This window comes from Aulonocara sp. 'chitande type north' Nkhata Bay, linkage group LG11 (genome assembly GCF_057382095.1).
Source record: "Aulonocara sp. 'chitande type north' Nkhata Bay isolate Kocher_YH1m ecotype deep benthic linkage group LG11, A_spYH_male_GT1.1, whole genome shotgun sequence".
Taxonomy (NCBI): domain Eukaryota; kingdom Metazoa; phylum Chordata; class Actinopteri; order Cichliformes; family Cichlidae; genus Aulonocara; species Aulonocara sp. 'chitande type north' Nkhata Bay.
This window is the reverse complement of record NC_141354.1, coordinates 36037153-36245302: the sequence shown is the minus strand read 5'-3', so window position 1 is coordinate 36245302 and position 208150 is coordinate 36037153. Positions and strand designations below refer to the sequence as shown.

Here is a 208150-nt window from a genome sequence, read left to right as displayed (position 1 = left end):
AAAATCCTGAGTTTCACAAACCTGTATGCTGGGTTTTTGCTTCCAAGAAGCCTTTAAATTCGTGGAACCGGTATCCCAAACTAAAACCAGAGTCCTGGATTGTATTTCATGTCTCACAAGTATGTGAAAACAGCTCCACTCCCACACAACCCCAGTGCAGCCCTGTGCTGTTTTTTTTTTATCTAAAAGGCTGTTTAAGAAACCTCCCTTCCCAGCTGCAGGGGACAGAGCTGTCTTCACAGTTTTCGGGTCACGAGGTTTCTGCTTCTCGCCTATTTGACTTATCACTCTAGTGATCTGGTGAAAACAAAAGGTGACATAGGGTCACAGGGGACTGATAAGAAGAAAGAGGTCAACATCGTTGAGAGTTTCTTTTTATTGTTCAATGCATGGCCACACACATATACTGGTTTTCTTTTGCACAGTGCAAGATGGGACAGTCACTATGGAAATGGTGATGTAGATGGGGTACATTTTAGGAGTTTACAGGGGTCCCACCTTCCTCAGGGAAAAGCCAGCTAGCTCCTCTTTTCTTAGCCTCCACAACGACTAGCTACAACATGAGGCCAATCGGCTTCTAGCTACCCTCCTCACACTAACGTTACACCTCGATAAATAGATTCTAGGCTCCTTTTAATTTTCAGAACTGAAGGTTTGTTTACTTGATCCACGCACGACAGCAACCCCTTTCTTTTCCCTTAAACATTCTTGCATATATCATTCAGATTTAGCTTAGAAAAAGCAAAATAAACAACATCATTTGGGTACAAAAATAAAATCCAAATTAAAACCTTTAACAGGGCAACGCCTGTCATGTGTTTTTTTTTCCTTTTCTCATAATGAGATAGCACAATACATAAGTCACTGGTCACAAAAGTACACTGCAAATAAAGAAAAACAAAACCCCAAAAAAAAGCCACATAGGAAAGAAACCGCTCGCAGAGAAGTCTTCCTCAACCCTTCCTAGAGGCTGACGAGCTACGAGATGAGGGCTGGAAGCCTCGAGCGTCAGGTGAACAGAGCACGTTTTCTCTGTCTCGAAGCTGTCGTCATACAGCCTTGACTTTACAAAAAACACAGCCCCACCAGACTCGCACATTCTTGACCCTGCTTCTCAAATACAGACTGAAGGGAAAGGGGAAAAAGGGAACGGAAATCCAAACCACTGCTCTAAATATCTATATGGATTCAGCTTGAATGTGTTTGTGTGCTCGCCGTTTCTCTCAACACGTATGTACTCGTTTGCTAACATATACAGTGTATTCCTGGTTAGGGAGTGAACCAGGGGCACTTAAAATTGTGTAGCGTCATCCCGCCATTTCCTCACCCCGACCACTAGGGGTCACTCTTTATGTTTAGGATTAGGAGTGGGAGATCTGCTGTTTCTTATAGCGTCGTTTCGCCCGCCTTTCTCTTTTTTTAGTTACTTTAAAAAAAATTTTTTTTAACTCCACTATTCACTTTTCCAACCCTCTAAGCTTTTTAACTCCTCGATCCAGCTTTCTTTTGAGTTGTTTTTTTGCCTTTGGAGACGCAGATACACACAGAGCAAAAGAGTGGGAGAAAGAGAGAGGGAGCAAGTGTTGTGATCGATCAGCTGTTCGCAGCGCCGACAGCTGCTCCCCTTTTGACCTCTCAGCCAATCTCCTTCCACTGACGGTAGAACTCCACGATGTTCTTCAGCTCCATGCCTGCTGAGCCAGCCGCCTGGATCGCCGCCTGGTGGAGACAAACGAGGCACAAAGATAAAAACAAAGTATTTTTCAAATTTGTACATTTTTAAGCTCAGTAGGCAGAACTTGTCCACAGTCTGCAAGCGGTGACAAAACTTGTCACCTTCTCAGACCAAAAATAAACTTCACCCACAGACCCAGTGAGTTAAACACACTCTTGCAAGACAGAGTTTTTCCCCTAAATGTTTGCTTCAAATATGCTGAACCCTTCACTTCTCATTTTAGTATTGCCCAGACTGAGGTAACATCCTATGGGCTTCCTGGATGCAGACTTTTTAATGCATTTCTTTACGTTATCATTTTTTTATGTTCTTTTTCTATTTTTTGTTCAGCTTTTGGTTTTCCTTTGTTTCCTGCACCACCTCTGCTCCATCTGTTAGCAGTGGTAGATGAGGTGAATGTGGGATGGTGGCTTTGAAGTCAAACTTTCCAGACATTTGTAGCAAATGCAACTATAGTATAAATCTTAGGTGACTTCCTTCTCGAATTACCGCATTCACAAGACTTTCAGAAAACTTGACCTCTGACTTGAGGTTGAGTTCACTGAGATTCAAATACATCCGAGATCTTTAGCAGATACACCTTTGGTATCAATTTGAAGCTCCTATGTCATTCTCGAGTTAACGCAATCACAAATGCCGCGTGCCTGCCCACAGAGGTGACGACAATAGCCTTTTATGGCTGAGCGGTAAAAATTACAACCAAGTCAGACTCCTTTGAAGCAGAAATATTTGAAAATTAGGAGTGACTCAAGATTTTTGCACAGTGCTGTACCTTGGAAAATACTGATCCGTGTTTAACAGTGATGAACACGAAGCAGTGAAGACGGCACTGAAGCCAAAAGAGCAGAAACTAAAGGTGGGAAAGCTCCTGAGTGCTCGTGTCTGTGAGATAAAACATACAGCGAGTTACTGACCTTCATCGCTGCTGACCGAGAGCAAAGCTCCTCTACTTCATGGCCTGTAAGAATGGTCACCATACCGGCTGTATCTTCATCTCCGTTGCTCTGGGAGACTGTTAGCTGACGGCAACTATCCACCATCTTGTACAGATGCCTAGAAACAAGAAAACTGGGTCAGTCAAGCTGGAAGTCATATTCACAGGAACAAATAAGGCGTCAGCAGAAGGGAAGTAGAGCTTACCAGGCTTCGATGTCCTGCCGCTTCAGCTTATCTCTCTCAAAACTTCGACCCGACTCCTTCTGGCAGCGGATGTATCTACAGAGGAAGAAAGAAATACGATTTAAAGAGAGTTTTTATTGAGAAATGTTTCATCTCACAACTTAACCCACCTGTTGCCTTTACGAAATTCAGACTCCAGGAAGCGGATTCCATCCCTCGCACCAGCATTTTCCTTCTTTAACCTGTCAAGTCCATCAATCACTAAAAGAAAAGGGGAGTCCAGATTAAACACCTGGGCAAACAGCAACTCCAGCGCTCAGAAGGTCTGGAGCTTGATTCTGACTCGTACGCTTTGAGCAGACGGTTCAAGCGCCTCAAAAATAACAAGACAGGTGACCCAGGTGATTGATATATGCATTTTTTTTTCTTTTTTTCTTCTTTTTCTGCTCATTCTGTTGGTTTTTGCCCTTCTCCCCCGTCCCTCTTCTCAGCTGTTTCTCTTTCCCTCTTTCTTTCTCCCCTTCTTTCCCCCAGTCAAGTCTGTCCCATATTCAGTAAGTGAAAATAAAATAAACAATAAAAGGTGAATCAAATGGACCATTACGGCAAGGCTGGGATGGTCAATTTGGTAAAGTAAATCCGTTGGGCATCTTTCTTTGCCTTTAGACAACAATTCTGATGGCAAAAGAGCCAAACGGGACAGGCAAAAAAAACAAAAAACAAACAAACAAGACAAACCAGCAAATACTGATTTTAGAAGTTGTTTGAAATCTTAAATTGATTTTCACGGTGACTGATAATAGATTTATCAGTTTGTTTCAGCACCACTCATTCCTTTCACAATCTGTGTTACGTTACATGTTACAGCCTGGCTCTAAATTTATGTATTTATCACCTCAAAATTCTACATACAACATCCCATAATGACAAAGTGAAAAAGGTTTGCTTCATGTTGTTGCACACAGTGGCCTTTCTGTACAAAGTCTGTATGGGGAAATAAAAACTCGCCTCCATCTGTGACAAACTCGCCCACAAAAGGGGAAAAAAAGCAACAAGACTGTGTTGAAAATATGTTTAACCTCACTTAGTAAAGAAAGAAAAAAGAAAGAAGAAGAAAGAAAGAAGTGAGGCTTCATTTCCTAAAACTTAAATACATGTTTGCTTATAGAAAAACATGAACACACATCGACTTCTAAGTAAGGTAACACAGACTCTTCGTCTTCACCAACATGTGGATCAGTCGTGTTTATGAGCACAGTCACTATCACAGGCCCGTTTCTGAGCCACGAAAAATCCTCCTCTTAACTTTTGGACTTGATTAACTTTATTAATAACCAATTTAAACTTGCATGTTTGTGCCAATCAGGATTTTCTGCAGGTGTCACCAATATATAGTTTTAAATATGTATTTTCTGCCTAAAAATATTACATTAATACCAAAATATAAAAAGGGATCAGTTCTTTCCCAGCCGTATGCAGGAATAATTTCCAATAATAACAATAAGAATAACTGAAATGAAAACAATCTAAAGCCATAAGAGAAACAGAAAATGGACGACTAGACTATTTTTAGTTAATTAGTTTTTGTTAAAATCTACGTTTGCCTGTTATCACATTTGAGATACTGACAAAGTCTGGGAAATTAACACTCAAAATACCTACAGCAGGTGAGGGAAAATATTTAAGACTTTGTTTATCGGTACAGAAAAAAAGGTTTCAACTCTTTCCCCCGTAAACACGACATCTGACAACCTTTTTGCTTTGGAAGCCTGAAAACTGGCAGAAACTGTTCAGTTCAGAAAAGAGAAACTAGGATTACCCCTACGAGGGATCTGAGAAGGAAAGCGTTAAGACAACCTGGTATTTTTCCTGCATAATCTTGGCCTCGGGTCCAATTCTAGCGGTGAGTAACATTGTGCGAATTTATGGAGAGGCTTTTAAGACTTATTTTTTTATAAAGGGTTAGGTTCAGACTGATATTTTGCTCTGTCATCCTATAAAGCACAATCACTGAACAAGAGAAAGATCCCTGTAAATCCATTAATCCCCACCACCTATGTGGGGAAATGGTACAAACAGCGGCTGTGTACCGCTGTTCCAGACAAAAGATGCCACAGTGCACTGACCTGTTCGTGGGATGATGATGATAAAGCAACCGCTACCAGCCAGCTGCCGGATGAGGTTCAGATGCTGGCACAGAGCAGCTGTGTCTGGCACCAGGTAGGGAGACATGGATGACTGGGCTTTAGGCTGCTGAAGGCTGCCCTCTAGCTGTGACACCTCCAACTGCAAGGAGAGGACAGAAGAAAGGAACCCAACTCGTTATGATCTCTAATTAAATTAAGAAGCGTGTAGATTTTATTTTAACATGTATTGTAGTCAGTGATGGATGCTTGTAGTCTAATAAACAATGTCACTCCTTGCAAACTTTCTCTTCTCAAGATTTCTCCAATAAATTTTATGAACATTTTGTCACAGCTGATAAAAGATAATTACATTCTGATGACACTGGTGCACATGGCATTCGATATACTACATAATGTATTTACTATTGCTGCATGTCTCCCCCCGCCCCCTGTTGGTTACCTGTATATCACTAAGCTCTGTGGTCTGGCCTTACAAACTGGAAGCTACCAAACGTGAGCAGGAGGTTGTCTCTCATGGTCTCTCCTGCCTTCAGTTTGTTTTTGTATGATTTAGAGTCATTTCTGATGGACTCAGTGGTCATATTTTCACAACTTTATTTCTATTAGATTTAGATCTAATGTTTGTTTACGCCAGAGACAGGAAATCTGCAGCGGAGTGGTCGGAGTTGCTTCCTTTCTTCTTGTTAACTTTGGCCGGCCAATCAGGCTCATGTTTTATGTTAATGGTGGATTATTGTTAATTACAGCTGTTTTTTTCTTGGTTATCAACACTCTGGTTGATTATGTTGACCCTCTTTTGCAGTAAACCTTTCAGAACACTTTGTGTGTTTTTTTCATCACTAAAGAGGGAGGCTGTTCTCATATCCAGCACTTCTTAGAGACGCACACATTCTCTTTGAGCAGGTCCTATGATGCATAAGCAGCAGCAATACTCTCACTTGCAGACAGTTGTTTTTTAACCTAAAATCAAAACTTATTGATTAAACCAATCATTAACCAATTAGTAAACATCACCATTTCATGATTTGTTAATTGTAAAGAAACTATAATTAACTATATTTATAATACCATAATTAGTCATCAATTTACCGTGTATTAGGGATTGTTATAAAGCGATAACAACACAAAGAGTCAGGGGACAGTAACTAAAATAAAAACCTGTAGTCGAAGCTGGGCCATGTCCCTCATTAATCGATTACGACGAGCCTCCTCTTCAGCCTGGACAAACAAAAACAAACAAACAAAGAAAACGGGGTCAATATGTAAAAAAAAAAAACAAAAACAAAAAACATGTTGGGTTCCAGGTCATTATATATTTATTTTATAGGTCATAATAGAAAAACACGTACACAACACCACAGGTTTTTTAAAATTTTAAACTGTGTAATGACTAAAATGTCAATCACCATGCGAAACTGGGCCTTGGCCTGCTGCACCAGATTATCCTGTTTGGACTGACTAACGCTGGTGAAGATGCCCGCCTCTGGGTTAAAGTGCAGCACGTTGCCTTGGAGACTTGTCAGGAAGTGGCCGAAGCTGCGAATACAACACACTCGTACCACACACTGAAAGAAACACAAAGACAAAAAAAACAAAACAAAACTTTAATGACGCAAAGATTTAGAACTGAGGTTATCTGATTACACATTTAGACTCCACAGGAGTTTTACTCAAATATTTCCATCTCATTAAATAACTTATTTTGGTTCATCACACACACACACACACACACACACACACACACACACACACACACACACACGTCCTCGATTCAAATCAACAGTCCAAAGTCTGGAAGTATTTAGGTCAGTATTACATGACACTATTTTCCTGTTAATCAACTATTAAGTAATGCTTTCAGCTCTAATTTCAATTACTGAGCTAATTTCATTAAATGTGTAAATCTTCTAAAATTAAACTCTTATTGCATTTTAAGTGATTAATAAAACCGAATCATGTTTTTGTCTGTATTTATTGTTTTTGTTTGTCTACATTTATTTTTGCAATCTTTGTACACTGTACAATGACCATCCCCGCTGAATCTTTGTCTGTGATCTATGATGCATGGCTGCTCCCCTTGGTGGCGTAGTACATTGATCATGTTGATCATGATAACAGCAGGATGACATAACAACAAGCAAATAATCTGTGCTGCAACACCTCAAACTAGAATTTCTTCTTTGTTTTCTTAAATCCATTTCATATGTTGTTTTTTTCCTACAACATGTGTGGGTATTGTGTTGATTTTATGTTGTGCTCTCATTGGCTGGTTTGACAGACACAGGTCAAGGGAGCAGTTACATTGTCAGATGGTAATTCTGGATTCCTCATATTGTCTGAATTTTGTCCCTTTACAACATTTTGAACTTCTCTTTGTAGGACTGTTGTTTGGAGTCACGGCCAAAGATATCAACACCATTCTTTCACATGTGCCATCTTTTTCCCACAATAACCAAAATTTCAGTGTTTACCCAGCTCAAGACAATAAATCAGAGACAGACAATTTCCTTTTGTGCCTTCCAGTGTTTTAGCCTGCACTTAATATGATGTGCATGTATGAGTCTGAGTGCCTGTACCTCTTGTAGGGGACTGAGGGAGGGGTTGCGCCGGGAAAAGTCAAGGCGGCGGTGGGCTACACCAAGAGCAGGCAGGTGTCGCAGAGCCAGATCCTCAGGCAGCAGCAGACTCTGGACCAAATCCGGTCGCTCACACTCATTTAACAACTCTGTCACTTCAGCGTTCAGACTGAGCTCTGCAGCAAGAACACACAAATACAAATTAGTACCGTAAATGTAGACTCAGAGCACACTCACCAGAGTGTTAAAGTCACACAGGGAGATAACTATTCAGTGCGAGAGCTGAGCGTTACACAGTATTGTCAGTAAAGTGAGTGTACAGTACAGGGATGAGATCAGAGCTCAGATGTAAGCACAACAAGAAAAATCACCTAATTGCATTGAAAATAATGTGTTGTTTTAATAACATGTTTCACCGTGGTGACACCCTCACAACACACCATTTGTTTTACTGCTTTACATCTCCTGAGCAACCAAGTGTTATTTGGTTTGTGTTTCCAAGAAATAATAATAATAAAGTTCAGCTTGAGAAAAAGTCATTTAAGAGATAATTAGGCTAAGAATAAAGAAATGCTCTTGAATGAGGCTCAGAGTGAATAGTAATATCTATAAGATCTAGATTTTAATCTTTAAGGACACAGGAGGAAAAAAATGCCAGAACCTGACTGCCGTTGAGACAAGCAGAAATCTCTGTGCAGTGCAGTAACTCACCAGCCTCGAGCAGCTTGCTGCCATCTGGTAGCAGGTTCAGCAGCACAGACAGTCGGTTCCACAGGCTTTGGGAACTCTGCAGAGAACACAGATGATCAGTTTGTGAAATACAATCCTGAAAAGCCAGCATTTCGTAAACAAAGCAGGAAAAATCTGTCACCTCACCTGCGCACACATGAGGATAATATCGGTATTTGTCCGTAGCCAGTCAAGAAACACCTTAACAACCTGGATTAACCCCTGATTGGTCATAATCTCCAGTTTCTCTAAGAGGGTTTTTTCACTATGTACTGACTCAGTGCTGTGTTGACTTCCTTCCGAATCAGAGTCCAAGTCTGGTGAATTAGGAAAAATGAGCCAAAAGACAAGCTTGATTAGAACACTGTGAACCCTCTGTGATCAGATGACTGAGCATCATAAAGGGAACACTGATTTTATGTTTTATATAAAACTAATGTTAAACATTACCATTTTCACTGGTTCCATTGGCAGTACCAGGGTTCATTTCACAGGGGGAATCTCCAGGAGGAGGAGGAGGAGGAGGAGGAGTCTCTTGGGAGGGGGGAGCTGAGCTGTCAGTAGGGGTTGGAATACTCGGGGAAGACGAAGCATGAGGCCTTAAAAGCATGTTACTGAATGTTGGCGCCAGGCGAAAGCATCTCTTAGCCTGGAAGAGCTGAGAAGACATGGCCTGCAGGTTACTGCTAATGCTGGAGTCACTGGACATGAGAGGCCCATTGGTGGTCGGAGGGGTGTCGGTGGTATCCCTCTCTCCTGCGTCTTCCTTTGGTTGGTCCTCATCTTCATCATCCTGGTGCTCCCGGGCGTGACCCTCTGAGTTTTCCGTGTCCTCTATGTCTTCTAGGTCTGAGCGAGACTCTTGACTGTTCATGTCTGAATCAGTTTCTACATCAAATGCTGTTCCTCCTTCCTCCTCCTCCTCAGAGCCGCTTCCCCAGCTGCCCTCCTCGCCCAAGGCATCTCTCTTGGGCTCCTTCTTCACAGATGACGAGTTGACTGGCGTTCCTGTTGTGGTCCCACCTGTTGAATCAGCACGGACCCCTCTTTCTTCATCGTCATCTTCTTCTTCTTCACTCTCGAAGCCTTCGCTCAAGTCACTTTCATCCTCTCCGTGACCGTCTTTGCGAGCACAGCGGCGACGGCGGAGTCGAGAAAGGCGGCTGTACTTCTTCTTCTGCCTCTGCTTCTCTTCGTTCATCTTGCGTTGTTCTTCTATGGTGCTGTGCTTGTTGGCTGCAACCCTTTCAGAGCCATCTTCATCCTTATCCTCCTCATCCTCTTGCTCCAGGGAACCATTTTGCAAAGGCCTTTCACCAGAGGGATCTGTCGGTGCAGCTGTCAGATCCTTCATGTCCAGATCGTCTAGATAGAGATAAAAACTGCATCTTAATTTCATTCAAGTTCTTTGAGGATGTTTCTCTGGAAAAAAAGAATTACTTTCAACTATATATTTCACTAAACAGTATGTTCAGTATCATTTTGAAACTTCTCCATCTGCCTTTTATGGCTGAGGGGTGTAAGGGTTTACCATTATAAATAAAAACTAAGACAATGTCTTAGGCATTAGGGCAGGATATCTGTTAGCACCTTCTTTATTTATAGCGTGTGATTAAAATAAGATGCAAAGACACGACTTCCTTCCTTTTCTTGGAGTTCTGTTATGTGCATAGTGTCAGTAGTTTTCATCACTTTATAACTGTTTGTTTCTGTCCTACTTTGTGCTGACATATACTGTGTCTGTTAACATGGGCAAATTCTCCATAATGCTGTCCTTATTTAGGTTTTTTAGTTTAGACTCTCAACATTAAAAAGGCTGAATAGTGCCAATGAGCTCCATTAAAGTTATACCCAACATTCATTGTTGGAACGGGGTGTGCGCACAAGCAACAAGGAGAGTACAAGGATGCAAACCCTGGTATGGTTTTAAAGAGTCAGGTTAAGTAACACATCATCATCATCATATATCGACACAGTCTCCAATGCATCTTAAAAAGTCCACATACTCATATAGCCAACAGTTCTTGATACTGTGCTGGTTTATGATGGTTTTTATATATAAGAAATAGCTTGCAGGTGCATTTTTATGCCTTTTTCCCAACATACAGGAAAAGAATACATTTCTCTTTCACCTGCAGCGTCAGTCTGAAGTGGAGGCACCTGACTCTCTGCTTCTTCCAGTTCAGCCTGAAGCCGGATGTTGACGTGGTTTACAAGGTGGGAGAAGAGGGCCAGAGTGAATGCTATGGATGCACTGTACTGCTTTGAACCTAAGGACAAAATACACAGAAACACTTAAATAAACACAAGAAAGATTTACTTCTATACCTCTAAAGTTCCAAGTAATTCAGTGCTTTAATAACTAAAACAAATTGAAAATGGTCTGTTTTGACAACAAAGGCTCAGGGTCGAAATTTCATTTTGGGAGCGAACACATCACACGTGCTCTGATTCATAGAGGACGTACTGAAAACTTTTTGTTCACTTGTGGTGACGTAATGAAAAATGAATGAACAAATGAATTCCTTAGAACAGCTTAAATTACACAACCACCTACCTCCTCTCTTAAGGCTGTGCACTACCATCAGACATGTGACCACCATTTTGAAGATTAGGTTGTCAGGCAGCACAGGATAGGAGCTGTCACTGTGCTGCTGCTGCTCCTCCTCTTCCTCGCTAGGGGTGTGGTGAGCACCGCCATGTGTTGGCGGTGGCAGGTAGAACATCACCAAGTTGAAGTCTTCCAGCACCGACTGGCAGAGTGAAGTCAGCTCCGTTTCCATCAGGCTACATAAACCACACAAAATAAAGACTTACTGTAGAAACACGGTAAATGCACTTCAACAATTTAAAACTTCCAAGGATAACATTGATGGTATGTGAAAATATAGTTGTGGACACTGGTTGTACTTTGTGTACATACATTTGCAATCAAAAGTAGCTTTTATGCAAATATACAGTCTCTAAGAAAACAAACACCTCAAGAAGAAGATTTTATTACAGTAATATAATATTCATAGTTCCACTCTGGGTGTAACAGCCTATAGTTGCTCAAAACATATCAACAGATTACAGCATGAAATGGAAAACACACTTATATTTGACATTTAAATGATCTGTGCCACACTTTTGTTGACCATTTCCAAGAACAGTTGGGTGGCACATCACTATGAACTATGGGGTGGTTGCCTCCTTTCCTTTCATATTGGATGGTTCAGAGCATGCTCTGCTATAAAAGGCTGAAGCTCCTTTTCTTAGCACTTAGAAAATCTGAACAGCTCTGATTACGACCACTACACAGATACTTCCAGGTCATTTCAGTAAATTCCTTCCTAAGCAAAACTATCTGACCACTCATAGTGGAACAACAACAAGTGACAAGAACTCAAACTTTTAAAAGGTGATTTTTAAAATAGTTTGTTTGCGTTTTGTTTGACCAGTCTTAAACATGCCACTTAATTACCTAAATTTACTAGAAATAAAAGCAAATTTAAAATCTTTTTTTCCTTTATTTTAATTTTAGACCTGGCCCAGACAGACCCTGCAGTAATCCTACAACTACATTTTACTCTTAGCCTGGAATCCAACAGATCTGTTTTCAAACTTTAGAATGTTAAATATTTAACTTGACTACCACGTCAGAGGGAAGACGCTATAAACAGATTTGTTAAATATTTACTACATATGAATGTAAAAAGCCTTTATCTGGCATAAACTGAAAGATAAACTAGTTAAGCATTAAAATACACAAAACCAAATGATTTATTTCCACTGTGGACTTTGATTCTAAAACAGTGTGGGTGCAGAGTCACAACACAAACACAAACCTGTTCTTGGGCTGTAGCAGGCTCTGCAGATACATGAAGCTCACCAGGAGCCGCTTAATGTCTTTCGACCTGCAAAAAAGGCCACAGCAAAAATGATCAACTACAGAGTATTAAACACAATAAAAGATCCATTTACTACTTCTATGTTTTGATAAAGAAAAATAAAATGAAATAAAAGCATTTTAAAATGAAAACATCAGTGGTTTTAGAAACATCTGACCTATGACCTCAGCAAAAACAGGAACATGGAAGAGAACATACATACTTTGTTTAATTTTAAATATGGTCATATTGTTTATTTTGTAAAATGTTCATATTGTCTATTCTTATTTAATTCACTTAATGTACAGAATTCTCCTGCTTGCTGCTTACATGCTACTACTGCACATTCACCTAATGTATATAATATATAATATTCTTCTCTCCCCCTTTTGCACAAGTCGAGGAGCGTGTCAGGTTACATTTCACTGCGTGTTATACTTGTATAACTGTGCATGTGACGAATAAAGAATCTTGAATACAAACTTCCAGCAATGTCATTAACAACACCTGTTCACAATATATTCAGCTCCACGCTTTTTAGATTTTGACTCTTACGTGAAAACACAGAGGGATTTAATATAGTACAAGCTGCTTACTGGTCATTTATGTACATGGAATAAGAACAACATTGTTCTCTGTCCAGGTGGGAAAACAATCTTAATCTTGTTTCCCCTCTTACTACCCCCCACCTACTCATTTTAAAACATTGTTCATTTTGTCTATATTTGTCTTTTATTCCAACTGATGCCTGTTACTTTTGTTTCTTCAACAATCTAATTTACCCAGTGGAATCATCAATCATTTAATATCATCTGGAGGGAGATGCTGCTTTATTTCACCAGTGGTTAGAGCGCATACGTGATTGAGACAGAGTGCACATAAGCTGTTAATTAAGTGAAGCCCCAGTAGTCAACTGGGACTGGATTTAAATTACTCTGATGTAAGCAGACTGAAGTCAACATGTTTTACTATAGATACATTGTAAGCAAGCCAGTGAAGGCCATTAATAACACAAACACACACACACACACACACACACACACACACAGAAAGAGGAAAAATTCCAACCAAGAAAAGTAAATTTACCAAAATTGACAAATTCCAGAGGGAAAATGTTTAGTACTACCACAGTAATAACACACTTCATAGACCACAATGACCCTTAAATAGTGTGTAAAACACTGCATGAAGTGTGACTGACTAGCTTTGTTGTAACCCAGCTTTAAAAGGTAGCCCGTGAATGTGCATCACCTTTGTCGAGAGGGAGACAACTTCTTCATTTCCTGTTTCTTTACTTGATGATACATCTTGGCAGCTTTGTCAAACAGGCGCTTCAGGTTGCCGTAGGCGCCCTCAAAGGGGGCATCTGATTGAATGCTGAGCACAGATTACATCTGTTAAGACTTACAACTATACGAGAGAAGTTAAAAACACTGCAAACGTATATAAACATGGCTCACCAGCGTAGGTAGTAGTAAGTTGCTTCAACATTGTAGAACTTGCTCCCTGCCAGTGTGCCCAGTTGGTTAAAAGGCATTCCTGTTGGCAGATAACCAACACAAACCAAGTCAGCATTTATTTTTGAGTTAGTACCCAGAAAACCATGGGGTAATGCTACATTTGTTAAAAAAAGAAATTGTAAGTTTCTCAAATAATATTGTAATATAACCCAAAAAATCATTTGAAAAGAACAAGCGTATGTAGGTTTTTATGAAATATCCCAATATCTTTCAACCCTATAAAGTATGAATACAGCTGCATTTAATGTGAACAATGTCTATATAGAGAGGTGGTGGGAGGACATGTTCATAGCAAGTAAGTGATATTTACAGATGTCTTATTGTTTGTCAACTACAAGAAACAACAATTAACAGTTGTTCTCACAAGTATACTGACCACAAATCTTATTTTCCTGAATGAACTTAATGGTTCTTTTTGTATTAGTAGTATCAGTAAGTTTATAATTGTTGTTGTTGTTGTGTACATAAAGAATCCAGTTAAATCAGTTTATCTACAGGCCTTTAAACAAACAAAAACAAAGCAGGAAAATGTTCAGCCGATGCACAATGCTAAGCTTCCCATTTTAACTAAAAAGGTGTTTATGCGCTCCATTTTGACAATAAACACACAAAAGTGTATTGACCTTCTGCGAAAGCGAGTAAGCACATTTCACAATTCTATACTTACAATATAAAAAAGAAAAACAAACAACCAAACCAAAACAACAACAACACTAAACTGGATTTAACATCTGTGTTGTTCTGGCAAGAAAAATAAAACTTTTAAATCACCCCACGTCCCTTCCATGCTGTGTAAGACCACGGGTATGGCAATACAGTACTGTTTGAAAAAACAAACAAACCAAACCCTACATTCTCATCACTCACCTACGTGTGGCATAACTGACAATGCCTGATGGTAAAACCTCTCCGCCAGCTGCTCAGCCTCCACTCCTGCAAGCTCGTTTTGGTAGCGCGCTGAGGAGAAAATGATTTTAAACATCACAGTTAAAGTAAGAAAAAAAAATGCAAATCTATATGATTACAGCATTGTGGCTGAAAAGGTGAAGACTGAAATTGATTATTTCAGAAATGTGCACAAACACAAAGACCTGGAATGGCTTCAGACAAACATGAGAAAAAAAACAAACAAAAACAGCTACAAAGTGAAACATCCTTCATTTTAATGCTACAGCATTCTCACAGTCTTACAAGGATGCTGGACTATCATAAACCAAACAGCTTGAAAACAGTGCCTCTAATAGAATCATGGATCACTGGTCATCCAGTATGAATTTCTTAATTTACAATTTTTACAGGTTTTAGTCCAATATATTTAATGTGCTTTAAAGTTAATCAGTAATTTTGAAGGGAAATAGGTCATATGTTCTCACTGCAGGAGTCAAAGGTTAAGTGGTGCAGACATTTTTGACCCATACCTGTGGTTCACATAAGTCTAAGCCAAGCAAACAGCCTTCAGCCAGCTATACTATATAACCGAGTCAAATTTTCCCACGCTGAATGACACTTGTTCTGTCTCACACCTCTGCAAGCCCGACAGATAGTTGAATTAATTACATATTCTATTATCTTATTATTACCTAGATCTCCAAGGTAGACCAGACAGCGATGACAGGCCATCTGTGCCCACTCCATCTCCTTGGGGGTGGCTGACACTGGTTTCTTTCGCCCTGTTGGGAACAATTACACAACACTTTTTTTTTTTTTAATCCATCCAATCCTTTTATCCAAAATGACTTTGACTTATGTAACAACACAGCAAGCTTAAATTCCAACACAGCAACAGGGTAGCACAGAGTCCAAATAAAAGAGCCGGGACCAGATACTCTTGAAGCATCTCTAACGTTAACATTCAAAACTAGTTTTGTTTAAGTTGGATAAGAAGAGGTGATTTACTCGGTAGCCAGGGGCTGGGTTGTGGCATCTTTGCAGTGTTTTTTCACAAAAATAAGAAATATCTTAGAGTCAAAAACAAGTACTTTTACAGAACAGACTATAAACCATCACCTTGCAGGAACATAAAACCTCTCTGGCTGTATTTCCCTGACAACAGGACTGTACAATTACAGTAACAAAAACCCCCAAAAACCTATATTAATGATTATCCATAATCATGAATATTTAATGTGATTAGTCTTTACGATTTCTGTCTTGGGCTTTTTAGTCTTCGTTTTTGACAGTAGAGTAGTCAGGAGTCCTTACCTTCACTACTGATTATTTGTTCAGTGAGTCTAAACTGCATTTAAATATCAGTAGCAAATGAGGTCAGAGTTTCTAGTTTCTAGTACAGGTAATGTATTACATAGATTAACTATCAATAAAGTTTCAACTATCTTCATCAAGTTTCAAGTTTTTCCACAAGGACACCAGCTATACTGTCTACAGCAGACATTTACACTTTAAAAGAAGTGTTGTTGTTACAAATAACTCAGTTTTATTCAAGGGTGGTTTAAGGATCCTGAAACAGAAAGACAATTCATTTTATTTTTATGCCTTCATCTGAGAGTGTGAGAATGTGCTGGCTCATCTAACCTATCAGTGGATCTGTCACGTGGGTCCAGTCAATGCAATCCTGCAGCTCCAGCTGGTAATGTGACTGGATGTAGAGCAGCAGGTGTTGGTAGAAACCCACGCCGGCTATCAGGTGAGTTCTGTAGGCACACTCCAGAGCACTGCGACTGTGGATGTGCTGCAGTGAAAGAAAACCCAAATCAAAAGAGAAGTGAGGACTTTAGAGAAAGGAACAGTACACCAATGAGGGTGATCTGCATCAAAATAACAGGCAACTTAAAAAAGAAAATATAACTAATGTAAAATAGACAAGATTACAACTGGCAACTGTGTCGTGTTGTTATAAAGTTGAGTTTCGAGAAGATTTTAAATGTATAAAATAAATGTTTTATAATCCAACGATGCTCATATTAAACCAGCGTTAACCTGCAATAAAGGGTACGCAGGTTTAAAAGCTGAAATTGGCTGTGAACATGACACCAAGATTTCATCACCACAAACTAATTCAAGTATTGACACTATAAATATAGCATTTATTTCGTGTAGTCACCATGTCTGCAGTTTTATAGTGCTATGACAATGAACCAAAACAATAAAGTTGCAGACTGGACTGCTGAAAATGAATGCTTATTGTGAAATTATTATTCTCCTAAACGCTTTTGTGGTCACTGGCATGAATATAAAATAAATTGGAGAGTTCACCTTTTAAGTAAAAGCTGGATTAGCCAGGTAGCAACAGAAAACAAATGCGGTCAGTTTAATATATGCAGCAAGGCCATTTTTCCACAGCTGCAGGGACATTTACCTTCTTGTTGGTCTTGATAACCTGAATGACTTCATAGTAAACCTTTCTCCACAGCAGCTCCTCGGCCTTGCGGCCATAGTCCACTGGATGCAGAAACATCAGTTTCACACAAAGTTCCCTCAGCCTGAAAACAGAAAAAAAGATGCACATGTGCAATGAGAAGACAGCTGGGTTAAAGGACCAATTATTTAAGTGTTTTCACACAAGTTCTGGACCACTGTTGGGTGCATCAGGTTCAGACACTGGTCAGAGTAGTACTTCCGTACATTTAATCCACAGTAAGTGAGACTATTGTAAATGTGATCTCCTGAGGTGAGAGTGCAGCCTCAGTGGAGCATGCAGAAGGCAGGAAAGCTGCTCACTAGCTGTGAATTTGCCAGATTACTACCTGCTCTAGTCACAAAAAAACAAACAAAAAAAAACTGGACACTATGCCAAAAGTTGTAATAAAAAGCTGACAGATTATTGACCGTTTCAACTGTCACATTTGAAATCTCACATCCATCTGTGTTGGGTAGCACCTAGACAACTGCACGTGTGAAAACGGCTTTAATTTCACATGAAGTGTAGGGCCCATCAAGGACAGAAATGACTGCATATTGACAACCTTGTCGTGCAGCAGCTTAATAACATTGAGCTGCTTTCATTTTTGAGCATATTTAGACTTTTCTTGACAGATGAGTGCAAACAGTAGGCAGGAAAGTAGGAAGAGAGTGAGGGAGAATGAATTGCAACAACTGGTCAGACCAAACTCAAACCCAAGCCCCTGCAGTAATGACTTAATTGCATTAAGCAAGTACTTAATGCAACTTTATAAATTTGAGATCCCCACAAGCAAGAAAATCTGCTGCTTGTCTAAAACATGTTTTTTCTTGATGACAATGAAATTTTACATACATCCAGCTGCCAGCCAGATAAAATGCATTTAAATAAAACCAACCTTTGTGAAATTTATTTGTGGAAACTGTTTTAGAATGGGATTAAATCAACCTCAATGTTGCATCTGCATGGTCATTAAGGAGGCTGTAGCTTGTAATTCTGTTACTCTAATAAGTGTTTCTATTATTTCATGCACCACATGTAATAAGAGGAAGCTGAATAACAGAAACATGTGTATAATGAAGTACAGTTGGACAGCTGAACATAACATCTGTGACCTCAGCATTCCTATTGGACTGCATATTTCGGTTTTATCCCAAAGTCAGAAACAAGCCTTGAGGTTTCTGACTGGTTGGAGGCCCATTGTATTAACACGACAGTACGTGTCCTACAGGGAAAAAACACAAACAAAATATCAGAAGTGACTTGTGTGACTCATTGGGTCTGATTCAGAAGTTGTTCACAAGAATTTTGTGAAATCTCAGATCTTGTGTGCGGCAAATGACACAATTATGTTAATACTTTAGGCAAGTACATGCTGCATTTCTCTCATTTTATAAAGATGTTTATCAGTGCTTGGTTTTTCATACACTTTAACATCAGAAAAGAACATCAACATGAGCTAATGCTACCAATGACAAATTGCTGGACAGAAAGTCTCATGAATAAATTACTTGTGAATTTAGGTTCTTAAATATGAACATGTTCTGATTTATGTTGTCTTCTTTGACAGTAAACTGAAAGCAATGTTTGGGTTAAGGTCAGACAAAGAATAACACTGGAAGATGTTACCTGCCACGTTAGAAACTTGTACTGAAAAAAAAAGAAGTCATTTTATCCTTTCTAATCATTTTCTGAAACTAATTGACGCAGCAGTGTTTGTTTGTTCTTTAAGTATAAACAAACTGCTTAGTATAGCAGTACAAATGTCCATCTATACCTTAAAAGTACAGCATTGTTCGGTACCAGTCACATTCTTCCATATTTTGATTCTCGTGTCTTCAAGAGTAGGTATGAAATTCGAGAACCATTCCCAGTAGTTTAATTCCTTGGAATCGTTAATCTCATTGCCTATCAATCAGCTGATTTCAGGAACTGTGGCGCAGCCTGCAGTGTGGATATGGACCTTACCTTTAATATTATTGCACAAAGGACGAGAGTGCAACAGTAAAGTGCAAACTGCATGCACAACATTTGATATGACCAAAATCTCATATCCCGATATAAGACATCTATCGTTCCGATAACGATATAAATCACAAAAATTTAACATTTTCTGTAAATTCTGTGAATCTCGGGCAGCTCGACTTGCGTGAAGTGTTTCCAATTTTTAGACATAAGTTGTAACAGCCGCCGTTTTCTTTGTGAGTATTTATTACACAGTGTGCTGCGGCAAAAAGCCTGTTCTATCGTTTGAGTCTAAGGTTTATTTTTTAGCACCTGACGGCTCTTTTTTGCTTCTCATCTGTAAATACTCTGCATACTCTTTCACGTGATTCTGTTTATTTTGAAAAGTCTCAACAAGATCTTGAGCTTTATTGTGAAAGGTTTATGTGGAAAATAAACAAGTGGACACACGATGGTTTTACCGTCGTTGTTGCTAATGACAACGCATAAAAACAGACGCTTGTCTGTCAGTCGTGTGGTTATATAAGAGAAAGAGAACTTTAAGAAATTAATATAGCCACTACAGTGACCATCAAAACGATGAAAAATATTGCCGTAAACTGTTTATTTTGCGACACCGTGAAACAAACGATAGACGTTTTTATGTCGTCATCCGATATATATCGTTATATCGCACAGCCCAAAGCCAGACCCTGAACTTCAACAGGTAACAAACCAATAAGATGTCATGATGCAGACTCCGTCCCTATCGGTTTATGTTTCTAAAATAGAATCACTGTGGCAATAACTCTGAAGTCTCTTAATGTCAGCTTTGTGTTCTTACCTAAATACTAAGAGGAAAAAATCATAAATGTGTCCTCATTAGGACAGGGGTTTTTGTTTGTGTTTGGGACTGTGGTCTAAGGTTTACATTGTTAAACAGTAACTATTAGGCAATGGGTTTCAGGTCATTTTACCGAAAAACATGAAAGTAATGTAATGAGTAGTATGCATCATTACTGTTAAGAAAATGTTCTGTAACATGTGGAATACATCACTTTTTTGGAGTAACAACCCTGATACTGATCACAACAAAGAGGGGGGATACCTCCAACAAGCACAAACATTTGACCCACAGCATGCAATTAATTTGCAGAATGTGCTGTCTTTGATATGCTGCTTAGAAAAGCTGGTTACTTCCAAAGTGGAGCCAATGAGAATCGACAAGAGAACTGGTAAGGAATCGAACTGATAAGTGATATTGATAATGAAATTGGAATTGCAAATCAATTCCCATCCCTATTCAAGAGTAGCTTTGCATGATTAACAGTACACTTGTTAACTGGGCTTTGGTGAAGTCCCTCATTTCATTCACTGTTTGAAACCAGCAGTTTTTGCCCCTCTCCTTTTAAAGCCTGTGTCGCAACAGAAGGTTTAAACATGGAACAGGTACCAAATTTGACAGATAGCAAAAGCAGAATGAATAAAATTCCACTTGAATCAATTATTAAAATAGCGCCTGGTTGATTTTATAGTCCAACTAATTTACTGGTTTGTTTACTGGCTTCACTGGTAGTCCTCTAGGCCTGTCTAGTTATAGCTTGACAAAACTCCCAGAGCAATCAGAGCAGGATGAGATAACATTTCCCTTATCTTGCTGACTGTTTAGACACCCATCATTATTCCGCCTCCTCAGATAACTTTCCAACTTCCTCTTATTGGTTTTGAGCTTTCTGCCCACAACATCCAGTATACAAATAACAACCATAGTCCTGCTCAAGCTGCATGACCAGTGAGGCTTGCTTTTCATCTTTGTCTGGACAAGGAAAAAAAACAAAAATCAAACTAAACTAAAAAAAAACAACAACTCCAGCTTAGACTTTGAGATAAAGCCACAATCAGTGTTTGCAGATGGTCATGCTGGAAATATTAGAAAATAAACATCTGAACTAAATTTAGAAACTAGGAAATGTATGCTCACTGAGATGCTGCATTTACCGCATGTCAGGCATGACAGAGCCTCAATACACACCTGACAGCTAGCAAGACTGGTCAGGACTGAGACTGCATGCAGGCAGTGAGGTTTAAGTCAAATTACAGCCGCCTTCACACAAGCTCCCGAGACACTCGTACTTACTTGTTGCGAAGGCTGATGTTCTCCGGCTTGAAGACTTCTCTGTAGGACGATTTGCTGCCGATGATGACATCTAGCTTGTGCACAGTCTCCACCACAGCCCTGTCGGCATGTTAGGCAACACATAGCATCAGCACGATGACAATGCTGTTAGCCAAATTGCCACAAAATAAGCGTCAGGTGGAAACAGAACAAACGTCGGAATAAACATTGCAAGCAGTCGGGTTAACAGCCCGAGACCTTTCTGTTTCACTTCTCTGTAACAAAGACACGGATGACAAATGCTACCGTGCTCATTAGCCAAGACAAGTTGAAGAGAATGAAGCGCTTCCCATCAAATTTAGCTGATGCTACAAAGAAAAGGTATACGGGAGTGCTGGTTTACTCACTGTGGTGATAAGTTAGAGGATAGCTGGGCTTTCTCTAGTAGTAGCAAGTACTGTCTGACTATTGCTAAGCTAGCCAGCTCAATTAACATTCAATTAGCACCTCGGTTAGCTTTGGCAAAAACGGCCTCGTCAAGGTACCTGTAGAGTCGCTTGATGAGAAGGACTTTGGCCTCTGGCTCACTGTCCTGTCCGGGTCCGCTCATATTAGCGCTTAGCCAGATGTTTGATCACACGCTCCAGCGTTCAACTCCTGTTTCCTTCACCCGTTCCGACGCACGGCTGTCACGACTCCGCGGACTTCTTCCCCGGCAGCGACAACTAGCCAGCTAGTGCTAGCTATAAAGGCAGCGTTAGCGTCCCTCCTCTTCCCTCCGAGTCTCTTTCGTTTCTTTTGTCCTTTGGCAAAACCCCCTCTACCCATCCGTTCTGAAAACCGGGTAGAAGGGGGTGCCCAGTAATTTACGCTGTTCCTGGTCAGCTAAAACGCTCCGGTATGCCGCTTGTGTCGTTCCCCATTCCAGCCATTGCTACGAAGGCAGCCATTATTCCTATCAGGCATTGACCGCCTGAATACCGCGAGAGCACGCAACATACTCACGAGATTACGGAAAAGAGTTGCCAGATAGTCTACAAACCCTCCCTTTAAGAAAATCAGGAGTTCCAAAAGAAAGAAAGAAAAACATATTATGCAGTTTAGGAATAAGATGCATTTACACTTCAAACAAACACTGTACAGCCAGAAAACACTGAAGATAACATCTGATTGATTCATCTGATTCATACTATTGGAGCCACGTTCCTACTACCCTCTGTAAGGGATTTCCGATTGTTTTTGTAAACTGAAGAATACCTTTTATTTTTTTTACATATAAATTGTGTAATACAGAACAGAGTCAGACACTTCACGTCCATACACGTGAGAAGTCAGAAAAAAAATTAATTATAAAAACATATAAAAAAAAGAAGCTCAAGTTTTTTTGTTTGTGTAGCCACCTGTGAGGATGTTTCCTGGTAATACACAGATAACTTTGGCACATCTAAATTTAATATATATATTTTTTCATTCACTTGTAGAGTTTAATTTCAACAAGGGCACACAGGGTATCCAGGGTATCCAGTCCCTAAATATTTTTATATTTAGGGACTGGATACTAAAGTATAGTCTGTCTAAAGTACAAAAATGTATTAATTCGTTTTTCTGCTCTGAAAAAAACAAAACCCCTTTTGAGTCTTTATATTGATTATTAACATTGAGTCTCAATTGCCCAGCATTGCATTAACGTTTTCAACCAAATGACTTCAAACTTTTTTCAAATATTTCTGAAAGACCAAATACAGTAACACACTCTCAGTGGTTTACTAGCAACAAATAGATATACATACCTTCAGTCTTGTGTCACAGCTGCTTATCCAAATTTCATCCCAATGATGCTCTGCTGCACTGAGATCTGGTGACTCGACGCCATCTGAGTACCGCGTTTTTCGATCTTCTGTTGTCTAATTTTGATGAGTCTGTGCAAAACGTAGCCTCAGTTCCCTGTTCTTAGCTGCCGCATGTAGTCCATCTGCTTCAAGGTTGGATGCGTTTTGCTTTCAGAGATGCTCTTCTGCATAGCTTGTTTGTAACTAGTGGTTATTTGAGTTACTGTTACCTTCTTATCAGCTGTAAGCCCTGAAAATGGCCATGCTGGAAAATCCCAGTACATCAACAATGTCTGAAATACTCACACCAGCCCATCTGACATCAAGAACCATGCCACGTTCAGTCCTCTTGAACTTGTTCAAACTTGACAGGCTGTCTTGACCATGTCTGCATGTCTAAATGATTTGAGTTGCTGCTGATGTGAAAGGCTGATTAGATATTTGGGTTACTGTGATGGGCAGTGAAACAGACGTACCTAATAAAGTGGTTGCTGAATGTATAGCGTGACTTCACTGGACTAAACAGTAATTGGTCCTATGTTCTCAGACTGTATTTTTTTCTGATGCTTTTCTTCATTTCATCAGTTTTGTAAAAAAAAACAAAAAAAACCCCACACACTTTACATTTCATTTTTGTTTCTGAAACGTTTTAATTCATTCATTAGAGCTGAAGTGATTGGCTGATTATTCGTGTTCTGACAAATGTGAAAATGTTTTTGATTGTTGGAGTGTATTTTGCACAGGTGAGTCCGTGTTATGAAAAATGCCCTAACTGTTCTGAGTGGTGGGAAAGACCTTTCTGCTGTGAGAATTGTGCCAAATCGATTGAATAAAAACTGTAACATGTAATCACTAAAATACAAAAATCATCTGAAACCACAACACAGACTACACACACAGTTTTTATGAATACGCTCAGAAGTGTGTGGTCATAGGACAATGTGATCTATCTTCCACTCTGATTATTATAGGACAGTTTAAAAAATGAAATGCCTTTAGGCAATTTAGGAATTACGTCGCTGCATGGGTTACAGGATTACAGGTCATGTTATATATATATATATATATATATATATATATATATATATGCAAAACCTCATGTTTGTTTTTGTCCCATATTGGCACTAATACCTACAATATTTACATACAATTTATGTTTTGATCCTTACACCATGTTGATCAAAAATGCTGCTTAAAAACTGGGTTTATTAATAGACTAGAATGCACCTCTGTTCTTGTAATTTCAGGTAGATGCCACTAGAGGACTATAAAGCTCATGGATTATTGTACACATCTATAAAACATTTCCATAATTTTAAGTTTTTATGTATCTGCCTACTGTGGAAATGTGACAGAGAGCCAACTGTCTCTCAAAAACACAGATTTTGAACAGTTATTGCAAGCACATGGGTTTTTTTGTTTGTTTTTTTAATTTCTCAGTGTCGCCTGCAGAATAATTACAAGAGTAGTAATTACAGGTAAGTTGGGGTGGAATTCTCCGCTCTGTTTGTTCAGTTTACACATCATGAACCCTCTGCTTAAGTGCTTTTTCTTCCTTTCTGTCCAAAGTCACAAGTTGCAAACCCCTGAAGGAACTGCAGGCAATTAAGTGTAGGAGGATGAAGATAATTACAAGCTTACTAAATTCAGTCGAATCCCCAGATCCCAAATCTTACCTGCCCTCCTCACTCTGAGTACCGTGTCTGAGGAGCGTGTGAGGGCATGATCTGCTCCACCACAAGTGAAGACTCACAATCCTTAAACGATGATTAAATCACCCACACATGTGTGAACACTATGATGCAACCAAATTCTTCCTGTGAACTGATCACCAACTTCCTTTGTTTTACATGTACACTGAACACACCCTTCTATCTTTAATGTACAGTATTTTTACAAGAGGTTGTCAAGTATAATGTTTTTGTTTTTTTAATTAAATAAATGAGAGTAAATGTGTGACTTCTCTCTTTTACAAACTACATTCATTCAGAAGTTTTTATGTGGAATTAATTAATTATTGACATAGGCTGTGGGAAACTGCTACTATATGTTAATAATATTAATAATATGTTGGCTGTCGAATATTACAAGCTGTGTATGATCAAACATTGTTGGTGGTGGTGTAAGTGGGACTGACTCGAGATTTATTGCTAGATCGTATATAAACGATAGGTTGATGCTCAGCAGTGAATTTTGAAGGTAAGCCCTTTGTCAGTCATACACTAGTTAAAAGACACTATTACATATTTCCTCTTGAATTAAACCATAATTTATAAAATGACACAGCGTTAAATTGGCCTTGAGACTAGCATACCAGACCATAAAGTCATCAGGAAAGTGTCTGCAGACATCATAAATCAAAAGCGAAGGGTCATTTTCTACTACAGTCATACAACAAGACTTTTTGCAACCATGAGAACTGCCCCTACTGACCATTAAAAAAAGGAGATTTAAGCATAGACTGTATTTAAAGTCCAGTTCAGTTGCTTAAATTAGCAGATGTGAGGTCTAGGAGCTAAAGCTGCATGTACCAGCACATCAGTTAATCAAATAACTACAAGCTTTATCAGTATCCTGAATTTTTTTTTACTCACATTACAACTTTTTGCATTGGCCTGACTATAAAGCTCAAGAGGTACCACTTAGGTTTAATGCAATTTTTATAGTATGGCTCAAAAACGTACATTTGTGCATGGTAACTCACTGTATACCTAATACTATCTGGCTCCAGTGTGTCTGAGTCATCAGAGTAACAAAAAGGCCCAAAAACTCTTGTTCATGTGCATTTGAAAAAAAAAAAAAAGAGGAATAAGGTTGATTAAACTTTGGATATGCAAATAAAGAAAAAAGTTTTCTACTTTCTACATTCTCTGAAATCATCCAGAGTTGGTCCAGAAAGGTAGAACACACATTTCCACACAAAGTTAAGAATTTAATTATTTGTTTATTTATTAATTTATTTACGTATTTCTATCTCCAGAATCACCCACCCGAAAAATATAAATTCCGGTGTATTCCAAAAAAAAAAAGAGAAAGGAAAAAAGGAACAATGGCATCTTCATCAACTGGATCAAAGGAATTAATCAACAAAATCAAAGAGGCAATAATTATTATCATTATTACAATAATAATTCAATGATCAGAATATCCACATTCATAACAAATCCATATACAACTGCAATACACTCTTCAACACCACTCTTCCATTAATATACAGAAAATCCCCAAATGTCTGTCCTGTCATAACAACAATAGAGGAGCTTTCAGGGAGGGTGGGGGCTATGGCTTGTCAAAGGGTAATGGAGATGAGCGATCAGCGGAGGTAACGGATCTAAGGTTAGTAAGAGTATAAGGGGGAGGAGGCACACTTATTTAGTAAGGACCTATACAAAAACGAGCAATGGTGAGTAATGACAGTAGACTTTCATGGAAGGGTTTGCCAGTCTAGCCGCACAAAAAGGTTAGACGGTTCCATGAGAAGCAGAATTTGGGGAACAAAATTTCAAGAAATATATAAGGGTTGTCTGAATAAATATATAGCTCTGAATGACAACCGCTGCAAACATATAAGTGAACGCCAGATACGCAAGAACTCAAAAGAGGTTGAGAATTTTTAAATAATAATAATAATAATGGATACTTTATTGATCCCCATGGGGAAATTACTTGTTTTTCTCTGCATTTGACCCATTCACTCAGTGAAGCAGTGGGCAGCCCACTAAGCAGGCGCCCGGGGAGCAGTGTGTAGGGACGGTACCTTGCTCAGGGGTACCTCAGGGTAGCCGTTAAGTGGATTCGAACCGCCGACCTTCCGATCATGGGGCGACCACTTTACCTACTGAGCTATCCCTGCCCCCTAAAGAAATGCAAATGGAGGTTTCTGGGGGGCAAAAAAGGTCTAAGTCTATATATGTACAAACATTGCTTGGTCACCCAAATCTACTTAGAAAAGCTTTTTTAGTTGGTCAGAAAATGAGTGCAAGCTTAATATTACGTGAGTTACTTCTTGTATGAGAGCTTCAAGAATGCAGCTAGAAGTGACAGACCTTGCTGATATTCTAAGTCTGCACAGAAAGTGCCTCTGATAGCTGTCAGTACATGTAAAAACCTTTCCATGCCTCAATATTGGTAACTTGAGAAGACCTATTCATAGAAAGAGAGAGAAACATTAGAGGAAAAAATAGCTGTACACTCTGCATATACAAACAAACTGTATATACACATAGACATACCATATATACACATGTATCCAGTATATACACAAAGATTGAGCCAGTACACACACTTATATACAAACACATTCACTCGTTTCAGCAGGACCTCTAACATGTCTCTCTCTCGTTTCAGTCAAAAGTGGAAATGGCAGGGATTTCAACTCAGATTGGTGTCAGTGGAGTCCATCCATAGAAAGAAAACGGGGAGTTTTACAGCAATTTGACTGCAGAAATGTGGCCACACTGAAACCAAGAGTTCATCCTCTGCTTGGTTAAAACTCTACAGACAGGTAGTCGAAGTGGAGTACAAAACGATAGCTGTAAGAATGTCCTTATCCAATCAATTTCACATCGTCCGTATATGGAGAGCTCCATGGCGACATCTGTCCACTTTATTTCGCTTTTGAACAATAATAACCAAGAGCAAGGAGGGATCAGGTGTCAGCAACGTGCAAACTGTCGTAAGGGGAGTAGGTGAAACACGAGTTCATCCCTTTCGCTGCAGTCTTTTGGGGCAACTCTTCTTTCCAAAAGATTGTCTCAGTAAGAAACTCGGTTCATATAAAATGGGTTATTTATGAACTTCCATTAGATAGAGGCATCTATCTATATCAAGAAATAAATATCTCCTCCGGAAGATTTTAAACGAAGAGTTTTTCTTTAATTGTAAGAATAAGCAGTTTCATCATAGAAATATAAATAATAACATTCTGTCCGGCTTTTCAAAGTCTTCACTGAAGCAAGAGTATTGTTTAGAAGCGGTTTTACGTTATGAATTAGGCTGTGCATATTTAGGTTCCTTTAAAATCAAACGCTGAACGAGATTCAAACGGAAGAGCTAAAAACTACGAGGAGAGAAAAAGATCAAGTGTGTCTAGAACGAAGTAAGACTGAAGTGGTTAAATGATGCTTTTTAAAATCCTAGATGCATAAAGAGTGAATAGATGAAGAGGAATCAAGGGGTAATTTGAAAAGACTACAAGAGAGATAGATAGAGAGAGAGAGGCAAATAAATGCTATGAAAGCAAATCAGCTTGGACTGAAAATTTTAAGAGAAGTCAAGCACCTTTGAAATACATCTTACCCACCCCTCTCTCTCACTTTGAGCATCGCGCCTTCCTTGGCTTTTGTGTTCCTCCGTTCTGCTGATTGATCAGACTGCATAGCTGTTCTTTGCATGCTCGGCAGGCTGACAACAACAATATCTGTCCAGCCTACCTTTTGTTTGTAAGTCAAATGTAGATCCAACCATGAGGCATCAAACATATTAAAAAAAATCCTGTTATCAAATCAGAGAGAGAGGGCCCAGTAAAGTGAAAACAAAAAAGCCAAAAAAACCCAGCATTTCCTTACATGGTCCGCTGGGGCTCTGCACCATCCTTTGAGCAAAGAGAATGGGACCAGTGCCCCAAGTTCTCCCTTTGTCAGCCAATCGCGTCACGAGAGAGGGCTCTGGACATTTGGCCATGCCACCCTGCAGACTGCCGATGGTGCATCAGCCAATTAGGTTCCACATTGTCCTCGATGAAGCTTTGAGAGTGGCTGGGGGAGAAAAAAGGGAGACAGAGAGAGAGAAGAAACGGGGGAGGGTGCTTGATCAGGTGCTATTAAAGCATAGCTATTGACCGAGTATCTGCATGGTGGCAGTCTTTCCAAAGCTGGACTCGTCTCTTTTTATTTTCTATAGTTTTTGTGTTCAGCTCTGAGGCAACTGCTTGTTTACCTGAGTCACTGAGGTATTTTCACAGCAATGTTAATTTCTCAATCACGGATCATATCACGTCTCAGAAAAGACACTGATGTTCATAACCTAGCCCGCTTTGAATCCAACATTCACCACACAAGTAAATTCACAAGAAAGAAGTAGCCCTAAATAGACAATCTTTCCCTGCATAAGACTGCTAGCATTATAAACATTTGGTGGTTCAACATTCACTATCATTAGAAGTCTAATCTAAGCTTAACCACTGCAGGCCATTTTGACCTTTGACACGGCAAAAACAAAAATGTTGTGGTCTGTCTAAAGTGAAAAATGGCTGATGTGAAACACTTCTTGAACTTTAAAACAAGCCAAGTTGTTGCAGAGCGACACCGGTGTGTGAGGCTACAAAGACAAAAACAAATTCACATCGAGACAAACCTTACAGCAGACAGTTCATAGACAAAATGAAGGAATATGGATACATGTTGCAAACATTTCAAAGATGTGTTTTCAGCATTGGACACATGAGAAATCAAATCATGAGTTCATTTGCAAAGTACATCAAACAATTGTCTAAATTTTTTATTTTATTTTTTGCTTTGTTTTCAACAACAGGTCTCTTTTCATTTAAAAAAAGAAACCTCAAGTTAAGCAAACTACACACAGTAATATATAAGATAATATAATATATAATAATTTGTAGAATCAGGGATATAATTTATTTTATTGTGTTACGCAAGGCTTTATAAGGTGCATTTGGTTGATGACTAGCTAGTCTACTGGCCAAAGGATACTCAATGCATCTATCCCAGGCACTTAACGGCAGGCTTAGCAAACCTAGAAATGGTCTTTTCACAGATATTTGTAAGGAAACAAAATCCTCTTTGTGTTTGGCAAATTTGAAAGTAAAAATGGGGTAAAATGTAGTGTATGCTCAAACCAACTACAAACCTGTTTTTACTATTTATTTGTTTTGGTGAAAATTGCAAGATAAATTATTAAAGGCTGTGTCTGAAATAAGCAAAATAATCATCTTCTAGAAAAACACAAAGAATCAACATAATTTAAGTGAAAGAAAAACAAACAAACACTGAATACACTTCATTCATCCCTGTCTTTCAAAGTATTAAAATTACTAGTGCTAGTTGTAAACTACAGATAGCCTTTGGAGGCAAAAGTGCAATAGTTGATCCATCAATTCTGAGCCTGGGAGCTGCTTTTATTAAATGTGATTAAAATCAGAGATTGGAGGAGTGCAAAAAAACCCAAAAACAGATATGGAAACCCCAACACCCCCGTTTAAGCATAACACAACATGATGCACAAAGAACAAAGACGGACGCACACGGAACATATTGGGAGGGGGAAAAAAAGTCCTGTCAAAGACAAACTGCAGAAGAGAGAGAGAGAAAAGACAGTGAGTGAACCATGAAAGAGGCAGTGCTATGGCAGACACAGACAGCTGACTTGGAAAATGGCACCATTTGTTTCTGTTTAGCACCAGTTTATCACAAATCGGTTCTGAGATTGAGAAGAGAAAAACTGCACGAGCTCAGTCCAAAAACAAGACGTCCCTTAGATTGAAAAGAAGAAAGAAGTTCCCAGAAATGTCTCTCATCACTCAAACCGCTATGATGCTTGATCTTGTGTCTTTGAATCTCTGTTTTCGGCCCATATATTGTTTCCCTTACTTGCAAAGCCAACTTGATCGCCGTCTGTTAACTGTATTGTAAAACCCTGTTGGAAAAACACTCAAAGGCACTATGAAAGCCAGACCACACTGCCACATTCCTACTAAAACAAACTGTAGCCTGGCGTGTTCAGGATATATTAATGCATCTACATCCATGGGAGTCAAGGGTTACTGTAAGCTAGCTTCTAGCTTCTAGCACTTCTTTGCTAATGGCTACTATGAAGTCTTTGGGGTGCAAGACATTCTATAGTTCTTGATCCTTACATGTTTGTTTCTAGTGGAATCAAAGACAGGCGATGAGTGCACGGAGCACATATTCACATATCTTGGTATGCATGTTAATGCTTTGTTTGACAGATTCAAAGTACGTAAGGTATCATTGTCTTGTCCTGCAAGACTGATACTATCTGAAGCTCCATGTGAGCATCAAGAGAACAAATGTCCATTGAAGAGCCCTTTATGTTGTGTGTTAATGTGTTAAGCACTGTACAGTAGCTGTATGATTACTACTCGTCTCCTGCTCGCTTTTCTTCTCTCTCTTGCCTGGGCAATAAGAACATAAAAGGTGATTTCTTTTCAAAGAACTGTCTTGCTAAATGGGGAAAGGGCAGGGGTGGTGTTTTCCTTTGGGTCATCTCTCTCTGATTTGGCTCAGTGCTGTGTTTGACCTACTCCCCCTTCTTCTGCTATGCCTGTAGTTGCTGCTGCTGTAGTTCCAGTTGTCTGTGAGGTTGTCATTGGGGAAGATGTTTGGCTGCCACGGAGCTCTCCATTCTGACTAGGATGTTGATGAGGAGCGGGTAGAGAGGGAGGATCTATGGTTTGAGGGAGGACTCCATTGTGGGGCGAGCTGACAGAGGAAATGCCCGAGGAAGAGACTCTGAGGCCTTGATCGTTGGTTACTGCTCCACCTCCTCCACCTCCCCCTCCACCTTCAGTTTTCACACCGGGGTCTGCAGAACCCAGGGAGGAAAGCTGGTCCTCCTAGCGAGATAGAGAGAGAAGGGAGGGGAAAGAGGAGTGGGAGCAGGGAGAAATGGTCGTAGGAGAGAGGCCATTCAATGAAAGATGGGAGGGATGTGAGGAGTTGCAATAGGAGATGTCCAATCAAGGCAGACATGTAAAGGGAAAAAATACACGTTGAAGAGGTGTGAAAGTGTGGGAGAAAGGAATAGCAGTGAGATAAGGATGGAAAGAGGATAAAAGAGAAAAATCACCAGAGAAGGACATGATTTGAAGGGAAAAACATCAACAGCGAAAAACAGAAATAACCAGATGGAATGGATACATGTAAAGGCAATGGTCAAAGCAAAGCGAAGGTGCATTTGGAAAATAACAGACGCGTGACAAGGGATTGGAAGAACCACACATAAAGAAGGAGAGACACAGAGAGAGGAGAGAAAGAGCCCAATGAGTTACGAGGTTGATGCGTGACGCACACCAATAGAAATGGTAGCACAAGAAAAGGGACACAGGTAAAGAGGAGATGAAGGGGAATTAAAAATCTTGAGGTCAAAGGATCCTGATCCTCTTGGCATGAGTAGGTGTTTGTCAGGTGTCAGGCAAAGTCAAGAAGTCAAGTGAGTCATCTTCTGACAGTGAGTACAAATAATGCTCAATAACCACTAATTTTCAAAGTAAAAGCGCGTGCTTGAGCAGCTGAAAATATTTTAAATTACAGACTGAAAAAGAGCGCTAGTCTTATGGCTTGAAAGTAAGCTTAACAGCACTCGCTGTAGCATAACATGTTATGCAAAACATGCAAAACTGTCAAGACACATAGAGGTCAGCAGCAACTTTAAAAAGCAAGTCTTAAAGAGTCTGACATGAAATCCAAACCTCTGTCAAATTCACCAACCAAAACATCCAACCCAAAGCCACTGATCACCGCAGCGGGATGTTCCTCCTGGGTTGGAGCTTTTGATTAGACATTCAAACAAAGTTTGGTTTTACTTTTGTTTTTTACTTACATTAGAGTGAAATAACAGCAATGCAATACTAGAGTTTTATTAGTTTATATCAAGGTCTGTTTGCAAGCCTGCACTTCCAGTCTTGTTCACTGATGTCTAAGAGCAGTGGGAAGAGAAAACAATTGGGTTATTATGCCAATAGACAACTATGATGACTCTATTCATACTGCTGCTCAATGTAACAATGCACGACTTCAAGATGATTTGAATACAGAAGCATTTTGAAAGCTGGAATTCACAGTTTTAACATCAGACCTGGGTAGAAACCTCTTGAAATAATTGCACTCGATTTATGGTGCCTGACACATTTGCTGTGTGGTGTCTAGACATAATTACAAAGATTCAGTGACAGTGTAGGACGAGTGCAGCAAGCATCTAAAAGAGCTCGAAGATCTGTGCAGTAATTTAACTTTATATCAAACAGGAAAATGTTCACATATTATACATGTGACAGTAAAAACCACTTTAATGCTCACACACAAGAAGTATGAAACACTGTAATGTGAATGGGATGAAGTGCTGTAGAGGGGAAGACAGGAAGGAGGAGAGATAGTTTGGTCTGCATCCAGTAGAGAAAATGAATCAAAAGCATCAAAAGCAAATAATCTTCGCTTAAACTGTGTCTGATGGGTGTGTCCGCTGTGAGGTGTCTCCATTTCAGTTAAAAAGAGTAAAAAGAAGAAATAATAATTAAAAAAAAATTACCCCAGAATTAGATGTGAATTGGCGGGCCTTTTCTCTTCTCAATCAGAACCAAAATGAATGCAAACACTTTCAGTTGCTAACTGGTGCTATGAACAGCTAAAATCTACTATGGTTACAGACAGTTACAGGATGCCAGTAACATGACTCCACTATAGCACTTGTTTTATTAGTCTCCAACACAACCAACAGTGTTGTTTAATATCCATGTGTAGTCCAGTACACATGCCTATTAAACTGGGAAATCAGGCAGCTGAACAAAGACATGGCAAAATGTTTACTGACATCCTTTTTAACTTACCAAACTTGCTTCACTTTGTGGGCTGTAGTGTTTGATTACGTGGTGCATTCAATTACAGCTTGGTGTGACTGTGTGTTTTTGTATGCTAATGAAAATTGCAGTATTGGAGACAGAAACACAAAACACTTAGTGGAAATGTTAAGTGTACTGTAAATGATGCAGAAAATAAATTATCACACACACACACACACACACAAATTCTTACCCATCTCCTCCAATCTCCAATCACTCCAATTTGGAACGTGAATGTCTACAACAAACTGTGAAATCTTTCTCACCTTCACATTTCAGACTAAATACCTGCTGTACGTGCTGGTTTTATCACTCTATATATGGGTAAAAAAAACGTAAAAAGAGGGCTGCAAGTCTTGAAAAGCCTAGCTTGATGGGTATTGAGCTTCTGCTTTGATAGAAAGTACAAAAAGAAAACAGCAAAAAGCAAGAACACGGTATGCATGTCGCACATAAAAAGACGCACAATAACAGCTGACCTACGCCACCATTCGGACAAACAATACGCCCAGGTGCCAAACACATACAGAAACACATACATATCAGGAAAAACACGGATTCACTGAAAGACACAGAACACAACACAAAACATGTGCACAATAATCAGTGTTCTTCAGGGAAGGACTGGGTCAGATACGGAGATTTCACATAAATCATGTCGTTTGTCATAGGGCGTGGCAGGAGGGATGGAAATCTGAATGGAAAATGTGAATTTAAAGTGGTGCTAAAATATGGCACGTTTGAAGAAAAAAAAGGCAATAAAAGAGAATAACACTAATATTTCATTTACTTTCAGACTGATTTATAAGCAAGAATGGTAAAGCCTTGAGAAGCCGTGTTTTCAGTCTGCTTTTGTAAGCTGAAAACAGTTGCAAATATTCAGTTTCTTGCTCACAAATCTAAAGTCTGGAATTATTGCAGCTACTTCTACAATTTCTTTGCATTCAAACTTGTTTTAAAGATACTTTTAGATATCTGTTAGTCAACTTCTATTGACTAAAAACATCATCAAAAGAACGTTAAGAAGATATGAAACGTATGCTGTTTGTAAGTAGCTGATAATTATGGAAATACTTCCTTAAAACTGACTTTAGTTTAATTAAAGCCAAAGAAAAATTACCGTTATATGTAATGAGAAGTGGAATTTTGCAAATGCCAACATATTAAAAGCAGCAGAGAGTAAAAATCAATGATTTCCATTGATTGCTGAATTTCTCTGCATTTCAGCAGCTGATTCAATGCAAAGTAGAGAGTTCTCCGTATATGACTTGAAATTAATTTGTGCATAATAATGTTGGCATGTCTGTGGTTTGCTGGTTGTGACTGAATCTTATGTGTGAACAAGCGATGACATTTTCATCTGCAGAGAGCAACAACAGTCACACACAGAGAATTTGAAATGATATTAAAAAAGCTACGGCAGTATTTCTTTAGATTTTTGTCAGGGGATGTCGAATGCTTATTTGTCAACATAAAGAGAAAAAGCAGTCTCAGTTCTGTCTCATCTAATTCAAGTAAACATCCAGGAGGTCTATCACAGAATATTTCCAAGTTAGCAGTGGATAAAAGGAGACACGTTAGTGTGTTGGAAGGGTGACAATAAAAAGCACAGCGGGTTACCTCCTCATTCAGCCTGACAAAACAAAGAAAATGTCATTTTTATGTGTGTGTGTTGTGGATGAGAAGCTCACTTCACACAGTGCCAATCATGGCGCTGTGTAAAAATGACACATTTTGTCATCTGTCAGAGTAAAGAGAATTTAAAGCTGCAGCTGTGCATGTAAAAACACATACAAATAAAATACATCTTTCAGCATAAATCGGCAGCAGGACAGGTTTGCCTTCAGGGCTCCCTGCCAGAAAGCCTTCTGACAGAAATATTTCCTTTCTTTTATGTTATTCTCAGCTTGCAGGTTGGTTAGGTTTGAGCAGCAAAACTAGTTGGTGAGGTTGATTTACATTCTATTCCAAGGCAAGATTATGGCTTGGATTAAAATGTAAACCATGTCTCAGAAGAAAGTTCTAAAAGTAATGAAATGAAAGCAATGAAAACATCCTGTTCTGCTAGCTTTTGGATGTCTGCCTTTGTTTGCTAACTAATGAAATGTTAGCAGTGTTGTAGCTAATAAATAGACCTTTACAATTCTACTATAGGTGCCTCAAGTGTAAGTAAAGTTGTTAATAGCAGGAAATGCAGCAAAATAAAGTAGTTTTTCATGAAAAAAGCTAATGAAGGAATATAGTGAGCACAGGTTTCTCATTAGAAAACATTGTGAAAACCTGCTTCTCAAATCATATAAGGATAAAATGCTAACAACGTGTGATGGTATGGTAAAAAATCTTTTTTAAACTGCAGTACCTTGCTGTCAGTTGTTCTAGCTGGTCACTGCAACAAAAATCCCCCACAGCATTTTCACATAGTTTCACAGGAATGAGTTATAGTTAGAATTTCTGCATTTCTTTGTTCTCATTCGACTGTGCCTCTGTTTATGTATTCTTGATATTAATATTGCTACAAAAGGCTTGAACCACCCCTCGTTAGTGGAAAAGTATCAGTCATGGACTGGCCTCCCCAGAGACTGAACCTCAAAATTATTGAAGCAGTTTGGGGTCATCTTAACAGAGAACAGAAGAAAAGGCAGCCAACATCCAAAGAAGGCCTTTGAATGTCCTTCAAGAAGCTTGCAGAACTATTCCTGCAGACTGCTTAAAGAAATGACAACAACATTACCTCAAAGCTGTGCTAGAGCTTTAGGCTGTGCTAAAAAATAAAGGTGGTCATTTTGACTCTGAAGCTTTTTAGAATTGCACAGTTATTTCTGCCTTACTTATTGAATTTCCATGTATCTTTGCATGTATCAATACATCACTGCATGTGTGGGTCCTTTATCCTGTCACACACTGCATCCTTTTCCTATTTTCATAACAAAATTTAAAGAAATGCAAGGTGGCTCACGACTTTTACCCTGTACCATAAATATATAAGTAAATACCCCTGAAGCCTTTATTTGCCCCAAAGAAAACATTTGCTAACAAATGCCTATACCGCTGTGATTACATATACTTACAAAAATCACAAAAGCAGTATAAATATGTTGATATTATCTTGCACAACAAAATGTGAGTATTAAAAACTTTAATTTTTGCTGTTTTTTTCAGTTGGCCTAAAAACCCCAGCCTTTATCCCTGCAGCAGAGAACGTGAGGCTGCAGACTTCACATTGTCACTGGAGATTTCATAAGCATGTGTTATCCTTTAGGTTAAAGTATTAATCATATAAGACCATCACTTAATGAAATTTTTCTTATATTGGTAGGTGGACGCAGTGCAGCCTTGCAAAAAGAGCCAATCGGATGTACAAATTGGAGCAGTAGCCAATTCAAAATGAATAGTTATTAAATTTATGAATACAATTTCATGTTCAAAGTGAATCCTGGACTCGTTTTAAAATCAAATTGATTTTCTGTTTCACCAACAGTAATTTGAAGCTTTTGAACAGAGACAATAAAATCTAAGCTTTTAGCTGGAACTGGTTTTCTGCCAAAAAACATTTTGGGTGTTTTAATTAAATTTTGAAAACCTGCTGAATAGAGTCATGATCATTCCCGACTTTAAGGGCTTCAGCTGTGTGTTACTGCTTAGAACATCACCTTCAAGTGTAACTGGACTAAGACGTTAAGTTAGCTGAACATAAGCGAGCCACTCTGCCTGATGACTGGAACAGCTAATTCACACAGTGGTGGTCGTGAAAGCCCTCAGTTTGTCTTATCAATAAAAGATATCCTTTTGTTTTTTTAAAGCATGCCCTCTGCTCAGGATGGTGTGTTCCTATCAATTTTTTATTGAGCCACATTTAAAATTCTGCCTCTCTAGGACATATTATCATGGGGCATAATGTTCACAGGTCAGCCTGGTACTGTGTGCAGTTACTGATATTGCAGTACATGATTTATGGGCAGGAGAGTGCAGATAAGATTTAGATGAACACGACTAACTGCTGAGTTGTTTTGCTCACTTTTAAAAATTTGACATTATTTTGTTGTCACCCTAACACACAGGTGTGCCCCTACGAAACATCAGTCATCTCTGTCCAGACATTCTGTGACAGCCCTCCTTTTTATGAGAAGATAAATGGGAGAGCAAAGTGGGCCTGTCAGTGTGTGGGCCTGCAGTGAGTTCACAGGATGCTGTATAAGGACAGGGACGCACATAGAGAACAGTAGAAGTGGAAAAGAGGCAGCAGTTATGGATGGAGAGTGAGAGTTTGCCGGCTTGTTTATTACCTGGATACTCGGGGTGGGACAGGCGCAAGACGGGGCTGCACTAGGATGGACTGACGCCTCCCCTAAGAGAAATCACCGTATCTCATCAACATAGGAGGAGAGGAGAGGAAACGAGAGGAGAGGAGATGAGAGGAAAAAGGAAAGCAGAGGAGGACTAAAAGCAGGAGGCAGGAAGAGAAAACTGATTGCGAAAATAAATAAAATGAGGGACGACTTGTGCGCAAGTGGGGAGGGTCCAGAAGGACGGTGAGGGTAGAGGAAATCAACAGCCACCCAAACAATACATACAAGGTGCACAACACAACATGAACAGAGAACAAGAACATAAATATACATATAAAATGCTTCCTAAGGCATATTTACATATATAATGGCAACCAGAGACACACAGCAGTGTCAGACACGCAACAGCCTGAAAGCATTAGAGCAGCATGCCATGCAGTGTATCATTAACAGAAATCATGCTTGTAGGATAAGAAAGAAAAAGGCGTTAAATCGTGCTCCGCAAACGCCATCTGCATCTGAAAGCAGCCGAATGTTTCATGTTTCCTGGTTCAGAAAGGTAAGAAGACAGCATAAAGAACATGCTTATATCAAACATGCAGTTATCAATGTTATGAAATATATATACACACTTTGAAAACCCAGAAAGAACCAGTTACATCAACACCATATGCAAAAAAACACAGAAACAACCAAGAATATACTTTTTTAAACAAATTTACTCTAACACACACACACACACCTCGCTGAAACTCAAAGTTGCAAGAAATGAGCACAGGGAAAGGAAATAAATCTTAAATGAAGGAGACACTGATGTGATTAATGTAACTACAACCTCAGGAAGTATTTTTCTCTTTGAATGCTGATAACTGATCAAAAGAAAGGTTTAGAAAAACCTGAAAAATCTACAAATGATCAGTCCAACACTGTCAAAGACAAACTGTGAATGTTTCAAGTTACAAGACAATGTTATTACCTCTGTAAATTAAGGTAATAACCTTAATGGGTGTGGCTTTTCCAGGTGGAGTTACAGGTGGAATACTTTCAGGTTCTAAAAATGTGTTTTCCCTTCACATGTGTTGCAGTGTTTTAGTTCCCTGTTTGCTGTTCCCTAACTGCTTTACTTTACCTTACAACTGAATCGTCTTCTCTTTATTGTATCAGGGCAGCTCTGTGTCCCAATGCATGTTTATGGAGGAGATTTACCCACAAATAAAAACATTATAACTGACTCAATGTTCAATTTCATTATGAATTAATTTGATTTTTGTTAAAACTGACAAAAGAGTTGTGAGCTTCCTAGCAGTAACCACTGCACAGGCGCAAAAAAGGACCTAAAATTTAAAGTCACCGTTTACATTAGGCAAAAAAAAAAAGCATTTAAAATGTGTGTTAAGTGTAAGATTAAAAAAAGAGAGAGAGAGGAATCTCTCGATTGTTTAAATCAAATCTTCTTGGAGTGTTTTTTTTCCTTTTCTTTTTGTAGGCATTAGGACACTCTTGTGGAAAGGATTATGGCATTCTGCACCTGTGATATTATGTGAGGTCTAATTAAGTGTGGAGTGTTGTTTTGGAAGATGGTAGCAGTGGCCTGAGGAAACAACAGCACCATGGCTCATCCCCCTTCTCACTCCCTATTAATTTACTCTCCCACCCCACACTCTCAGCTGCTGCGTGTGCGCCACACATTAAAAGTGAAAGTTATCACACTGGACTGAACTGTCTGCTCATCTTAAATGCTGAGGTGACAAGCACGAGTGCCTAAAGCTGAAATAGAAAACTAAATACTAACTTCTGACAAAACAGCCCAACAAAATGCTCACTCACAGTAATGGCTGTTTTAGCTTCGAGCGGTGCACATTAAAGGAACATTGCAGCATTATCTTCCTTGTCACATCACATTTTCCCAGGTTTCAGCCATGTACAGCACATTAACAGAAACTGGGGGATTATCATCTTTGAAATTACAAAGGTACAATAGAAACCTGGATATTACATAATTTATCAGATTAAACTTTCCTCATCTTTCATTTACATAACACACGCTAACACGGTGAAGAAAGAAATCATCACCCCAGCCTAGCTTTATTATTATAATCATCACTGATATGCTGACATTAGCTTGTAGCTGAAAACATTAATGCTGTCCGAATGGTTTAACTTTACAGATACACTAAATTGACAAAATTACTGGGTCAGCTATATCTACAGGAGTTGCTTGGACGTAAAAACTCATCTCATGAAGCTCCTGGCTCACATTTTTCATGCTGATGTTAATGTCAGAGAAGGTCTGGAGCTCTGCAGTTAGTGCAGGCAACTTTTACACACTGTGGACCTCAGCACTTGTCAATCCCACTCTGTAACTTTACACCGATACTTTTTACCTGAGTTGCTGTTGTTCCTAAACACTTCAGCTTTGTAATAATACCACTTACAGTTGATTTTGGAATATTTAGAAGGGAAGAAAATTTATGAACTGACGCTCAGACTCAGTGAGCTCTTTAGAACGACCCATTGTTTTACAAGTATTTTCAAAGGCACACTGCATTTGATTTTATACACCCATTAAAATGCGACTGTAAACGCCTGAATTTAAAGATTAAAAGGCCTGACCCAATATTTTTGTCAGTGCACCATGGTGAGAGTCATTATCCACAAATACATCATTTTTGGAACAGTGGAGAGCCTTGCCGTAGTGTCTGGCCTTCTAAAATTACTCCAAGAGTGTGATGACTCATTCAGGAGGACCCAGAACAACATGTGAAGAACTGCAGGCCTCACTTGCCTCAGTTGAGGCAATGATTCAACAATAAGCAAGAAACTGGACAAAAATGGGAGAATTCCAAGGAAAAAACCACTGCTGACCAAAAAGAAGACTTTTGGGGAAATATTCTGTAGACTGACGAGACAAAGGTTTAATGTTTTGGAAGTTGTGACTCGCATTGGTAAGTTCAGGCCCTGAAACTCAAACACACTTGGGTTATGCAACAGGAAAATTATCCCAAAAGGTTTGGAGTTTGCCTAGTCAAAGTCAGAACTTAAATCAGATTAAGATACTTTGTTATGTCCGTGCACAGTCCATTCATGCTGGACACCCCCCATTGTGGCTCAATTAAAACAATTCTGCAAAGAACAGTGGACCAAACTTCCTCCAAGTGATGTGAAAGACTCATTGTCAGTTATCACATTGGAGTTCTTGCTGCCAAGGATGGGACAACAAGTTATTAGGTTTAGACTCAGCCACCACCTCTGCTCTCACTGTCACTCAGCACCAGCTCTCAGCCCATAGGTGTACACCTAGGTGTACACGTACACCCTGTGTACACCTATGACTGTACACCAAACCGACCCAACCAATGTCATTGTCAAGTATGCTGATGACGCTGTGGTTGGGCTCATCTCTGATGCAGATGAGACAGCGTACAGGGCAGAGTTAGAGAACTTGAAGCTGAATGTCCTTAAAACCAAAGGACTCATAATGGACAGGAGGCACAGACAGGTCCACTCGCCCCTGATTATAAATGGAGAACAGCTGGAATTATTCTCCTGGGCGCCCACATCTCTGCTGATCTCACCTGGACCCTCTCCTCCTGCCTGGGTGTTTGGTATACAGGGGCCATGACTGAGAACAGGCAGGCTGTGCAGAGGGTTATTAACACCGCTCCCCCAAAAATCATTGGCTGCCCTCTACTACCCCTGGAGGCCATCGCCAGATCCTCCTGCCTCAGGTAAACCAGGGCCATCACAGGACTCCTTGCACCCCACCCACCACCTGTTTGACCTGCTGTTCCCTGGTCAGTACCACACGTCCAGACCACGAAACAGCCTCTTCCCCTGTCAACAAACACTATCCCCCCCACACCCCACGGTGAGCCATGGTCTGAGTAACCCCCATCACTCAGGCCACTCACATATGTACTTATACTCAGACCAAGTCCTCTGCACTACTTCCAAGCACTTTGTATATATTCCTGTAGTTTGGAAAGATTTCACCTGTTTGTTATTTATTCTGGTTGTCTTACTATTTATATATTATTCCTGCACAGTTGCCATGGAGCAGCCATAATTCCGTTGTACAATGACAATAAAGGGCTATTCTATTCTATTGCATTCTAATATATGATTCTCTGAAATATGTAAGTGTGACAAAAAAAAAGAAATTAAGAAGGGCATAGATACTTTTTTGCAGCGCTGTAAATGTTTAAATATAAGGATAAATTAGAATTTTTAAATTTGAATGAGCTGAATACATGAATACGTTTGCATATTTTTTCTTTCTTTCCTTTTTTTTCTCTTTTGCAGCTTGATTGTAATTCTGTAGTTGTAAGAAAACTTTTCTTGTGATTACAGAAATATAATTTGGTACTTTTAGCAAAATACATCTTTTCTGCTGACAGAGACCATGACTTATCATGATTCATTGTGCTCCTAAAAGTCCTGGGTTTTTCTTTCTTTGTTTTCCTTCTTAATATTTTAAAAAATCTGCAGTAAATCAAATTCTAAATAGTGTTATCCATCTGGCACCAAATTTGGTTTATATGAAACATAACTTCTCCAACACCAGTCCAAACTCACAGGTTTATAAATCCATATAGACATTGAAATACTGTGCTGTATACAGTACATTCTCAGAACATATAACGGTCACATCAGCTGTAATCATCACCACCAGAGTGACACTCGGAGCGTCTGTCAGCTCTTCTCTTTTGGCATATTATTAATTTATTATTATTTTCAACTCTCTGCACCTCGAAAGGTCAACTAGAAACCTACAATGAGGCATTTTTAAAAAATAATTTTTCATGCAGTTAAATGAGTGACAATTCAAAAGTATGACCTAATGAATGAAGGAACATGTCAAGTTGGGTTACTGATTGAAAGGAAATTACTTGGAAATTGGCAAGTAAAGAGTTATTCCTTCATTCAATGATCAGAATAGAATTTAATGCATTTAAATTTATATGTACAGCACCTGAAATTGTAATGCCTTATATAGTTCTTATCATGTTGGATTAGCAACAAAACTCTTGTGTTAAATTACTAAAATTTGAGAATTCATGAAATTTTCTACCTCACAATCCTCCAATTATTTTTAATATATTCTCGTGTATTTCATGTCTTTTTGGAAACTAATAAATTATGTTTTTTTTTTATTTTGACAATTTCAGTGCTCCACAAATGAGTATGCTGCAAATGGGACACAACATTCGCAATTCTTCATATTTTTCATGGTATAATTTCCAGGTTACGTGAGTCACACCAGAGTTCATGGGTGAAGCCACGGCTACGTTAGACATAGTAACACAGAAACCATACAAATCAGTGTCAGACGTGACAATGACTGCTACAGCAGCTGAAGCCAGAACTTTGAGATTTTTATCTGTGAAATTTGCTTTATAAATACATTTTACTTACTTACCTACTACAATGAAAAAATATCTTTACTTTTTCACACTCCATTACATTTAACATATAAAGTATTTTGCATGGTAACAAAACAACTTTTAAATTTCCTGGGCCCTTTATGGGGCTGAATTAGCCTACTTGGTCTCAAATCTCATCTAATTTAATCCCTCTCTGTGAAAGAACTGCCGCTAACTGAATGAATATGATTGTTTACACCTAATATTGCATTTTATTTTTATTGCACTATAGAGGCTGCTGAGAAACATTTCATTTGAGCCTGTGTACTTCTGTAAATAGCATCCGAAATGACAAGAAACACTCTTGAATCTTGAATCTTGCAAAGTAAATAAGTGTAAAAGGTAAGTTCTACGCATGTACCATGTCATACAACTTCATATAAGGTATTAATATATATTACTCAGCTACATTTAATTGATAAATTTACTATAGAATCTAATTTATAAGAGAGATAAGTTGACAAATTATGATGTAATCTCCTTGAGGTGATTACATTGATCCCTGAGGCAAATTTACAAGCTATACAGCAATATATTTACATTTAATTAAATCAGCAAAACTTGTACAGGTCACAGCATTAAAGATAACAACACAGCAAAGATCATGTTCCAATAATATTTCTACATTTGAGTTATATATATATCAACTCATATGACTCATGCTTGAAGGTGGGCTTGCTCAATTTGACAGGATGGCAGGATAAGGAAAGGGGGTGGGTTTGGGGCATGAAATGAGAAGCACTGAGGAAGTAGAGCTCCCGAAGACACAGCACCACCATCACGCAGCGTACAATACAGTAAGACGTGAGCTTCAGCTGTTCAGTAATCTGTGCGAAAGGGAGCCACCAGGAGTTTTAACCCCAACATGCTCGGCAGAAAGGTTTCACAGAAGCAACTACAAAACTGGCAACATCACCACAAACCCAGATACGTTCACAAACCCAGCTAGAGTCAGACATCTTGATAGCTTGAGCTTAAGAATACAAACAACAGCATTCTTTCATCTTTCATCTTCAAAGCCCCCGCGTATGTTGGCAGACGAATGGCAGTCAAACCCAAACAGGACAGGTCAGGGACAGGGCAAGGCAGAGGCAGATCAGAGGGACCACATACACACAGCAAACGAAATCATATCAATAACAGGGGGGGGGGGAAGAGAGGTAGGATGGAGAAAGAAGATAGCACGGGCCACCGTACGAACTCGACGACAGAAGAAGCAATCTCACAGACCTGATCAGCGAAAATCCTGGTTTTTGGCTCAAGGATGGCTCCTCCTCTTATCTCATCCTCCACAGCCATGAGTCTTGGAAGCAGAGAAAGAGAGAGGGGGAGAGAGAAAGTAGGGAAGGGGGGGTGACAGAAGGAGAGGGAGTATTATGAATTCAAAATGATACTTAACAAGATGTTGAGCAGATGCATCTCCAACATCTGGCTCAACGACATCACAGTGATACGATGCTGATCTCCTGTATCTCAAATCTAAATCTCAAATACTGATAGGAAGCACAATCTTTTGAGCCACTGAGCAGCAGGAACGTAAGCCGTGCTTTATGAGGCACTGCCAATTTTCACTGGTGGAGCCTTGTTTTGTCCCCATGGGATTTATCAAAGTATTTGTTCCCAATTTAAGGTGTTTTCAAAGCGCAATTACAGCCAACAGTGGAAAATTACACCCGGTTATGTGACGTGAATGTTCAGTAACTGATCCCCATCATCCCCAGGGAATTTCCCATCTTGCGTAACATGGACTGACCAAGGCACGGGCAGAAAAATCCTTTGACTAATCATTTCAAAGAAGATACGAGCGAGAGTCCGGCTGCAGTTTTCATGAGCCAGCAAACAGTGCAGGTTTCCCAGCTTTCATGATTATTCAAGTGCCAGGGATAGAGTCATTCAATGATATTTCTCTCAAAGCGTTATCTTACACTTACTTGGCCAACTGGCTAGATTGTGGATATTGTCATTTGGTGTAAATGCCAAGTAGAAGTTACCGTGAATAAAGAAAGACCTCTCAACATCATAGACTTCAATGCATTGCCTTCATGATTTTCCATGTTTTACATTTTTTTTAATCGTAGCTGACAGCAGAAGAATAAACATCCTTTATTTTCTTAACATGAAACATGACTGTTGGAATGTTATCCCTTTATAATAGTCAACTATTGAGTAATCTTGCAAACGCATGTCAATTTGTCAAAGTAAAACAAGGTGGAAGATTGTCACTTGTGCATTCATTAAGCCACTAATCCAATCAAATAGTTGACAGGAACATTTAATTGGCGCCATGCAGAAATAAATACACCACAAATCAAGTCGTACTGTGTCACTCAAAGCTAGTCCTCTCCACCACATCCATATCACTTTATTAAGAACACAGAGGCACGTGTTTGACAATAAAGAACGAAAATCCACAGGTGAAGTTTCAAACATAAGCGTTTGGATGTTTTATTCCATAAATAATGTACAATGTTGAGAGTTTGTTTTTTTTTTTTACAAAAGAAGAGAAGAGGAAAAGAAAAGAGTCAATCATAAGCACACACAGAAATATTAGCACTGTCCCAAAAAACAATGGAATGTAACATGGGCATACAGCATTAAGATTCTGACATGACTCCAAAAAGGCAGACAATGATTCATGTGGGTGATATGTTACAAAAAGAAGAGGGAAAAAAAAGAAGTTAAGCTTTATATATCCAGTTGTACTTCAAGTAGTGTGCTTTTGAGGTCAAGTCGTACATTTAGTCAAAACAATGTGTGTATGTACCAACATGAGGTCACAAAGTCTGAATATTTTGCTACAGAGGAAAAAGGCAAAAGACAAAAGGTGTCAAATAGGATGTAAAGTTAATGAAAAGCAAAAGGAAAGACAGACCTGGGTCAAACAGCAGCTGCAGATATGCTCTCTATTTTTTGTAAACTTACCTGATAACATCTAATTTGTGTTGATACAGCAAGTTTAACCCAACCTCGTGACATATTTGAGCTTACTCTGCACTTTAATCGCACATTACAAATCATTTTAACATAAATTAAAGCAATGTCTTTTTGTCAGTCAAACATAAACGAAACAAGCAAACTAAAAGTGTTTTAAATATACAAAAACAACCATGCAATCAACCCAAGTCCCCAGTACAGAACAGCATGTTAATATGCATTTAAAAAACAGTATGTTTGACTTACATTTGACTGACGGATATGCCTCCCATCGAATTTATCACATTGTTTATTTATGTAAAAACTATGCAATCCAAATGGATGCAGTTAAAATGCACATTAAACCAAATTCCTCTTTGAGTGCATTTGTTTAAAATAAACAACGCAACTGTTTGACACAGGTCTATATAAAAGTGAGCAAAAACCCTTGGCTGTTGCTACAAGCCATGTCAATCACACACACATCAAGCCAAAACTCATCACCACTATGAATTCATTTGCAAGATTTAAACATAATTTTTGCTGTTGTACAATCTATACAGCCTATCAATATATTCTTGCTACAAAGAGAGGCAGGTATACTGACACCAGAATATTATCTAAGACTCTGGAGAGGGAAAATAAATAGAAAAGAATATGTTTTTTCCTTTTAATACTTAAATCATATTTTAAGTGCATAAGTTAAATGACAGTCTAACTCTCTTAAACAACTATTCTGATCACCACGTCACCGGACACCACCAATGACGGACTGCAGGTCAAAAACAAAATCATACCAAGCATTTACAGCAAAAATCATACAGAGATGAGAAAGTCAGTTTTGCTTTAATTAATAAATAATATAAATTTCAATCTTTCATTTAAAATGCAGATAAGTTCACAAGCACCATACAGGTCATCAAAAAAAAAAAAAAAGAAAAAGAAAAAACAACCCATAAACAATAGAAAAAAACCCCAACTTAGGATTTAAGAACACATTTTGCAGAACATACTGCTGTCAAAAGCTCACGTCATTGTCGTCATGTTGTCTCTGTGGTGTTTTGCATTTTACAGTATTCCAGGTCTATATTTTGTATGTTTAGATACTGCAGATGGCACCTGGTAAAAGATTTTGGCAGGAAGTCACTGTTTCGTTATCTACACAAGATGCATACAATACACCTCCTCAGGATCCTGCATGTGCATTCGGCACAAACAGCACACGCAGATACATACTGCATCTGTTATTGCGCTTCTCCTGCTAAAAAGTTAGCTATTGCAAGGTTAAAATAGTAATCTCACTCTCAATAGAATTCATATACATCACATTTCTTATACTACTATTATTATGGCTCTTGCATTACTGAATTTACTATGCTATGGGTTATAGTTAAAATAGATTATTACTATGACAGGTGCAATTAAGACCATTAAGTCCCCTCCCCCCTTTCTGCTGCAAATTCAATGCATCTCGTCAATATAAATCTCTTCAGTTCACAGCAAAGAGCTCGGGGAAGATAAATAGTTTCATTCATATTTAAAATTAAAGTATTTTGACAAAAAAATATGAGAGCCTGTAGCCAACTAATGGAATAACTACCCTAAAGAAAAAATAAAAATATAAGTGCTACAGGTAAAGTGGATTCAGTGTTTAACCTAGCATGACCTAAAACTCAATATTCGGCTTTGGTTTAAATTAGATTGTTGAGAACAAAATGTGTACCTGGTCTAATGACATAGGTTGGATTTGCTCTGAGCTTAAAGCAAATTCTATGCACAGAACATTAAGGCTTCTCTGAAAAAAAATATCTCTCAAACTTGAAACATAACGCTGAGTATTTTAGGTCTGCAGATAAAGAGTTGGTTTTTTTTCCAAGCCTACACAGGAGCCATGAAATTAAGGTCACAACTAAGGGCTCCATTAGCAGAACCTGAGCTTGCTTTTGCATCAACATAATATATATGTATATATATATATATATATGTTTATATATCTGAATGTGAAAATTGAACATAAAACTCAATTTAAGGTGAAACATAACATAAGGCTATGGTTGCACTTGTTATTTCACTGATATTCTGAAGTCCAATCAACAGGACGCCCTCTACATTATTTGCATTGCTCGTGTGTGTGCATTAGATCTGCAATGCTCTGCATGACCTGGGCTGGCTCAGTGAATTGTGTGTAAAATTGACTCGGAAGCATCCAGATCTGCTACTTACTGTAATTCATCCTTGTGTGGTCAGATGATAAAGGTCCCAAAAGTTACAAGTTTAAGCCTTGAAAACAGCAGCTAATAACTGCACGTTGTGCTTCATGTGTACAGCACTCTCCTTAAGCTTTAACTTCAGGGGAGCAGTAATCAAGGGTTTTGCTTTAAGTGCTCTGACAAAGTTTCTGTAGTATAGGGCATAGCTCATTTATGCCTTTATACCTGAATCTTCACCATTCACTGACTGATTCAGGTTTGTCTCTGATGTTCACCCCTCTTCATTTCACATCATGTGTTGTTAAAAGAGGTATTAGTCCCCATGTTCACTCTGGAGAGGTAAAAAAAACCATCAGCAGTCCTTCAGTGAACATGGTTCACCTTGATTTAAAATGGAAGAGCTAATATTAAACCATGGTCTTCCATAGTCCGGTGCCCGAAGGTCCAAAACAATTCTTTGAGTTGGTTTAAAAAGTGCAGACATGTTTCTGAAGTTTTACAACTCCCCATCCTTTTGTGCTTTTACAGTGCAATCTCGTGGGAGAATCATTTGAAAATTCTGCTAACTGGAATCATCCTGCATGATCCCAAAATCCAGAACTTTGTTCATAAACAAACAGCTGATGGTGAGTGTGACAGCGCAGGATAAAGGAGGACGTTTTAATGGTGGTTATATACAAGGTTAGGCCTTTTAAGATGTTTTTCCATAAAAGACGAGCAGGACTCTCTGTCTTCATTCCAAGTCTTCTTTCCTGGAGTGGATTAGAAGTGGCAATATTCTCTGTCACAGTTATCCACCCTTCAGTTGCAGACCACAGACTATTATAAGATGTAAAAATACTGCAATATTTTCATGTAGTTTTAAGTGTCTTTTCACTGAAAAATAAAAACAAAATTAAATGCAGGGCAGCATTGCTAATATGCGGTCACACGTAAAATGCTCACGGAGTCCTTAAAACCCAGCAAATATTTGGTTTTTGTGCCTGAAAAATACAACTGAGACACGATCAATACTCAACCCTTTTTTCCATGAACTGCTTAATTTGTGAGTGATCAATAAAAGTTAAGACTGCACTGACAATAAAAGCCCCATTACAATTTTGCACAAGCACTCGAGAAATTAGGGCTCAGCTGGAGTTCTCTGCAGTTGTCCAAATATGATGCTCTTGAATAACAAATAAAGCATGTTGTGAGGTTATGACCGCATTTAAATTTGCTACGGCAAGAGCTCAGAGGACAATCAAAGACTCTTTTGTCCAGCTTAACTAAGCTGAAGAAACAACCACCACGGGAACATCTCCTGGATGCTTATCTAAGATAAAGATCTTTGTCTTCCGTATTACAGTCTATTATTTAATTTGCCACTCATTACATGTCTGCAGCTTTGGCTTTCAATATAAAGCTCCCATCCTTTCTCATAGGCTACAGTGCTTTATGAAACGGAAACCAATCTCCTTATCTTGTAATATTCTTTTCAAGATAACAACCTCTAGTAAATAGAGTCTTATTCCGATGTGCAATGTATATATTGCCAGTAACAACTGCTTCATTTTCATGTTTCATCCTGTTAAACAGAATCCAATATGCTAACGCCGTACTGTGGAGTCCTCCGCAGAAGTATAAGAAGTCTTTTTAATTAATGCTAGCAATCATAATTTTATAGAAAAGGTCCTTTTTCCACAAAAACCCTGTAACAGAAGAAAAAGAAAGACTATGGCCCACCAATGGCCTCCTTATACAAGACCACAAGTCTTTTCCCTCCATCCCAACAACAGCTTCCATTTACCTGCTAATTATTCCTTTAATTTGGGAGTCTTTTTCCACTTGCTGCTGCCGTAGCCTCCTCTCACTGTCCTCGAGACGATTCTGGTACTGTAGGAGGATCTTATTGGTCTGCTGCTCCTGCGTGAGGAGCCTCCGTTCATACTCCTCCAGCTTTTTGTGGGACATCATCAAGCGCTCCTTCAGGGAGTTGATCTCCTCCTCGTACTCCCGTACCTGAGGTAGAGATGTGAAAAGAATGCTAAATTAGAGCAGTTTATTGCGACGCTGGTGCGTACATGCCTTGCTTTCTTGGTCACTGCAGTGCCTGGTGGATTTGAGTTCTCTAAACACATTCATGAAAGCATTGGAAACCACCTCCAGATATTCAAAATTAGGCCGGCTGCCTTTATAAAGGATGAGGTACAGTAAATATGCCAAACTGCAGAAAAAGAAAAAGAATGCAAACAAGTTGAACATTTGGCTCATGGCTTTTGTTTCCCACAGTTTGAGACCTCTGGACTTCTGTGTCAAGATCAAATCTGAGTGCCATCTGCTCAGAAATGACAGACATAACTCAATGTTCCTCTGACTTCAACTGAAATGTTAATTAAATAGTTAAAAATTAAACCTACCCTATCCATGCGTGACTCATCCATGCTTTTTGAGTACTCCTTAAGTTTGAATTCCTCACGGTCAATCCGAGAACTTTCAATGTCAGCGGACAGATGAGGCATGTTGGAGACCCAGGCCACCGTCCGCTCATTGGCTGGCGTTGGGGGATTGAGGGTAGATGGAGACTGGGAACCCTGGGAAGAAAGGTCAGCACACTGAATATGAGAACATGAATTTTTAATTGAGTGAAAGTCACTTGCATAAATTTGGTGCACGATGTTACCCAAAATGCCTCAGTGCTACACGAGTTCATACATTTTGAGCATGGCTGAGCCCTGGTGGCTCCCAAGCTCTTAATCTTGAATGTCAGTTTTATCCCCTAGATAAGCTAAACACTGACATCTTACACGTTGTTGTTGAGAAATAGCTGTGAGCACAGGTGCTAAAGAAAAAAAAAATAGGAAAGTTAGATATTAGGAGAGTGTGCAGCAGTTACCTGTTTGCTCATAGTGGGTTTGAGCAGGTGCTGCTGTTGCTGAGGCTGCTGCTGTGGTGACTGTTGAGTGCTCTGACTGGTGGTTCCCTGTGGACTCTGGCTTTCCCTGACAGAGCTCTGCTGGTGGGGCAGGCCCGGGGCAGTGTTGTCTTTGACGGAGAGCTGCCGGGGCCCATGCTGCCTGCCGTAGCCGGATTCTGGCGACTGGAGAAGGTTTCCGCTTTGCGGCCTAGTTTTTGCAGGAGCAGAGGGTGCAGCAGCTGCACTGACGGACAGCTGATGGGAGGTCTGGGATTTGACACGCTGGGTGGGAGGCGGAGCAACAGAACTCTGCCGCATAGGTTGGACTGTGGAGGGAGGCGTGGTGGCCAGGGAGGAATGGGAGGTTCCCGTCTGGGAGGCCATGCCCATCATTTGTTGCTGTTGGAGATTATCCTTGAAAAACACGTGAATGATAAATTAACATTTATACTAATTCACTTATCAAATTGGAAAAAAATTCAGTGGGTTGCCACACTTGGGTAAATTGCCTCAAATACTAATGAGACAATAAAATGTAGTAACAGAAGTTCAGTTCGAATGATGAATTGATGTGTTTCAAGCATTTTGAGATTCAGTCAATGAAGGTGATGTAACAGTAGAAACATGGAGCTATTATTCATCTCTTCCACAGTGTGCCTTTTGCCTTGTCTCCCTCGCCTCCCCCCCAACCAGTCGCAGCAGATGGCTGCACCTCCCTGAGCCTAGTTCTGCTAGACGTTTCTTCCTGTTAAAAGGGAGTTTTTTATTCCCACTGTTGCTAAAGTGCTTGCTCATAGGGGGTCATTTGATTGTTGGAGTTTTCTCTGTATTATTGTAGTATCTTTAATAATAATAATGTATACTTTATTGATCCCTGTGGGGAAATTCCTCTCTGCATTTAACCCATTCACTGTGAAGCAGTGAATGAAGCACTTTACCTTACAATATTACGCACCTTGAGGTGCTCCAGTGCTTTATTCTAGCTCAGTATCTTGCTCAAGCACCCATAGACATACAGACCAGGTGGGCTGAAGATTCATCCACTAACCCTCCAATAAAAGGACAACCCACGTTACCCAATCAAATTCCAGCTTACAGCACCTGGTATCAGCACCAGACACTCAAGGATCCAAGTACTAACCAGGCCTGATTCTGCTTAGCTTCCTAGATTGGATAAAACTGGGAATTGACAGAACCAATGCAGCCCCTTGTCAGATGAGGCCTGCATGGCATTCTAGTTTGATTCAGCTTTTCTGACAGGCAACTTGTGTTTTGGCTTTTTACATTGGTGCTCCTGCAGTGTGATGTGTGATGTAATGTAATGTGATGTAATGCAAAAAGTGAGACACTTTTTCAAGTTTGACCCGGTACGCCATGTTTATGACAGGTTTACGTTGTCCTGGTTAATGTCAAGCTGTCATCACAAAGACATATCAATCAATGTAACTTTGTAATAAAAATGACATTGTGACACTTAATGACAACAATCATAAACATTCACAAAGATTTGTGACTTTGTGACAAGAAGACTTTGTCATGACTTCTTATGATGGCGTCATGTCTTAAGCTCATCCCTAAAAAAAGTGTGTTACCATCACACTAGACAAAGAAAAACTGCAAATCCTCAGAATCAGAATTATATATTATCAATTAATATATATTATATATTCCTAATAAATGTTGGAATAAAGAGATCTTTTTGGTGATTGACTCTTAAAGCTCGGCTCCACTGTCAAAGAAAGGCCCAATTTTTGAGGGTTTCAGTAAACACGTTCAAACGTTTTTGGGCCTAGTTGATAGTTTGGCACTGCTTTGGAGCAAAAGAGGTATGAAGCATACTCACTGAAGGACTTTCACAACAAATTGATTAGAGTGGAATCAAACAATCTTCTGGAACCAATTTAATTATCAATGATTCATAATTTACTGTTTTCAAGTTAGAAAATCTTTGGCGTTTATTTTAGAGCATTTTGGGATTTTTCACAGTCTGGTTTGTACAAAAGAACTGAAGCTCAGGGTATGAGACTGTGATTATATTTTTTTAATCAATGTCTATAACATTGTTCCTTTTTTATCCTTTGTGCATAATGAAAATACTAATTCAACATCTATAGTAATACCATTTCACATGTAAACATTATTACATAGCGAATTTATGACATTACAGAAATACAGTGAGAGTCCATTTACCTGCATATGCATGGACATCTGCCTGCGTCCATAGTCAGCCCTGCTGTAGTCGTCACTGTAGCTATGTGAGTGGATGATGCTGGGTTGTCCCAGGTGACCGTCCCTGGTCCTGAGGGTGGACAGATCCTCACTGCGAGAGAACCCTCCATGGGCGAACTGTGGGATGTAGGACTGGTGAGAGGGTTCGGGCTCTGGGGCCAGGAGAAGGGGTGCGGGGGGTTGAGCCCGGCTGTGCTGGTGATGGAGCTGTTGCTGTTGAGGCCCATCAGCAGTCGCCAGATGAAAGAGGGGATTCTGGAAGGAAAGCGGGTAGCGCATGGCGGCGGCCTGCTGTTGCTGCTGCTGGGATAGCGAGTCGGTGGTGGTGCCCATCTGGCTCAGCTGGCTCAGCCGGAGGCCACCGGACATGCTGGAGCCGCCAGAGCCAGCTGACAACCTCCCACCGGCCCGCAGCTGGCTGCTCAGGCCCGACCCCAGGCCGCCACCGCCTCCGCTGCTCAGCCCGCCGAAGCTGCCCATACCGGCGATGGAGGCCTGGGAGGAGTTGAGCATGTCCACCGACTGCAGGTTAGACACGCTGTTCATTCGGGAATCCTGGAGGTCCATCATAGATACGCTTTTATTGACACTGAGCACCTAAATAATAAGGGATATGAGAGGCTAGTGTGCCCCCTGTTATTGCTTATGTTAGGTGGCCACGGATGATGGGTGAGGGTGGTGCGGGTGTTTTTACCGCGAGGCCTGCCTGGTTATCGGAATGCATCAAAGTATTTCCCAGGAAATACCGCTAGGATGAGTTGCGTGGTGAATCAGTGGGAAAAAAGCAGATGTCATGATATACTAGAGCCTCGATCACACGATGGCAGATTCTTACAGTATGACCAACATGCACGTCATACTAATCTCACCTTGATAAAGGTAAACCTAGCGGATGGGATGGTGATTCCCCGAGTCAGTGTGGTAAAACTCACCTTAGGATCAGGTTCTGTGATATCCGAGCTGCTCGTGCAGTACGCTGGGCTGGATCGGGCCAGGGGAGGGCGTGATACGTAAAACATGTCTTTGGAGGATGCTCGATGAGGATGGTCACGGTCCTGAAAACTCATCTGGGTACGAGATGGCATGACCCCTCCGGTGGATGTAGGGGAAGGCAAACGGGTGATATCTATAGAGCTGGAGAACAGCAGAAACAGGAGGTGAGGAGTCTAACAAACTCTACACTCTTCCCCTATGAACAGTTTATTTAGACACTATATTACTATATTAATATGATTGCAAGTTGAAAGCTAAATACAACAACGCTGGAAGAAGCATCTGAATCGTTTCTTCAGTTGGTTAAAATCAAGACTGAATGCTTCCTCTGTTATTAAACTAGGATGTATCACTCTATCAGGCTTTTATCTATAGCTAAATTCAATGTAACAAGCAAATGTGCGGTGTGTGGAAAGAGCGAGAAGGTCCTTGAACATAGGTACGCTGCCACAATTACATAAACATGAATTAAATATCTTCATTTTGCTCTAGTCATGCCGACTATTCTTACACAGTTTTATGCAGTGTTAAGATAAGTTCAGTGGTTCTGAACATAAAGCTGAAATCCCCTCTATAGAGTCAGTGGAACAATCGGAAGTGGATTAATCTGATTAAAATTACGAGTAAGAGGGTAGGGGAAAGTTCTGCTGCAAAAATCTGTATTTTCTTTCTCTAATTTTAGGCTTTTGGAAAAATTTTGTTGGATGTTGTTAGCTTAAAATGTTATTTAAATGAAACCTTAGTAAGGTGTCTCTCCGAGGAGATCTAGGCAACCGAAAGTTGCCATGTGGCACTAGACAGAAAAAACAAGGCTGCATGCAAAAAGGTTCAAGGCCAATTTTCTTAAGCAGCGCTCTGCATTTTTAAATAATGACACAGCTTTTTCATTGAAAAAAATTAGCTAAAAAAACAAATCTCCAGCTGTTACATAAATGTAGTGCAGAAAAAAGAGCCACATCTCCCGTAGTATTTTTACCTACTACTGCACAACAAGGAGAAAAGAAGCATTTGTTGAAAGACTTTTTCAAATATGCACTGCAGCCCCAAACTTTCCTAGACTTCACTTGGCAATGGTAACCACAAGAAGGCAAATGTAAGATGCAGTCAGATGATGGATGTCCTTTGCAAAAGTATTTCCAGTAGTGGGAAACTGCATCACTTAAAAAGAACATCTTCTGGATTTTATTCTCTTGACACTCTGTGAAAACAACTCAGGTTTCAGCGTTTGAAACTGTTTAAAGTCTCAAATTCCTACCTATTAAGATCCCTCATCATGAGATTTTGGAACTCAGAAGAGATGCCCCTGTTGAAGCTGGGCCGTGACAGCAGCCTGTCCGACTGTCTACCGGGCTCTCTGTCTGTCTGATGGCTGGGCTGCCTCTGGAGGTGTGGGTTACGCAAGGCCATGCTGATGTCATTCAGGAGACGAGGCAAAGGACCCAGTTTGATGATGGCATCCTGTGGTTGGAGGGAAAACAAAAAGAAATGGCACTTTAGCTACATATTCATTAAAAAACATTTTTGTGTAATCTAATGTAAGTGTTTTTCAGTACGTCCATCTCATTCAACACGCACTGGAAATGTAATCACATGGAGTCTGATTTTGTGAAACATTTGAGGTGAGAAAACAACAAGACATTTTTTTTAGATGCAGCTTTTAAAACCGAGTCCTAACAATACACATCGAATCTCAGCACGGCTTAGTCTGGCTGCACAATGCAAGCGATGTACTGTGTTATCAGAATGTTATCAACTGAACTCTGGCAATTCAATTTAAACTGTAATTATGTTTAGTTTTTAGTTTTACTTCACTTATTTTATGACATTATTTCACTTGCATGTGAGAAAGCACAATGTTGTTTTCCAGTTCCAGAGCAGCATGATTAGGAATGCAGCAGTATTATTACATATGAAACGACTACTTTGATGACTATAGTAGGTTAAATTCAGGATACTGTAGCGATAAATAACCCACTGTGGATTTTTTTGACGTATCATTTGATTTTTACCAGTATGGTTGCAGTTTATAACAACAGATATGATGCTTTGTGTTTACCTTGCTGAGTTGAGCCATGACCTCCCAGAGGAGACTGTGCAGTATAGACAGCTCCCTGCCCAGGTCGATGTAGCCCTCAAAAGCGCCTGCATTGCTGACACTGTCCAGGTTGGAGATCTCGTAGAGGAACTGCTGCATGGAGCCCCACTCCATTTCTAAAAACTCATTCATGAAACACATGTACTCCTCTTTGCTTCCAAACCTGCAGGTGGGAACAAACAGAACAGGGCGGGGAGGACATATGTGTGTGACAGGGAAAGTGGTAGAAAAAGAACTGAAAAATATTTTAGCAGGGAAATTAACTCATTCACTGCCAGCCATTGGCAGTGAATGAGTTAAACCCATTGACTCATTCACTACAATTGACGGCTATAGACGTCAATGGCAGTAAATGAGTTAAATTGTAGCTACACTCATAATCTTTGATTTAATAATAGTTTTTTCAAATAAATGTCATTAATTTCAACTGTTTTTGTATTAAAGCTCAAATCTTTAATAGTTTTGGGCACTGTAAAGAAGAAATATCAAACAATTAAACGCATAAATTCATTTATTTATTTGTTTTTGTCATTGATGGTCAGCTTTTTTCCTTCCCTAAATACATGGATTAAAAAAACAGAATTATTTTCATAAAGTTAAATATATGAATGAAATGAAATAAAACTGACTTGGAGAAGTTAGCCAGGTTTTGCACTACTTTAGCGATGAGGGTGAGTGTGCGTGATGTCTGCTCATCTGGATACTCCTGGGTGAGGTTGAAAAGCGATGGCGACATGATAGCAGGACACAGGAAGCGCAGGAAAAGAGAACCGCTGATGAGGCGGTCAGCGATGTCTTCTCGACCCCTCTCAGCACAGCGCACTCGCCAGGAGGCAAAGACTTCCTTCAGCTCTCGAGGGAACACACTATAAAGCAACATAAAAGGTTTCAGGACAAACTAGGTACATTTAGATATTCCACCGAGAAGCTGTTTAAAAGCCTCATCTATCTTTATTATAGCGAAGAGAAATAAACACAGTCTAGTAAAGGAGTTGCTTTTTTTGCATTATTAACTACTCACCAATGGGAATTAACAATCTTGCAGAGTGCCAATTCACAGCACATTCGAAGATTGGCTTGGTGGTCTGGTAATACAGAGGGTGGTATTCTCATGGGGTCAACTTCACAATTTTCTTCTGACTCATACAAGGCCCTTATGAACTCCCCTGCAAGAGACATTTCATTAGCAACAAGTTTCAGTGTTATTAATAAAGAAAACAACATCCACAACAAGATTAATATGAAAGAAATCAATTATGAGACAACAAACCGAGCATTGCCACACTGCCACACTATGCTGTTTAAGTAGTCGTAGGTGAGGAGCTGTCTTATTGGCCAACAGCAAATTACAACAGTAGTTACTTTTAGCTCAAAGTATTTTCATACCAATATAGCATATAGAAAACAATTCTCAGAAATGGACTGCTGAGCAGAATTCACTGCACTGTATTATTGTGTATTATTATTACGAGCACTTAGCACTTACTGGAAATCTCTGGAGAAACTGTCTGTCCCTTTACACTCCTATGCACTACCTTTATGAACACCAAAGCATTAAATGCACTCAGTGTTAGAAAATTAAGAGAAAACTTTACTGAGAAACAACTGAGAAACTGTTTGTCACGGTACTGGGCCATGAGGCCCAGGGTTTAAGTTCTAATGCATTTTTTGTATCCACATGTGTAGTTTAACACATCTAGTTGTTTTCTAGTTTGCAGTTTAGTCCTTGGTTTCTTAGTCCCTTTTGTCATCTCTCCCTGGTCCGTGTGTCTACCTGTCATGTTTCATGTCTCTTGTTAGGTTAAGTTCATGTTCTATCTCCATGTCTCTGTGTTTCCTGTTTTATTTTGAAAGAGTATGGGGTTCTTTGTTCGTTGTAGTTACTGTTACTCTCCCCTGTATTGTCATTATGTTTCCTTCTAGTCAGCTGTGTTCTCATGTGTCTCCACTTCCCCTGATCACCTCATGTGTGTATTTAAGTCCTCAGTCTTCCTTTGTTCGTCGCCGCGTCGTCTGTTCTACTTCCCCCATGGTACACCAGGTTTCAGGACTCTGTGCTGGCCATGTCCATGTTGCTTACGTGAATATGTTTCATAGTTCTTTGTTGTTCCAGCACAGAGTCCTGTTCATAGTTGTCTCCGTCATGTGCATCATTGTCACCCTGTCTTAGCCTTCCCTGCTGTCTGAGTTAAGTGTCAGTTCTTAGTTTTCCCAGTTCAGTTTCTAGTTTAGTTTTGCCTCAGTGTTTTCTGTTGTTTGCCACGTTAATCAGCCCAAATAAAGGCTCGCTTTTCGTTTCAAGTTCGGTACTGTCTCCTCGTCTGTGTCTGCACCTGGAACCTCACACTCCCACATACGGTCCGCCCACCGCAGACCGTGACACTGTTTATGTTATCCTATATATCATTGTTTACTTGGAGTTAGCTTACCTTTATTTAACTTTTATTTTATGCTGTTTTTTTACCCACCTTTTTAAATTTGATAAAGTTTAAGTTTAATTAGGGCTTAAAGTTATGAAATATTAGATGGACTGTGTTATTTATTGTATTAATTGCCCATTTAAGGTGTCTGTAGCATTATTGAATGAAATGATAGTATTTTATTTGTATGTTACTTATTATTATTTCAAAGTACATCCTGATAATGAAGCCAGCTGGTGTACACTGATCACTTTATTCCACCCTCTTATCTAAATATGATCACTTTTAGCCTGTTAAAAACCAAATGGCCACTGCCATGAAGCTCAAGTTGTCCATAAGACACTGAAGTCTTCATGTTCATCCTACAATCCAGAATAATGATGGCTGAATACAATTATGTTAAATAAGTTCTCGATTTCATATGAACTCAAGCAAACATTCATTAATGAAACCAGGCTAACGATAACAACATATCGAGCTCGTTGCTTCCTCTCAGGAAGTCGTATTTCTCGCCTTTTGAGGAGAGCTGCTTCTTGATCTCACCGCCAACAGACTTGTGCTGAGCTCGGATAATCACATAATATGCACAGTGCAAAAAAGACACAAGTTTGAGTACCACGAAAAAGTTGAAAATAATAAAATTCCCCACACCCAACCAAACTATCTTCTGCATGCAAAAACACTAAGGCATGCTGAGAGAAAGTTGGGTCTCTTAAGTAGGATTTTTCCCCCCCTTTAATTAAAAGTTTGGCTATTTCCCAACTTTCAAAAGTTGATCTGCTGAATTTTAAATTGGTTTGAACACAGGAGCGACTAAGTCAAACACTGCAAACACTCCGACTCACCTATAGCATCCTTGAGGTACTTATGTCCAATCAGTTTGAGGTACTCTTCTATGGCTTTGGTGGCCAGAGTGTTCTCTCTGAAGATAAGGTGTTCTCGGTCGATGAATCTGTCTACCTCACACATTGCCATGTCCGATAGAAAATCCTGGAGAAAAGGGGAACCGAGTTACTATTTTCCTCCTAAAATAGTGTTTGTCAAGTAGAGGACTCAGTGATCTCATACCTTAGCTTTCCCTGTGCTCTGAAGTATATGCACCAGAGCACAGGCCACTTCCTCTTTGCTCTTGACACTCAGCACAGGCTCCAGCACAGCACACAGGGTGCGGTAGTTATTAGTGACATACTCTGCAAACTCCTTATACAGCTCCATGGGCAGGATGTTCATGGTCTGAAAGCGGGATTTGAGGCGTAGAGATGCATTGATGATCTTCCCTCCTCCGACACCAGCTCCCTTGGTGAGAACGCTGGGCTGGATGACCGGGTACCACTGCTCCACAAACTGACGTCCAGTGATGCTTGAGATGGGGATGCTTACGAGTCCTAAGTATGTGCTCTTTTCCTTAGACGTGAAAAGCAAAAACAAACATTAGCTGTGGTAAAGAAACATTGTTTCTTTCAGTTCTGCATAGAAATATTTTAGAAAACTAATCTGAAAGTCGGAAATGTCAAAAAAAAGTTCATTTTAAGCTTCAGCAATGAATTAATTATGAGCAGCAGGACTAACGCTGGATCCCCGGAGTGCTGTTTGAAGCTAGAGCTTTACTGTGGCAGCGTTACTCTTGTACTGAGCTGAAAATGAGAATGACTGGTTTTGTGACTCAGTATTAAGTCACTTACTTCTTAAGTGCTAATGTTACACCTCACAGTATTACTCATGCATTTGCTTTATCTTTTAAATTGAAGTGTTTTCACTTTTAGTAAGAATCTACCCTGTCACCACAGGTGATTACCTCTTTACCTGTGGTATACCCCAAGGTTCAGTTTTAGGTCCTGCTATATTTTCTATCATATGCTTCTACCAGCTCTTAGTACTGTGCAGCAGATACACAGATATACCTTGCTGGAGACCTCTTGACCCTAAAAGCATAGTTGCTTTTTCAGTTTCACCTCTGTAGCACTGACTGCTCCATAAATAACATGACATCTCAGTCCTACAAACCTTCCATTGTAAAGCCCACTAACAGACATTTGGAAATACCATTTGATTCAGCTTTGACGCACACATCGAGAGCAGCTGTTCAGATCTGTCTGCATCTCAAAAATAAAACCAATGCTCTCACACAATTCATGCATTTATTTTCTCATGGCTGGACTACTTCATCTCCCTCTTTTGGGGCATACATGAAAAGTCACTCTGCCCTGAAACTAGCTCAGAAAGTTCCCTACTGGTTACACGGTCCTGGCTTCTCTCCACTGGCTTCTTGTGCATTTTGCAACTGATTTTAAGAATTTACTGATCACAATTAAAGCACATCTGCGGCCGCAAGCTATGCAGCAAAACAGTTGGCCCAATTTGAACTAGTTCATAGCCTTAGATCCTCAGGTAGGTCCTTCAAGCTGTTCCAAAGTCGAGGCTGAAATCTAAAGGCGACTGTCGGGATTCTTTGACTTTAGAACAACCTGGCTGAGTAAGTACGGCTCAGACAATCAGGGAAATCCTTTAAATTGTGTCCTACAACACTGGCTTGCAGATTTCACTTTATGCAATCTATTTTATTTATATTTTTAGTATTATTTATCCTTTGTTTTGTTTGTTTGTTGTTGTTGTTTTTGCCTCACTTGTCTTATTTGGTATCTTTTCAGGACTTTTATTCTTTTATTAGTATCTATATTGACATTTTGCATTTGCATTTCTGTTTCCTGTTTTGTCTTGTTGCTGTTATAACTATTGCATTTAGTTTATCCTGATTTTGCTTTGCTTTGTTATTAATGATGTTATATAAATAAAGCTAGTATAATTAATGTTGTTGATGTAGATGTGATAATAAGAAAATAAAAAAATAAGTCGATAAAATTCAACTTTAGGATATTTCAATTGTATTCGTTTCAACAACTTTAAGTTAATATAAATGACTCATTTTCAGACCTTTATGCTACCCTACAGTTCTCTGTGTCACCTTGCGTCTCTTCTTGTCTGTCTCCTTGTATAGATGAAGGCGTAGGTTGCGGACAGCTGGCAGGTTGTTGAATTCAAAGTGCTCGCCCCAGAAAACGGTGTCGGTGCGGGGCTTGCTGGTGGTGCGTGCATACAGCATGTCGTCCAAACATAGTTCGCAGTAGTATCGTTTCTTTGCTGGAAGCTCGCGGGCCTCTATGATCCACAGTTTGAGCACATTGTCCACCCTCCGGCTGTTGTCCTGTGTGGAGAGAAAGTCAGGTCAAGCAAGGCCAAGCATGTCTGATAAAACATTTAAAAGCTTTACAAAGACAAGATGATACAATGCAGGAGGAAACATGACAGACGGCAAAGAAAAAAAGACGTGGAAGCAGAGAGAGTGTGTGCAAATAAAAGGCGACAGCAGGTCAGCCTGCAGGAGAAAAGAGTAAATGACAGGAAATAAATGTCTGGTGACATGGCGGTTTGGCTACTATGATAGTGGGTTGTACTTGATAAATTGCTCTCAACTCTCATCTTGGATACAGAGACAGAAAACAGCATGAGAAACACACAAGAGAAAGAGAACAGAAAATAATGAAGAATGATTCTTTTTATGGATAAAACAAAGTAATCCCCTTAGACATAGAAAAAACACAAATGACACAATACACATGTGCTGCAAACACAATGGACTAAAAATGCTCCTATGGACTGCTACATTCCCTAATCATGATCACAAAGCCCAGCTATATTTGACATCCCCCATGGGAGGAGAGAGTGCTCTGTTGATTACAGAATGATGTTTCAGTAACTGGGAGTCATTTCAATTGGGCTCAAATGCCACTGTTGATGGCCCCCCTGTTTGCTTCAGACTATTTAAGTCCTAATTTAGACGGCCAAATACGTGAGCATCATCAAGATCAACAGCTCTAACGTCTCCATTTGTATGCTCTTTGATAACCAGCGCCAAACACAAGGCATAATTAATTCCAGACCTCTGAGTTTGAATGTGCTGGGCATCTGGTGGCTCAGTTTGCTAGTGCACATACAGTGCAGCAGAGCCAGCATGCGCTCAAGTCCTCCACCTTGATATTATGTTACACATTCCCTTTTGCCAGTATATTTCAATTGTATTACCAAAAGACTAGTGGAATGTTAAATTAAGGTGTAATAAATACTTTTTTCCTGAAAACCGAGCAATCACGGGCAAAAAAAGGAATTAAAAGACTCTAGAAAATTACAAAGAATAATGATAATCCTTCTCTCTGCAGTTAGTCTTATCGCTTATGGTGCATCTGGTCTGAGAAGAAGAGCGCGTGTTGTTTTGGGGGAGTAGGAGGAGAGATTTTGGAGAAAGCGCCTGTTTGGAGTCCTTGGAGCTCCGTGACTCATCCAGGACCCCTGCGGCCACAGCATCTGGACGAGGCGTTCAACTCTGGTGATGTTTCATCTCAGTCTCGCTTAATAACCCTTTAGTCTCTGGTTGCCATCTAAGCTGCGTATCTCACATGTCTGCTCACTTTTAACAACACTGAGGGGAAAAATTTAGGGAGAGTTTTACTTTACGATGGAATTTGGATTAAAATTAGGATATTAATTATATATGGAGCGAGCATGAAGGGCGATAAGTCTTTTTTAAGATGTGAAGACGCAAATAACATTATAGTACCTTAAAGCGACACTGGAAACGACTTTCCATATGAAAATACACCATCTTGTAGTGTTTAAAAAATACAAGTATATCATCTGCAAAAACTGGTGTCAGATACAAGCACATGGAAAACGAACCTCATGTTAAAACAACATCATGCATTTAATTAAATTGCTTGATTTAACCTCATAAATGTGTCTGTTGTCCTGTCTTCCTCCTTTACAGACGGCTGCTCCTCCCTGAGCCTAGTTCTGCTGGACGTTTCTTCCTTTTAAAGGGACGTTTTTCATTCCCACTGTTGCCAAGTGCTTGCTCATAGGGGGTCATTTGATTGTTGGGGGGTTTTACCTTACAATATAGAGTGCCTTGTTGTTGTGATTTGACGCTATATAAATAAAAGTTAAATTGAATTTTTCAGGTTCACAAAATAAATGATTATTAGCATAATCAGTCCTGTAGTGGTTAATGCATGTTTTGAGATCAGGAGGAGATAGATAAAGTGCAGCATCCACAGTAAAATATGAGGCCCCATCCATTGTAGCAACTAAGCATGACCAGTGCCCCGAAAATTGACTTTTACTAGCAAGTCTGCCTGCACTGCTTATATTTTCCAAAGGAAAATAAAGGCAGACAACGTTCTCCATAGATGCAATAATGATATAGTCTTAATCAAATATTAATTTGGGAAAGTTGCCTGTCTTACTTATGATAATTTTATGATTAGACAATCCGATTTCAGGTCCAACAAGTGGGGTTTGCTCTGACAACAAGTCTGGACCACTTGAGAAAAACTACCCATAGATTTTTACTGCCACAAATTGTCTTGTGGTTCTTGCATGAGGCCCATTGTCTGTAGAGAGCAACAATAAAAGACCTAGACTCACGAGTGTTAAATCTTTTACTTCCCTATCAAAGTATCACAGACATGCTGTGCAGGTAAACATCAACCCGCTGTGTTCAATTTACTTATCACATTACCTGATTTGTGGTTTTTCAAAACAGCATTTTGGGTCCTCCCACCATCGACATTACCTTGTGCAGCTTTAATATTTTGCTTGTAGAAGCCACTAAATTGTTCAACACAGACACACACAGACACGAGGATGGAGTTCACACAGAGAAATGAAGCGGTGCGCTCTTATTGAAAACACACAACAACGGGAGACGGGGAGGAGAGAGAGAGACACACAGACAGAGGGATCATCCTTTTTTCTTCCTCTACCGCATCCCTTTCTCTCCCCTCACCTTGTTGGGCTTGACAGCTCTCTGCAGGTTCTCGATCCATTTGTCTCTCTCTGCAGCTGAGCGACACGCAAAGCACTTGGTTCCCGATGCCGTAGTCACCTGAGGTTAGCCAATGGTAAATTCAACAACCACAGCCATTAGTCACTATGGAGACTGCAACTAAAGCGCCAAAATAATGACTTGTATTCACTCTCAACCTCTGTCATGTTCCACTAATGAACAGGTGATGGAAAAGCTGAGAGGACTTAGGCTCATTTAAATGTCCTTATTTTCATTTTCACATTTAAAAAGAAAAGAAAAAAAGCAATCCTATTTGCATTGCACATCACTTTCACTTGTCAGGGTGGAAACAACAGTTTTAGTGTCATTTACTGCTCTGTACACTCTGTGGTTGTGTGCGAGTGTGCCGTGGGCTCTCCGCTGAGCAGCTCAGTTCTCACCTCAAAGCAGTACTCCTGTCCCAGGATGCTCGAGTGCACAGGTTTGATGATAGCGTCCTCATCCAGAGTGAGGTCCAGGGCCTCAGCGGCACTGCTGGGAGAAAGCAGGGACTCATGGGAGTGGGACTCTTTGAAGCTCTGCATCAAACGGGTCCTGGGAGAGCGAGAGTCGTGAGAGTGAGGAGAGTGAGGAGGCTCTTTTATTAAAGGTCGCTTAGACTTCAGTATTCAAGAAACTACAGGTGATTTCTTCTTGTATGCTAATTCTCCAAATGTGTTGCTTCACATTTTCATCTTTATCTTGCATACTGAAAAACAGCCAAACGAGTGCTGCACAACATACTGATAATTTTGGTAATAAGCAGCTTATCAACACATTCATCCATTCTCTTAATCATTTATCAGGGTCACAGGGGGACTGGGGCTTATCCCAGCTGTGATTGGACGAGAGATGGCGCACACCATGTACAGGTCATCAGCCTGTTGCAGGGCTATGACACAGAGACAGACAATCATTCACGCTCATCTGTGGCCAATTTAGAATCACAAATTAACCTAACACGTCCTTGGTATGTGGAAGGAAATCAGGGTACCCCAAAAGAAGCCATGCAAACATGAAAACTCCACACAGAAAGGTCTCCTTTTCTGTGGTCCTGGCTAGCTGGGGTCCTCCTGTGTGGAGTTTGCATTGTCTCCCTGTACCTGGGTGGGTTCTCTCTAAACCTCCTCCCATATATATGTTTGCCAGGTTACTGATAGGCTGGTTAGATAACTGAGTACCCAAAGCATTTTTGTACAACTTGCCTCATTCTCCCATTCATACATTACTTATTCTATGTAAGTGCTTCCTGTCTAACATTCATATTCTGATGGATGCATCAGAGACTGGAGCAGACAGGGATTAGTAGGGGACCTGCTCTACCTTCTGAGCGAGCCCATTTGTGTGCTAGCCCTGTGACAGGTATGTACCCCACCTCTGCCCCACTAATAGCTGGGACAGGCACCAGCCCCACCCAACTGCTTATCAGCAGATCATTTACAAATATATATCAAATATATATCATCATGCTATGGTTTACATATACAGGTGGCCACTTTAACATTTTCTTACACAGCATAATTATAAGAATAGGATATTTTTTGATACGCCTCTCAACACTGATCTACTGTGGCACCTACACATAACAGCTAACCTAGCAAAAAAACAACAATTTTAAATTATTTATTTAGGCACTTTGTTACTATCAGCCTGTCTCAAAAGGACATAATCGGTTCCCAAGAGTTGGCAGTTTGTCTTGTAATCGGAAGGTTGCCGGTTCGAGCCCCGGCTCGGACAGTCTCTGTCATCGTGTCCTTGGGCAAGACACTTCACCTGTTGCCTAATGGTGGTGGTCAGAGGGCCCGGTGGCACCAGTGTCCGACAGCCTCGCCTCTGTCAGTGCGCCCCAGGGCAGCTGTGGCTACAATGTAGCTGCCATCACCAGTGTGTGAATGACTGAATGTAGTGTAAAGCCATACAAATACAGGCCATTTACCATTTCTTTAGTTGAGCCTCTAAAAGATGCCAACACAGTTTGACAGGAATAAAACTGTATTTTTGCACCAAAAAGGTAATAATTTAAAAGCTTGCGTATTTCAGCAAGATATAAGGGGTGACTCAAGACTTTTGCAACTACACACGACCAAGTTTAAATGTCTATATCTGATTTAAGAAGCTGTGGTAAAATGCAGCACACACAGTATTAACACGGTTTTCTTTACAGCTGCATTTATGGCATTTATCCGAAACATTTTAAATAACCAATTAAACAATTCTTAATAAATCATTAATCCTGACACACCTGTGCTCACAGCCCACACTAACAAGCAAAGGAGGTCTGTGCTAAAGCCCATTCATCATCACCTACTCCCACCCACACACACATGTAGAGAAGCAGGTAAAATCATAGACCAACTCAGGAAACAGCCACACAGCCACTGAAACAAACACACGATGGCACAGTGAGTCTAACCAGATAGCCAGGACAGATGGTCAGGTGTGATGAAGCCCTTCAGAGAAGAAAGGGGGACGGTAGATTAGGAAAAAGGAAAGATAGAAAAGAAGCTGTATATCCTGTGCTCTGTGTCCGGTTCTTGGCTTCTCCCCTGTTTGGGCTCAAACTGTTTTTGTCTATGTTCAATCATAACGTTCCACAACAGAGCAGTGATTGCATGTACGGGACTGAGGGGGAGAGAAACATAGAGAGTGAGGGAGAGATAAAAATAGACCCAAAGGAATGAGTCAGATTGAGGGTACCATAGAAGAGACGAGAGAAAGAGTGGGGGAGGTCAGGAGAGGATGTGAGAGAAGGAAAGACTGAGAGAGAAAGGGCTGAGGCCTCAGGGATGGAGGGAGAAGACCTCTCAGTGGAAATCATGTTGATTATGTAAACAGTGGATCCTTTGGAGAGGAAGAAAGTGAGAGTATGGATTAGAGGAATGAAAGAGAAAGGGAAAGGAGGAAGCGCAAGGGTCGGGATGGATGAAGGGATTGAGATGAGAGGAGGAGTGATGGAGGTAAAAAGGAGGTCTATGCAAGGTCTCAGTGGACAGACATAAAAGACGAAACACACACACACACATGCATGCAGACACCTTGCAAATAGTCAGTGCATCACAACTGATGAACTACACACCTGGAAAAAAAAACTCAGGGATTAAAGACTAGGAACAAGGATACTGACATTGGGAAGGTGAGCTGAGCTTTGCTGTAGTGATCTAAAAGAGAACAAACCTGACAACAACCACTTTGCAAAGAAAAGCAACTGAACTGAAGCCACTTTTCAATTTCAAATACTAATTAAGCTCAAGACCCATTTCACTGAATTTGCTGCTTTTGTCTTTTATTAAACTGAAACAAAATGATTGTTGATCAATAAGGTTAGACAAACACTGGCAAAATACAAACTGAAGGCTAATAGTCAAACTGGGTTGTTTGACTCATAATTACTTATTAGCAATAAAACTTAAGCCTAAGCAACGGCTCTCTTCTTTCTTCCAGGTAAGCCTCCCATTTCTATGAAACAACATTTAATATGTATTTATTGGTTTATTTTTCTAATTCTTAAGAGCAGGAAGGCAAGTATTCTAAAGAGAAGTGCTTCTTTACAGACATTATATAGACATACACTAGATGCTTCATTGATTACTGCTATTTAAAGATGCATCAGCATATTGCAACTGCCATATTTTTACTGGGTCTTCTAATGTGTGTAACTCTATGCACTTGCCAATTAAATATAGTCATAACTCAGTGAAGTTTGCACAGATATTCTGTGGATTTTTGGCTTGTTACATATGCTACAACTGCATTTATTCTTGTTTAAGTTTAAAAATGCAAATTTTCATAACACAACACTTATCTTGTGTTGACTGTAATCACAACAGTCCAGTAATATTATGTTAAAAAATGTTCTACTACTCTGCAGCTGCTTTTTGTGATGTTCTACTATAAAAAAAAATAGTGTAAACAGTAAAAACTGAAAGGACTGCTCTCATAATTTTTGTAAATGTTGCTGTCCAGTCCTGCCAAGTTTTGATTTGAACTTAAAGCTACAGATGAGCCATGTAACTGCTTCTCCTCAGTGCTGATGTCCATGCTTAAACACAAAAATAGGTGAGTCTGGACAAGGGTTTACAACACTTAATGCTACTGCAACTACAAAATCAGCTACAAACTTACCAGTTATTGCACATTTTGCTTCTCACTCCTGATATATATGTAATAAATAAGTACTTAAGTAAATGCAGTAATAGGTAAAAACTGTAAAACAACCTTTCAACAGAAGTGTTTGTCCTTTTCTAGAAGCATTTCTTTCATTAAAACTTAAACTGAAAGAAAATCCATGTATTTTATGCAGGGCTGGATCAGAATCCACAGTCAGACCAGCACCCACCCCAGAGGAGCATCTACATGCATATATGTACAGACAATTCTGAAAACATTTAGGGTAGATGTTGGCACAAGTAATGTGGGGTCATGTCAGCGTCTATTGCATCTTAACAGAGAACTTAATGATGGTTCTACAGAAAAAGGCAGCATGTCTCCAAAGATATTAGATTAAATCATTGGGAGGTATAATGTTTGAGATAAAATGTCATGCTATTTAAGAACTGCGATATTCTAGTGTGAAACAAAGAGACATCCCTTGTGCTACATCATGAATATTACTAATAAAAAAGTTTACAGGGTGTGGCTTCGGTAGTGCAAAGACTTCTTTTCTGTTTCCTGTTTTTGATGTTGAATAAATTTGTGTTTATAATTCTTTGGCAGACAAAAAAGCGATCTCATTACATTATTTAGGCTAAAGATACGCTAATGATGAAGACTTCCACAATTTGAAACCTCAAATATATTAAACAGCTTTAAGAAAAACAAAAAAAAAACAAAAAAAAAACAACGTTATTTTTCTGCAAGACAGAGTACCCTCTGCGACTACACAGAGTAATCCTATGGGGTACTTATGCTGAAAAATCTGAATGGACTGAAAGATCTGTTAAGTTTGGCTTATTAGTGGGAAGAATACAAAAATTATGTGCAAATATGTGCATCGTTGCAGCTTTTAGAGCCTGTTTGGGAGCTCAGATGCATATTTATGCCTGCATGAAATCCAATCCATGCTGAAAAAAAAGGCAAGCCCTCCCTGGATAAACAAACGTAAAAAAAAAAAAAAGGAATACAAATGAACAAAGCTGCAGATGTTCACCAGCACCCCTGACAGAAAACACTCAGAGCAAACCAGGAGCTGTGAAAGACGATGGATCAGCCACGAGGGCCTTGGCAAACAACCACGACTTCACATCGCTCTTGACTTTTTTGTCCGTTCAGTCTTCTCAAGTCAGCCGAGGATAATAGACATCCACAAGCTTCCCAAATGAATAAATCATGTGGAAACACACCTTGGCAGACACCTGGCTCTGCAAAGGTGTTAGCACTCTCCTGAGTGTGCTTTTGCCCTCTGTTTGGATTATACAACTGACCTTCACATTTGAAGTTTAAGTTTGCCCTGGGTCTAACTGTCCAGTGGAAGAATACAGAAAAAGTGAATGGACCAAATGAATGCTGAATCAGTCAGTTCATAGATGGTCATTCGTTTTCTGTAAGTATTTTGATTTACTGTTCACTGGGGATGGATTTTAAATATTCAAAGAGTCTGTTATAATTAAAATCAAATGGTTTTTTAGATGCATTTTCTCTTGTTTTTATTGATGGCAGGTACTAGATAATGATACTAAATACTGCCAGAAGGTGGCATTAATGAAACGGGGAGTTTAAAAACATGTAAAACAGAGGAACACTTGACAAACTACCAGATGCTGGTTTTTAAAAACTTGCAGCACAGTAAGAGGAGATGATACTGTAAGCAAGAACTGGAGAAATGTGACAATGAAATTCACAGCTGCTAGAAAAGAGAGGAGGGTGAGTCCTGGGTGCAATCTTTGAGAACATTCGAATAGTTCCTGCTGAATACTGAACAGTATTTTTGCTCAACTCAGTTGCGCACATCAGGCTTTTCAGTTAAAAAAAATGCTGCTTGTCTCCATTTTATGTTTGCACTGAAATGTTTTTGGGATATTGTTTTGCTTTTGGACAAAACAAGCTAGAAGATGTCTGTCACAGTGGACTTTAGACATCTCCGAGAAGAACGCAGAGCTTAATCTACGAAATTATCAGCAGTTATCATTAATGAAAATACAGAAATAGGTTGCAGCCCTTAGCTAAATGCTTTGGATCCTTGCTGTTTATAGGCTGCTTGAAATTAGGCTCAAAACCTTGCACAGTTCCTCATTTATGTTTCTCATATTTGACAAACTAAAAAAATCTGAAGATTTTTGCACTCGAACATCGGTCATGCAACTCCTGTGTTACTGTGTCTGAAGAATTCCAGCACTGCTGCAACTATGTAGATGATACAGAGGAGGTATAATTAAGCAAATCTCCCACTGACTCATTATGGTCTGTACAGCCGCCATATGGCTGTCTGCTGGTTGCTATGGTGAAGCGGGGGATGTTTTTTCATCGGCTCAGCAGAGAAATAGTGAGTGCTGAGTGCAAGCGACAATGCAGTGAGAGAGTAAAATAAACTTAGGACTGTGATAGACATATAAAGGATTACAGAGACGGAGATTAGGCCATACACAGAGAAAGCTGATGCCAAGATACAGATAGAAAGCCAGAGACTGAGCTACTGATAGTGATAGATAAAAAGATTAATAGAGGAAGAGATGACAAGATGGAAAAGAATCAAAAGATGAGATAAAAGACGATAAAGATAGAAATCCATGGAAGCATGCTGATATAGATAGACCCTAATAAATAAATAAATAAATAAAATCTCCCCTTCTAGGCCATCTCTGTGGGTAGAGGTGGCATTGCTTTCACACCAGGCTCCTATTTCTAGAGCGCTCCTTGGAACCACAGAGACCCAATAACTTTTGAGCAACTGGATCTGCTCTGGTAAGCCAAAACACTGACCCTTTAAATTGAATTTATTTTAGGGGATTAAGCGGCAGAGAGTGAAGTATAGCACGGATGTGTGATGAGACTTTTGTGCTGTATGGTTTAAAAAAGGTTTTCAAAAAACCCTGTGTGAGTCGTTAGCAGCAAATGCTCTCTGTCCGCAGCTTCAGGATGTCACAACAGAACTATGAGCTGACAAACTGGGTATGGTGGCAACATTTAGGGTATACAACCTCATGATACAACGTCATGATACAACCTCATGAATGCTGAAAAGAAAACTGACAAGCAGACTTGGTTTTGATGCACTGCCTTCAGGCTAGGACACTGCAGACTTGTCCACTCAGTACTGCTGTTTTGACTGAAACTGAGGGATGTAGCACACTCATACAGTAGTGACTTGACAATAACAAGGTAGCCCTGCCCTAAAACTTACCATGCTTTTCCCATCTTTTTCAAAGATCACAGAACCAAAAGGGGCCATTTCCCTTTGATTTCTACACAACCAGACCTTTTTGCAACCACAGGAGACACCCACTGCTGGCTATTAGTAAGAATGTACTTCTGGAACAGCTTTTTTCATCAGTCACAACCATCCAGAGACTAAGATCTTGTCACCAGTCGACATGAAAGCTCAGTTTGACACACAAGTTGATATTTTCTCTCTGTGGCAGTTTGAGAGGCACGATGAGACAGATCTACAGATGCAGTGCTCAACATTTTCCAAAGAATAATATGCTATAATCTTGCATTTAAGATGATATATCTTGAGATTCTAGTAAACACACGTCCTTTCTAAGCCAAAATCTAATGTGCATTTTTGCCAGACTGACAGAGACTCTCAGTCAGTGTGCAACATGGTCACTAACTGTGCTATCACTGATTATGTAAAAGTAGATACAAAAACAAATAGTGATGTCATGATGGCATCCAAAAAGACAAACAGAATTCATGCATCTGTAAATGCAACAGCAAAATGCAGGACCAAACACAGCCTGTCAGTCCACAAACATCGCATGAAAACGCTCACACACGCTGACTCACTAACCTGTCTTGGTCAGCACTGCGGAAGCGGGGGAGGATCATGTGGCGGAAACTGCTAGTTCGGTCCAGTTTGGGCTGACTCTTGGCCCTCTTGATTGAGCCCTTCAACCTTCTACTGAGGAAACTCTGGAGCGTGGCGGAGGAGGAGAGCGACGACGAAGGCAGACAGATGGAGTGGGAGAGGGAGGAGGAAGTGTGTGGCGCGAAGTTACAGAGACAAAGAAGTGGTTGCCGTGAATCGGAAAAGATGAGAGATTGAGCGGTGATGAGAGGTCAATGTGGTTGGATAGGACAGGAAAGTATGGTATGAATGCGGATGATTTCCGTCATGTCAGCATGGTTTATAACAGATGTATTTGTGTGACGGCAAAATCAAATCGAGAGACAAACACAAATGAAAGACACGATGCATGATGGGGAGAGCACAAGGTACATTTATTATCAACGAGGAATCAACTTGCTACAGAAAATTGCAATGTTGTAACAGATCCTGTGGTGGGCAGTGGTGAACCATTCAGTCCATAAGAACAGCAGAGTCTCACAGTTTGTCCTAAATGAGCTTCCTGGCACGATACAATCAAATATCAGAGAACTGGAACGAGGAATTGTTCATTGATAAGTGTTCGGTACATATTTTACATTTCATTTACAATTATTTTTTGTCTTTCTGGCTGGAAGTGGTTCCATTTTTTGTATATCAGCATAACACTTAAAAACCACCACCCACCAGATTTTGTATCAACAAACTGCATACTGAACCCAGGATCAGAATCTCGTCTACAAGGAGTGTGAGTGTGCAGTTTCCTGTCAATGTGATGGTCATAGAACTAAAAAAAGATGGGACTTTACTTAAGCTTAAAGAAAATGAAAATGAAGACATCATAGAACTAACAGCAAAATCATTTTACAATTAATAATCTGTTTCAAACCTTTTGAAAATAAAATATATGTTTTCTCTGTTTTTAAACCATATATTGTAAATAAACTGTTTTTGGTCGAGACTGTTAGTAATGCAAACAAGCTAGTGAATGAAGTCCCCTTGGACGATTATATCACTTTTTAAAACATTTGTAGACTTCCTGATTTCACACCCTGTGTTTGCAGACCTCAGATGTTAACGTTACACTCATTCCTGTAATAGTAAATTTAAATGTCCCCAAATATGCATGAAATATCATTACATGCTTTTTCTTCCACTGTCCCCTGAAGACGCTTTGCCCATTCAGCTTTTAGGTGCATCCTGAAGTGCTATCATTTCTAAGATAAGATAAGATAAGATAAGATAGAACTTTATTAATCCCTCGGGTGGGTTCCTCTGGGAAATTCGAAATTCTATACCTACAGCATAACGACATTACTCAGCGGGAGAATGACTGGAGGGAAATGACACCTTGTCATGTGGCATGAGTCATATGGCTTTGAAGCCTGTCTTGAGGATGTGACTAAAGACTTGGCTCCATCTGCTGGTTCCAACCTAATAGTCTGCATGACTAAATCTGATTTGATTAGCCGCTCCGTCTGACACGTTAAGTCTCAAAAAGTAGAAAGTCTTTAATTCAAAGAGTGAGAGAAAATCCCGAAAGCACAATAAAGCACAATAAAGAGAGCTAAGAGGAGGCCTGCGCTTTAGCTTCTGTGGCTGTGTTTGCTGTTCTGCACTTTGTTACTGGCTCAGCTTTGGGTTCATTCCAGGTTACTGGTGTCGTTTAGTGTTCCAGCTCATTTGATGCTGCGCATGTTTAATAGCTGTGTGTAATTAGTTATTAATTATTTAAAACACTAATTGTCAAACATGAAATGGAATTCTGTCTGAGTTGAACAATATGCTCAAAATGGCGACTGATGTCTTAGCAGGAGATTTATTCTGATGCTTACTTTAGCGTTAATGCTATTTTACACTTGTTACAGCTTGGGGATGATTGATGCTAAATTATATTAAATTACCCAATTTATCGGTTTTGTTAGTTTCCTGTGCAACAATAAATGTAATAAGTCCACATTTTCTGCATCTCTAGAACAGATGTGGCAAGTTCAAAGTCAGCATGACCCACGGAGTCATGGAACACAGCAGCATTTAGAGAGAACAAGACAGACTGAACTAAACTGGAATTATCTGTTAAGCAGGCACTTGTCCCCAGGCTAAGTATGTTTTGCCTTAGGTAAGACGTTGCCGTGGGAAAGCATTCTTATACTGCCATTCTGTCACATGCTGCTGGCTTCACAGAGATGCACACAAGGTCTCCCATGGCATCTGTGCCTTGACATGATGGTCAGGGTAATTGTAGATGCTGAGAGGTAATGATCCTCTTCTAAAGAGGAACAAAGTTTGGAGGGGAAGCCGGAAAGCTGGAGTGGTGGTGGAACAACAGAAGAGGGTTGTGGCTTGTGTCCCATTTGCAACTCGATTTACTTGCTTTTTACTTTCACTTTCAGATGCTGGTTATTAGTGTTTAGGAAAAAAATGTGGCTTGAGTTAAATATGCTTAACCAGTGTGTTTAAATGTGACAGTAAAAAGGTTCAGGATTTGATGGTTCAGGAGAGACTGTCACGTGCTTGGCTGCACTTCTGATGAGCAGAATTTGTACTGATAAGAATTTGTGCCTATTTTTAAAGGATACAGTAACAGTTCTGCTAGATTTAACTGCAATAATGATTTTTTTCCCTCCAGGTTTCAAGTGACTTGCATTAAACAAAGTGTGAGTTAAAAATCAGAATGACCTTTTTTGTCACTGCTGAAAAGTTTTGTTTGAATCTTGTGTTTCCAATATGGCATTTATCCTGTCCCTCAGGACTGCTTATCACATCACACAGGATGAAATATTGATACAACAAACACTCATCTCAGCCACTATGAAAAAAATGATGAAATAGAAAAAAACTCTGATCAAGCCCAACTGAGCCTTTACATTTCCTGTAATGGACTATCTTGCTTCTGCAATTTCCAAGTCAGTGGCGGCTATTTTTCATACTGCAGCAGTGAATGGGCAGCAAATAGTTTCCTGTGATGGGAGGAAAACACATCCTGCCGTTCCCAGCTACAGTAACGGTGTGCAAACACCAGCAGAAATAATGGAAAAGGAGATGGGCAACATAGACTGCTGGCACAAACTTAATAAGACACCAGTCAATCCTCTAAGCCCCTTCGCGTTAACATTTGATACCTTGTGATTGAGTTTCTGTTGCCATTAATGAAACAAAAACAGATTATTTGTGCCCGCAGACACAAAATGTTTCGTGTGTCAGCTGCCCGCTTCTTCTCTGACAGACATCGTGTCTGGTTTAAAAAGAGTCACGATGATCCCAGAAATAATAGTGACACAACCTTTTTATGCTGCTCATCTTCATTTGACTTTAATGAATCATAGCAGGCATCTGGTGCATTTTAGCCTATTTACTACGAGTCACATTTACTTTATATCACATTTGCAATGTTTCAGCTCTTTGAAAAACCAGAGCATTTTCTTCTTATTAGTGGATATAGTCTCAGACCCTTGGTACAGATGACATTTAGACTGAGTAGTGTATTTTATTGCAATCTAGCTTTTTAAAAGTATTTAAAAAGCATTCTCTTCTCCTTGATCTCCTTGGCCTTTGCCTGCTGCAGTTTCTGGATTTATTCATTTAAGGTTTACTAATTAATAACAGTTTTAGTTTTGTGAACTGCCTTTGTAGGTCGAATGCAATCTGGAATTTAAATGCATTCCTCTCAGTTTTTCTAAAGATAAACAAAGAACTTAAAAGCCCACATAAAATAACAGAAGCCATTATAAAAGCACAAACAGATTAAACATAAATGTAATGCTAAAAATGAAATAACTCATTTAGAATGATTATTAGAAACATGATTCATTTTCTTATTTTTTTTGTATTGCCTTCTTTTTTTGTATATTTTCATCCATTTATCATCCAGCATTTTCTTTTTGCAATAAGAATGGAGAATAATGCCCATCTGGAATGATGTGAATATAAATATAACATTAGACAAAATATATACCTTCAATTTCAAAATACTTAGTTAAAAGCTTTTAAACAAACTGGTGTTAAGCTTTTAAATGTGCGCCTGCTAACAATAACAGCAGCCTAATTGTGTGAACGTGTTTCTTTCATGCACATTCCTAGCTGTCGGGCCAAAAGCCGCCTGTATGAGTGTCGGTGTAGCATGCAAAAATAGCCAGTGTCTCTGCTTCAGCCATGTTTGTGTCACATACCTCAACAGGGGGCAGTGGTGCAATATATGCTCCTCCCGCCACTGGACTCGAACCGGCAGCCCTCCAGTCTCCGCCCCAGTACAAGAAGGGGGGGGAGGAGGAGGAGGCGGCAGGCGAGTGAGGCAGGGTGAAGGACAGGGAGGGGGAGAGGGGCAGCGAGCGGGGCAAGGGGGGCGTGCTGGAACCTTTCTTGAAGCCCTTTTGCTGCTGCGGCTGCTGCTGGCAAAAGGCGAGGGAGGGGGAGACGGCCAGGGAGAGAGGGTAAGGGTGAGGCGGGGTGCCGCTGGCCCGACGGCCACAGGTGTGCGGTGGACCCAGGGCGGGAGGAGGGAGGAGGGACAGCGAGAGGGATGGAGGCAGCGAGCGAGGCCGGGAACAGTGGGGGTTACTCACGGATTGTCGGAAGGGTTGAAGGGGGGCAGTGGGAGGGACCTCCATGCTGGGCTGCTTCCCGGTGGCTATGCTCTTCCGCCGGGCGCGATGATCTGCGAAAAGGAGAGGAGGTCATTGGGTAAGACACTATTATACATCCGTGGAAGGAAAACATCAATGGTAATATGAGGCCAGGACACAAAAATTGCAGTGCAGGACACAGGTAGAGCCAGAGGATGTGGACAAAGTAATGTGGAAATAAACAGCTGCGGGACAGCCGATATTGACATTCTGCCTGAAGGAACCAAAGAATATGAGAGCTCAATAGAGGTCAAAGGTGAGCGAGACAGAAATAAAACCATGCAAGGTCACACCCATTCACCAGCATCACTGCAGATTCTGCCGCTACACAGAAACTCTTATGCACTTTCATCTGTTGAGAGTGTGGGGGCTGACAAAGTGGAGAGATAGATTTTCTGTCTGGTTGTCAGCTGAGGCAAATGTTAACAGTCTGAATGTTGAGGGGAGGAACCGGGAGATGCATGGGTAGAGAGGCGCGAGCATTAAACAAACAAAACACTTATCGACTTCCGTCTCTGAGTCAGTACATAATGCAGCAAATTGTCCAGTAAAGAAATAAAGTTCTGTCCTACACTTGATGGATGATGGAGAGAGTGTGGATGCACACAGAGAGGAGCAAAAACAAAACACAGGAGGCCAACTAACGGATCAAAAAAACAACAACAGAAAAAAATTTAAAAAATTTACTCAAAAATTCACTGACTGTGAATTTAAGGACAAATGAGGGGGGAACAACTAAGCTGTAGTGCCTCTTCACCTCACTGTACAATACCTTGTGCAATACTTTTTGTAAATAGTCAACAGTGCAACAGACTCAATACTTGAAATGTGCAATTCACTTGTATTTTTATTTTTTATTCCTATTTATTCTATTTATCCCCTTTGTATATTTTATTTATATTTGTCTCTGTATTTATATATATGTGTGTGTGTGTGTGTGTGTGTGTGTGTGTGTGTGTGTGTGTGTGTGTGTGTGTATATATATATATATATAACAATTCTGTAACTGTAACTTCGGTCGTTGCTGTGCTTTTTGGAAGTCGAATTTCCCAGAGGAACCCACCCGAGGGATTAATAAAGTTCTATCTTATCTTTAAAGTATTGCCTACTTTGATCTTTGTGTCTTTCACTTTTGTCCTCCAACCAAATGCCAATTCTATCTCTGTGTCTCTGCACCAAATGTCTGCACTCTCAATGGGACTTCACAGGATATAATTACATATACACAGTTTTAATTAATTGCTTTTACCTACAAATCAATAAATTGTACATTCATAAGATACATGGAGGATTTTGTTAATTACGTACAAACCCTTTCTTCCAGTGGAAAAAGAAATGATTAAAACCTCATTTTTATTAAGCTCCGTGTGGCTTTCCAAAACTGAGATAATAGTTTACATTTTCAAACAGCTGTTTGTTGGTTTATATGTCAATAGGGCTGCCACAAACGATTATTATGATAGTCGACTAGTCACAGATTATTTTTGCAATTAGTCAACAAATCAGATCATGGACATAAAACGTGCAGCTTATTGCACCAGCAGCATCTGCTCTTATATAACTATCATTAGCTTACAGCTTGAAGTGTTTAAGGTATGTGCTAACTGAACTTTGCAGATTATCTCGGTGGAGTTTAATAAACTTCGCCATCTGCTCCTCGCTCGCTAATACATAGCATGACACTGGAGAAAATTCTCGACCACCTCACACTTGTGTTTAATGAGTTTACTGTTTAACGTTTATTCAGCCGTGTGAAAACTATAACTTTAATCTTAGCCAAACTGATTTACTCAAGAACAAATAAAACACTGAAAAAAGCCAAACAATAATATTTTTAAGTTATCTAAGTGACTTGTATATCATGTTTAACCTGAGTAGCAAAAGACCGCGGGGGGTTTGAAAACGATGTGCTGGGAGTTCGCTGTTCTCGCTGACCTCCCGGTGAGCTATTGAGCTAGTGGCTAACAGATGTTTCCGAAAACGTCGGCGCACTTTTGCAAATATGTGATGTCTTGATAAATCGAGCAGATATTGCCTCGCCTGAAATTATCTTAAAAGTTTATTTTGTGACCAAGAAAGAGTATTATTAAAACTAAGTAGCTGCCGCCATTGTTGGAAAATGGAATTGGTTTGGCCGCGCTATGAATTCTGGGATAGGTTGGGCCACGGACACATCCGACTCTGGGGAAAAAGAGGACGCATTTATTGGCCGCATTTATTGGACGAGTCTTTGAATTTGGACAGCCTTCGATTGCTGTAATGTAATCGGCCTACAAATGCGGCCTCCGAAGGATGTAGCCCCTGAATTTCGACACAGCTACGATACCGCAGACTGCTTCATCTTCTTCTTTGGTGTTTAATGGCAGCTGGCATCCTTGCGTCTTTCAGGATCTTACTAAGCTTCAAACGACCCATCAACTATTAGTGACTATCAAAATCGTTGACGACTAATAGTCTTCGACGATTTTGATAGTTGATATAATCGTGACTAGTCGACTAATCATGGCAGCCCTATAGGCCAATAAAGATTTACAGGAAGAGATCTGCGACATAAGTAAATAAATAAAATCTCCTAAGAGTTAAAGAAGTGATAAGTATCTATATATAATAACATCAATGAATAAAAGACAGGTGAGAATATTGTAAGGATGTGTAGTACTCACTTTCAAATTCAAATTCAAATTTTATTTGTCACACACACACAACCATACACAGTATGACATGGGGGTGAAATGCTTGTAGCTGTACAATGCCCGACCATTAAATGACAGAAGAAAAGTTTTACAATATTTACAATTTACTACAAAAATTTACAAATTAACTTAGGAATTTACAGTAAAGAATGTGCAAATAGCAGAAGAGATTATAAAGATAAGGATTATAAATTATAGGAATTATAGAATTATAGGAAATGTGTGGTGGTGCGTGTGGTGACGTGTGTGAGAGTCCAGTCTTATAGTGACGTGTTTGGGAGAGTCCAGTCCTACACCTGGTTCAGGCCCCGAATAGCCTGGGGGAAGAAGCTCCTCTTCATTCACTTATAATTCTGCCTTGAAATTTCTGTGCACTCATTTCTAATTTATACAATTTTGTTTACAACATACCACACAGCTGAATACTGCTGAATACTAGAAAAGTATATTTTTCAGTTGCATGAATGGAGGAAAAAAGCACCATTACAATATGCCAACTAACACATAGCAACTTTTGCTGCTCTAACAGCAGAAACCGGCTAACGATGGTTAGCTAAGTATCTTCATAAACTGTACCACAAGCTAAACCTTTCTAGCAACAGAAAAAAGAATGACTTCCTAACAAATTCAACACAGTTGTAGCGACCTTTCTGTGTTCACTAAGGTAGAGGCATGTTAGAGGCACAACAAGACTTGTTGCAATGCTAACATGCTTACCAGTTATCATCTTAGCTTATGCTAATTAACAGTAAACACAAAGTGCAGCAGAGGCTGTCATTAGTTTGGCAAATCTGATGGTGGTACAAAAGGAAAGCAGTCTCACTGTCTGTCTACATATAGGCTAAAACTGGCGTGTACTTTTATCAGCCTTAATAGCTGCCATGTGCCTATTGACAAGTAGCCACTATTTATCTGTTGTGTCACATCAGTTCTTTGCTGAGTAAAAAAATATTGTAAGAAAGAGAAGAAAGACTTGTGCGGAAAATAACAACCAGATCAAAACACCACTGATATCAGGACTAGCTGGAGGACAAATTATTTTCAATTTGATATGGCGATGAAGGCAAACAGTAAGGGGCGGGGATTAATCAATATATATATTATATTGCCAAAATTATTTACTTACTCATCCAAATCATCACTCTATGACTTCAGGTGTACACAATCAAGCACCTAGTCATGCAGACTGCTTCTACAAACATTTGTGACAGAACGGGTCATTCTCAGGTACCATGACGAGACGCATGGATTTCCTCCCTACTAAATATTCCACAGTCAACTGTTAGAAGTATTATAACAAAGGTGGAACAACAGCAACTCAGACATGAAGTGAAAATAACAGAGCGTGGTCAGCAGATGCTGCACACAGATCCCCAACTTTTTGCAGCCTTAGTCACTATAGGCTTCCAAACTCCAAGTGGCCTTCAGATTAGCCCAAAAACTACGTGCAGAGAGCTTCATGGAATGAAGTTTTCATGGCTGAGCAGCTGGATCCAAGCCTTACATGACCAAGTGCAATGCAAAGGATGCAGTGGTATAAAGCTCGCTGCCACTGGACTCTAGAGCAGTGTTCTCTGGAGTGACAAATCATGCTTCTCCATCTGACAGTTAAATGGACAAGTCTGGGTTTGGCGATTGCTAGTTCAGCGGTACTTGTCTGACTGCATTGTGCTAAGTGTAGTTTTGTTTGGTGTGAAAGAACTTTACTGGCCTGCACAGAGTCCTAACCTCAACCCGATAGAATACCTATGGGATGAATTAGAGTGGAGAGTGTGAAGCAGGTGCTGTAGGTGCATAAATCATTTTAGCTCGTTTTTATCTGACATAGAATCAAACTTTCAGGAGATTTGGTAACTCAGGGGACCTTAAGCTGTGCCCACACTGGAAGTGTTTCGCTTTGAAACTGACATCTGGTCACTTGCTGACATTCCAGGCTCTGGTCGCCAAGGTAACCTTCTAGGTCAAGTGTCAATCAACATGGCAGTCGGTAACCCCTTCAATTGCTTGTCTAGTAGTTAAGGAAGGTTTATTCCAGGTCCCGCCCACTTCCCGTTGCCAGGAGTTATTTCGCCCATAGTTGCTTGAAAAATCTAAAAATGTCAGTTTCAGTGGTTTTTGGTCACCATGGCGCTGCAAATCACTTGCAATATAGACGCAGCTTAAGATTGGTTGGTCGACTCCTGACGATGAAAGTGCAGAGACAGAGATTGCAGATATTATGGTAATATTAGACATTACCATCTGCAGAGCCAAACCACTGAGATGGCTGAAAAAATTTTAATAAAATCCAGAGCCACGGTAAATATGTAGTTACCACAAGCTACCATGTTTCATCATTCTTAGAAAAGGATCACCATACCAAACCTGCTTAAATCATCACTTTTACTATGCCAAAAACTCATCAGCAAGATGCCTATGAAAGCCTACTTTAATCCTGTTTTAATCAGACATTCTTTGTCCAGTTTTTCCCTTTACTTTCAGCACGGCCCTCTGAAAAGACCTGCAACACGCTAAATGTGATGAATGTGATACTGGTAATAAATTGGTTATATGTGTTGAAATTTCTGGTATTGTTTTCCTGTATTTCAGCCCATCTCACATCTTTTCACATTGATCATGCTAGTATCTGTGCTCTTTCCTTGCTTTCTCCTTCTCTCAGCCTCTTCTGTCACACTCAGACACACACACACACACACGCCTCCTCTCTCCCACGCAGCTATTTTACATAATTCAAATAGTGCATTTACCCTGCTACCTCTCCTCAGCCCTTGATCTTTCTCTCTTTCTTTCACCTCCTTGCACCCTCTTGTTCCCTCCCCTTCAGATATGTGCATCATGTAGATGCCCTCCATTTTCTTCATACTTACCTTTATCTGGATTCCTCTTTTATCCTCATCGGCCCTCTGCTCTCATTCTCTGTCATTTACCTGTCCAAATGGCAATCCTTTCACTGTGAGCCTGCCCCTCTTTCTGCCTGCAGTGTTCTCCTACCCACACAAGGTGGGAAAAATAAATGACCATCACGGAGTTTGTCGGAAAACGCACCAAGATCCCTTTCCCCCCAAAATGTACACCTTCAAAATTTACCACCTGTAGGCTGGATGACAGGCAAGTGGAGGAGTCTTAAATCTGTCACAGAAGAAGAGAAAAATCTACAATAAAATGTGACACTTCTGACAGCTGATCATAATTATATAAAAAGTTATTTTGATGGTTATATAACAGCAAACCTTTTTTCAACTGAATAAAATGAAACTGGAGCTTTTACGGAGACTAAAATGAATGAAAGAAAGTAAAGTTTTTTGGTATCTGGTTCTCCTTGATGAATTTAAAGATACTGAAACTATTCCAGGACGTGATCTACTTTAGCTTTCGAGATACTGAATGAGTTCATGAACTTGGAAAGAGTTCTTCAGCTATCTTGTGAAGGAGCCATGGCTCTCTCTCAGTATCACTCACAGTTTTTTAGGTGTTTGTTACTCTGCAAGAGGTGTTAATTATTGGAAATTATCAGGGGTGATGCCCTGTAAATCTGCAAGTTATACTATCAACATTTATGTATCACGACTGCGCCAAACGCAATTAAAAGATCGTAGAACAGGCAGCTTATTGATCCAATTCGGAATTTATCTTTTCCCAAACTAATTAGTGTAACCAGGAGGAGCAGACTGTGCAAATAAGAGAATGGTGATTTAGGATTCAACTGGCAGCAGTATTATGACAGCAAAAACAAAGTTTGGACTGTTTCTGTGGGTTTAGACAGTGAGATCACAAAAACAAGCAGCCTGTGAGTTGGTGTACTATCATAACCCTTAAAGTGTGTGTCTGTGTGTGTGTGTTTTAAGACATTTTGTCCTTTTGGTGCCAGTTTGGAGCCACACAGAGCATGTGTTTTATTACATCCTCCACTGAAGGGTTTTATTCAGGGCAGAAGTCTTTGTCTGCTTTTGGTAGCTGCAGCTGTCATTTTAACCCATGAGAACACCAGTTTTCTATGTTCTAAAGTTTATGTCTTGTGCTTACTGCTGCCGTCCTAACCAGTGATGTGGATCATCAGTGGAAAAACATCAAGTCTAATCTTGTTTTGTCAGCTGGATCAAATGCACCTTTTTATCTTTTTACTGGATCACTGTGCACAGATCAACGTCACAGTACATGCAACGGGATAAAACTCTCACATATGCAGTCTTATTTTATAACAATTAGCTAACTGCAAAACTGAGTGAGAAAAAGCTGATGAAATCACAGTCCAGAGTTACTCTCAGCTCCGGTAGCGATTGGTGTTAGCAAAGCAAACCGAACAACCAAAAATGATGCCAATGTAGAAGTGCAAAAATCCGTTCCAGAAATGGCCACTTCAAAGGCTACAAAGGCAACCCAATCGCCGTGTAAAATTAAACAACTTTAAGCAAAAATGAGCAGAGAAATAAAAACTGTTAAAATTAACTGATGGGTGGCTGCCATTTCACTTGTTCAGTGTTAATTTGTATTAATAGACACTGTAAAAATGGGATTCTAAGTTTGGGTTAATCTCTGCAAAATCAGTGAGCCAGTATATGACTGAGGACAGCACAAAAACATGCGCACAAACACATGGTTCATGTTGGTTTTTATCTTTTCTCAAAGTTACCGCTTGTGACAGCCATTGTTATTATTAACTAGCTGTACTTGTCAGGTTTTCTTTTTTGTGCGTGTAATATACCACAGAAGTCTAACCAAAATTTATGAGCCATCTTATTAATGAAATTAACCAACCGTACAGTCTGTCTAAATATTCTTATGTCCATATTCAAAAACAAACAAACCAACAAACACAATGATGGCAGTCAAAATGCCAGAGTAAAGGCTTCAAAAAAGTATGCAACAAATGAATGATGACACGATGACCATGTCAGTTTATTGTTTAGACCATATGTGAGACCATTTCATCTCTTGATGCCTGGTGTGTCTTGCAGGCATATGTGACTAAGGCTCTCTGGTATGATAAGACCTTTTTACCGAGCTACTACTGAGACTTGTCCCTATTTTTTTACGTTAACTACGATGCTGTGATTTCACATCTTAAACTCTAAACTAGATCTAAATCTTTGTTTTGTTACATGCTCAAAAAGTTTAACAAAAGCAAAAAAAAAAACAAAAAAAACAAAAACATAACCACTTGACAAGTTTAAAGCGGTAATAAGATATGAAATACCTTGCTTTTTATTATTAAAAAAAGATCTCACTTGGAGCACTTCTCATTATATTAGAAACTGCTGAGCAAGAATCCCATGTGCCATGCAAGCATTTACTTTCTATGTCCAAAGAGACTCCGGAGCAGTGTTGCGATTTAAATGCAGTTTGACCTCCAAAACATGATCTTTTTCCAGGCTTTCCCCAGTGTGAGCACTCTGTCTGCTTTTATTCTTATTTATACACATATACAGAAAAAATCTGAAGGGGGAATACTAATCCCTTTCTTGTAATTTGCAGAATTGGTCACAGAGGGCAGATTACAGCTGACTTATAGTACACAGTATATAAATCATGACTGCAATTTAAAGATGCCCCGGTCTGCAACACAATGCCTTAGAGAGGGTATAAGTAGCCAGTTTTAAAGTCCTGCTTGTTCATGTAGCAGGACACTATACACTACAAATGGTGGTAATCACATTAGCACACATACATGTATGTCTGCCAGCAAGCCTGCTCTCCAAATACCAAGAGTCCAACTTGCAATAAGTTAATAGCTAAGCAACCAGCATAAGCAAACTAGCTGATGCTAGAGGGGAGATGATCTAGAAACTTGACCCGATGTATTCAATCCTCACAGTTATGCAGCATGAAAGCTTGAGTGTGCAGTTTCTCTGTGCATTACAAAGAAAATGTTAACCCACAGAAACAACAATCCACTGTAAGAGGACAATATTTCATGGTGGGATTGACAAAAGACAAAATTGTCTTGTCATTTATTACTGATGTTTAATAATTTTATGATAATACTGTTAAAAACATGGAACTTAAAGATATACAATTTAATAATCTATTTTGTATATCTTTTTTTTTTTTAAATCAACAACTTCAGTACATTTGTAAATCTTTGGCCTTCTGTTAGAGGACTCTTGCAGCATCTTCATGCAAACATCCCAAATTGCTTTTTTACAGAATTGCAGAGCAGAGTGCTGTGAAATTTCTTATAAATATTGTGATTTTTTCACAAATAACAGTTCATTTACTTTGGGCACATGATCGCACTACCACAGATGGCGTGGGGGCAGTGTCAGCAGTGGAAGAAAGATAAACACCTGTATGATGGATTTTAGCACGAAATGCTATTCTAATTGTTTTGTTTTTAGATACTAATTGTGTCTTATTATTTTATCAGTATATGTCTATACAACAAAAAAGAAGAAAAGAAATAAAACGCGCAGTGGGTGCTGATGTCCCCATGTCGACATTAGTGTATATTCTGCTGGTAAAAGTTTGGAAAATGGCTTTGAACTTTCACAAAGAACTAAAAGCTTTCAAGTATTGTGTTCTTAACTGGTATGTGCACATAAAGATGCCAAAAAAGGGTAAGAAAAATCACTTTGTTATATACAAAATGTTATTATATCTGTGGCCTTTAAAAAGTTCAGCATGCCTGAAGCACAATGTTTTGTGCTTTCAAATGATGCATAGTTTGTCAAATACCTTAGAAAAATCACCACCAGAACTTTTATTCACTCGAGTCCTCTTTTATGTGTTTGGAGCACACATCTGGACTCACATTCACACCTACGAGGAATTTAGAATCACCAGTTAACCTAACCCCACAAACTGCATGTCTTTGGACTGTCGGAGGAAGCCGGCGAGCACTGTGAGGGTCATGTTTTTTGACTTTTCCAGTGCTTTCAACACCATCAGGCCGACCCTCCTGGGTGATAAGTTAGCAGCGATGCAGGTGGATGCTTCTCTGGTGTCCTGGATTGTTGATTACCTGACAGGAAGACCACAATATGTACGTCTCCCACAGTGTGTGTCTGACAAGGTGATCAGCAACACAGGGGACTGTCCTCTCCCCCTTCCTCTTCACCCTCTACACCACAGACTTCAGCCACTGCACAGAGACATGCCATCTTCAGAAGTTTTCTGATGACTCTGCGGTGGTTGGATGCATCAGCAGGGATGATGAGACAGAGTACCGGGCTGTGGTCGACTCCTTTGTCACGTGGTGTGAGCAGAATCATCTGCAGCTCAACGTGGCAAAGACCAAGGAACTGATCGTGGACTTCAGGAAGACCAGGAAACACTTGACCCCTGTTTCAATTCAGGGGGTCAGTGTTGACATTGTGGAGGACTATAAATACCTTGGAGTACACATTGACAATAAACTGGACTGGGCTAAAAACACCACAGCACTTTACAGGAAGGGCCAGAGTCGTCTCTATTTTTTGAGGCGACTGAGGTCCTTCAACATCTGCCAGAAAATGCTGAGGATTTTCTATGAGTCTGTTGTGGCCAGTGCGATCCTCTATGCTGTTGCATGCTGGGGGAGCAGGCTGAGGGTCGCAGATGCCAACAGACTTAATAAACTGATCCGTAAGGCCAGCAATGTTGTGGGGATGGAGCTGGACTCCCTCAAGGTGGTGTCGGAGAGGCGGATGCTGTCCAAGATAAAGACAATGTTGGATAACACCTCCCACCCACTCCATGACATGCTGGTCAGTCACAGGAGCACGTTCAGTGAGAGACTGAGATTACCGAAAAGCACCACTGAACGACACAGGAAATCATTCCTGCCTGTGGCCATCTCCCTGTACAACGCATCCACTTAACACACTGTTTGCTGCTACAACTACACATGTTTCTTTTCCAACTATTTATTTATGAGTGACTTATGTATGTATGTATGTATGTATATATATGTATATATTGTACTATTCTTAGTTAGTGTATTGTCTGTCTTGTCTTAATGTTGGTTTAAAATGGAGCACTGTAACAAAAAAAAATTTCCCCCAGGGATCAATAAAGTATTCTGATTCTGATTCTGATTAGCACACTTGCATTTTCACCTTATCAGCTGTCTAAATTTATCAAAGCTATTCAGCACAGAGTATTAACAAAAAGCATCGGTGTGGATGAAAAAAGTCTGGATAGGTCCATTTAAATCTGTTTCTCACCATTTGTCACTCTGTTTTCAATCCCAATGAAAGCTCTGTGTTTTGTTGCCAAGGCAACGTTATTTTTTCCTGAAGTACCTTACATTTTAGTTTCAGACATACAGTACTCTACAGCAAAAGCTGAGAACTGAGGAGGTGTTTGGATATTACAGCCACACAAAACACAAAAACGTACACACACACACACACACACACACACACACACACACACACACACACACACACACAAATCCATACGTACATAGCAAATACTGTATTAAGCAGCCTGGAAAATCACTCAAAAGCTTCATTAGTTCTGGAATCACTCATGATTAATGCAATGTGCTGTTTGATTAAGAGCAGCCTTGAAATGGAAAGCGTGAAGAAATCTGGAGAACTGTTTTGATTTGCTTGTTGGTCTATTTTAAAATGCTATTATGTAACTGTTGTTGAAAGATAATGTAAAGGCTTGAAAAGTAGGCTTTAAAAAAGCAGGCTGGCTCAGGCATCGTCATGTCACTGGGGGGTCTAGCTGGGGGTCATGAGGCTGTTGTTAGATGTGCCTGTCTCTGTTATTTAGCTGCTCAATAAATCATCCGTGTGCATAAATAACATTGTTCAAAGTTTCCCACTCTAACTATTACTGGGCTGAAATCTTGGTTTTGAATGGTAGGCCAGATTCATTAGTACTCTAATACATGATGAAAATAAAAATGGAACACCTTACCTTTTGTGGAATGAATCACACAATATTGAAAGAGCTTACATCTATTTTTTTTTAAATGCAACAGAAAAAAAGAAGAACAACAAAGATGAAAGTTTTGTAATCACTCTTCATCTGCCAGTAAGTTCACAAAATGATGATTAATAAGTCTACCGTGTATCAATATGCTGCTTGCTACAAAATGAGCTCTCGAGTGTAAAATATATAGATGTCAGACTACAGACTGTATAAAAAAGATGGACATAGACAACACGGTAACCCCTTACTTGTTCACTACTATTTTGAAGTTTCAAGGTTAGCATTTGGCTGCTGCTATTTTGGGGTTTTTTTTGGGAGCCAAGAGTGACCAGAAGGTGAAGTTATCATCTTTCCACCAAGGGAGAGATAGACTGTAAAACTGTGCAGCCTAGCCTAAATTAAAGAAAAACTCTTAATCTAACTTACATCCATAAATTGGTGCCTTAATCTTAACTATGATGAACGCCATTAGCAGAGGGTAGATCGTGTGTGCGGTTAGTCCAAAGTCCCACTAGCTATGGCATCCAATTTTAAAAAGTTACAGAGTACATTTGAGCGTGACAGTACTTTCACTTTTAATTTGTTTCATTTGCACAAACACAGGACTCAAAGGTAGATCCGGCCTTCATACATCTATAGGTTTTCTGTTTCAAAATAAGTCTGTACATGTTATTAGATATGTTTTAAAATTAAGTAAACATTTTTCGTTTACTTACGTTATATAATTTCATCTATTCCATTTCTTCCATTTATCAAATTCAATGTAACAGCTGGACTGGAGCCTAACTTAGCAGACATAGGAAAGGGTACATCCTGGACAGATCACCATTTATTGTAGGACTGGTAATTGTTGTTTCAATATTATTTTTATGTTATCATTATTTAAAGAAGAATTATTAGACATAAGTATTACTTAACAAATCAACATTACATATAAGAGTCACCTAAGGTCCTAATATATTTTACAGGATGGTGAGAATTGTTTTTTTCTCGGCTGTATTGTTAAGGTCACCATCCCCTGAATTAACTAAACAACAAATCATATAGTTTTTCAAATGAATAAATTGGGAGTGATCAAAAATGAACACCAACATCACTAGAACATCTGAGCGGTCCACTTCAGTAATTAAAATTAACAAATGTGACCCCTGCAGTAAGCAGATAGCTAATGGTTATTTTTAACCTCTAATTACACCCAACTTTCCCTCATTGTGGCTCAGTCATGCAAAACTTCAAGCTTTAATACAACTAACATGAATAAATAATACACATTTTAAATTTAACATAATATATGGAGGGGTTCACCGCCTTTCACACTTGTTATGAAGCAGTAATTAGCTATAAAGTTCTTAAAAAAGAATACAGCTTAGTGCAAAAAACAAACATGTTTTTACTGTAAAATTTTTAACATGGGAGTCTATGGGGACTGACTCACTACTGCGGCCAGCCTCAAGTGCCATTGCCAAATACAAATATATGCAATTGAAGAAGTTTTAAAATGCATGAAGTCAATGAGTAATAGTGTTAAAATAATCATGATTATGATTTCTACCATAATCCAGCGGCCCTAGTTACAATGCAGCTCACTTTAAAACCACATTTCTCTCACCGAGAGTACATTACGCTGCGTTAATGAGCTTTGGACATACAGTGGGGCAAAAAAGTATTTAGTCAGCCACCGATTGTGCAAGTTCCCCCACCTAAAATGATGACAGAGGTCAGTAATTTGCACCAGAGGTACACTTCAACTGTGAGAGACAGAATGTGAAAAAAAAAAATCCATGAATCCACATGGTAGGATTTGTAAAGAATTTATTCGTAAATCAGGGTGGAAAATAAGTATTTGGTCAATAACAAAAATACAACTCAATACTTTGTAACATAACCTTTGTTGGCAATAACAGAGGTCAAACGTTTACTATAGGTCTTTACCAGGTTTGCACACACAGTAGCTGGTATTTTGGCCCATTCCTCCATGCAGATCTTCTCGAGAGCAGTGATGTTTTGGGGCTGTCGCCGAGCAACACGGACTTTCAACTCCCGCCACAGATTTTCTATGGGGTTGAGGTCTGGAGACTGGCTAGGCCACTCCAGGACTTTCAAATGCTTCTTACGGAGCCACTCCTTTGTTGCCCGGGCGGGGTGTTTTGGATCATTGTCATGTTGGAAGACCCAGCCTCGTTTCATCTTCAAAGTTCTCACTGATGGAAGGAGGTTTTGGCTCAAAATCTCACGATACATGGCCCCATTCATTCTGTCCTTAACACGGATCAGTCGTCCTGTCCCCTTGGCAGAAAAACAGCCCCATAGCATGATGTTTCCACCCCCATGCTTCACAGTAGGTATGGTGTTCTTGGGATGCAACTCAGTATTCTTCTTCCTCCAAACACGACGAGTTGAGTTTATACCAAAAAGTTCTACTTTGGTTTCATCTGACCACATGACATTCTCCCAATCCTCTGCTGTATCATCCATGTGCTCTCTGGCAAACTTCAGACGGGCCTGGACATGCACTGGCTTCAGCAGCGGAACACGTCTGGCACTGCGGGATTTGATTCCCTGCCGTTGTAGTGTGTTACTGATGGTGACCTTTGTTACTTTGGTCCCAGCTCTCTGCAGGTCATTCACCAGGTCCCCCCGTGTGGTTCTGGGATCTTTGCTCACCGTTCTCATGATCATTTTGACCCCACGGGATGAGATCTTGCGTGGAGCCCCAGATCGAGGGAGATTATCAGTGGTCTTGTATGTCTTCCATTTTCTGATGATTGCTCCCACAGTTGATTTTTTCACACCAAGCTGCTTGCCTATTGTAGATTCACTCTTCCCAGTCTGGTGCAGGTCTACAATACTTTTCCTGCTGTCCTTCGAAAGCTCTTTGGTCTTGGCCATGGCGGAGTTTGAAGTCTGACTGTTTGAGGCTGTGGACAGGTGTCTTTTATACAGACCATTCATACAGGTAACGAGTGGGGGACAGAAAAGCTTCTTACAGAAGACGTTACAGGTCTGTGAGAGCCAGAGATTTTCCTTGTTTGAGGTGACCAAATACTTATTTTCCACCCTGATTTACGAATAAATTCTTTACAAATCCTACCATGTGGATTCATGGATTTTTTTTTCACATTCTGTCTCTCACAGTTGAAGTGTACCTCTGGTGCAAATTACTGACCTCTGTCATCATTTTAAGTGGGGGAACTTGCACAATCGGTGGCTGACTAAATACTTTTTTGCCCCACTGTATTTTTGGGCAGAGTCAGGCAAGTGGTTTCTCCCCACGGCCAGCTTGTGCTCCATAGATGTTGTCCAGACGTGAGACTGGTAGTGATCTCTTCAGCTCCCTTTCTTTGCGAAAATATGAATCCTTTAATAATAGATACAAAAATCAGAAAAGTGTTCAGCGTTTTTTGATCATCATATATCAATCATCCATAGTGTATCAGAAAAAACACTCAACATAATATTTCATATCAATTGACTAGTGGATTTAGATCAGTGTGTGTACAGAGATCACAACACCATACGAATCACGTACAGTTCAGTGCGGCACAGGCACGAATGTTCACTTGCTGAAAAATCCAGCTCGTTGGTTCACATGTAAGCCATGTGCTAGGCAACATGAGAAATGCTGCGCTTGTTCATTGTGAATGTAAATCTGATGTCAAGCTGAAAGCTGAAGAGGGAATGTGTGGGTGGCAATCGCTTCCAGCTTAGACCCTCTGAGAGAAGTGAGAGAGACAGAGTTAAAAGAGTGGGAGGGAGGGATGTAGACACACATGAGTAAGAGGTTGGGTTTTTTTTTTAAAAAAAGGAAAAGGAACTGTGAGTGTGTGTGTGTGTGTGGGTGGTAGTGGTAAGTGTTCGTGTAGGAGTAGCAGGGACAGCGCAAGAGCAAGACTATATGGAGTGAAGAGAGGATGACAGAAAGAGAGAGAGGCGAACAGAGGGAAAAAGGAAAAGAGCGAAATGGAGGAAATGCATCTGGGGGAGCGGTAACAAGAGAGGGAGGGAGGGAGGGAGGGCTGAGAGTTGCACTAAGGAAGGGGGGGTTGGATGGAGAGAGGGAGGGAGCACAAGAGCCAGAGATGGAGGCTGGAGAGGGAGTGGGTGTCTTAATAGCGCTGAAACGCTCAGGGCTTTTTGTATGTTTGCTTTTGTTATGATAGAAAGCTGGTTGGCTCCCTGTTTGCTTTTGATCCATGAACTGTGACTACAAATGCAAGGCAGTCTCTTCTGTACTTAGAGTAGAATGTACAGCAGCTACATGTGGGACCCTCATTACATAATTTAATGTATAAACGCTGTCATCAAGAGGCCAGTGGGTAAAGGAAGGCACTAGCACCGCAATGGGTTCGGTCCCTGCAATTACTATATTTGGATCAGTTGGTCGCTTGCAGCGCTGATGAAAACCTGCAGTGGCTGTTCAATCCTAAAGCTGAAAAGAGCTACATGTGTGCAGATGGAGAGTGACAGAGGCACAGAGTCAGATTTTGATCCCTTATACAGAAGCAGCAGGGACACAGCAGCGTTTCTCTGCAAACGCTGACTTCGCTGACAATGTCCACTCTGCTTTCAAAATTACCAAATGGGTACAGCTACACTATGTGTGTACGATGCATGTGATTTTTAGAGTCCTGCAGTCAGCAGTGTCAGGATCGATTCGCTGAGGTGTCACATACCTTGGTCTACAGTGTTTTTGAGGGTGATGGGAACCGCTGCAAGTGACAATTATTGTAATAATGAATTAGTCTGTGACTTATTGCATGATTAGCTGACAAAACCCTCAAAACCAAACAATATGTAATTCGCAATATACCACATCAAACAAGGAAAAATTGTCAATTCATGAAGTCTGATGAAGTCGGATACAAAATTAAAAGATGAAAAATAAAAAGACTGATCAAATAGCAATATCACTGTCTGAGAGGCTGCAGAGCGTTTGGTTTGGTTCACACAAGTATTTTGTTAGTGCAGGGCGGTACACCAATTTTAACTTATGTGGACACTTTTCAGCTAGTTTTGATACATTATGGAGATATCATATTATAATACAATTTGTGAATATACACCCTTCTCACTTGTACTTTGAGTCAACTGGTGCAAAAAAAATTATTGCAAGATAAACATTTATTATTCACAAGTTTTTTTAAACAGTACAAAACATCACGGCACACAAAATCTGTGAAACAAAAAGTATTTCTAACAGTAATAACTGCACATTTGCAAAATTACCATCACCAAACTGCATGCTGGGTAACAGTCTGTTAACAGCTGGAGGGTTTTTTGCCACACTGAAACACAGTGAAAACAGATGGAAGATGAAGAAAAGAGAGCTGTGTCTACTGTTTGGAAGTTTTGGGATTTAAAAAAAAGAAGACTGGTTTTATTTTCTGTATCTTTCCTGACTTTCACTGTGGGTGGAGCTACACATAACATTAGAGAACCAGAAGAGGGAAAGATCGTTCGTTAATCAAGGCTAACAGATGTTCCTAAATGATGACCGAACAATTTGTGACAAAGAGTTTGAAGGAACGAGTCCAAATTATGTTTGTCTCCAAAGCTGCGCCTCACAGCTCTGCTGTGGAATCATCAACACTCACAAGCCAACAAACAACAGTGGTGACAAGTGGATTGTCATCTGCACTGACTCCCAGTGCTAAATGTTCAAGTTTTGGGCCATTGTAAAGCAATGCACAACCCAAAATTGTGATTTTTGGGTAAAAAGTAAATAAAAACAGAATGCAATGGTTTGCAAAAGCATATGAAATTTTGAGACATTTTACTATTTCACTGAAAACATGGTAGCAACACATCTCAAAAAAGTAAGTGTTACTACAAAGAAAGAGCTGGAGCAGCTTTTTATAATTAATTAGGTTAACTGGCAACAGGTCAGTAACATGCATCTCAGAGAGGCAGCACAGAAGACCACCACTCTGCAAACACTACACGTTGTAGAACAATTTCAGAACAATTTTCCTCAACATAAAAATTTCAAAAACTTTGAATATTTCATCATCTAAAGTACATAATATCAATGGATTCAGGGAATCTGAAGAAATCTCTGTACAGAAGGGACAAGGCCAGAAATCAGTATTTTTTCTTCAGGCCCTCAGGCGGCACTGCATTAAAAAAAGGCATAATCCTGTCTTTGAAATCACAGCATGGACTCAGGAACATGATCCAGAATGCTTATTTTGATAGTTGACTAACCTGCCAAATTTTTCTTCGATTAGTCGATTAGTTAAAGATTATTTGAGTAACTCAAATCTCCGCGTCTTGTGGGCAAACCTCCTGTTCTAGGCTCCAATACCTCACCTGCTTAAGTCTGCACACCTGTAATTATCACCCTGTTGTCTTGTCCCACAGCAAATAAAAAAATGACCCAAGAAACATATGAAATAATAAAAATCAAAATAATAATTTTATTTTCCAAGTTTCCAAAGTTTAGAGATGATTAAGTTCATGAATTCAGTTTAACTGATTATATATATATATATAATTAATTATTGATCTGGTCCAACCCATAGATCAACTACCTAACTTTCGGTGGAAGAGGTTTACTATTCAGAATAAACGCTAAAATTAATGTGAGAAAAAAAAATTAAGTAGGGGACAATGTAGCCCCTCCTGTTTAATGGTTTGCTATTGGCTTGGCTCATTAGCTAACAAAGACTGAACTGGTGTTCACTTAGCAAGCAAGAGAAGTTTCCAACAGGTAAGCTAACGTAAACATTACCGTACAAACATTAACATAAACAATGTATCAACGCTTAACTCTCTAAAACTGACCTATTCAGTGTTAACGTCACAGCTCCAAGGTGCAGGCTTTTTAAATACTTGTGCACTGCAGTAGTGCTGTCATGGAAGGACTCCGCTTTGCACAGTCTGCATTTAACTTTGCTTTCTGTAAAATGCTTTCACATTTTCTAAAATCTTGTATTTTCCATCTCTGACTGATCTCTGCATTCCCACATGGAAAAGATATATATAAATCTAAATAAAGTTTGTATCTGTCTTGTGTGAAACTTGTATGAAAAGCATATAAGAGTGAAAACAGATATAAGATCCCTTGAAAAATTATATAATGAAACTTGTATGTTTTGGATACTTACTAAAACAATATATGAAAGTAATGAGAAAGTGGCCACTTTCATGAGTAATCACATATAAGTTTTTACTATTTCTTTTCCATATGGGTTAGTGCTTACTGAACTTGCAGCTTGCAGATCTGGGAAGGCGCCATCATTGCAGGTTTGTAAGGTTTTAGAGCAGGATATGCTTCCATTCAGACAATGCCTTTTTGAGGGAAAGCCTTGCTTATTTCAGCAAGACAATATGAAACAGCATACTGCAACACACAGCATGGGTTTGTAGTAGATGAGTCCCGAACTGGCCTTTCACCAACTAAATGGATTTGGCATGAAACAAAAGATATACCAAATAATACCCAGGGAGTATAAATTATGGGGACAAAAGCTTTGGGAAAAATCACTAAACTTCTAAAATGATTTGTTGATGGATTTGATTGGTGGTTCTTTACGTGCAGCTGTTATGCCTCAGTGATCACTGAAATTAAAGTTATGGCTCTCTCCCTAATCACTGAAAAAATGGGCCTTCAAATATCTGCCTGGATCAAATAGCAGTCAAACTGCAAGACTTCCTTCAGTAAGGGATTTATTCTTGTTGGACTTAATCATCTCATACTTGGTCAGAACACATTCTAAGCACATTTTAAGCACATGGAGCGTACTGCTCCAGATGAGGGAGAATGATGACTAATAAAAATCTGCAGATGAGTGTGTATAATCAACAACCTTTATTTATTTATAGAGCACATTAAAGCCTAGGCATACCACATTAACATCCAACTGTAAGCCAAGAGTTTAAGACTTTTCTGGTGTTTTTAAAATTTTCTTTTGCTTAGGCTTAGGCAAACATCTCCTTACTTAATATACCTCACAACAGTGACAGGATCAGCAGGGCACATTTCATGTTTAGGAGCTTAAATCAAGTTTCCTGAAAATGAAATGAGTTGGCTTGAAAAATGAAAAATGTTTATAGTCTAGGACTAGAGTTAATCCAAAAGCTAACTATCTTGCACTATCAATAATTAGGCAAAACATATGCAAAACATTGCATTGGCCATTAAATTTAGATGCATGTGATAAGTTGATCCATCTATTCAGACTTTTTGCCACGACTATACCAAAACACTATTACCTACGGAAGCCCGTTTCCGCCACAAAAAAATAAAAATAAATAAATAAGTATCCATAACTCGAAATTTCGAGTTAATAACTCAAGATTAGCTCTGCCAATCAGTAATCTACGTGAATAAGGTCACTTTCTTGTTACCTGGAAGCAAACGGCGCAGAGGAATGCACACTCAAAACCAGATCGCAACAAATTGGGGCTTTCGCGAGTACGTTTGCTGATAGTAACACCTGAATGTGATTCAGCTAATAACACAAGGATTTCATCACTTTTGAAGCCACGCTGAAAATAATCAGCAACCTGTGCATTCATGACTGGATGTAATACCGGTAGCTTAGCTGTAGCATTTGTACCTGAGGGTTTCAGCTTCCCGGTAACAAGGAAATGATGTCATCCACGTAGATTACTGATTGGCAGTGCTAACTCGAAATTTCAACTTATTACCTCAAACTTTTGAGAAAAGTAAGTCGAAATTTTGAGTTAATAAGTTGAAATTTTGAGAAAATAACTCAAAATTTTGAGTTGTGGATCCCTTTTTTTTTTTGTGGCAGAAACAGGCTTCCATAATTACCTCTCATTTGTAACCAAAATCGCTCATAATTATATGGCCAATAAAGGACTTTGTTACATAAGCATACTGTAAGTAACAGAGGTGGGACCAAGTCATTGTTTTGCAAGTCTCAAGTAAGTCTCAAGTCTTTATCCTCAAGTCTCAAGTCAAGTCTCAAGTAATGTCAGGCAAGTCAGAGTCGAGTCTCAAGTCACTGGTGTAAAAGTCCGAGTCAAGTCACAAGTCTGAAACTTTGAATTTCAAGTCCTTTCGAGTCTTTAAAAAAACAAACGAAAAAATAATGTTGCAGTTATATGCTAAATGTAAATATTAGACCATGTAATTTTAAAATCTGTGTTTTTCTCAACACATACAAAATAGTGAACTTAGAAAATATACACAAATTGTGAAATTGCACCTCTTTAAAATGCAGCTCAATTAAACTTAGCTCCAAGAATAATTTTCACCGACAGTTCTGAGATACGCTGCATGTTATTCTTGGATGCGGTTGTAGGACCAGCTTTAAAATCGCATGACAGAAATATCATACACATTAAAAAAAACTGTATCACCAACGTAGCCTGGAAAACATTTGCTAGTTAGATGAAGTCAGCTATCTCATCGTAGCATATTTATATGCATATTTATAATCATACGGTTCTTGGAGTGAGCGCATACACTCATGAAGTTTAGTAACTTCCGGTCACTGCAACAAGCCCAGGTACAGTTTACCGACGGATGGGTGCAGGACCTTGAAATGCACCGTGTAGAACGAAAGACCATCGTACGTATCATAAGTTTACCAGTCTCACAAATCGTCTTCATAAATACACATTCGTTAACCGTTTATTAATATAACCTTTGAGCTCAACGGTAATTAATTAGTAGTGGAAATAATTTCTGGTAGCATCACAGAAATGTAGCAGTGACAATAATATTGTATGCTGTAATCGTACTGGGCAATTAGTGATACAAAAAACCTGTTTTATCCTGTGAATAAAAGTATATGTTTTTGTCAATGTACCATAATAACAGAAGCGAAACACAATATTGTGTCAGGACAATTTACTATTTATGCACAATAAATAAAGGAGCATAGCGCGACAATTTCTGTTCAGCGCCAGACTTGCTTGTAACCTATATCACCAATTATGTTAAGAAAAATGACGCATTAACTACAACAGCAGACTGACCTTTGTGTAAATGCTTGGAGCAGACTAACCTGTGAGCTGGAGTGTTCTAGGACGTTATATTTGATCTTTGAATGGCTGCAATCCAGTCGCCTCTTTGTTACTTCGGAAACATGGCTCGAACAATTTCTCTTCAACGACGTAATCCGATAACAACCAATCTCTTTACCCGTCGGCTTCCCGTGGCTGTCATGCGACCGGCTATTGCAGTTAATAATACAACAGCTTCTTGACATTTTTGTGTTTCTTTTTATCGCTGTGTGACTGATTTTAATTGAAAGCCTGCGTGCGCTAGTACCGCTTGCCACGAGTTCCCAGAATCCTTTGCGGTTCTATCCGTGAATGACGTCACATTTTCAATCTCCATATAATATGCATGTTAAATTTTATATTTGGGGTAAAATATCAAGTCTTTTCAAGTAAACCGGTTCAAGTCCAATTCAAGTCCCAAGTCTTAGAACATTTTTTCAAGTCAAGTCTAAAGTCATAAAATTAATGACTCGAGTCTGACTCGAGTCCAAGTCATGTGACTCGAGTCCACACCTCTGGTAAGTAACGTCTCTGCAGTTGCTGAATTGGCTGACGGTCTCATCTCTCATTTTGGGAGGACAGTTTTGACAAATAACAGGGACAATTCTACAAATTAAATGCAGCTCGCTTGTCACAAGGAGTACTCAGTTTATGAAAACACTTGACCTCTGTGGCTCAGCTCAGAATTTTATTAATGTTGGGCTTAACTTCTATTTTTCAGAGCACTTGTGTCATAAACAGAAGTAGAGTCTGAAAGATGTTGGCATTTATATGAAGGGAGGGGTGTAACGCTGCTTTTAGGCAGTATTAGCAGAATAGAAAGAGAAGAAAAGTCTCCTGTTATTCCAACTTTGCAGCAAAAACACATTATTCCATGACTGTAGTAGCACCACATTAATATATACATTTCATTTGAAAGTATCATTTGTTTTCCTGCATATTATTGACACTTTTGGGGTTTTAGTTTTTTTTTTAAAAAAAATACATACAGATGAAGATACATATAACTAGAAGCCTCTAGTCTTTAACATATAGGCCATAAAGAAGTGCCCTGAAACCTGCATTAATCCAAATGTCCAGCACACTGTGTCTACTTCTTGATTTATAACCTTGCTAAAAAAAAGAAAGAAAGGAAGAAAAACTGAAGAGTTTTTTTTCTCCAGTCACTCGTTTCAAATCTTATTCAGTGCAGCATTAATGTATTCTCTACATTACAGTCCCACTTACAATAAAACAGATGATAAGCAACTCTCTGCTTTAGGAAGTGATTACCAATTTGCTGCTATAGAGACACATTCATTTTTGGGAGATATTGAAAACTTTGTGTAAACAGTTTATGCAGACAGACTCCGCACACACTCGCTCAGAGCAAAACGTTTTTAAGGGACCTAATTTAGGTAATCTGATGACGGTTGACACCACTTATAGCATTTAACTGAACAAACAAGTAAGGATAACATATAGTATATCTTATATGTTGTTGCTATGACGATAATTGCAGCAAAGCCATCCCTCCAAACAAGGCAGTGAAGCCTTGACGATTGAAGCAATGCATACATGTAAACCCTGCTTCAGGGTGCACATCCTGTGAGTTGGTGTTGGAGAAGAGCTAGCAACATGCAGCAAAAGAAGCATGGGCTCTGGGATAGCTTGTTATCCCATAAAGCTGTTGCACACAAAAATCAAGTTGGTTTAGTTACATCCTCTGTACTTAACAACCATAAAGTTCCAGGTTTCACTGGCTCTGACCTTTAGATAGTCCCAGATGACGATTACAAACTCTACATACAATTTTTATTCTGCTTCTTAAATATGATTTTTGAACTGACTTTGACCTGCACCATTGACTCATGACAAACCAATTTAAATTCGTAAGTAGGCAGACCCTTAAATTATCAAAACAAAAGAACAAGCATACAACAAATGGGAAAGAAGCACCAGCCAACAACTGAATAATGACACATTTTCACTGCTGATCACAAGTTTCTCTACTCTACATGAACAGTATGAGCCAAGCTGGCAGTTAACCAAAATTCTGGACAGTCCTTTGTACTCTCAAAGCTGATTTGCTAGGTAAAACGAGTTTCACAATCCACAAACCACTAATATAATATATGGTTTTGTTTCTACCGTTGCTCTTTCTAATGCTTCAGCTCAAGATATTTTATTTTATGTGCTCCCATTATCTAAAACTATCATAGGCAGATTTTTATAAGTTGACATTTTGTTTGAATCAGGCAAATGCAATTCCCCCGCAGGGTTAGAAGAAATGAGTAATATAATGTCAGAGTCCTGGTTTTATTGATAGTGCTATTTCTCTCCTATTTGCCGTCACTGTTAATGCTGTGTTTTGGGAATCTGAGGTAAACTTTTGAGCAGGAGAGCTTCATTCAGAGCTGTCACTCAGCTGCCTACCGATTGCTTTTGCCTTCGTGTCTGTGGGAAGTAGAAAGAGGGGTGGGCGATTGTCTTTCTTATTCTCTGCAAACACACCTACTGCAGCTTTAACACAAAGAAATGAAAGGTCTAATTTTGGATCCAGCTTGTGTTTCTTGTGGGAAATATTTGATTTTTAGACCAAAGGGAAGAGAGTACGGTCTGATCTGATTTACCAGGACAATGCTTGTCACAGTACATTATTTACTTCACATGCAATTTTCCCCACAGAGCAATAAAAGAACATCAGGAGCCATCAAACCTTTAAACCCCATAACCCAAACAGCCCTCTCCCATCAAGCAAATTGTTTTAATTGGAATAAAGAGTTAATTAAAGCTAAGAAATATGAACTTTTAGCATTAAATTGAGCAACACAAACACTGTTTTATGCTGGGTTTTTGCTGTATTATTGCACTGCATGTGAGGCAACAGCAGATGGGAAGTGGTGGACTATTTGTGCTCTTGAGCATGACGACAAACCAGCAGAAACACACAGACGAAAGTGATGTCATTGTACAAGAGATGAGTGCAAATAGGGTGAAGATTAGGAGTGCATTTACAGCACACTTGGAAACAGCTTTTTATGCATTTTCATTAAGTAAGTTCACAAAATTATTTCCAAAATTAGACACTTTGAACTGGTAAAACTGAAACACCCTCTCAGAAAAAAGCTCAGATCAGTGCCGTAATCAAGCTTATAATTTCAAAACTGCAGTTCGGCCATAGTGATGTATTTCTGCAGAGAGGACTATTTTAAAATTCAAATTGTACACCTGCATCAGATGTTATAATGAGCTGGATGTGCATATGCAGAGGTTTTAGTGCAACAAATATGAAACAAAAAGATGTCCTACCTAGATCAGGTGGGGCTCTTGTGCTTTGTGTCCAAACTTCTAAAGACAGTGTCTCTGCACTTCCAGTGTACAGTCTGTGACCCCCACAGTCAGCTGCTGCCAGCTGCTATTAAAGATGAGTTCAGCCTGTATTCCTCCAAGTCTCTGCGTCTGACTGAAACTTCTGAAGCTCCGTAGATTGGGTTACATTCCGTCGAGCATCGGCACTTGTTCTGAACTGATACTCCAAAAGCACACAGTGATATTAATGTCTATAAATAACTGAGCGTGTTGGTGTATCTGCAAACAGCATCTGCCACCGAGTGTTAGGACACACATGTGCTTGTCATACTGTTTGATAAGCAGGTGACCATCTTCTGGTGGGTTTATAAGGCTGTGGTCGAGTTCCAGACAGAGGAGTATTGCTAAAAAAGTCAGTGCTCAAATCAGCCTAGGAAAAAAGGAATCAAGAGGACTCGAACTAAAACGAAGCAAGAGAACTTGAAATTGCACTACAAAAGCCCAATACAGCAAAAACACTACCATGTTGGCCTTAAATCATATCATGACTTCTGATAATTCATAGACAGTTCGGTAGGTTAATAAATGATGAATTGCCAACCTCCACTATCAAGGCACCTGGAAACAGGGCTCCTTCAAGGTATCTACATATATGGGAGTACAAAAGGAATTTTAGTGATCTTATAATAAATATAAATACAATACTATTTAATTATCACAGAAAATTATAAACTATGTATTTATATTGGCTATTCTAAAGAAATACTGTATCCTAGTAATATTGAAGAGATAGAAATGACCATTAAGTCCAATATAGCGACTATAAACCCACTACTGAGTATCACAGACACACTAGACGTCCCTTTATAATGATAATAGGATATTCTGTATAGGTCTGACTTATATTACTACAAACACCTTAAACTAATACGAAAAGAAAATCACAAAGTTGAAATTAGTAAAGTGGGAGGATGTCCTTTCAAAAGCCACTGCACAGGTAAATTCACAACTGCAGGCCTTCACTTCAACAAAGTGCTGAATTTACCTTTAAGCTGACCCAAAAGTGCCACACCGGTGAGAGAACGGATGACAGTTATTAAGTAGGCCACTGTTCGTTATCTCGCATCTTCAGACTAATTAGTGAGAGGTAAAATGCAAGAAAACAAACACTCCCAAAGCCAGCTGAGTGTTATAATTTCAGACTGAGGCACTCTTCATCCTCCCCCCGCCTCCCCCTGGCAGCAGCAGCCTGCTTCTTGAGCACGGCAGCAGCGGCTGTTCCGCGGCGGGCAGTCCGGATGAGAGCTCCTCCTCCCCGGCCTCTCCCTGTCCTCTCTCCCCGGTGCCCTCCGCCCCGACCCTGCACTCACAAATCCGGTGACCGACGGGAAATCCGCTGAGGCCAATTTCTCTCATCTTTTAGATGGTTTCTGCGATGGTTTCCTTTAGCGGGTGTCCCCCTTGTGCATATCAGAAAGAACTTGGCAAGGATGGATGGGTGAAAGCTAAACGCTTATCTGTGCTAAGCTCTGGAGTTTAACGGCACTCAGAAGCTAAGGTGTGCACACACAGGGGAACCAGCTGCATGTCTGGAGTTGCAGCCGTGTGTGCACGTGCGTGTGAGCGTGCGCGTCTGAGCCCATGTGCGCGTGAAGGAGCGGTGCGGCGCGCAATAGGTCCGCCTTTCTATATGTGCAAGCTTAGCGAAGGCGCTTCGCTCTCATCGGACAACTCCAACATTGAGCCAGCGAGCAAGCAGAAAGAATTCAAACGGAAGCTTTAGTTTCCAAATGCAGGCGGAAATGTGTGGACAATCACCAAAAACACAGACCGTTATGGAAAGAAAAGAGAGAGAGAGTGGCCAAGAAACAGCTAAGCGCCACTGAATAAAGTAGTCTAAAAGCTGCAGTGCCTACAAACTGAACGTTTGGCAGGAGCTGACAAGCAGCACGCGGAAAAAAAACCCAAAAAAAAAACGAGGCTGTAATGGCAACTTAGTCCCTCGTATTCCTCCACCAAACGGCGGTTCACCCTTAAGTAATCTGCCTGGCAAACGGTGGATGTTGTAGTGTCTCCTGGCTGCTGGTTGGACGGAGATTATCCCGCACAGGTGGACAGCAGCTCAGTTTAGGCAGGGAGCAGCAGTGCTCTGATGCCCTGCGCTTCAGTCTCTCCCTCTCTCGCTGCCTCTCTCTGTTTCCAGCAGCAAAGAGAATAAAAGAGAGAGAGAGAGAAATAGGAAGAGAGATGTTTAGAAAGGGTGGGGCTGCTTGGTTCCCGACTGGGACCTGGAGTGGTTTCTCTCGCTTCCACACTCCCCTCTTTCTTCCTATCTTCCTTTCCTCTCTCGGTCTATTCTGTTTACCTTTCACCTTCCGCTAACACACACACACAGACACACACACACGTACATGCCAGGGGCAACTGTGTGGGAAGCATGCAATATTATCACTCACATAATATACTGTATAACCACCAGTCCTGTACCAACTGCCCATGCATGCTGTCACACACCCACGGGCAAATCATGACCAATCAAAATTAAAAACTGCACAGCTAATTTCTCTATCCAAGCCACACTTGACCCCTGCTGATTTCCAACAGCATGCTGCTTTTTATAAGTGCATAAACAAAGTCATCCATCCAATTATCTAAATCCATCAGGAGCTTTAATTTACTTCTCAATGTATCTGACTTTGATGTAGGCGACATTAAGTACTTTTTTTATTTCACTGTTAATGACATCTCCATTGATTGGGCTTTCAGTAATGATAAGCAATGAGCACTTTCAGAGGGGGAAAGAGTATCTTAGATCTGTTTCCATGACAACTGTGCGTTTGAAACAACTTTTTAAAGCACCGTTTTATTATGACACTGTACTATTGCTGTACTCACCACGCTAGAGCCCCCTTATCGCTGGTAAGATATAACGGTGGATAAAAATAATATGACCTCCATGCTGTTGATGCTTTTCCCCCCCACCTAAGATATCTTGCAGTTTCATATCAAAGGAAAGATTAACATAAGGCATAAAAGATGTCACAGCATATTCTGCAGCTGCTGTAAGAAGGCGGTTAAACTGGCTTTGTGAGGGTTTAACCTACACGTCATCCCTGTGCATCTGATCTTTAAGCAATCACCAATCATTAGAGACACAGTTTAGGGATTCCAGCAAACATTTTCAGCTACTTTACCCCCCATAGTTCTCCTTTTCTTCTCCTCTCCCGTTGTCTTTTGCCCTCCCTTTCTCCTTCTCTTTCTCTGAAGCTCACACTCTCTCTAGCAGTCTGTCTGTCTGCTCTATAATTATTTCCATAGTTACCATTAAGGATGTGAAGCTAAGCCTGATGTACTATGGTAGTAATCTTTTCCTTTTCTCCTCCTCCTGTTCGCTCTGTACTCTCCTTTCATCCATTGCTTCTTCTTTTTCTTATGCTGCATGGATCTCCACGGCCTTCTCTTGTGCACATTTTTCCCATTACCTTTCATTTTCTGTGTCAAATCTGCTTAAAACCAACATTTAAATTGGAAGCTTTTACAACTCTGGTAAATGTGCAAAATCATACCCGAGTAATCCATATGTAAGCAAGTCAGGAAGTCAACGTGTCCCAAAAAGCATTAATCAGATTGTGTTCATACGGTTTGGCCTGTAGCTACGCAAGATAGTTTGAGGTTGTTGTTTCTAAAGTGGCTCATGAAGTTCTTAAAAGTGAAACAGATTTCTTTAGGTGCCGTTTCACCTTTTTTTAAAAACAAACTTCAGCGATATGAGATATTTTCCTCCTTGTGTTAGTCTTTACACTTTCCCTGTTCCTGCATGTCAGCATTGCTCACGAATTACTGTTGTAAAATGAGCCCCAGGATTCAGTGGGGGGTGTTCATTTTTGAAACACGGGCCATCTGAGATGAATCATAAATATAGGTGATAAACAGCTGTGCGAGAAAGTATCTGGTTCTTTGATAAAATGCCCAAGGCGTAACAATTACTACAAAGAAAAATTAAAAGAATAAAAATTCACTTTTTTGCTGATAGTTAAATGAGAAAAACTATTTCTTATACATAGAAGGTTACTAACAGAAGATGTTTAGCTTAGAATGAGGAATGGGAAACAGGAAAGATACTGTAACTCCTCTGTGGTTCAAATACTTGACATGAGTCCCAACCATCATGCTGGTAGGTCAGTCATTAGTCCTTAGATTAATCCCTGACCAAGCTGGATTGTCTGTACATTATCATCAGCTAAAGAAGATGTTAAAATCAGGTGGAAACATTAGCTTCTGGTGACCTTTCTCGGGGTCATGGGATACGCTCCAGCTCCCCGTGACCCTGAACTGGATAAGCAGTGACGAAAATGGATGTATGGACTAGAGATGGCACGATACCACTTTTTTATGTCCGATACCGATACCGATATCATAAATTTGGATATCTGCCGATACCGATATGAATCCGATATAGTGTTTTTTAATCAACAAAACTGTTTTTTAAAATATCTTCCTGCATTTTGCAAGTCTGCAAGTTCATACTCAAGTTTAAAACAACAACTACACTAAAGCTATTCTGTTATACCTGTATACAAAAAAAATATTTCATAGTTCAGCAATACTGATCAATCTAATAAACTTAAACCTACACCATCCTCCCTATTCTGGTATTTTAAAGAGTACTTAGCGTAAATATTAAGCAACCTAACTAATAGGGTTCCAACTCCCAGCAACAACAAAAATAAATAAATAAAAAATAGGGAACCACCCCTCACGCTCCACCTCATGATGCTTAATCGACGTAATCAACCTTAATTTGATGCAGTGTGAAAAAAAATGCACAGAAATCAATTATTTTTCAAGAAATATTAAATAGATTCAACATCTTTCTTCAACAAAATTGCAGACTGCACAGATGGTACCTTCCCAAAGGAAAAAGTACTATAGCTTACTAGGGTATATATATTAGACTTAATAGTCACTATATACAGTAATTGACTTCTATTCATTTTACATCAAATTAAAACTTTGTGTGTCAGATAATTATTTATTAAAAGCTCGACATTTTAAATGAGAATAAGAAAGAAAAGTATGTCTTTGTGCCCCCTTTTCCCAGTTAATGCCCTACGGCCCCCCTGGCTAAACTTTGCTAGATCCGCCCCTGCACAGTTACCAGCGTCAGCTACGTAGAAAAAGATCCTCGAGTAGAAAGTAATATTAAATAAATTCTAACAACAGCTTATCAAGCTTAAACGTGGTGCTGTTGTTCAGCCGCTGGTTTCCTCTTTCTGGTGCAAAGTGGGCCAAAAACAAAGACGGACTCGCGACAGAAAAGCCGATCAGCTGATCATTTAAGCAGTTTCACGATTGAAGTAGCAGCCGGAGAGCAAGAGGCAGTCGCTCGTTAAGCTTAACGCAGGAATGCTTTACAAACATTCAGAGATGGACTTACACACGTGCTTTACTTCTCTCGGGGATAACTTTGTCGGAGATGAAATGCCAGGTTGCTAGCGAAGCTCCACATGCTATCCAGACCACCGACAGGTCCCGCATGCCACAGCCGCTCTATCACGTGATGCATACTGCTCCGAGTGCTAACGTTCTGAGGTGAGTTACAGCGTGTTGCAAGTTTTGTGAGGTGCTTTCGTGATATTTAATGGATCGGATTACATTTTTTATTTTTCTCCGATATCCGATCCAGTCATTTAGGTCAGTATCGGACCGATACCGATACGTAATATCGGATCGGTCCATCTCTAGTATGGACATTGGTCTCGAGTCAATGAGCAGAGAAAAATTCAAATTCCCTACCCCATGGAAATTTGTTAGCGTGGCAGTAATGTCTTGATGATGACAGAAACTGAGTTTAATAAATTGGAGACAACTCTAAGTATTAAAAATCCACAAGTATAAAGTGTATTAATTGCATCGCCTCAATTTTAACACCTTGTCCTAATGTGCACTAATGGAAGACCTCAAAAATTATGTGACATTAAAAAGAAACAACTCGAGGAACATTTTGTAACTAATTAAATTAAACGGCAACAGGTCAGTAACATTAGGTGTATACCAAGTGTAAAAGACAGAGATCCACCAAACTGTGGAACAATTTAGGAATAATGTTCCTCAGCATAAAATTATAAATAATTTGAATATTTCACCATCTACAGCACATGATAAATCATCAAAAGATTCACAAAATATGGAGAATCTCACAGAAATCAGTAAAAACAGCCACGACTCTGCATGGAAATCACTACATAGGCTCAGGAAAACTCCCAGAAATCATTCTGTCAACACTCACTATGCCATCCACAAATGCAGGTTTAAGCTCTGTCACTAGGGATGGGAATTGGGTAAGCGTTCATTTCCCTGGAATTGTGGGTCTGCTTGCCCATTGATTCCGCTCATCGGTTCCACTTGAATTCATGCTGCAATCAGCTGATTTCAGTTTTTGTGCTGGGGGAGGAAAATAGTAGAGCTGTAAGTGTGGATATGAGCATCCAATATTAATTTTATTTTTATTGCATAAAAGGAAGAGAGTACGATGGTAAAGTGCAAACTGCATCCAGGACAGTAACAACAGCATTATGCTGCTAACCCAACTTCTCTTTGCAAGCATCTGTAAGCTCGCTGAAAATGGACTGATGCAAAGTGGAAAGCTGTTCTGTGGTCAGATGAATTTAAATTATTTTTCTAAAACACTGAATGTGCATCCTCTGGATTAAAGAGGAGTTCAAAAGCTCCCATCTTTGATGGTATGAGAGTACAGTAGTGCCTATGAGATTGTAGTCAATGCTGAAAGGTTTGTTTTAGAGCAACATATGCTCTAAAAGGGATTCCACATTGCAAGACAATGCTAAAGACCACATCACTGTATCAGAAAAGTCCAGGTGTTGAACTGTCCAGCCTTGAGTCCAGACGTTTCACCAACTGTAGACATTTAACAAAGAAGACACAGGACTGTTACAGGGACAATAAACAAAGGATCTGACAACAGTGGACAACATTGCTCTTATAAATTCCCAGATATATACAGAATGTATATATAAATTGTTGTTAAAAGAAGAGTGGATGTTACACAGTGGGAAACATGGAATTGATGGGAAACACAGAGAGCTATTGCAGAAAAGTAAATTCAGAAGAATCTAATATTTTTCTTAAAATGGGACAATAGAGCAGAGAAAACATTCAATGTTTTCTCTGCTCTATTGTGACCAAAATATGGATTTCTAAAATTTGCAAGTCATTATATATATTTTTTTCATTTACATTTTACACACTGCCCCAACATTTTGAAACTGGTGTTTTAGAAACATGTTTTTAATGTTGTTTACAATGTAATTATTCATCTAATTTGCCATTTATCTGCCCCTCTCATTATATATGGCTGTGCCCTTTTAAGCACAGATTTAATGGCACCTGACTGAACAATCAGTGTCACCAGCTGTTTATCTCAATGCACCAGCTCATGGTATTCACATAATAGTACATAATGACACATTTAAAAACAAATTTTCCTTTTGCTGATTTCCCAGAAATTATTTTCAAATTTGAAGTCAACTTGCATGGAGCCCTCAGTGGAAGAATAAACACCTGCAAAGCTGCAACATGTTTTTCCTCTTTTCCTTCTTTTTCTTTAAAGAGATTGCATGCTATCATTGGACAGAGCCACACTAGCATTTTCCCTATTTTCAGTCAATATGCTAAGTGACCAGGGTGCTGACAGAAGCTTCACATGACATGAGAGAAGGCTCATCTTCTTATCTAAGAAATAAGTTAGTATTTTCCCTCAGAAATATTTCTTTAAGGTCAAAACTCGGAAACTATCCCATCCCTGAGATTAAGGCTCCTGTGGATGGAAAAGCCCTTCTGACATTACTGCTCCATTTGCAAACCGTTTTCTCCTAAGCAATGATAACTAAGGCTCCTCAGTATCGTAGTAGAAACAAAGACTGAGTAATTAAACCTTATGCCCTTATAGTGTAACCCTAATATTGTTAAGTTATTCATGAGTGTTTCAATGTAAAGGGACACTGTGAATATCGTTAAAGCACTCAAATAGAAATTCATAGTAATAAAAGAATGTGCTCAATCTGACCGCCCGAAATTCAATTAACTGTTACATTATGACTACATTCAAAGTTTAGTATCTTGTTAATTTGATTCCTAAACGTAGATTTGAATGTATGCCTTCCTGATTGTGCAGATAGACCTGCAGGGTGTCTGCTTCTTTGCACTGATAATTTTATAACATTAAGACCAGCATAAGTGAACTGGCTTTTCTTGTGTATATAAAGTGACATAACAGAAGATGACTGCATTTTAATAGAGACCTTGAATATGCCTTGGTGAGGGATTCCTGCAGTTTCTTGCTCTTTGTAACTCTGTTTGCCGTCTGCCACTCAAGAACAAAGTCACGTTGACTCTTTTCATTACTACGGTTGCCAAAGCAGAAACGTATAATGATGATTTTTTTTTTAACTTTTGCTTGACAGACGATTTGGAACAAAACACTGACATGGAAATATGTTTTAGTCGTGATAATAGACAAAGTATTCAGAGCCCAACTCTTATGCAACCAGTTCTTTCTGAAGTCAAATGAGTTCATCTCATACCGCCATGTATACCAGACCTTCCCACCACTTTCCTGTCAGTCTGAACTTGACCAAGTGCAACCAGCTCCAATTCCAGTTGAACTGCTGCAGAGCAGACACCGGCTCGTGTTTCAGATGGATAGATAACGGGAGGTTTGGGCTGACAGGAGAGGAAGGAATCAGAAGAGTTGTAACAGGAAACATGCTGTGACAGCCAGACTCCTGAAGGGCTGGAGGAGAAAATGGAGAACTGGGAGGGGGGCTGGGTGTTGCATTGTAAGGAGCGCTACTGAGAAAGTCTTGTATTCTGTGACGGGATGATGGATGGTTGAGCAAGGAGGACAGAACTGAACATGTGCACAGTGCCACTTTACTGAGTCTAATGCCAAAGCATGGTGACAATGAGGTCTGGAGTATGCCAGACTAGAACAGACTGTCATGTGTACACAGCCATTTTCCGTACTTTTTAACCTTTGTCTGAGTAATACTGTGTAATATCCCCGATCAGTTTGGCAGCACTCTGAATTGGATAGCATTCAATATTACTTGAATAAATGTTTTAAAAATGATCAGAAAGAAGATCAAAAAATAGCTTGAACCAAAGAAATATTTTCCATTCAGAGTTTTGACTACATTATAAGTCACGGCTACACATTTCCCTCCACATTGGCATTTACAGCACAGGGACTCAAAATGATGTCGCTGGCTACATTTGGAGCCTTTGGTGTATCCAGGCAGGCCATTTTGTTCTAATGCCAAGCATATGATGGGAGCCTGTGCAGGCTACAAGTTTTCCAAATGACAACAAATGCTGGAAGAACTTTATTTAGTCATGTTAAAAGTTTCTCTAGAGATGGTCAGGACAGCTTGAAAGTCCTTCAGTTTAGTCCAACTACTAAGTAAACCGAGACATTTGGTACAGATGATGTTCCCTCAAGTCAAGTTTATTGATTATCGTGTGAAATATCCAAGATAGAACTAGACGTCCAACAAAATAACCATATTGGTCTTTGATTTAAAACAACCAACGCAAGTGTTCCAGAAGTGACCTTGAGGAATATTTCTACTTCAAGAGAACAAGCTTCAGCTACAGCTGTGTGTCAGTCATATCCTCGATATAGCAAACTTTAACTGGTAAGCTACAAAAATAAATAAATAAATAAAAGCTATTTCTCGTAATACGCTGGTAACACATTTATGTGTTTTTCAAAACTTTGAGTTTAACATGGGGCTTTATGGTGACTCACTCACCTCAACACTGGCTTCATTTCTTTAGCCCCAGAGATTGCAGCTTGGATCAATATTCAACAGCTGTGGGTCTGCATTAAAGAAAGCCTGATGGTCTAAAGTGATGTCGACGTCATGTCAGTATAATTTAAAAGAAGGATGCTGTCGCTGACCTTTGAAGGAATGTTTTATCAGGAGATGTAATTAACTGCAGCTTCCCAATAAATTCAATTTATAAGAAAAATTCAGAAATAATTGGACCTTTTGGATTTTTTTTTTTGTTTTTGGATAAAATTACAGAAATGGCCATCAGTATCACATCAGCTGTGACATTTATTCAGTCAAAAACATCAACTCTAAAAATGATTAGAGCACTCCTGTTATTTACGCCATGTCATTTGCCTTTTTCAATCTGTAGCGCCCGCCCGCAAATCTCTGCATTTCTGTACCAGTTTTTTGTTTTAGGTTGAAATCTGCAGGAGCACATCAACAGCAGTCACAGGCTTCTCATCATTTTGCCCTCAATCTCATATTCCTCCTTGCTGATTTGCAGATTCAAATCAGAGCATTTCCAAATAAAAGCCCACATTTTTAACCTTTAAAATACTGCCACCTGCACTGACTTCCCACGTAATCACATCTCTGCAGCTCTTGTTTTCTGCTTTCCAGTTATTGCGAAGTCATTTGTGAATCATCAGCGCTCGCCAACTGCTGCTGTGCCAGAGGATGTGGAAAGATTTGAAAAGGTGACTATCAAATCCAATGATGCCAAGTCAATCCTAAGGTACATCCTTGTGGCAAGCAATCTTCCAGCAAGAGAAAGAGCAATCTTCGACTGATGGGTGAACATCATGGGTGCAATCAGTTCAGCTCTACAACATGGACATTACTTGGTGCTTTAATAATAAACCCAAAGATGTCAAAATACCAAGTTGAGTTATATGAGGTGTGTGGATAACTTGGCTTTATGTGTTCTTTTTCCAGGACTCTTGGTCTCTGAGCCAAGGAAAGAATTGTTTGTTCAATGCATGGTATGAAATTTTCACTAAAGTCAATTAATCTTTAGGCAAACAGATGGCAAAATTAAAACGACTGCATTCTCGTTCATCCTGTGACATTAAACACACAGCCCCCCTCAAACGTGCAAAGATAGCAGGATCCTTATGAAGTTGCTAAAATCGTTCACAAAGAGGTGTAAACACCAACAAGACATTTTTGGATTTGCTATTTCCCAAAGAGACACGTGCAAATACACAACTCCTGAGCACAAACATATGTTAAACCTGCACGACAACATGAACATATTGCTGGCTTTGTCACAACCGCCTACACATGTTTAAATGTGATGCGTTTTTTGTGTGTAATACACAGCTAAGACCAACTGTGTTGCCTCTTTTATTTGGCTATGAGTTTCATCAATGTCACAGCCATGGCCAGGTTAAATATATGCATACATAAAGATGTGATGTCTATGGAAAAATTTTGCTTGAATTTATTTTGGGTTTTCTCTCAAACACACAGGGTCAAAACATGAAAACCCTCTAATTACTGGCTAGATGTCCTTAGCAAGTTTTATTACAGCTTTTGATAACCATCAGCAAGCTTCTGGTATAATTCTGGCTCAACATCCGATTATTCATTTTGTCAGAATTGGTAGAGTTCGTTTAACTTGTGTGGTTTCCCTGCACTGAAGTCAGGGCTTTGACAAATTCCTTCCATAACCAGTAAGATTGTAGAATCATCTGTTTAAAAAGTACATAAATACAAGTTATTCAAACTGGTCATCACTTTTCCAAGGTCTGGAAGAAGAGCAAAACTGTCACACTTATATGACAGCAAACTGCCTAGGATGTTCAGGAACAAGCCAGGAACCACCAAGGCTCAAGACTTCTATGAACTGGAAACTGCTGGAACACCAGTGTCATTGTCCACAGTGAAGTAAGTTTTACATGGCCATCGACTGACCAAGAAAGAAGCCTCTACTCCAAAATTAGAATCTTCAGCCTCAGCTGAATTTTGCAGCTGCCCACATGGACAAACTAAATTCTAAATACCTTCTGTTTAAAAGTTTTATGATCAGATGAGACAAAGACTGAGCTATTTGCCCACAGTGACAAGAGCTTTGTTTGGAGGAATAACAGTGAAGCTTTCAGACCTAGGAACACTGTACCAACTGTCAAGCATGGCGGTGGTACCATCATGCTTGACTGTGTGTGGACTATGCTTAAAAGCCAGCTCTGTGCCAGGAAACCAACCAACTTCAATGAATTCTGCCAAGAGGAGTCGTCAAATTTTCCCCCAGAATTATGCCAGAAGCTTGTTGATGCCTAATAAAAGTGTAGTTGAACTGCAACTTACTAAGGGATAGTTAATAAGTATTATTTAATACATTAATACATACATAGATTGATTAATATTAGTGGGAGTAAATGCATATATTTGACCTTGTGTGTTTAATTTTGACCGTGTTGATTTGAGGAAAATCTAAAATGAATTCAAGATTATGGTCCCAATTCTTGTTTTGTAAAAGTCATTAACCCTCTCAGGCTCAAATTAAGTTTTTGTTGCTAATGCACAAAAGAACACCTGCAGTGGTACTTCTGAGTAAAAAAAAACCTCATAAAATATGTATGTGGGGTAATCAGGTTGTTAGTTTTTAACTGTTGCAAATCTGCAACGCCTGCCTTGAGAGGGTTAAATACGTATGCTGTACAATCATTACATCCTGGAAAAACAACAGTTCAAAGAAATCAATAACGGCCTATAATTACCATGACAGTCATTCCCATAATGAATTTAAATAAACTTTTGACCACTGCTGTATCAGGAGACATTCTCAGATTATGGAGAGGGAAATGCTGCAGCTTTAAAAGTGAGATTTTCTTGAGAAAAAACTAATTGATCCCTTTGCTTCCTGTTTTAACTTCTTCTAGTGGTGTACTGATGCAGTGGTGACATCTTATTAAGGAGAATACTGCAGCAAGTTTGGTGTGCTTCAAGTGTAAGAATAAATGGTTGCAGGGCTATGAGGACATCACAGTTGGTGCATGGAGCAACCAATGCAATGACCTAAACTTCTCTTACTCCACTATAGGAAGTCTGCAAACAAGCATACAAATGACTGTGGCTCTGGTGGGGCGGAGGTCACTAAACAAACTGTTATTTATCTTGGATAATGCAGACCATGCTCTGCATGGATAGAGACAGCCAATCTTTCCAACCTCATGCCACTATACTTCTACTGTAGTTTGTATTATCCTATTGTTTTTATTCTTTTGAGTTATTCTACTATACATATATAAAATCTGTGGTTACAGTGTTACCTCCTGAGAAAAGTAACTTGTTGAAATGTCTTGATGCATCCTTGATCACCCAGGGAAAGAAATCCCAGAAAGCTGATTATTTTCATCTGGACGCAGAATCTTCAGTGGGAAATGTTGCATCCAGATGAAAAGAATCAACAGGCAGGCTTTCTGTACATCTAACTTTGAATGAACTGATTTTATCTCAGTTGATATTCGTGTCATCTCCTCCACAAGTAACCTGCAAAAAGCTTTTGAATTTCCCCTGGAATCACAGTCAGAGTTAGACAAATCAAAAAGTAGGTCTTGATGTTTTGAACCTGTAGACCTGACGTCATTCTCCTCCTGAAGCAGAAATCAACACGCACACTTATACAACTGCAGGACTGATACCTTCAAATATACAGGTACCTCTCAAGGAGAAGGAAATAGAATTAGTGTAAATGCATTACAGATTTTTCCCCTTCAACTCTGGCAGCAAAAGGAACGAGGAAAAGGTGCAACTTTTTTAGCAACTAATTTCATTTATTAAAAGCAAACTAAACAATGGATTACTTGAATTACAAAACTGCCACATTAAGTTATTTGCTACAAAAAGTAATGTCAGTACTCTCAGGTTTTATTTTGTTACACATTCTCCCAACACGGACATAATTTCTTCCCTCGCTCCTTACCCTAACCGTCACAAAACATTCACACTCTGATTATCTAAAACTCAAACTTGTTCTCTCAAAAACTGCTCTACACACACACACACACACACACACACACACACACACACACACACACACACACACACACACACACACACACACACACACCTTACTACAGGGCAAAGAAGACTGTGTGCATCAGCACAGAACAGCACTGGGCCCGGAGGTGACAGTGAGACATGAAGTCAGCGTTGGCTTAACAGCACTAGTTCTACCCTCCCTCTCTCTCTTACTTTTCCCCACAGTCCAAAGACCTTCTCTCCTTCTTTCTCTCTTGCTCTTAATTACTTTTTCTTTTCTTCTTCTACAGGCTCCTCCTTCATCTTTCCACCTCCTGCCTCTCTTTTCCCATGCTGCAGTACACAGCTATGTGCAGATATTCAATTAAAAGGCTGTTGAGTAAAAACTATAAGCCTAACGTTACCACACACACACACACACACACACACACACACACACACACACACACACACACACACACACACACACACACACACACACACACACACACGACGACCGATGAAAAGAGTTGATGAATCATGCAGTATTTGTTGCTGAAATACAATTTGATTTATTTGTTATAAAGATGTATGTGACTGAAGATTCTATCAACCTTTTTCTGTGCTGAATACGAAGACTGCTTACAAAGGAAATGTTTTACTTTTCTCTATTTGCTTTCTCACAGACACATTCTCTTTGATAAAGCTCAAATCTATATTTAAATCAATCAAAAAAAATAAAATAAATGCCTTTGGCATTCTTTTTATTCTGTTTATGTGTTGAGGATGTATGTTTTAGTTGCACCCAACTCAAATTAAAAACACATTCTTATTCTTTAAAAATATGGAGGCAAGCTTTAGATTATATTTATCACCATTCATTTAAAAAAAATTATCTGGCAAAGCCCAAAAAACACACTGTCTTCCTTAAGGAAACAAGACCTCCATTGAAAAATTTCAGGTACAGAATATCAGTCCTTACACTGCCTGAGCTTTCAGAGAAACTCAGATGTCTGCTGACAAACCCTGAAGATCTGGGTTTGATTTTTTTCTCCAGCCTTTGCAAGTAACAACTGTCTATGCTGGGTTTTGGGGAGGATTTTGATTATTATGGCTTCAAATGAGTTATTCCATGCCTTATGATTCCTGCTGGAATGTAACAATCAGTATTATTTTTCTTGTGGAGCTATGATGCAGAAATGCCAGAAGCCAGAGCCTATTGGTCCAAAAATGAAAAAGCTGGTGTTATCATGAGATATTTTAACCATGGTCATGCAGTTAGGCTAACTGGAAATTGCAGGTGTATTCGATAACATGTGTCACTGATGCTATAAGTATTCTTTTTTGTTCAATGTGAGGTTCTAGTTTTTTTTTCTTTCACAATGGAAGGAAAATCCTCCTTTTAACAGGAAAACAACTCAAAAAGGAAAGTTTTAAGCCTAATTGTTCAAGTAGCGACCCTCTTTTTCACAAAGCATATAGTTAGAGCTGGGTCAGGTGACACTGAATAATATACTTATATTACAACTTTTAATTACTTAATATATTAGTGAATTTGGTCCTGGTTTTTATGTGTCTTCATACAATTAAAGCTTTATTCTTGTCATCTGAAGCTACTTTTACCTGCTCCATTATTCACAAGGGGCCACCACAGCAGGTAAGTCCAAACGTTTGATTTGGCAGATTGTTTTTACACCAGATGCTCTTTCTGTGATCTCCTCCAGCGATCAAACCAGGGAGCTTTCACTTTGTTAGGTGAACGTGTAGACTACTACACTACTCTTTAATGTCATGTTCTCTTCCTCATAAAGTTTGTACCTCTGGATGTTTTACTTATTGGTGTGAATTTATTAGTTTTAAAAATGCTAGCAGCAGCATTTTGTCAATTCTGAAAAGTAATCTATGCAGAAAGATCACAGTTTGTCTGCAGGGGTCTGATCAATGTGTTTTAAATCCAAAGTGCACAGAGCTGCGAGTAGATAAACATAAGAGATGGAAATAAAGGCTGCAAAATTCTTCTGTCTTTTGGATAATTTCTTTCTTCAGAATGCTTTTAGCTGCACTGTGGGATTTGCAAGAATAATTGATGAGAGTTCTACAAGATGACGTTCCAGAATAGTACCAACTATATTTTTGCATGTGTAGTCATATAAGGCTAACAGTGAGACAACACTTTTTTCTTTATTATGTCCAGCTGTTAATTTTCATCTCTGCAGGCTCTGAACATCTGTCGTGATAAGGAATAATTCACTGAAGAAGGTGATTTACCTGAGAGGAGAATATGAAGTGGGAGCTGAACTAACATGCGATAATTCTTTTGCTTTAATTTATCTCTCCTATTTGCTTTTGTCATTCACAAATGATCATTTCCAAATTTACTACCACTGTAAGGCAAGATTTGTGATGTGAATGTCTAACATTTCACGTTGGAATATCCTTTAATGTAAAACTACTATAAGAGCTGGAAATGATTGAATGACAAATGACAGAAATAAATGAACATATCACTTGGTAAATGCTCAGTTTAAGCCAGTTTTGGTAAATTTGTCCCCCTGTTTTTCTTTTTTAACATTTTTTATTTGACTAAGAAAAGACTCATCAGTTTTTGAAAACCTTCCCACTTAGCCACTTCATTCTACAGTAAATCTGCAGGTTGTGCGTGTGGTTGTGTAGATGTGCGTCTGTGATTGCTTTTGCTTTGAAATTAAGCAACCTCCCCAGTTGTTGTCACTCTTTTGATCAACAGCTACTAAATTTAAAACGCTCTCTCATCAGAATTCCTTCGTGCAGCTTTGAGCTGAGCAATTATGTCATCACTTTACTGCAGTAAGATGCCTGGTGACAGACTGACATAAACTTTAATATGAACAAAATTTTTAAATAAGAAAAAAAGATAATTATATAATTAGACACGGCTTTCATTACACAGACATGTTGAGGATGTTGTAGAAAATCTATTAAATAAAATCAATTATATCTGGTAAATTTTCTACTTTTAGAGATGTTTAATCACTCACACAGAAAACGGTGCTGGAGATTTCCATCAGGACCATTAAAGTGACGAACAGGAAACAGAGATGACCACTGGGGACAAAACTACTCTTGAATTTAGCTTTCAGCTAATCTGCTAACTTCTGACTTATTTGGCTGTGAATAGAAATGATACTATTTACAGTAAGACAACTTAAACAGTAAGTCTCAAATTACCGAGAGTTGGTGCTGACATCTCAATTCACAAACTTGCTACAGCAGGCTGTTCAGTAACTGTTATCACACTGACCACCTCGTCCTTGCTTTATTTTTCTCCACCACTTCCTCAAGTCTATTTTTACTCTTTTGTTAGGGCGAAAGTATTGCCAGCTTGCCAGCAGCACTGTCAAGGTTGTTGCACCTTGGGTTCTTTGTGCATCTCTTCATCTACTTCATTGTACCACCTCAGCACTAACATTTTAGCTATTTGCAAACTATTCATGATTCACTCCTGGGTGGCTGATGCATTGCAGGGAGGTTGCAGGAAGCTGAAGGTTTGAAAAGTAAGTGCTTTTACCTTTTATGCTGGGGACTGATGGTTTAAACGGAAATTTGGGGAGCCAAAAGACAATGTTTTATGACCATGTATTCTGAGGTTTTTAGTGATTCTCTGTTTGAACTTTGTTTGAGCACAATTTATTATAGATTGAAGTGTATTATACTACAGACATTTCCCTAAAAAGTCTGTCTATTACATCAAATCGGTAGTGGTGTTTCTGGATCATATTCACACATGGCTTCTTTTCTACACGATGGAACTTTAACCTGCATACCTGCATTTATGGATGTGTAGCCCAGTTAGTTTTAAAACTCATGTCTGTGCTTAATGCAGTGCTGCCCTGAGGGCCTGGAGATTCCAAGATCATGGAGATCCAATAATGACTTTTGGCCTTGTCCCTTGTGCAGAAGGATTGGTTTTGTTTGTTTGTTTGTTTGTTTGTTTGTTTGTTGGTTACTTTTTGGTTACTGCTTACTTTTCCTGTTGCCTCAGTGCCAACTTTTTTGAGAAGTTGACTTATTAATACGTGCCTTTCTCGTGTGGAATGAAAAGATACTTCATTGTTTGATGTTCAGCAGCAAAATAAAGCACCTTTCTGCGCTTTATTACTTTTTACATATGTCAACGTGCTATCAGATCTCATTAGCAGCACAGTGAAATTGTGACTACGTTGTGTTTAGAAACCCTCTAGGGTACATGATACACACCAATTTGTCGTAGTATGGCTCATGTCATACTTATTTCAGACGCATTTTAATCCAATTTTTCTCAATTTACAAAAATACATTTGAAATGGTTTACATGTGTTGGTGAGGTTCATTATATATATTCTGATTAAAAATGTGACAAGTAAGTTGAAAGTTGGCAGCAGCCGCTGTGTAAAATTTTGATGCGACAATAAAAAAAAGAAAAGTACTGAAAACTAATGTAAAACCTGAAGTGATATCCAGCGTCAGTGAAGAGGCTATGCAGTGTTGCATGAGCCTAACGCACACCTTTTTTGTCAGGGTCCTGGGTCAGTTTGATCCAGGGTCCCTGAGCAGTTATGGTCTTTTTATCATGTGTGTTTTTGGTGTGCTGACCCTCGTTCTCCCCGCTTGCAGGTATGTGTGTGTGTGTGTGTGTGTGTGTGTGTGTGCCAGTGTTTCTGAGACCACCTTCAGGCCTGGTGGGTGTGGCCCAGCCAGGTGGTTGGCCACACCTGGAGACCCTCACACAGCTGATCAAGCCTCTTAAGAGTGTGGTGGAGCTCTTTCTGACGCTGAATCATTGCGTGACTTCACGTTAGTCTTTCGGACAGTCAGTACAGTTAGTCTGCTGCATTGTGTGTGTCTTACGGCTGCCTGTTTGTTATCTCCCCAGGAGAAGAGTGGAGACAAGAGGGCAGCGAGCATGGGGTGCTCAGACACTGAGGAGCGGGGACAAGGAACACTGAGGATTTATTGTTATTTTCCATTTCACTGTAAATAAACAGCACTGTTTGCATTCAGAGCTCCACGCCTGGGTCCTCCTTCCTCACATCCCCATTTTTAATGCAATGTAAACCTGAGCAAAATGTGAGCCTGTGAATGAGAAACACTTCCACCTCCAGCTACTGTTGAGATAAGTTTGAACACTTCACCCCAAAAGAGCTGTGAAGTGCTCAATAGTAAAAAAAAACTGGTTGTACTGGCCATCTGCCAGGTGTGAATGTGTGCAGCGCAGAGGGAAGCAGGGCATGCACTTAGCAAAATTAAAACTAACTAAATAAATAAATAACAAACTTTTGTGAGAAAATGACTGCCACCTTCACTGGAGTGGTGCTTGATGCAGAGTAGTTTGAGTCCAGAAGGAGTTTAAACTTATTGTAGCGGTATAGGAATCTGTTTATTTCCCAGAAGGCTTTATGCAGATGCGGCAGATTGCTATTCTACGACCCCAGGGGAAATGAACTGATGTATTTTTGATGTGGCATATGTGAAGGCACGGTCGACTGCCTATATCTGTTGATGTATATCTACACTGATGTGCCAATAATCCGACCAAATGGTGAAAAAAATTGTAATGGTACTGTGTTTGGAATTTGTAAGCACACATCTGAATTTAAAGAGTTTTGCTTAATTACAGCTTAATTACAACTTCCAGTCTGCAGAACTAAATTGTAAAACTGTGATAAGCTCAAATGATCTTTAAAAGAAAACTCTACACCCACAGTAAGTTGGGTGGATTTGGTAAATCATTCTTAATGTTCTGATATAAAAGCTCAGCTGATCTGTTTCATTAGGAGTGTTTGTGTAGTTTGATTTCAAAATAAACTAAAAGCCCCACAACTGCTTCAAATATCTCAAAATCCTGTTTTGTGCATAACATAAAAATACATGTTTTCATCACATATCAACAGCAATTCCAAAAAAACCCCCCAAAGACCAAACGAAGTTCAGGCAATGTTTCATTTGGATTTAAATGCTCACCTGTCACTTTAGTAGGTAAACCATGGTAGTACTGCACAACCCTCGTTTAATTTCAGAGCTGCCTCAGTGCTATTGACAGGATACCATCCTGCAGTTTCTGCAGATTTGACAGTGAAACTCCCGTTATATCTCCAAAGATGCTCTGTTGGACTGAGATCTGGTGACTGTGTAGGCCATGTGAGTACAGCAAACTCATTATCATCTTCAAAAAACCAATTTGAGAAGATTTGAGCTTTGTGGCATGACACAGTACCCCAGGGCCATCAGAAGATGGGTACTCTGGTCATATAGGGATGGATATGGTCAACTGTGGCATTTAAACAGTGCTTAGTTGGTATTATAAGGGGTCCAAAGTTTGCCAAGTAAACATCCACATCATTACAGCACCACCACCAGCCTGAAGCTGGTACACAGCAGGATGAATCCATGCTTTCATAATATTTATGCCAAATTCTGATGTTAACATAAAACCAGGGAACATTTCTACAGTCTTTAGTTGTAAAATATTGGTAAGTCCATGTGAGCTATGTTGTCTTAGTTTCTTGTTCTTAGATGGCAGGCGTGGCAGCAGACTGGTGTGGTCTTCTGTCTGCTTCCAGGTTCAATGTGCTGTCCATTCAGAGAGTTATTTGTGCCATCCTACCAAGTCGAAGCTTTCTGACCAGTCTCCTCTGACCTCTGGCATGAACAAGGTGTTTTCTTCCAGTGAACTGCTGCTCACTGGATATTTTCTCTTTTTCAGACCATCCTCTGTAAGCCTCAGAGATGATTGTTGAACAGGTGGACCTAACAAAGTTGCTGCTGAGTGTATATCAGGTTCCATAGACGATAACAAAAAGCCCATGTCAGATATGTCATTTACCAGAAAGTAGTAAATTTGTAATCAAATATAATATACCTTGCCACTAAGCCCCCTGTCCACTGACTTCACTGATAACATTTTGACCAGTCTGGGCATCCTGAGGCAAAAGAGGATTATGGATCTTTAAAAGATTGTTTTTATTTTTTGATGGAATTCTAAGATGTAACTGGCTACAGTGCTGAAAGGAACAAAACGGAATATTCATTACTTATTTATTCTAATGTTCTATGGACCCCCTATGGGCTGTGCCCTTTGTAAAGTCAGAAGTGAATATGATTATGACTTTTTAAATATCACAACCATTTTGCTTCAGACTTTCTCTTGAAATGTTTATGCGTGTGTATATACTGCAGAGACAGCGGTAGGCATGCCGATGCACTGTATGGAGCAAGGGTGGAAAAACACACGCATGTTTACAGTCACACAAAACTGGTACGTACGTGGTGTACTATTGAATGACTTTAGAACCACTGTGGAAAATAGCTCTGGTCATGTTTTTTACGTTGAATTACACAGTGTGAGTAGACGAGTATTGAGAGCAGTTTCACATTTTTACTGACAATATTAAAAATGATGTTATTAAGAATATTTTTTACATAAGATGCAGGGATTCTGGTCCAATTTTTTATTTGGAGTGATGAAAACTGGACAATTTTCTCTTCTCTCACTTTGATTTTAATTACTATTTAATTATTTTTTCACTTGCATTCAGTACTTTATACTTGCTTCAGAGGTAGTTGCTAGCTAGACTTTCATTTGCATTACGTTGGTAATAAGGAGTTAAAGCTGATTCACATTAGTGGAAACAGAACCAATTGCAGTCCACCAGTCATGGCTGCAGCTTTTTGGCTAGTCTAACAACACTGTATTCACCTCAAGGTCCATTTTTGTGAATATGATGATGTATACAGATATTTTGTTGCACTTCTCAGTGCAGTGCATTGTCAATTTCAAGTCCAGCAAGGGGCAACGACTTTGGTTGCAAAAAAATTATTTTTGATTTTAAAGAAGAAAATGACTCCGCTGCTGAGTTTTTTTGTGTGCAAATATTTTTCTGTTGGATTTATAGACTTTATTGCTAGTTTCCCATCCTATGGTTACCAATAAAGTCATAAAGGATGATAAAGCATCCTATGTTGAAGTGTGTGAGTATGCAGAGGGCAATTACAAAACACTAAGAACTACTCAGCTCAATACTTCTTGCAAGGACTTCACTAAACAATAGTTGACGGTATGGTGGCCATTTCCTATATACAGTGTATCATGCTGTGGTTAGCTGATTTTTAAATCTCATTAAATGATTTGACAGTTTCTACTTTTGAATTGTAACACAAACACTCTTGTTCGTCTTGTTCCCCTAACACTTAGGATCGACTTCTATATCCCGAGTAGCCAGGAAAAAGTCTGAGTGACAATCAGAAGGAGGCAATGTTCACCAGTAACTAGTTTCCATTTCACACAGATTTTCCCCAGTCAGCTGCACACTGGCTGAGAAACAAATTCAAGTCTTTAGTATCTAAATATTAAAAATAGGGCATTGTAGGTTCTCAGAAACAGTCTGTTCTTGGAACAAGAGCGGGCAACAATAGATCTTACTTGAAAATGCAAGCTGAGGATAAATATAAACACAGAATGATTGTTATTCACATCCACTGAAATAACACCTGATTACAGCAACTAGGGGTCACAAAAATTAATGATGTGTTACTTGCAACATCAATTTCAGACCCTGGACTTTTTCTCTGCCTGATTTCACTAATGCTAACTTGTAGTCATGTGACGTCGTCAACTGCTGGCTGTCAAAAGGGTATCTAATCGTCTTCTACATGGATAACTGGAAAAACTTCTGGGGAAATTCTGGTCTTATTAGAAGACAGAAATCATCCCACTGCGGATAACAGAGCTCTTACATACATAAATAATGTTGAGTTTGATAGAATATTGTGCATGTCAATCTAGAGTTGAAATCAGGAGTTGCAGTGCTACATACCGCAAAGCTGCAGGTTCACTGCAGCTATCACACTCCTGTTTATACTCATAGGAATAACAGAGCCAAATAATAAGACAGGTAATACTAAAAATCAGATCTCTATTCCAGATCTATGTTGGTAAAAGATTCGATAGCTGATCAACAGATTTACGTGTTTTGTCTCATAGAAACTTGGTTGCAGCAGGGGGTTGAATATGTCCGTCTGAATGAATCAGCCCCCTGAGTCAGAGTAATTGTCACAATTCAAGTGGAAGCAATCTGACACTTAAGCATATTAATCAGCCCAAGATGTAAACTTGGAAATAACTTTTTTGAAAATGTTACGCAAACTCTTTCAAACCCAAAATGGAAAAATCTGTTGTTTTTACTGATGGGATCCTTACTCACAATATTTATCTGAAAGAAACATTTGGTGACACACAGACATGTCTTCAAAAATACAAAGGCCTTATTTTTCTATATTTATATTCAAAATTCAGGCAATTTGACAGTTAAGAATTTCAGAAACACTAGGTGTGTCTAAACTTACATACATACTGAAAAAGCCTTCGCTTGATTAAAAATGCTGCTGCGGGAGTACTGACAGAAAGACAGCATATTTCTCCTATTTTGGCTTTTAATCAAAAGTAGAAAAGTAGAATGGGAGGCAGAGCCTTCAGTTTTCAGACTTCTTCTGTGGAACCTGCAGTTTGCCCATATGGAGAAGAAATAGTAAAAACTTATATGATTTAACTCCTGACAAATAGACCACAGTCTGTCAGACTCGGCCCCCACCTGTCCAGCACCATCACACTCAGCACCGGGTCTCCACAAGGATGTGTTTTGAGTCCCCTCCTGTTTACGCTCTACACATCCGACTGCTCCCCTACCCATCTCTCAAACACCATCATAAAGTTCGCGGATGACACCACAGTGGTTGGACTCATCTCAAGGGGGGATGAGTCGGACTACAGAGATGAGGTCAGCAGACTGACTGAGTGGTGTTCAGTTAACAACCTCCAACTGAACACCACGAAAACTAAAGAACTTATCTTGGACTTCAGGAAGGGCAGAGCAGACCCGGCCCCACTTTACATTCACGGGAACTGTGTGGAGAGGGTACACTCCATGAGGTTTCTGGGCGCGCACATCTCTGATGACCTCTCCTGGACTGCAAATACCACGGCGGTGGTTAAAAAGGCCCAGCAGCGTCTCCACTTTCTGAGAGTGCTCAGGAGGAACAACCTGGAGGAGAGGCTGCTGGTGACGTTTTACAGAGCCACCATAGAGAGCATCCTAACGTACGGCATAACAACATGGTATGCAGGGTGCTCAGCTGCGGACAGGAAAGTACTGCAGAGGGTCATCAACACAGCCCAGAAGATCACTGGCTGCTCTCTGCCCAGCCTGGAGGTCACTGCAAACTCTCGGTACCTCAGCAGAGCTGGCAATATCATCAAGGACCACTCTCACCCCAGCAACCAACTGTTTGAACTATTACCGTCAGGCCGACGGTACAGGTCACATAAAACCAGGACAAAAAGATTCAGGGATAGCTTCTTTCCCAGAGCTATCACCGTAGTAAATAAGCACAAAAACAATTGAACCTGCTTAACTATACCATACCGTCACTGCCATTATATTATGCTGCTATTCATACTGTCATTATATTAATGCTGCTATCCTGTATATATCGTACTTACTATTGTTTGAGTACTTGCGATTATTTTATTGTACTTTTTATATTTTACATTTATATTTATTATTTATCTTGCACCAAGGGAGTGGCACTCCAATTTCGTTGTACTCTGTACAATGACAATAAAGGCTATTCTATTCTATTCATGAAAGTGGCCACTTTCATGAGTTAAATCATATAAGGCTTACATGATTTACTCATGAAAGTGTCCACTTTCTCATTACTTTCATATATTGTTTTAGTAAGTGTCCAAAACATACAAGTTTCATTATATAATTTTTCAAGGGATCTTATATCTGTTTTCACTCTTGTATGCTTTTCATACAAGTTTCACACAAGACAGATACAAACTTTATAAGATTTATATATATCTTTTCCATATGGGTGGATTCAGGAGGCAAACACTGTCTCTTCTTTTAAAATTAGACTTTCCCTTTTTTAGGGCTGGATCAGCTGACCCTGACTCCTGCCCTATTTATGTTGATGCACTGAGTCTTTCTTCTGAGTTTATACACCACTCTGCATTTAATCACTTAATAATAATAATCTCTGGCTCTCTTTAACAGTGTGTCTTGGTCAGGGGTGAAATGAGGGAGATTCCTTCCTGTTGAGAGGGAGTTTTTCATTCCTACTGTCGCCAAGTGCTTGGTCGGACATGGTTTATGATTGTTGGGGGTTTTCCTGGTTTATAGGGTCTTTCCTTGCAAGAAAAAATGACTCGGCACAACTGATGTTGTGATTTGGGGTAGCTGTAGCTCAGGAGGTAGTGCAGGGCATCAAATAATCAGAAGGGAGGTGGTTTGATCCCTGGCTGCTTCAGTCTGTATGCCAAATAGCCTTGGGCAAGATACTAAATCCAAGATGCTCTCTGACGCATCTATCGGCATGTCAGTGTTACATAGAAAGTACTTATGTAGTAAAAGAAAACATAGGGCAAGTTGTATAAACTGCTTTGAGTGTTCAGGTAGAGTTGAAAAGCACTATATAAGAACAAGCCCATTTAGCATTTGGTGCTAGAGACTTGAAGTGAACTGAATTGTGCTGATCTTACTCTGGATGGTATTTCTCTTCTATATTAAATGTAATAAACTTTCAAGTCATTTTTGAGAAAGATATGTCCTTTAACTCAAACACTGAACAAATGTCTGCCCTCTGTCTCAGAGTGGTGCTGGAAGACTATTCCATGCATTTATCATTTCAAAGATGGACTCCTATAAATTCTTACTCTCAGGATGTCCCAGTGGTTCTGTAAAAAAGCCTCCAGTGGATCCACATTGCTACAGCAATAGTGACTATAATTCTCCATAGTAGCTTCTCATCACCAACTTCCTGTAAAACTCTGAACAGAATTTAAAATCCTCTTGCTCACATATGAAACCATTAATGAGCAAGCTCCATGATATTTTAAAGACCTCACAGTAGCATATTATCCCAATAAAGCTGACTGCAGGCAGAGTGCAGGATTACTTGTTTTCTTTAAACTTTCCAAAAGTACAATCTGAAGCAGGGCCTTCAGCTTTCATCCTGTGAAACCAGCTCCTACTCAGGCAGGCGAGCATTCAAAATTGAAAGCGTACCTGTTATGCTCAGTGCGAACTCCATAGTTTTGCTTCTCTTTTACTATTCTTCTGTTGTATCTTTGCATGATTTTTGAGTTAAAAGTAGTCTTTATTGTTCCTACACTCGACCTTGCAGTCCCTCAGGTCATCCACCGTTGAAAACAAGCTTCTTAAGTTTACTTTTCAAACCTGTTTTTCCAAAAGGTTTGAAAAGCGGAGCCAGAGCTCTGTGCCTGAGATGACCAGATTAGGGATATTTGCTATCACTCACATCATACAGATTCAAGTATAATAAACTGTCCTAAGCATTTGAGTCTCTCTGTCTCCAACAGTGTAACACTACATACGAGAGAGCACAAGTATAATAGGTCCCCTAAAAAATTGGGTTTTTGATAAGCCATCTTCAGGCTTCTGAAAGATCCCCCACGATGCAGATCTCTCCACTCTGTGTTAATTTGTATGCCGCTACTGTCATTAGCCTGTGTCTTGTGTCTCTGTAGTTTGTACTGTTTCTTCTCTCCCCTCTTGCTTACTATATCTATCTGCGCATTACTGGTGTCGGAGACTCGTGATTTTCAATTGAGGTTACTTCCCCTCCAACATGCTGAGTGTTCAATGTTGCATTGTTTGTTGTCTCTATATGTGCTTTTATTCTTTTTTCCCCTCTTTCCCCTCGGCTGAGTCATTCACAACAGATAGCTGCCCTTATTGCACCGCGTTCGATTGACCGTTTCCTCCTGTTGAAAAGGATTTTTCTTTCTCTCCCACTGTCACCAAGTCCTTGCTCAAAGAGAATCGCTGGATTTCCAGGCACAGCATTGCGATGTGCCCAGAGATGATTGCTGTTGTGAATTTGCTTTATACAAATAAAACCTTGAAAAACATTTTTTAAAAACACACAAAATGCCACCTGACACCAATTCATAACACTCTCTGTGTGCTTATTTTACCCCCTTAACACACACTAATGCATATATTTGATATCCCCGGTTGAGAATTATTGATGTAGATCATAAGTATTTCATTGACTTTCACGTCAGTCATGTGCTGTGAAGCTCAGTGAATGAATTCTGGCTCTCACTGCTTTAAACTGTCAGCATGTCATCACCAAAGCCACTGAGACACATGCAGAAAAAACTATGAATTTGCATACTATGTATGAGATCATATACTTACACAGATACTTTACACTAATGGTGTTTTTAACCAGAACATATCAAACACTTGTGAAAGACAGGTTGACAGATTTGAAGTCATGATTTTTAAATCTGTTTCAAGAAGCTTGAACTAAAGTAGAGTGTAACCCTTTAACCAAGCCTCAAAATCCTCTCACCATCACGGCAGATAGAAGGTGGCCACGTGTGTGTGTGTGTGTGTGTGTGTGTGTGTGTGTGTGTGTGTGTGTGTGTGTGTGTGTGTAAGCTGAGTACCACACCTGAAGCTGGCTAAGAACTAGAGCACTGGAGAGATGAAACCCTCTTGCGTGCAGACCTGGTGGCCAGCTGTCACTCAAAATAAGGCTGGGCTTGCTAGCTTTATCTTGCTTTTTCCACTTTATGCATGTTGTTAGGAGATGATAATATAACTGACCGTTATATCACACCAACCCACGGGGTATATCACTCAGACAGACATTTCATGTTATATAATCATTCCATTTACATGCTGTTTTGCATAGAAATCCTGATACATGCCGTTCTTATAAGAGCCCTGCTGTGAGCAAACACGTTGAAGAAAGAAATAATGCAGATCTGATTGTCAGTCGGGTGGTAAGAAGGTTGAAAAAAAGAAGAAGCTTTTTTTCTTTTTAAACTGTTTTCTAATAATGTCAGACCAACCTGATATTGTTGCATCAGACTGACAGTAATCACACATCCAAACAAACAAACTGCAACTGTGACATAAGTAAACAAATCAACTAACGGTTACATATATTTATCAGAAAAATACTCAAAAACAAATTTTCTGTGGTAAGCCACATGAGTCTAAATGTTACAGGTTTTGATTTGTATGGTTTTAAAAAAAGCTAAACCTATTAATGCACTGCTCAAAAATGAAAGGAATACTTAGAAAAGAATATGGACTCGATAACGTGTTAGGAACACAAGGATGACACATAGTTTAATAGAAATTATAATTATCAACATATAAAGGGCTGAACAAAGGGCTGAATTCAGAGACATCCCAAAAGTAACAGTGAAAATAATGATGCGGCAGTCTCATTCATTTTGCTGAAATTTCATTGCACTAATTTAAAATGCTACTCCGTACTTTGCATGACCCCATGTGCTCATATGCATACCTGACAACATTGGGGCATGCTCCCAATGAGATAGCAGATGATGTCCTGAGGAATCACCTTCCAGATCTGGACCAGGGCATCACTGAGCTTCTGGACACTCTGAGCTGCAACCTGGCTGGGTTGGATGAACTGAAACATAATGTCCCAGAGGCAGTCTACTGGATTTGGATTAGGTAAGCATGGAGGCAATCATTGCCATCCATTCTCCTCCAGGAACTGCCTGCATACTCTCACCACATGAGGCCAGGCATTGGTAAGCACCAGGAGGAAACCTGGACCCAGCTCTTCTAGAGTAAGTGCCTGTCTCCTGCAATCTGCTCCATGCTCCTGAAACCGTGCTTGGAGACACAGTAGACCTTGCTTGGCAAACATGCCTGCTAAGGGGTCGGACTACCTGTGCAACCTCTAGGGTCCAGCTATCGTCTCATGCTACCAGTTATGATGCAATCATAGCCAAATGGACAGTCCTAAAAGATGAGGTGGGAGAAAAGTCTGTGGGCTCCACCTGTAAAACCATTCCAGTTTTAGGTGTTGTGTCATTATTGCCCCTCTAGTGCATTTGTTATTAATTTCATGAACACCAAAGCAGCTGCCCACTGCTGGTGTAGAGTCAAAACTCAAAACCGTAACCTCACATGAGCTTCTATACATACTGAAATCAGGGCTGAGATGACGCCATCAACATGGCCCTACACTTCATCCTGCAGCATCTGGACTCCCCAGGAACCTACTCCAGGATCCTGTTTGTGGACTTCAGCTCTGCCTTCAATACCATCCTTCCAGACCATCTCCAAGGCAAGCTTTCCCAGATGAATGTGCCTGATCCCATCTGCCGGTGGATCACTGACTTCCTGACGGACAGGAAACAGCATGTGAGGCTGGGAAAGAATGTCTCGGACTCCCGGACCATCAGCACCGGCTCCCCTCAGGGCTGTGTTCTTTCTCCCCTGCTCTTCTCCCTGTATACTAACTGCTGCACCTCCACCCACCAGTCTGTCAAGCTAATCAAGTTTGCAGATGACACCACCGTTATTGGACTCATCTCGGACGGGGATGAGTCTGCCTACAGGAGGGAGGTTGAACGTTTGGTGTCCTGGTGCAGCCACAACAACCTGGTGCTGAATGCCCAGAAGACAGTGGAGATTATTGTGGACTTCAGGAAGCACACAGCCCCACTCCCCCCCATCATCCTGACTGACACCCCCATCACCTCTGTGGACTCATTCCGCTTCCTGGGTACCACCATCACCCAGGACCTGAAGTGGGAGCCCACCATCACCTCCGTCATTAAGAAAGCCCAGCAGAGGATGTACTTCCTGAGGCAGCTGAAGAAATTCAACCTGCCAACACGGACGATGATGCAATTCTACACTGCAATCATCGAGTCCATCCTCACCTCCTCCATCACCGTGTGGTACGCTGGAGCCACTATCAGGGACAAACAGAGACTGCAGCGTGTTGTGCGCTCTGCTGAGAAGGTGATTGGCTGCAGACTCCCATCTCTGCAGGACCTGTACACCTCCAGGACACTGGGGCGTGCAGCTCGGATCTCAGCTGACCCTTGTCACCCTGGACACAGTCTGTTTGACCTGCTCCCCTCAGGCAGGAGGCTCCGGTCCATTCACACCAGAACCTCTCGCCATAAGAACAGTTTCTTCCCCTCTGCTGTTGGACACATGAACAATAACCGTATGACTGTTCCCACCACTAACACATGACCCTATGCTGTGTTCACTGCATCATTCCATGTTTGGCACTGATCACCACCTGCACTCATGTATATATCATGTATATATCTATCTATCTACTTAGCACTTTTAATTCTTATTCTCATTTTTATTTTCATGTCTATTTAAGCTTAATTTATAACAGTATTTATAACAGTATGTTTGCACTGAAGCACCGCAGCAATTTCCTAATGTTGTAAACCCGCTCAACATTTGACAATAAAACCCTTTTTGATTCTGAGCATTTGACGACATAGTAAATGTCTGGAGACTGAGTAGTCATGCAGTAGCAACCTCAATCTGCACATACTGAAGTTTTGTAATCTTTGTCAGCTTTGCCATCCATTTGTTGCATTCAAAAAGAAATGAGACTATAACCTCCTTTCTGAACGTGAAGGTTACAGGTCAAGTAAAGGCCTGTGTCAATTTCCCACAGGTTTCTATACAATTGGTCTTTTTCTGCATTCAGAGGAGGTGCCCCCGATGGCCCTGCAGAAGAATGCAGGTTTAAAATACTTCCACACTGGCTTCATTTTTCAGACCTGGAAGCTACACATTCATATTTTACATGCAGTCTAAATTTGCAACTCATCCTGTTGTGGATGCTGAATGCCTGAATCAACTTTCAAGGCACTTCATCCAATAATAATACAAAGATATTTCAATCTGAGCCAAAGCTTTGGATCGACTACCTTACAGAGCCATCATTGCTGCAGAGCCACACTGCTTTCTTGGCTAAAAACATCAAAAAGAGGCAGTCAGACATCCCGTTTGTGGTGGACTTTTAGAATGAAGCGTTTAGGCTTATTTGGGTCCAGGTTTTCATTCATTCCATTCACTCACTATAAGCTATTATCAAACACATCATAATGTATTATATTTGGCACTCATAAACACACACCATATAAAAATGAAAACACCAGGAATGCAGATATTAATTTTCCACATTAGATACAATCAGTCTCGTTTTGCTTCAACCTAATGATGGAGACAAACTTTACATGTGAACACAAATGTCGTTATTACAAAGTCTGATTTTAATTTCCTTATTACCAGTTAGCCTTTGGTCTGGTTCAGTCAAACAGCTTACAAGAGCTATGCTTGTTTTTCTGCATTTTAAGCATGACAATGAACCTCGATTGTTATACCTAAAATATGCAATTCTGTGCAGTATTCAGGACACAGAAGAGCTTTTCGCAACGTGTAGAATTACTCAGTGTGTTGACACTACCTGGTGGATAAGCAGCTTTTAGAGGTGCAGTACTCACTTTTAGGGGCCTCTATGTCCATGTCCATCAAACAGCAACCACAGCAGAGTAGGAAACCATTTGTATTCATTCACGGTTCCAAAAGGAAGACAGCCAGATGATTCAGCAAATCTCTCCAAAGACAAACGCGGACGTCTTGAGGGAGGTTTGCACTTTTACCAGCTACAGAAGCACAAGGTTTGTACACCCTCTACCTGTACATTAACACCGATATTCCAGCTCACACTGATGCAAAAACACTTCTATTCTAATAGCGTGCTTAATGAACACTTCTTGTTGAGCTTAAAACATAGAAGCACCTATTTATGCCATTCTTAATTACACTGAAGGAGACTGATTTTTCGCGATCACACTAACACAATAAAAAGACAGATTTAAATGGTGAAATGTCAAAATGTTCCTTTTGTCAATTCTTCAGGATTCAGTTATTAAGAGAAGAGTTTTTTTGTTCAGAACAAAGTTAAAATGTATTAAGTACACTTAGAGGCTGACAGCCTGTCAGACTTCTCTAAGGACCTTAAAAAGCATGACAGCAGGCTCACTTCAGGTATGCAGGTTTTTCTTGTGTTGATGGAACAAGAGAAGAATTGCTATCTGGGGTAATTTAACTTCACATTAAGGATGCAGATCTAAAGGTCAGCTGTAGCTAACTGTCCCAAATCAAGGCTTAGCCTAAAAGAATACAAGACCCTCTCATTTAACCATAAGAAACCAGAAATAAGTAAATTCACAGTCTGTGAGATAAGCAGTCTAAAGTTAGGTGCACGGTGAGCTGGGATGCAAAATCAAATTTCATGCCTTGTTTCTTTTTTTATTGGTTTCATAACAAGTATAAAAGTTGGCATATAGATTTATTAAGCTTAATGTTGTAAACGCTACTTTCTACTGCTCCCTTACTCACAAGAGGTCACCACAGAAGGTCACTCAGCATGTTTACACCAGATGGCCTTCCTGACACAACCCCAAAGGGATCCATGTCATCTTGTGGGACCAAAGCAGGGAATTGTTTAGGTATATCCAACTTTTATATGATTGCAAGACAGCATTAAAAGGTGTCCAGCTTTTTTTAATGTCTTCAAATGAAGACAAGTTAATCAAAGAAGGAAAAAGTGTCACATCCACAGACGATTGCACATCCACAGAACCAGCTGTGCAATCACCTGAACAAGCAAAACCTATTTGGCTGATGGAGATCTATTTAAATGGTTGACAGCAAAACACAGATAAACAACATTATTTTCCTACTGCTTTTTCCCCCTTTGAAGATTACAAAACGATTGAAAACCATATTCTTAGATTTTTAGATCTTAATGCCCAAGCTATTACATTTTCCCATATTCCCCAGGCCCCAGATTAAACTCAGATTAAACACCTAAACCTAACTCTTACACCCATCACACCCACTGCCTAACCCAACCCAACTCTATCATATGAGTTATGTGTAACAGAAAAATAAAAACATAGTGACATTCTTATTAAAAAAAAGGTTACGCATATTGCCAAATTATTATTTTTAGATGCTTTGACTCAGAAACATCTGGAATGCCAGGATATGTTGCACGTATAGTTTACAATACAATGTTACAATGTTACTTTTCGGTGTTGAGCCATACAAAAAGGTGAATAGTGACAGAAAGAATAGTGTAGCAGCTTTTATCCTGCAACATGAAAACTATATTATTCCATCTTCAGCTTAATCACCCAACAGTGATTTAGAGATGACATGAAGATGTTATGTTTATTTCAAAGATGGGGAGAAAACATGCTTCCAAAAACACACTACAGAAGTTTAGTCTTTTGAAGAAATCATCCATATTCTATTGTCTTAATCCTCCTCGGATGACAGATTGTAATGACTCATGGTGCTTGTCTCCACACGAACAACAACTGTGAAAAGTCTAACACCCTCTTTTCTGATGTGATTTGTCTTTACTGTGTCATTGTTTCTACATCCTCTTTAGTGCGGGGAGGGAACACATAGCCTGTAGGCCTTGTTGAGTGGGTGAGAGAAGTGGGATGGTGTTAGGATGGGGGAGCAAGGAGGGAATGGAGTAAAGGCCATGTGGGGTTGGGATTTTGCAAGTTTCATTCTGAGGTTTATGTGAAAGAAACATTTATTTGCACACATGTGCGAAAAAAATCCACCCGGTCCATGTATGTCTGAAATCCAGCATCTGATCTCAAATACTAATATGAAGGGCACTAAAACAATTGCTTAGCTGATGCTGCTATATCACAATGGTTTGCTAAGCTGAGCTGGATAAAGGAATAAGTGAGATTTACAAGGACAAACTGAGGAGAATGGCCATATGCTTAAACCGCTGTTGGTGAAAAACCATTCAAGTGGAGTTCATAACCATTCAGCTTTGTAGTGCTGCGTTTTTTCTTCTTCCTCCCCGCGGCTAAGTCATTCAGATAATAAGGTTTCTCTCAATAACAGAGCAGACTTAGATGAAGTCAATTTATAATTTGAACACAAAACATTAAAGGCCAAATTCATTAATGGGAATTATCCCATCACATGCTGGAGAGGTTAATAAGAGGAGGGGTGGTGCTGGATGAATGTGAGGGCGAATGCTTCCTTTCTGTTTGCCCACAATCCATCTATCTATAATACCAAAATAAAACATGGACGATTCATCATATGGAAGGCGGGCAGAAAATGTCCTTGACTCATATTTAGCCTGCCGGATCCCTTCCAGCTGTATATTACTAACCTTCTTCTTCTTTAGAGGTCACCACAGCAGATCATCTCCTTCCATCTTACCCAATCCCCAGCATCCTTCTCTTTCACACCAGCCCTCTGCACGTCCTTCTTCAATACATGCATGGTTCTCCTCTGTGGTTTTTCTCTTCTTCTCAATCTTCAGCATCCTTTGTCCAGTATATCCACTGTCCCGCCTCTGCACATGTCCAAACCATCTCAGCCTCTCTTCTCTCACTGTCTCCCAAAGCACTCAATGTGAGCTCTCTTTACTGTGTCATTGTGATGATGTACTCATTTCTGATCTTGTCCCTCCTGGTCACTCCCAATGAAAATTTAACATCTTCAACTCTACCACCTCGGTCTCCTGTCTTTTTGCCAGTATCCCTTTCTCCAACCCATACATGATAGCAGGTTGTAAACCCTCCTTTTCACTTTTGCTGCCATCCTTCTATCACAAATCACTCCTGACACTCGTCTCCACCCTGCCTGCACTCTCTTCTTCACCTCTCTTCTGCACTGTCCGTTGGTTTGGATGGTTGACCCCAAGTATTTAAACTCATACACCTTCACTACCTCTACTTCTTACAGCTTCACTGTTCAACAATCTTTTTTAACCACTTTTTAGTAATCAATTCTAATTCTTCTTATTATTTTAAAGTGTCAACATATCATTGATATAATATCGACAATTATCATATGACTTTTAACATCAGCCATAAAATTAAGTATTGTGAGCCTACTACATGTGTTTATTGCAGATGTATCAAAAATGTAATTATATCTATATATTGTGTCTTATATCATATAGTATTACATGATACTAAAATTTCATCAGTGTTAAGCATCATACATGCAGACATTCAATACTAATATTTTTTTTCTTATATAATTAATAGTACAAAGAAGGAAAGACAGAAATTAAACCACCTCAACAACTTTTTTTTTGTTTAGCTAAGAAAAATTATGTTCCCCAGTCACAATCACATAATGCTAATTAGGAAGCATATTTACATAAAATGCTTATGCTGTACCATAATTATCCAGCAAAGTTAATGCCTTCATTATATGTTAATTACCTGCTCAACTTAAAAAGTATTGAGAAGTGAATGAGAAGGAGAAAAGTAATGTATCTGCATCACTTCATGTTTCGCTCCAGAAAATCCAAAAAAGGTACTGATCTACTGTGTCTTTGACTTATCATCAGCACAGCCCAGTATCTTCCATCTGTTTGTGTCACAACATCAGGCTTCCAGCTGGGATTGTTGTCATAAGCCTCCATTCATAAATATCTTCTAAAAAATGGATGCTTTTTGGCCCTGTGATGAACAGCGAGGCCAGGCTGATGTATTAGTGTTGTCACAAGCACATGAACTGGTGATAAGAGGCTGCTGCAGCTTCAGCATCTGCAGTTTAAACTTTCCACCCGACATAAAAATATTTCTGAACTCTCCGTCTTGTTTTGGATCCACTGAAGATGACGACAGCGTGCCTTTCAAATATGTGAAAAGGCACAATTATTCGTCATTTTGAAGGTCCTAAAACATTCAGAAATATGTTCAATGAATATACTAAATGCACACTAAATTGAGTTTCCTTTTATAAGACAGAAAGATATGGCAGCAAAATGCTGATAATAACCTCGCCATTTTAATAATTTTCCATCCAAGTCAATACTTTTGTATATACATATATATATATATATATATATATATTACACTGTTATGTGTCCTTGTGCTTCTAAATAGGGAAACATGGAAGGGATGACATCAATACACGTGGCAAATGATTTGGCCCACCTCAGTCATAGTTTGACTTTGTTAATAAGAGTTTGGCAGATCAATACCAGTCTGTTTACCAGTCTGAATCAGGTGAGACATTTCAACCATTTCAACAGCTGCTATAGATTGATCTATATTTAGCATCAGAGCTTTATCAATCTAATTATTCTTAGTAATTAACCTACTTCCCAAAATATCGAACAATGACTTACATGTTTTGACAGTCTCAACAGTCTGACCCCGATACATCCAGTTTCTCAGAAAGAATGATGATTATCAGGGATGCTTCAGCTAATAAAGGTTCTAAGAACTGTGCGAAGCTGAAACATTTGTTATTCTGTACTGACCTTATTATGATGAGTTAACAGGCAGAGTACATTTCAGGGCGGTCACTAAATAAATCCCAGACACTGTCATGACGCCTCAATTTCAGTCCACATCAGTTGAGGAATCATGTGGTACCCTTTACAACTTGCATGTAATTGGCAAATCACAAATTGTGCAAGTTATTTAAGCTTCTTTAGTCTGCCTACAAGTTGCTTTTAAACCCACCTGGATCACAGCTCCCTAACATTCTGTGCCTGTGTGTGTGTGTGTGTGTGTGTGTGTGTGTGTGTGTGTGTGTGTGTGTGTGTGTGTGTGTGTGTGTGTGTGTGTGTGTGTGAAACAGCAAGGAGATCAGACAACAAGAACCCCAAATATGCATCACTTCGGAGGGAAATAATCATTTGGCTATAGGGTCCTGAATGAGCTGTTTTTCTGCACATGGGGCGGCTGCAGATGAAAATTACCTGTGCATTTGCATGTAAAAACCCAAGTGCTCATGTAAACGAATGTGCTTTGTTCCTACATGTAACCACTGAAAACTGCATAATGAAATGTAAGCTTTTGTTTCGAAAGCTTGGGAAGTACAGCAGTTATTTATTTATCATTTTTCATAATTTATGGCAGTGTTGTCAATCTATAACAGTGTCTATAAGCACATTTGGGTTGGGCATACTATTTATATAAGTTGCAATAATAAAATCAAACAAAAATCTGATTCAAAATGATAAATAGTTTTCTGCAAACAGTGTAATCTGTTGGCCAAGGAACAGCATTAGTGCAGCTGCTCAAGTCAGATTCCAACTTAAATGTGAGATTGAAACAACTTCAGAATAAATAATTGGCACATTAGTATATGATGACTTAATTCACTGTGAAACCCTAATCACCTCATTGTTTTAAGTCAGAGAATTCATAAAGTAGGTCATGTAGCTTCCTGTAGAATATGCCTCTAACTGTGGCCTCATGACAGCCTCCATTAGCTTTTTTGTGTATCTGATAATTACAAATTTCCTGGAGTCCATTAATCTGTTCTGGCACTTTGTGCTTAGGCGCTACCGTCAGTTCATAATGGTGTCAGTGCACTATGGCCTGTGCCACAGCAAACTAACATATGTGAATGCATATTTACAATACGCTTACACATAGGCAATATGAAGTGACACTGCCATGTCAGCATATGTCAAAATGGAGCAGGACCACGTCAAGTGATGTGTCACTGCTTGATCGCTTTAAGGTCAGAGAGCCACTCGTATGAAAACTGAAAAAAGTATTTATCCAGTTGAATCAGCACTGTTGGGCAGCAAAGAAGCAGAAGCAATGGCAGAATCAATGATAGAGGACGTCGCAAGGGAGACCCTTAAAATAGCTGAGTGCGAGGAAGAGGTGTCGGGTGAAGGAAAAGGGAGAAACTGTGCGGGACATTTGTAGGGGGCCCAGAGAGACTGAGTCAGGCAAAATAAACAAAGGAAGGCTGCTATCAGAGGGTCAGTTTCACGGGATCCATTGAGAATTTAAGAGGACGCTACGGCAATAAAAAAGCCAAGAGGACAAGTGAAAAAAGAGTCGGAAAAGTTTAAAAGCATAAACAAAGAAAATAAAAAAAATTATCAATGGCAGAGACGGACAACAAACTCAAAAGATATGTGCGTTAATCAAGTAATCAATGCATGTATTTCATTTCAAAGTGAGTCGACTGATAAAATCAGTCAAACTGACAAAAGAACGAGTGAAAATCTTAAAGGAAGCAACTGCCTTCAGCTCTGATCAGATGTGACGCTTTTATCTCTGCTCAGATGCAGAGTGCTGCTGTGAGCGTTGCTAGTAACAGCGCGAGTAATGGCTCAAAGGATACCAAAAGCTTTACATCATTTTCGTTGCTATGCAACCATCCTGTTATTACAAGAAACCCAAACTAAAGTAATACAGGTGATAATGTTTTTGAAAATCATAATGGGCAACCAAAAAAAGATGTTGAATTACCGCGAGAAGCAACTGGGGCATCGACCAAAAATGGTCCACAGAGAGCACCTGCTCAGAAATGTGTCACTAATGGATAGTTTCACATTTTTCCAAGTCTGTGTTAAAACATTAGCGGATGGCCAGAAAAATAATGAAACTTAAAAAAAAACAAAAAACATTTTTTGCCTTGCCAAAAATGTTCTCATTGAAAATGATGGTAGACAAAATCTGCAGTACTCTGTCTGTGAAAAATGCCTTCAGCAGCATAAGTTAAAACAAGTAGATATCACCTCAAGATTCTATTTTGTAAGAAATTCCTTTTTTGTTGCAACTCTTTGATTGGCACAGAGAAAATACCACTTCCATTTGTCAAACTCAGACTGGTTCTCTTGCTCAAAGTTTTGTAAAATATGTTTGTGAATTTCTTTTCATAGAATGAGCCTTTTGCACCACATCACTAAAACTGTTGGCGAAAATAAACAGCTAAAAGTAAGACAAAACGCAAAATAACTGTTGATTGGACCTTGATTAGAGCCTCAATCAGAATCAGAGAAAAAAGTCAGAGAAGAAATGAAATTTGTCTGCTCACCCATCTCGGGATGGTGCCTTCCCTCAACAGGAACGCTGACTGTCCGCCGCAGCAGCTTGTTCCTGTGAGACTCTGAGCGCCTCTCGCGCATCAGCAAAGGGTGTACCTGCACAGGGAGAGCACAAGGTCAGTACACAAACTCTCACTCCAGCAAAACGGCGACCTAAAGTTCTGTACAGAACAGGAACGCACAGCTACAAACTCTTTCCCTTTGATGCCTATGAGGAGCCGATGCTCATACGTAGTTTGACAAACAACTGCAGTACAGTTGCACTAATAATTTTAGATTTCTGTGAAATTATAAGTGCTTTTGGGAATAGACTGGAGCAAAAATTGCTTTCTAGACAAAACAGAAAATAGTTCTATAATGGGACTGTTTTCAAAATCATTAACGAACTCATAAACCTCCGGTGAAATCAATCAAACAGACCACATTAGCCCAAAGTGCCTTTATTATGTTTTATATGTTTTCTCTATTCCTTATCTGGTTATATATAGATATTGTTGTGCATGTGAAAACAAAGTCCAAGTTCTACCCAAAAATCATTATATATCATACTAATATATAAACTAGAGGCTATTTGATACCCAAATCTGGATATTAGATGGGTTAGGAGGCTATTTTTTAATTGTCTATGGGGCCGGTTTCTTGAAAAAAATCTGGCTAACTGATCCATAAAAGTCTCAGCTATGAGCAAAGCAAAGCAAATATCACAGCACAAAATCTTTTATGGACTCCTGGTATATGAGGAACTGAAGGTTCAGCAAATTACTTTTATTTTAAGCCTTCATATTTAATATTAGCACAAAGCATGGCTAATGTGGTTAATATTACCATGGTCCCTTTTTGTTCTTTCTCCCGGTCTTATATTTATTTTTAATAAAGAAGAATTCCCAGTTACAGTGCTCTTATTTACATATTTTTAGTTTTCCTGTGTTTCATCAGCTGACCAACAAACGCAAAATGAGGAGTGACAGCAGGTGAGATGGATCAATTGAGAAAGGAGATGAAAAAAAGGTGCTGCGGCAATGTCCTTTCTTTTTTTTCTTTTTTTTAAAAAATAATGTGGTTTTGAACATTAAAGCAAGTAAACTATTCTAATGGTATCCTGAAATAGATTTATGAGCCTGTAAATGAGGATAATATGAGCACAGTTAATGTTGGTTAAGATGTAGCCCACAGGCCAACATTTGGATCATGTTCTTTAAAGTCTTTGCACATCACCCAACAAAAGTAAAAGAAAAAATATATTATTAAAAAAAGGAATCACTGTATATCTTCCACAGCAGTTCACTTTGTGACTGAAAACCCAAAGCAAAAAGACAAGGAAAAAATAAAACAAGCCACATTTCACACTGCTGCCACATTTGGGCCCACAGTCCCTGAATTCATAAAAGTGAGACTTGAGGGAAAATAAATGGGAGAATGTGCTGCACTAATCAGAAACCCTGGTCCTTTGGAAACATCACAGTTCCACCCAGAAAATACAGCGTATACTGTACAGCACCGACCTATAAATCTTGGCTGAACACCAAAGCTAGTACATTGTTGGCAATGAGCCCCAGAACACCAAGGAAACACAAAGAAATGCCAACAGAAATCTATGATGAGACTTGACTCAAAATAACACACTGTGATGCACCAGTATGTGAAAGCTGGACTGCTGTATTAAGCTGCATTAGATTTAGGTTGGAGTTCTTACTAAACTATGTGTTTGCTGCATTTTAGTCCCATTTGATTGATTGGATTGATGTTTGTAGCATTGCTTTATGACACCAAACACCTCATGTTTGCTCTTAAAAAGCCAGGCTTCAGCACAATCAGGCAGATATTTCAACAAAATTAACCCCCTTTCTCTGTCTGACCATTACCAGACTGCAGAAAACAAAAAAGTGTCAGGTAGCATGCTGAAGGAGGCAAAAGGCAGAGCTCAGAGTTTAGTTGATATTAAACAAAAAGACATTCAAATGCCTGTAAATTTAATACGTTTTTGGTCTACTTAGGCACTCTAACCCAACACAGTTCAACTACATATTCTGCCTTAAGATATATTTGTCACCTTTGTTACAAAACTATTTACTGTTTGAGTTGCTTCATTAGTTTTAAAAAGAATATTTCAAAGGGATTTCTTGTAAAGTTTTCTTATTTAATAAAAATAAATTTTCTAGCTTTAAAGTCTTCTAGTGCTTTTTTAAAATTATTTGTTTTAAGCTTTTTAGCTCATTTTCATATTCTGAACTTCTGAATCTATGTTCTATTTTTTTCAGTTCATTGTTATTTATTCTTATGTATATTTGTATTTGTATTGCACTCCAGCTTTTTCCTATAGTCCAAAAACAGTTGTTGGGTTAACCCAGAGCTTCTAAATTCATAAATATATTTCATCTGCATATATAACTGAATTTTATTTATATGTTTTTGTAAAACATTAGTACTGCAACACCAGTCTTGTTATGTACAAATAAACATTATTACTGCATCATGGAGCTCTACTGGAGTCCTTCCTTGTCGTGTGTGCATAACTGAAATAACTGACATATAATAAAATGTCTGACAGTACCAGTTCAAGCAAAACAAACTGCAGAGGCCAAATTATTGCCAAGCTGTTGTCTATAGCTGCATATAGCTGTTGAAATGTGAGACCATAACATTTTTCTTCTTCTGCACCCAGGTGGTACATAAATTCTGTTTCTACAGTTTTAAGAAACGCTGAATTGTAGTGATTATTTCAAATATGAATAGATGCTGTATGAACAGCAGGTATGAGCATCAGCCACTGTCCTTTATGCATGCTGACATAAACATAAAAAGGTGTGTGCAGAAATGAGAGCAGTAGCCTTGCTTGTGTTAATATAATATATGTGTGTGTGCGTTTTAGAGTGTTCTATTGGGAATAGTGTCTGCATAAAAGAGCTGGTTAGAACACAGACAGTCAGAAGGTGGTACTAACTGCAGAGAGCAGTGCAGGATAGTGCAGCCTGGGGGGCTTTGGGGTAAAGCCAGCAATAGTGAAGGACGCTGGCAGGTCATACTGAGCCATATGTCCCTCAAGAAAGCAGAGAGGCGCTCATTCCAAAGATGCTCTGTGAAGATAAAAGAATTCCAGAGCGAGCGTGCGCATTTTTGTCTGAGTTTAGGAAAGTAAAGACAGCTAATTGGTAGAGTGTGTTCTCATGTGTGTCCAAAGTGACACATAATAATTTAATGCAAACACAACTCCACATCAAGCTACTGCCATCCTTCACTACCACTGCACAGCTATATCACATTGTACAGATAAACACACACACACACACACACTCACACTCGTATACATAAATGCAAATCTCTGCTGCAATAATCTAGTTAAAGCAGCCAAGCTGAAGACACATCACAGCATCGGGATTCTGCTTATGAGTCTCTTTATCCAACTTAATCGGGTACAAGCATCGTAAATCAGCAGCCTTAGCAATTACTCTCTACTTTGCAACTTGTGCAGCCAAAGAGCACAAAGCGACGTTGTAATGTTGTCTTGGAATGAACATATTGCTGGTTACGATGAAATTACAGTACAACCTCCTTAATGAAAAATATATTAAGCAGAATCCATTCTTTATGAGTCCAGAGTGAGAATGCACAGAGCAAGTTCCATTTTTATTGGGCGAGTTTCCCATTTCTCAGCTTTTAGCCTTCCTTGGAGTCTGTGTATCTGCATGCTTTATCTCCTGTGTTGTTTTGTCACACCTTATAGACTACTACAGACTACTATGTCTTTTAATGTAGTACACATTTCTGCAAAATCTACTGAGACAAAGGTTTACTCAAAAAAATCTATTTGGGTAAATCCAGAAAATAATATCGCCTGACCATCCATCTGTCCATCCATCCAGCCATCAACTTAACAGCTGGTACAAATGGTTGTGCTCATTTACATGCTACATGTTACTAGTGAGTTTTCCTCATACCATGGTAACATTATTAGATCCTCAAGAAAAGTAATAAGACAGCCTTCTTCATTCTAAATCGAAGCCTTTTAGTGCATTCACCTTCAATTTAAATCCAGGTCTTGTCAGTGCATACCCTTTTTTTTCTTTCCCTCTTTTAATTCTCGCTGCCAGATTAATGCAGGAAGCAGCAGCAGAGTGTCTGAGCACTCTGTTCTACTAATTGAATATGCTTTAGTGCCAATAAGGACTAGCAAACCTGAATTAACCCCACATTCAGCCAGCTCCATATGATCGCGAATGCAGATAAAGCCACGGTTTCTGAAGCCTTATTGGGACCGCCGTGCCTCACAGTGTTTCTAAATGCATGTAATAAGCGAAGTGGTTTCATATTGCCTGATTGAGCTCTGCACCAGCAATGAGTCCACGAAAGAGGAATTGGGAGGGGTGTGTGGAGGAGTAGCAAACTCATACAGCAGGTAATCTCACTGAATGGTTTTGCGGTTATTGAAGGGATCGCTGTGCTTTTCAGCAGGGTTAAAGTGATGCTTCTCTCTGTCCAGATTTTCTGCTGTTGCCATGGATTCCACAGGAGACAACTGGGCTGTGCTCACTTTTATCTACAGTACGAGTTCTAAGAAGCCTACAAAATACATGTAAGCATAGGTTTGCTCATGCATACACATTAACACTTTCAAATCCTCCTTCTTACACAGTAGATTCTTAATAAGGGTGTGAGTTACACGCAAATAACTAAAATCAACTTAAATCCATGAGTCATAAAAAGCTAAATTCCTGACTAGCCATCTAAATGCCAGTTACAACAAGCTAAATATGGTAATTTTCCCCAGTCACATCTACTTGAACAAGAACAAGCCCACTCATTTTCTCCCCTACTGCTGCCCTGCCCTGTGCAATTCATCACTGACAGCTTGACTCATGGAAAGGCTCCAAAACAACTTTCTACCCCACCAATAGGCATCCCACCACAGCTTCCAGCATGGGGAAAACACCTGGAGGCATTTTTTTCTCTGTGTGTGGCAGGATGCGATTGGTCAGATGTGGCGAGGTCAACAGCTGGAGATGTGACATAACACCGTCTCTGGGGTTGCCATGAGTTGGCAAAAGAAGCTGGCAGGCGGCTTGCTCTCAGCATCCATGGAGAGGCAGCATTAAGCTTGCACTCTGACCATGTTAGATGGTGGACTTGTGTCGCACACACATATTTAAATAAATTATTTCTTTCACACCACAAAGGGCCAGTGGTAATGTAAATACAGCGTTTTATGGTGGAAACTAGAAGCTACAGTGTCCATTAGAACTCTGCAAGCAGAACAAAACAAGGATATTGACAAGGCTTTAACTCCTTCCCAGTGGCCACACTCAAAGGCAGAGCAAGAAGTCAGCTATGACAGAGAGGGGGTGCAAAATGACTAGGACACCGACACTCACAAAAAATATTAGAAAATATTTTCTCGAAGGAATTTAGGCGTTTCACTCGGTGGTGCCGAGAAAGAGCGCTGAAAGTGGTTGAGAAAAAGAAAAACAACAGCTTGAGAGAGTTCAATTTTGGAAAGTGTCATCACAAAACACCTGGACAGTTGCTGCCTGGTTGTTAAATTACAGTATCTGTATCACAAAGATACAAAAATTGTGGGAAGCAGCTCCTCTAAAAAGTGTTTTGAGAGAGGCCATCAGATGCTCTTCTATGATCCAGCAAGCACTCTGAGCTCTACTAACACCTTTTTCTTATTCGCAAAGATAACTACAGCATGCAAGTAAAAGTGGTGCTGCAGAAAAAAAATCACGAGGACATCTAAATCAAAATGTATCTACAACACGGGTTTATTCAGAGCACTTGTAAAAGCAAATTTAATGCCAATCTGCACATTCATTTTTGATTTTTCTTATGCTTGAGGGTGGCAACTGCCTCCGGTCAATTCCAGTCCAGTGGCATGAAGTCATGCAGAATCAATTCAAAGTGAAGAAGAGGAAAAAAATAATAATAATCTCTCACGCAACTGACCCAAGATGTCATTCTTACCCAGAATTAGTGTTTTTTTCTGTATTCCTAATGGCTAAAAAACAGAGACCTGTTTGATTTTTCAACATGACGTTCACAACTTCTTTGGTTGTGAAATGACTAGCATCAGTGGATGAACATTTCTATGCATGTTTATACATCCTCGTGTAAAGTATAGTCCATCTGTACAGACCTTGGCACTGTCACAGTTCATGACAGTCTTCACGCTCCTATTTTAGTGCAAGAGCTGCACAGTGAGACTCTGTATATATCACTATATATCATTATAATTTCTAAATGGATAACATTTTAAAAAGGTACAGAAGGTCGTCATCGTTAGAAAGGTGGAAGAAGGTCTAGCTGATATTCACAAAGAATATCGAACATTTTGAAACTATAATTCAACCAAGACGCAGAGTCTTAAACAGACTTCAAAAACATAAATTCAAAATTCTTGCAAGGAGTAAAGATACTGGGCAAAGTTGCAATATTGACCTAAACTAACACATGAATCATTCTGTTGGATCCATAAATGTCCATACCATGTGGCCAGTATTTGGGGAGATATCTTGTTTAGGGAACAAATATTTACTGGGTAAAAAGACCAGCTGGACCGTAATCTTAGCAAAGAAAAAAAAAGTTTTCAGTATTTCAGCATTGATTCTAATCGTGCATCCAGTGAGTTTCACTATTCCCCAAAGTTCCATCATTATTACATTTAGTAGCTGAACCGATGGTGTGGCTGTCACTGCGTCCACATGCTGTGTTAACAGAATGTGACAGCAGAATGTCTTAGTGTACAACGAAGTAGTATTTGGCATTTATTTATGAGTCCTTAAATGTGAAAGAGTGAAGACTTCAACAATCCAACATTCCCCGATTCTCTAATTAAAGTATAGATTAGTAAATTAATACCTTCCAAGTGCAACACTTGATCACAACACTTGGTTAAAGACAAGTTAGACATTTGATTTCAGGTTCTGGATCATGCTTGGAGACTGTTGACACCTGCAGTGTTGCGATCAATATCATTCGATCTGAAATGAAGTGTTTGCCTGATGGATTTACGCATCCATGATAACTTTGGTAATGCACAAGATTGAAATCGATCCATTTCTAATTACAGTCAGATGATTAGAAATGATTAAGAACAACAACTGTGTCACATCATATGAGGGAACTGCCAGTCCTGGCATAGTGGAAAAGGTTTGGATTTAGGGATTGTGATGTCTGAAGAGAAAGGAAAGGAGGGTGGCAGAAGAGTGAAGGTAGAGCCATTCATGTGAAGGGAAGAGTGGGTTTTTGTTCAGCTTGGCAGGTTGGGTTGAGCGATGCTGCAGGCTGGATAGCCCATACGCCATCATTGCTTCTTCAGTCCCAGCTGTGAGGAGCAAGGGAATATGGTGGCATGATGTGCATGGGAAAGTGTGGGTTAAGAAAGGGAAAGAGGGAGTCTGTTTGCAAGAGAAAGAAAGAAAGCTTAATGAGTCTGTATAACTGCAAGAAATAGTGTGCACTGTGTGATGTTTGAAAACCTAGCAATCCATTATTTCTTAACAGGGCAGTAATCAAACACTGCTGGCTGTCTGATGCTGGCTCAAGCACAAAATCATACACACACTTAGCTGGAACACACACACACACTAATGCACACACATGCTTTCTGTACAGCACGATAGGAGTCAACTTGTCCAAAAGCATGTGTCCTTCAGAGCATCAGTTTTGTCCTTTCATAGACAGATGTTCCACCTCCTTCTGACCTCAAGCACTTTCCAAAAAGAGGCATAGCCATTAAAATAAAAGAGTTGTGCGCTATGATAAAAATAAAAGTGATGCTATTGATTGACAGCAAAGAGTCTCTCTCTACATCAACAACAAGAACCTGGCTTGCATTTTGGCAGTAAGTCAAACTCATTTCCAGTAGGTGTTGGACTCTGCCAAGACTGCCCTTTGTCACCAATTCTGTTCATAGATTTAACGGAAAGAATTTCTGGGCACAGCCAAGGGACAGAGGGTGTTGGTGTCTCATCTTTGCATATGAGAGATAATATAGGACTGCTGGCTTCATCATGCGGTTACATCCTGCGTGCACTTGAGTGATTATTAGCAGCGTGAGAAGCAGCTGGGATGAGACCTCCAAATCTGAGCTTGTAGTTCTCAGTCAGAAAATGGTGCATGCCTCCTCTGCGGTGGGATAGCGCTGCTGCAGGAGGAGAGTTCAAGTACTTTAAGGACACAAGGGGTCACACTGCTTCCCAACATCTGATGTTTGAGACAATTTGATTGGTTAAATATCTCATGTAATCAGTCTGTTCTCACATTTTAAATATAAAACCAACATGGCAACTTCTGAGCAACAACCCATTGCAATCAGTGAATCTGCAAAAATTTTAGATCTAGTCCCAAATCTTTTTCAGAGGTGTCAAGTCATGCTGGTGGTCTCTCATTTGCACAGCTACAGTAACAGCAACATTGTCTTTATGTAAACAAGAGCAGGTTAACATGAACACTGCTGGTTATATAAGACAATGAATGAGAAACATGAAGATCACTGATCCCATATTAAAGATAGGCTGAGGATCTCAGTGTTTTTAGAGGGACTCAGAAAAGCCACCACTCACTGAGGTTGTTCAGACATCTGTTCACTGTCAGTGATTCTCATGTTAGCTAGTGTATTCTGTGACTTCCCAAAAAGTCATCTGACCACACATAATACCAGTTTCACATATCTAACTCTATAATTTAACACACGTTATGCTTGGTTTTAAATGCACTGATACCAACAAGTTATGCTTCTATTGGCTGAAAACTGCAAGGTGTCCTTTCAGTTAACCTGTGATTGTAATGAGTACTTCAGTGGGCTGGAAGATTTCAGTATATTCAACAGTGTAAACACACTAATGCACTCAAAGAAGCAACTGTAAGTATGGAAGTTTGTCACTTGAGAGCTTCTCTGTATTGACATAAAGGAGTTAGTAGGGTAAAAACAGACTGCTGCCTGATGACCATGGATGGATGGATGGACACATGAAGAACACTGTCTGAAATAAATATTTCATATGACATCAGTTATTAACATGAGAATGGTAGAATAGTAAATTATCCTAAATTGACATAAGAACGTGATGAAAACAGTGAAAAAAGACATTTAAAAATAGCACAGCATAAATTAAAAAGCATCATAAGAACATATACAGGCAAAATGGCGAGCAGGAAGACTTTTAGAAGAGGTCGAAATGAAGCTCTAGCTGATGCATGTGGGCTGACATCGTGAACTAAATCCTTAAAATGTTAATGTATGTTGAGGTAGTCTATTCTGCATGCTCGTAGAGGCTGTAACAGCATAAAAACAGTTCAAGCCACCCATAAGTCTCCACATCCCACAGAAAAGAACCCAGCCAAGTACAATTCTTCTTAATAAAAATGATAAATGGCAGAGAATTGCTTTTAAGGTCATAGAGATTTGGCAGTTTCTCCTGGTAAGATTGCAGGAGACAAATTAGACATAGTTTTCCTCTTTCTCTAGGTGCCTCCAAGGAATTGAGGACAAAATAAACTGCACGCTAGTCAGAGGACAGGCAAATTAATCAAAATGCTAAGATAAAAGTCACTTAAACCCTTGTATGTACAGGATGACCTTTGGAAAAATGTTTTATTTCTGAGTGAGTGACAATTTTTATTTAAATGGCATGTAATAGTTACTCAAATACCAAGACGTTCTTGTTAACATCGCCCCAGGGGTTCAGTCCGGCCACCTTACTAAAAGAATCAGTCTTTCTCTTCTTTTCTGCAAACCACAGCCCACCTGTGTTCATTACATAATTAATCCCTTCGACTCCCACACGACAGCCACCTCGATGCGTTCTCCGGGGTCATGAGCAAACATGCTATCCACCTCTGAGCAACTCTTTATGCACTGTGACAACAGTAGCTACAAGCTAAAGCCACTGAGGTGCTGTGGCCTCTTTGCAGATAAGCTCTAATGCAGTCAAATGTAAAATTCAGTGCAGGAAATGGGGCCACTAAAGAAGCAGATACAATCATCAACCATATGTGTTTTGAGCTACAGGACTACATCTTCTTTTTATAGTGCTGATATTTCCCAGCTCTTTCAAATACTCTCAGGCTGAGCAAGGCTCTTGCTCCCCCCCCTTCCACATTGTGTTTTTTTTTTCTTGCATAACACAGTTGGAGGAGCGAAGCCCAAACACATGACTTTGGGGACAGGGCACTGGTGCGTGGCAATGGTATATGAAACTCTGTCACCTCAAATTAATGCGAGATGCAAGGAGGAGAAGGAGGTGGAGAAGAGGATGGCAGGAAGCCATCACTGTCAACCCTCTCGCTCCCCCTACAGGACAAAAGGAGGAAGAGCAGTCTGCAGCAGTGAGGAAAATTGGTGGGAAGGGATTGATCATCCAGATGAGCGCATAAGTCTGGACGTTAAAAAAAGTTCATTACTTTTTCTCGAAGAAAATCCTACTTTTGAGAAGGCTGAGTCACCAAATGTTTAATATTATTTCCTGAATATCTGACTACAAGGATTAGCCATTATCAGAAATTATTGATTAAGTTAGGAATTAATCATCATAATTCTGATTCATTTACAAAGTTAAACAATTACTAAGACAGCTGCTTCTAGTTTTTTTCACTTCCTTCCTTCTGCAGTATCTACAGTGCTGATTCAACTCTACTGTAGTTTTTGTAGTGCATCCATTTGTACCAATTTTTTTCTTCTTCTTCTTCTAATCCTAACATATGATCCCAGACAGAGTAACACTAAGTGACATTTTCCGCTGCTTCGGGCTGCATGCTCGCTTGTTTTCTAAGTAACGCTGCTCCATTTTTCTTGCTTGGAATTCACTGGGAAGAATTTTTTACCAATCACACACAAAAGCTGAGGGGAGGAAGCTTAAAGTCACATTTGGTTGTGATTACTGGATGACATTTTGTTGGAGGGGGAAAGCAAATTAAGGGGCTTGTAATAAAGGCAAGATATTTAAAAAGCATTTATTTTTAACTTTCCACACATCTTGTAGGTATTATCCTTGGCAATTAAAGTAAGCCAATGGCTGACATGTCAATGAGAGTTTAATCCCATTCTATCCCTATGAAGTGACTGCACACTTGATTAGTAGGAAACAGTTCAATGAACCCAACACACCAGGAGTGAAAAGCTACACAGACGCACATTAACACAAATTTCCATAGTGACACATTTTAGGCACAACAGAGGAGTCTTGTTCCCCGAAGCGACACCTCAGCTCTCCGGGGAGACGTCCCTCCCGTGTCTTTCTGATGGCTGCCATTCATAAAACATTTTTTAAAAAATGGAGCGGTAAGTGAATGGAGCTGTGAGGAGCACAGAGACAGGTGGCCTGTGGGAGAGCCAAAGACTCCTGCCAGTCGCCCTGGAGAGAGGGAGCGAGGAAGAGGAGCACAGAGGAAAGGACGGAGATAGAGTGGGCGGGTGGATGAGGAGGAAAGGGACAGAGCAGGAAAGAGGGAGAAACTGTGAAGGAGAGCCGCAGCAAAAAAAATGGAGAGAGAGAGGAGCAGAAAGAGGAAGTGCGGCCGCAAAGAATATGGAGACAGAAGGAAGGAGGCAGAGAAGCAGACAGATTAGGGAGAGTAGGAGGGGATGAAACAACAGGGAGATTAGATAAAGACGAGAGATAGCAGGAAGCAGGGGAGAGAAGAAAAAAAGGTAAGAGTGATGGATCAATGGAGGGAATTAATATGAGGACTGAGGCTGGAGGAGGCAGAGATACGAGACACAGCAGGAACTGCGCTGAGCTTAGATGCAAAGCATATAAGCAAACAGAAAATCAGAGAGGTGAAAGGTGTGTGTTTGAGATGGGCTGATAACAAAATGTGCGGGAAGCAGAGAAAGGAGAGCAAGGTCCTCCTCTGATCCTCCATATCTCCGCTGTGGAAAAGTACAGTATGATTGCTTTTTTTTTGCTTTTTTCTTTTGCTTTTTTTTTTTTTGCTGAGCCACAGAAGCCATCTAAAACGAATGGAAATAAATTGAAGGGCGAGTGTGTGTATGTCTGTGTTTGTGCGTGAAAGGGAGAGGAGGCGAGAGACACCCGCTCTGCATGAGGTGAGTGACAGGCATGAATATTTAATGCCTCTCGCCGTCGCCGAGGTGACGGCCATCAGCACGTCAGCCCTGCCTTAGATTCGTTCACAGCTGCTGCCTTATTGGCACAATTAGGCAGGGATGAGCCACCGATTAATTGAACCGGGCTCTCCATTCAGTCCTTCAGCAGTTGTGCGGGGTTATCACTGGAAATGCTGCTGCATTCATCGAAGCGATGACCAGCAGAAATACCACCGGCAGCCATGCACACACATGACAGTAAAGCTGGCACTTGTATGTTGACCATGCAAGGATTCATTACTTTATTGCCTTGCCAACAAAGCTGAGTTTACCTTAGAGTGAGAGGTTAAATCACAGGCCATGCAGTGGCACACATACTGCATAAATAGCAACAGGCAGTGAGGCAGACAAATTAAAAGTAAGCACAAATAAAACAGCTGTATTTTCATGTGTCAGAATTTAGGCCTTTAATGCAAACTGAAAAATATAATAGCATGTGCATAATACAATAATTGCCCCGCCAAGTTTGGGGAAGTGACCTATGGATTTTTCAGGCCACTGCCTCATTTATGGTGGCATTATAAGTAGTGTTATAAATCAGCAGTGTTAGCTTAAACCGTGTGCATTTGTGTGTGTCTGTGTGCATGTGTGAGTTGGAAAACTTGCAGAACAGTACCATCTCCTGGCCTGAAGATGAGATTTTACTCTAACCAGCAGCAGATGCACTCTCTCTGTTTATCACACTAATACACATTTTAAAAAGCCCAGTTAATCAGTGTTAACTAACTGAGGAACCAGAGAATAAACACAGTCAAGCTTTGTCTTGTACACAATTCAGTTTAGCCCTGTTTAAACAGCAAACATTTCATTTTCACTGTAGATCTCGGGAGTGGTGAAAAACAGAACAAATTGTTAAGTACCAGCTAAAAACAGAGAGGCATTTATTAAAGCATTTAAAGCTCTACATATATCAAAGTTACGTTGTTACTGTGCAGTTGATGTAATAAACAACAGTGCAGACAACTGCTATTCAGGGAAAAGTCAACCCTGAGCTACTTTAAACAACCATCTGACAAATCTAGGATATTAAAATCCAATTAGAATATATTTTCTACTGTAAAACACAGAAACGACGTCTTCAGACCATCTGTGCTGCCTAAAAAGTGTCACACAGGCTGAACCTCATGTTTCCAATAAATTTTTTTCATGTCAGAGACAGGTAGAAGGGGATGCATTTGATTCAATGTAACTGCTTCTTTTAACAAATACTGTGAAAATACCAAAACCAACAATGGTGGTTGGTTTTGAGAGTAAAAGGTAGCTTATAAAACTCTGTAGGGTTATAATTTCACAAATTACTGATCAAAAATGCTGTAATGTGTGTGTTCACCTGTTCTCCTTGATATAATTCCTTAATCATCCTTAATTTCATCTGCATTTCATGGAAAATTATTTCTGCAGCACTGGCTTCATCATAATTTCCATGAAACATTTCATTTTGGCTGGCTGTTTATAGGCGGTTCAAGAAAATTTAAGAACTAAATAAATAATTACTTAGATGACCAAAGAAGTGATGTATACTTTTTAATTTCAAAATAACTACCATCCCACTGTGTTTTTTAATCTTCTGAGGTTTGTGGTTGCCGTGTAACTGTGTCTAATGACAGCCAGAAACAGACGGCTTCCCCCAGAAACAACAGCTGCCCCTGAAAATGAACCCCAACAGCGAGCCTGAGGCGACACTGATTCAGTCCAGGGAAACTCGAGTGTGTGGGACAGTCTGGACACAGTCCTCTCTGTCTGACCTTCTTTAAAGTAGATATTATTAAAAAGTATTGGCCCTTAAATAGCACAAAAACTTATGACAGGTCATTGTGAGAATACCCATCAAGATAGTGTTTGATAGAATCTGAATCTAGGTCTACTAATCTATCCAGTCTATGTCTTTGGTTATGATTGCTTTTAGATAAATGGCTCGAAGTCAGTTATGCTTTGCTACAATAGATTACATATTATATATACACCTGCTTTAAATTCAAGCCAGGCATTCTGCAAAACCATTTTCTAATGGGACCGCAACAGTACCGGACATTCGGTAAGTTTTGTAATCACTATTTTCATATCTTTTAATGTTTCAGACATCATTTTTCATAATAATTTTTAAGTAAAAACATTTCAAAGTCTTTTGTAAAGGACTTGAAATATCCTATTTGACATTCAGGTCCTTCCCTTATGGGGCGATCGTGGCTCAAGAGTTAGGAGTTCGCCTTGTAATCGGAAGGTTGCCGGTTCGAGCCCCGGCTCGGACAGTCTCGGTCGTTGTGTCCTTGGGCAAGACACTTCACCTGTTGCCTACTGGTGGTGGTCAGAGGGCCCGGTGGCGCCAGTGTCCGGCAGCCTCGCCTCTGTCAGTGCGCCCCAGGGTGGCTGTGGTTACAATGTAGCTTGCCATCACCAGTGTGTGAATGGGTGGATGACTGGATATGTAAAGCGCTTTGGGGTCCTTAGGGACTAGTAAAGCGCTATATAAATACAGGCCATTTTCCCTTAGAATTTAGTTGAAGCACCTTTTGCAGCACTGACACTTTAAAGTCTTCTTGGAAATGATCCTACAAGCTTGGCACACCTTTCTTTTGGAAGACTTTCCCATTTTTCTTGGCAGAATCACGTAAGCTCCATCAGGTTGAATTGGGAGTGTAAGTGCACAGCCGTTTTCAGGTTTCTCCAAAGATGCTGTTTGAGGTGCAGTTGTGGTCTCCGGTTTGGCCACTCAACGACTTTCAAATAGGTTTCTCAAAACCACTTCTGTGTTTTCTTGGTGATATGCTTCATCTTCTGGAAAAGTTAACCTTTGCCCAAAAATTAGATCCAAAACATTCTGAAACAGATTTTCACTCAGGGTTGCTCTCTAGGTTTCTATATCTTTCCCTTTAACATAACTCTCAGTCTCTGTAACAGTAAAGGGAAATATCCCCACAACATGTTGCTGCCACTACATGTTTGACTTTCCTCCACATGCACTTTGGGAACACATACTATATTTGCCTTTTTTTCAGCCCCAATGGTTTTGTTTCTAGTGGCTTGAGAGTCATTCAGTTGGCTTTTGGCAAACCTGCACTTCCATTGGCTTTTATGACTTCCAACAGGCCAGCTCACAGTAAAGGCCCACATGACAGAGTGCAAGTTCTCCGGTCTCCACCAGGGTGTACTGCATCATCTATACCTATTCATTCACAGTTGTTCTTTGTTTCCATTATTGAATTTGACTGTACACTGAGACTTAGACTGTCGTTGACTCAAAACTTTTTCCGTTTGAGAATTATAGCGGGTTTCAGTGTTGTAGAAATGTACTTGTATCACTCCACAGATCAGTAAACATTCTAGTCTCATAGGTCCAACAATTATTCTGACATACAGCATAGTACCTCAGTTACAAACGTTTGTCCCTTATCCAATTACATCTCCTGAATTAGGTAAGCACATTTGGACCATAATTTGTAGAAGCATCCCAAGGAGCTTATTGAAGTTTTAAACTTTATTAACATTTCTATATGGATTTCCAACATGCTAGGAGCCCCTGTGCACTAATGACAGCCTGAAAAAAACAGGTTCGGACACCCTGGGTTTCATAAGCAAACCCAAGACAGTGGGTCTAACCTGTTGGTTCTGATTATGTTAAGTTCATTTAATAATCATGTAGAAGGCTCATATCACCGATGTGGTTGTAAGTGCAGTTAAAGTTTCTCAGCAAGTGTTACTCAATCTAAATGCTCTGTTGGTGACACCATTTTTGTTTGCTTGTTGTTGTGTTTTTCTTGGTTGTTGTTCAATGTGCTCATGTCACTGGGCTTATTTTTGATCAGTTCCGTGGAATATTTTTCTCACTTGACCCATAAGAACAGAAACCTGTACTGTAGCGAGAGGGCTGCATTTTACACTACCAGAGACTGAGTGGTGATGTGGGAAGAGGTACAGCATTCCCTCCATGACCACTAAATTTTTCATTTTGATGAGTGGAATTTAAATCTTGCCAGGATCTAAGTCTGAAACAACAAAATATGTCATGTCTATTTACATGATGTTATGAGATATTTGTCATGTTTGGTGTATTATCTTATTTCGTTTCACTTGTCTATGTAATAAAAGTTGTTTGAGCACTATTTGTACCAAGTGACGATACAATGTGATCAACGAGTGTGACTTCAATCAAAAAACGGAAATATCCGTCTTTTAGAGTGGTATCTGGTGAAAAATACTTGATAGGGATTGAGTAGCATCCTAATTTTCTTCTGGTTTCCCACCTGTGGCAAAAAGTCCATGAGAATAAGTGTATCTTTGGGGTGTGGAGTACAATACCTCTTCCTGGTCCAACATGTAGAGCTGATTTCCGGTGCTCACGCGAAGACGGGGGTTCCAACGGTCCTGAGGTGGACGATCGTGTGATGGGCGGTCGTAGATGGGGCGTTCGTGCGAGGGACGGCTGTAGGATGGGCGATCGAAGGTAGGACGATCAAAGGATGGGCGGTCGAAGGACGGGCGGTCAAAGGATGGGGGGTCGAAGGACGGGCGGTCGAAGGAAGGGTGGTCAAAGGACGGGCGATCGAAGGAAGGGCGGTCGTGAGAAGGACGGCTGTAGGAGGGACGGTTGTAGGTAGGACGTTCGTGAGCGGGACGGTCGTAGGAGGGAGCGTGGAAGGAGTGGGCGTGGGAGCGATGATGGTGATAATGATAGGAGGGGGGGACGGCACACCTTGCATCTAAAAAAGGAGAGAAGGAGGGCAGAGGGGGTGGTAGAGAGGAGGGAAAAGAGGGTCAGTTAGGATCACTGGAAGGAGGGCTGTGGTGCTGTGTCACGTCTACCTTCATAAAATCAATGTCAGATGTCGTAAACGTATTTTGATCTGCTATAAAGATGGAAACAGACACAAGTTCCAGGCAACGAGAGAAGAAAGAACATTTGATTTGACATTTCTTTTCAAAAGCACAAAAAGAAGAGATCAACAAAATAATACAAACATTTAACCAACCTAAAGAATACATCAAGTGTGCTTCCAAATGCGCTTATTATACACCACTTATACACCACGCTCCCACAACATTAGAATTACTGACAGGTAATGTGCATAAAACAGTTCTAACCTCATTATTGCCGTGAACCGTCCAGCTGGGAAAACTCAAGTCCTGGCATTTGTGTGTATGTTATTTCAACCTCCCACACAACAGTTTTTGCAACAGCATCCCCCACCGGCAGTGCCCTCTCAGCAGGACAATGCACCCCACCACTCTACAAAAACTGTTCAGGAACAACAACAACAGCCCAAGCCATTGACCCGGCTTCCAAACTGCTTAGATGCCAATGTGATCCAGAATCCACCCGAAGCACCAGGGAGGTCCCACACTGCAAGCCACTGGACCAAAAGGCTCAACTGCCAACTTCGTGCTGGCAGACACCACAGGACACGCCTAGAGGCCCTGGAGTCATGTCCAGACAGTTCAGAGTTGTTTTAGCAACACAAAGGGGATCAACACAATATTTGGCAGCTGGTTTAATGCTGTTGCTTTCCAGTCAAGCTACAGTTATGAAGCATTTAAAATCTATGAAGCGCCTTGAGGCGACTTATGTTGTGATTTGGCGCTATATAAATAAAATTGAATTGAATTGAATTGAAAATGGCTTATTCAGTTTAGCCTAACATTACCCAACATGAAAATCACAACTTGCCATTTTTTATTTGTTTTTTTTGTTTTTTTGTTTTGTTTTATTTACTATTGTGACTTTTTTCTATGCAGATAACAATGAGCTAGATCACAGCACATTATATATATTATTGTTCAATTTTTTGCCTCTGGAAAATTGCCATGCTAGTTGTTCCTTGGCAATTCCACACTTGACACATGTGTGTGTGAATGGGTGAATGACTGAATGTAGTGTGAAGCGCTTTGGGGTCCTTAGGGACTAGAAAAAGCGCTATACAAATGCAGGCCATTTACCATTTACCATTTGACGAACCAAAAAAGTTTAAATCTCAAAATGCCACACTACGGCTTTGCAAACAAATTTGTCAAAACCTCTGTTTGTTTTTTTTATATTTTCATAAGGGAACACGCACACGGACCTAAAAACTAGCAGGGGATTGTAAAAATAACTGAAAACTCACATAATGGTTAGTGCAGTTGTTGAGATACCTCATACTAGCTCACTTTTCCCCTGTAATAACATATTCCAGAGAGAAAAAAAAGTCCTTTTTTTAAAACACTAATCCCATTCACACATATGCAGCAAAACAAAAACAAGAGTCTCTTCTTATATCTAAAACTTTACTGAAATAAATGCTAAGCGGCACTATGACGACCAAAGACGTATTTGGAAACACTCCAGAGTGAAATGTGAAATAAAACAGACAAATTCTTCCCCATTTTATTTTTAGAAAGAAGGCACCACACAGTGAACCTCTATCTCCGTTACTTTTACAGCTTAAAATGATAATTGTCTAATTGAACAAGTCCTAGATCCAGCTCACCACCATAATCTAATCATCTGTTCTTTGGCCTGCAGCTATCCCGTCCACCAAAATTAGCAGAAATCTGTTCTAAGGTTCCTCAGATATCCTGCTGACAGACAGCCGGCAAACCAACGTATAATCTCCTCGACAGGGGAACGAATTATCTTCAGTGCTTTCCCTGATTCCAGGGATCATTTAAGAAAATATGGAAAAAGAATGAAAGTGATATCTTAGGGCCCGGCGCTTGAGATAATTAAAGAAATTGATCACAGAGTACTGGAGACATTAATATGGATACTTTCCAGGTAGCTGTGTGACTTTGTCTTAAGTGAAAAATGTGTGGCTAAGCTCTGTGGGTAAATGAGGCAGTTTGTCTTTTCTTTCTTCTCTGTGGTCTCGGGTTTCTGGCCTTATTACACAATCTTAGGCTGTATTTAAAGTCATAAATTACATTAAGCATTTTTAGGAAGATTTTGTATATGAGGATATTACTGTATGAGGAAAAGCAGAATGAGAACAGAACAATAATGTCTGGGCTTTGAGAAGTGATGTGTACATCACTTTTCTTTGGCTACAACTCTTCAATGCACCCATCTGTGTGACCATCATTCCTCTGCATCTCAGTGACCTGCCGTGGACCCGTGGATCAGCTGTTCTAATACTGACCTCACATTTCCTCTGCCTGCTCTCAAAACTCCTTATTTAGTGTGTCGCTTTAAGGTTTCAACATTTTTTTTTTTTTTTATTCAGTGAGGCAGCATCTCTCACATGCTTCAGATTACGCCACTGAGCATTTTATGGTTTAAAAGCAAACGTCTGGGGGCAGTTCTCTCACTTTATCCTGCTTCATGCGGGAATTCAAAGACTCACTCTTCTTTTAGAAATCGTCTGGTCAAACACACACAATACATTGTCTTCAAAGAGAAAACAAAACAAACTGCCAACAGGCTGGATTTTTTGTACTTGTTTAATGTTTTTCTAAATAAAAAAATAGCACCGTCTCCCTGTAAGGCTAATGACCATTCCACAAGGAGCAAGATTACATATCGTGGTTCAGAACAGGAGATTTTTTTTAAATCGATTTATTCTGAAACCAATTGATGGTTTATTTTTTAAGTTGGAAGAATACACAGATTTTTGAACTAAATCCACAGGTAAACGATTTCTCAGAAAGATTCCTGCAGTTTGTGAGTCAGCCAGAATAACATTTCCCCAGCGGTTCACACCTCCTGCTACAAGGAAAAGTCAAGTTCACACCTACAACATCTGCAGGCTGTAGTACGAGGCCAGAACACAGACACATTTTCACACAGTCACATGTACTCACAGACCCGGGGGAGAAAACACTGTTTATTTGAAACAGATACTCAAGAGCAGCGGGCTGCTGACATTCATCCGACCTGCTGCATGAAGTTAACATACAAGCATTTGATGTAGGAAATCGGTTGTGGAGGTGACCGACTGAAGCGTTGCACACTCTCCTCATGAGAGCAAAAAAAAAAAAAAGTCTTGCCTGTGGCCCAAAATGCAACACCACGCAGCATGTCATAACTGATTACAGTATCGTCATTTCACATATTCTCCCTCAAATCCTGGTTACCAGACACTGACGGCTACAGCGTTTCCACATCCCCAGCCGAAGCGGAAATCGTAGCGAAATAACAACTCGGTTGATTTTTCAGGTTCCTGTTTGAATTATGAATTGGGGTGCTAAAATATTGATGAACTCCAAAACAAGCAAAGCTAATTAACATGGACGAATGCAGGAGTGATGAGGGGTGAATCGCAGAGTGTGGCTTCATGTGCTCCATCACTTTTCATCCCATGACAGGGAGAAGTTTTCAGTCATGCTTTAGGGCAACTTTAATCGCTCGACAGTTATCACATAAATTATTTTCTAATGTGGGGTGATCACTGTAAACACGGTTAATATTTTGTCTAGTCCTACAAAGTTTCTAATATAACCACACACAAAAATTCCAGTCTGGAAACAAGAAAACCTTTTACTATGTATCTCTTGGGTGAATAAAACCTCAAGATATGTATATGAGGGTCACTACAGCTACTGCTGAGCCTTTCTTGCTGCATAATTTTTTTAAATGCAGGTAGTATGAGGAGTAAAGAGAAATGAAAAGAGGGATGGAGCAGAGAGAATGTGGAGTGCAGGCTGACAAATTCATAATTCATTAGGGCGACTTATGGCAGCAAGCTTTTTTAAAATCATGTAGAACCAGGACTTTACAGCTGCTTCTAAAGATCACTTGAATCATTTGTTTGAGGTGGGCTTTCTTTCTATTTCATTGTGTTTTACTTTGTATTTATGGGCGTCTTCACATTTCAAACCCTCCACTTCCTGTCCTTGTGTGTTTGGTTTTCCACCTGTTTGATTGCTCGTCTTCTCTAATGTCTTGCACCTGTGCTTAATTATCCCCCTTTTATGCATTTAATCTGTGGATTTAATCATCCACTGCATGGTGTTTGCTACATAGTGGACTCACATGGAATTAAGCATAGATAGCTGCTGATATACTACACAATGCATCGTTATTACATAATTATAATTATGCACTAGATATTGTTAAATATTCCTAACATTGCGAACAAGAGCAGAAAAACACATTTGAGGCAATGGGTGCCTCAGTAGTGCTATTTTTGGATAAGTACAGGTTGTAATTGGCAAATATCTCCACAACATTGAAAGGAAAATGTATATCTGAGCACACATAACTTTAACGACAACAATTTCTATGAACTTCATCCACCTAAAAGCAGTATAATTCGGCTTAATTCATATTTAATACAAATATTAAAAGCATATCTGACAGCTCCTTTCCCCCTTCTAAAAACAAACAGAAAAGGCACAAAGGTCTCACTTGTGCACGGCTTCTGTACATTACTTTTCTGTGTTTCCTGAGATGTGCAATGACATTGAAGCACTATATAAATTACATTTACAGTTGAGATTTTTGAAGAGCACTGCAAAATGGATGACAGACTACATGGTGCACTATATAGTGAATGAGTGGGTAATTCAAACACGGCAGGATATTTCTAATCCACCCTACACTGTTTCCCTACACTTTAACTGTGGTTGTGTGTTGCTGTTGGAGATCTGTCACATGAAGTGCTATTCTAAGCCAACTAGCCTTAAGTGCAAGCGGGTTATAAAACCCTCCAATACCGAGTTTGCACTGATGCAGGCTTACTGTGCTAACCACACTCATGAAGGTGCAACTGTTTTGTGTCCATTATGAATGAAACTCCATGCACTCCAGTCCCCTGTCAGAATTTCAGGACTGCCTCAGTAATAAATCACTTGAAAAAAATATTTGATGGCCTTTAGTACTGTTGTTATTTATTTATTTTTGTCTTTATAGAAGCTAATATTACAGAACGGATGTAGAGGCCAGTGTGAGTTCCCTTGTTCCTGAGCCATTATTTGGGAAATTAGGTTCAAGAATTATCTACATAAATTTGTATTTATTAGCTAAATCTGATTTTAAAACTAAAACTAAAACTAATAATAATAATAATAATAATAATAATAATAATAATAATAATAATAATAATAATAATAATAATAATACAAGTTAAAGCACTAAAATAAAAATACCATATACCTGACATAAATCCCTTTCTCTTTGTTTTTTTGTGTTTGGTGGAGAAACTTTAAACCATTTCGGGAGGATGTCAATGTTGCATGCGGAAACTAAATAAATCAATGTCATTACCACCAAAAGCATTTTCAGTAAAACCTAACAGCATTTATTTGAAATTATAATAAATGTTACAGAGCAAATAAGACAAATGATGCCAAACGGTCCACTGGTTCAAAGAAGGGGAGTTTGAAAAGGTTTGGTGACCTCTGTTGACTTTGTGGAGATCTGGATTGAACAAAATAATTGTGGTGAAATAGCAAATAACAAATTTTAATAAGCACAAAAAACAAATGAACATGAAATCAAAGAGAGCCATGATATTTACATGAAAAAACCTGTAGGAGGAAGGAAATGCTTATTAATTCCTACCTGTACTTAACATATAAAATACACATTTATATACACGCTACTATTTATTTATAGCATCCCTATAGACCCTAGCAATATATACATCTTTATACATTAATCTATATTTAACTATATATATTTAACAATTATATATAACAGTTTTCTACAGTTTGTTTCAGTAAAAATTTTCTTGTATAAAAAATTAAACCATAAAAAGATTTTTATGCTCAGTATATTATATCATTAACTTTGTTTTAATAGATGATACGTTATCAGTGAACTATTTCATGTAATCAGCAGACATCAAGTTTACACACAAGCTGTAAGCTCATGCATTGCAGGTGAGAATTTGCAGAACTGGTAGAACATCAGGCTTCTCTGATTCATTGTTATAATGCAGTAATTTACTCTCTCTGTGTCAATCCATCCATCTGTTTCCCAGACGGCTGTTGGTGCTGAAGCCTATCCCAGTTGTGACAGGGCGAGAGGAAACCATTCACTTTGACACCTAGGGCCAGTTTATTAACCCAATAAGTATTTGGAAGAAAGCCTGCGCACCCAGGAAAAACCCGAGCAGGCACACAGAGAACATGCAAACTCCATGCAGAAGGGCCCCAGATGGCCAGTGAATCCAAACTCAGGATGCTCTTGGTGTGATGTGTCAGTGCTAACTACCACACCATCATGACACCTCTGAATTTACAGTTTTAACTAAAAAAAAAAAGTTGAAAAAATTAAAATCTCACATTAGAGACTTCATTTTATTTAAAGTTCTCTTATTCATGAAGCCCACAGCTGTTCATTTCACCAGTGCTTCAGTTGTAGAGTGCTGACTGAATCAATATGGGAATGTTTTTCCACAAGAAAAAAAATGTAACAAAAATAAATAAATAATTACGAGCATTACAGCCTAAACACATCAGCAATTCGAATCCTAATCTGTTTTTAGGATAATTATTCGGGGGTCTTTTACCCGCCAAATAATTTAGTGACTTCTTTATCTCTATAAAGCCTGAACCATAAAATTATTGCCAGAAAAATGTACTTTTATGAAACTGGAGTATTTATTAAACCTTCTTGCAAATTAAAAAAAAAAGATTTGCATTAAATATCAGTCTGCACTTATGAGTTTTAATTTGTCATCATTTTTTCTACAACTGGCATTTATGTCCAATTTACTGCTCACAGTTTATCTTAAAATCTATGTTGAAGAAATCTTTCTTCTCTTCCTTCGCTGCAAACGTCAAAGTCCAACAGAAGCAAAATGGCAGAATTTTATCTGATCGTTAAACTAAACGAAAAACATGCGATACATATGAAGTTTTTTGCACAAACAGTGCAAAAAACTGACACGTTCAGGTTCAAGGTTTCGTACTCAAAGTTGGACTGGGTTGTTTGCACATTTTATCTTCAAAGGCAACAGGAAAAGTAGTGTTATAGCTTGCAGCAAACAAATGTTTCTAAGTTTCAGCATGTTAGTTCCTCCCATATATTTTATTATTAAAAGAGGAACCATATATCACCGTTACTCCACTCTTCTGCCACTGCAGATGTTTGTGTCAACTTGAAGCCAAACTTTTAAAGAGAAACATGACAGATGTTGAGTAAGAGCAACACGAATCACTGTTCATTAGCACAAAGCTTCAGAGAAATACAGCACATGCTCTATACCTGCCTACAAAAAGTACCCAACCCCTTCAATCCAAACTTTGGAACCGTGCAGAGCAAAGTCAAGATGCTGAGATATTCACTGGGGTATAGCAGCGTGAGTCATCCAGAGCCCAATATGCGCTACTCTACTGTAGGCCTACCTCTCCACCCCCGAGGCTGTCTATTAAGGGCCTGTGAAGCACAGTGGACAGAATTTCAATGAGCACACCCATTCTTCTGGCTGTCCGTTTGTACGTACAGGGTGCAGAGGCACGGCTCTAGGTTGCATGAATATACAGTAACGATTTGGCACAAGCGAAAACGCTGAGATGCCTGTTTTCTCCACTCATCTCTCTACCTCACTCTGTCTTTCATTCACTCTCTGCGGTCTGCTCTCCGCGCTGCCTTTGTTCCCTCTCTGAGGGCTATTTTCCTTTTTCTGCCTTCCTTAGCAGTTTACAAAGAAGAGTGCCATGCACCAATCGGATGACTGGTCAGCCTTAGTCAACGTTGTCATTACTGGAACCCAACAGACCTAATGTTGATTTATACACATCGCTGAGCTCCAAAACAGTGCTAAAAATAAAGCTTGCAATATCTCTGGGCCGCCCGGGGCAAATAATGTACTCCTGCAAGCATGGGGAACCAAAGCATCTTACTTTCCAGGCAAGACGGTACCACATAGTGCACATGCCATTACTGTGACCTCAGCTGCACCAGTATCACGTATTACTGCATTTGAGTGGATCGCGACCAGATAGACCAAGTGAATACAGATGTGCTTGTTTCAAGAATGAATGCATGAATGCTCGTCAGAGTCAGAGTGGTGCATGTGTGCAGCAGAGTAGGCTACTGTCAGCGCTGAGTCAAAGGAGCTGTCAAGTGTCAGCAGCGGGGGTCGCAGAGGCCCAGAAGTACGAAGCTTCTCGCTGAACAAGCACATTGGTCGTGCCCTGAACTTCTTCTGTACACTGCGAAGAAGAAACTCCAGCTCATTAGACTTACGTTAGTTTTGGCCGTGATAGTGAATTGGCATGATAAATAAAAAATAATCTACGTTGGGAGATCAACTTTTTGCTTCATTAAAAGTTAATCAGTATCATTTTCCCTCTAAATATATCTGTGGGTGGTTGATGGGTTTGTTGATCAATACTAATTACTCAATGATTACCTGACAGGGTGGTGAGACCTCTAGCTTTCAAACTCCATATCCCGCTTGTGCAATTTAAAGCACTTACAATCTTATCACACAACCACTCTGCAAATAGCTCAGAGATGAGGTACTGTGTACGGTGTTACAAGCAATCAACCAGCGACCAATTTCTCAGTTATGAAAATGACAGCAATGGTACTATTGCTGTCATTTTGCATCATTCCAATCTCTGATTCAGAGATTTATGTAGGATTACACTTTAATTAGTCTTCTCTATTGAGAAAATGTGACTATGTTCACCAATTACAGGCTACCCTCACTCACTGCAGAGTAGAAGAAAAGTTTATGTCTATCTGCTACAAAGTGTTATTATTTATTGTTTTAAGGCTTAATAGTGATATTTAGTATACACTGGACCAGAACAGGGCCCAACAGTTTGCAACACTGCCTCACAGGTTCTGTGTGGAGTTTGCATGTTCTCTTTCTGCCTACGTAGGTTTTCTCCATGTGCTCCAGCTTCCTCCCACACTCCAAAGGCATGCATGTTTGGTTAACTGGTGATTCTAAATTGGCTGTAGGTGTGAATGTGGGTGCGAATGGGTTCATGTCTCTTTGTGTTAGCCCTGTGTTAGACTCTCATCCTATGGCAGCTGAGATGGGCTCCAGCCCCCTACAACCCTGCCTGGATGGATGGATGGATAAAATGAACTATGCAGGATCTATTTGATGCTGAAACACCAGTTTCTACAGTTTTTTAAATTAAATATTCACAATGTTCCCATTGTCTTAGCCAGTTTGGAACTTGAGAAATAAAAACAACACATTAGAACACACTTGTGGTGGGACTTGCATTTTATACATCTACCTACACAGTCAATTCAGAAGTGTTGCGATATTTTGTTTTATGTTATAGCCAGTGTTGTTTATTAGGATTCTCCCACCTTTCAAAAGAAGCATCTTTTTTCTTTTCCTTCTTTTTGAAAAGTAATTTGGGAGTATGTCAGAAACGGATTCCTGGCAACCCTGAAACGAAACCTGCGGTAGAGTTTTTGTGTCACCAAAGGTGGTGATTGTTTCACACATACCTCCAAATACCACCGAAGACAAAAATCATCTTTTTATAACAGCTGAACCAGCAAATCGCTGGCTTTTGTAGTTGTGCTGATGCATGCACACACAGTAGAGGTTCATAGCTTTAGTTGCATTGTGGCACACACATCTTTTTGAAAGATAAGTAATACTTGTTGTTTTTCTTGGTTAACTATAACTTTAACCCAGGGTTTGTTCAAGAGTCGGTCATGTTGACACTATAGATTGAGCCATCAATAAAGCTATTGAACCCTTTATTTTTAAATAACAGATTAGACTGCTGTCCAAGCATATTCTTTATGTCATTGTGATCACTGAAACTACAGATATGAATCTCTCCCTGATGGCTTGGTCTTCTTAGCACCTCAGTAACTGCCTTGAGCTGATCCCAAGATGGCTGCAGAGTGGTGAGATCTACTTCTGGAAAGACTTTGGTATTGTACAGACTGTCCCCAGCAGCAGAAGATTGCTTATTCCATCCATAAATTGCCTTTTAACTGATGAGTGAATGTTGAAACAGAATGGCACTGCTGTTTTCCATTTTGAAATAGCAGAGGATACTTCTTCACATCTTTTTCAAGTGCACAGCAGGATGCAAGAAAAAAGGAGACTGAGTTGCACTCACTTAATAGTCAGTCTGACCATACAGACTGCATGACTGTAGCAATGATGTAGCTGGTAGTAATTCATCTTATTCTTCAAATCAAAATGGGATTGTTGTTTAATAGGCATGACTTATGGTAAACTTGATTAAGTATATCTTGACTCAGCCTTTATCATGTTCACTCCACTAATTCCTAAACAATTTATATTTATCAAGCAGTGTCCATGCATTTGTTAATTATGAGGCAAAGCGTAATACATGTTTTATCAAAAAAATGGCTAATGGTACCATCTTTTTTCCCCTAAAAATGGTAAATCACTTAACTTGAGAGCAGTTCCTCAGTTGATTCTGCGGGCTTTGCAGTTTTTCAGTATAGATACACCTTGAACTTTGTCTCTTATCATTCTTAAATCAATGACCCAAAATTGACAACATGTAAAAGATGTGCACCTAAAAACTCACTAGTAAAACTTTGCAAACTTTACACAAAGTCGCACACGGCTGTGACTATTTCTATCGGGCTGGTAGCACACTATGACAGACAACAGCAGAATCTCTTTAATGATATTGACAAAGAAAGCATTTTTAATGTGGCTTATAACACAGTCAAAATCCACTTAAAAAGGTCAATGTTGGAGCTTATACTGATTGAGTGAACAAGATCTGTCCACTTTTAGTTGCCTGTGGTTTTACCTGCACATACGGCTCTCGTTACTTTTGTTTCCTGAATTACAGAGCAGCTGCTTATATTAAAAATGTTCTCATAAACTAACAATGAACTCTCTAATTAGAAGTGTTGGATCCAGACCTTTACTTACATGAGGGGTAGCACAGAAGCCGATACAGTTATTAAAATTAAAAGGGATGGTAGTGACACTGTTAAAATGTGTCCAGAAAACCCCCCAACCCAAAACAGTTCTGTAAGATAAATAGTCGCTGCACAATGTAAGTTTAGTTGTATGAGCGTGTGCAGAGGCTCCCAACTGGCTTCACAATTGTTTGTGGCCAGGTGGGTGGTCAGATTTCAGTCTGTGGTGGCTCCTTGGCTCCAGTCCTACTTCTTAAGACCAAACACCTGACATACAAATTTAGCAACCAGCTGGGGAAGAAAGTAAGCCAAAAACAAAAAAAAATGTGGTAAGCAAAAAAAGATTGTTCCAGGAGTTAGTGGCAGAGCAATTATTAAACTTAAAGCATACTCACAGGCTACAGCTTAGGAAAAAAAAGTTCACTCTTTTCACTGAACCCACCTCTCCAGCTTGAGCACCACTTTTCTGAGATCTACACCCTATTAATGACTACCAGACAGCTTAAAGATTGGGATTGTAAAATACTCATTTAGTTCACTGTAGCAATAATGAACACAAGGTGGACTTTTACACTCAGCAGCTGTCAATCCAATGAAAGGAAAAGTCCCACATGTGGGAAGTGTCTGTGCCCATGTGAGCGCAGACCAGGTGCAATACGTATATTTAACTGCTCTTCCAATACAGGTGAACGGTGATGTCTGAATCGAACCAGAAGCTTTGATCCCTACAACAATCAATCTACTTCAGCCTTGAAGAGATATCTGATGAGAAGCAGGACGGATAAAAGTGTGTGTTTGTGTGTATATGTACGTGGATGTGTGTGGGTGTGGATGTGTGTGTGAGAGAGAGGCAAAGAGGGAAAGAGTAGGAGAAGCGGAGGGAGAGTATTCTCACCTATTAGATCATTCACCCAGCCCTCGCACGGCACGTCCCAGGTTCCCCATTGCTCACCCAAAGCGTCCACACGGCGTCACTGTTGCTGCGCTGCTAGCGCCTTGAATCCGCCCCCAACTCCACCACACAGGAAACAAGGTTACTGCCCAAGAGATGTCACTTCCGAAACACCCACTCCCGCTCGCTTGCTCGCACTCGCTCCCTCACGCCCCCAGCCTATTGCCATGACAACCGAGAAAAGAATAGAATATAAGTGAGTGTTAAAGAGACAGGGGGATCAGAGAGACAGGGGAAAAGAGAGATGGAAAGAGAGAGACAGAGAGCGGAGGACAGAGAGACAAAGAAGAAAAATGGGCAATAGTGAAAGAGAGGAGAGAATGGAGTGTGTGTGTGTGTGTGTGTGTGTGTGTGTGTGTGTGTGTGTGTGTGTGTGGTGGGGGGGCGGTGGGGGTGAATGAGTGGGCGGAGAAAGGATGGATGACAGAGGAGAGAGGATGAGAAATTTAGAGAAAGAGGAGGCATGTGATGGGATGTGGTCGGGGGTAAGGGAAGAGGAGAGAGGTGTAGATGCAGTGGATGCAGTGAAGAAGAAGAAGAGAGAGAAATGAAGTGATCAGATACAGAGAGAGGGAAAGAAGGAAGGAAAGGAGGAAGGAAGGAGGACACTTTTTTGGGAATAGGGAGCCCACATCTTGTTCCCATAGCAACACAGCCATCCATGAAATACTGACTTGTACCTCCCTCTCACTCGCTTACTCTCTCTGTTTCTGTCTCTCCATCCCTCCCCCTCTCCTTTTCTCCTTCCATCTCTAACTATATATATACACACACACCGTGAGCGTAAGTTGGCACTGAGTACGTATGCAGTAATCCAAGCTCTGCAACATTGTCAAACACATCAAAATGTACCAAATTTACCATCAATGTATCGCACCAAAAGAATTAAGCTGTGCTTTTGCACGCATACAAGCTATATTTTGGCCATTCATGTTCTTTATTACTGTACTAGCAGCCCATATGTACATTAACAGAGTTACTGGTGGCTGTGATCACTCCTCCTCTCCAGGCTGGCTGTGAAGGAATCCTTCCTAATGCATCTACACAGTAAAGGCTTGCTGTATGCTAGAATGAACCCATGTCATTGAAACATAGCTAAAGGCAAGAGTGTGTACGCTCTCTCCAAATGATCACACATGAATGAGGGCTAAAAAGCCTGCTGTCCAACGCGTTATTGAGTTGGGTCAGGTGACTGAACAGATGTAGCACTTGGTCAATAGGGTAAAAAAGCTGCAGTTTCTGCAGTGACCAGTTGAGGCTCCCCCCCAAACACCAGCTTTAAAGCATACTCACAGCCTGGTACTAAAACAGTTTTTGCCTCTGTAGCTAACGGTAAGACAGCTACTTATGACAGCCATCATCAAGTCATATATTTTGTGTTTGTTCAACATTTGTGCTGACAGAAGCAGCTGTAGCTGATAGATGCTTTCCAGTTCTCACATCTATATCCACCTTCCAGTCACTGAACTGGACCACCATGTTTGCAGTCATATTACTTTTGGAGTATTTTGTAATGCAGTTACTTCATATAAATACAGTATAGTTTGCTATGTGTTATAAATGGTCTAAGAAATTTGTGCTTTAATTTTGTGATTGAAATTCTAATATTTTCCTTCCCATGTAAATAAATGCTAAATAGACTGGTTCTCATATGGCAATTTTCTACTGTATGTGAATAGTTTTATACAAAACTTCTCATTCATTCATTCATACACGCACTTTTTTTTAGCGCTTTCCACATAACATTGATGCACAAATTCAAACACTGATGAACGCATCGGGAGCAACTTGTGGTCAAAGTATGTTGCCCAAGGATACTTTGGCATGCAGACTGGAGCAGCCTGGGATTTAATCACATATGAATCAACCTACTGATTATTAGATTACCTGCTCTACCTCCTGAGCCACAGCACCCCCTATATATGATCAAGTCTCCTAAAATTCAGACTTCAAAGTTGCAGGGTTAACAAGCCAATGAGTGACATGCATCTTATTTATATGTAATATATGGCTGGTACTAGCTGGCAGTGAATTGTAAACAGACACTGACAGAGATTCTCATCATGTGTAAGTAGTGAATGCCATGCCAAAGAGACTTGACCTATTGTACAGTCAGTGTTAAGGATAAGAAAGCACCAGCATGGAAGTCTACAAATTCCTGAGCTGGAAAGCTATCATGTCTATTCTAAGTAAGGCAAGCACTTACTGTTGGTTTGTCTCCTAATGCACATTACAGGCACTTTTAAACATGTTATCCGTGTTAACCCATTTGTTCATATAAAGGCTGTAGTACATTTCACATCTAATTACTTACTTTAGGTCAGTTATCTTTTTTTAGTTTAACACACTCACGGAAAAAATCCCCAGAACAAGATTTTATATTCTTCTTCATAACAAGCCAGTGTCTGCATTGACCAGACTTACCAAGCTTTACCCTGTCTTACCCATATGTAGCTTATAATAAAGCTTGTAGCAGTACAAACATTCAGACACCCTGTTCAGTGTTCAGAACTGCCAGATTCTGTGACAAATCCCATTTATTACATTGGGTTGGTTTTTTTTTTTTCTTTTAATTTTAGTTCTTTTGCACAAATTGCTACTTTGTATTTTGTAGAAAACCCCTTTTCATCTAAAGACTGATCTCCTTCTTTTGTAGGTTAACACACAATGCAGTTATCTTACAGTTAGCTTCTATTTGAAGCACAGAGTGCACTGCTCCATAAGAAATAAGGAAAGCATCTACTGTTCCGTCCCTGCTTCTGTTCAGGAGTGCATTCTAAAGTTCAAAGCTTATATGGTGTGTCTGCCATCCCTGGTAGCCAAACTAAGTGGGTAAATTTCAAAAGTGCTTCCTCTGCTATAAAAGAGTACTTGTTGTATTATGGCTTTCCATGGACTGTTGTTGCAGGTAAGCCCTAGATGCAGGGGCACACAATAGTACAAGAAGCAGAACTTCCAAAGAATAAGAAAGAGGCAATTCTGTACTAAGAGCAACATAAATTCAATAGATATACACTTGATTCAGATGATAAAGAGCGATCAACTCGTATTTTATCATGTATTAAACTAAAACGATATTATGGACTTTGTTATAAATAGTTTAAAATAATTTTAAGTAAGAAAAATTTAAAAATAGAAAAGCAAGAAAAATGTAATTAGTATTTGAGAGGCTTGGGGAAAAATACTGGTAAGATCACACATTGTATTGTTTTCTTTTTCAATACGTTAATTCTATACTGGCACAATATATCAATACTTGCATCACAACATCCAGATGTTCTAAATTGATTCCCTGGCAGTTTGACTTAACACGTATCTCCCTATGACTGCAGATAGTGGTGCTTATGAAATGAATGAGGTTAAAATGACAGAAGTTAACTAACTTCTAATGAAAAAGAAACATGTGTGGGAGGGGTTTGGGGCAAATGACCAAGTTAATTAAATAATTATTAAGTATTACATATCAAGGTATTGTTAAATTTCACTATCATTTTTATCTAAAGGCAACATTTGGAAGTTGTGATTCAAACCACTGTGCAGTGTTCAGATCACCTCACATTTTGCTCACTTTATTGCAATTTTAGTTTTAAATGCACATGATTGTTTTTTTCCCTGTTATCCTAAAGACAAAAACTTATAAAGCAAAGTAAAAACATTGTTTCTGATTTTTTTTTTCAAAATTAATTATAAAAATTATAAACTGAGATTTCCTTTTTCTAAAAGTATTCAGACAGATGTGGTCAGAATGAATTGAATGGATTAGATATAGTTTTGAATGACACACATTTATAGGACTTACAATTCCCACAGCAGTCCAGGAGAAAAACCAATCCACACAGTCCAGACTGCCACCATAAAACTGTGGCATATAAAAACCATTTCTAAAGCTCGGAGTGTTCCCAGGAGAACAATGATAATTGTTTTCAATAATTTTGAGAAAAATGATGTTTGAACCCAGTGGGACGGTTCCTTTTTTGGTCACTTAGACAAACTGAGTAAGAAGGGTAAGAAGATAAGGAAGAGATCAAGACTCCAAGGGTCATAACAGAGATCCAGAACTCCATATGTCAGCAGGTCTTATCAATCAGGCCACTCTAAATAAAAATACAATACAACTTAACTTTGACTGCAACCAAAGGATACTGAGAGCAGGAAAAAGATCAGGTGATCTTATCATTTAACATAAAATTACAACACAAGTGTGAAAAAGTAAAGTGAGTGAGTGTACACAAAGCATATAAGAACTTTTTAAATGGAACCAATCCTTTTATTAAGGGCAGTAGGACTGTGGTCAACAAGTGCAACTATTCAACACCTGAACGTGCTTCAACAACGTGGCTTGCGGCGAATCCTGAGAATTTCCTACCGGGACAGAATAACAAATGAGGAGGTCCTACGAAGAGCAGGCACCCGCCCATTAGCCGATGTTGTTGCAGAAAGACGCTTTTGCTTTGCGGGACATATTTTACGCCTACCCCCTCATCGCCCAGCTAAGATTGCCATGACATGGCGTCCACGAACTGGCAAGCGAAAGCAAGGCCGACCAAAGACCACATGGCGTCGAACATTTATGGACGACCTGAGAACTGTCGACATTGCCTGGGACGAAGCTGAAGCAGTCGCTGCTGACCGACATCGATGGAGATCACTAGCTGCCCGATGCGCCGCTCGGCGTAGGAGGAACTAAGTAAGTAAGGACTGTGGTGATATACACCAGTTGACCTCGAGATAAAAACCCAAATGCAATATGTCTGAAGGGGGAGGGAGGGATCGATGTGGCCATCATCTCACCATGAATCTAAATGAAGTCCAACTTTCTGCACTACCTCCTGGCAGCCTCTTCTCAAAAGCCCCCTCCCCTTTCCCACCATCTCTCCTGTCCTCCTTCTGCCCATCTGTTTATCAGCCCCCCCATCCTTTCGCACTCTGGTTCCCTCTCCGGCTTCTTTCTCCTGGATGTGTCTCTTTTTCACCTCCTGTAAACATTTGATCTACCTCTTTCTCTTTCCCTTTTGTATTCTACACTGTCACTTTTCCATCCTTTTATCTTCAACATTTCTCTATGTGGGATTAACAAAAACACTACATCTGTCCTAGAATCACAATTTTACCACTCACCCCTCGCTCCCATTCCTCCATCTCCCCTCGCACTTTTAGTTTTATTTCTAGATGTCTGTGATGTTTCCTCTGTTTGTTTGTTTTTAAGATGAAAATTTAATTTCTCTGCCAAATCCATACTCTTGGAAAAGTAACCCCAACTGGCACAGACAAAAGCACAGCCATGTAGGCACACATGTAGGGATTAACAGATTGCTAATAATAACCGCACAATAAACAATAAGTACAAAAAGCTCCATCTGTTCAACTTTTGTGCTTGACATCGGCACCATTTTCATCTCTGAAGACAACTGTGGCTTAGATGTAGAGCAAATGGCCTCAACATGTCCTTGTCATTTGTTTGCCCCGACTTGCATAAATCTGAATGCGATTCATTAAAATGTTTGCTTTCATTGCTGAAACTGATGCATATAAACTTCTCTTTTACATCTGAATGTGGTGTGGACTTCCCCCAAGATTCTGAATGGGCCGGGCACGGACTCGGCTTGCAAGTAAATACAAATGAATGACGGGAACAGCTTGAGGCCATTCAGGCTTTGGCCAATAGCAAACTTGGAATTGCTTGTTATAGCTGTACAGTAGCCTTCTCTCACAATCTCCCTCTCTGCTGCTCTTCTGCTCTCAGTCTCCCACTCGCTTACACTCACTCCCACAACTCTCTTTGCCTCTCTCTTTTTCGCCCGCGCTCTCGTCCTCATTCTCTGTTCACATCCCGCCTTTACTTACCTAATGTCTTTAACGCTCTCATTGTGGCTATGTTTCTATCAAAATGTCAAGTCTTTTCTTGTAAATTTTCAAAATGTCACAGACATAAAAGGTGATTTCTGTGTATTGTATCTGTTAGGTACATATGCTGAAGCACATCTTCAGATCTCTCACAGATTTCTGTCAAAAATGTTCACATCCAAGGAGGAAACATAGAACATGAAAATGTATAGGGCATATTTTCATTAAAACAGAATAAGCATCTCATTCATGGCAGTAGCGTGAGATATTTATGGTGAGAAGAATAAAGCCGTTGTTATGAATTTGAACGCCTACATTAAACAACACATTGTGGGATCTTCATGCAAAGTGTATGTTGTAATCGAGTCATCACTCATATCATTCTATCATCTCCACTTTTCATATGAAAAAGTTTTTTTAAAAGGGGTTTAAGTAGATGTAAAATCTTTGAAGAACTTATTTTTAATGCAAAAAAAATGGCGTGCAATTCACTTAAACTCTTCATTCTCTCTTGTCCCATTCACACCAGGTGACTTTGCTCCTTCACCCCCTCGCTCTCATGTATAACTCCCCGGTCCACCATAGTTTTTTGTTTGTTTCAATTTCTCCTGCATTTTGCACTAAGTACAGAAAAAATTCTCTGGATTACTCAGTAAAACCATTTTCACTCAGGGTGTGTGAATAATAATAATTAAAATAAAATAAAAAAACACTGGAGTCAAATGAGACAGTGGACATCCATCTCTGCTGCAGCTTCAGTCAGAGGTGTAGTCATTCCTCTCCACCCGGCTGTGAAGGTGATATTCAGTGTGCTGAGAAGAGAAAATAAAAATGAACGGTGGAAAATTGAACTCTGAGTGTAACTTACAGGAATATATCAAGTATTACCGCAAAAATAAATTTTGTATTCTTGTGAACCCTTTTAATGTTCATGGGCACCTACGAAAACAATCCTGCCATCGACTGTTTAAGCTGATTTAGCAGTGACGCTGGTGCAGACATGAGGCTGATGTGATAACCAAAGTTCGGCTGCAGCGTCTCACACAACAAATTATGCATTTTTATTGCTATTTCTCAAAGGCCACAACAATATAATTAAGCATAATTTATCTAAGAAGCCAGACAGCAGTACTCCCAAAATGTTTGATGCACACTTCTTGATTATGTGATAATTTCCTTCTCAATCTAATCCCAGGGTCCACTGGTGCCAAATGCTGGGAATTTTCATCAAAAGTCAGCCTCTGCTACATGAAAGAAAAAAACTTTAACACTAGATTTACAGCATATTGCGTTTATATGTATGTGGTTTAACTACACTCTACTCTCCCCCAAACCTCATTAAAGCTGCACAACACACAACAGTTATACTATATTCTTACCTTGAAATCCCACTATTATGGTAATAATAGTGGGATTTCAAACATTATTTTAAATCCTGGCCAGTCAACTCACTTTCAAGCTTTCTGCGGATTATTTCTTTGCAACAAATGACAGTTTGACTGATAGAAGTCCCTCAAGCAAGATAAAATCATTTCTGTTATGCTGACATCTGCAGATACTTTATGGCATCTGCAGAACTGCTGGTGTCATGGAGAGCTTTATAGATGTCCCTGTCCTCTAGTTTAAATTGCTGCTGGGGTTTTTTTGGCTTAGGCGAATATCATTGAGCAATTTCCCACCACCGGGCTTGCCTTGAACAACAACAACATGGTAAAGTATATCAATATGTTATCTCATCCCATGGCAATTCACTGTATGGTGCCAAATATTCTAAACTGCTCCAGAGTGCTGTGGATCAATATATCTAATATATCTTCAATGTCATGGCTTTGAGTCAATTGCCATTGCCCGACAGTGAGATCAGATCATGGATAGGACAAGTGGAATTATGTATATTTACTCAAACTGTGCTGAAGTACATTTTTATGTCCTTGTGCTTCCTATGTTATGATTCTTCCTACCTCTATTGCGTTTTATTCTATTTTGGAGGTTACTATTTATATTCTTTTAATGAACTAAAGTATCTAAATTACTTTAGAAAACATTTAATTGTGTGAAAAGTTTTTTTTTAAGTTAATATCAGCTGTACAGGGAGTGCAGAATTATTAGGCAAGTTGTATTTTTGAGGAATAATTTTATTATTGAACAACAACCATGTTCTCAATGAACCCAAAAAACTCATTAATATCAAAGCTGAATGTTTTTGGAAGTAGTTTTTAGTTTGTTTTTAGTTTTAGCTATTTTAGGGGGATATCTGTGTGTGCAGGTGACTATTACTGTGCATAATTATTAGGCAACTTAACAAAAAACAAATATATACCCATTTCAATTATTTATTTTTACCAGTGAAACCAATATAACATCTCCACATTCACAAATATACATTTCTGACATTCAAAAACAAAACAAAAACAAATCAGCGACCAATATAGCCACCTTTCTTTGCAAGGACACTCAAAAGCCTGCCATCCATGGATTCTGTCAGTGTTTTGATCTGTTCACCATCAACATTGCGTGCAGCAGCAACCACAGCCTCCCAGACACTGTTCAGAGAGGTGTACTGTTTTCCCTCCTTGTAAATCTCACATTTGATGATGGACCACAGGTTCTCAATGGGGTTCAGATCAGGTGAACAAGGAGGCCATGTCATTAGTTTTTCTTCTTTTATACCCTTTCTTGCCAGCCACGCTGTGGAGTACTTGGACGCGTGTGATGGAGCATTGTGCTGCATGAAAATCGTGTTTTTCTTGAAGGATGCAGACTTCTTCCTGTACCACTGCTTGAAGAAGGTGTCTTCCAGAAACTGGCAGTAGGACTGGGAGTTGAGCTTGACTCCATCCTCAACCGAAAAGGCCCCACAAGCTCATCTTTGATGATACCAGCCCAAACCAGTACTCCACCTCCACCTTGCTGGCGTCTGAGTCGGACTGGAGCTCTCTGCCCTTTACCAATCCAGCCACGGGCCCATCCATCTGGCCCATCAAGACTCACTCTCATTTCATCAGTCCATAAAACCTTAGAAAAACCAGTCTTGAGATATTTCTTGGCCCAGTCTTGACGTTTCAGCTTGTGTGTCTTGTTCAGTGGTGGTCGTCTTTCAGCCTTTCTTACCTTGGCCATGTCTCTGAGTATTGCACACCTTGTGCTTTTGGGCCCTCCAGTGATGTTGCAGCTCTGAAATATGGCCAAACTGGTGGCAAGTGGCATGTTGGCAGCTGCACGCTTGACTTTTCTCAGTTCATGGGCAGTTATTTTGCGCCTTGGTTTTTCCACACGCTTCTTGCGACCCTGTTGACTATTTTGAATGAAACGCTTGATTGTTCGATGATCACGCTTCAGAAGCTCTGCAATTTTGCATTCCTGCAAGATATCTCACTATTTTTGACTTTTCTGAGCCTGTCAAGTCCTTCTTTTGACCCATTTTGCCAAAGGAAAGGACATTCCCTAATAATTATGCACACCTGATATAGCGTGTTGATGTCATTAGACTACACCCCTTCTCATTACAGAGATGCACATCACCTAATATGCTTAATTGGTAGTAGGCTTTCGAGCCTATACAGCTTGGAGTAAGACAACATGCATGAAGAGGATGATGTGGACAAAATACTCATTTGCCTAATAATTCTGCACTCCCTGTATTTAGGCACAGGGTGCAGCACGAATCAAATAAATAGTTTAAGTTGTTTTCTGAACTGATTTTCAGGGATTTCAGTTCTGTGGTTTTCATATCCTGTAGCTGAAGTTTCAGATTTAAGGGAGTAATCTAGTCAAGATAAAAGTTAGCTCTATGACCATACCGGACCTTTAATATCCTACTGATGAACACATTTAAAACTAAGTTTCCATTTTCAGTTTTCCTAATTTATAAAGGACATTTTTTGAAGAAATACACAAAGTTCAGCTGAGCTCACGCTTACTGAGCCACAACTCTACAAGTGTGAGAGCACTTGCAAGTCATGCTCGTCGCGCCCTGACCTCTGCGTGTTTTTTGTTTCTCTCTTTGGTGTCACCATGCTGATTGAAAGCGGGTCGAGCCAAGCTGTCCCTAAGAGATAAAGAACAATTATAGTCATCTGTCCTCAATCCAGAGATAGACTAGGAACTGTGTCATTGTCCTATTACCCAAAGGGTTGTTACTGAAACTTCTCACTCATAACACCTTAACTCAGGATGCCTCAGCACTGTGTGACAAACAGCTGACACTCAGACACACTAATAGCTGGACCTGGAGAAACAGCCAGTATAGAGTTGTTTATCATTAGCAAAGCCTTTAGTATATTATAGGTACAGTATAGAAGTTACAAGAATTAAACAACTTATCTTCCATACTGTTACACGTAATAATGAACCATTTGTGAAGCTGTGTATCTTAAATCAAGAAAATTAATTAAATCAATCAATACTTACAACATTGTTTCACAGACATCTCAGCTATTAATGAAAGCAGCCACTGTGACAGATGATCCTCACAAATTGTGCAATATAGATACAGACATTTAATTTTACTAATTCATTTATGGTTAGTATTTAGCTTTCGATTATAATTTCTGATCAATTTGAACTTTTTAACGCTAGATAGCAGATATGTTATGAAAGCCCATTTTTTTCTACAACTGAAAAGTTTTGTTGGCTCATTTTGGTTTAAGGAAATGCACAAAAAACCCCTAAAACTTAATGTTTCAATTCAGAGCAGGTTTAGTAATCCAAACTGTAAATAGAGCCTGACAAGAATATAATTTAAGGATCTTTGAGACCATATACACATCTTTTGTCCCTCCTCTCAAACAAATTGTACTACAAGAAGCACGCGTTATTTAACAAACCAATGCAATAAAACATTTCAGTTGTAGAAAGAAAAATTGCTTTCATAACATATCTGCTATGTTCAGTTTTAGCCTGTGCTCTGTACACATTTCAGTGACAGGACGAAACAATGCGCTAGATCATAAATCAAAGGGAGGCTGAGGTGGATGGATGATGGAAGCACTGGATACCATCACAGATAACTGCTTCCAAGTTGCATGGCACATAAATGAAGACAATAATTCACTATATTCAACTATTTATTATTGCATCTACCATGATGAAGGACCTTTAACAAACATAGCAGTCAAATTAAGTTGCCTCCCTCAGCTTAATTACAACTAACCACATTTGAAAACATGACCTTTTCTTAGACAAACCAGGTTTTTGTGCCGAAAGTATTCTAACCTTTAAAGCATTGTCACATCATAACGCTGATTTATTTTTCAACACTGATTTATTATTCATTAACTGTTTTGGAAAGCACAAACAAATGATGTCATCCTGCTAATAGGAGCAACAGCATGGACAGGAAACAAATCAGAATTAATTAATTAATTTATCAGTCTTAATTTAATATGGCGACTTGCTGGAGTATTGACTTAGAGCACCCTTTTGATAAGGCACTGACAAAGCAGTTACTGCTGCATTTTCTTTGCAGTTCGCAAATATTTTATATCCTCAGTAATATGTTAATAACTTCTGCTGAATTACTTTTACAAAGTGTTAAAAAAAACCTTTTTTTTTTTTACTTAATTAATTCCAATATACTTTCTCTGTGAGTTTGATTGTGCATAACCTCAATCAGAGTCTCCTATTCTGAGACGGAAGATATCTGAACTACACTTCTCTTCACTCTGTCTTGAAGTCAGTCTGAGTCTCTGATTGCATAATTATCAGCTGTCTCTGTAAATCAGACTTAAATGCAGCACAGGTTTTGAGTGAAAGGTTGTGAATGAAAGGCAAATCTGGCCCTGAGACGTGATCATTTTGGCATAAAAATCAAATCATCATCAAAACTGTAGCTTCAGTTTGAAAATATTTGCTTTTGTCTTAAGTAAACTGTATCGGTCAGGTCTTCATTTTTTTTTGGCACAGTAAGCTGAAGGCCATAGGACCGGCATGGTTCGTTCCGCCTGGCCCATCTCTCAGCTGAATGAGCAGCCAGCATTTTTTCACTGGCAGGATGCTTCAGATAAGAGCTGCACATGCTGTTCAGCATGCTCCTCTTAGACAGATACTGCAGATGGAATTAATTCCACTAACATTTTGATCCCTTCAGCTGAAATATCGATGGATATGATTAAATTTACCTATTGGGAACATTCTGAATAAAGTGTGCCTAGACTTATTATTGTATGTGCAGACTAGATTTCTGCACTCACTGCTTGCTGAGAATGGCAAAAGCCATTTTTGAATGAGTTTTTGTTTAGCTTTTTACATTTTTTTTACATTTTCTGTACTACACTTCTGATATTGCTGAAACATTCAAAGCTACAATTTGACAGTGACCTATATGTGGGCTGTGTAAAATAAAATGTTTTTTAAATAACTAGTCTAAATACTGGGCTAAATATATGAAATGTAATATGGAGCTGTCATGCACGAGGAAAAGAGTTGATGTTGGGTTGCAACACTTGAAACCATGAAACAAAATTTATGGTAGACAATAGATAAAGGTTATTTACATGTAACAGTGGCCAGTAATTGTATCCAGAGTAGGGTTGTCATGATACTAAAACTTAGATTTAACAAAATACATATTTATGATTAAATTCTAGGGAGTTCATATTTTTTAAGTCATTTTGATCATTTCATTCCATATAGTAAAGATGTACTATATAAACAACACTATGGAAACGTTAAAAATGAACTAAAGTTATGCTAAAATAAAGAGGGTGTATTTTAAAATTGACCACAGAGCTCGCTATAACAAAATTAAAAAACATGTGTTTTTTAATTTGTAAAAGTATCCATCCATCCATCCATTTTCATCCGCTTTGTCCGGGGCCGGGTCGCGGGGGCAGCAGCCTAAGCAAAGCAAAGAGGCCCAGACCTCCCTCTCCCCAGCCACCTCCTCCAGCTTATCCGGGGGAATACCAAGGCGTTCCCAGGCAAGCCGAGAGATAAGAAAATTTTATATCCTGTGCACATCTGCCTCCGCTGCAGCCCGTCTCCCATCCACACTAATCCACCTTAGGGCCTCATCACACCAGCCTTGCAAACAGCGCTGTATAACTGACGTGAAGCTGGCGTCACATCTTCTGTCGCAAGACGCAGTTTCTGCCAGTCGCACACATCTCAAATTTTCTAAACTTGTGCTGCTGCCATCAGAAACGGGTTGGAGACATGAGTGTATGATTTAGTCATATTTACCACTGTTTTAATGAACCATCAGTAGTTAACAGATTCTACAGAAGGAGATGTTGCAACAGTTTGAAAAGATGAGACTCGGTGGAAAAACCTTTGCTTGTGTCTTTGACTTCTTCTCCGATACTGATATGGAGTCATTGGCGATATCTATCATTCAAGAGAATACTGCAGTAGATAACTGCACAATAACCATGAGTATTAATGGATACAGCCGTATGATGATGTCATCAGATGCGTACAACGTACCCAATGTAGCAGATATACTGGAGCCCTGAGTCTCAGTCCTTCACTTCCTCGGTTCTGCACCTCAGGCCTGAAATCCATGCCATTCGGCGTTCTTTATTTGTTTAGATTAGTTCTCCACACTCCAACCTGCTCAGTTTAGCTACAGTTCCTCTGCTCCGCTGCATAACCAGCGAACTCGCCTGGTTCTCCACACATCCATAATCCTCTCTGCTATGGCTCAATATTCCATCCACGACCCCTTCAGCTCGCAATATTCATCTTTTATTTAACTGCAGTCTGTTAGCCACTATAGCTAAGGTAACTGCTTGTTACTATGTGTGCTGGCCAGGTTAACATTGGTGATAACATTGGGAACTTTACTGACCTCTCCAAATTCCTGCTAAAGTGCTGTTCAGTGTTGTGAATGTGAAGTACCTCAGCTGATAGTGAGGACAGGGGCTTTGTTGTGTGAAGTCATGTGTCAGCTGGAGAAGGCAAAGACAGCACTGTTGGTATCGAAACTGTTGTAAATGATTATTTAATCTGATACAACTTCCATTAGTATCGATTAGTATACGAGTAGCAATTTTTTGGCAACCCTAATGCGGAGTGAGAAAATAGTGAGTGGAGCAGAAGTAATCAGTGCATTACAGGACAACCTCCAGCAGCCTCAGGCTATAGCAGTACAACTAAAGCATAGTTCTGGTTATACTGATAAAGCAGGGGTGGGGAACTCCAGGCCTCAAGGGCCGGTGTTAGATATCACCCTGGGTCAACACACCTGAATCAAATGATTAGTTCATTGCCAGGCCTCTGGAGAACTTCTAGACATGTTGAGGAAGTAATTTAGCCATTTACATCAGCTGTGTTGGATCAAGGACACATCTAAAACCTGCTGGACACCAGTTCTTGAGGCCTGGAGGTCCCCACCCCTGTGATAGAGCCTACAGAAAGATTTTATGCATAAACTTAAAAGTAGAGAGGACGTCTGTCTCCTGAACCCAAACTGGGATTTTAATCCCCAGGAGATTGAATCCCCCTCCTATTTTATTTGATCACCATAAGCAATCCTACATGGTGAAGATGAGTGTTTGGGTTTTTTTTTAGAATAATCTGGTACTATGAATCCAAGATGCTAGGTCATTCAAGACTTTGCAGCTAATATGGGCGAAATATGATCTCTCCAGTCCCTGTTAGTATGCTCACTGCAGCGTTTTAGATCAACGGAAGGCTTTCTGGGGAGCTGCGAGGACACCTGAATAATAACGAATTACAATAGTCCAGCTTAGAAGTAAGAAGCACATGGACTAGCTTTTCAGCTTCACTGCAGCAGTGAAAATGCTGAGACATGGAGTCCCCGTCTAACCTGTATTTATCCAGCACACAGTTTATTCAGTCTAACTCAACCTACATATAGCACCAATAACAATCAAACCTAGCTTGAGACACTGTACCAAGCCCAGAGCCTGAAACTTTTAAAGCAAGCACTAAGGAAATGATGGCAAAGAAAAAGAAACCCTTTCAACAGGAAAAAAGTGTGTCTACTAAACCAGAATCTGGGGTGGGAGAACCATAAGAAGATGCAACAGAGGTTGAGTACAGCAGCAGACCCAAATCTGCAGTAACAGGCCCCTAAGTGACTTGGAAGCAGCTTAGACAACCTCTACTATACAGTCCTTAGATATTTATGACTACATGACATACCATCACTGTACTGTCACTTTGCATAAAAGTTCATCAGTGCACATGCTCGCAAACTCCATTAACTACGAGGCCTTTCAAGCCATTGGTGTATGGCACAGAAATATGTTTTCTCACATACATCTGTCAGCAGGGATAACATATTCTTTCATTCTTCACAGCTCACTTTTTACCAAGTATTTGTTGCATCAAATCCTCACACACAAAGACACACATGCACACTCCAAAATATTAGGAACACTTCACGATACTGAGCTCCAGCATCACTGATTTGTCCTCTCTGATTCATCCCCAACATCACTCTACCATGGTTAGGCTGGTTTTACTGTAGCAGAGGACATGAATAAAGAGTCACATGATTAGTCTGGTATGTTTACTGTACAAAAAAGGCAGGTGTTCCAATTTTCTGCCAAAACAAAAAAAAGAACGTTCACTTAAATACACACACGGAATTACATAAAGGAGCATACAGTCACAGGTACACAATAAAAAGCCCATTAGATACTCTGCCATTTGCAAACACAAGGGTATTCATGCATGCACCCGCATACACACACACAGTTACGAATGAGTAAAGAGCAGAAGTTGAGCTGCCAGAACACAATGTTGAGCTCACAACAACTGATGAAGCTGAAGAAAGAAGGTGCTCTGCAGCCACCTTTGCATAAGTAATAATTAAAGATCATATTTTGAGTAACTGTGATTCACCACCTTTTATTTTTTAAATTAGAAAACAGCACGAGTTATTTGCATAATCACAGGCAATCTTGCAAAAAGAGCCCCATGTTTGTTTTATTGCAAAATTATTTATTTCTGTTTATTGTTCTCAGAAACGTGTGCACACTGAGGATCAAACAATTTGCTGGTCCGTTTATGTCTGTGAGTATTTGTCCAGGTGATTCAGCTTTTAAAACACTAATTTAAAATTCACTATTGTTTTGATGTTGTAAGTCAGTGTTGGGAGGTGTAGTTCAAAACAGCATAACTAAAGGAAGAAGAAATTTCATATATTTTATGATCAGGATAATCTCCTTCAGTTGGCATCAATTAATGCCATTTTGACAAAGCTGCTTCCATTTTCTTTGGCAGTGACACAGAGAGTTATGGAAGTAGTGAAACATATCTGCCACAGTAAATTGTCATTTTTCTGTCTGCAGGGTTATTTTAACCAAAACTATTGTTGGGATAGTTAGATGTGTATCAATATTATGTATAATAACTCCACAGTCTGAGAGGGCATGAACATAAAACTTCTGGGTTTGATGTTCATGCCCTCGTGCTGAGCAGTTTTTAATGGTGTATGTGTTGCAGAAGGCCGCTACCATCAGGGAACACCATTGCCGTGGTTTGTTGGGATGTCGGTTGTTTGGACAACTGCAACATTTAGGTGGCTGTGTGTGTTAAAGTAACACTGAGATGTCTGTACTGCAATGAGCATTGTTCACCTGTCAGTAGCTTTATAGTTATGTCCATGTATTCTTTAATGTAGCAATGTATCATGTGAAATGCAAGATCTTTGTTTTTGAATAATTTAACTGAATGTAAACACGCTAATTTGGATCACATCTTTTTTTGTCTCTCTAGCATTTTCTCCTCATTGTTTGTATTTATTTCTTGTGCTAACAAGCCCAACAAACAAAAGAAAACCAACAGAATTTTTTTAAAAGAATGGCAAATTACTCCTTTTTTTAATATATGATAATTTTATTTCATGCTGTTTGTGATCTTTGTTTATTCGTCTAATCCTTAGCTGTTGTTTTGTGCACATTTTCTCGCTCAGTCTTTATCAGGTTGTCATTATACCACCTCAATGTTCTTGAGCCTTCATAGTTGTTTTCTTCTTTCTGTATTTTTCTCATCTTTTAGCTGTTTTGGACTCAATGAGTAATTTAAGTGCCTTCATTAGTTTACCTAACAGCTACTCAATCTCCATTTTGGCTGCACTTGGGTCCACTTGATTTGTTTCACAGAACATGTGACATCGTACCCTTCAAAAAACTTGTTTTTTCAGTTTTAGGAAAAAGGTAAAGTAGCAAAAAATCAAACACCCATGATGACATTAAATTTCTTACGTCAATTCAAAACAAACGCAAACACTACATGAGCCACAAAAATTATTCACTCTGACTTTCTCTTACACCCAAATTCGGTTCATAAATTGTCCCCAAACAGTTCTTTCTAGTATGAATGATGTTTTGTTTTTTGTGTTTTTCGAATGATTTCTGATGACCCCCCAGTTGTGTTGCTCTAGATACAAATTAAAAAGAAATAGCTTTGGGACAAGCTAAATTTTGTTACCAATTTTTACATATTAGCCAGATGGTGCTGCTGCATATTTCTCATTATTTTTCAAGATGTAATTGGATTGCATTAATTAGTCAATTATGCTACTCGTCATCTGTTGCATGCAAAAAAAATGTAAACCTACACTTTAGCTATTAGCAGTGGCCCATGGTAAAATTAGCCATGCATTTTACCTGAATCCTTTAATCTCACCCTTCCTGATTATGTAACTCCATCGTCCTCTGGCTCTTCCTCACTTCTCCACAGCTGGTGCCAGCAGCAGACTCCTGTGAGGTTACTAGTTGTTGCTGGCACTACTGTTCATGGTGCAGCAGCACCAACAGCTAATATGTGGGTTAATTTGACACATTTTGCTGCATTTATTTTTAGTTTTTATTGTTTTCTCTCAGCTTTTCAGCTCTACCTTTTCGACACTTCTTCCACATTAAACCTTTTTTCTACAAGCTGTGTGAGCGCACAGCAAAGGTAGGGGAGGGGCCAGTCGCACTAAGACATTTAATTGGGCAATCCAGTGTCAGTAATAAAAAATGACCGAATGGGCGGCTGTCAGTACTTGTGTTCGGCCGGTGCGCTCAAATGTGTGTCGGGCCACCAGTAAAAATGCCCGTTATGCCAGATTACCAGTCCAGCCCTGGTGAGTTTTGTGATAGCAAGTCTAAGCTGTTTCTGGCATGTATCCAGTTTGCATTTCATTTCTTGTATTTCCATGCAATATTATACAAGTAATTCCACATATTTACCCAGAAGTTGTACAAAACAATGTTTTTCTTTTCTTTTTCCTTTAATTGCAGCCTTTGTAACAGAAGTAACACCATAACTGTAACTGTAACGTGATTAAGGAATTCAGCACAGTAATAAGTTGCAATACTATATTAAAGAAAAATGTGATACAAATACCAGCTGTGAATTCCAGTTTTTCAATTTTAATATTATTTTTAATTTTATTTGTTAACCTATTTGTATTTATTAAGCATGGATACTGCATACTGCATGTTTCACTGCATATCTCTCTTATTAAAATTCCAGAATGCTACTGCTTTGGTACTGTTATCCGCTGCCACTTGTGGACAGTGTCAAAAATATGTGAAGCAAATGTAAGAAATGTAGCCAACTCTTGTTTGTGTTTGTGCTGTTGTTGGTCTTTTTGCTTTGCCCCTGCTGTAAAAAAGACAGAACTAATCTGAGTAGGAGAAAATTGCTACTGGCAGGCATGTTACCTCAGAAGTTACAAGCAGTAGTCATTCCCTTTCTGGTTCTTTCAGCTAAACAGCATTTCAACTACCCACACCATCACTGACTCAGAGGTGACATTCTTTTGCCTTGCAGAAGGACTGCAGGTAAGTGTGACTCTGTAGTGTCCATATTTGGGTCTCTGTAAGGATAGCTAGCTAAACATGTACAGAACATGAATGGAGCCATGTCTGTACTTTATCTGTAACTTCTTAATCAGCTTAAACAGTGCAAATCTTTATGTAAACTGCAATACAAAGAAACCCAAACAGAATAAAAATGCTCCATATGACACAAACACACCTCCAACAGCTTTGAGTCTGATCTGAGACCATTTATAAGTTTCTTTTTCATCTTCAGTTTGGTTACCTTTAGGCACTCAAGATACTTGGATACAAGGAGTTCCATCTCATGCATGTTTTTATACTTTACATACACAGCTGAGGTTGTTTAATTATACTTCATTATTATAACAAAACTGTAGGTTATTCTCCTGAATGACTCTACAGAAACTTGTTAGGGAGCAAAATAAGAATTCTTTTTTCAGCTAGAACATAGTCAACTTGTGTATGCGATCCCTCCCAGCATCAACATCTAACTTCCAAGGTAAAAAGAACACATAAAATGAAGAGCATAAGGTTACTTTGGCTGCGCATTTCTGCCTTTCTGAGTTTATGTAAATGCCTTTGGACGTATGCTACCATGCTTTCCAGAAGTGGTACAGCGTCTAGGCTGAACTGGTTCTCTGGGTTGGGGATCGTGCAAAGAAATAGTTGCCAAAGAGATAAGATAGCTGCCGGAGGAAGAAACATCCATAATATATTCATCACCTTAGTGGATGTCACACTGTTTTATTTTAAATAATTCAGTGCATATAAACACCAGACTGTATTAAAATTACCTCTCATGTAATGAATGAAAAAAATGTGTACTGCAGCTGATATATTTCGCCTAGCCTGACATTGTTAGCTCGATTTAAACAGAGCTACATGTGGGTGTGAGACAGAGTGATGGTGCTTTTATACATGTTCAGGTCAGTATGGAGGTGACATCAGCTATGTAGACAAAGACACGTGTCACTGTGAACTCATTCACTCGTCCCATTTAATGTTAATGATAATGTCAGACTCTTTGAAGTGATGTCACTGTCAGCTCCGCAAGAGTTAGACGCTATAGTCGTGCCGCTTTGCTACCAATATAAACCGACATTTACCTCCAAATGGAAGCCCATCCGGCTTCCCTGCAAGCCAGACATAAGCAGCGGGCTTCCAACGCGCAGCAGCCATTCCTGCCAGATGCCATTAAGTCACATCTTTACTCCAAAGTCATGGCAGGTTAAGTAAACATGCAACATTCTTTTCTCCCTGGAGGGACTGAGAAGTGTGCTTGTGACCTAAAGTTTTGCTGGTTCACATCTGCAAGCCTGCTAAAAAAAATACAATAAAAGTCCTGTAAGTGACATATTATCTCCTCATCCCACAACAACAGTCATCAACTGGCAAAGCTGCTAAACCCCAGCAGTTCAAACAGTCCCTAAATGGGGTAACAACATGAATAAAATCAGAAGGGTTGCTTCAAAAGAACAGGTGGGATATGCTCGGCACACCTCCCCTAGAAACATAAATGTTCCAAGAATTCATTCATAAAATTGCAAGATATAAATTTTCAAACTTAGTCCCAGCAGAGTCAGGATCTCCATAAATGTGTTTATTGACTCATTCATTGTTTTGCGATTTCCTGCTTTCCCTTTGCATTACAAGACAAACAGAAACTGAGCATACGCTGGGTGTTCATGCTGCATTTGTATGAAGTGCATGCTCTGTCTTTAGGGGACAGCTTGGCATTCATATTATGCAAGTCAGCTCTTCCTGTTTCCCTACAGTACATTATCTCCATGTCTGCTCTCCGCTCTGTGAGTTTATTCTGTGGGTGAGGTGATGACATCACTTGAAAGATCAGACACATACCTCGTCCTCGATTAAACCAGTCAGATAATAGAGTCCTCTTATCATATCAGATGCTTTCTTTATGTGATAGATTCCGCGAGCAAAAGCGACAGTGGCCTGCAGACACCGCTGATGAGAACAGACAAGCGAATGAGAGCTGGACACAAATTTGACATCCACTTTGAGATCAATGCACACCAAACCTGTTTTTTCTTTCTTCTTTATTTTCTTTAACCTTTCTTTACACCATCTGCAGTCGTGTCCAGAATCTAAAACATACAAATTTCACCGCAGTTTTCTTTTAAAATTCCTATTTGTAATTTTACAGTTAAGATCTAGTGTTATGCTTTAGACCTCCCTCGGTCCTTGAAGCAAAGGGTAGTTAATAAAACCTCACATGTCCGCAGCTGCATACGCTCAGGTGTAAAGTGCTGACTAAACAATGCATTAGCACTGCAGTACATCACTTGGGAGGCACCACAGTTTGACACACAACAACATCTATATGCAAAGAGTCTAAGATTCTCCTTTACAGGAAAAATGTGTGCTTCAGGTTAGTTTGTTACTCTACCAGAAGATAGTATACTGCCAATATTTAGCAATCTTAATTTTTTTCCTGAGTCATAATTAAGAGTCTTTTCGCAACATTAAAACAAAGTAATTTAGCATGTTTGTGTTTCTGTTGTTGAGCACCAAATCCAACCAACAGACACTGTTGCCTAAAACAAACTTGAAACTTGTGACCAGTCGGCAGAAAGTATAAGCTCAGCTTGCAACTCCATTTAGCTAAGTTAAATGTAAAACGCTGCCCTAATGCACAAAGATAATGACCTAAAATCAAGTACTTTCTCAGTGTCTTATATACAGTCTCCTTTGAATATTCATATATATACTTTGAATCTACACTCTATTGATGCACATGATATGGTCCGTCAATCTAAATACATCATCCATCCACTTCAATATCTATTTAACTGCAGACCATACAAGCAGATGGATAAATACACTGCGTTAATATCTACCCATATATTGATGGCGTACATGAAAAGTCATATGGATATTGTCACCACATAGCTTCTTGGTCTTAAAAGTGAAACAATTACAGAAATGCCTCAAGCTAAAATTATTTATAGGTAGCAAAAGCCCATCCTTCATCCCGTATCTAGTGGTGACCAACAAAATTCCACCGCAGATATAAAGTTCACTGACCGTTAAGTTACATTAAACAGAAAGAACACAGTCACGTGAGACGAGAAAGAAATGCATTAAAAATAGAAATGCATAATCCCCCTGCGTTCGGATAATGAATACAAAAATGAAAGGGACTGGGATTTATAACAATTTCAAAAACCATACAGATGTTAATAATCGCTGCATGTGTGACGATGTTCGTGCAAAGTTTCATTGTGACTGGCCCACCCATTAAGGAGATATATAAATAGGTCATCCATGATCAAAATATATGTTTTTATCCATCTGTCAAAGCATTAAGGAGATGTTTATCTATCTGTGTCTGTCAGGTTTCATGTTTTAGTATTTCCAAGTTTAGGTTTTTTGTTGCATTTTAGTTTTTTGTTGTTTTATAATAAATAGCTTGCCTTATGTTAACCAGTTCCTGTTCTCCTGCATCATTTGCATTTGGGTGCTCATTCATCTCCACACGATCTGCATCCTGCAGGTCTTGACAGTAGACTCCAACCAGAATAGTTTTGCCTTTGAAAATTTTGAGGAGTTTTAGAACCAGTTCACTTTCTCAGTGGGCGGTGGTTGTTCCCTTTTCATTTGGAGGAAAAAGTGAAGTTCAGGCAAAGGATCTACAGTTTGGTTCATGCCTGGCCCCAGTATGCAGACTTATTGCCAACCTGGCTACAGGAATTTGTCTCCACCATTCAATCCCCATTTTCACTACAGCAGCACCCCACCTAAAACTCTTCACAGTCAGCCATCTATTCCCTACCTCAGCAACGTTCCACACAAGCTTCGCAGCCACGCTGTTCTGCAGCAGGGATAGCTCAGTAGGTAGAGTGGTGGCCCCATGATCGGAAGGTCGGGGGTCCGACTCCACTGAACAGCTACCCTGAGGTACCCCTGAGCAAGGTACCGTCCCTACACACTGCTCCCCGGGCGCTGCATTGGTGGCTGCCCACTGCTTCACCGGGTGAATGGGTTAAATGCAGAGGAACTATTTCACTATGGGGACTAACACATACACACACACATCTCCGTCACCAAAGCCCTCAGTAATAAGAAGTGGTTTCCTGAACTTATTGCCAGACCTCAGCTCTCTAGCCTCAACATCACCACAGCAGTGGATGAGACCCTCCTCTTTACCGCCTCAGCCTGATCATTCATTACTTGCCTCTTTCCTGGCAGGAATGTGGTCGAAGGATGAGGACTCGGCCCCCAATACACCTTCAGCTTCAGCGGTGCTCCTCAACCCACCTTCCATGACTCCTCCAGTGAAACCAGCTGTGGTGAATGACAGCATTTTCTCACCTCCAGCTTTCTCTCAGGCATAAGATCAGCTGAGCACCGACCTGACACAGGAGCCAGGGTGCTCAGCCGAGCTGCCCCAGCCTCCACTTCACCGCCTGCTTCAGGAACCAAGCCACTGGGTCCCTCTCTACCTGAGCTTGAAGGACACCCATCACCAGAGCTTGAACCAGAGCTAATGGGTTTCTGTCTGCCTGAGTCCAGGGGGTCATTAGAGCCTGCTTTGTGCCCTGTGCAACCGCAGCCTGCTCCATATTCAGCAGAGGTCTCTGCGCTGCCTGGTCCTGCACCGCTTGAGTCTCTGTCAATGGCCTCCAACGAAGCCACCCGAGGGTCCTTGGCCCCATTGAGTCCGTCACTGGCCACCTGCCAAGCCGTCTGAGCATCTGGCTTGTGTTGTTGGCCACACAGCTGGCCCTCTGAACTCCTTAGTGTATTCCGCTAGCCAAGCGCTTGATTCCAGAATTGGTATATCTTTGTTTTGGACTCTCCTGTAAGAGACAAAAAGCTACTTTTTGTCTCTTACCATTACCCATGGGGTAAGCTGTAGAAATATAGGTTTTAGAAGCAAGCATCCCTGTAGCATAGATTTGTCTCCTGCTTCAAAAAAAAATTATACATATAAATATTTTTTTAAAGTGTAAACCACGTGTTAACAATCACAGCACAAATATATCCATAAATAAGAAAACAGTATAACAGTGAAAACATTAAAACGTTAAACATTAAATGAAATTAATGGCCTGGCCACGTGTGCCCTATTTATGTAGGCAAGAGGAGGCTGCACACCAGCACATTTCGTTTTAAGATGATTAATATCCATGTATTCTTTTATTTAACACCAAACATATTCAACTGCAAAAGGGAAACCAGCTTAGCGCACGGTAGCTCTGTCATATGTTCATGTTCCGTGTCACTGCATGTGTTACATAAAGTCTGGCTCCAGGACTGCAAGGTCACAGTGTTGTGGCAAACCACTTGGATTGTAGTATCTGCAAAGCAACCTTTCACCCACAAATAATGTCAGCATGTGCTCGAGCTGGGAGCAGTTAGAAAATGTCAGTAATATGATTACCAGAGCACAGTGCATGCAAATACAGCACAGAGAAATTACCAGAGGAGCTCATCTGATGCAACTTTAGACCTCTTAAAAGGGGCACAGTAGGTGATACATTTCTGTTTTCCACAGGATTACTTATGGTAGCAATCTTAAGACCTCAGATCATTTTAAGAAATGGGACACTGGGTTAGATTTAGACTAGATCACAAAAACACATTACAATGCCAAAAATGGCCTCTTTCCTGCAGTGTTCCTTAGATTGAAGCATTTGTTTCCCTCTGTTCTTAAATGGGCCCAGCAAATATTAGATTCTCCTGAGTGAGCCTCGCAATTTCCAAATTTAAAGATGAGAGTTAAGCGAGAACACCAAATTAAAAGTGTGGTTTTGGCATCCTGCAAGCCGTTCTCATCACCATCCATCGGTACCTGTTTGACAGTGTCATTAATCAGAAACAACAGTTGTTCCATTACATTCATTTGCATCTAGAAATACACCTGTCTTCTTTAGATGACCAACGCTCATCAAACATAATCCAGATTTTTGCCCTTTACACAAAATGGAAATCTTTCCCCGAAACATTATAACCATCTCTGTTTTTGATAATTAATACTTTAAATAATGGCACATCTCTTCAGTGCAGGAACATGCCTGGATTTGGTCTGATACAGGAGAGAAAGGCTCGTGTGTGGGACTGTGTGAAAAGGAGGCTAAATTTACCATCAGCTGTTGAGTGAGACTGCTAACCTTTATCAGGTCCTTTTAGTGGAGGTAAAACACTACCACACACATATTACACACAGTGACACAAGAGAGATATAAGCGCAGGGGTACACAGACAAATACAGTGCACATAACCATTCTTGTGAAACTTGCAGATAACAAATTGCTCTCATCTGCATCTAAAATGGATGCAGAACCTACATAATCTACTTTAAAAATTTGGTTATAAAAGCTTTCAAATGGAAATACAGCTTACGGAAATTTTGGAGTTAAAATGCACAAAACAAGGGGATGAGAACAGGTTTATTCCCAGGCCATAAATATAACAGCTGGAATTTATGCTACAAAATGATACGAAATGATTAACTATGAAAATAAAGCTAAGACGGCTAAAGGACAGACAGGAAGTGGAGTGCTTGTTTAGCACACGGTTTTTAGTTTACCGTCGATCATTCTAAAAGAACACGAACACGTATGTCACAATAAAAACAGTCTGATGCTGCTACATTCAAGACTTTAAATTACTTTGACGCATTAGTTTGTGATATTTTTCTCATGAAAATTAAACTGATGTATCATAAATTATAATCTTTTGGGTAATATTTTTGTCAAGACCCCCAGGAAATAAAATATTAACACAGCGTATAAAATTGGCGTAGAAATGTGAGATTTTCATGCTCATATGCAGTCCTATGCCCCTGATACAACAGCACTGCAGGAAAGCCTTCATATTGTTTTGTATTGGACTAAACTCAGAGTCTGTATTTAAATGTCTAGGATTGCAAAAGTTTTAGTATCAAAATAACCTAAAGTAGCTGAAATAAAAATAGTCAATACATAATGTCCTTTTTCAGAATTGTAAGCATGTACTATAACTTTAATGTTGCAGTTGGAGATTTTTTGAATTATTTATATATGACTGAGCGTATGAAAACAGCATAACATAGTACATTTATATTTTAAATTCTGCAAAATAATCGCTGTATCTATAAAATAAAGAGTGTGTGGTATAAATTAAACATTTTCATTCAAAATATGGCATAAAAGAAGTAGAAAGCAATATAACACAGTGATACTTACATTAAGTACATTAGCATTATTTTTAATAATATTCAGAGTTTATTCCTATCCATGCTCTTGCCCAGTGAGTTTTGGTACTGTGAGATTAAAGTTCTCTAGTCCACTCGTAATAAAGGTGGTGGTGGTTAGGTTATTGAACAATAAGTACCTAAATAGGTTAAGATTAACCCTGCACACTAAAAAAAATGTTGCTAACCCAGTGCATTAAAATGGGAAACCAAAGGGTCCTTCAAAAGAATGCATGTGCAATGAAATTGGACTGGAAGACTCCGATCACTGTTGCCTAAACCCAGCACGTCACAGCACAGACACTAAATAACACTTGCTGCATAATATTCAGTTGCCAGGAAATCAAACTAAGCAGCAGTTTTTGACCCTGTGGAAATGACAGTGGGCTGGAACAACCTAATCCCTTCACAACAGGACTACAGATCAAGCTAAAGTATGCAGCTATGCCTTTACAGAGAACCTGTGTTGTTACCAACAGAATAGGGAAACCGTCAATGACTCCCAAAGCAAAGGGCTTAGCAGTATTAAAGAGCAGTAAAAGATACTCTGATGGGTTAAAATGGGATGAAAGGGGCCCTTGATAAAAATCTATGTGTAATGAAATGGGAGTAAAGTCAGTACTGAAACACAGAACTTTCACTCAGGAGACTGGGGTTCAGGTCCAATACTTTATCCCCATTGTTTTTAGAGTTTGATTAATTTATTTCAGCAAATTTTTGTTTGTTTTTCAGTCACTGTTTAGGAACTAAAAGCTACTTAAGTTAAAGATAAGATCATGGTTTCTGTTCATATATGTCCTATTATTACAATGTTTATTGCATGCTGGAAAGCATTTCTGGCAAAAGGGCCAAAAGACAAACTTCTCTCACCTGCAGCAAGCTTCTTGTTAATTTCCTCACCACAGTGATCCCACCTAAACATCCAACAGTAACAACAGCAGCTGATTTTTTATTTTTTTACATTCACTTACTCACCACAAGAGGTCACTTATGTAAATGTCATTTTAACATTATAACCCATAAACAGTATAGCAGTATTATTAAACAGTAAGCAGATCAGTCCTTCCTAAATGTAACACAAAGTGAAAGAAAGGGGTTTAGGACTCAAACTACATAGCAGATGATTTTCTCTGTTATTTGTTTTTTGTCTAGAAAAATAACAGTAAAAAGGTGAAAGTTAATGTCCAAAGAAAATTCAGATTACTGCACCAAGACAGACATACGTCCTCACAAGACTAGAACTATGAATTAAGACTCAATCAAGAAGTTTACACTGCAAAACACAGTGGTTAACTTCAGCACCTAGATTCCTATTTTGTGTTAAAATTGCATAAAATTAACCAATTAAACTAAAATTTAAAGATTCATAAGCATAGAAAATAAATAAAATTAAAAAGCAAGTACTGTGGAGTGTGGTCAGAATATAAAGTGCAATTAGTTATGCATACTATTGTAAGATATTCAGTATGTACGAGTGTTGTTATAATAAACTGTACTTTTGTATATGAAAAAAAAATACTATATTGTGTGCAAAATTGCAAATGCACAGGTCAGTATTGAAAAGCAACAGACAATCACAGCTCAGTAACTAAAAATGTTTGGCATTTATGTTAAAACAGAACAGTAATAGTAAATAATAATATCAACTATTATTCATACATCATTATAAATAATTATTGTAATAATTAATTATGCATCAGCTCTAAATAATTTACATTAAAATGTATTTACAGCCTGTTCAAGTCCATAAAGAGAGAATCACAGAAACCTACATATTCTACTACTCTATTTCATATTTTAATGTAGAGAATGATGCTTCAGGTTAATCTTTTATTCATTTAATTTCTCTGCCCACTTAATCCTTTTCTGGCACACCTGGGGCTACAGCCTATCCCAGCATGCACTGGGCGGATAGCAGGACACCGGGCAGGTCGCCAGTCCATCACAGGTTGAACACAGATAGGCAGACATCCACTCACGCTCACATTCATACCTATGGGCAATTTAGAGTTCCACTCTCCCTGACTTGCACATCTTTGTGATGTAGGAGGAAACAAGAGAAAACCCACACAAACATGCAAACTGCGCAGAGAATGAGCCAAGGATCAATCCTGGGTCTTCTAGCTGTGAGGTGGTAGGGTAAAATTGGTTTAAAATGGAGCACTGTAACAAAAAATAATTTCCCCCAGGGATCAATAAAGTATTCTGATTCTGATTCTGATTCTGATAAACCACTAAACTGAATTTATGGAGGTGTTAGCTCAGGATTAAACCAATGAAATGAAATTTACGTGCAAAAATATGCACATAATTGTGTGTGTACTGCAGTTTACGGTATATATATTTTTCATTTTAGAAGCTACAGTCAAAAGCACCTGTTTTTTCTTTTGTTTGACATATGACTTATGAAGGATTTATGGATTATTATTAGTTGCAGCTTAGTATTTAATCTGTTGTGTCCACTCTGCTTACTCCCTTTTACTTTCATGTGTAAATTTCACATTAGACATGTAAAAACAGCAGACATTGCTCTATTTTCACACTCTTACTTATTCTTAAAGATTCTGTCACTAAAATGTTTCAATTTAAATCAATTTGTGTTAATAATATCACCTAAAATTAATTAATTAAATTTTTTTTTCAAACAATGCACCTCTTCATGCCCCCAAAATGGCACTTTCAATTACAACACATCCTAAATGAAAGAATAGGTCAATTGCCAAAGACTAGTGAAACAACTTATGACAAATTACACTTTCAGATGATGCGGAGTTGGCGGAGGCAGAAGTCAAACACCACCCAGAACTCTGGGGTTTTGGCAACACGTCTACCTCTTGTGAAGCAGTGTAAACACAGACAAAAACCACAGTCACAGGATGAGGACAAGGTCATAGCAGGACAAAACACAAGGCTTTCAACCAGGGCATTTAGGCTTGTGTCCCAAGTTCACTTACAGTTTCATTTTTTTAGATCGCTTTAACTGTTTTTATTTGTATTTAGTTATGTTTAGTCAACAAAAGCTCTTGGTTAGGTTTAGGTAAACTTTACTTGAAGGCAGCTGAATTTTCACATGACTCATGAGACCTGGGAGAACGATGACCTGCCAGCTTAAAGCGTGTACCCGAGCTAGCCCCACAGGCTGCTTGTGAGGGTTCAGAGCGTGGCTTGCTTTTTGCCCTCTTCAATGTGCTCTACTTCTTATGGTTGGTTAAAGCTGGTTATGGAAGTATTTCACCTGTGAAGTTTTTCCTAAATGTTTTCAGGGAGAACTTCCCAGATGGTTCCATGTAACAAACCATTCGATGTATCAGGTTGTAAAACAAAATCATGGTTTGGGTTAAATTAGCTGAGAAGTCAAAACTCTGCACAAGCTCAGTTGCTCAGTTTTTTGTTTGTTTGCTTGTTTGTTTGCAGACATTTGTTTTATAAAAAGTTTTAAAGTTTCTTGGAGCAGAGGTGGAGTAGCACGCAGCAGTATAAAACATATGGAATTAAGTCAAGATCAAATGCTTCACAATTAAACTTTATTTGAAAGAATTTTCAGTTCACTGTGTAACGTGATTTCCATAAGTAATACAGCCGCTTCATGCTACTAAACAGGAGACTGCAGCGCCTCTGCCTTGAATTTACAACCAAACAAATACTGTAAAAAAAAATCACATACACAGAATTATACAAACACACACATATAAACATGATGAGATAAAAACAGAAATACACCTGAAATAAATGACTCTACAGGAGCCCTAATTAAACACCCAGCAGTGCAGTATAGCCTTATTCAGTCTGGTGAAGTCATTGAATGCAAGACTGAGCAGAGAGCACTATATACCTCATTCAGAGATTGATAGCCTGACACTGAGGTTTAATCCAGCTTCAGGCTTCAGTGCACCGAGATGTTTTCTTTTTTATTTATTTCACAGGCCATTATTTTACAGCCTGTGGTATCAGCCCTTATTTTACTGGCCCTCCAGCTATTTCAGGGGGAATTTATAAAAGGTACTTGAAATGTACCACTTTGAATGCGCATGTCAAAAGAAACGATGGGCCTTTTTGGCCTGGCAGAAAATATTGAAAACTATGATTTTCTTATTAGGTTTCATAAAAAGTTCACCTTGTGAAGTCATGCCAGTTTGAAAACTTTTACTTTCAAATTAGTGATACTTGAACAGGCAAACACAATGATAAAAAAAAACCTCACTGACCAGCCTTGCTGAAATGATCAAAGTTCAGTAATTATATAATGTGAAATAAAGTTGCAGCACTCTCTGAGAAAGTAATGAGTATCACCTAATAACATGAATTTAGTCCATCCATTGGTCACAACATGACTCATACTAATGACATATGTACAGTAACTTTGCATGCTGCCTAGGGTGTTTGGCTAAAATCTCAGTTCTGAATCACATGGATCCTTGGTGTTGGATGACATCATGCCTGCAAGATTATGAGCCAACCATATCCAGAGGGAGATCATTATTCCAGATTGGCAGCCTTCTGATTGGCTCCAGAGACAAGAAGCAGCTCATCCTGACCTTTTTGCTGAATCCTGACAAGATCAATCAAAAGCCAAGACATTCTCTCCCCCTGCACTAACCCATTGAGTCATTCCACTCGTTCTTTGCAGCAGAATTAAATTACCCATGCACCCAAAGTGCAGCTGAATCTAAAAAGTCACTGCTCCTAGCGACTCAGTTACAGCAGCCTCATGTTGTTTTCCCAAGAATGACTAAAGCACTATAGGCTCTTATAAGATAAGGTCCCAGACAGTCTTTACTAAAGCTAGTTCAGTGCTGGGCAACAAATAGGCAAACAAATAAAGAAGATGTGCTGAACACAAAAAAATAACAACTGGACTAAGCAATAGTTCTTTGCCTGTATGAATCTATAAATGGCTCAAACTATATGCAGATGATGCACCGTACTTTTGTGGCACTGAATGCATTTGGCTCCAAAGAAGATAAAAGATACAGTTGCTACAAAATAGCAAATCAATTCTTGAATTATCAGTATGTCAACTTGTTATATTATTATTGGATACATATTGTCACAATTTGTGGTGTAAATCCAGTACCCGCAATTAACTTTTTAACACACAAGCTAAAAGGCCTGGTACCCAATAATATATTTATGTTGCAAATGGAATAGGATGTCAGAACAAGAGCTGAAATCAATAGAGCATCAGTTCAAACCTGAACGCAACAAAATTTGAGTTCAAAATTGTACTGAAACTATTAAAGGTACTTAAGGCTCAAACATAAAAGCACCTCTACAGGTTTTACAAAATAATTGATCCTTAATCATTTAATCAAATTCCTCATCCTTCGCAGAATCTCAGGATCTACTTTTTTAAAATGACTACTTGCATCAATATTGTGGCAAATCTACCCTCATTTGGTGCTTGATGGATATTTCGTTTTGGGGTCTGTGTTTTATGCTGCTGTTGTCAGTTATTGATTGAACAACAAAGTGTTATAGACATTGAAATGGATCCCAGATAATATATGCCTGAACAGGCTTTGTCAGCAACTTGTATGATACACATTATGTCCTTATTGACTGGATCCTAATACATAAAATATTATGTGAATAAACCAATAAAGATTATTGATTGACTTTCTAGTTTTGGGCAAGAATAATGACAGGACTGGTGTTTTTGTTTTCAATATCCAGACATTATAACATGTCTTTGACCAAGAAGCTTCAGGGATACTTGAAAAGGCGGAAGGCACAGTCTGCTTTGACATTTAAAAGTGCTGACTTGCCACGTTCAGCAGGGATTTGGCCGGCAGATTTAAAACATCCCTGAACTTGGACATGGGATTCTTTGATTCAAAAAAAAAAATCAGATTAAAAAAAAAATCAGAACATTAAAGATCTGTGAACAGGTCTCCAGATGGAAAATTCAATCCTACACATGTGATTAAAAACAAATCACTTCAGCAGTGCATTCATCATTGGTTGATCCTGCCGCTAATTTTACACAACACATGAAAAAGACACCATGAATCCATCTTCAATAAACTCGCCGCACCACTGGAAAATGAAAGGGCTGTCTCCTTTGACAGACCATCTAGTGCACAGAGCTACATGAATCTCATGCATGCAGTACTGTAATAGTCTAACAGATGATGGTTCTTGGCACAGCCTGAGCAGTGGAGGGGTGTAAGACAGTCCCTTATGTCACATGGGAGAAAGAGAGGGAACGAGAAGGACAGAGAACAGGAGTGCTGCAGTGCATTGGTGGTGTGCTGTCTCTTTAACTACGGTCATGCTTGACAGGAGCTGCTGTATCAAACTACTGTAAAATCGACAAGGCCAGGGATGGCTCAGTGGATGGCTTCTTGCTTCCACAGAGTCCATCAGCACTCAGGGATACATCCATTGTGGAGAAGGTTAAGAGAAGGAGAGAGAGGAGACAGCAAGGAGGTAGAAAACGATGTGTGTGAGAGTGAGTGGGTGGATCAGCATGAGGGGGGGTCGACCACAATGGAAGAAAGTGAGAAAGGGAAAAAGAAGGAGAAAGAGATAGACTGAAAGAAGGTGTGAGTTTAAGAGAGCGAATGAGGGAAGAGAAAGATTTAGCCAAGATAGGAAGGTCCATCTCTGCTGCTGCTGCCTGCCTCCCACTAACTGCCTGTTCATCTGAGCCGGTACTTGGCATGACTGCAAATGGCTTGCTTGGTACATTAGATGAACGCGTTCGTCAGTATGGGCTCAGATACATCTGCAAGCTTGTTGAGGCCCCTTTCTCCCCTTATGTTGATCTGAATCTCATGTCAAACCCATGTCACGCTAATATCAGCCATCTTGCCACATATTTTATCTTTGAATGTTGAGTCACTGTGCAGCAATAAATATCACTCAGTGTTACATAATCTCTTTGAGCTGCTAATCCATAGGTAGACAAGGAAGCGGGATAGAGTATTTATCTGCAGAGTTGGTAAACCAACATATATTTGACAGTTTATTTGGTTGGTCTATAAAATGTGGAAACTTCCAACATTTCATCTTAAGACTGCTTCATTTGCTGGACACAGTCAACGATATAAAAGAAAGAATGGCAGCATATGTTTCATAATTCAAAAGCTGAAACCTGCAAACACTATTAAATTCTATCCACGATTACAGAAATGACAGATTTTTAAAAAATTGTGTTACATTTCCTATTAACTGACAGGGAACTTTTATCCAATTTGCTATAAGCGGTTAAACTACAAAATTTTAGTCATATATTAAATATTCACTGTAAATGACGGCATAAGACAACGCCTTTAAACTTGTTCATTTTTCAAGCATTCGGCTTTCTGTGTTATTTATAAGACTAAACACAGGTTAGCTCCATAAAATCCAACAAAACAATGCTGAAAATAAAACGTCTCTGCGATCACAGAGAAAGAGTACTCAGTGCCGTCGCTGGCAGGTTCTGTAGGTGCAGCGCTGTGCTCACAATTTCCTGGCAATGACTCCCAGAGTGGGCTCTCTCTCTCTATCTCTCTCTCACACACACACACACACACACACACAAAACACAGTGGCAGAGCATCTCACCAATATTATGCAACCAACATCTATAGCTGCACTTGCACAGGTGGGCATTTTAGCCATTATCTGCTGTGCTCTGAGGGAATAAAGAGCAAAATCAACCAAGTTGGCTGCCACAGTTACATTTGGTCTCTCTTTTCACGCGCAGCTTAGACGATGACTTCGGGGTCACAGTGAAGTCCAGGAGCTGACAGCTGGGTATTTCGGGTCGAGATTAGTCTCCATTTTAGAGGCACACATTCTGTCCTACAAAGGGTTACAGGTTGGTGAGTGTGTGCTTGCATCCACACATGCACCATCACTCGCTCTCACCCTTACAGTCACATGCAGCACACCTCCACTCTCTCCTGAACCCACACACTGACTACACACTGCTGTCTCTCTCACACAGATACACACACTGCTACAGTTTTACCCTCTTTGATCACAGGTACTCACACAAATCACCCCCAGTCCTTCACGGCTTCTCCAAACTTTGCGCTGGGCGTTACATTTCACTCTGGTCTGACTTCAGCTATCACACTTAAGGGACCGTGCTTTTCCCAAATTAGACCCTCTAATCACACACACAAAAACACACACACTGCAAATTGAATGTTACGACTGGATAGATGTGAGGCAGCTCACTGCAGCACGCCTGCTCACATATAGCATTAGTCACAATTGCAGTGCAATGATACCAAGGGAATCTGCCTTTACCGTACACTGAAGCACCTTTCACCCACTCACACTCGAATATGAGGGCATAAAAGACCAAGAACAATGAAGTAGCTTCTTATTCTGGTCATCTACATATTTAGTTGGCCAAAGTTTTTGCACACGGAAAGCAAGATACAGACTTTTTAGGATACCAACAAAATATCAAACATATTTCATGAAATATCAGAGTGAAAAGTCCCTAAGGGGCTATCTCGCAAATTGTATATGAGATTAGAAGCAAATGAAGTAATAAAACCACAATCCAGTACTTCATACAACCCTAAGAGTTTCTATGAGCACATTACACTAATTCATGTTTTTAATAAGCCTGTAAGTATGATAAGAGCAGTATAAACTCCATTATATATAAACAGTAGAGATGCTGCACACTCAACTAGCATCGTGTCGCTATAAACTCCTTACACTCTACAACACCACAGGATCATTAGTGGAATATTACAGCGTTTTTGGCCATGATCGCAGTGTGAGTGCTCTCAAACAGAGGAATGCTTTTGCAGGAGAAGACACTAGTGCACATGCATACCTTATTACGATACTATAATTACCGCATGCACAGCTCCACACCACAGACGCTGCGCGGGATCCGTGTGTGCTTGTGCGTGCGTGTGTGGGTATCTATCTACAAGGCACTCTAGGCTATCTCTATGCACCTGTCGGCTATGGTGCTTTTAGATATGCCTATTTCATGTGACAGAGAGGGAAGAGAGGGACAGAAAGAGAGAGACAGCGAAAGAGAGAGAGAGGATGGCGAGGAACGGGGGAGGAGGACAGAAAAGAAAGATGCAGTGGGTGTCAAAAATATCAAAAATATTAGCTCTGACTTACCTTGAAAGGGAACATAGGACATGTTCCAACTGCATTGAACGTAGGCTTTGCGTCTCGCTCGGCGGTTTCTCGGCGTTCAGAAGTAACGTGGAAACCAAATTACAAATAATTCTGAAAAATTAAAATAAAATTTAAAAAAACCACACACGCGCGCGTGTGCACGGGATTTACTGCTGTTCACAGTTGGAGTCGAAGAAGAAGCCAATATTCCGCTGTTATAAAAACTGGCATCATAATCCACGACCGCTTATAAAGCCCCGGTTCCCGATGCATAAAAAAATACAGGATGCAGAGATGTGTGTGTGTATGTGTGCGCGCGCGCGCGTGTGTGTGCATGTGTGTGCATGTGCGTGTGTGTATGTGTGTGCGTTTATTTGCACGCTGCTGCTGAGGTGTGAGGGTGAACACGAGTGAGTGTGTGTGAGTGAGTGAGAGAGAGAGAGAGAGGGGGGGAGAAGGGGGTGGAGGACGAGCGCACGCGCGCATGTGTGTGCGTGTTACTGAGTGTGGGCGCGCACGTTTCCCAATATCTATAACCTATCTTTAGCTTATGCATTTTACATTTTGTGCTCGCCTCGTGGAAAAGGAGGATTATAATAACGTTGCAGGAGTGTTAATTCATTATAGCCACTGCTTCAGGCTACTGTAGGCTCTGTGTGTGTGTGTGTGTGTGTGTGTGTGTGTGTGTGTGTGTGTGTGTGTGTGTGTGTGTGTGTGTGTGTGTGTGTGTGTGTGTGTTTCTTATGATTTTTACATTGCCTACTTTGATTCTCTATCCTATAGATACGATTAACAATCGCTTACTTATTATCATGAGTACAAACTTACAGGTTATTTTACATTATTTTTTATATGTATTTAAAATATACATAAAGAAAAACACAATATCATGTTAGAGGTGATAAGGCCAAGCTAATGTAGTTTTCTGTAAACCTGTTTTGGCTCTTGAAACTCCTGCAGACCTGTTGAAAACACACTTACTGCAGGTAACGTCCAACCTCCCATAAATGCTGACATTTCAGATTTCAGTGGAATTATACTCGAGTACACAACTATTTCCTTTTCACATTTTAAATAAATTAATTCATTTTCTTTTAAAAATTGAATAACGCTGGATTTCGACACTTGACCAAACAGAGGAACTGCATCAAGATAGGAAGCTGTGGAGCCAAAATGGCGCCTTGAGATGGCGTATGCTGCATTTGTGTAACGTGGGAAAATAGGAATGTTGAACTATTGAACGTAATTGTGCAATTTAAATAATAGATGGAAGTTTGAGTTATGAGTTGTGTTGTTTTAATCAGTTCCAAAAATATTACACAGGGTGCTTAGATAACTATATATTAATATTTAATTTATTTTATTTTCAAATGTTTTCATTTTTTTTATTTCTATGCCTCAGTGTAGACTATTGTTGAAGTTATATATCCAAAAAATAAACAATAAAAAGTGATCGTTTACAAGTGGAAAACAGGGACCAGATTTATTTATTTTTCTATGATTGTGTGCATTTTAGGCTCCACCTCTTAGACACCCTAATTTGAATAAGTAGTTGGCTAAATGGATGAATCTGTGAGTCTAAAAGTAATTTAATCAAATCGATAATCATTATAATTACTAATGATTATTATCATTACAAGAGCACAAAATAACACCATCATAAAAACGAAAAAAAAAATCAGTCTAAACAGTGGGAAATAAATGTAAAAATTCCTGCTTTCTATTCTATAATAGTTCTAAAACCAGTTTAAAACAGATGAGCAGCAATGCTGCGGCTGTAGGGTTTTCAGCACAAGCTTTCATTAGATAACATTTTGCACACTTACATGTCCTATTTGCATGCTTGAAGGTGCTTCAATCATTGTGGACTTCACAGCTTCAGAGGAACGCTGAAGACATCAGAGCGCAGCGCCTACTTCTGGGTCACATGTTGAGACGTTGCCGCTATCTTGTGGTCAAAACGAGCAGCTGCAGCTTTGGCCATTAATGAAAATAAAACTAAATATAGGGATTTCAGGAGCACATTACATGAGTTGCATCCTTCAAAACGCTAATAAGTGTCCATGCTAACAAAGGAAACTAGTGTGAAAGAGAAGAAGCACATCCCCTGTGACCTGCGATAGCAGATGATCACAGAAACGTATCACATATTATTAAAGATGACAGAAGGATTCTGGTCCCTTCTTAGATGGAATAGTTTCAATTAAATTCTTCGTGTTACGCACCTGCGCAGTAAACAGGTTTTTCTCCCCCACAGCAGCTGTTTATCCCAGTAGGAAAGGCACAGGTGCTGCTAATGACATTAACAAAGGCTCTGTTCACTTCGAGTGTCTCAATGAGCTACGGTACAGTGGTACAGCAGCCTCGATATCAGCCTCTGCAAACTAAAGTAGCTCAATCATTCATTGTTAATTTTAGCATGTAGACAATTTCTTCTGCCAAAAATGTCAAGTAGCACACCTTCAGACGGCAATCACAGGAACAAAGAAGTTACTTCCCTCAGACTCACTGACTATTTTGAGTAACAAAGAGCTGCTGACACACAAGTATTTTATTAAAATGCAAGAGGCTTTATGTCAGTGCAACCCAGCAGCTATAAAAGGTAACAGTAAATAAATAAATAAATAAATAAAACAGTAAGATTTTCAACCATTAATGCTTCCACTTCTCAGAAATAAAATATGACGCAGGACTTAGAGTGATATGTGGCATTATTCTTCAGAGTCATTATTTGTTGCCTCCATTCATCTTAAGTCTCATTGTAACTGGCAAGAACACAAAATAAACATCTGTCATTCCTGTTGGCAGCAACAGTAAATTGTCTGCCAAAAAAAGGAGTAGTTAATCCATCCTACAGGACACATTTGGCTGTAATACAATTTATCATCCCCATCAGACTAATTCGGGGGGATTCTCACAACATTGCATGATTTCTAAATACAATGGTACAAAGCAGCTCAATAACAGCCTCAATCCACCTCTTCTTGACTTGGAAAGTTAAAAGCTTGAGCACTTTGGAGAAGTGATGATTTTCTGCCCATAGTTGTTTACTCCAAATAACTAGTAAACTGTCACACTATGAAAATATTACCATTCTGTCATGTTTTGGAAAAGCTTTAGTGGAAAATGTTTTTCTTTGAGTCAGAATCAGACATAAGTGGGGGAGCATTTAATGAAAAAAACATGGTATTTTAATTCTTAAAGAGAGAGTTATTTTTCTATTGTTTTATAACATCAGAAAGTTCTTTTGAAAAATTGAAAAATCATCTTAAGGTGGTAAAAACCAGACTGGACATCGCACACCACTGCAGATATGTTTTGGTCCAATATGAAATTAGTGATATAAAAACACCTGTGTAGTCCTGTTAAAAAAACAAGTACACCCCATGATTCAGCAGCTTGCACAACGGCTTTTAACAGCAATAACCTGAAGCACTCACTTTCTGCATTACTCTGTCAGTCTCTCACATTGTGGAGACACTTTGACCCACTCGTCTTTATAATGTTTCTTCAGGTCACTGGGATCTGTGGGGATTTGTTTATGCTAGACTCTCTTAAGGTCTCACCACATCATTTCAGTCACGTTGAGGTGCATT

The 208150-nt window shown here is 39.6% G+C and overlaps 2 protein-coding genes across 12 annotated transcripts; both read right to left on the bottom strand.

Moving 5' to 3' along the window:
- Nucleotides 1-328: 328 nt before the first annotated feature.
- smg5 (SMG5 nonsense mediated mRNA decay factor) lies at nucleotides 329-22107 on the bottom strand. Its single transcript, XM_086312388.1, has 22 exons — nucleotides 21659-22107; nucleotides 21135-21233; nucleotides 17012-17135; nucleotides 16228-16384; nucleotides 15276-15365; nucleotides 14563-14652; nucleotides 13636-13714; nucleotides 13427-13552; nucleotides 12134-12202; nucleotides 10864-11093; nucleotides 10439-10576; nucleotides 8757-9671; nucleotides 8454-8623; nucleotides 8289-8364; nucleotides 7578-7753; nucleotides 6408-6566; nucleotides 6160-6219; nucleotides 4981-5140; nucleotides 3025-3115; nucleotides 2876-2950; nucleotides 2650-2788; nucleotides 329-1719 (listed from the first exon to the last, which is right to left on the bottom strand). The coding sequence occupies exons 1-22, from the start codon at nucleotides 21721-21723 to the stop codon at nucleotides 1636-1638; spliced, it is 3372 nt and encodes a 1123-aa protein (XP_086168514.1). The 5' UTR covers nucleotides 21724-22107; the 3' UTR covers nucleotides 329-1635.
- Nucleotides 22108-25866: 3759 nt separating this feature from the next.
- On the bottom strand, nucleotides 25867-204961 carry syngap1b (synaptic Ras GTPase activating protein 1b). 11 transcript variants are annotated; one of them, XM_086312378.1, is made up of 22 exons: nucleotides 204555-204961; nucleotides 157264-157664; nucleotides 140855-140960; nucleotides 77030-77514; nucleotides 72825-72946; nucleotides 65278-65431; nucleotides 64838-64936; nucleotides 61961-62200; nucleotides 60067-60402; nucleotides 59844-59988; nucleotides 57600-57744; nucleotides 57208-57444; nucleotides 56540-56741; nucleotides 55739-55941; nucleotides 54423-54624; nucleotides 53452-54045; nucleotides 51241-51675; nucleotides 50765-50938; nucleotides 50155-50366; nucleotides 44476-44548; nucleotides 37820-37881; nucleotides 25867-28698 (listed from the first exon to the last, which is right to left on the bottom strand). In XM_086312378.1, exons 1-22 carry the CDS (start codon nucleotides 204574-204576, stop codon nucleotides 28581-28583), a joined length of 4767 nt encoding a protein of 1588 aa, XP_086168504.1. In that variant the 5' UTR covers nucleotides 204577-204961; the 3' UTR covers nucleotides 25867-28580. The 11 variants fall into 11 exon arrangements, with proteins under 11 accessions (XP_086168504.1, XP_086168502.1, XP_086168507.1 ...); XM_086312379.1 differs by lacking the exon at nucleotides 25867-28698 and adding an exon at nucleotides 31364-31535; XM_086312376.1 differs by lacking the exon at nucleotides 37820-37881 and having other exon boundaries at nucleotides 25867-31535.
- Between the last annotated feature and the right edge of the window lie 3189 nt (nucleotides 204962-208150).

Coding starts and splice junctions, on each gene's coding strand:
- smg5 (XM_086312388.1), bottom strand. CDS start 21,723: ATGAGCGGACCCGGACAGGACAGTGAGCCAGAGGCCAAAGTCCTTCTC. Junction 13,715..14,562: donor GTCAGTTATGCCACACGTAG/GTGAGTGATGAG, acceptor ATCTGCCAACAG/GAATGCCTTTTAACCAACTG. Junction 11,094..12,133: donor CTGCTACAGCCCAAGAACAG/GTTTGTGTTTGT, acceptor TGGTTTATGTAG/CCTGATGGAAACGGAGCTGA.
- syngap1b (XM_086312376.1), bottom strand. CDS start 204,576: ATGTCCTATGTTCCCTTTCAAG. Junction 140,961..157,263: donor ACATGTTGGACCAGGAAGAG/GTATTGTACTCC, acceptor CTCCCTGTGCAG/GTACACCCTTTGCTGATGCG. Junction 56,742..57,207: donor AACCTGGCTAACTTCTCCAA/GTCAGTTTTATT, acceptor TCCCACCTGCAG/GTTTGGAAGCAAAGAGGAGT.